Source organism: Solea senegalensis, linkage group LG4 (assembly GCF_019176455.1).
Source record: "Solea senegalensis isolate Sse05_10M linkage group LG4, IFAPA_SoseM_1, whole genome shotgun sequence".
NCBI classification, from domain to species: Eukaryota; Metazoa; Chordata; class Actinopteri; order Pleuronectiformes; family Soleidae; genus Solea; species Solea senegalensis.
In genome coordinates this window covers 1,038,079-1,263,011 of record NC_058024.1, presented here as the reverse complement: position 1 = coordinate 1,263,011, position 224,933 = coordinate 1,038,079, and the positions used below count along the sequence as shown (strand labels likewise).

The window sequence follows — 224,933 nt, the reverse complement described above, 5'->3', positions numbered from 1 at the left end:
GTCTGAAGTACTCACTGTACCATTTGGTCCATCAGGTTGCGTACAGGTTATGTACAGGTTGCGTACAGGTTGCGTACAGGTTATGTACAGGTTGCGTACAGGTTATGTACAGGTTATGTACAGGTTGCGTAAAGGTTCCGTACAGGTTACGTACAGGTTATGTACAGGTTGCGTAAAGGTTGCGTATAGGTTGCATACAGTTTTTGTCTTTGTTAATGACCAGCTAATGAAGACGGATGAGGGACAAAATAACATTGACACCTTTTCCAGTTCATGGCTAAAGTCACTAATCAGTGTTTCCAATATAAATAATGCAGTAAAGGTTTATTCGGTTTATTCAGATGAATAAATAACGCAGAGACAAAACACAAATGAACTTGTCTTAAAAATACAAGTTCTAATATTTCTGGATGTGATTCAGTTTAAAACAGAACAAATAACATTCAAAGCAAGAAATAACTCGCTTCAATGTAAATGTAAAACTGCAGTGTGTCAGGACAACTTTAAAAAGTGTGTGTGTTACAATTATGGAACAGATGAATTAAAGCATTAAAGAAAAACATAAATCAGAATAAAAGCTGCAAGCAGCGTTGTACGGGACCTCGCGGCCGCCACCCTCTACCGGCATGTCATGTATAATGTGGGCTCTGGCCAGGTTACTTATCTCGCATGTGAAGTTTAGGGCAGATTGGTCGACGTATGGCAATGTTACGGGTCACTTCCTGTCCGGGAAGACCTACTTCCTGTGTGCAGGTCATGGTTTACAAACATGTTCAGGGCGGGCCCTTGGTACCACATATCAATTTTGGAGCTGATTGGTCAATGTACGGGCAAATTACAAACCACTTCCTGTTTAGGGCTACCTACTTCCTGTGATTAGGTGATGTCTTACAGACGTGTTCAGGGCGGGCCCTTGGTACCACGTATCAAGATTTGGGCTGATTGGTCAAAGTTTGGCGGAGTTAAAGGGCACTTCCTGTTTCGGGCCACCTACTTCCTGTGTGCAGGTGACGTCTTGCAGATGTGTTCAGGGAAGGCCCTTGGTACCACATATCAAGTTTTGGGCTGATTGGTCAATTTTTGGTGAAGTTACAGGGCACTTCCTGTTTAGCGGCGAAACGCGCAATTCAAAATGGCCGACATCGCGTTGGGGTCAAGTTCACAGTTGTAGCCGTGTTCAGGGGCGGGGTCTCGTATCACATATAAAGTTTTGTGCCGATGGACGAATGTGTGGCGAAGTTATAGCACATGTCCTGTTTCGTGGCGAGCCGCCGAAATTCGCCAAAATTCCGATGGCTGCCGTGGCCACGCCCCTTTGAATCTGCGAAAGCTTCCTATAACTTTTCATCTTGGATGGGTCTGGAACAATTTGACGCGTTTTCCGTGTTGCTACAATGAACGCCCTCAGACAAGTTCGTTCAGTTACGAAACTTGTAAAACGCCATGGTGGACGCCAAATCCAAGATGGCCGACTTCCTTTTGAGGTCATGGTGTCAAATGGATTTTTTGTTCAGCTTGCGCTGAACAATCACCCCACCAAATTTCGGGAAATTCGGTGAAACTAAATGTCGATTGGTCAATGTACGGGCAAATGAACTGGCACTTCCTGTTTCGGGCGACCTACTTCCTGTGTGCAGGTCATACTTTGCAGACGTGTTCAGGGCGGGCCCTTGGTCACACATATCAAGTTTCAGGCCAATTGGTCAATGTTTGGTGAAGTTAAAGGGCACTTCCTGTTTCAGAGGATCTACTTCCTGTGTGCAGGTGATGTCTTGCAGACGTGTTCAGGGCGGGCCCATGGTCTCACGTGTGAAGTTTTGGGCTGATTGGTCAATTTTTGGGCGAGTTACAGGGCACTTCCTGTTTAGTGGCGAAACGCGCAATTCAAAATGGCCCGCCAATATTCGGGAAATTCGGTGAAACTAAATTTTGCCTGCTCCATAGGCACCTGACCTGTGGGGGCGCTACTGAGCCATTTTTCATTGGTTTTTCGCAATTCCACTATTTTATCGAATTGTTCGGCAGTTCTGGTGTGCGTGCCAATTTTCGTCCGTTTTCACGCAGGTTCAGGGGGTCAAATTTGAGATCCCGTGGCATGAAAGAAAATAATAACAATAATAATAATAATAATAATAATAATAATTCGTAGAATAACAATATGTCCCTACAATAGGTCCTCGCACACTGTGTGAGTGCTCGGTCCCTAATAAAAGAATATACAAAATAATATAAATGTTAAATCAATACAAGGATGAAGAGCAGCAGTTTGATCAGGACTGTTCTGAGAACTTTAAGAACTTTGTATAAATACTGTAAATATTTGATGATGAGATAAAGTCGACGATACATTGAGGAACATTTACGTTTCTACTTCTGTCGACTGCAGATGTAAATGTGTTGTTATTGTAAATGTCTGTCACTGAGGTGGTTTTGTGGTATTTGCATGGACACAAACGTGTGTTGACTTTGCCGCTTCACTGTCTTCTTAACGCCGTTAATGTGTTTGTTTAGCTTCTGCTGTTTATGTTGATGTGACAGAGTGAAAGAAGCAGAACATGTTTTTCACACTCGTGCCGTCAGATGAAGCCAAAGCCCACAGCACTGCAGTCGCACACACACACACACACACACACACGCGCACACACACACACACACACACTTTCCTTCTCAAAGCACCGCTCGACTCAGGCTGAGTATCGCCACCAATTTCCTGAATCGATTCAATTCAATTCAGATTTGATTAGGACTATTTCAGTTACAACACCAGTCCTATTTGGTTTTGAAAACATTTTTACAGAATTAATTCAGTTAATTATATTTAAATAATTAATTAATTAATTAATTAATTATACGATTCCTCCAAGCAGAAAAACCATTTGGACAACAGAAGAAAGGAACTTGGGCTGGATTAATAAGGAGCAGGTGAGACATGTTCCATCACCTATGTTCCCCAAAAATGACTGAATTATGGCTTCATTTCAAACGTGAACATAAAACAAGAAAAGAAAAGCAAAAGAACAGGTTTCAAGTTTCAAATCACACACACACAGACACACGCGCGCACCTCCATGGGTTGATTCTTTGATGTATAAAGAAAGAAAATATGACCTTCTCAGTTTAATCTATAATAATCTATTATAATCTATAATAATCTATGATAATCTATAATCATCACATTCCCTCTGTGTAAGGACTGTCTTTTGTTCATGTCATTGGTAAAAGTCTTTCACAGTTTATAATCATGGTTTGCACCATAATGTTTGGTGTATGATTTATCGTAATAAACGACAATATATCTATATATAATATCCATATGTTGAGGAAATCTCATTTTCTGTGACCTACATTCTCTGAAAATGTTCTTCTTTACGTTGAATCTACTTAGAGGACGTTATTATGGGATTATTATTTTAATCTGAAATACAAACCATCCTCAACGTTGGCTGCAAACAGTGACGGCAAATAGAAACAGCTCACACACACTCACGCACACACGCGCGCACACACACACACACACACATGCACCCACAGACACACACAAACACGCAGACGCACACGCACACCCATACACCCACACAGACACACACATGCTCACACACAAGAGAGAGAGAACATGTCGTGTGCCTGCTGTGAGTGTGTGTTTGTATTTGTGGAAACTCTGGACATTTAATGATAAAACACCTACAATATTGGGACATTCAGAAAAATGAGGACATATTTGAGGACCGGGTGTTGTACTGTTTTCTAGACCCCTCCCCCATGTGCTCCCAAACCAAAAAATCACCAAAATCCTGAAATAACACAGTTTTCACTAGTTGAAAGTGTAAATGTGTTTTTCAGTTTTGCTCACCCTCGATTTAGCCAACTAGTGGCTATTTTTGGAAGTGAACATGCTTTTTACAAAGTGACACACTTTCCAACGTTTGGGAAAATTTAATTATTAAAAAAACATATTCTTTAAATCTGAATTAAATACAAATATATCTCTGTTAACTATTATAACTATTAACCAAAAGCTTTAATTATTCTGTACCACCTTCTGTCTCAAGCCTGAGTTATAAACAATGGCTTTAAATTGTATCAGGTTAAGTACTGAAAACGGATTCTGAGTGTACATATATATGTGAATATATATACATATATATTCATTGTTGATAGCTCAGGCTATATATATATATATATATATATATATATACATACAGTATATACAGTACATATATATGTATGTATATATGTATTATGGGTGTATAACGGTTCACAAAAGCCACGGTTCGGTTCATATCATGGTTTTCGGTTTGTTTTACACTCATATCATGTATCAGATCTATAGCCTAATACTTAGATTTATTTTATCAGGTATTCTTATGGATATGTCATGCAATCATGCAAAAACTGAAATAATGAGGCAGCTTGATCAGGGATTAAGAACATCATTGTAACAATCCAGAGATTTAGAAACAGTAAGAGGACAGAAGACATTTCTATATTTATAATTCTAGTTTCCATTGTGTCACTGCTTGTGTCAGTGCTTCACAAAGATGTTCACTTGTGTGTCTTTCATAAAGTGGGTGGGTCCGTAAAATGGCGCTTTTTGTCTTCTCCTCTGAATGAAGTAACAAGCAGTCACAGTTTGAAACCTTTCAGTGGCTCTGGATCTCCATCCATCTGTAGTAAGAGCCACGGAAGCTGTGTCGCACAATTCTTTGACAATTTGTCGTCGTGTCTCTTTATAAAGTTCAGGAACCACTGTGTTGCTGAATTGACGGCGGGACACCTCAACTGGCTCCTTTCAACGTGAAGGAGCAGCGGTTCTACTCCGAGCTCCCCCCGGATGACCGAGCTTCTCACCCTATCTCTAAGGGAAAAGCCAGCCACCCTCCTGAGGAATCCCATTTCGGCCGCTTGTACCCGCGATCTCGTTCTTTCGGTCATGACCCAACCTTCATGACCATAGGTGAGGATAGGAACGAAGACTGACCGGTAGATCGAGAGCTTTGCCTTCCGGCTCAGCTGCCTTTTCGTCACAACCGTGCGGTAAAGCGAATGCAGTACCGCACCAGCTGCTCCGATTCTCCGGCCCATCTCCGGCTCCCTCGTCCCCTCACTCGTGAACAAGACCCCGAGATACTTGAACTCCTTCACCTGGGGCAAGGAGTCATTCCCTACCCGGAGCAGGCAATCCACCGGTTTCCTGCTAAGAGCCATGGCCTCAGACTTCGAGGTGCTGATCCTCATCCCGACCGCTTCACACTCGGCCACGAACCGATCCAGTGAGCGCTGAAGGTCATAGGCCGACGAAGCCATGAGGACCACATCATCTGCAAAATGATGTGTCACAAATGATGCGACGTGATCTCAAGCCCGCCAAACCACAACCCCTCTCCCCCACGACTACACCTCGATATCCTGTCCATGAAAATCACAAACAGGATTGGTGATAAAGCGCAGCCTTGGCGATGGCCAACACCCACAGGAAACAGGCCTGATTTAGTGCCGAGAACCCTGACACAGCTCATACTTTGGGCGTATAGGGATTGGATGGCCCTAAGTAGTGCCCCCCTCACCCCATACTCCCGCAGTACCTCCCACAGTATCTCCCTGGGAACCCGATCATACGCCTTCTCCAGGTCCACAAAACACATGTAGACCGGTTGGGCGTACTCCCAGGCCCCCTCCAGGATCCCTGCAAGAGTAAAGAGCTGGTCCGTTGTTCCACGACCAGGACGGAATCCGCATTGTTCCTCTTGAATCCGAGGTTCGACTACCGGTCAAACCCTCCTTTCCAGAACCTTGGAGTAAACCTTACCAGGGAGGCTGAGAAGTGTGATGCCCCGGTAATTGGCACACACTCTCAGGTCCCCCTTTTTGAAAAGGGGGGCCACCACCCCAGTTTGCCACTCCTTCGGCACTGACCCCGACCTCCACGCAATGTTGAAGAGACGTGTCATCCAAGACAGCCCCTCCACACCCAGAGCCTTCAGCATTTCTGGGCGGATCTCATCAACCCCTGGGGCCTTGCCACTGCGGAGTTGTTTAACCACCTCAGTGACCTCCCTCAGGGAGATTGACGATGATCCCCCATCAGCCTCCCTCTCTGCCTCCATCACAGAGGGTGCAGATGTCGGATTCAGGAGTTCCTCAAAGTGTTCCTTCCACCGTCCGGTTACCTCCTCAGTCGAGGTCAACAGTGTCCCATCCTTACTGTACACAGCTTGGATGGTCCCCCGCTTTCCCCTCCTGAGGCCCCGAATGGTTTTCCAGAAACGCCTTGGTGCCGACCGATAGTCCTTCTCCATGTCCTCTCCGAACTTCTCCCATACCCGCTGCTTTGCGTCTGCCACAGCAGAGGCTGCCGCTCTTCGGGCCTGTCGGTACCTTGCAACTGTCTCAGGAGTCCTCCGGGATAACATATCCCGGAAACACTCCTTCTTCAGTCGGACAGCTTCCCTGACCACCGGTGTCCACCACGATGTTCGAGGGTTACCGCCCCTTGAGGTACCCAAAGCCCTGGAGCCACAGCTCTCCACTACAGCTTTCACAATAGAGTCTTTGAACACTGCCCACTCAGGTTCAATGTCCCCAGCCTCCACAGGGATACAGGAAAAGCTCCGCCGGAGGTGAGAGTTGAAGGCCTCTCGGACAGGGGCATCCTCCAGACGTTCCCAGTTCATCCGCACTACACGTTTGGGTTTACCAGGTCTATCCAGAGTCCTCCCCCATCCTCTGACCCAACTCACCACCAGATGGTGATCAGTTGACAGCTCTGCCCCTCTCTTCACCCGAGTGTCCAGAACATGCGGCCTTAGATCAGATGAAACGATCACAAAATCGATCATCGACCTTCGGCCAAGGACACTCTGGTACCAAGTACACTTATGAGCGTCCTTATGCTCGAACATGGTGTTTGTTATGGACAGTCCATGACTTGCACAGAAATCCAATAACAAACGACCACTCTGATTTAGATCAGGTAGGCCGTTCTTCCCAATCACGCCTCTCCAGGTTTCCCCATCGTCGCCCATGTGCGCATTGAAATCTCACAGCAGAACTATGGAGTCCCCCGACGGAGCCCCTTGCAGAACTCCATCTAGGGCCTCCAAGAAGGCCGGGTACTCCGAACTGCTGTTTGGTGCATAAGCACAAACAGCAGTCAGGGCTTTCCCCCCCGCAACCCTAAGGCGCAGGGAGGCGACCCTCTCATCCACCGGGGTAAACTCCAACACAGCGGCGCTCAGCCGGGGGCTTGTGAGTATCCCCACACCCGCCCGGCGCCTTACACCCTGGGCAACTCCAGAGAAGAACAACTTCCAACCCCTATCCAGGAGTGTGGTTCCAGAGCCAAGGCTGTGCGTGGAGGTAAGCCCCACCAGATCTAATTGGTAGCGCTCCATCTCCCGCACAAGCTCCGGCTCTTTCCCCCACAGCGAGGTGACGTTCCATGTCCCCAGAACCAGCTTCTGCCGCCCAGGTCCAGTACGTTGAGATCCCCGACCTTCATTGCCACCCATGTGGCAGCGCACCCGACCCTAGTCGATCTCCCTGCAGGTGGTGGGTCCACAGGAGGACGATGAAGAGGCCACGGGACTTGTTCGGGCTGTGCCCGGCCGGGCCCCGTGGTAGACCCGGCCACCAGGCGTTCGCTCACGGGCCCTCCGTCTGGGCCTGGCTCCAGGCGGGGGCCCCGGGCTTCCTCCGGGCAGGGTCACTCTCTTCCTCTGTTGTTTTTTCAGGAGGTCTTTGAACCATTCTTCGTCAGGCCCCTCCCGTGAGACCAATTTGCCTTGGGAGACCCTACCAGGAGCACTAGGCTCCAGACAACACAGCTCTCAGAATCACAGGGGCACTCAAACCTCTCCACCACGGTAAGGTGATGGTTCCCGGAGAGGAATACTTGATATGATATGATATATTTCAAAATATGTTAAATGATTTTTGATTTAATAGTACAAAACAAGACGGCTTCTCCCGTTAAACTTTAAATGTAAGTTGAGCTCATTACCTCAGTGCATCCCAGTGGTCAGACACTTTAAATACTTGGGGGTGAACATTTTTTCCTTCATCAGCTAATACTGCCAAAAAGAATTTTCAGGGCATCTATAATAACATTGAGGCTGATCTCAATAGATGGTCTCATTTGCCAAAATCATTACAAGCTTGTGTGTCAATTGTTAAAATGGATATTCTACCACGCATACATTTCTTTTCGATGTTGCCTTTACATAACGGCTGCGTATGAAGTTAACTGTAGTTAACTATGTATGTGCCTTTTAATTTTGTTTATGTTTGTTTATGTTTAAGAAATTAAAAAACTCTTTATGAAGGAGTGTTAAAAATGTTTGAATGCATAATGCCAATATGTAATTTATTTTTCCAATGGCCTGTATTATTTCTCTTTCAATATTATATTTTTTGTAAACTGTTTTAAAAATGTGACCTCTGAACCGGAACGGAAGACGCACGCGTGGGGAAGAGCGGGAGGAGAGAGAGTGAGAGAAAACGAAGGAGACGGAGAAGGAGAAGGATAGCGTGGACGGCTAGTCCGGGGCTCGATCTTTATTTCCATGACATAGTTATAATCTTTGTCCAGGCTATAAGACAGGATTTGAACTGGTAAAGTTGTCGGACAGATAACTACATCATCGGTGCTGTGTGGTTTGGACTGTAAAGAGACTTCACCAGTGTGAGTAGCCCTTCCTGCTAAGTTAGCACAGAGTTCACGGGCGAGGCGGCGTTTCATCGTTCTTCACGCACACAGACTGTGCTGAGCTGCTGGAACAGAGGCAAGTTTGCTGTTTGTTTGGACAAAGCGGATTGACCGAGAGGATTGAAATCCATGAGGAAAAGAGTTTTGTTTACCAGGCAAATCCTGTCATTCTTCGGTCTGGAACCGGGCACTGCAGAGTCGGGGAGAGCAGAGGCGGCGGAAACCCTCATCGAAGCCAGTCATCAGTATCCGACAGGCATCACCGGGATCCAGCAGCAGCTGTTTAGAAGAAGAAGAACAGTTGTTTAGAAGAACAGCAGCTGTTTAGAAGAACAGCAGCTGTTTAGAAGAGGAACAGCAGCTGTTTAGAAGAAGAACAGCTGTTTAGAAGAAGACTTTGACTTTTTAGAAAACTTTAATTTCTAACCTTTTTTTTTTTTTTTAAATAAATAAAATGTAGTGAAGTCAGTGAGACCACAATGAGAGTACAGCAGGAACAGCTGTTTGTCTAAGCCAAGACGTCCGGCCTTCTGTAGAATGAGTACTGTACTGTACAATACTGTATTTGTTTCATGTGTTATAGAGTAAATATATTTCTGTTTTTCATTTAACATACCATGGTGGTGATCAGGTGTACAGTAAGGGTTTAGGGTAAAAAGAGTTCATTCATATATTACAAATCCTAACAAAACCATATAGGTTAATTTTGTCCCAACTCCCCAGAGCCTCTACCCACCCGTGTAGCAACTTAAGTAGATCTGTGAGACGAGGACATGAAATCACCAAGTGCTCAACTGTTTCCGTCCTCCCACAAGAAGGACACCCCTTCCCAGTGCTAGGATCCAGGCGAGCTCTGTATCTGTTTGTAGCTATAATTCCATGTATAATCCTCCACTGGAGGTCAGCCATCCGTTTTTCAACAGGAAGCTTATACAGGAGCCGCCAACAGCCTCTCGGGGAAGCATCCTTGCCAAAGACCTCAGTCCATTTTGTCTCTTTGAGGTCCGACAGAGAGCCAAAGTTCAGCACATTTACACAGCTTAGGTAGAGTTGTTTTTTCCACAGGTGTGGAAAGCTCCCATGACTGGTGTCTTCATAGAAAGAAGGAGACCACTTTTTTCTCTCCAATCTCCAACAGTGGGTGTGACCGTGATGGGTGGGAACACATACTCTGCACCTTTACTCCACTGGTCAACGTGGGCTCCATCCTGGACAAACGCCCGTAGTGGAACCAACAGGGATAGCAGCACCTCCTCAATGGCCTTCCCTACCAAAAGGACTATCTAAAGGACCTTATGTTGACCTTCACAGTGAGTGTCCTGGGTGGTATCTCCAAGAGGTGTCCCAATTTGATTATGCCAGCCTTGATAAAACAGTCTCTCACACTGGCAGAAGCAAGCCCCACAATGAAGAGGAAAGTGTTATTGAACAGTGGCTCCTCAAATATCCACAGTCCAGGCTTAGTGGTGGGAGGGCGGCTGATGCCCAGAGTCCTCCAGGCTTCTAACACTGACCAATAAAATGTAGTGACGTCAGTGAGACCACAACGAGAGTACAGCAGGAACAGCTGTTTGTCTAAGCCAAGTCGTCCGGCCTTCTGTAGAATGAGTTGGGCAGGTACTTTCCAACAGATAGAGCAGTTGTACAGCAGCTTCTGAGCAGTTTGTAGTCTGAAGGCAGCTATCCTGGCCTTGATGTCAATAAGGCCCTGCCCTCCCTCTGCCACAGGGAGGTACAGGACAGCAGCCCGCAGCCAGTGACGACCTGACCAAAAGAAGTCCAACAGCAGTCTTTGCAATTCTTCTATCAGACCTGATGGTGGGACTATGACTTGCAACCTGTGCCACAATGCAGAGGCAACCAGGTTGTTGACAATGAGGACTCTTCCCCTGTAGGACAGCTGGGGGAGCAGCCATTTCCACTTAGACAACTTGGCTTCAACCTTTACCAGCACTCCCTCCCAGTTCTTTTTTTCTGTGTCCTTGTTGCCTAGAAACACCCCCAGTGTCTTGAGCCCTGGAGTTCAGCAAATGAGGTTCCCCGGAAGAACGGGGGGAGTTCTGAACTCCACCACCCCACCAGACATGCTCCACTTTTACCCTAGCCGAGGAGGCTCTCCCATACAGAGCCAGGGCCGCTTCTAGCTCTCTCACATCGGCTTGGTCCCTCACAAAGACATTGAGGTCATCGGCATATGCCGATATCACCACAGAGGAGCGGTCAGTCAGCCCTGGTAGAGAGAGCCCCCTTAGCCGGGACCTCAGTCTATGTAAGAGAGGCTCAATGGCCATACTATAGAGCTGGCCTGAAATGGGGCAGCCCTGCCTGATCCCCCTCTTTACTGGGATTGGGCTACTAAGACCCCCGCCCACCTTTATCACACAACACGCCCCGCTGTACAACAATTTCACCCATGAGAGAAAGTGCTCCCCAACACCAAAGGCTCTTAGTGTGTCAAATAATAAAGAGTGGTCAACACGATCAAATGCTTTCTCCTGGTCTATGGAGATGACACCTACATTCATTCCATACATGTTGCATACATCCATACATTACATTACATGTCATTTAGCAGATGCTTTTATCCAAAGCGACTTACAAAAGTGCATTTAAACATTTGGGTACATATAAGAGCTAGAAGTAAGTAAGAGCTTCAAGTAGAACAAACTATGAAGTGCTAGTCATAAGTGCGATGTACAAGGTTTTTTTTTGTTTTCTTTTTGTCGTCTTAGTCGAGGTAGAGTCGGAAGAAATGTGTTTTTAGTCAGCGGCGGAAGATGTGGAGGCTTTCAGCTGTCTGGATGTCGATGGGGAGATTGTTCCACCATTTGGGAGCGAGGACAGTGAACAGTCTCGAGTTCTGCGAGTGCCTCTGTGATCCTCTCAGTGAGGGGGCAGCGAGCTGGTTTGCCGATGCAGAGCGGAGTGGGTGGGCTGGGGTGTAGGTTTTGATCATGTGCTGGATGTAAGCTGGACCGGATCCATTTGTAGCATGGAAATGACATAGCAGTGGTTAGTTCCTCTATGGTGATATCTGAGCCCAGGGTACAGCACTCCTCTGGACTCAACTGTGGAAGGTCCAGAGTTAAAGCTGCACTCGCATCCCCATCGCAGCCTTCATCCCCAAACAGTTCAACGACTCTTTGTAGAGTGTTTACTGTTTCAATTAATTTTTTTCCATCAGGAAAATATTCAAACACACTGGCTGCTTTACCGAAAGTATCATCTAGAAAAAGATTGATCTCATTTAGTGAGTATAATTCAGCACTATCAGCGACACTATCAGTCACAGAAACACCATCCGAGTCACAGTCCATATCCACACTGTTAATGCTTGAATCCTCTTTGGCCAGCTGTGTTATTTTCTGACTATCAGCAGCCAACGCCGCCTCCTGTCCTGCTCTCACACAGTCTAGAACAGAACCAGCTGACTCCTCAGGCGCGACACGCACCTCAGCCGTAGAGCCGGCGGAAACCGCAGGCGCGGCACACGCCACAACCGCGGAACCAATAGGCCCCTCAGGCGCGACACACCGCCGCCACGGAAACAACAGGCTCCTCAGGCTCGACACGCACCGCGGCCGTGGAACCAACAGGTTCCTCAGGTGTGACACCGTGATCCTTGTAGAAGGAACAGCCAATGGTGACACCTGTATATACTCCTCGCTGACCACAAGGCCGCTCTCCATGAGCTTAGCTACATCGCTTTCTTGTTTTAAAAACACGACCACCTCTTTGTTCATGCTGGAAGCGTAGCTGATGTTCCCGTGTCCCACTTCATCTCCGACCGCCAACAACACCTGTTCCACCGTCACAGTGGATGGAGGAACGATGCGACGAACGACACTGTCTCAGTTCCCTGCTCTCACCTTCCCTGCCGTGAAAACACGGAAACACACTAAACATTAAACTACAAACAACTAACACACACTACTAAAAATTATCAAACAATACACAAACAATTAGAAATAAGAAAAACAAATATATAGGTTTATATATATAGATATATATGAGTTTATAGCTCTCCTTGCTGCTCTCCTCTCATCACATGAAGAAGAAGAAGAAGAAGAACAGCTGTTTAGAAGACCAGCTGTTTAGAAGAGGAACAGCAGCTGTTCAGAAGAGGAACTGCAACTGTTTAGAAGAAGAACAGCAGCTGTTTAGAAGAAGAACAGCTGTTTAGAAGAAGAACAGCAGCTGTTTAGAAGAAGAACAGCAGCTGTTTAGCTGTTTAGAAGAACAGCAGCTGTTTTGAAGAAGAACAGCTGTTTAGAAGAAGAACAGCAGCTGTTTAGAAGAAGAAGAACAGAAGAACAGCAGCTGTTTAAAAGAACAGCAGCTGTTAAGAAGAAGAACAGCTGTTTAGAAGAACAGCAGCTGTTTAGAAGAACAGCAGCTGTTAAGAAGAAGAACAGCAGCTGTTAAGAAGAAGAACAGCTGTTTAGAAGAACAGCAGCTGTTTAGAAGAAGAACAGCTGTTTTGAAGGAGAACAGCAGCATTTCAGAAGAAGAACAGCTGTTTAGAAGAAAAGCAGCTGTTTAGCTGTTTAGAAGAACAGCAGCTGCTATTCCTCTTCTAAACAGCTGTTTAGAAGAGGAATAGCAGCTGTTTAGAAGAATTACCGCTGTTTAGAAGAATTACCGCTGTTTAGACACGTCTCTTCAACATTGCGTGGAGGTCGGGGTCAGTGCCGAAGGAGTGGCAAACTGGGGTGGTGGCCCCCCTTTTCAAAAAGGGGGACCTGAGAGTGTGTGCCAATTACCGGGGCATCACACTTCTCAGCCTCCCTGGTAAGGTTTACTCCAAGGTTCTGTAAAGGAGGGTTCGACCGGTAGTCGAACCTCGGATTCCAGAGGAACAATGCAGATTCCGTCCTGGTCGTGGAACAACGGACCAGCTCTTTACTCTTGCAGGGATCCTGGAGGGGGCCTGGGAGTACGCCCATCCAGTCTACATGTGTTTTGTGGACCTGGAGAAGGCTTATGATCGGGTTCCCAGGGAGATACTGTGGGAGGTGCTGCGGGAGTATGGGGTGAGGGGGGCACTACTTAGGGCCATCCAATCCCTGTACGCCCAAAGTATGAGCTGTGTCAGGGTTCTCGGCACTAAATCAGGCCTGTTTCCTGTGGGTGTTGGCCTTCGCCATGGCTGCGCTTTATCACCAATCCTGTTTGTGATTTTCATGGACAGGATATCGAGGCATAGTCGTGGGGGAGAGGGGTTGTGGTTTGGCGGGCTTGAGATCACGTCGCTGCTTTTTGCAGATGATGTGGTCCTCATGGCTTCGTCGGCCTGCGACCTTCAGCGCTCACTGGATCAGTTCGTGGCCGAGTGTGAAGCGGTCGGGATGAGGATCAGCACCTCTAAGTCTGAGGCCATGGCTCTTAGCAGGAAACTGGTGGATTGCCTTCTCCGGGTAGGGAATGACTCTTTGCCCCAGGTGAAGGAGTTCAAGTATCTCGGGGTCTTGTTCACGAGTGAGGGGACGAGGGAGCCGGAGATGGGCCAGAGAATCGGAGCGGCTGGTGCGGTACTGCATTTGCTTTACCGCACGGTTGTGACGAAAAGGGAGCTGAGCCGGAAGGCAAAGCTCTCGATCTACCGGTCAGTCTTCGTTCCTATCCTCACCGATGGTCATGAAGGTTGGGTCATGACCGAAAGAACAAGATCGCGGGTACAAGCGGCCGAAATGGGATTCCTCAGGAGAGTGGCTGGCTTTTCCCTTAGAGATAGGGTGAGAAGCTTGGTCATCCGGGGGGAGCTCGGAGTAGAACCGTTGCTCCTTCACGTTGAAAGGAGCCAGTTGAGGTGGTTCGGGCATCTGGTGAGGATGCCTCCTGGGCGCCTCCCGAGGGAGGTATATCAGGCACGTCCAGCTGGGAGGAGGCCTTGGGGTAGACCTAGGACAAGGTGGAGAGATTACATCTCCACTCTGGCCTGGGAACGCCTTGGGATCCCTCAGTCGGAGCTGGTCAATGCGGCTCAGGAAAAGGAAGTTTGGGGTCCCTTGCTGAAACTGCTGCCCCTGCGACCCGGCCCCGGATAAGCGGAGGATGATGATGATGATGATGATGATGACCGCTGTTTAGAAGAACAGCTGTTTAGAAGAAGAACAGCAGCTGTTAAGAGGAAGAACAGCTGTTTAGAAGAACAGCAGCTGTTTAGAAGAACAGCTGCTTTCTATCAGACTAAAATTCAATCCTCTTTCTCTAACCCCAAAAACTTTTCTCGATCTTCTCTAACCTCCTTGACCCCCCCCCACTCCTACTCCTCCCTCCTCCCTTCTACCAATTCACTTTGTCAACTACTTCGAAAAAAGTAGATGACATTCGCTCTTCTTTCTCAAACCCCACCTCTGATCTCACCACTCTACCAACCACAAATTCAGCTCCTTCTCTATCCTCTTTCACCCCTTTATCTCAGGATCAAGTTCTTTCCCTAATAATCTCTGCCCGCCTCACCTCCTGCCCCCTTGATCCTATCCCCTCTCACCTTCTTCAGTCAATTGCTTCTGATCTTCTTCCTTTCCTCACCCACCTCATTAACACATCTCTATCATCTGGTTGCTTTCCGGACGCTCTTAAAGAGGCCAGAGTGACACCCCTCCTTAAAAAACCCACCCTTGACCCGTCTGAAGTAAATAACTACAGACCTGTCTCTCTTCTTGCGTGCTATCTTTAATCAACTCTCCTCCTACCTTCACCGGAACAACCTTCTTGATCCTCTTCAGTCTGGTTTTAAAGCAGGTTCACTCGACCGAAACTGCACTTCTTGCTGTCACTGAGCAACTCCACACTGCCAGGGCTGTCTGTCTCTCCTCTGTGCTCATCCTCTTGGACCTTTCTGCATTTGACACAGTTAACCAGCAGATCCTTACTTCCTCCCTTCAAGAACTAGGTGTCTCAGGCTCTGCACTTACCCTACTCTCATCCTATCTTCAAAACCGAACATACAGAGTAACCTGGAGAGGATCAAAGATTGATCAGCTCAATCTTGCAGATACATGTTGCACAACATCAGAAGGATACAGCCCCTTCTAAACCAGAAGGCGGCGCAAGTTCTGGTCCAGGCTCTTGTCATCTCACGCTTGGATTACTGCAACTCCCTCCTGGCTGGTCTCCCTGCGTGTGCCATACGACCTCTGCAACTCATTCAGAATGCAGCAGCTCGACTGGTCTTCAATTTGCCAAAATTCTCCCACACTACACCGCTCCAAGTCCCTAGTTAATAATCAACAGTTAGGCCTACAGACTAAGCTAGATTGAGAATTGTTTAGAGGAGCAGTCTTAACTTCTTAATACGGACTATTCAATTCAACTCAATTCAATTTTATTTGTATAGTGCCAAATCATAACATACATTATCTCAAGGCACTGTACATAGCCAACATCAAGGAGAGCAGAGAACCGCATCAGTTCACACAACGAGCAAACACTCTGCTTCAGTTGAGAGAAAAAACTCCCTCTTAACAGAAGAAGAAATCTCTGACAGAACCAGGCTCAGGGATGTGCGGTCATCTGCCTCGACCGGTTGGGGTGAAAGGAAAATGGGGGACAGAGGAGAGGTGGGGGACAGAAAGGGGGGAGAGAAAGGACAAGAGGGAGATGAGGTACAGACAGAAGAGAGAGAGAGACCATAATAATGGTGATGATATGTATGATATGGATAGCCTCGAAAACTGGATCTGGATCCTGCAACCTGCAAGATGAGAATACAGAGAGAGAGAGAGAGAGGGAAGGAAGGAAAGACACAAACTAGGGAGAGAAAGAGACAAGGTTAATGACATATAAAAAGTCATATTCATACCCTGAGTTTGAGAGAGTGAATGTGCGCGCACCACAGGAAAATCCCCCAGCAGTCTATAGCAGCATAACTAAGAGCTGGTCCAGGTTTCCCTGAACCAGCTCTAACTATAAGCTTTATCAAAAAGGAAAGTTTTAAGTCTAACTTTAAATACAGAGAGAAGCTGGTTCCACAGGAGAGGAGGAGCCTGGTAACTGAAGGCTCTGCCTCCCATTCTGCTCTTACGGACTCTGGGAACCACAAGTAAACCTGTATTTTGTGACCCAAGTGGTCTATTAGGGTGATAGGGTAAGACTAGGTCTTTCAGGTATGAAGGGGCCTGACCATTAAGTGCTTTGTACGTGAGGAGGAGGATTTTAAATTGAATTCTAAAGTATGCTTTACTATCATTAAATCATTAAAAAAGTCATCTTCTGCCTATTATATTCTGCCTTTTATAAACTGCTTCAACAGTGCTGCTCTGTCATCAACATGTTAAGCCCACCCTGACTCTTTTAATCATAGTTAGGACATAACATGAACATAAAAAAATGCATAGGTCTCGAGGACTCGGTATGAAATTACGAGTCCTTCTCCTCCCACTGTGGTCCGAGTCCGAGTCAAGACCGAGTCTTTGAAGGAACAAGTCCGAGACGAGTCAGAGAAAGCAGAAATTGGTCTCGAGACCGGTCTTGATCACATCACTGAACAACAGCTGTTTAGAAGAGGAACAGCTGTTTAGAAGAGGAACAGCTGCTGTTTAGTAGAGGAACAGCAGCTGTTTAGTAGAGGAACAGCAGCTGTTTAGAAGAAGAACAGCTGCTGAAGATATTGATGCTATAGTGAAGAAAATGGGTTGTGGTATCTCCATGGTGAGGAAATGTCTTTCTTATGTCCCTGCATACATCGTGGGGCAGGTGGCTAAATCTTTCAACTAAAGAAATTACAAACTGCCCAGAACAGAGCTGCCAGGTTAGTATTACACTGTTCCATAAGAACAAACACTGTCAGTATGCATCGTCGACTCTCATGGTTAACAGTAGATAACAGGTTGGTTTTCAACACTCTCGCCTTGCAGCGAGAAGACCCGGGTTCGAGCCCCAGTTGGAACAAGGGCCTTTCTGCATGGAGTTTGCATGTTCTCCCTGTGTGTGTGGGTTCTCTCCGGGTTCTCCGGCTTCCTCCCACAGTCTAAAAACATACAATGTGGGGATCAGGTAAATTGGACACTCTAAATTGACCATAGGTGTGAGAGTGAATGGTTGTTTGTCTCTATCTGTGTGTGTGGCCCTGCGATGGACTGGCGAACTGTCCAGGGTGTACCCCGCCTATCGCCCGATGTAGCTGAGATTGGCACAGCACCCCCCTCTGGTGCAGGATAAAGCGGTAGATGATGACTGACTGTTTCGAAGAACAGCTGTTTAGAAGAGGAATAGCAGCTGTTTCTAAGTGTAAGCAGTGCCCTCTCCTGTCTTCATTCCTCAGCTTTGAAACAACTTTGTTTGAGGTGGGTCCTCTGAACCGGTGCTTTATCTACAGACCTCCCAAATATAATAAGGACTTTTTAAATGACTTCTCTGAACTTTTGGCTGAAATCGTTCCAAACTATGGTGATGTTCTTATTATTGGTGATTTGAACATTCATGTGTATTGTGTCCTGATAAGCCTCTGGTGTTGACTCTTTTAATCTGGTCCCACACACAAGCATGGACACACTTTAGATCTGTGACAGTGTACTTCTTGATCACATGGCTGTACTATTTGAGGTTGGATTATCCTTCACTGCAGTTGAAACTGGCGCTCCTTCTCAGCTACGTCGGATTGTTAACCCTCTAACTGCTGCTCAGGTCTCTGCTGCTTTTATCCCTCTGGACTCAGTTGTGTCTGATACTGAGGAGCTCAGTTGGTGGTTTCACTTGTCCTGCCAAGCCATCCTGGACTCTGTGGCTCCACTGAAACCCAAGCAGCCTAAAGCTAAACCTGAGCCCTGGTTTAATGACAGAATTCGTGCTGCAAAGCTGAGCGCAAGTGGAAACAGGACAAATGTCAGGTGTCACTTCAAGTTTTAAAGGAGTGTTGATGTGACTGCTCGAGAGGCTCAAAGGGAACATGTAACACACGTGTGTTATGTAAAACAATGACTCTGTTCTTAGCGTACCACAGGCTGTGTTTGGAAGCCTCTTCTGAAACATGCATTCACTTTCTGAACTTTGCTATTGAGAAGGTTGAAACTGTGAGGGCACTCATATCTGACCCCGCATGGTTAAAAACCTCCTAATCGCTGCAAATGAGCCGATCAAAATATCTCCTCACTGACACTCTCGTCTGCCACGCTGTTTCAGACCAAAATCACACCCCCAGTGGACTGTGTTGTGATTGGCCAACCAACGAGAGCTTTCCCACCGTCCTGTGATTGGCCAGGTACCTGGAAGTGACGTAATAGATAGGCCAGCTCTCAGATACACAGCTACCCCTCTGGCACGGTGGATGCTCTGCATCTCAGCAGCTACAACGAGAGTAGTTCTTCTTCTTCTGCGGTTGAATGTACGCAACCGGATGTGTCCGGACTAGTGTCGCACCAGGAGGCGCTACAGTTGTGAGAGGAGTGGTGAGGATTTCTGATGACAACATCAAATTACGGAAGTGCCGATCCGCTTCGCAGAGTCCAGGAAAACAATAAAACCCTATTTTCTCAGCAGTGGCTGAACTATTTGTTCTAAAACTTTAGAGTTTCATAAACAAGGTAATGACGCAGATACACACACAAACGCAGCGTTAATTGGAGCTTCCGTTCTATGTGGCCTTTAAAGAGGTTTTGTCTATCGCAAGTCGGTCAGTCTGTGCCATTATTAACAGCAGTCTGTCTTCTGCAGATTTTAAACATGCAGTTGTGCATCCCCTGATTAGGAAACCGGGTCTTGATAACTCTGTCTTGGTAAATTTTAGGCCCATTTCCAAGCTGCCTTTTCCCTCCAAGTGATTTGTGGACGAGCATGATCTCTTGGAGGTGTTTCAGTCTGGTTTTAAAACTGTTAGCACATAGCACAGAATCAGTATTATTTAAGGTTTTCAATGGCATCGTGCTGGCCACTGATTCTGGTGACGTTGTTGTCGCTTGACCTGACCGCTGCTTATAATACAGTGGATCACAATGTTTAACTGTTTCTTTTACAGCACCTAGTGGGCATTAGTGGTACTGCATTACAATGGTTCAGGTCATATCTGGCAGATAGAATTGATAGAAATCTGTGTAAGACTTGCTGGTTCAGAATCCTCATCTGCTCCCCTGTCATGCGGGGTCCCAAAGGGCTCAATTTTAGGGCCCCTGCTTTTTTCACTTACTTAGGAAACACGGTATCTCCTTCCACTGTTACACTGATGACAGTCAGATTTATGCACCTTTTAAAGCAGAAGTAGGCCTCATCTATCAATTCACTTGTTGAGTGTCTTGAAGAGATCATAGCGTGGATGGAAAGGAAGACAGAAGTAATAGTGTTTGGTCCCTTCCTGTTGACCTTTGACACAGCATGTAAAGCCTTTAGTCACAAATCTGGGTTTTAAATTGGACAGTGATTTTAAATTGGACCATCAAATTGCTGCAGTAGTGAAGTCCTGTTTCCACTGGAGTCAGTCAGACGTCTCTCTCACGTCTCCAGCTCAGAGCACGTAAGAGGGAACACATCATGCCTACTTTAGCCTCACTCCACTGGTTGCCTGTGCATTTTAAAATCCTTTTATTTGTTTTTAAATCCTTCCACAGCATGTTAGACACACCCCTTCACTGTTAGACACGCCCCTCCACTTTTAAAACACATCTTAAAACCCATTTTCATCTTAAAACCTTTTTTAGGTTTTGTCTTTCGACCCAGTATGAGATGTTTTTATAGTTTTATGGTATGACTTTTTCATTTGTGTTTTATTTATACTTTCTACAGTAGAAAATATTCACACTTAAGAAGCTGAAAAATGACGGAGAGTAGAAAATATTCACATTTAAGAAGCCAAAAACCACAACCACAGGTCACTCGAGTGAATGAGTCAGGGAAAGGTCAGTGGTCAGGGAATAAGTGTAGTGCCGGACAAACATGAAGGACAACATTCGATGCTTGTTTGATAAAATATGAACAAGGATTGTGTTTTAAACATCTTACTTCGTGTGTGAGTGTGTGTCACAGACTAGTGACACCACGGCCAAAAACAACTTTACTGACTTCAAACTCCTGCCAAAGGACAATTAACTGTGACTCATGCTCATCATGACACATGAATCGATAAATGTTGCATAACATTTATCGATGTTATGCAATGATTTAATGAGTCTGTACAAACCCTGGGAGTGAAGTCCTGGAACGTTTCCATTCTTTCATCAGGTGCTCACTCCCATTTTCTCCATTCATCATGTTTAGTTTATAACAGAAAAATGTTAAATATGTGGTCAAAAAACAAAAACATTTTGTTGTTATACAGAGCAAAGAAACATTTAAGAAGCTGAAAAATCATTAATTGTGTTTTAATTATTAAGAAAAAACTCAAATGATCCATCGAAATATTTGACATAATTGATATAATATAATAATATTTGTAAACATTCTCAGTTGAAGTCATCACATCTTCTTATTTTCTTTGATTGTTAGTCACAGTAAAATGACAGAACTCTTCTGAATTACACCACGACAACACTTCTGGTAAATCAATTCATGATGTTTACAAGTGACAGCGCTGTCAAGTATGAGGAAGCGAACACGCGTGTTTAATGACCGTGCTGGAAACGACACAGTGTTGCTGCTTCCTCGTGTCCAGAGTATAAAATGCAGCACCTGCAGACAGACAGACAGTCAGTCTCCTGCCAGAGCAAGAAGAAGAAGAAACAACGAGCTCATCATGTTTAGCATCATCGTGGTTCTCGTCCTCCTGACAGGTAAGAGAGTCGACCTTTGACCTGTCCTGTATAAAGTACCTTAAAGTGACACTTAGTAAAAGTGTGTGAGCAGAAAAAGTCTTAAAGTTTATGACATTTACTTAAGCATCAAAAGTCATTTCTCATCTAAAATCTACTGAAGTTTTAGAAAGTGAGGAGTTAGGATTGAGCCATGGTGGGTCAGTGGTACGGCCATTTGTCTTTCAAACTGGAAAGTTGTGGGTTCAATTCCTGACTCTGACCATTTATGTGTCCTTGAGCAAAGACACTTAAGGCCATGATGATGATGAAGATGTTTTAACGTTGGTTACAGCTGGATACAAAGCAGAGACCTATGACAACCAACCCAACGGCATTTTGTACAAGACATGTCCAGAAGATCAGCTGGTGTCTATGATTAAAAGGTGAGAACTTTAGCTACTTATAGCTATGAACCATGTTAGATTTAATCTGTAATCTGGATTATCATTCTGAAGATAGAATGTCTGATCCTGCATACACACTTGGCACAAAAGTGGAAATTCAAATAAATAATCCAAAAATGTCATTTATGTAAAATCGTGAATGATTTGTCATGAAAGCTACGGCTGTCATTTACTGTTGATCATCATCATCATCATCATCATCGTCGTCGTCGTCGTAAAATATCTCACACATGATTGTTACAGGCATAAACATCCAAGTATCATCTGTATACACAATAGAAGTGCATGTGTAACCATAATAGGAACGGTCCCAGAATTGAGCCTTGGGGGACGCCATAGTCAAGTGTGGAAGATGAAGAGAATTGTCTGGTCTCTTATGATCCTTATATTCAAGTCTTTGGCTTTACATCACAGCTCCTACGATGACGGTGACAAAGATCGGCAGTGGAAGATCGAGTGCAAGGATTTTGGCAAATTGTCAAACTGTGTCTGGTTCCGCTTCGACAATCTCCATCACCAAGAACTCCAGTTCAACTGTCCAGCCGATCATGTGATCAACAGCATCCACAGTGTGTATGACACCAACAATGAAGACAGGAAGTGAGTGGTTTGTTGAAGTTTTAGGATTTAGGATCGTGATGACGTCATTTTTGTTTAAATGCGTTTCACGTGTTGAACACAAGTGTCTCGCTCAGGAGACCAGAGGACATTTATTTTGGACTGAAACACAAACCCTTGTTTTATCGTTTCTTTCTCCAGCTGGAGTTTCAGGTGCTGCACCGCTGCACTACTGACCACCTTTGAATGTCGGGAAACGTCCAAGGTCAATTTCTTCAAAGAAGACTTCACCTGGCACGTTCCTGGTGGAAACTTCCTCAAAGGCTTCAGCACCCATGGCAGGAATGATAATGGGTCGGTCCACTGACGCCACACACACACACACACACACACACATAGGCTAACCACACTAATTAATGAAGCCACTTCTTAATAACAATAATAATAATAATAAGCTTTTTATTGTGATTGACAGAGATCATCGCTGGAGTTTCAGCTACTGCAGAGCAGTCATCATGGGTATTTCATTTCACTCTACTTTCAGATTAAAGGGATAGTTCAGGTGTTTTAAAGTGAGCTTGTACGAGATAGTGACACATATTTCCACCGGCTGTACTCGCCTCACCACAGCACGGTTGCAAGTAGCATTTCCACTAGCATAGTAACTTGGTACCAAGTACTATTTTTAGTTCCTGCTCCAGCGAGGTTGTGATGATTGGTCAGACTGCCGGCCACTGACTGGCCAGAGTGTTTGTGCGTGCGTGCAGTGATGACTCCGCCCACGTTAATTGGGTACTTGTTTTGTAGTGGAGATGCGACCTAATCTTGCTGTGCCGAGGCGAGTAGAGCCGGTGGTCAGCACTGAGTGTGTCACCCCCCTGTGGAACGGACTGTTTCAGTGCCTCATACAACCACACTTGAAATAAATGTTGACTTTTTCCTTTAATATAAAGAAAAAAACAAACTGTAATGCTTGATGTGAAGTTGAGACAGTGATTTTGACTTTCTTTGTTGTCTTGGTTCAGATTCTGAGACTCCGTCACCGATCCTTGTTGCAAACAGTCCAACCCAACACTCTGAGACTGACGGAGATATTGTCGTCCATTCAAGAGACAAGCGGAGCGTCAAAGTCTGTGAACCTGAGAACTGCTTCTGGTCAAAGGGAGCAAACGGACTGGTCCAAGTTCCATACACAATAAGTGACACCTTTACCAACAATGAAAATAGCACCATTGAAAAAGCCATGAATGAATTCCACTTGAGCTCATGTGTGCGCTTTGTCCCTCGCAAGAGTCAGATCAACTACGTCAGCATTGTGAAGAAAGACGGATGTTGGTCAAAGGTCGGTCGAAGAGGAGGTGAACAGGAGTTATCTCTCGGGTACAACTGCGTGAACAACGGCCACATTCAGCACGAGTTAATGCACGCGCTGGGTTTTTGGCACGAGCAGAGTCGATCCGACAGAGACGTCTACGTCAAAATCAACTTGGACAATGTCAAAGACGAGCACGTTAGCAACTTTGATCGTAAGGAAACGCTCAACCTCAACGTCCCGTACGACTACTCGTCCTTGATGCATTACGGACGCACAGAATTCTCAAAGAACGGACAGGACACCGTCACACCTGTGATCGCCTCAGCATCCATCGGCCAGAGGAACGGTATGACAGAGAATGACTTTCTGAAGATCAACAAGCTTTACAACTGCAGTAAGTACAACACTTCTTCTGGTTTGTGTTCTCTGAGAACTTTGAGTGGAACTCTCACTGTGGGCTTCTCCTTCCAGAGAACTACCTCCATAAGCGTGGAGAGTGGGACAGTGAGGTGGGGCAGAGTTTCACTTGCCAGTGTCCCAAGGGCCAAGCTGTTTCCAGCATCACCAGGTGAGCTCCACGCTTGTTCGACAAGAGCTGACGATGATTTTACAACTCTGCCATCTAGTGGTCACTTATTTAAGTTTGTTTCCACTGCAGCGCCTACGACAGTATTGAGAAAGATCGACACTGGGCTGTTACGTGCAAGGCTTTGGAGAAAACCCACGTTTGTCAGTGGTCGACTTTTACCAACCAGGCTTGGCACGACATAAACTTTGAATGTGGAGACAACAGCGTGATCGCTGGCGTCCACAGTGTGTACAACCATATGATGCAGGACAGGATGTGAGTGTCTCTGTTTGTACCTGTACTGACTTCATGGATGATGAGCTGATGTGAAGTCACACCTCGCTCTTGTCTCACAGATGGAAGTTTTACTGCTGCCGAGCCTCTGCCACCGTCAGCCTTTCCAACCTCAAACACACACCTCTGGTCAACTTCTATGGCGAGTACTTCAGCTGGAAGGTCGCCAGCATCAACTACATCACGGCAGTGAAAAGCAGCTTTGATACGACCACACGGTGAGCCACACGCACACACACACACACACACACACACACAGCAGTGATCTTCAGGAAATATGGAACAGCTGTTTTGTAAAAGTTGTTGTTTTGTTCACAGTGATCGTCGATGGAGCTTCTCATACCAGCAGAGAAGTGTTGAGTGAAGCTCACATGAATCTTTAAATACTTGCTGATCTAGATTAGATCTTGTCATGATGGAAAATAATGGCTTCAACACATGATGTCTGTATTTGTTCATCGTAAATCTTGTGGATTTACTGCTTCATGCTCACTTCTTGTAGAGTTTTGTACCGTGTTTCCTGAACTGTGTGTCGCTGTTGTTTCTGAAATAAATGCAACGTTAAAAACAGCATCTCACTGTTTGTGTGTTTATATTCAGATATTTTCAGAGGAGATGGACAAATATGGGTTTTTCTTTGGCCGATGCTGATCAGCCAATGACTGAGTCCATATATTATTATTCGGAGCTGAAACAATAAATCGATTACTAAATTAATCAACAACTATTTTGATAATTGATTAAAACACGGTTGTTTCAGCTCCTTAAACGTGAGGATTTTCTTCATTTCTTTGCTCCACAGAACAAAGAAATCTTTATTTCCTGCTGCTTCTGTAAAGTTCAGTCGACACTGAGAACAAAGAACGTGTTGTTTATTTTTCCATGACAATAAAGAATGTTCAAAAGCATTTCGTTGTAGTGATGATGTCATACATGGAGTAATGCTGCCCTCTGCTGACTGTAAGTTGTGATGTCATGTACAGTGTTGTAATGTAACAAAGTACAAATACTTTGTTTCTGTACTTCAGTACAACATTCACATACTTTACCTTGTTCTTGAACTTTTACACATTTCCTCTGGCTCTCTTTGTTACTCATCACTACCAAATAAAATCAGAAGAAGAAGAAGAATTGCTATTATGGTCTATATTTACATTCACAGGCTGTAACATGGGCTTAGTTGTCTTTGCTCAAGGACACATATACATGAGTAGAGCTGGGAATTGAACCCAGACAACTGGCCCTACCACTGATCCACCATGGCTCAATCCTAACCCCTCACTTTCTAAAACTTCAGTAGATTTTAGATCAGAAATTACTTTTGATGCTTAAGTATATGTCATAAACCTAAAGTATATTTATGTAACGGCTGCACGGTTGGTGTAGTAGGTTAGTAGGTTAGTGCTCTTGCCTTTGCAGCAAGAAGATTTCTGCATGGAGTTTGCATGTTCTCCCCGTGTGTGCGTGGGTTCTCTCCGGGTTCTCCGGCTTCCTCCCACAGTCCAAAAACATGCAATGTGGGGATTAGGTGAATTGGACACTCTAAATTGACCATAGGAGTGAGTGTGAGAGTGAATGGTTGTTTGTCTCTATCTGTGTGAACTGTCCAGGGTGTACCCCGCCTATCGCCCGATGTAGCTGAGATTGGCACAGCACCCCCCGCGACCCTCTGGTGGAGGATAAAGCGCTAGATGATGACTGACTGACTGACTGACTGAACCTTTTCATCTCAAATCCAAGACCGGAAGCGGAAGTTGGCTGAGGAGGAAGCGTTGCTGGCCCTTTAAGACTCTCGCCGTTGCCTAGGTTACAGCCCGGACGTGACACACACGCAGCGCATAACATTAGCTGTAGCATGTGAGCATCTTCACACGGAGGACTTTTAATCACTTCCTGTTTCTGGTCCTGACGAAAGGTGAGAAACAACAACCGGAAACTACCGCTGCTGACGTCGTACTTGTCTGTTATTATCTGCCGGGCTTTCGTTAGCTTCAGTGGCTAACGTCATCTCGACGTGACACTTCCGGTGTGCAGCTGTCCGTGGTGCTGGCCTTTATACTGATGGTGATGGTGATGATGATGATGATGATGATGATTGTGATTGTGATGAAGATGGTGATGATGAAGATGGTGAATCCCCATGAATTCACTGTTTTTTAAATGTTTAAATAAAGTTTGAGTTTGAATGTGTGTGCAGATGAGTGGACGCTGTGACCAGCAGAGGGCGCTGACCTGCACAGTCAAACCTGCACTTTACCTGAACATGGGAGAAAGACCGTGTGATGCAGCTCAGTCTGGAGTGTGCGTGGTCGACGTCACGCTTCCGTTTGGAAAAACCGCAGATGTAAGTGAACGTTAGATTTATCATACGTACGTCAAATTCAGATAACCATAATGAATACGAGACATCTTTAAAATGAACCTGTGAACATTTGAACACAGTTCGTCAGACTCACCTGAGAGAAGCTTGATATGATTTCACTGAGAGGAAACGAGTGTGTGAGAGATCTTTGACAGCATGACTCGACACAGTTTTCTTTCTCCTCTGGTGGATTTAGAGACAGCGCCATCGTCACCACGTTCACTGGGATTTCACTTCAGTGACTGAAGGACTGAACCATTCTGTCAACTAATGATTCTAATGATTCTTTACTTTGTATTGCGGAGAAAAAAACACATCACCACAGTTTCACACATCTGTGCTCTGATGACTCCGCCCACACAGAGGAGGAGCTATGAAGTGACTGAAACTGCAGTTCTTTATTTGTTTCAGTGAAAGAGTCAATAATCACAGACCATGACGTCATTGTCTCTGTCCCTCAGATCGAGGAAATCACGTTTCAGAATGACTACACCGCCTCTGTGACTGTGCGTCTGCTGAGGAGGAGGCCCGGGCATGAGGCCCCCGCTCAGTGGTGCACGGCCCTGAGAGACCTGTCCCTCATGGACAACCCACACTCAGAGGGGGGGTCACAGGACTACTACTCCATCCACAGGTCACAGGTTAGCTGAAAAATATCAACAAAACAATCTGAATACATTCCCCATGATAATCTGGTCATGTTTACTAAAATAACTGGATTAGATCATCTCAAATAATCCAATTAAAACCACTGAATTAATTAACAAAAACTCTGATTTTAACTGTGTCAGTAATCTGTTTTTATCCAGCCAGGTAATCTGATTACACACACAAAAGGTAATCAGATTACAGTGAAGGGAAGTGATTGTTTGTTTCGTTCATGTACAGAAATAAAGCAGATTTGATCTGAAATGAAAGCTAATAATACGTTATCATGTGATACAGATACTAGATAAACAGTAGATTATATTTTATTTTACAGTGTATTTACAGTGTAACGTTTAGTGTATTTACCGTGTATTCACAGTGTACTCACAGTATATTTACAATGTATTTACAGTGTAATGTTTAGTGTAATTACACTATATTTACAGTGTACTCGCAGTGTATTTACAGTGTATTCACAGTATATTTTCAGTGTATTTACAGTACATTTACAGTGTAATGTATAGTGTATTTATAGTGTATTCAGAGTATATTTACAGTGTAATGTATAGTGTATTTATAGTGTATTCACAGTAGTGTATTTACAGTATTTTTACAGTGTATTTATATTGTAATGTTTAGTGTATTTACAGTATATTTACAGTGTATTTACATTGTAATGTTTAGTGTATTTACCTTGTATTCGCAGTATATTTACATTGTAATGTTTAGTGTATTTACCTTGTATTCGCAGTATATTTACAGTGTAATGTTTAGTGTATTTATAGTGTATTTACAGTATAGATAGATAGATTTACAGTATATTTGTAACCGGTGTAGTTTTGCGGTCTGCGTTGTGAAGAATTTGCCGTACGCGGGATATCTTTTGGACGCAGTCTCCGTTTATTACTGACACAAAGCAAGTGAAAGAAAACTCAACTCAAACTCAGCATGTGAAACACAGGGAAACGTGACCTCTATAAAATAAACATGTACAGCTTGTCAAATTTAGCATGATAATCGTCATATTAGCATAATGACAATGCTAAACAATACAGAAATCACACAAGCGCACATCACGTACCTCTCCCACAACATGCAACAGCAGAAGGGGAGAGGTGAGGGCAGACACACCCTTAAATACTGGGTGGGCACCCCAAAAGTGAACGTGGGGGACAGAAAATCAGGGTAAAATATAAAAATAAAAACTTAAAACATACATTTTGTGTAATTATAAAATAAAAAGATTTTTATTTTTTAAATTAATTGCAGTACCTTAAAAAAATATACTGTAGTAACTGACCCTGTTACATATTTACAGTGTAATGTTTAGTGTATTTACAGTGTATTCACAGTATATTTAGATAGATAGATAGTGTGTTATTGTGCTATAATTAAAAGTCGATATCATTGACCGTATAAACTTGTAACTTGATACAGTTGTTGTGTATCTGCTCCTGGTCTCTCTCTCTCTTCTGTCTCTACCTCATCTCCCTCTTGTCCTTTCTCTCCCCCCTTTCTGTCCCCCACCTCTCCTCTGTCCCCCATTTTTCCTTTCACCCCAACCGGTCGAGGCAGATGACCGCACATCTCTGAGCCTGGTTCTGTCAGAGATTTCTTCTTCTGTAAAGAGGGAGTTTTCTCTCTCCACTGATGCCTAGTGTTTGCTCATTGTGTGAACTGTTGTGTTTCTCTGCTCTCCTTGATGTTGTCTATGTACAGACCTGAGATAATGTATGTTATGATTTGGCACTATACAAATAAAATTTAATTGAATAGATAGATAGATAGATAGATAGATTTATAGTGTAATGTTTAGTGTATCTACAGCATATTTACAGTGTATTTACAGTGTAATTTACAGCTTCAGTGGCTAACGTCATCGTTTACGGTGTATTCACAGTATATTTACAGTGTATGCAATGGTGTAATTTACAGTTTATTCACAGTGTATTCACAGTGTAATTGTTAGTGTATTTACAGTGTAATTTTAGGTTTATTCACAGTTTAATTTTGGGTCTATTCACAGTGTATTTTACAGTGTAATTTACAGTTCTCACTCTGACAGATGAGGGCGGAGCCAGATGACGTGGCGTCAGTGCGGCTGATCCTGAAGCAGCCGTCGTCGGCCTGGTTGAGCTTCAGTCTGAAGAACATTGAGATGTTTCCTCACACTGAGCCGGTGATTAACCACACACACACACACACACACACACACACACACACACAGGTCACATGTCCCGCAACGATACGACCAGCAGGAGGAGCTAGAGAGACGTCTCCTTCAAATCAGCATTTCCTGTTTGTTCTGCAGGAGCCAGAGAAGGAGGTTTGTGATTGGCTGTCAGACCTGACGCTGGACGACCACTTGACCCAACCTCAGGTCTGAAACGTCATCAATAAATCGTCTTCAGCTTCATCCTCATTATCATCATCATCATCATCATCATTAGTGTGTTTGTAAAACTCTCTCTCTGTCTGTCTCTGTGTCTCTGTGTGTCTGTCTCTGGTGTCCTCAGGACGTCCCTGACCCGCACACCGTGTCCTCCAGTCTCCAGCAGATGTGGGCTCTGACTGAAGTGATGCAGAGCGACCAGACCACGGCGTCCGTCGGACGATTTGACGTGAGTGTCAAAAGCGTCGCTCTGTTCTGATCGCAGGCCACGCCCTCACGGTGCACACAGCACCCAGGTCATGTGACCTGACAGCAGCGGCGATGTCATGTTTGTGTCTCTATTGTCGCAGGTGGACGGTTGCTACGACGTCGACCTCATCTCTCTGACGTAACCAGAACGCTGCGTCGTCATGACGATGGCAACCCGCGCCACAAGGGGACAATAACGTTTTCTTTTACCATTAAAGTAAATGATAACATCATATATAAAGAATTGAAACGTTTTTCATGCTTTAAATGTATCCATCCCATAATAATACTGATATCAGACATCACTCAAAACACAACAAACATTTCAATTTCAAATAATAATAATAATAATCGTGATAAAGATGAGCACGTTTATATTTCTGTATTTATCATCGTTATTGTTTTTTGAAGTTTGCACAACATGTTTACAAATAACTTATTTAAATAAATAACATTTGACTTCATTTACATGTTTGTTTGTTTGTTTGTTTACAATCTGATGCCTTCAGTCAAATAGAAATACACTTCAATAATTCAATAATGTGCATCTGTGTTTACAAATGTTTCAGAAGCTGAAAAATTACATTAAGTAGAAAATATTCACTATTTTATTGACTTTAGAACGACTACATAACAGAGCCTGTGATTCAGTTCCAGGACCATCGACAGGAGACGTGGTCCAGTTCTGCTCTCGTGGACCTGATGATGCTGACGATGGCGTCTATGTAACGACATCAGCAGCTCTTTAATTAAACCTCAGTGAAAATATTAAAGATTATATTTGAACATTTATGCGATTATCCGTCATTGTTTTTATGAATTTAACTGTTGGTGATGCAGAATCTGCAGAGTCTTGTTGTAAATGAGCTATTTCAAAACAGACGTAATGACATGAAGTGAACAGAGGGTGGCAGCACAGCAGTGAACATGTTGAACTGTGAGAGGAAATGACGTCAGAGTCCAGAGTGCAGCTGAGTGTGGATCGTCATGGACCAAGAAAACAGAAAGATTCTCTGCGTCGGACTCGTTTGTCTGGACATCATCAGCGTGGTGGACAAATATCCTGAAGAAGACACTGACAGCAGGTCAGTGATACACCTGTGTCAAATGTAGCATTTCATCATGTGTCACTGATGTCTGAACTAATGTGATGGTGTGTGACAGGTGTGTGTCACAGCGTTGGCAGCGAGGAGGAAATGCATCAAACTCCTGTACAGTTCTGTCTCTGCTTGGAGCTCAGAGCGCCTTCATGGGCTCACTGTGTGCTGGACCTGTGGCCGAGTGAGTACCAATCAATACAATAATCAGCATTCACTGTGTTTTATACAGTTTCACTTCCTCACGTTCAAAATGTTCAACTTTCTTTTTTTTTCACTATAAGTCTTTCAAATTAAAATGTCTTTCTTATGTCCAGATAAAAAAACACATCAAGTTTCCTGTGTTTAGTTTTATTTTGAAGAGCAGATCATAACAGTTTCCTGGTTTACTTTTATTTTGAAGAGCAGATGATAACAGTTTCCTGTTTTACTTTTATTTTGAAGAGCAGCTGATAATAAGAGTTTCCTGTTTTACTTTTATTTTTTTATTTTACTTTTATGTCTGTAGTTTTATTTTGAAGAGCAGAAGTTAACAATTTCCTGTCTGTATTTTTATTTTGAAGGGCAAAGGTTAACAGTTTCCCATCATTACTTTTATTTTGAAGAGCAGATGATGACAACAGTTTCCTGTTTTACTTTTGTTTTGAAGAACAGATGATAACAACAGTTTCCTGTGTGTAGTTTTATTTCGAAGAGCAGATGATGACAACAGTTTCCTGTTTTACTTTTATTTTGAAGAGCAGCTGATAATAACATTTTCCTGTTTTACTTTTATCTTGAAGAGCAGCTGATAACAGTTTCCTGTCTGTATTTTATTTTTTATAGAGCAGATGATAACAGTTTCCTGTTTTACTTTTATTTTGAAGAGCAGATGATGACAACAATTTCCTGTAGTTTTATTTAGAATAGCAGAAGTTAACACTTTCCTGTCTGTAGTTTTATTTTGAAGAGCAGAAGTTAACAGTTTCCTGTGTGTAGCTTTATTTTGGAGGATTTTCACAAAGTGTCCATTGATGTGTCTCTGGTTTGTGAGCATGCTCAGTGCGTCGCTCCAGCGTCCGTGGTCATCAGTAACGTGAGGACAGGAAGTCGCACCATCCTCCACATGAACAGGTTTGTGTCTCACTAACGTTTGTCTTTCAGGGACGTTGTTGACGTTGTGGTCATGGACGTCGGGTTCCACTGGTGTCCACCGGTGTCCGCTGGTGTCCACTGGTGTCCACTGGTGTCTCATTAATGTGAAGGACAGAGCTGAAATGTCTCTTGTCTCTGGTTCAGTTTCATTATGACAGATTTCTCATTCCGTTCGATCGATGTATCTGCGGTCAGCTGGCAGGTCAAAGGTCAAACCCCGTGTGCGTGTTGTGTGGTTTGTCCGTCCCGTGGATCTCGTACTGTCCTTCTGTCAGACATGTAAGACGACTTCTCAATCAATGACTCGTCGATGTCCATCTTTGGAAAAATCATCACAAACATTTTGATCTAAACAATAATTTTTTTTTAATTGTTTGTTGATCATGAATAAAAAAACATGACTAGTACGAAGACCAATCGCACAACATGAACCACTTTTGAGTCTTTAAACTCTTTTTTGAGTCTCTGAGTCTTTTGACTCTTTTTTGAGTCTCTGAGTCTCTTGAGTCTTTGAGTCGTGCAGACAAAGACATTTCCTGAAATTTCTTTTTCATAATGACAGAGAAAATGATTTTTTTGCGTTTCTTTGTGTGTCCGTGTGGATTTGAACCGAGCGTCATCCACTGAATGAATTGCAACATCGGGTGTTTGATGAAAACATGAATTCAGTCTGATCACATGATTGTTCTTTTTTTTCATGTGTGAATAAATATTTTATCAGAAATGTTCAAAAACATCATTTTCAACATAAACTCTGATGTCACTTCCTCTCAGGAATCTTCCCGATGTCACAGCAGACGACTTTTCCAAAGTTGACCTCAGTCAGTTCAAGTGGATCCACTGGGAGGTGAGCAGGGGTCAACAGCGCTAACCCACAAAGTTAACTACCAGACACAGTAGTATTTAGAACCAGGTGTAACTGTTGAACTGGTTTAAAACTGCAGGGTCGAAACGCTGCAGAGCAGATTAAGATGATTCAGCAAGTGGTGAAGTTTAACGAAGCGTTACCACGGCAACAGAGAATCAGCATTTCTGTGGAGATAGAGAAGACGAGAGAAGCATTGTACGAGCTGTTTCCTCATGGTGACGTGGTGAGAGGGTTAGGTTTCTCTCTAAGTAATAAGTCACTGCCTTTGATTTGTTTGCTCATGTGCTCATTTCACTGTGTCATTCAGGTGTTTGTTAGTAAAGATGTTGCTCGTCACTTTGGTTTCCAGTCGGCTGAAGCTGCTGTGAGAGGATTGTACCACCGAGTCAAAGACGGGTGAGACAGTCTCAGATGAGGATCTCTCTCTCTCTGGGCCTGATTTAGACGATCCAAATCACATGGTCTAAAATACATGTTCTAAAGGACGTGGTCTAAAGCACATGGTCTAAAGGACATGGTCTAAATGATGGGATCTAAAGCACATGGTCTAAAGGACATGGTCTAAACGATGAAGTCAAAAGCAGATGGTTGGCAGATTTTAATAGACCACACCCCATTTTAAGAGACCACACCTAATTTTAAAAGAACACGCCCTGTTTAAGAGGCCACACCCCCTTTTAAGAGACCACACCTCATTTTAAGAGACCACACCTCATTTGCTGCCTACACAACGGTAACTGTAGCAGTTAGAAGCTAGCAATGACACTTGTGCTACACTTGGCAAGTGTAAGATATAAGGCAGAGCCCTTTGTGTCCTGTGTCTCTTTCTCTGACCCATCTGTCTGTCCATCAGGTCTGTCCTCATCTGTCCTTGGGCAGAACATGGAGCAGATGCTTTGGGTCCAGATGGCATCGTTCTTCATTCTGATGCTTTTCCTCCTGAAGCGCTGGTTGATACCCTCGGTGCTGGAGACACTTTCAACGCTGCGGTCATCTTCATGCTGTCAAAAGGTAAGACATGTCCAACAGTGAGACAGCTACACAGTGTCCAACAGTGAGACAGTGTCTCTAATAGTCACTTTTTACTGGTCTCAGATTGAACTGTTGAGGTTCTCCTGAGGGACTTCCTGATTGGCTGTTGGTCATAACAAACACTGTGTTCTCGTATAAAGTGGTTCAAAGTTCACTTGTTTGACACACTGATTGATGATTGATTCTGTGGTTGTATCATCTGACCTGTGTCCATCTGTGGTCATTGGACACTTGAGTGAAGACATGAACAGAGTTGTAAACTGGTCACTACAAAGTTTCCACTGATCAGCCTCAGATCAGTAAAGCTGTCTCCAGGTTTGTGAAAATGGAAATGAAGCTTCAGCAGATCCAGGAGGAACAAAGCAAACCTTTGCTCTTCAGGTCTGCACAGTTACACAGGATTTGGAACAGGGTTAGAAGTGTTTCTCAGAGGGTTGTGGTGTGGAACTGTAGAACTATGGGATGTAAGAGGACAAACAGTGCAGCAGGTTTTCAGTGAGGGACCATTTTTATCAGGGTTTCTCCTTTTCCTTGATCCAGTTTCTAAGTTCAATGGTGAGAGTTTGAAGATGAAGTTAAGTTAGCGTCTGTTAGCATCAAACTGTTTCACAGCTGATGATGAGCCCATGAGGACAAGAGAGTGCACTCGTTTAGTCTGAAGTAGGTGAAACACGTGAACATCATGGTCAGTCGATGAAGGTTCAACCCTGCGACCTTGCGCTGGACAAACACATACAGTTGTGCGCAAAAGTGTTTGCCCCCTTCCCGATTTCTTATTTTTTAGCATGTTTGTCACGCTTAAATGTTTCAGATTATCAAACAAATATACATAGTAGACAAAGGCAACCCAAGTTAACACAAAATACAGTTTTTAAGTGATGATTTTATTTATTATGGGGCAAAAACTATCCAAACCATGGATGGCCCCATGTGAAAAAGTAATTGCCCCCCTTGTAAAATCATCAGGTCACTGTGGTTAGGATTAGGGTTTGGAAAATTTTACTTGCCACACACAGGCCTGATTACTGCCAGACCTATTGAATCAAGAGACGACTTAAATAGAACCTGTCAGACAAAGTGAAGTCGGGCAAAAGATCTAAAGCAATTCAGGAACAAATGAGAAACAAAGTTATTGACATCTATCGGTCTGGAAAAGGTTACAAAGACCTTTCTAAAGCTTTGGGACTCCAGAGAACCACGATGAGGGCCATTATTCAAAAATAGAGAAAACATGGAACAGTGGGCAACCTTCCCATGAGTGGCCAGCCGACAAGAATTACCCCAATAGTGCAGCGACGACTCATCTAAGAGGTTACAAAAGAACCCGGAACCCATCTAAAGAACTGCAGGCCTCACTCAGTGTTCATGACTCCACCATAAGTAAGAGACAGGGCAAAAATGGCCTGCATGGCAGAGTTCCAAGACGAAAACCGCTGTTGAAAAAGAACATTAAGGCTTGTCTCAATTTTGCCAAAAAAACATCTTGATGATCCCCAAGACTTTTGGGAAAATACTCTGTGGACTGACGAGACAAAAGTTGAACCTTTTGGAAGGTGTGTGTCCCATTACGCCTGGCGTAAAAGTAACACCACATTTCAGAAAAAGGACATCATACCAACAGTCAAATATGGTGGTGGTAGTGTGATGGTGTGAGGCTAATTTGCTGCTTCAGGACCTGGAAGACTTTGATACATGGAACCATGAATTCTGATGTCTACCAAAGAATCCTGAAGGAGAATGTGCGGCCATCCGTTTGTGACCTCAGGCTGAAGCGAACTTGGGGTCTGCAGCAGGACAATGATCCGAAGCACACCAGCAAGTCCACTTCTGAATGGCTAAAGAAAAACAAAATGAAGACTTTGGAGTGGCCTAGTCAAAGCTCTGACCTGAATCCTATTGAGATGCTGTGGCATGACCTTAAAAAAGCGGTTCATGCCCGAAAACCCTCTAATGTGGCTGAATGACAACAATTCTGCAAAGATGAGTGGGCCAAAATTCCTCCACAGGGTTGTAAAAGACTCATTGCAAGTTATCACAAATGCTTGATAGTAGTTGTTGCTGCAAACGGCGGCCCAACCAGTTATTAGGTTTAGGGGGCAAACACTTTTTCACACAGGGCCATGTAGGTTTAGATTTTTTTTCCCTCCCTTAATAATAAAAACCTTCATTTAAAAAATGCATTGTGTTTACTTGTGTTGTCTTTGACTAATATTTAAATTTGTTTGATGATCTGAAACAATTAAGTGTGACAAACATGCTAAAAAATAAGAAATCAGGATAGGGGGCAAACACTTTTACACACAACTGTAAATCACAAAAATCAATGTGTGAAAATAAATGAATCATTGTTATTTGTCTGTAGGTGGATGTTTACAGGAAGCTCTGACCTTCGGCTGCAGAGTGGCCGGCAGGAAGTGTGGTTTCCACGGTTTTGACAACATCAGTCAATATTTCACACATGAGTGAGACATCGTGAGACATCAGAGGTGTTGGCAAACATGAAGTGATCGATAATTATAAATGATTTACTGATATTACAATCCTAACAATAACAAACCCAGGAAAAAAGCTGCTAACTGATGTGAAACTGAATTGTAACGATTATGTGACAGAAAAAAACAATAAAGAGTTTATTGATTAAATCATGATTTAATAATGAAATATTTCTGTACCACGAGTTACCATTTACACATATATACATATACTGTACATATGTACATATATGTATATATACATATATATGCATATATTATATACATATATGTACAGTATATGTGTGTATATATATGTATATATAGATATATATTTATATATATATATACGTATACATATATGTATATACATATACATATATATATATATATATATATATATATATAGCATAGTTAAATTTACTGAATGTTTTGACAGGTTCTTATTTGCATCATAGATTATTATGAGAACTTTGATCTCATTCAGACCAAGGGTTAGATACAGGAGGTAAGGGTTAAGTTAAGTTAAGGTTAAGGGATTAGAGTTACATACAGAACTGTCTCCCAGTGTCAAAACATCTTTAAATTGTGACATTGAAGAATAAACAAAGACTAACGTTAACATGATGATCACAATGTTTAGATTTATTAGATTTGAACACAAACATAAGTCGTCCTGTTGCCATGGTTACAGTACAGACCATAAACAGTTTCATCAGTGTGTATTTACTCTAATATAGATATTGATCCTGTTTGATTTTTGTGCTGATCAGTTATCAAAATGGGGTTGTCATAGTAATCATACTGTCAGAGGTGTGTGCCTGTGTGTGTGTCTGCATGTGTGTGTGTGTGTGTGTGTGTGTGTGTTAGACAGTGCTGTTTCCTGAGATCATTTCTCTTAATCCTTTGCTGAAGTGCAGATTTGCTCCGATCACGATGAAACCCTAAATGAACACACACACACACACACACACGTATCTATTGAAACTGCACAAACTAACAAAATACAAAAATATTGTAAATTAATATAACATAATATAATATAAAACATATTATTTCTATAACACTGAACAGACTTACATTGTGATATTCAACCACCTCCTCAATGAAATCCATCCCATCAGCCAACGGGATCTGAACTCCTCTCTTAGTCCAGTCTGAACAAACACACACACACACATATTCAGTGTGATCAGATTCAGTGTGATCAGATTCAGATTCAGTGTGATCAGATTCAGTTTGATCAGATTGAGTGTGATCAGATTCAGATTGAGTGTGATCAGATTCGGATTCAGTGTGATCAGATTCAGTGATCAGATTCATATTGAGTGATCAGATCTCAGATTCAGATTCAGTGTGATCAGATTCAGAGTGATCAGATTCAGTGTGATCAAATTCAGATTCAGTCAGATTCCTCAGAGATTCAGATTCAGTGTGATCAGAGATTCTCAGGATTCCGATTCAGATTCGATCAGAGATTCAGATTCAGTGTGATCAGATTCAGATTCAGTGAGTCAGATTCAGATCAATTCAGGTGATGATTCAGATGATTTCGTTCAGATTCGTGTGATCAGATTCAGTGATCAGATTCATATTCGAGTGCTCAGATTCAGTGTGATCAGATTCAGATTCAGTGCGATCAGATTCCGAGTGATCAAATTCAGATTCAGTGTGATCAGATTCAGTGTGACCAGATTCAGTGTGATCAGATTCAAAATCAGTGTGATCAATTCAGATTCCGAGTGATCAGATTCAGATTCAGATGATTCAGTGTGACCAGATTCAGTGTGATCAGATTCAGTGTGATCAGATTCAGATTCATCGATTCAGATGTGATCAGATTCAGTGTGATCAGATTCAAATTCAGTGTGATCAGATTCAGATTCCGAGTGATCAGATTCAGATTCAGTGTGATCAGATTCTTGTTTAAATGTAAAATGAAATTCTTACTGTTGATCAAAGGAACCACTGACATTTGAAGCATCGTCTTCAGAGGAGCCTGGAGAGGAATGAGCTGAGAGACAGACAAGTGAGAGAGACAGACAGGTGAGGCAGACAGTTGAGAGAGGCAGATAGGTCAGAGAGACAGGCAGGTGAGAGGCAGACAGGGGAGAGAGACAGACAGGTACTCACAGCCAGAGACTCCAGTGCCGACTGATTAGAGAAGATTTTAAATCTGAAAGAAAGAAAAAAGCGTGTTTGTGTTGAAGTGTGTGCGCGTGTGTGTGTAAGTGTGTGTGCGTGTGCGTGTGTGTGTTACCTGCGTAGATCAGCATGAACCGCCAGTCTTTTTCCTTTCATTGAAACTTTTGCATTAAATTTTGTTTGCTGATGAAGAAAAAAACAAGAAAATCTGCATTAAAGAATGTGTGCGTGTGTGCGTGTGTGTGTGTGTGTGCGCGCGTGTGTGTGTATGTACCATGGTCATGCTGCTCAGCTGGACAGCAGCTTGCCCTGGGGGCAGAACCATCACCTTGACGACAGCCGTGACATCAACTGTTGCTCCTGATGTTTTAATGTGAGTTTTTGGAGGAGCGTTAACGTCGAGCTGCAGCGAGAATGGAGCGTCCACCAGAGCTGGATTCTACCCATGATGCACCAGGAGAACACAAGTACACTCATAACAGTACTGCACATGACATCACTGTGTCCCCACTGTGTTTCCACTGTGTCCCTACTGTGTCCCTACTGTGTCCCCACTGTGTCCCCACTGTGTCTCTACTGTGTCCCCACTGTGTTTCCACTGCGTCTCCACTGTGTTCCTACTGTATTTCCACTGTGTCCCCACTGTGACTCCACTGTGTCCCCACTGTGTCTCCACTGCGTCTCCACTGTGTCCCCACTGTGTTTCCACTATGTTTCCACTGTGTTTCCACTGTGTTTCCGCTGTGTTTCCACTGTGTTTCCGCTGTGTCTCCAATGTGCCCCCACTGTGTTTCCACTGTGTCTCCACTGTGTCTCCACTGTGTTTCCACTGTGTCTCCACTGTGTCCCAACTGTGTTTTCACTCACCATCATCATGATGGTTCCAAAGTACGTGGTTCTCAGCAGCATCTCTAGATCTTTGGACATCTGGAAAAAAACACATGTCACGACTCTATGGGGGTGTGGCCTCTGTATTCGTTGTTGTTTTGTTGTATGTGTGTGTGTGTGTGACCTTCTCATTGATGATGTTCATCTGGAAGATTCCGGCTCTGTAGTACGAGAACATCCCACTGTCGAAGAAGAACTCGGACAGAGCAAGATAAACCATTCTGTCGTAGCTGCTGATCACCGGCTCAACGGCACTGTTTACCAATGTGTCGCCATGGTGACTGAGGTCAAAAAACATCCCCTGTGCATACAAACAAACACACATGTTCATTGTCATGAAAGGATGACGATGATGATGATGATGATGATGATGATGATGATGATGATAATGAAGTCTCTGACCCTGAAGTTCATGTCGAGGCTCCTGGACGTCACCACTGGATCATCGATCAGGGAATAATCAATCCCAATAAACTGATCGACATCAGTTTTCACAGGAATCGTCTCCAACATCGAGTTCACATGAAGCAAGGCAGCGTGATCCAGCGCAGGACAGATCTGAGACCACAGAATCACAGACAGACAGACTGACTGAGAGACAGACATATCTGAGACCACAGAACCACCAACAGACAGACTGACTGACTGACTGACTGAGAGACAGATATATCTGAGACCACAGAACCACAGACAGACAGACTGAGACCACAGAACCACAGACAGACAGACTGAGACCAGAACCACAGGCACAGACTGAGACCACAGAACCACAGACAGACAGACTGACTGAGACAGACATATCTGAGACCACAGAACCACCAGACAGACTGACTGAGAGACAGACATATCTGAGACCACAGAACCACAGACAGACAGACTGACTGAGAGACAGACATATCTGAGAGAGACAGACAGACTGAGACCACAGAACCACAGGCAAACAGACTGAGACCCCAGAACCACAGACAGACAGACTGAGACCACAGAACCACAGACAGACAGACTGACTGAGAGACAGACATATCTGAGACCACAGAACCACAGACAGACAGACTGAGACCACAGAACCACAGACAGACAGACTGAGACCACAGAACCACAGGCAGACAGACTGAGACCACAGAACCACAGACAGACAGACTGACTGAGGGACAGACATATCTGAGACCACAGAACCACAGACAGACAGACTGAGACCACAGAACCACAGACAGACAGACTGAGACCACAGAACCACAGGCAGACAGACTGAGACCACAGAACCACAGGCAGACAGACTGAGACCACAGAACCACAGACTGACAGACTGACTGAGAGACAGACAGATCTGAGACCACAGAACCACAAACAGACAGACTGAGACCACAGAACCACAGAGAACCACAGACAGACAGACTGACTTAGAGACAGACAGATCTGAGACCACAGGACCACAGAGAGATAGACTGACTGAGAGACAGATAGATCTGAGACCACAGAACCACAAACAGACAGACTGAGACCACAGACAGACTGACGAGACAGATAGATCTGAGACCACAGAACCACAGACAGACATACTGACCGAGAGACAGACAGACAGACTGACTGAAAGACAGATAGATAGATCTGAGACCACAGATAGATCTGAGACCACAGAACCACAGACAGACATACTGACTGAGAGACAGACAGATCTGAGACCACAGAACCACAGACAGACAGACTGACTGAAAGACAGATAGATAGATCTGAGACCACAGAACCACAGACAGGCAGACTGAGACCACAGAACCACAGACAGACAGACTGAGACCACAGACAGACAGACTGACTGACTGACTGGGGAGACAGACAGATCTGAGACCACAGAAACAGACAGACAGACTGACTGAGAGACAGATAGATCTGAGACCACAAAACCGCAGACAGACTGAGACCATAGAACCACAGACAGATCTGAGACCACAGAACCACAGACAGACAGTCTGAGACCACAGAACCACAGACAGACAGATCTGAGACCACAGAACCACAGAGAGAGACTGAGACCACAGACAGATCTGAGACCACAGAACCATAGACAGACAGATCTGAGACCACAAAACCACAGACAGACAGATCTGAGACCACAGACAGATCTGAGACCACAAACCACGGACAGACAGACTGAGACCACAGACAGATCTGAGACCACAGAACCGCAGACAGACAGACAGAGACAGACAGATCTGAGACCACAGACAGATCTGAGACCACAAACCACAGACAGACAGACTGAGACCACAGACAGATCTGAGACCGAGAACCACATACAGACAGACTGAGAGACAGACAGTTCTGAGACCACAAAAACACAGACAGACAGACTGAGACCACAGAACCACAGACAGACTAACTGAGAGACAGGCAGATCTGAGACCACAGAACCACAGACAGACAGACTGACTGAGAGACAGACAGACAGACTGAGACCACAGACAGAATTGAAACCACAGAACCACAGACAGACAGACTGATTGAGAGACAGACAGATCTGAGACCACAGAACCATAGACAGACAGACAGACTGAGAGACAGACCTTTTGGTTGAGGATGAAACGCATCCCTGTCGTCAGAAAAGAGGCCAGAAAATCATAAACTCTCCTGAAAAAAAGATGAAAAATCATAATTATTAGAAACTCAACGTGTGAGTGAATGTGAGTGAATGTGAGAGTTAATGTGAGATAACAAGGTTAATCCCAATCATAACCAGGTTAATCCTAACCATAACCAGGTGAATCACAACCATAACCTAGGTTAATCCCAGCCATAACCGGGTTAATCCCAAACATAACTAGGGTTAGTCCCAACCATAACCAGGTTAACCATAACCAGGTTAATCCCAACCATACCTGATGCTTCTATATGAATGACGTCAGTGTGTTACCCGAGCGTTCCGCTGAACTTTGCCCTCATTTTGTTGATCTTGGCGTCACATGTGATGTTATTGATTTTCAGACGTCCTTGGTCGTCTCTGATCAGATTGAGGACGGTGTTGATGTTCACGCCTTCAGCCGACGCGTTGATGTTTCCTGTATCATAACTGACATGAGATCATCGTCAGACACACGCAGTGAAGTGACGCACACGCCGTCTTTCACACGTGTGACAACGTTTCTGTCATTAAAGTAAGAAATCATAATATTTACAGTGTTACTCAAGCTGTGTGTGTGTGTAACACAATCACTTCTATATACATGACAAAGTTATGATATGACGATATGACACATGACTTCAGGTGATCACATGAGGCAGGAAGTGAAGACAAGATGTGAGTTTCAAAATAAAACAAGCAAATATTAAAGATAAGAAAGGAAACTGGAAAGAATTCTGCATTCGAGACATATTTTTAGCTTTTAATGAATGGTGTGGACATACAGTGTGTTTAAGAGTGTGAGTCATTGTTTATCTTTTTTCAGGAAAACTCACAAGAACCAGTAAAGAATCTGCCGGTGAAAACTCAGTGTGATGGACGAGTTCTGAACATCGAACAACAAACCAACTTCAGGGACGAATCTCAGGTCCGAGTGAGTCAGATTCAGCTCAGTGATCTTCACACTGAAGACAGACACACATCAACAACCAGCTCAGCACTCTATATATACACATATGTAAATATAGATTTATATATATATATATATGAAGTATTTATACTCAGTGATGGTGTACTGGAAACGTCCTTCTCTGCCTTTCATCTCTGGCATCGTGATGTTACTAAGTTCCTCTTCAACAAACTTCTGAGTCTCTAACTTCACTGTAAACAAACATACAACAGGGGGCGCTGATGGCACAGTGCTGACTCATGTGAAGCAGGATCAGGTCTCTGTACTCACGCATGTCCAATCCTCTGTCAGTGATACGGATTTTACAGCCGGCAGGTTCAGCAGCAGCAAACATGGAGGACACCAAGGAGACAAGAAGGAGGAGCAAGAGACAGGAAGACATCCTGGACAGAGACATGACAACCTAGAAAACACAAGAATCATTCACGTTAATATTTACACAGGAAACAGACAGTCCACAGACTGTCAAACTGTCCACAGACTGTCCATCTGTCCTCTAAGTGTCCTGTGATGTAAACAGGAAATTGAGGTCACAGATGAACTTTCTCAGGCTGTTTAAAAAAACCTCTTCAACATGAACCGAAGTAACCTTTGTTTCTCTCTCACACACACACACACTGACAGACACATACACACACACACTACTACCCTTTAATTAAAATACCTCAGCTTGACCTCTGACCTCTGCTGCTGTTTCAGAATAACATTAACATGAACTAAGGAGGTGTGTTCTGTGGGCGGAGCTTAAAACATGCTCATCCTCAGTGAGAGACTTTTAATTAAAGACATGTCCACGATGAAAGAGGAGACATGTCCACGATGAAAGAGGAGACATGTCCACGATGAAAGAGGAGACATGTCCACGATGAAAGAGACATGTCCACGATGAAGGAGACATGTCCATGAAGGAGACATGTCCACGATGAAAGAGACATGTCCACGATGGAGACATGTCCACGATGAAAGAGACATGTCCATGATGAAGGAGACATGTCCACGATTAAAGAGACATGTCCACAATCAAAGAGGAGTCATGTCCACAATGAAAGAGACATGTCCACAATCAAAGAGGAGACATTTCCACGATGAAGGAGACATGACCACAATCAAAGAGGAGACATGACCACAATCAAAGAGGAGACATGTCCATGATGAAGGAGACATGTCCACACTGAGACAGAGGACATGTTAGCTCATGTGAGCACCTTCAATGTAAGAAGTATTACGTACTTGTCCTTTAAGTCACAGATCAGCAGCAGCTCAGACCTGGTCCTGGTCCTATGGTTCATGAATTCTGTTCCTCTGTCTGCTCTCTCCCTCTCTCTCCCTCTCTGACTCTGACTCCTCCCCCATTCCCCTCCTCTGCACTCCTCACTGTGTGTGTTTGTGTGTGTTTGTGTGTGTGTTGTCTTTATTCCGTGTGAGGGATTTCTGGTTCTTGTGTCTTTGTGAGGACCACATGTGGTCCTGGTCTCTCTTCTGTCTTGTGTGTGTGCGTGTGTCTGTGTGCGGTTTGATGACGTCAGTGTGGTTTTCCAGGAAAAACTCAATCTTCTTGGAAGATTTAAAAAAAAAAAAATCACCTCATGTGTCCTTGTGTGTGTGCGCACATCAGACACACACACACACACACACACAGATAATTAATATTATTATTAATAATCCCGTTTCATAATCTTTAATGTTCTATTATCTTTACGATTTAACCGATTTCATTTTAACTGTGTTTTTGTTTAAATATTGAATAAAAACCTGGTTACATTGTCCTCGTTTTATCTTCATGTATTTGAAAACAACACGTGACATTGTGACCCGGAAACAAACGACACTTACTTCCTGTTTCCGTAAACACGTGTGTGCGCACGCGTGTGTGAGTGAGAGCGCTCACGAACCGTGTAAACGACTTTAAACCCGTTTAAAAGTCTTAGTTCTGGTCCGCCATGTTGGGAGAATTAGGTTTAATCGGAACCATTCGGGACGAGGACCAGAGTCCGGAAGAACCCGACAGCGAGTCCGAGAACGAGGTGAGAGCGGGAAACAAACAAACAAACAAAAATGCATTAACGAACAAATATGATGTGATCTGTAACATCAGAGGTGACTGGAGGTGCTGAACGAGCCTCGTTCTGACCGGGTCACGAACCCGGGTCTTCTTGCTGCAAAGGCAAGAATGTTAACCGCTTGCCCACCGTGTGGTGAATCCGCAGAAGGAAAACACGTTTGTTTAAATACAAACACTGAATGCACTTTAATGGAACCAAGGTCACGAGGTTTAAATCATATTTGTGATTAATTACATGTGATGTCACAGATTCTAATTCACTGCAGGAAACAACAACAACAACAACAACGTGAAACCGTTTAGACTTAACTGTGTGTGTGTGTGTGTGTCAGGAAGCACCAATTGTCCTGAAGAGGAAAAAGAAGTTGAACCCTTCGAGGTCGAGAGACTTTAACAGTGACTTTCTGTTTGGAGAGCGAGACTGTCTGCAGCGTGATGATGACTGGGTGATGGCGGACGTGATGAAACAGCTTAAAAACAAGGTGTGTGTATGTCAGGTGAGTAGCCCCGCCCCCTCGCTGTCATCCTCTTAGGCTGTAACGGAAGTGTTGTGTGTTTTCAGAGAAGTGCGACAACTCTGGACCAGAAAATAGACAAAATTAGGAAGAAGAGAAAAGCTGAGGTACGTGCTGAGCATCTACTTCCTGTGTGGCCAGATGCTACTTCCTGTGCTGAGGTGACATTTGTTTTGGTCCATAGGAGAAGTTGTCTCAGACCGATGTTAGTGATGCTGCTGCAGAGAAGAACCAGGAGGACGATGAAGAGCAACCTGTGAAGATCACTGAAGATGAGGAGGAGGAGGAGGAGGATGATGAGGAGGAGGAGGAGGAGGAGTTTGATACAAGTGATGAGGAGATTCTCACTAAATCAGGTAAGTGAGTGGTGATTGTCACTTAAAGGGGAATTCTGGTATTTTTGACCTGAGCTATGTTTACAAGTGTGGTTTGTTCTTACAAAACATTTCATAATTGGTAGATCGTCATCTCCAAGTTATCTCCCAGTCATCTGCGAGTTATTTCCGAGCTGTCTCTGAGTCATCGGCGAGTTATCTCTGAGTTATCTCTGAGTTAATATCAACAAGTGCTTGGATTGTTATCGTTAGAGGTTCGTTTTCAAGACTTTTTAGGACAAAATATTAAAGGAAAGTTATTTTTCCTGTTAGACGTCCTGAGAGAGAAGGAACGACGAGGGAAGAAGAGGAAGACTGGAGAGGAGGTGATGATGGGACATGATGTCTTCACAGGTTGCTGTGCCTGGTTACCATGGTAACAACTGTCTCTGTGTTCAGGCCGCAGAGTCGTTCTACGAAGACGCGTCTCAGTATGATGATCAGCTGACCTTTGATGACATGAACCTGTCCAGGCCCATCCTGAAGGTAAAACACCTGAAACCAAATGATCCACAGATCAGTGGATCATAGGTTGATGTTCACCAGTCCTGGTACTAACCTGTTTCCTCAGGGAGCCAATCACAGCTGGATCACTAAGGCCTGAACTTAACTAGTCACATGGAAGTGTTTAATCCTTGGACCATTTATTCAGTCCAGTGTAGCAAAACTGTAACAGTCCACTGGAGGGCGGTGGTGCTGACTTCCTGTTGTTCTTGTTGTTGACTTCCTGTCACATGTCGACAGGCCATCACAGCTCTGGGCTTTAAGCAGCCCACTCCCATCCAGAAGGCCTGTGTTCCGGTCGGTCTGCTGGGCAGAGACCTGTGTGCCTGCGCTGCTACTGGGACAGGTAAACCAGGTTCTACTGGGACCGGGTCATGGTGCTGGGACCATGTAAACTAACTTGAGATTTTTTTTTCTCTTAGGGAAGACGGCGGCCTTCATGCTTCCAGTGTTGGAGCGCTTGGTTTATAAACCCAGGATGTCCCAGGTGACCCGGGTCTTGGTTCTTGTTCCCACCAGAGAATTGGGAATCCAGGTTCACTCTGTGGCCCGCCAGCTTGCCCAGTTCACCTCCATCACCACTTGTCTCGCTGTTGGTATGAGAGTTTGTGACAGACTTGTTTTTGGTTCTGGACTTTGTTTATTAATTGTTGGTCGACTGAAGCCCTGAAATTTCAACTCAAAATCAACTCGCCGATATTCTGAAGATATACTGTGTCAGTTCACTGTTCAGTGTGTGTGCGTGCATGTCCTCACACACACACACACACTGAACACAGGAGCTCAGCTTCACGGCTCACACACTAACAGATGCTGCAGTCAACGATTATTTGACTAAAACATTAAAATATGCAAATTCTAAACTCAAAACAGACAAGTTAGCTTAGCATTTTTATATGATGACCATGTTTGTAATCGAGCTGTGATATGAAAACTTGCTGGAAAATGTCTTTGATGTCTTTGACATGGATGTTAGAGGACGACTGACTGTAGCTCAACATTAAATAAAACCACCGGACTTTCACCGATCTTCTCTGAAGACACATCACATTACATTACATTACATGTCATTTAGCAGACGCTTTTATCCAAAGCCACTTACAAGGGAATTGAGTACAACCTGCCAGGGGTGGAGTTGAACTTCTTAACCACTGAGCTACCCCCACCCCTCCGCTGGACAGGCTGTTACCAGTGAAATATAGGTGCTCTGAAAACACCCCCATTAGCACTTCGTACATTCCTCCAGATGAAATCAAATTAACCATCTACTGTATGAAATTAACACGGCAAAAAGTCGACCAATCAGAATTTGAGTTGAACCAGAATGTATGGACTCATAAATTGACCAGTTGACTGGGACTTTACAGCCCTACTGGACTTGGGTTCTTAGGTGACCTGCTTTGGTTTAACTCTAGGTGGCTTGGACCTGAAGTCTCAGGAAGTAGCTTTGAGGGCGGGGCCAGATATCCTGATTGCTACACCAGGTCGACTGATCGATCACCTCCACAACACTCCGAGCTTCGAGCTCACGCACATCGAGATCTTGATTCTGGACGAGGCTGATAGGTAAACACTGACACCTGCAGGCAAGGAGGCATAACAGTCGCCTGTCTGTCTGTCTGACCTCACCTGTCTGTCTGACCTCACCAGGATGCTGGATGAGTATTTTGAGGAGCAGATGAAGGAGATCATCAGGTTGTGCTCCTACAGCAGACAGACCATGTTGTTCTCTGCCACCATGACAGACGAGGTACACACTCAACTCACAGTTGTACCACTTGTATCTCCAGGATGTGTCATGGGACTGGTTTTTAAGAGTGTCATATGACCTCTATTCCAGGTCAAGGACCTGGCAGCGGTTTCGCTGAAGCAGCCGATCAGGATCTTTGTCAACAGCAACACTGACGTGGCTCCGTTCCTGAGACAAGAGTTTGTCAGAATCCGACCGAACAGAGAAGGAGACAGAGAGGCTGTGGTGGCAGGTGAGTAATCGGGCTACTGAGTCTTCAGGCTACTGAGTCATCAGGCTACTGAGTCATCAGGCTATTGAGTCGTCAGACTACTCAGAATAGTGAGTACTGAAAGATGATTGTTGTTTCTGTTATTTGTTCTTATTGTGTTGTGGTAGCTCTGCTGACCCGGACGTTCCAGGATCATGTGATGGTGTTCACTCAGACGAGGAAACAAGCTCACAGACTGCACATCCTGCTGGGTCTGATGGGACTGAAGGTCGGGGAACTGCATGGAGAACTGAGCCAGAACCAGAGACTGGAGAACCTCAGGTACAAAGAACCTCTGGTTCATACACACAGAACCAGAGACTGGAGAACCTCAGGTTCATACACACAAAACCAGAGACTGGAGAACCTCAGGAATGTTCTGATCTCATTGTGTTTGTTCTTCAGACGTTTTAAAGATGAACAGATTGACATCCTGGTGGCAACGGATGTTGCAGCGAGAGGTTTGGACATTGATGGAGTAAAAACAGTGAGTCATGTTCCTGTGGATTCCTGGGTTCTTATGGAGATACTGTGGAGTCACCACATGTGACTGAATGTTGAACTCTCGTCTCAGGTGATAAATTTCACCATGCCGTCTACCGTCAAACATTACGTCCATCGAGTTGGACGCACAGCAAGGGCTGGACGCACTGGTCGCTCGGTGTCTCTGGTCGGAGAGTCAGAGAGGAAGATGTTAAAGGACGTGGTGAAGACCGCTAAGAACAGCGTGAAGGCTCGAGTCCTGCCACCAGGTACACACACCTGTGTCTGTCCTCTGTGGGTAGTTCACCTGAGACTGGTTAATTCAGAGATCCTGGTCATTGTCACTAGTTAGCTGTAGGTTGACTTGCTTGAGTTAAGTTTAAGATGTTTCAACTTTCATCTAAGAGGCTTCTTGAAAACATGTCTCTGTCCTCATTGTGTCTCTGTCCTCATTGTGTCTCTGACCTCACTGTGTCTCTGTCCTCACTGTGTCTTTGACCTCACTGTGTCTCTGTCCCAGATGTCGTCCTGAAGTTCAGAGATCTCATTGGTAAACTGGAGAAAGACGTTGATGCTGTGACGAAGCTGGAGAGAGAAGAAAGAGAACTGGCTGCGTCTGAGGCAAAGGTGGACAAACCTGAACACACGAGACAAACCTGAACATATGACATATGTTATATCATAATCTGGCTTCATAATATTATGACGTCAAAATCCAGTGATTTCTTTTATTTCCTGTCTTTAGTTGAATGTGGCTCAGAAGCGTCTGGATGGCTCCGCCTCTTCCTGTCAATCACAGAGAGATTGGTTTCAGACTCAGCAGGAAAGAAAACAGAGTCGCAGTGAGTTGAAATTTATGTCTTCACAGAGACATGTTTACTCATGTTGTCTCTCATGTGTTGTCTTTGTTGTCTCTCATCTTGTCTCCGTTGTCTCTCATGTTGTCTTTGTTTTTTCTCATGTTGTCTTCATTGTCTTTCATGTTGTCTTTGCCTCTCATGTTGTCTCATGTTGTCTCTCATGTTGTCGTTGTCTTTCATGTTGTCTTTGCCTCTCATGTTGTCTTTGTTGTCTCATGTTGTCTTTGTTTTCTCTCATTTTGTCTCCGTTGTCTCTCATGTTGTCTCCGTTGTCTCTCATGTTGTCGCCGTTGTCTCTCATGTTGTCGCCGTTGTCTCTCATGTTGTCGCCGTTGTCTCTCAGTGTCTCAGGCTCTGCAGGATTATGATCTCGCTCTCCGAGGGAAGAAGAAGAGAAAGAAGTTTGTGAAGGACAGCAAGAAGAAGGATCTGACGGTAAAATCAATAATCACTGATTTAAAAACAGATCACATTAATCTGATCTTATCTGCTGTAGCTGTTTAAGTCAAGTAAATAAAGTTGATTAAATTAAACTACACTTGATTTTCTCTGATGTTGTCTGTGATGTCCTTTCTGATGTGTCCTCAGTGTGACGAGCGCGCTCAGTTCGAGATCTTAAAGGCTCAGATGTTTGCTGAGCGGGCGGCCAAGAGAGAGAGACGACCAAAGAGAGCGAGAGCGATGCCTGAGGACGAGACGCCGACCAAAGGTCAAACATCAAAGTCTTTTATGTGGATTTATTGTCTTTGAGTCAAGTTTATAGAAACTTTGTCCTCCACATGAGGTCACGGGGTGACCGGGTGAAAGACGGGGTCACACCCTGGACGGGTCACCTGTCTATCATAGGGACAAACAACCATTCACTCACTGTATGGACAACTATTTCATTCCTGAATCTGTCTCTGTCTGTCTGTCTGTCTGACCGGCCAACAAGGTTCTACACTGATGGTTATGTCGCCCCCTGTTGGTATTGTGGACACATGTGGACTTGACGTGTGTGGGTGGGTGTGTGTGTGTGTGTGTGTCTGTGCAGCAGCCAATCAGAAAGCAGGAAAAGGAGGAAAGAAGTCGGCGTTTGACAAAGAGTTGACAAATACAAGCAAGAAGGCTCTAAAGAACTACAGAGGAGGGTGAGTCTGTCTGTCTGTCTGTGCACACCTGTCTCACCTCTGTCTGTGCACACCTGTCTCACCTCTATGTGTGTGTCTTGTCACAGGCCGTCCTTTGCTGACAGGAAGCGTCTCGGTTTGAACAGGAAGTCTTCTGGCGGTTCCAGGTGAGGTCTACTTCCTGTTTTGTCGTCCATGATAAACAGAGTCAAGATGGCCGACGCTCTGTTCTGTTCCATCAGGTTCAAGAAGAAGAAGTGAAGATGGTTGACTTCATCATCATCACAGTTGAACATTGTTTTTGTCTTTTATTCAAAGAATGTTGTAAAAATGAACCTAAATGTTAGCAGTTTTTTTCTTTGTAAGATTTAATGTCACAAAGTTTGGACAAAATCACAAACCAAATAAAAAGAAATAAAGAAGTTTAATGATTAACTTGTACTTTACTTTTGGAAAGGTGATCTAAAGTGAAAATGTGGTCGGAAAGTTTTTTTAAAAGTAGAAAGTTACAGTTAATCCAGGACTTAATGTCTCTGACACAACCTGATTTATTTCATCATTGATAAATATATCTGTGTATCATCTGCATCACAATGAAAGTGTTTATTGTTATTTCTAATAATGTTTCCTAAATGAAGCAAAAGTATAGGCCCGAGCACTGAGCCCTGTGGAACTCCACAATTATCTTTAGTTTGTAATGAGGCTTAATTAACATGAACAGACTAGAATCTATCAGATAAGTATGATTTAAACCAGCAGAGGGCAGCACCTGTGATCCAAGAGTCTGCTCCAGTCTCTGTAATAGATGATCAATGATTAAGATCTAACAGGACAAGAGACTAGACCATTATCTGAGTTACTAACTTTAACTAGTGCTGTTTATGTTTCACACAGTTTGTTTCACACAGTCACACATTCAAACAGTCACACATTCATGCAGTCACATTCATACAGTCACACATTCGTACAGTCACACATTCATACAGTCATACATTCATGCAGTCACATTCATACAGTAACATTCATAAAGTAACATTCACACATTCATACAGTAACACATTCGTAAAGTCACATTCACACAGACACATTTGTACAGTCACACATTCACAGACACACATTTGTACATTCATACAGTAACACATTCATACATTCACACATTGTACAGTCGCACATTCATACATCCACACAGTCACACATTCATACAGTAACACAGTAACACATTCAGTCACACAGTCACACATTCAAACAGTAACACATTCATACATTCACACATTCAAACAGTAACACATTCACACAGTCACACATTCAAACAGTAACACATTCATACATTCACACAGTCACACATTCATACAGTAACACATTTACACAGTCACACATTCATACAGTCACAGTAAATTTCTTTCAGCTGCTTTGGTTCTTTTTCACAAAGACAAACAATTATGTTGTTATAGATGATGGATGGTTGATGGATGGATGACCGAATGGATTTTACTGACGTCATAGACACGTGACAAACACCAGGCGGAACACTACGGGGGAAGGTGGCGTCTTCACACGGACGTTTATTTCTGTGACACTGTAGCGTCCGACAGCAAAACAAAGCCGACCAGAAAGTTTGTGTTAACTAGCGTTAACGCAGTGATCGAAGAGGAAGCTAACAATTTAGCCTCTTAGCCACAGAAACATCAGAGGGCCACAGGAGGTTCCGGTCCGGCTGATCCTCAGACATGCTGGCGGAGTTTCGGGCTCCGCGGAGGAGGAACCGTGTTCATGAGGAGTACGAGGCCCCGCTGCCGGTGACTCAAAGCCCGGAGGAGAGGAGCGATTTCAGGGCAGAGCTCATCAACCAGCACGTGCTAGTCCGTAATCCAGACCATATCCAGAGAATCTACAATCAGGTCTGAGTTCATCCACATCACCTTAAACCAGGTCTGAGTTCATCCACATCACCTTAAACCAGGTCTGAGATAATCCACATCACATTAAACCAGGTCTGAGATAATCCACATCACATTAAACCAGGTCTGAGTTCATCCACATCACATTAAACCAGGGTCTGAGATAATCCACATCACCTTAAACCAGGTCCGATATAGTCAACATCACCTTAAACCATGTCCGATATAGTCAACATCACCTTAAACCAGGCCTGAGATAGTCCACATCACCTCAAACCAGGTCTAAGTTGATTCACTTTACCTCAGTTGGAGTTAAACCAGGTCTGAGTGTGAATAGGTCTTCTTGTTCTTCAGGGTTATTTTGGGAAAGGCATCCTGTCCAGAGCAAGACCAGACCACAGCATCTCTGACCAATGGGAGCGTGAGTCCACACCCACACTGTGACCACACCCACACAGTGACCTCAACAAAGATTTGGTCCAATCAACTGACATCCCCTGTTTCCCATTTCTTTTACAGAACACAAAGGTTTGTGTTTACCTGTCGTCTCACAGTCCAGGTCAGTGACATCACATCCTGTCTGTTCATATGATGACATCACATCCTGTCTGTTAATATGTGACATCACATCCTGTCCTCTTCCTCAGGTATGAGGAGAGGCTGAAGTGGGCAGGAGCAGCTCTCTCTGCTCAGGGATTGGATGACGAGGCTGTCAGTCAAATCTTAACCAAACTCTCTCAGCCTGTGGAGGCGGAGGATGTGAGGAGGGAGGGACCTCGACCAGAAGGCGGAGTCTGTCCACACACAAAGAGGCTGAGGTCAGAGGTCAAGCCAAAGGCCAAGAGATTCTGCAGGTTCAGTGTTTCAGAGAATCTTTAAACTGGTGACATCACACAGACGCATGAATCAGTGAATCGACAAGTCAGAGAATCAGTAAATCAGTAAATCAACAAATCAGTGAGTGAATCAATGAATCAGTGAATCACTCTCTGTCCACAGTTCAATGTTATTTGCAAAGCGTGAAATCATAAGAAACATGATCTCAGGTCACACAACAAGCAAACACTAGGGGGCAGTGGAGAGAAGAACCAGAACCAGACTCACACATGTGCAGCATCTGCCTCGACTGGCTGGGGTGAAAGGAAAATGGGGGACACTGTCCACTGTCTGTCCTCTGTTTGTCCTCTGTCTGTCCTCAGTTAAAATCATAAATGTTTTCTGTGAATTGATCTGATCTTTATTTTCTAATCTCAGGTTGGAATCACAAGATCTGAACCTCAGTTCAGACCAGGACTCAGACTACGATCCTGACCCTGGCTCTAACTCTGGCTCTGGCTCTGGCTCTGATTCTGACTCTGATCCTGATCCAGAGCCTGTGGTTCCAGGTCCTGGTTTTGTCCTGGTGGACTGTGATGGGGACGTGAGATCCACTGACTCTGAGTCCAGATCTGGTTCAGGTCTGCAGGTCCGGGAGCTGCGGCACAATCCGGTCTCAGTATCAGAATATCTGCAGCTCAGTGTGGAGGAGGTACAAGACACTGCTGCTTAAAGGGACAGTTCAGCTTTTATTAGGATTGTCCTCATTAAACACCAGCAGTGGACACACCATGTCCTTGTCTTGCCCTGCCCTGCCCTGCCCCGCCCCGCCCTGTCCTGTCCTAGGGTTGAACCAGCGACCTTAGACCAGATCCTCATACAACCACACTTAAATAACCCTGAACTGTTCCTTTAGTTTCATAAATAAAGTGATGATCAGAGTTTGACCTGTCCTCACCTGTCCTCGTCTCTCTGAACTCACAGGCCTTTTTCCTGGTCTACAGTCTGGGCTGTCTGTCTGTCCACCTGCACCAGGTAACTGTCCCTCTGTTTGTCCACCTGCACCAGGTAACCGTCCCTCTGTCTGTCCACCTGCACCAGGTAACTGTCCCTCTATCCTCTCTTTCAGGAGCCGCTGTCAATCATCCAGCTGTGGAGGACGTTCCAGTCACAGTGTCCTCACTTTATCAGCTCATATGCAGCCTATCATCACTTTCGCAGTAAGGGGTGGGTCCCTAAAGGAGGGGGTGGGGCCAAGTATGGCGTTGACTTCAGTAAGACACACCCACACAGTTGTACAGTTGTTCGATTGTCGTAAACGTCTCAGTTTGACTGAACTTTGTTTTCAGTGTTGTACAGGAAGGGCCCGCCTTTCTACCACGCCAGGTAACACGCACGCACACACACACACACACACACTCGCGCCGTCTCTGTCTCCTGACTCTGGCCCCGCCCTCTCGTTGTAGTTACTCTGTGGTTGTTGAGCGTGTTGATGATGCGTTCAGGGACACAGCGCTGCGTCCGTTTTCGTGGCGTTCTCTGGCGGCTCTCAACAGGATCACGGCAAACGTCTCCAAGGTAACTGGACTGAAGAGGACACACCTGACTCTGGACACACCTGACTGTGGACACTGAACAGTGTGTATGTACTTTACAGGAGCTGATGTTGTGTTACATCATCTATCCAAGTGACCTATCAGAGGTGGAACTAGAGTCACCTGACTGTCTGAGCAGGCTCAAAGTTCAGGTAGCACACATACTCACGCACACACAAACACACACACACACACACAGAGGTTAATGTTGGACATGTTTTTTCTCTGAACAGGAAGTGATGGTCAGCAGATGGGTTTCCTCCAGAGAGCGAGCAGAGCAGGACGACATCTGATTGGCTGACAGGAGGAAGTGATGACATCACAGTGAATCAATATTAAACAGACTGATGACATCATCATGGGAAAAAAAAAGCCAGTGAGTGGCAGTTTTTATATTATTGACTGCAACACTTTGATGGCGCTGTTTACCTTTGTTTGAGCTCAAGTGGTTAATGAAGTTACTTTTTCTTCACAAAATAAAGATGACGTAAAAGAAAAGCTTTGATGTGGACACGTTTTCATTGTGTGGACATGCTTTCATTGTGTGGACACGTTTGGACACATTTTCATTGTGTGGACACGCTTTCATTGTGTGGATGCGTTTGGACACATTTTCATTGTTTGGACACGTTTTCATTCTTTGGACACATTTTCATTGTGTGAACACGTTTTCATTGTGTGGACCTGTTTGGACACGTTTTCATTGGACACATTTTCATTGTGTGGACACGTTCTCGTTGTTTGGACACGTTCTCGTTGTTTGGACACGTTTTCATTGTGTGGACACATCAACAACGTCCTCTTCTATCAGTTAATATTATCTTATCACGTCTGTGTTTGATTGACAGCTGTTTGTCCTCGTCCTTGTCACAGTTGAAAGACGAACACAACTGAAGGTGAAAAACATCTCCCACAATGCAATGCACCACATTTTTAATCAGTACATTCAAATTTGAATGTGTTTATATTTGAATATTTGTCAGAAATGAGATGGATATTTAAAAGTGTATAAAAAAACACAAACTTTTGATCACTCATCATAATAAACATCTTTCATTATTGTTCTATATTTGATCTTATTTTATATTTAGTCTGCTGCAACATGTGTGCGATCAATAAAGGAATATGATGTGGTCAGTTTCATTCATAAGTATGACAATTAGAATTAAAGAAAAATAAAGGATTTAAAATAAGCCAGTTTTGTCTTTGGTGTCATGGCAACAGTCACTGAGTGATTCATAGTCCGATTTCTCTTGCATGTTCACACTTAATCAGACTTGAGTCAGACTTGAGTATAAACTGGAAAAGAACCAACAACACGATGACATCAGTGAGAACCAAAGCTGTGGAGAAGACCACGTACAGCAGGTACCAAACATCCAGAACCATATCAACGTCCATATCATGGAGGTGGAGTCAGACGTACATGCTAAACATCAAAAAACAAACAATCGTATTTCTCCGCATTTACAGTCGGACGATTGCCTGACTGAACTGTGAACATGGTGAGTGTTCATGGAGAACTGATGATGTCACAACTAGAAAGTCAGGAGAGTCTAGAGCAGTGGTCACCAACATGGTTCCCACGAGCAGCTGGTAGTTTGTTAATATGGTCGTTCTCCATATTACTCTCTACCCTCCAGGTAACTCTTGCTCTCAAAAAGTTTGGCGACTCCTGGTCTAGAGAGACAAGGCTCATTTGGGTGTTGGGCTCGTTCAGAATGTTGTTCAGGTGTCGGGCTTGTTCAGGATGTCGTTCGGGTGTCTGGCTCGTTCGGGATGTCGTTCGGGTGTCGGGCTGTTCAGGGGGTGTAGTTCAGGATGTCGTTCAGGTATCTGGCCGTTCAGGTGTTGTTCAGGTATCTGGCTCGTTCAGGTGTTCTTCAGGTGTCGGGCTTGTTCAGGATGTCATTCAGGTATCTGGCTCGTTCAGGTGTTGTTCAGGTGTCGGGCTCGTTCAGGTGCACCACAGTGATGGTGATGTCATCGCGGTACCTCCGGGCCAGCTCTGACGGCAGACTCAACATCTTGGCTAAGCGGTTTGGTGCCACTGCTCCGTACCCATCATCCCCCAGGGCATGACGGATCAGGTGGGTGGCAGTATTCTGATCCTCCAGCACCGATATTACCCGGCCCCTCCTCTCCAGCAGGAGGCGCTGCAGGCCACCGAGCGTCATGCCCACACCGGGCATGACTGGCCTCTGCTGCTGAAGACCTGTAACGACAAACTGCACTTTACAAAGATAACGTCCACACTTTCTGTCTGGACTTCGTGTCTGGAAAGGTCTTTGGGTTCTGACCAGTCAGTTGTTCTCCCACCAGCTGGACCGCGGTCTGTCGGTGCATCAGCTCCCAGAGTCCATCTGTCGCCAGGATCAGAAACTTGTCAGAAGGTCTGATGTGGTGTTGAGTAACTTCCGGCTCGGCTCTCAGGTAGGGCGGGGTCAGGTAATGTGGCGGTGTCCGAACTGCCTCACTAATCACAGACAGGACGTCTGGTCGAGTCTCGTGAACTTGATTCAGCATCTCTGTGCTCCACTTAAAGCGAACGTCTCCAAACGCCCTAAAGGGCAGCAGCACGCCAAGCAGGCGGTCATAACGCACCACCGTCCTCCTCTCTGACGGAGGGTGTTCTCCCAAGATCCGTTGCAGCTCATCAGGGTTCTGAGCGTTGTGATCGTTGGTGAGGCTGACAGCTGACCAGCGGCCATCTGGCTCTTGGACGCCCAGGACGGCCCGACTGTCACCCAGGTTTGCCACGTGCAGGATGCCATCAGAGATGTGAGTGACACAGGCGGTGCAGCCAGACAGTGCCACCCGAAGGGGGGAAGATAGAGACCATGCCTCCCCAGTAAGAGACGCCCGTCTGTGGACAGAGTATGACAATTTCACCATAATTTGTAAAATCAAGTCACTCAAATAATTCTGCTCTATTCAAACATGGCAACAAAACAAAACTCATGCTGGGGTCGACCTGAGAACTCACCTGGGAGAGGACATGAATGGGTGGACCTGTGTAGACAGGTGGACCTGTGCCTCCACAGACAGGTCGTAGTCAAGGCGACGAAATGCGTTTGTCAGTGCTGATGTCACTCTGTCACCATCCTGCAGCCAAGCAGAGAACAAAGATGTGATGACTCCGCCCACATGGAGGAAGAACTATAGTAATGGAAAATGACCCAAACAGTGTAGAGTCGTGCTGTGCTATAAGTGGAAAAGTGCCATTAATGTCCATCATACAGCTGTAGTACAGTTTGGGTGTTTGAGGCGAGCGCAGCTGTTTCCACTTCCGGAACATCAAAACGATGGAAGCATTCAAACTTTAATGTCATGGTTACAATGCAACATTATTACAGTAATGAGATCCTGTCATGTGCTTCAGTCACGCATGACACCACATCCCACAAAGACCGTATCCAACCTACAGCTACTCGCATGTTTTCTTACGTGATCTCACACCTGAAACATTTGTGTCACATTTGGTGTGCACCTTTAGATCTCATGCAGGACCTGAGTCTGGTTCTGGGTTTTCAGTGGACCTATACAAATGTAGGGTCTGGTGCATGATGTGTCATGACGCCTGGTTACCTCCTCCTGGTCCAGATCCAGATTCAGGTCCAGTCCTTCGTCCAGACGCTCCTGCCAGTAGTTGCGGAGGCTGTGGAAGGAGGTGGCTCCTCCTTCTGGACAGCTGTGGTCCTGTGTGTGTTTGTGCCACTCCAGCAGAGGCGGTACAGCCCGTTCCTCCTCCACAGCCCGTTCGATCTCGGCCAGCGTCTTCAGTGGCAGCATCGCCACAATGACGTAATAAAAGAGCCTCTGACTGACAGTGTGAACACACGCTGCCCCCGCGTGGCCGTCAAATACTCCCAGCAGCACCGCACCGCTTGGCAGGCAGGTGGCACTGCTCCGACGGTCCTCACCAGGGTGGTTGGACAGCAACATGTTACTATGGAAACCCAGAATTCCATGGGAGGAGGAGCCTTTCAGGAAGGTGTGGCTGTATTCGTTGGCCTGGCAACAGACATTCAGATCAATAGTTTGACAAGAGGAAGTTTGACAACTCACATGAAGACATGTCTCACCTTCAGAACACAGTTAATCTGAACTGAGCTCATCTGCCCCGCCCCCTGCTCCACCCCATACTTTCTGCTCCTACTGCTTGCTGAGTAATGGAGGGAGGGAGGAGCTAGAGGAGAAAAGATGACACGACACTTCTTAAATCTGAAACATCCACTTCCCGTTTGTCCCAACATCGCGTAGGTGTGCTAGCAGGGCGCCACCTAGAGGAGAAGCAACACAGAGTGACAACTAATAACCATGGCAATGACTTCACCAGTCACCATGGAAACATTCTGTCACTCACCTGTGACACAGACGAGGCGTTCAGACGTTCAGATGAGGCTTTCAGATGTTCAGACGAGGCTTTCAGATGTTCAGACGAGGCTTTCAGACGTTCAGACGAGGCTTTTGGGTTCAGACGAGGCTTTTGGGTTCAGACGAAGCGTTCAGGTTCAGGCGCGTTCAGGCGCGTTCAGGTTCAGGCGAGCGTTCAGTTACAGAAGAGGCGTTCAGTTACAGTAGAGGCGTTCAGGTTCAGCGAGCGTTCAGTTACAGATGAGGCGTTCAGTTACAGAAGAGCCGTTCAGGTTCAGGCGAGCGTTCAGTTCGAGGTGTTCAGTTACAGTAAGCGTTCAGTTACAGTAGCGTTCAGGTTCAGGCGAGGCGTTCAGTTACAGGCGAGGCGTTCAGTTACAGACGAGGTGTTCAGTTACAGAGGCAGGCGTTCGGGTACAGGCGAGGTGTTCGGGTACAGGCGTTCAGGTGTCAGTGATGTCTGCAGGTGTTTCCTTGTTTGTGTCTTAGACCTTTGACTCATCTCATTAATCAGTGATCCATAAACTTGCTACTGTGAGGCCCCGCCCCCTCACTCGCTGCCAACGAGGCCCCGCCCCCTCACCGGTACTGTTTACTTTGTGTAAAAATGAAATAATTGTGAAGAGAAAACAAGATAAGACATACAAATATAAGTGTGTGTGTGTACAATAAAATAATATAAAAATGTTGCTGTTTTAAAGAGAAAAAAAGACCATGAACTCTCTCTGTGTCTCTCTCCCTCTCCCTCTTCTCTCTCTCTCTCTCCCCTCTGTGTGTGTGTGTGTGTGTGTGTGTGTGTGTGTCGTGTGCAGACCTCCCCCTCCTCAGAAAACAAACATCTTCCTCCAGGTAAGTCTCTCTCTCTCTTTCCCTCCCCTCCTCTCTCTCTCTCCGTCGGTCATCCCGCTCTTTTCTCCCGGTAGAACCGTGGGCGGCTCGCGGTGTCTCTCGACGCCGGTGTGAGGTTTCATGGCGCGAACTCAGTCCCGTTACGGAGCCGACGCTAAGCCGTTAGCAGTTAGCATTAGCAGTGACAGCAGGACAGTTAGCGGGCCTCTGTCCGGAGCTCAGCCCGGGGCCGCTGCCCGCTATTAACGGCATGAGTACCGCGAGACGCCCGGTTTCTGCTGGGCTCAGTATCGATTAACCGATCGATCATCTGTGTTCTGACTACAGGTCAGACGTCAGGACAAAGTTAAGAGAAGATTCTAGAATAAAAACAACAGTAATATTAATAATAACAAGTCACACTTAAAGGTGAGTTCAGTTAAGTAAATGTGGAGCGCTGACTGTGCTGTGAGCGCCCCCTACTGCTGAGAACCTGCCTGAATAAAACACAAGGAAAAACAGATTTTAGCCTCTTAACAAAAGACTTTTGTCATAAAATCTGTGTCAGTTTAAGTCTCTGATCGCTACGCCACATGATCGCGTCTTTATCTCACTGTTACACAGATGTTTGTGAAGCACTCACTCTCCCACACTAAAGTCCAGAGAGAAAACCAGTTATTTTAGCTGCAGGGACACAGGACCTGCTGGTCCTCTGCTGCCTCGTGTGGTCACTTTGTGTCATGGAGGTCAATCTGAACTTTGGAGTTCAAACACTGAAATGACAAAATCAGACATTTGAACTTAGTGATGGAGGCAGCAGTGGATCAACAACTCCTGAAACTCACTGATTTTCTCTATGGGCTTTGGTGTGGGAGAGTGAGTGGAGGCAGCAGCTTGTTTCACTAATAATCACTCACATGATTCAGAGACAGTAAACATTATTCACTCCTGTTTTGACGTGTGCTCAAGTTTTATACACTGGACTTTAAGTCAGTGGTTTATTGTTCATTTCTGAAGCTTTGTCCTCAAACCTCTCGACAATGAGACGCTGCTTTGTGCAGATATGTTGTTTTTACTCTTCACACGTGAACACATCATGTTAACATACACGTGTCATACATGTTTCATATTTGGCAGTAATCTCCCCCTCTCTCCGTCCAGCTGTTATCGCAGTGATGAGCAGTAACGAGTGTTTTGGGTGTGGTCGCAGTGGCCACTGGGTAAAGAACTGTCCAAGCGCCGGCCGGGGGCGGGGCAAAGGTCGCAGCCGAGGCAAAGGTAATGACACACACACTTGAAAGCACATTCAGTGATAACTTGATGATTCTGATGAGTCTGATCTGTTTCAGAACTCTCCTGTTATCGCTGTGGTGAGCTGGGACATGTTGCCAGAGACTGTGAGAGGACGGAGGATGGTGAGGACACACTTGCACACACACACATCTGCACACCTGTACAAACACCTGTGCAGTGGGTTGAAGTTGTGTCTCTGGTGCTGTTGTCCTGCAGCCTGTTACAACTGTGGCAGAGGAGGTCACATCTCCAGAGACTGCAGAGAGCCCAAGAAGGAGCGCGAGCAGCTGTGCTACAACTGTGGACAGGCTGGTCACATGGCACGGGACTGTAACCACGCCCACGAGCAAAAATGCTACTCCTGTGGTGGCTTTGGACACATCCAGAAAGGCTGTGAGAAAGTCAAATGCTACAGGTACGGTAACAGGTTAACTAACAGTTACAGGTAAACTAACAGTTACAGGTAAGCTAACACTAACAGGTAAACTAACAGTTACAGGTAAGTTAACATTAACAGGTAAACTAGTTACAAGCAGTTACAGGTAACAGGGCAGTTATAAGTAAATTAAAGTTACAGGTAAACTAACAGTAACAGGTAAACTAACAGTTACATGAAATTAACAGTTACAGGTAAATTAACAGTTACAGGTAAATTAACAGTTACAGGTAAATTAACACACTACCTAACAGTTACAGGTAAATTAACAGTTACAGGTAAATTAACAGTAACAGGTAAACTAACAGTTACAGGTAAACTAACAGTTACAGGTAAATTAACAGTTACAGGTAAACTAACAGTTACAGGTAAATTAACAGTAACAGGTAAACTAACAGTTACAGGTTAGCTGTTTGCTGTGGCCACTGGGTAAAGAACTGTCCAAGCGCCGGTTGGGGGCGGGGCAAAGGTCGCAGCCTAGACAGGTAAACTAACAGTTACAGGTTAGCTAACAGTTGATTGTGTCTTGTGTCACCTGTGTTTGCAGGTGTGGTGAGATCGGCCACGTTGCGGTGCAGTGCAGTAAGACGGTGAACTGCTATAACTGTGGCAAATCTGGTCACCTGGCGAAGGAGTGCACCATTGAAGCTACTGCCTAGATGCCCCGCCCCCAACGCCCTACTCATCTCTTCTTTTGATCTTTTCTTCATCCCCTCTGATCCTCCTCTTGTCATTGGTCCAGAGGCCTGTCCGTCAGCCTCGCAGCAACCAGTCAGAACCAGAGGAGGAGGAAGGGGCGGGGCAGACACTCTGCATTTTTACAGGAACAAAGAGAATGTGTGTGTTTAGTTTGGTCGCTGTGTCATCACCTGCAAAAAAAAATACTTCCTGCTCAGCCCATTGGCTGAGAGAGTCAAGTGGCATAAAACGGTAAACCCCTCCCCTTTGTCACAAACTGGGCAGGACTATAATGAAAATGGAAGGTATTTTTGTTAGGTGGTGTGAATATGATTGATCCAACCCACAAACAAACAACCAGTCACATCACAGGATGAAGGAGCCAATCAGAGCCGCAGCATTTAGTTTTCATGGACCAGAAAGAGGAGAAACTAACAAAAATACATTTTTAAAAAATTGAAACACATGTTAAAAAAAACAAAAACATGTTTGAGTTTGAGTGAAGGAGAATGTTTTCACACAAAAAAATCCAAATGTTATTTTTGTACAATAAATCACTGAGAGTGACTGTCAACTGTACATTTAACCTGACAATAAACACCTGGAGGAGGAGGAGCCAAGACACTCACCTGCTCTGCTTCTGTTTGTTATTAATGTTTGAGCTTTTCCAAATAAACAGAACGACACACGGTGGAATAACATGGTGTCTCACAGCAACAAGGGTGCCTGTTTGAATCCTGATGGGACAATGACAACCGTGAACTGTCCTTTTAATGGTGTTAATAAGAAATGTGAACTGTCCCTTTAATTGTGTTAATAACAAACGCGAACTGTCCCTTTAATGGTGTTAAAACACAACAGTGAACTGTCCGTTATTGGTGTTAATAACACAAGAAGTTTCAGGTATTTTGAATTATATTGGACAGCGGCTACTTCCTTGCTCTACTGTTTGAATGGCGGGTGGCGCCAAGCACTTAAGCCTCATTACCGCCACCTACAGAGTGTTGATAAATGAACATATAAAATATGTATATGTATATATATAGTGTCCATGTTATATAAATACATATACGAAATATACGAATTAAAGAAATGTTAATATTCTTTTTTTTAGTCAGCGGACGCAGCACCGGAAGTACACTTCACCGGAAACAGAAGAGGACGGTGGTGCACTTCCGGTTTAAGTGGTCGCTTGCAGCTCGTGAACGTGAAGTTTGTTGATAGAAACGTAAAAGTCAGCGAAGATGGTAAAGATAAACAAGAATTTGTATTTACTGTTAGATTGTTAGCTTTTTAGCACCGTTACCCGTTTGTTAGCCTGCTATTAGCTCGTTAGCCTCTTTGTTAGTCTGCTAACCCTTTTGTTAGTCTGTTAACCTGCTTGTTAGCGTGTTAACCGTTTTGTTAGTCTGCTAATCTGTTTGTTAGAATGTGTGTTAGTCCTTTAACCTGTTTTTTAGTCCGTTACCGTGTTAACCGGTTTGTTCGTCTCTTAACCTATTTGTTAGCGTGTTTGTTAGTCTGTTAACCTGTTTGTTAGTCTGTTACTGTGTTAACCTGTTGGTTAGCGGCTGTTAACCTGTTAGTTAGCGCCTGTTAACCTGTTTGTTAGTCTGTTTGTTACCGTGTTAACCCGTTTGTTAGTCTCTTAACCTGTTTGTTAGCGCCTGTTAACCATTTTGTTAGTCTGCTGACCTGTTTGTTAATTTGACTGACATGTTCGTCAGTGATGTTCACGTTCGTCAGTGACGTTCATCAGTGATGGCGTTCGTCAGTGACGTTCATGTTTGTCAGTAACGTTCGTCAGTGACATTCATGTTTGTCAGTAACGTTCGTCAGTGAGGTTCATGTTCGTAAGTGGCGTTCGTCAGTGACGTTCATCAGTGATGGCGTTCGTCAGTGACGGTCATGTTTGTCAGTAACGTTCGTCAGTGACGTTCATGTTCGTAAGTGACGTCCATCAGTGGCGTTCGTCAGTGACGTTCACGTTCGTCAGTGACGTTCACGTTCGTCAGTGACGTTCGTCAGTGAGGTTCATGTTCGTAAGTGACGTTCACGGTCGTAAGTGACGTTCACGTTCATCAGGGACGTTCATGTTCGTCAGTGAGGTTCATGTTTGTAAGTGACGTCCATAAGTGGTGTTCATCAGTGACATTCACATTCATCAGGGACGTTCACATTCGTCAGTAACATTCATCAGTGATGGTGTTTGTCAGTGACGTTCACATTCGTTAGTAACGTTCATCAGTGACGTTCATTGTCCTAAGTGACGTCCGTGAGTGGCGTTCATGAACGTCACTTACAAATGCCATCACTGATGAACGTCACTGACGTTCATGTTCGTCAGTGACGTTCATCAGTGATTGCTTTGGTCAGTGACCTTCATGTTCGTCAGTGACATTCATGTAACGCTATGAATATTTCTCTGCTTTTGGAAACTTTCAGTTGTTTTTCTCTGTATGTTTAATTTGTCTGTCTTTTTTTTTTTTTTTTACAGGCGAGAAATGCTGAGAAAGCCATGTAACTATGCATACGCACACATACACAACCACATGCACAGACACATACGCACAGACACAATCACACACATTTACACAGACACATACACTCACTCACACATATGTACACTCACACACTTGTTTGTACAACGGTGACATCAGTGTTGTGTTTTTTTTCAGGACAGCTCTGGCTCGGTTCAGACAAGCTCAGCTGGAGGAAGGAAAAGTCAAGGTAAGAAGAAAATACTCTGTCTTGCTGACCTGTCTGTCTCTGTCTCTGACCTGTCTGTCTCTCTGTAGGAGAGAAGACCTTTCCTGGCGTCAGAATGCAGTGAACTTCCAAAAGCTGAGAAATGGAGACGACAGGTACCCTACAAGTACTACATGCTGTACTACAAGTACTTCACACTGTATTACAAGTACTACACACTGTTACAACTACTACACACTGTGCTACAAGTACTACACACTGTTACAACTACTAAACACTGTGGTGCTACAAGTACTACACACTGTTACAAATATAAAACACTGTTACAACTACTACACACTGTACTACAACTACTACACACTGTACTACAACTGCTACACACTGTACTACAACTGCTACACACTGTACTACAACTACACAATGTACTACACAATGTACTACAACTACACAATCTAGTACACAATCCAATGTATTTGTAAAGCACATTTAAAAACAAAGTTGACTGAAGTGCTGTACAGTTAGACAAGAAAACACTAAGACCAACTTAAAACCAACAGGACATTAAAATAATGAAAAGCATTAAAGGGGACATATTATGCAAAATCAACTTTTTAACCATTTCAATACTTATATTTGGGACTCTGGAGGCCCTACCAGTCGCCAAAGTGTGGAAAAAGAATACTCAGTCATGTTTTCGTGGTCCCCCTTAGTGTAAGTATAGGCGATAAAACACGCGATGTTGAATTCCCTGCGCTTATGACGGGCGAGGGAGGAAGAGCGGTATTATGTCAACGCGGAGGACAAGTGTGCTGTTGGTGGCTGCACAGTGGAGCACAGTGTTTTACAGAGGATTTTATATTTGAAGCTAATGTGCCGGATAAAGTCAGCAAACGTGTGTTTGTGTGTTCGCACCACTTCACATCAGACTGCGCCAGGGGACGTATTTCACCAACGTACAAACACACACATTGTTAAGAAAAGATCACACAGAGCTCATAACTGACCATTCTGACACGTCCTAATTAAAAATATTTGTTCAGTACATCCTCCATGACTGGAGCACAGACTCAGTCTGATACAGTCACATACAGCAGCTGTTTATGCAGCTCGCCGCTGACGATCAGCGGTGCTGCACTCTCTGGGCAGCGGTGCTACACTCTGTGAAAATCAGTTAGGGGCATAGGGACAGCACCGCTGATCGCCACTGCTGATCGCCAGCGGGAAATAGGGTATAATATGTCCCCTTTAAGACCAATAGGAAAGGAAAGATGGGTTCAAATGGCAACTCTTATGCTGAGCAAAAGCCAAGGAATAAAAGTGCATTTTGAGGTTTGATTTAAAAACGGGCAGTGTGGGGGACAGCCTAACATGTGGCGGCAGAGCGTTCCAGAGCTTTGCAGCTGCAAGTGAATAGACTGATATAAACTCTGGTCTGTGACATAGACTGTGGTCTGTGGCGTAGACTGTGGTCTGTGATGTACACTGTGGTCTGTGATGTAGACTGTGTGTCTTTCTGTTTCATAATAAACATGTTTCTTCTGCATAAAACCAGGAACGTAAAGTATCGGAAAACTAACACTTTCTGTTTCTTTGTTTCAGATCATCAGTGAAATCTCTAAGAAAGTGGCTCAGATTCAGAACGGTGAGTTCTGTCTGTCTGTCTGTCTGTCTGTCTGTCTGGTCTGTCTGTCTCTGACACACCTGTCTGTCTCACAGCTGGTCTGGGTGAGTTCAAGATTCGGGACCTGAACGATGAGATCAATAAGCTCCTCAGAGAAAAGGGTCACTGGGAAGTTCGAATCAAAGAGCTTGGAGGACCCGACTATGTGGTAAAACTTCACAGCGATCAGTTGCTGATGGACCTGATCAGCAGGTGATAATCAATAAAGATAATAATGATGGTTTGTGTCTCAGCGCTTTGGTCCCAGGATGTTGGATCACGAGGGGAAGGAAGTCCCAGGAAACAGAGGATATAAATACTTTGGTGCAGCCAGAGATTTACCCGGCGTCCGAGAGCTGTTTGAAAAAGAGCGTACGTAATCTCTCCGTTCCCAACACACACACACACACACACACACCTGATTGGTCCTCACGGTCATGTGATTCACAGCTGCTCCCGCACCGAGGAAGACAAGGGCGGAGCTGATGAAGGAAGTGGACGCAGAGTATTACGGATACAGAGACGAAGATGACGGAGTCTTAGTTCCCTTGGAGACGCAGTACGAGAAACAAGGTGTGTGTGTGTGTGTGTGTGTGTGTGTGTGTAACATATATACTGCCTGGCCCAAAAAAAAGTCCCACCTAAAAAAACAAAAAGGGTCACATGGTTGGAGCGCCTTTAGCTTTGATTACTCACTCATTCACTGTGGCATTGTTTCCATAAGCTACTGCAATGTCACAAGAATTATTTCCGTCCAGTGCTGCATTCATTTTTCACCAAGATCTTGTATTGATGATGGGAGAGTCGGGCCACTGAGCAAAGCCTTCTCCAGCACATCCCAAAGATTCTCAATGGGGTTAAGGTCTGGACTCCAATGGTGGCCAATCCATGTGTGAAAATGATGTCTCATGCTCCCTGAACCACTCTTTCACAATTTGAGCCTGATGAATCCTGGCATTGTCATCTTGGAATATGCCCATGTCATCAGGGAAGAAACAAATGCATTGATGGAATAATCTGGTCATTCATTATATTCAGGTAGTCAGCTGACCTCATTCTTTGGGCACATAACGATGCTGAACCTAGACCTGACCAACTGCAGCAACCCCTTACCTATTTGCTTAGTTAAATCCTGGTGGCGACAGTATTTACATATAACTGTGTGTATATAACATATATATAACTGTGTGTGTGTATAACATGTATATATAACTGTATGTCTATAACATATATGTAACTGTGTGTGTGTGTGTGTGTGTGTATAACATATATATATATATATACACATACACATAACTGTGTGCAGCTGTGGTAGACGCGGTGCAGAAGTGGAGAACTGAGAGAGAGTCTCGTCTTTGTGGAGACAAACATCAGGAGGACGAGGACGAGGAAAACATCTACTCTGTTCATACTGAAGAGGTGAATCACATGATCGCACACTGTCATACACACCTCCACACTGGAGGGCAGCACTGAGCCTCAGTGTACTGATGATGATCCCAATCTGAGACCTCATGTTGATACCTGCAGTGGGTGGAGCTCTGTAGACAGGTGACACCTGACTCCGCCTCCTCATGTGAGTGTGTTTTGTTTCTGTGTGTAGGCCGATGACGAGGAGATGGGGGAGGGGCTAGAGGAAGAGGAGGGCGGCGTCACCTTCATCTCACACGTACCTGTTCCCTCCCAGAAAGAGGTGAGAGACACACACACACACACACACAGTTTGAGTCTGTCTGTCTGTCTCTCTCTCTGATCTCTCTCTCTCTCACCTGTCTGTCTCTCAGGTGGAGGAGGCTCTGGTCAGGAGGAAGAAGATGGAATTGTTACAACGTTACGCTAGTGAGACTCTTCAGGCTCAGAGTCAAGAAGCCAGAACCCTGCTGGGTCTCTGACCCACCTGTCTGTCTGTCAGTGTTGATGTAAATATCTCAGTTTGTTTTTCTACAGATTGTTTGTAAACAGACTCAGTTTTGTGGAATAAAGTTTCTAACTGAACCTCAAGTGATGTCATGATTCTGAACATACAAACCGGGTTCCCTGACCTCAGTCCTGAATCTCAGTCCTGACTTCAGTCCTGAATCTCCGTTAAACCGTAAATACACATTAGCAGAATATCTGACCACAGTTAAAGAGCCCAGACTGAGGAAGACCCTGACCCGATACAGGATAAGTGACCACAGGCAGACACATGGCCGACGAAGTCAGGACCTCAGTCCTGACTTCAGTCCTGAATCTCAGTCCTGACTTCAGTCTCAGTGCTGAATCTCAGTCCCAGTCTTGACCTCAGTCCTTCAGCTCACACACACACTCTCTCACTCCACTTCATGTCTCTGATCATTTCTTCATTTCCTACTCTCTCCCACTCTCCCAATCTGATGATCTCATCTCATCAGATATTGCACGTGTCCGTCGTAACATTCGCTCTCTCTCTCCCTCATCTCTCTCCTCAACTGTTCTATCAGCACTTCCTTCAGCTGGCTCCTTCTCCCTCATGCATCCCAACTCTACCACAGACACCTTCCTCTCCACTCTGTCCTCCTCTCTTGACTCTCTCTGTCCTCTTACATCACGACGGGTTCATAATTCCTCCCCAGCCCCGTGGTTGTCGGACTCAGTGCGTGCTGAGAGAGCCACGATACGGGCAGCAGAAAGAAAATGGAGGAAATCAAAACACCCTGACGACCTGCTTTCCTATCACTCTCTCCTCTCCACCTTCACTGCCTCGATCTCTGCAGCCAAACAATCTTTCTATCAGACTAAAATTCAATCCTTTTTCTCTAACCCCAAAAACTTTTCTCGATCTTCTCTAACCTCCTTGACCCCACCTCCTGATCTCACCACTCTACCAACCACACATTCAGCTCCTTCTCTATCCTCTTTCTCCCCTCTATCTCAGGATCAAGTTCTTTCCCTAATAACCTCTGCCCGCCCCACCTCCTGCCCCCTTGACCCTATCCCCTCTCACCTTCTTCAGTCAATTGCTCCTGATCTTCTTCCTTTCCTCACCCACCTCATTAACACATCTCTATCATCTGGTTGCTTTCCGGACTCTCTTAAAGAGGCTAGAGTGACCCCCCTCCTTAAAAAAAACCCTTGACCCGTCTGAAGTAAATAACTACAGACCTGTCTCTCTTCTTCCTTTTCTCTCCAAAACTCTAGAGCGTGCTATCTTTAATCAACTCTCATCCTACCTTCACCAGAACAACCTTCTTGATCCCCTTCAGTCTGGTTTTAAAGCAGGTTCACTCGACCGAAACTGCACTTCTTGCTGTCACTGAGCAACTCCACACTGCCAGGGCTGCCTCTCTCTCCTCTGTGCTCATCCTCTTGGACCTTTCTGCAGCGTTAACCACCAGATCCTTACTTCCTCCCTTCAAGAACTAGGTGTCTCAGGCTCTGTGCTTACCCTACTCTCGTCCTATCTTCAAAACCGAACATACAGAGTAACCTGGAGAGGATCTGTGTTGGAACCCTGTCCTCTAGCTACTGGGGTCCCTCAGAGTTCTGTCTTGGGCCCGTTCCTATTCTCTCTATACACCAACTCTCTTGGTTCTGTTATTCTCTCTCATGGTTTTTCCTATCACAGCTACACAACTACACAACTCATTCTCTCTCTTCCCAGCTCCGACACACATGTAGCAGAACGGATCTCCGCTTGTCTGACCGACATCTCTCAGTGGATGTCTGACCATCACCTGAAACTCAATCTCGACAAGACTGAGTTTCTTTTTCTCCCAGAAAGGGCTCTCCCACCACAGACCTAACCATCAACTCTGTGGTAACTCCTTCTCATACCACAAGAAACCTGGGTGTGACACTTGATGACCATCTCTCCCTCACTGCCAACATTTCTGCAACAGCTCGTTCTTGCAGATACATGTTGCACAACATCAGAAGGATACAGCCTCTTCTAACCCAGAAGGCGGCACAGGTCCTGGTCCAGCCTCTTGTCATCTCATGCTTGGACTACTGCAGGACCCTCCTGGCTGGTCTCCCTGCGTGTGCCATACGACCTCTGCAACTCATCCAGAATGCAGCAGCTCGACTGGTCTTCAACTTACTAAAGTTCTCCCACACTACACCGCTCCTCCGCTCCCTTCACTGGCTTCCTGTAGCTGCTCGCATCCGCTTCAAGACTCTAGTGCTTGCGTTCCATGCTACAAACAGATCTGGTCCAACCAACATCCAGGACATGATCAAAACACTTATACATCGCACTTATGACTAGCACTTCATAGTTTGGTTTACTTGAAGCTCTTACTTACTTCTAGCTCTTATTTGTACCCAAATGTTTAAATGCACTTATTGTAAGTCGCTTTGGATAAAAGCGTCTGCTAAATGACATGTAATGTAATGTAATGTAATGTAACATACACACACACACACGCTCTCTCTCTCACACTGCGTGCTCTCTCTCTCTCACTCTCTCTTCTCTTCTCTCTCTCTCTCACGCTTCTCTCTCTCACTCTCTCTCTCTCTCACACTGCTCTCTCTCTCTCTCTCTCTCTGCAGCTCTCTCTCCCACTCTCTCTCTCTCTCACACCTGCAGCTTTCTCACCTGGCTCTCTCTCTCACACACACACATGCTCTCTCTCTCACACACACACACTCTCTCTCCACACTCTCTCTCTCTCTCTCTCTCTCTTGCGTTCTCTCTCATCTCTCTCTCACGCTCTCTCTCACATGATCTCTCTCTCACACATGCTCTCTCTCTCTCTCACACTCTCTCACACCGCTCTCTTTCTCTCTCCCACACACACTCTCCTCGGCTCTCTCTCTCTCACACAGCTCTCTCTCTCTCTCCCACACAGCTCTCTCTCTCTCACACTGCCTCTCTCTCTCTCTCTCTCTCTCACCTGCAGCTCTCTCTCTCTCACACACACTCTCTCTCTCTCTCTCTCACACATGCTCTCTCTCTCTCTCACACACACCTCCTCTCTCACACACACTCTTTCTCTCACACACTCTCTGCTCTCTCTCCTGCGTGCTCTCTCTCACAGCTCTCTCTCTCTCTCATCTCTCGCTTCTCTCTCACACATCTCTCTCTCTCACACACACCTGCAGCTCTCTCTCTTTCTCCTGCAGCTCTCTCTCTCTCACACACCTCTCTCACTCTCTCTCTCTCACACCACACCTGCAGCTCTCTCTCTCCTCACCACCTCTCTCTCTCTCACTCTCTCTCTCTGCAGCCTCTCACAGCTCTCTCTCTCTCTCTCTCTTCTCTCTCTCTCACACACACACACACTCTCTCTCACACACACTGCTCTCACACTCTCTCTCTCTGCCTGCAGCTCTCTCTCTCCACCACACTTTCTCTCTCTCACACACCTGCTCTCACACACTCTCTCTCACACACACACACTCTCTCTCTCCCCACACATCTCTCTCCCACACTCTCTCACACACTCTCTCCTCTCACACTCTCTCTTCTCACACACCACGCTCTCTCTCCTCACACACACTCTCTCTCGCGCTCTCTCTCCACACCTCTTTTCTCTCTCACACACATCTCTCACACACACACACTCTCTCTCTCTCTCTCTCACACACACTGCTCTCCTCTCTCTCTCTCTCACCACACACTGCTCTCTCTCACTCCTCCTCTCTTGCTCTCTCTCTGCTCTCTCTCACACACCTGCTCTCTCTCTTTTCTCTCTCCCACACACGCCTCTTTCACTCTCTTGCTCTCTCTCTCTCTCTCTCACACACATCTCTCTCTCTCTCTCTCTCTCTCTCACACACACCTCTCTCTCTCTCTCCCACACACACTCTTCTCTCTCACACACACTCTCTCTCTCTCACCACACACTCTCTCTCTCACACACACCCTCTCTCTCACATCTCTCTCTCTCACACACATGCTCTCTCTCTCTCTCTCTCACACCCGCTCTCTCTCTCTCACACACACACACTCTTTCTCTCATGCTCTCTCTCTCTCTCTCTCTCACACACACATGCTCTCTCTCTCTCCTGCCTCTCTCTCTCACACTCTCTCTCTCTCTCTTCTCTCTCTCTCACACACACACACACACACAGGCTCTCTCTCTACACACGCTCTCTCTCTCTCTCACTACACACACACAGTCCCTCTCTCTCTCTCCCACACACGCTCTCTCTCTCACACACTGCCTCTCTCTCTCTCTCTCTCACACACATGCTCTCTCTCTGCTCTCTCTCTCTCTCTCTCTCTCTCACACCAGCTCTCTCTCTCTCACACAGCTCTCTCTCTCTCTCACACACGCGCTCTCTCTCTCTCACACTTCTCTCTCTCTCTCTCTCTCTCTCTCACACACACACACACCTGCAGCTCTCCTCTCTCACACACACACACTTGCTCTCTCTCTCTTGATGCTCACTCCACACATACACACACACAGTCCCTGCACACGCTCTCTCTCTGTCTCTCTCTCTCTCTCTCACACACACACACAGCTGATTGGTTGATTGGTGTCAGCTGCTGTCGTGTCATGTGTTCAGCTGATTAACAACTGAATGCTGCATGTGATGATGTCATCATGTGACAGGAAACTCAAGTCAGCCACAACTCATCTGTGTGTGTGTTTGTGTGTGTCTGACAGAGTGTGTGTGTCTGTGTGTTTTATTTCTTCTCCAGATCAAATGAAAGTAGACTGTTCACAGTTATAAGACACAGGAGGACAGATGGACACACAGAAGGACAGGTGGACGGACCATGTCACCAGACCACGCCCACTCAGCTTGTTATTATACACAGTGAGAAATATGGCACTGCTGTAGCTCCTCCCCTCGATGATGTCACAGCTGTGTCTGTATAAATGAACAGCAGAAACACTAACTGTGTGTGTAAGAGATAGAGTGTGTGTGTAAGAGAGAGAGTGTGTGTGAAAGAGAGAGAGAGAGCGTGTGTGTAAGAGAGAGAGTGTGTGTGTAAAAGAGAGAGAAAGTGTGTTAGCGACTGTCGTCATGTTTTTTCGAGGAATTTTACACAAGACACTTCGACACATGTCAACCTCACAGGTCAGTGTGTGTGTGTGTGTTGTTTCTTTGTGTGTCTTATAACTAACTTATAACTTCTGTGTGTGTTGTTTCTTTTTTGTTGTGTGTTGCTTCTGTGTGTGTTGTTTCTTTATGTGTCTGTGTGTGTGCGTGTTGTTTCTTTATGTGTTGTGTGTTTGTGTGTTGTTTCTTTGTTGTTGTATGTGTAATCAGATTACTTTCCTCTCATTAGTTACTCATTAGTCAGATTTATCTTTTGTCTCAGCAGACCGGCATCCTCTTTGATGTGGACGGCGTCCTGCTTCGTGGACGCTCGGTCATTCCCGCCGCTCAGCGAGCGCTACGGAAGCTTCTGGACCCAAACAACAACTTCCTGTTTCCTGTCGTCTTTGTCACCAACGCAGGAAGTTGTCAGAGACACCAAAAAGCCCAGCAGCTGTCTCACCTGCTTGATGTCCAGGTAGGACAGGTGGAGGACACATTTGTTTTGATTGGACGGACCCTGACATGTGACCTCTCTCTCTCATTGTAGATCGCCCCAGAGCAGGTGGTTCTTTCCCACAGTCCTTTGCAAATGCTGAAGACGTTTCATGATAAATGCGTCCTTGTGTCGGGACAAGGTCCAGTGGTGGACATCGCTAACACGTATCCTTTAAAACACACATCATTAATTAAGTATTTAATTAATTCATTCATTATTTAATTCATTCGTTCATTATCTATTTCATTCGTTCATTATTTTATTGATTAATTAATTAATTCATTCATTTCTTCATTCATTATTTCTTTCATTATTCAGGTAATTCATTCATTCATTCATTATTTAATTAAATAATAATGAATGAATTAAATAATTAATTAATACATTCATTATTTCTTTCATTCATTAATTCATTATGTCATTCATTCATTATTTCTTTCATTCATTCATGTATTCCTTCTTTCATTCATTAATTATTTCTTTCTTTCATTATTTAATTCATTCATTCATTCATTCATGTTGATTCCATCACTGTTCATGTTTTCATATTATTCTTAACCACTCACACACATCAGTTTAGGTTTTAAAAAGGTGGTGACCATTGAGCAGCTCAGAGAACATCGCCCCCTGCTGGACATGGTGGATCATAATAGGAGGCCAACACTTCCTGTGAGCACTGCTCTCATTTAGTATCGTTAGCTGCAGTCTTTAGCTCTTAGCTGCTGTTAGCTGCAGTCTTTAGTTGTTAGCTGCAGACGTCAGTGACGTGGTTGATGGTGTTTGTTTTTTTTTTAAATTGTGACGACGTCAGTGTTTGATTCACCTGTTTGTTCTGTTTCAGTCGACTCTGCAAACGCTTCCAAAAATACAAGGTAACTACACAACCTCTAAACTACACAACCTCTAAACTACCCAACAACCACTAAACTACACAACAACCTCTAAACTTCACAACAACCTCTAAACTTCACAACAACCTCTAAACTACAAAACAACCTCTAAACTATACAACAATCTCTAACTCTACACAACCATCTCTAACCCTACACAACAACCACTAAACTACACAACAACCACTAAACTACACAAAAACTTCACAACAACCACTAAACTACACAACAACCTAACAACCTCTAAACTACACAGCAACCTCTTAACTACACAACATCCTCTAAACTACACAGCAACCTCTTAACTACACAACAACCTCTAAACTATACAACAACCACTAAATTACACAACAACCTCTAAACTACACAGCAACCTCTTAACTACACAACAACCTCTAAACTACACAGCAACCTCTAAACTACACATTAACCTCTTAACTACACAACAACCACTAAACTACACAACAACCTCTAAACTACACAACAGCCACTAAACTACACAACAACTACTAAACTACAGAATAACCTCTAAACTACACAATAACCACTAAACTACACAACAGCCACTAACTACATAACAACCACTAAACTACACAACAACCTCTAAACTACAGAACAACCTCTAAACTACACAATAACCACTAAACTAAACAACAGCCACTAAACTACACAACAACCACTAAACTGCAGAACAACCTCTAAACTACACAACAACCACTTAACTACACAACAATCTCTAACCCTACACAACAACCACTAAACTACACAACAACCACCAAACTACACATCTAAACTACACAACAACCACTAACACAACCACTAAACTACACAACAACATCTTAACTACACAACAACATCTTAACTATACAACAACCGCTAAACTACACAACAACCTCTAAACTTCACAACCACTAAACTACACAACCACCTCTAAACTACACAACAACCCTAAACTTCACAACCACTAAACACACAACCACCTCTAAACTACAACAACCACTAAACTACACAACATCCTCTGAACTACACAACAACCACTAAACTACACAACAACCTCTAAACTACACAACCACTAAACTACACAACATCCTCTGAACTACACAACAACCTCTTAACTACACAACAACCTCTAAACTACACAACAGCAGTTGTGGAACCTGGGGTCATTGGGTGTTTCGGGTCTTTCAACATCATACACCCTCACCCAGGCGACCCTTGGGTGATCAAGGCCAAACGTGTGGACCCACAGATCGCCCCTCTTGATCCACAGCCATCTAGAGGCCTTCTCAGCTGCCTCTGTGGTGGATTTGATGGCCTTTCTCTGGCGTGCACCTGTGATGCCAAGCAGGCTGCAAAGCCTCTACAGCCCACCTTTATTGACACATACACACGTCACAGCCGTCTGCGGCACTCCTCCACTAAGTCGGCTACTTGGCACACTTTCTCTCGTTAGTCTAGTCCATGCGCTCGTCCCAGGGAACTGTCAGCTCCATTAGGACCACCTGTTTTAGTGAATCTGAGAACAGAACTATGTCTGGTCTCAGGGTGGTTTCGACAATGTGTTTTGGGAATCTGAGCTGCTTCCCCTGGTCGGCCTTCATCTGCCAATCTGGTGCGGTTCCAAGGGGTCCCACTGCCCCCCTTGGCTGGGGTTTAGGCTTCCCACCTACTCTGACAAAAGCTTGCTGGTCGGAGAGGCTTGTTCTGGGTGATGCTGGTGAAGAGTGGTGAAGGTTTTTGCTATCACCTTCAGCACCTGGTCGTGGTGCCAAGTGTAGCGTCCTTCTCCCAGGGCTTTTGGGCAGGATATGCTAGAGCATATCCTCATCACATAGCCTGGGAGACTTTCGGGTCACTGGATTCCCTGTACTGCAGCACCTCTCTTGCACAGGTAACCATAAACTCCTCATTCAGGGTGCTAATGGGGAGCTTCAGCCTGTTGTTCTGCCCCTACAGAGCAATGCTGCTCAGGCTTCGCGGCAGGCCAAGTCATCTACAGAGGTGATGACTGATCCTCCTCTCGAAGCCCTCTACTGCTGTTATTGGGAACTTGTACACAAGCAGGGGCCACAGAATCCTGGGGAGAACACCGTGCTGGTAAATCCAAGCCTTGAATTTACCAGGCAGACCCGACTCGTCCACTGCTGTCAGCCATGCCTCAATGGATGCAGCATCCTTCAGGGTGCAATCAAAGGTCTTGCTGAGGCTCTTGATGGGTTTCTCGTGACCGATGGAATCTGGGTGCTGTCCAGAGAGAAGCAGAACTTCTGCTTCTGTCAGTCACTTTCACTCTCTTGATCACTAGGGACCTGGATTTTGCAGGCTTGAAACACATCCAAGACCAAGTGTTGAGCTTCTAGCCCTGAAGGATCCAGCGGCACCCTGGCACTGACATTGTTGTAACTTAACGGTCAGGTCATCTATAAGGGGTCTGATGGGGGGCTGGCGGACTCCAGACTTTGTGAGCGGACCTCTGCACTCGACTTCAGCTGACTTGACCAGCATATTCATGGCCAAGAGGATCCTAACACAACCACATCTAAACTACACAACAAAAACTACTGTTTTGGGTTGCCTGCGTTTTGTTGACGACTTTGGCGTTGCCATAGCAATCATACTGTTCGGGGAGCCAATCAGATGGGAGACCAACCTGCAGCTGTTGATTGACGTGCTCTTGACCAATGGGAGTCCTGGTTGTGAGTACGACACTCAGCCGTCGACTCAGCTGCCGGTTCTCGCCTGTAACATGGACCTGATGTGGATGGCCGAGGCCCCGTCTCCACGGTAAACCACACCACGACACATTTGTCTGTTAACAGAACTGATTCTGTGTTGAAGTTGACTGTGTGGTGTTGTTGTAGGTTTGGTCACGGGATGTTCTTGCTATGTCTGGAGTCCGTCTACAGGAAGCTGACGGGTCGTGAGCTGCAGTACCAGGCGCTGCTGGGAAAACCCAGTCTGCTCACGTACCAGTACGCAGAACACCTGCTGCGTCAGCAGAACCACAACCGCACCATCACAACCATCTATGCCATTGGGTAAACATGAACCCACCTGTGTGTAACCATGGCAACACTGTCATTAACCCACCTGTGTGTAACCAAAGTAACCAAACATGTCCCTGTGGTGCAGTGATAACCTGATGACAGACGTCTACGGTGCTAACCTGTACAACCGTCACTTGGCTCAGCAGCGTGCTGACACCGTCACCACCAGGTTGGTTGCCCAGGGAACGGGCAGTCAGGTGACCGTCGCTCAGCCGGAGGAGGAGCTGACGTCGACGGCTGCTCAGTGTCGATCCATACTGGTGTGTACTGGTATCTTTAAAGCAACACTACGTAAAATTTAGACTGTAATAAAACAACTGTCCTCCATCTTTGACACTGTCCTGTCAGTGATGTGTCTGTCTCTCATGTGTCTATCATGTGACTGTCTCTCATGTGACTGTCTCTCATGTGTCTGTCTCTCATGTGACTGTCTCTCATGTGTTTCATGTGTCTATCTCTCATGTGTCTGTCATGTGTCTGTCTCTCATGTTTCTCATGTGTCTGTCTGTCATGTCACTGTCTCTCATGTGTCTGTTTGTCATGTGACTGTTTCTCATGTGTCTGTTTGTCATGTGACTGTCTCAGTCTCCTCAGGTGTATCATGTCGCTCATGTGCTCTTCTCACTGTCCTCTGGTGTCTCTCATGTGCCTGTCTCACTGTCCTCAGGTTTCTGTCTCACATGTGTCTGTCTCACTGTCCTCAGGTGTCTCACATGCACCTGTCTCACTGTCCTCAGGTGTCTGTCTCTCATGTGCCTGTCTCACTGTCCTCAGGTGTCTCTCATGTGCCTGTCTCACTGTCCTTAGGTGTCTCACATGTGCCTGTCTCACTGTCTTCAGATGTCTATCATGTGCCTGTCTCACTGTCCTCAGGTGTCTCACATGTGCCTGTCTCACTGTCCTCAGGTGTCTATCATGTGCCTGTCTCACTGTCCTCAGGTGTCTATTATGTGCCTGTCTCACTATCCTCAGGTGTGCACAGGTGTCTTTAACCCTCGCTCTCCGCTGCTGAGCGACAGGATCAGCCTTGTGTCAGAGACTGTGTTCCATGGTCACAGAGACCTTGTCCTGGAGCCAGATCTGGTGGAACCGAGTCATGTGGTAGTGGATGTGGAGGCAGCCGTGGACCTGCTGCTGCAGGGAGAGGCCTCTCTCCGACCTCTGACCCTCTTTGATATATAGATTGAATTGAACGTATAATATCCTTTAACTGAATAATAAACGTGTGAAACTTATAACAAAGATCATAAAACTAACATTTATTTCACTCATGTATGAAAATGTTCTTTAATAAAGTTTCTTTTCCACATCTACTTCAAATGTTATTAAGTCACATGACCTTTGACCTTTTGATGCTGTGCTTTAATATCTCTGAATTTAAGGAGCTCATTCAAAGTTGTGGATGAAATTAGGAACTTTAATTTCAGACATTAGAAAATGTTTGAGTCATAAAACTAAAGCAAAAGAAACATATTTGAAAAACAGAGTAGTGGAAGAGAACCGCTGCTCTGAAAATAATCAAACATAATAATATTGAAAGTACAGAAACAGTGCAGAAGAAAATCTAAACATAAGGACGCTGGACTTTTGTGTCTTTTATACGCAGAGTACAAAAATGTCCCTAGTCTTGTGTGATGATGTAATAATGATGATGATTATGATGAATAACTGATACATTTCCTTTGATTTATTGTGTTTGTGTGTCACGTTTTTCCTCTTGTTCATTGATGTGTTTTCTTTTAAAACAAATAAACAAACCATGTCAAAATACAACGTGCTTCTTTGTTTTGATTCAAACACAGATGACCTTCTCAAAATGGCGGAGGGAAGAGGACACTGGAGAACCGGAAGCCGTAAATCCGCTGCGCGTGCGCACTGGCTCAGCCCGGGACCCTGTAAAGATGTCTGAGCAGGCGGGGAGGGAGCGGAGCGGAGCACCCGAAATAAGCGCACAGAACCTCAACTGTCCGGAATTAAATCGGTGAAGGTAAGAACACGCGGCCCGCAGAGCCGAACCGACAGAACCCAGGTGCGGCGGAAGGTCCCGGGCTGCCGGTAAACCGGGTTTGTGGCGCGCAGAGAGTCTGCTTTCGTAGAGCGGAGACGAAATGTTGTGCAGGACGCTCTGCGCTGTGGCAGGGGCGTGTCCGCCATCTTGTGAGAGAAGTGGCGGCTAAACAGCAGCTGTTGTCTCGTGCGGGCGCGTGAAATGGCCGTTAACGGCGGAGTGAACGGCGTCTCGATTGACGGTGCGTGGGTTTAAACCACTGTAGTGCAGTTTGAGTCCGTGTAGCATCGACACCGAGCGCTGCCGAGCTCGAGAGTGAAGCCCGGGCTCCGGAGGAGCAGTCGCAGCCTTTTGTTGCTCCCCTCCTCCCCCTCTTTCCCCCTCTTCCCTCCCTCTTTCCTTCGTGTTTGTTGGAGGAGCTATCAGTGCGCATGCGTGTAACCATGGCGCTCTTCTGCTGGAGAGACATTTAGAACACAAACTCGCACGCGACGAATCCGCTTTGGTCGATAATCCGAACTTTGTTGAAACTGAGACGAGAATGAGTTTTACTCTGGTCTTTGTCACGTGTCAGTGTGAGACCGTGTCAAGTCCTGTTTACACCCAACGACCCGGGTTTACGTGTTTGGGTGTGTGGTCACTGTGGTGAATATGAGGATAAACAGTAGGTGTCGCTAAAGTCACCACAGAAGAATGCAAATAAAGAGCTGTTTGGTCTGTTAATGCTGAGTTAACTTTGAGTTAACTCTTACTGAGAGAGAGTTTAGGTTTACTGAGACAGTTTAAGGTTACTGAGAGAGTTTAAGTTTTAGTTTAAAGGGGACATATTATACCCTATTTCTCCAAATTAAAGGATGAAGCACCATAGCAGTTCAATAACCCTGCCAAAACCGCCCCTTTCAGAATGCTCGGTTTTGTGCATGGTCCCTTTACATGCAAACGCACACCCACTTCTGATTTGTCCTTTTTACTGCTCTCACTCAGCTCCTGTTCCATTCCTCTCCCCCTCCCTCCACTAGTTCTCTGACAATATCAACATGGCAGCGTGCGTGGAAAACAGCGAGAGTGCCGTCACAGGAAGAGACGTCCAACACAAGGATCAAGCCGAACACTGCCGAACTGTAGATCAGTTAAAAAGACTTAGGGACAGCACCGCTGATCGCCACCGGCGAGCATCGAGCTTCATAAACTGCTGCTGTATGTGACTGTATCAGACTGAGTCTGTGCTCCGGTCATGGAGGACGCACTGAACAAATATTTTTAGTTAGGACGTGTCAGAATGGTCAGTTATGAGCTCTATGTGACCTTTTCTTAACAATGTGTGTGTTTGTACGTCGGTGAAATACAGTCACTGACTAAATACGGCGACCGTTGGCCGCAGTCTGATGTGAAGTGGTGCGAACACACGTTTGCTTACTTTATCCGGCACATTAGCTTCATATATAAAATCCTCTGTAAAACACTGTGCTCCACTGTGCAGCCACCAACAGCACACTTGTCCCTCCGCGTTGACATAATACCGCTCTTCCTCCCTCACCTGCACTTGCATTTTATAAGGACAAGGTGGAGCTAAGGTGGAGCTCTCCAAGTAAACTTACTGGTGGGGTGGTAACATTCGTGGTGAAATGCGCATGCTGCCGTCATAATGTGCGGAGTATTCTTTTTTCACACTTTGGCAACTGGTAGGGCCTCAGAGTCCCAAATATAAGTATTAAAATGATTAAAAAGTTGATATTGCATAATATGTCCCCTTTAAGTTTAGTGAGACAGTTTAAGTTTACTGAGAGTGTTTAAGTTTACTGAGACAGTTTAAGTTTACTTAGAGAGTTTACCATGGTGATGATGTAATGGAGTAACATTTATGAATCTCTAGTTTAAATTGACCTGTCATCAATGATCAGTCAAACATTCACAGGGATCAATCATGGAAGAGTCATTATTCACTCAATAATTCACCTTTTCTCAACCTCACGTCTGTGACATCACTTCTTGTTCAGGCAGATCCATGTCATTCTGACGAGCAGCGGAAATGTCCAGTGACAGCCAGGGATCGGTGAAGGGGGAGGCAGCCATGATTCTGTCTCCCTCCGGCTCCGCCTCCTCTCAGGGCCCACCCCCATCTCCATCTGCAATCGCCAAACCACCTGAGCTTCCAGGTACACCTGTGTGTCTTTCTCTGACCTGTGTGTCTCACCTGTGTGTCTTTCTCTGACCTGTGTGTCTCACCTGTGCGTCTTTCTCTGACCTGTGTGTCTCACTTGTCTGTCTTTCTCTGAACTGTGTGTTACCTGTCTCAGACGAACTGGTCCAGGCGGGCTGGTCTAAGTGCTGGTCTCGGAGGGAGAACCGTCCGTATTATTTCAACAGATTCACCAATCAGAGCCTGTGGGAGGTCCCAGTGCTGGGTCAACATGATGTCATTGTGAGTCATTGTCACCTGACATCACTTCCTGTTTGGACATGTGTCTGTGTCTCTGACATGTCTGTCTGTGTACAGTCAGATCCTTTAGGTCTGAACGCTGCTCCTGCAGAGGGTGGAGACAACAACCATGGCAATGGACAGAGGAAGAGGCGGAGCTCTGAGGAGCAGGGGGTGGGGCCTAACAGCCTCAAAAGAACAAAGGTAATTGAAAGCGAACCCTAACTTGGTAAAACATAAAGATACAAAGTGACGTCAGATAAAGTGTGGATGTTAATGTCAAAACCAGGTGACTGGAGTATAGATTATAGATTATGGCAGACCTGGGCAGTATTTATGCTGCTCATGCTGCACCATCTTTTGCGACCGGTGGCGCTTACCTGTTCCCCGCGCCCCCTAAAAATGTCGGCTCATGTTAAAAAAAGTTGACTCTGAGTGCTGCGTTTTCAACAAGACCTGACAGTTGAATGTTAGTGTCCAGAGGTCAAAGGTCAAGCCGTGTGCTTCGTCTGTGGTACACAAGTCGCTGTGCTTAACATTTACAAATCAAAACCAAAACACCAAACAAATCAAATCAAACCAAACACAAGGAGAAAGATGAAGATTCAATCAAATCTGTTTGTTTGTTTTTATAAAGACATACAGAATTAATTCAGCCCATTTGTCCTCAACAATATTGTATGTTTCTCATGTCGCCCCCTTATGGATTATGGATTGTTATGGATTATGGGAAACTATCTGTTTTCAGGTGGAACCCACCACACCCATCTCTCCCAGCACACCTGGGCTCAAACCCTGGAGCTCTGCCCCTGAAGACAAACAAACGCAATCAGCCACACCCACAACCCCGAGTCCAGCCCCCGCCCCCTACAGACCGTCAGTGTGAGTGTTGAAGCCACACCCCTGCTCGTCAGCACGCACGCTCTGTGCAGTATTACAGTTGTGGTTGTGTTTCAGGATCTACTGGGATCTGGACATTCAGACCAACGCTGTGATCCGAGAACACGCCCCCGCCAACCTCCTGCCCCCCCACCCTGAGATCGAACTGCAGAGGGCGCAACTGGTCACCAAGCTGAGGCAACACTACCACGAGCTGTGTTACCAGAGAGAAGGTACACACACACACACACACACACACACAGAGTCCTCTGACCTGTCTGTCTCTGACCTGTCTGTCTGATCAGGTATTGATCCTCCCCGTGAGTCGTTCAACCGTTGGTTACTGGAGAGGAAAGTGATTGACAAAGGTCACGACCCTTTACTGCCCAGTGACTGTGAGCCTGTCATTTCCCCGTCCATGTTCAGGGAAGTGATGAACGACATCCCCATCAGGTACCTACCTGTCTGTCTGTGTGTGTGTGTCTCTCTCTCTCTCACACCGGTCTGACTGACCTGTCTGTCTCTCTGTGTGTCCTCAGACTGTCTCGTATTAAGTATAAGGAGGAGGCCCGGAAGCTTCTCTTCAAATATGCTGAAGCTGCAAAGAAGATGATTGACTCCAGGTAGGTCGTAGGTTATAGGTCATAGGACGTAGGTTATAGGTCATAGGATGTAGGTCAGGGGTGCTCAGTACGTCGACCGTGATCTACCAGTCGATCGCAAAGGTAGTGTGGGTAGATTACATAAGATTAAAAAAAATAGACGTCAGCCTATCATCCATTCCATCATTTGATTGATATACAGGGCAGCCAGTCAGATGACATCTGACTTGTTCTGACACTTGGGTCACTGTGCATGCGCAAACAACGGTGCTAAGTGCAGCAGCAGAACTAACAAGATAGCTAGCGAGTGACCTCCAATTTTTAGCCCTTGGTTTCTTCTCTTAAACTTAAGAAAGAGTATGAAAATTAGTGGAGCTGGACCAAGTAAAAAGACAAAAACTTATCACTTTCATATGGAATGGGAGGAGGACTTTGTATGACCTATGACCCCTGATGTAGGTCATAGGTCATTGAAATGCACGACAGAAACATTTTCAACAAATCAAAGTAAATAAGACAAAACAAACGTGTGTGTGTGTGATAATTTTGACCTTTGACCTGTACAGGAACGCCAGTCCAGAGAGCAGGAAGGTGGTGAAGTGGAACGCTGAGGACACAATGAGCTGGCTGCGCCGAGATCACTCCGCCAGTAAAGAGGACTACATGGTAACGACCTTTGACCTTTGACCCTGACATTGCTGCTGACATGTGACTTGATATGCAGAAGTGTGTGTGTGTGTGTGTGTGTAGGACCGGCTGGAACACCTGAGGCAGCAGTGTGGTCCTCACGTCACTGCAGTCGCCAAAGACTCAGTGGAAGGAATCTGCTCCAAGATTTACCAACTGTCAGCAGAATACAGCCGCCGCCTGAGACACACCCACCTTAGCCTGCTGCAGGACCCACCCCCTACAGGTGAACACACACACAAGCACCTGAGCCTGCTGCAGGACCCGCCTCCTTCAGGTGAACACACACACACCTGAGCCTGCTGCAGGACCTGCCCCCTACAGGTGAACACACACACATGTGTGTGTGCAGAGGCGTGTCCGCCGCCGCAGCAGCCCTGCTTGTCTACTGTTACCCCGTGCATCTGTCTCTCTCTCACCTGTCTGTCTCTCTGTGTGCAGAGGCATGTCCGTCGCCGCAGCAGCCCCGCCTCGTCTACTGTTACCCCGTGCGTCTGTCTGTCTCGTCGCCGCCGCTCCCTCGTGTCGAGCTGCACTTTGAGAACGACGTGGCGTGTCTGCGCTTCAGAGGAGAGATGGTCAAAGTGAACAGAGGTCACTTCAGCAAACTGGTGAGTGTGTCTCTGTCACCATGACAACACCCCCTCCCTCAACACCCTCCCCCTGACCGGTGTGTGTGTGTGTGTGTGTGTGTGTCTACAGGAGCTCCTGTACAGGTACAGCTGTATCGACGACCCTCGCTTTGAGAAGTTTCTGTCCAGAGTCTGGTGCCTGCTGAAGAGATACCAGGTCAGCTGACTCTGTCCACCAATCAGCTTGTACCTGAGCTCATGTGACACTGGTACCACTCACTTTGTGTGTGTGTGTTTGCGTGCAGGAGATGTTTGGCAGTGGTGCTACTGAAGGGACAGGCCTGCAGGGGGCGCTCCCTGTGACGGTGTTTGAGGCGCTGAATCGACAGTTTGCTGTTTCCTTTGAGTGTTTCGCTTCGCCGCTCAACTGCTACTTCAAACAGTTTTGCTCCGCCTTCCCAGACATCGATGGCTTCTTTGGATCCAGAGGGTGAGACGGCTTTGCTGAAACGTCAGGGGGCGGGGCCTGTGATGAATCACATGATGGGCCTGTGTCCTCAGCAGTCACTGTGTGTGTGTGTTTTTTCAGGCCCTTCCTGTCCTTTGCTCCGGTCAGCGGCTCGTTTGAAGCCAACCCACCATTCTGTGAGGAGCTGATGGACGCCATGGTGACACACTTTGAGGTCAGTGACCCCTCTGTGCTGGTCAGACCTGGTCTGTGCTGGTCCAGTTGTGCTCACTGTGGTCTGTCTCATCAGGAACTGTTGGACCAGTCGTCGGAGCCTTTGTCCTTCATCATCTTTGTTCCTGAGTGGCGTGACCCCGTGACCCCAGCTCTGACCCGCATGGAAGGAAGTCGTTTCCTCCGTCATCAGCTGAACGTCCCGGCCTACGAACACGAGTATCGCTCTGGAAGTCAGCACGTTTGCAAAAGGTACTAATACGACACAGTACTGTGCTGTGATGTGTAGTCCCTGTGCTGTGATGTGATGTACTTTGATACTGTGTTCCTGTGTTCACAGAGAGGAGATGTATTACCGTGCTGCCCACGGCACGGCCGTCCTCTTCCTTCAGAACAACGCAGGTTTTACGAAGTGGGCTCCGACTCCAGAGCGTCTGGCCGAGCTGACGGCGGCATTCCGCCCGTCCTCACTCCGGACCTCCTCCTTGTCCTCTCCTGGCCCCGCCCACATCTCTCCTGAGAACAAAGACTCCACCACAAAGACCTGTGATAGGACGCAGAGCAGCGTGATGTCACCAGAGATTCATGACGGCAACAACAACAACAACAACAACAGTGGCAGCAGTCCTCAAGACAAGATGGCCGCTGTGTAGGGAGGCGGAGCTTGTAGTGTGACAGGGCAGTTTTTGTTTCACTCGTTACTTTGCTCTGGTCGTCATCTTGTCTGTTCAGATTGTTCCTCACCAGCACCTGTAGCCCCTCCCACTTCTCCTGCAACACGCCCACCTCTCTGTTCTTCACTCTGATTCGTCCTGACTCTCCTGGACTCTTCTGATTGGTCGGGGCTCTGTCATCACTGCATCTGGAGCCTCAGGTATGTTTGCAGAGTAAAGAGGGAGGAGCTCCAGCAATAAAGACCTCTTCACTCTGACATCACAGAGGATTTGTGATTGGTTGATAAGGCAGCTATCCAGTGACGTCCTGCTCTCAGGCCCCACCTCCTCATGGCTTGGCCAATAAGTGCTATTGCTTCTGCAGAGGTGCACTGTGGGAAAGGGGGTATTCAGCAGACAAGAGGAGGTGGAGCATCCACAGAGAGGTGGGAGTGGGTGGAGTTAGAATGTTGACTGACAGACGTTTTCCAGTCGCCCCAAAGTGCCACCACTTCCTGGAGGCGGGACCAGTGATGGCTCATGTGATTGGCCGTCTGTAGATAGTGTACAGTGATGTCCTTATCTTTGTCTGTTTTTTTTATTTCAATAATTTAACTTTTTTTTAAAGAGAAGCTTCGTTTGAACTAAACCAAAGGGTCGAAGGTCAAAAGTTTAACTGTAGAAAAGCTGTTTTTATCTCTGCATGAACACAAAGAAGACAAACTGCAGACAAACGCTGTCTCCATGACAACTGTCGGTAAACATCTGTAACCCTGTTTGTCTCCAGTTTGTTGGTGGTTCACTGGTAACCATGACAATGTCTCAACTGCAGAATGTAAATAAACAATATGTCCTTCGTCTGCAGGTGAACTGCAGCTTAGTAAAATATATTCAACCAGTGACAGATGTCCGACTGTTCTGTTCTGACTGTTCTCCAGCTGTTCTGACTGTCCTGTTCTCTGACTGTGCTGTTCTTCTGAATGTTCTGACTGTTCTCTGGCTGTTCTGACTGTTCTCCAGCTGTTCAGACTCTCATTAAACCTTTCTTTTGATCAGGAAATGTCTTGAGATGGAGGGAGAACGTGACCACAATGAGCAGCAGAAATAAGATATTTGACATCTTTTCATTCTGATCTGACACTGAACCTCACATTCTTCTGGAATTTAACTTGGAGAGAGAGAGAGGGGTGTGTCTCATTTCCGGGTGTGGATCCTGTGAAGTGTGCAGCCGATGGAGGAGGCAGACAGACAGATGTCCAGTGACAGAACTCACCGGTTTCTCCTCTTCCATTAAATCTGTCCGTCTGTAACCAAGAGGCTCAACAATGCCCTCTACTGTTCAAAGTCCTCAGAGACCGTTGATGACATATTATGCAAAATCAACTTTTTAACCATTTTAATACTTATATTTGGGACTCTGGAGGCCCTACCAGTCGCCAAAGTGTGGAAAAAGAATACTCTGTCCTTTTTTCGTGGTCCCCCTTAGTGTAAGTATAGGCGATAAAACATGCGATGTTGAATTCCCTGCGCTTATGACGGCATCATGCGCATTTCACCGCGAATGTTACCGCCCCACCAGTAAATTTACTTCGAGAGCTCCACCTTGTCCCTGCGAGAGTGCAGGCGAGGGAGGAAGAGCGGTATTATGTCAACATGGAGGGACAAGTGTGCTGTTGGTGGCTGCACAGTGGGGTGAACGTATTTCACCGACAAATCAGAAACCCCCTGGAAGAAGTGGGTGTGTGTTTGCCTGTAAAGGGACCATGCACAAAACCGAGTGTTCTGAAAAGGGCAGGTTTAGCAGGGTTATTGAACTACTATGGTGCTTCATCCTTATGGTATTTTGACCAAAACATGTCACAGACATGTTCACTAGGACACCAGAACTATTTTAATTGGGGAAATAGGGTATAATTTGTCTCCTTTAAGCTCTAATCAGACAAAACATCCCATAAATCTGCTCTATTTATACAGATGTGATGTAAAATAAACACCTTCAAAATAAAGTTTATGTTTAAACACAGTTGTAGAAGAATTTAATGATTTTTGTGTCAGTTATTAGTTTTGTGATGCAGTTAATATGTTTTTGTACTCCTGTGTTTGTGTACTCCTGTTTTCCTGTGTTTGTGTATTTGTGTACTCCTGTGTTTTTGTACTCCCGTATTGTAGTCCAACTTCTTGAGGCCCGGATGTCACAATGGAAACATGGAACTTACTTTTGTGTTCCTGTGCTTTTATTTTGAAACACCCGGATGGTTCAGCTACGGCGGAAACAAAGCCACCGAACATCCGTGGAAACACGTCGAACGGTTTGAGTAAATTTTCGATGATCGGATTATTAACAATCATCCAACACTGTTCGTGTGTGTGTGTGTGTGTGTTTCTGCTAAAATTACGTCACTCTTCATCACATCGGTGTTAGCTCCTGTTGCTGTTAGCCTAGCCAAGCTCAGTCGCGTTAGCAGGGTTTTGCCCGGTCCCGCGTGTTCGGTACCAGAACCGTGTGAACCATGGGAGCCCACCGCAGTGAGGGGGGCAGGGACTGGTTGCAGCAGGACGGACAGGAGCAGGAGCGAGGACCCGGAGCGGTAAGAACCATCAGCTTAGCTTAACTTTCCGCTAACCGGATGTTGTTGATGACGGTGCTTCTGAACGTGACGAGGTTCTGTGTGTGTCACAGAACCCGTGGAACATGATGATCAAACACAGACAGATCCACAGACGCGGACGTCGCTCTCACATGACCGTCAGGTCAGAACCAGTTCAAACCGGTTCATATTTAAACTGGTTTACTTCAATTTACACTCTGTGTGTGTGTGTGTGTGTGTGTGTGCAGTTACACAGATCCTCAGATGTCCATGGACTTGTTGAGGGCGGTGCTTCAGCCCAGCTTTAATGATGACATCATGGCTGTGTTCAGGAAGTACCAGAAAGTAAGAGGTCATTTTATTTCTGAGCAGGTGTGAACAGGTGTGAACAGGTGTGAACAGGTGTGAGCAGGTGTCTTGTGTGTGTTGTCAGTTCTTTGAAAAAGCAGCACAGAATGTGAAAGAAAATGTGGGTGATGACGTTCAGACCGATCAGCTGATCAAAGACACCTGCCGGAACGTTCTGGAACATGTAAGTTCTTCTGTACTGTTTTCTGACCTCTGACCTTGTTATGTGACCTCTGACCTCATCTGTCTCTTCATCACCAGGCTAAACAGCTGTTTCCAGAGGGCGATGTAAAGAAGTCGGGGCCAGAGATGACCATCAAGGTTTGGTTCTGAACACTGACTTATCAGATAATCATGTCCTGGTTCTGACCCTGATCCTGGTTTTCTGGTTCTGACAGAGGTCCAGACCTATTGATGAAGACTACATTCAGAGAGGAAGTCCGCTCCTCAAGAAGGTACGCTGACCTCTGATGTACAGACAGACAGACAGACAGACAGACACCTGACTTCTATACGTTTTGTCTTTCTGTCCTCAGAGAAAGACTCGTCCTGCTGCGTCGCTTGCTTCCTCTGATCGACCTCTGACCTTTTCTCAGTGAGTATTCGATGATGACATCATCCTCACTGTCTCTGTAAAGACACATGGAGATGAACTGTGACATATTTAATACCGTCATTTCCGGACTATTAAGCACACCTAAATATAAGCCGCACGTCGCTGCACATCTACAAGCTGCAGGGTCCTACATATGAACACATGAACACAGGCTTTAATGAAAGACAGTGCCTGTAACACGACTTGTAACAGAAATAAGTAATTACCAGTAAACAGTAGCCGACCAAGAAAGTCATTGGTCACTGTCTTCCTCCTCCTGCACTGAAGTCACCTCCTGCATTTTCACGTTCATCTGGAGGCTCGTGCTGTCCTCTTCAACAGTCCAGGGTCCTCACAGTCCAGAGTTCTCACAGTCCAGAGTCCTCACAGTCCAGGGTCCTCACAGTCCAGTCCTCACAGTCCAGAGTCGGGTTAAATGTCAAGTTGAATCTTCAGTTACCAAAGTTTGATTTCTTGTCTTTGCTGCGGCGACACTGTGACCTTTGTGTGGTACTAACTGTGTGTGTGTGTGTGTGTGTGTGTGTGTGTGTGTGTGTGTGTGTGTGTGTGTGTGTGTGTGTGTTCAGAGCAAAGCCGAAGCCTGAGCCAGTGAAGAGGGAAGGGCCAAAGGTGTGTCACAGGTCACTTCCCTTCATGTCTGTGAATTAGCTTTCACTCCACCTGAGCTCACTTGTATGTATGTATGTATGTATGTATGTGTGTGTTGTGTGTGTGTGTGTGTGTGTGTGTTGCAGTGGGATCCCTCCAGACTCAGTGACAGCAGTACATTTGTTCTCGGCTCCAGAGCAAACAAGTGAGTTGAACATAATCATGTGATCATAATGTGACAATAACACATGAAGAAAGAGTCTCTGTGTCTGTGTGTGTGATTGTGTTTCTGTTGACCTCTACAACCTCTGTGATGTCACTGTAGGGCTCTGGGAATGGGCGGGACCAGAGGACGGATTTACATCAAACACGCTGACCTCTTCAAGGTAACCCTGACGACGATATCCCATATTCGTCACGTTTATATTTCTGGATTAAAGATGAACCAGGTGTATTTGACCTTTGACCTGATCAACCTATATGTTGTGAGTTCTATTGTAAACATTTAAGGGACATTATTTGTACTTTTAGGATGTTTTTGATGATTAAGACTTTGACCATCCTGTCCTCTCAGGAGACAGATTGAGACACAGCGACAGTCATGTGATCTTTATTAAACTGTTGACCTGTGTGTGTCTCAGTACGCTGCAGATGCAAAGGACAAACAGTGGTTAGCAGAGCGTCACCACATGAGGGCAACAGGAGGAAAAATGGTGAGTCTCTTTTTTTTTTTTATATCATGAGTCATGCGTTTGATGTCATGACAACAGTTAGTGTTACTGTGTGTGTTTCAGGCATACCTGCTGATTGAAGACGACATCCAGGATCTGTCTCACAGTGATGAGTATAAGTGAGTGTGACATCACCTGTCTCCATGGTAACCCCTCCCCACAGTAACCATGGTAACTGTGTATGTGTGTGTGTGTGTGTAGAGACTGTCCAGATGTCAAGATGGATGAGATGAAGCCATTCACTGTTCCTTCTTGGATGGTGGAGAAGATGAAGAGAGCTATGGAGGCACAGAGAGATGCTGACCTGTGACCCCGCCCCTAATGTCCCCATCATGTCTTCTGATTGGTTCCTCATGTTTGTTTTTCACCATTTAAAAAAATATATATATTAAAAATTGTCTGACACAAAGATGCTTGTTTGACATCTGTTCAACCGGGTCAGACCGGGAAACTGTTTTAAATGTAAAAGCATTGCACCTGTGGACTCATGAACAGGTCTCACACACACACAGTAGAATGTGGCATCAGACTTTATTTCTCAAAATACACAAGCAGGAAGTGATAACATAGAGGGTGGAGCCAGGTCACTCGATTCCTTCTTGTTTGTCTTTGATGGCGACTCTGAAGCGTTCCTCCAGCAGAGACAACTCGCTGATCAGATCTGTGATGGCGTTTGTAAATGCTTCCTGTCGAAGAAACAACACCATGTCAAAATAAAAGCCCCATTAAAAAAAGTTGACAAAAACGCCACATTGTTTTTCTCTCTCGGAGTTTCATCTGATAATCAAGTTAATAATTATGGAGAAGTCATGACATCATTATGTAACGTGTCATGTTATTTTATGGAGTGTGTGTGTTTCCTGTGGACTGTTGTCTGGTGTGTGTGTTACCTGTGGACTGTAGTCTGGTGTAGTCTGGACTCTGATGACGATCTTATGTTCCAGTGGATGAGGAACTTTGTAACCAGCAAAGAGAACCTGAGGATCCTTTAACAGCTGACTAAGACATACACACACACACACACACAATTTAATTTACAATTTAAAACGTTAAAACAAATAATCACCGGCGATCATCAACTACTTCCGTTCACGACTCAATGAACCTTTCACAGGCAAAGTTGTGTTAGCATGCTGTTAGCTATGTGCTTGTGTTAGCTCGCTCGGATGATGTTGCCCACAGTGTTAGCTCGGTGTGTTAGCAGAGTATTAGCTTGCTGTTAGCCTCTTACGCTCGGATGATGTTGCCCAGCGTGTTAGCTCGCTATTAGCCTCTTACGCTCGGATGACGTTGCCCACAGTGTTAATTCGGTGTGTTAGCAGAGTGTTAGCTCGCTATTAGCCTCTTACGCTCGGATGATGTTGCCCACAGTGTGATCTTCTTTGTTCAGTGTAAACAGACACGCGTTTGGAACCTTCGTGTCTTTGCTAATGCTAATCTTCTTCTCTCCTTCAAACAGCAGAAAAGACTCGAAGGCGGGAGGCGCGTTCATCTTCTCCGAGCGCGAGGCGAGCTGACCGGCGAGCTGACCGGAAACACCCCTTCACAATAAAACGTCCACCTCCTGCTGTTCTTCTTCCCAGTCTGACAGTGCGCCCCCTCCCGGGGACAGAACTGTTGTCTTCAGTGACGTCACACACCTACGCGTGTCCCTCGTGTTTCTGTCCTGTGTGTCTCTTCATAAAATAAAATATGTAATATAAATATATCGAAATAAAATCTCAAATACAATGACAGTGAGCGATAATTAAAGTGACTCAGCATCATGTTCACGTGACAGATCAAAGCGACTGTTGTCATGACATCAAAGATACATGGACACAGACAGAAGTCGTTTTCACGATGTGACGTCACTTCACACAGTCCAGTCAGTCTCGTCCGCTCCGACCAATCACAGCGCGGTTTTCTCAGTGCTCGCCTCGTCATTGGTCAGGACGAAGTGGTTTGTTTTTAAAAGTCAGGCGCTGATTGGCTGCAGCAGAGAAGCGGCCTCCGTTTAAACAAGGGGGCGGGAGTTTTCAGAGCGCGACACCAGAGACACCAGAGACAGCAAAGACAGCAAAGACACACGGTGAGTCCGCAGCTGCCTTTAACCGCTCTATAACCCGGTTCAGCTCAGTAATGACTGCTTCACAGTAAACAGGCAAACAACGAAGCTAATGTTTGGTTAGCACTGAGCTAAAGCAGTTCTTATGGCGGTGGCTAGTGATAGGGGCTAACGTTAGCCGCTAACGTTGAGAGGCTGTGTTCCGCTCTGTCGCTACCTACCTGTCTGTCTCTGACCCGTCTGTCTCTCTGACCTGTCTGTCTCTGACCTGTCTGTCTCTCTGACCTCGCTGTCTCTGACCCGTCTGCATCTGACTTGTCTGTCTCTAACTGTCTTTGACCTATCTATCTCTAATTTGTCTCTGACCTGTCGGTCTCTAATCTGTCTCTCACCCGTCGGTCTCTCTCACCTGTCTGTCTCTCAGATGGCTTCCTCTCAGAACATGGATCCAGCAGCAGCAACTTCGTCGTCTTCGGTCTCTCTGAAAGGAAATGAGACAAATGGCAGTGCAGCCAGAGGCTCAGTGTCCAAACGGTGAGAGACCTCAGTCCAGACCTCAGTCCAGAACCAGTCAAATTATTATCCAATAAAATGTTACTGACAGCATTTTTTTATATGAAGTCTAATTGTTAATAATGTGTGTGTGTGTGTGTGTAGTCTGCAGCAGGAGCTCATGACTCTGATGGTAAGATTATCCTTTTTTTTTTAAATTAATCTCTTTCATATAATTTTCAAATAAACATTTTGTGTATTCTGTGTGTATGGGACCTGTCTGTCTGTCTCTCAGATGTCAGGTGATAAAGGGATCTCAGCATTTCCAGAATCAGATAATCTTTTTAAATGGATTGGAACCATTGATGGACCTCAGGGGACAGTATGTACACACACACACACACGGGTGACAACACAAAGTAAACTGTCCTGGAGAGCACCAATCACCATGACAACACTTGTTTTTCTGGTTCTTCAATATACTGACAGCTGTTAGCTTAGCTATTAGCGCCAAATATATGGAGTAAATAATTTTTGTGTATTTTTGGAAAAATGTAGTTGTGTTCAGATTTATATGAAGTAGTTTCTGATGATCGGTCTGCCTGTCTGTGTGTCAGGTGTACGATGGCTTGAGGTTCCGCCTCTCTCTGGATTTTCCTGCTGGTTATCCATATCAGGCTCCTCGTGTAAAGTTTGTGACTCCGTGTTTTCATCCTAACGTGGACGAGCAGGGCTTCATCTGCCTGGACATCCTGAAGGACAAGTGGTCGGCTCTGTACGACGTCCGCTCCATCCTGCTGTCAGTGCAGAGCCTGCTGGGAGGTAAGTTCCACTTCACCTGCTGCAACACTTAATCTTGACACTGCAACTTTCCATGAGGTGGGTCCAAGTGCAGAAGGAGATGGTGCAGGGGAGGGGCTAAGGTAAGTGCTAGGACAGAAGATGCTCATGGAAGAGCTGGGTTTTCAAGAGCGTCTTAAAGACAGACGGGGACGCTATGTGTTCTGTTAGCACTCAGTAGATCGTTCCACCAGCGTGGAACCACACCTGACAAGTATGTTGTCCTGTGTGTCTCTGGTGTTGGCACCGCCAGACCATAATCCTCTGAACAAAGGTGTCAAGGGCTAACATGAGCCTTTAGGAGAGCAGACCCACGAAGACCTTTGTAGGCCAGAGGGGGGACATGAAGACCAGCCATGCTCTGGACCATCTGTAGTGGTTTCACAGCACAGGTCAGGAGGCCTGTAGCAGGGTTGGCATGGCGTTATATTATTGAACCATAAATTGTAAATGGAATAGTTGTTTTTAATCATCATGAAAGTACGTCATGTTAATATTTTCCTGGACAATAATATGTAAACTCGCTGAGTGACAGTGATCAGTGAATGGAAGAAAACAACAATACATGTAAACTAATCTTCACATTTTAACCTGTGATGACGTCATTATACTTTTCACTATCATTTATTTATAAATCCGTGGTTTAAAGCCTGAAGCAAACGTGCCGTCAGTATTCATGAAATCCACTTACGCATGTCAGTAGCGTACTCCCATCATGCCTTTAACCGTTCATGGACACACCGGGCTAGTCGTTCACAGAGCCCAGAGGCATTATGGGAGTAACACGACTGTTCATGCTCTGTGGGCTGCACAGCCTGCAAATAAACAAGGAAGCAACGGAGCCAAAGGGGCGGAGCTACATCCGTGGCTGGAGTCTGTCAGTTAGATATACGCTGGTTTGTCATGTGTCTGTTAACAGGTCGTCCATCATGACACCAGGTGAGTGAGTGAGAGATGAAAGGTTGTTGTTTTTGTCCTCAGAACCCAACAACGAGAGTCCACTGAACACGAATGCAGCAGAACTGTGGGACGATCAACAAGGTGTGTGTGTGGTGCAGAGTTTAAGTAGCGTTTCCACTACCTAGTGTGTATGTATTAACGTGTGTGTGTGTATATATGTGTATGTAAGTGTGTGTGTGTATGTGTATATATATATATGTATATATGTGTATATGTATGTATATGTGTATATATATATATATATATATATATATATATGTGTATGTATGTATGTATGTATGTATGTATGTGTATATATGTTTATATATATGTGTATATATGTTTATATATATATGTTTATATGTATATATATGTATGTGTATATGTATATATGTATGTATATATGTAGATATGTATATGTGTATATGTAGATATGTATATATGTATGTATGTATGTGTGTGTATATATATGTGTGTGTATGTATATATATGTATATATGTGTATATATGTGTATATATATGTATGTGTATATATATGTGTATATATAATGTGTGTATATATATGTATATATAATGTATGTATATATATATGTATATATGTGTATATATATGTATATATATATGTGTGTGTGTGTGTGTGTCTCACTCAGTCGTGCAGCAATGACTCCGCCCACATTAAGTCAGTACTTTTTTGTAGTGGAGATTCAACCTGTATGGAGTCAAGCTGGTGGAAATACGCCATTAGTGAGCGTTAAATCAGAAGTGTACTTCCTGTTGTCACAGCATCATAGCTCAATAATAATAATAATAACAAGAATAATAATAATAATAATAACCGTGTGTGTGTGTGTGTTTTTCAGCTTTTAAGGCTCATCTACACTCGACCTTCCAGAAGTGAATCTTCTTCTTCTCCTTCTTCTTCTCCTTTTCTTCTTTGTCGTCTGTTTGTAAAATATTTTTATGTTCAATAAAGTTCTTAATTCAACAGACTATGTGTTGATTGACAGGTCAGCTGATCAGTGATTGTATTTAAGTTACGACATAATTATAAAAGGATTTAGTCGTCACTGCGGTTTTGTTAAAGCATCTTTACATAAACTTCAAAGCAGTCTGATCAAATGCCGTTTCCAAGCTTTTGGAAAGTCTCCAAACACCACTAAAGTTTTTTTTGTATGGTTTTATTCTCTATTTATTATCTATATTATATCTATTATTATCATTCCAAAAACACAAAGTCGCCAGATTTATTTCAAGTCAGCAATTTTTAAACACACAACTTCGAGCAGTGAACAGTACCACAGCCAGACCTGCCCTCGCTCTGTCTCTTATTGGTTTAGAGCACGATATGATCGTGAGTGACAGGAGAACACACACATGTTCATCTGGAGTCAGCGCGCTCATATAAAAATATCAAAGGGAGAGAGACGCAAACACAACTGAGCAGCTGCGAGCATCACGACACAGGTGTAACAAAAAGGTTTAGTATGGAAAATAATAATGTGGAACCAATTTACAATAGAAAATGATGTGAATAGATGACCTAATTTTCCATTCACTGATGTATTACATATATATTATTATTTTTATTACATACATAACATGTAATAATAATATATGTATTCCTATTATTATATATAAAATATATAATAATATATATTATATCATATATATTTGATTATTAATTACAAACAAACCTCATTCAAATATTGATTTTGAAAGCTTTATTATTTTATTGATCACAGTCACAAATGTCATCGCAGGTTTGAGTTGACTCCTCCCCCTTCTATCCGACACACCCCAGTCCACAGCACATAGGTTGGCAGCAGGTGGCCATCTTGTTGCCGTGGACGACTTCCACGTCCATCAGCTCCTCCAGACTGTGGTCGGGTTCATCCACGGCGCCGTGAGCCTCGGTCCATGCCGCCTGAGTCGCCTCCACCGCCCAGAACGCCACGGGCACCTGCACCACACATAAACATCACACATTAAGACACGCCCCCAGGTAACAGGCCACACCCAGGCGGGTGTCTCAATAGTCAAGGCTGCGTCGTCCAGGTGTCTCCACAATACTGCACTGTTGCGTGGGCGTGTCCCAGTTGTCACGTGACAGTCGTTCACAGTTGAAGACGTTTTTTTTGTAAAACTTTATTTAAAGGGGACTTATTATGCAAAATCAACTTTTTAACCATTTTAATACTTATATTTGGGACTCTGGAGGCCCTACCAGTGGCCAAAGTGTGGAAAAAGAATACTCAGTCATGTTTTCGTGGTCCCCCTTAGTGTAAGTATAGGCGATAAAACGATGTTGACTGTCCTTAAGTATCATTGTGTCGGACGTCTCTTCCTGTGACGCCACTCTCGCTGTTTTCCGCGCACGCTGCCATGTCGATATTCTCAGAGAACTAGTGGAGGGAGGGGGAGAGGTATGGAGCAGAGGGAACAGGAGCTGAGCGAGTGAGTGCAGTAAAGAGGACAAATCAGAAACCCCCTGGAAGAAGTGGGCGTGTGTTTGCCTGTGTCTCATTTACATGTAAAGGGACCACGCACAAAACCGAGCGTTCTGAAAGGGGCGGGTTTAGCAGGGTTATTGAACTGCTATGATGCTTCATCCTTATGGTATTTTGACCAAAGCATGTCACTGACATGTTCATTAGGACACCAGGGAACTATTTTAACTTGGGGAAATAGGGTATGATATGTCTCCTTTAATCAACATAAGAACGGGATAATAATAACAATTCTAAAGAAAAGATTTTACTGTGAATATTTAAACACAGTGAAATCATATTTAAAGATCACGACCTTTGACCCCGTACAGCTGCCGCTGGACTCACCCTGCGCTGCATCTCAGTCAACATGTCCTCCAGTCCACTTATGTGACACGTCAGATCAGGACTAGGCTCCTCCTCCAAGGTGAGCCACGGTACCTGAACCAACGCCACCTGCGCTGCCACGCCCACCACGCCATCCATACATCCTGCCCACGGAAGGAAGAGGTCACAGTGAGCGCCCCCTGCTGAGGGAGGGGGGAGGGAGGAGCCACCTGATTCAGTGAAGTCAAAGTTACCTGTGTTGATCAATGAGTTTCTGTCGCAGCGCTGAGTCAGAGGAAACTGTCCAATCAGATCGCTCGCTTTCCTCAGGTCAGACAGGAAGTGCTCCAGCGCCGACAGCAAGAGAACCCAGAGACGCTCTGACACCTGTCTGTCCTCCACACACGAGTCACTGAGGGACACAAGACGCACCAGACGTCGGGACAACCCTGCACAGAGACAGACAGGTGAGAAAGGTGGGACAGAGACTGGTGAGAAAGGTGAGAGTGAGACAGACAGGTGAGAGTGAGACAGAGACTAGTGAGAAAGGTGAGACAGAGACTAGTGAGAAAGGTGAGACAGAGACAGGTGAGACAGGTACCACAGCAGATTCGGTGAGCGAGTGTCCTTGTCTCCTCCAGCTCGTCTCTCAGGAAGCTGCTGTCCGCTGTGCTGCCCAGTGACGCCGCTAGCTGCTGGAAACAGGAAGTGACCCGACTCAGAGCCTGATGAGCGCGCTCACACTCGCTCTGCTGTCGCCGCCGCGCCGCTAGCTCATCCACCGAGTGACGCCACCGTCTCATGATGTCATCGCACACCTGACAGGATGAGAGGGACAATCACACTCACCCTGTCATCTGCTGAACATCCTTCAGGGGGCGAGTCCTCATTGTGACCTCTGTGTGATATTGTTAAAAGAAGCTTTCGCTGCTCTACTCTAGCCACTCCCCCTCTCACTCACACAGCACTGTGAGTGAGACAAGGCACTGTGAAGCTGAGGCAGACGACGATCGCAGACTGTTCACTCTCCTCCTCCGTTACAGGTGTGTGATTGTTACCTGCAGCAGTCACTCAACTCTAGCTCTGCATCCCAGTGACAACCGACCATAAGTTCAGTGTTCCACATGATTGCATGACATTATGTATCAGTGTTTGCTTTCTACCAAACACAAATAGCAATGAACCAAACCAACAATGACTAAACACATGCAGCACAAGTGGATTAACAGAGAGACATTTGTATAAAGACAGGTGAAGAGAAACGTACCTGTGGTAGTGACCTGATCTTCACACGTCCACCTTCTGTTTGTGGTGAAGCAGCTTTTCACGTTTCTATAAACACGGACGATCTCCACGTCTCTGAGGAGCAGCAAGCTTTTAATTAACAGCTGAGCTCTGCTCTGTCTCACAGGGGAACCTCTCACCTGAGTCACAGGGGAACCTCTCACCTGAGTCACAAGTAAACCTCTCACCTGAGTCACAAGTAAACCTCTCACCTGAGTCACAGGTAAACCTCACCTGAGTCACAGGTAAACCTCTCACCTGAGTAAACCTCTCCTGAGTTAAAGTAAACCTCTCACCTGAGACACAGGTAAACCTCACCTGAGTCACAGGTAAACCTCTCACCTGAGTCACAGGTAAACCTCTCACCTGAGTCACAGGTAAACCTCACCTGAGTCACAGGTAAACCTCTCACCTGACTCACAGCACCACTGCTTACGCAATCCTTTCCTTCCAGCTTTACAGTGTCCTGACAATTGACGTCATTAGCACTGTTAGCTTCACAACATTCATGGATGTCATTAAGCATCACAACACTCATGGATGTCATTAGCACTGTTAGCTTCACAACACTCATGGACGTCATTAGCACTGTTAGCTTCACAACATTCATGGATGTCATTAAGCATCACAACACTCATGGATGTCATTAGCACTGTTAGCTTCACAACACTCATGGACGTCATTAGCACTGTTAGCTTCACAACCCTCATGGATGTCATTAAACTAATACTCTATTAATCCCTTTAGGGAAATTATTTCTCTGCATTTGACCTATCCTAGAATCAGGAACAGTGGGCTGCCACACTGAGAAGCACCTGGGGAGCAACGTAGGTTGGGTACCTTGCTCAGGGGTACCCCAGCCAACTGGCCAAGCCAAGTTCCCTTTCCACTTGGCCACGGGCTGCCTAACGTTAGCACTGTTAGCATCACAACACTCATGGATGTCATTAGCACTGTTAGCATCACAGTGCACTAATGTAAATATTAGATTTCCTAAGGGAATCCGTGAAGACCAAAGCTAAGCTAAAATGCTACGATGATAGTTTTTTTAAATTTTTATTTCACATTAACAGTGATCAGTGTCATGTGACAGGAAATGACACAACAGGTCAGCTGACCATTAGAGGCCGTCATCATCTTCATCACAGTTTAAATCCAACAGTCTGATCCAGGGCTATTAGCCTAGCTTGGCACATATTAAGCTTCAATCACTTTTCCTCTAAATATTGACCCTCAGAAGCTAGGCTAAATTAAGCTAACTGTTTTCAACTAGCCTTCCAAAGCTAACATTTTCTGCCTACTTTCAGTTTTTCTGCTAAACTAGGCTAAATTTTGATATGCTAGGCTAAGAGACCTGGAGTGGACATAATCATGTGATTGATAGTTGAAGATCCGCCTCCTCTCTGTGTCCTCTGTGATTGGCTGTTGATTTGAGTTAATGCTGGTTTTCAGATGTCAAAGTCAGGTGGGCGGGGCTACAGATTATTGTTATTGTTACTGCAGTGATATCATTGTTTTTGTCTTTGTTACTGTTGCAACATCGCTGTCATGGCAACGTGTGTGTGCGCATGGCGAGCGCCTCCATTAGCTCGTGGCACAGACACTGGCAGAAGCCGTAGAGGACGAGCAGCAGCAGCGTGGACGGAACCAGGCTGACGAGGACCACGCCCATCCACAGCTGACCAATCATGAGCAGGTAAATCCCCAGTGGCAGCGAGCTGAAATACACCTGAATACATACACACACACACGGTCAGTCCTGACACACACCTGTCTGAACAGTCTGACCACTCATACTGACCAGACACAGCGCCCCCAGCAGGCAGCGTGGGAAACTGCGTGACGTCCAGCTGTGACACTTGTGGGCGGGCAGGTTACAGGGCAGCGAGTCCAGGCTGGGCTGGCGGTACACGCCCATCACATTAAGTGTGCTCAGTGACTCTGAAGACGGAGACTCTTCTGGAAGCTCCATGATGGTGATGACCAAACAGTCTGAGGAGTGTTGGGACGCGGCCACGCCACCGCCTGCTGAGGGGGCGGAGCTTAATAACTTTCCACAACAACTTTATTTAAGTTGATGAACTGGTGACATTGATTTACCAGTCAGAGCCGTGGGACTCAGCACCACCTCCCCACCTCCGCCTCCTCCTCTGCTGCCGCCGCCCCCTCCTCCGCCTCCTCGCCGCGCTCGGTCCTGACAGGACAGAACCGCCAGGATGTGTCTGTCGTCCTCCATCAGCCAAACCTGCAGAGACAGAGACATGTGTCACGGCCGCGTGAGACGTCTGATGCGTGGACCAAGTGGACAGAGGTCGTCTCACCTCCTCGTCGGGAATATGTGTCTCATGACGACAGAACGGACAGCTGATGAAGGTCGGAGACGAGTCACCTAAGAACCAATCAGACGAGACCACAATCACAACTGACTTCAGGATGAGCCCCATCCCAACAAAGATGAGCCAATCACAGAATTTCTTAGATTTTAACATTCAATTGTCTTTGTGTCTCAGAGTCTTTGTGTCTCAGAGTCTTTGTGTCCCAGTGTCTTTGTATCTATGTGTCTTTGTGTCCCAGTGTCTTTGTGTCCCAGCGTCTTTGTGTCCCAGAGTCTTTGTATCCCAGTGTTTTTGTGTCCAAGAGTCTTTGTGTCCATGTGTCCTCTCACCCATGTCAATCATCTTCTTCAGACACTTGGCACAGACTCGATGTAAACAGCCGAGCAGTTTTGGTTTCCTGCTGCGAGTGTCGTAACGATTGTAACAGATTTTACACTCGAGCTCCTCCAGAGAGTAAACCAGAGACTGAGCCCAGGTCTGCACCTGCACGCACCACAGGAATAACAGTTAGTCTGCACCTGAACGCACCACAGGAATAACATTAGTCTGCACCTGAACGCACCACAGGAATAAGATTAGTCTGCACCTGACAGCACCACAGGAATAACATTAGTCTGCACCTAACATTAGTCTGCACCTACAGGAATAACAGTCTGCACCTGAACATTAGTCTGCACCTGCACCTGCACTGCACTGAACGCACCACAGGAATAACATTAGTCTGCACCTGAACGCACCACAGGAATAACATTAGTCTGCACCACAGGAATAACAGTTAGTCTGCACCTGAACGCACCACAGGAATAACAGTTAGTCTTCACCTGGCACACAGGAATAACTGTTAGTCTTCACCTGAACGCACCACAGGAATAACAGTTAGTCTGCACCTGAACGCACCACAGGAATAACATTAGTCGCGCCTGAACGCACAGGAATAACATTAGTCTGCCTGAAACCATAGGAATAACAGTTAGTCTTCACCTAAACGCACGACAGGAATAACAGTTAGTCTTCACCGAACCACAGGAATAACATTAGTCTGCACCTGAACGCACCACAGGAATAACAGTTAGTCTGCACCTGAACGCACCACAGGAATAACTGTTAGTCTGCACCTGAACGCACCACAGGAATAACAGTTAGTCTTCACCTGAATGCACCACAGGAATAACAGTTAGTCTGCACTATGCATGTAGAATCAGAAGTGGATGTAGCTCCGCCCCTTTGGCTCAGTTGCTCACTCAGCCAAAAAGGTTTCTGACTTTTCATGTCTCCAGGTGTCCTGTGTCCATGTCTCCAGGTGTCCTATGGACAGTTTTACTTTTGTGCTCAATGGGAGAATTGCTTTTTGGGCCACATGAGTATTTTTGTTGCAGTACCACGAGTGGCCAACATGACAACATTGTCTTCAAGGCAGAGGGGGCGGAGCTACATCCAGTTCTTATCATACATGCATGGTCTGCACCTGACCACCGCTGCACTGAAGGATCATGGGAGATTTTACCTTGCCCTCCAGCTCTTGACTTGGCTCCTCCTCTTTGTGCTGGCTCATTCTCATTGGCTGCTGTGTTCACTTCAAGTAGAATGGAGGGACAGGCAGAGGGTGGAGCTTAGGTCAACATGAGGCTGACACCTGATGATTAAACAAATACATTTATACATTTCACATACAGTGTAGTTATGAGTTATACCAGCAGAGGGCACATGGCTACTACAACACACACAGTTCAACATGAGTGGAAGAGAAGAACAAACACACACACACACACAAACAGTGTTCAGTGTATTTATAGACTGCAGTGTTTATGGGGGGCACTGATGTTGCCATGGAAACAGTTTGAACTGTTCCAGAATGTGAACCAATCAGCTGAGTATAAAGTGGTCACATGTTTGAACAGTAGAGGGCAGTACTATACCCACCTGGGTGTGATTACGCTCCGCCCACTCTTTGTTTCCTTAGTCAGTAAATGAGCCAAGAGAGGGGAGGTCATGTGACACGTCCTGATCACGTGACACGTCCTGATCACACTCAATGTGCTAAGCTAGGCTAACAGTTAAATAACTAAACTGCCCCCTGGTTATGTTCATGTTAGTGACATGACAGGAAATCTAAAATCTAATTGGACATTGATCAATTGTTGATCAGTTGTTGATCAGTTACTGATCAGTTACTGAGCAGTTATTGATTAGTTGTTGATCAGTTACTGATCAGTTATTGATCAGTTACTGATCAGTTATTGATCAGTCGTTGATCAGTAGTTGTTGATCAGTTTTTGATCAGTTTTTGATCAGTTGTTGATCAGTTATTGATCAGTTATTGATGATCAGTTTTGATCAGTTATTGATCAGTTGTTGATCATTATTGATCAGTGGTTGATTAGTATATAGTTATATCAGGTGGTGCAGGTGAAGTGGTCATGTGATGTCATTAGTGTTGCTTCACTCACCTGCTGCTCTGTGATCTTTGCTGTCCTCACAATTCAGTTAGTTGTTGCTGTTGCTCCTGCTGTTGCTCCTGCTGTTGCTCCTGTTGTTGCTCCTGCTGCTGCTCCTGCTGCTGCTCCTGCTGTTGCTCCTCAGGTTGAAGCAACACTGCGGTCCTCCAGTCGTCCGTGGTCGCGCGCCTCCTGTGACAGACAGGAGCAGAAACCTAACATGCTAGCGGTCGTCGGTTGGCGGTTGTCTCGCTCTCTGTCTGCGGCTCAGGTCAGCTCGGCTAGGTTCGGTTCGGTTCGGCTCAGCTCAGCTCAGCTCAGCTCAGCCTCGGTGACTCACGTCTCCTCCGTGTCACTGCGGCGCGCGGCCGTCGGAAGGAGACAGGGTTTCCATGGTAACCAACGGGCTGCAGGATGATGGGAAATTTGTGAGTGACTGTGAAGAATAAATAAAGTGATCACAAACATTTTTATTATTATTTTACTTGATCTGAATGTAGATACAATACAATATACATATATTAACATTCATAAATGCATATTATAATATTATTATTATTATTATTATTATTATTATTATTATTATTAATAATAATAATAATAATCACTGATCAATTACTTTGATCAGTGAATAATATATGTATGTATATGTATGTCTGCTAAATGATATGTAATGACGTAATGTAATGTGTGTATATATATATATATATATATATATATATATATATATATATATATATATATATATAATCAATTTGATCAGTCACTGATCAAAGCGATTAATAATCACTGATTAAAGTGATTAATAATCACTGATTAAAACGTTTATATCTTTATAAACAAACAAAACAAAGCCCTTTGTGTCGTCTTTGTTTCGGTAGGATCTTCTCTGCTGTAGCACGCTTCCGGTTGCGTCACATCCTGTATGCACAGTTAAAGACGGGCCTGGCGGGATCACCGCAGGTTAATTTTTTGGGTTTGTTCGGCGAATCCGGTCTGAATCGGAGCCATCAGAACCGCAGACATGGTAAGCACCTAACGGGAACAGTGGCCGCGCTCTACTCGCTCCCGGTACTGCGGTATTTTACCGGTAACACTTTTACTGTGATGATGGCGGGAGTTTGATTGAACGTTAGAAAATCGTCGGTGAGCCGCTGCAGCTGCACGCGACTTAAAACCGTCTAACTGACCAATAACCGGCTTTGAGTCATATGTTATTGCTTAACGGTTAACTATGTTCCGAGAGACGCTTGACCCGGTCCGGACGCGGCTGCGTTTAATTTGTTTGTTAGCAGTGAGCTCCTCTTTAGCTCAGCGGTTAGCATAGCGGCTATTTACTTAAGTTTGAACAGGAAAAGTAGCGAAACGCGACATATTTAAAACAAATGTTATAAACAACTCAATAATTAAAAAGTGCACACGAACAAGTATGAAAGTAAACGTGAGAGAATCATTGTACGATGAGAAGTCCTGGTCTCAGGACTGACCAGGTTCACTTGACCACACATGTTAACAATAACAACTCAAACAAAAGCCATCGTATCAAGTTTAAGGAGATAAAATTCAGGACTTTAAGATGACGCTTATATATCTGTCTCTCTCGACAGTTTTTTCTTAACACTCCTCTTGTGTCAGTGTTGGTAAACGTTTGTTTCCTCTCTGGTGTTCTTACTGTGAGGTCAGAGGTCATTGTTCCTCAATCATTCAATCACTTTATTTTTACTTAATGAAATCATAACATGTTGACTGGACATTTACTCATCAATGTTCCAACACTTATATGTGGGTAAAAGCATATGTCCAGGTCACATGATGAGTGAGGTGTTTGTGTGACGCTGGTCTGTGATTGGTCCTCAGACGGTGGGAAAGAGCAGTAAGATGCTGCAGCACATCGACTACAGGATGAGGTGCATCCTGCAGGACGGACGCATCTTCATCGGAACGTTCAAGGCCTTCGACAAACACATGAACCTCATTCTGTGCGACTGCGACGAGTTCAGGAAGATCAAGTAAGTCCACTGAGGCGTGTTGGGTAATGTCATGCTGGGTAATGTCTGTCTGCACTGAGGCATGCTGGCTAACGTGTTTTGCGTCTTTAGACCAAAGAACTCGAAGCAGCCGGAGCGGGAGGAGAAGCGGGTTCTGGGTCTGGTTCTGCTGAGGGGAGAGAACCTGGTCTCAATGACGGTTGAGGGCCCACCCCCTAAAGATGTGAGTATGACCTGCAGCTGTCACTTAACATATGGACGGAGAAGTAAATAAATACATGTAAAGCATTTATTTTTATTTATACCTGAGTCATGTTTCGTCCTCCATGGTCACTGAAGTTTGAGTGAGTGAGAGAGACCTCTGACATTTGACCTCTGACCCCCACAGACTGGTATTGCCCGGGTGCCGTTGGCAGGCGTGGCCGGCGGTCCTGGTGTCGGCCGGGCAGCGGGTCGTGGCGTTCCCGCAGGAGCGCCGATGCCTCAGGCTCCAGCTGGACTGGCTGGGCCTGTCAGAGGAGTGGGCGGGCCTTCGCAGCAGGTAACCATGGCGACACCTACTTTGAGTTCATGTGCATTCCGGCAATGATGTGTGTGTGTATGCGTGTGTCCAGGTCATGACCCCACAGGGCAGAGGAACGGTTGCCGCGGCAGCAGCAGGTGCAAGCATTGCTGGAGCACCGACGCAGTACCCTCCAGGAAGAGGAGCTCCACCTCCCATGGGCCGCGGAGCCCCGCCTCCAGGTCAGTATCTGTTTTTGTCTTTGATTGCAGCACCTGAACACTTCGTGTCAGCTGACTGTGTTACCTGGCCCCTCCCCCTGCAGGTATGATGGGCCCGCCCCCTGGCATGCGTCCCCCGATGGGTCCTCCAATGGGAATGCCTCCTGGTCGTGGAGCTCCAATGGGGATGCCTCCCCCTGGCATGAGGCCACCGCCCCCCGGCATGAGAGGTAAGCTGTTACCATTGGAGACCATCAGAATCATTATGTTCAGCAACATCGTGACCTTTATGCTCTGCTGTTTTAGGACCACCTCCTCCTGGGATGAGACCACCGCCAAGGCCTTGATGAAGCTCCGCCCCCTCACCTGTTGTATAGACATTTTGTTGTGTTCTGTTTTTTTTTAAATAAAGTTTCCTCTGGATGTTTTTGATTTCAACTGTTTTCAGTTTCTTTGGCAACAGCCAATCAGGGCCAAGATGACCTTATGAATATGTATCACTGTGGGCAGGAGGAGACGGGTCAAAGGTCATGTTCTAACTCACTGTCAGAGATTCTGACATTGAAGTTTGATTTGGAAACATTTTTTACAAAAGATACAAAATATTATTTAATGTTGTTAAAACAGAGTTGATTACTCAACTGGATGTTATTTGTGTAGCAAACATGATCTCAGGTCTGTACACACAATGAGCAAACACAGGTGGCAGTGGAGAGAAGAACCAGACTCGCGTGCAACATCTGCCTCGCCTGGTCGGGGTGAAAGGAAAATGGGGGATATATTCATGCCTACAGAGTGAGCATGACCTAGGTACTCTGACTAGGTCTTTCAGTTAGGATAGGTCTGATCATGAAGTGCTTTGATTTTAAATAAACGGGGTGGAGCCAGTGTAGAGAAGCTAACACTGGAGTCATGTGGTCTGTTTCTAGTTCCTGTCAGAACTCGTGCTGCAGCATTTTGAATGAACTGGAGGTTCTAACGTTTCTAATGTTGGAACATCCTGAGAATAAGGAGTTACAGTAATCTAATCTCGATGTAATCTAATCTCGATGTAACAAAAGCATGAACTAGTTTTTCAGCGTCCTGTAAGGACACAATGTTTCTAATGTTCTGCAGGTGGAAGAAGGCTGTTCTGGAAATGAGTTTTATGTTAGAATCAAATGACATTTCCTGGTCATAAATAACTCCTTCCTCACTTGAATAGTTACTTATGACTTATATAATGTACGTATATACATTATATAACTTATATAATGTGCATACATTACTTATATAGGTTATAAGTATTTCACCGTGTATGTACATGTATGCATATATATGTATATTATTAATTTATTAGTTGAGTTCAGTTTAGATTCACCCTCCATACCAGATAGTGGCGCTAATGCATTAAATCACTGCCCACCGCCATGAAAACCTCAAAGAAAAAGAAGACACGTCACGTGACCTGTGCTCATGTGACCGTTCACGTGAATGCTGTGATTATTTATCATCAGCAGCTGCACTCACTCATAAACTCATTCACCTGCTGCCACAGGCGAGCACGCTAGCAGATAAGCTAACGGTGAGTGAATGATTTTCTGTTGTTTTCTTGTTTCTCGTCGTTGTTCCGTGTGTTAGCTTTAGCCCGAGCTAACACCGTCAGCGTCCACATTAGCAGCTTCCGTGTCGGCAGTTAAGTCGTAAATTGGTTTGATCTGATCGTCAATTTAAAATCAGACTAAGTTTATTTTGTTTGGAAAACATAAGAGAAATATAAATGTAAAGGTAAGTATTGATAATGTAAAATAAACAAGCTCAAAGTGAAAGGAGGGCAGGTGTTAGTGTGTGTGTGTGGGTCACAACTGGTGGTGGCTGGAGACAGTCAACAGGAGAGCCAGCAGGGGGCGGGGCTGCTGAAGAACAGCCGCCTCATTGGCCCGAGCCATGATGGTGATGGTGATGATGATGATGATGGTGGTCCTCCATACTGCTCCAGACCTACTTTGTGTTCTTCTAGTGAAGTTTCCTTCTGAAATTCTGATGAATAAATGACAAACACAAACCTGGTTCTGCTCGTGAATGTGTGAACACTGTAGTGTAAAGCAGCTCAACACTAGAAAAGCTCTATAAATCCAGACCATAATAGCAACTCTTCTTCTTGGTAGTAATGAGGAACAAAGTTAGAGGAAATGCAGTGGAGTAAAAGTTAGCAAAGCTGTACTCACCCACAGGAGCATAGCATGGGAGCTGCTCTTTTTTTCCCCTCCTCCCTCCCTCCCTCTGTCTCTTCCCTTTTCTCCCCCCTCTTATATTATCACCAGTCAGGTGTCTCTGTATTGTCTTATTGTACGGACGGGTTGGGGGTTGTAATCTACAGTACGTGTATTTGTGACAAAAAGCTCATTCTGATTATAAACCAAAGACTGAGGCAGATGATCTGCTGTGGCGCCCCCTACAGGGAGAGAGAGGATGAAATGGTTTGAAGTCTTTCTCCTGGTGATGTCACTTCCTGTTGTGTTTCAGATGTGGACTTCATTGTTGTTGTTGAGTCACTTCCTGTCGTCTCTGTCGGGCGCTGGTGCCGCACGCTCGGAGGATGAGGTCACGTTCCTGCCGGGTCTGAGGAAACAGCCGAGTTTCAGACACTTCTCTGGTTACCTGAACGTGGCCCAAGGCAAACACCTGCACTACTGGTGAGACGGGACCACGAGGTCAGACCATGCGGCCGGACCACGTTTAGAGCCTACTACAATAAATCTCTCTCTCTGTATCTCTGCCCCCTGTGTCTCTCTATCCCTGTCCCCCCCCCCTCCCGCAGGTTCGTGGAGTCTCAGATGAACCCTTCGTCGGACGCGGTGGTGCTGTGGTTGAACGGTGGTCCCGGCTGCAGCTCTCTGGACGGACTGCTGACCGAACACGGACCCTTTTTGGTATAAACCTGCTGACTCATGTGTTGGAGACGTCTCTGTAACACGAATTGACCTTTGACCCTTCATTTCAGATCCAGGACGATGGAGTGACTCTTGAGTACAATCCAAACTCCTGGAACAAGGTCAGCGGTGGCTCATCCTGATCACATGGTCACTAAATCCTGACAGCTGATTGGTTCTGTTTTCCATGCAGATCGCCAACATTTTGTACCTGGAGTCTCCAGCAGGAGTTGGTTTTTCGTACTCTGACGACCGCGACTATGTCACGAATGACACGGAGGTGAGTGACGCGTCTGAAACACGGCTTCTGATTGGCTGGCAGGTGATCTGGTGTGTTTGTGTTCACAGGTGTCGATGAACAACTACCTCGCACTCAAAGAGTTTTTCCGTCTGTTCCCGGAATTCTCTAAAAACCAGTTGTTTCTCACCGGAGAGAGTTATGGAGGAATCTACGTCCCCACACTGGCCGAGAGGGTGATGGAGGACGCCAGTCTCAACCTACAGGTACATGCAGGTGCACACAGGTACATGCGGGTGCATACAGGTGCGCGCAGGTATACATGCAGGTGCACACAGGTACATGCGGGTGCATACAGGTGCGCGCAGGTATACACGCAGGTGCAGGCAGGTGCTGTTGTACTGGATTTGGCTTGTTGTCACAATATAAACCCTGTGGTGTCACCGTTGTTAGGGTGTTGCCGTGGGAAACGGAATGTCAAGTTATGAGTTGAATGACAACTCTCTGGTGTTCTTCGCCTACTACCACGGCCTGCTGGGAAGTGGTCTGTGGACCCGGCTGCAGACGTTCTGCTGCCGCGATGGGTCGTGTGACTTTTACAACAATCAGGACCAGAACTGCTCTACCAGTGTGAGTCTGGACTCTGTTCATGTGGTCTGAACAATCTTTTGAAGCGTTTTATTAAAACCACTTGTCGGTCTTGGGCATCTCCTTGTCCACAGGTGTCTGAGGTCCAGGTCATCGTCTACAGTTCTGGTCTGAACATGTACAACCTGTATGCTCCATGTCCAGGTGGAGTCGGTGAGAGACTCAGGTAAGCTGTGCAGCAGGTTTGTGACCTCACAGGTGTTGACTTCCTGTTATTGATTGATTGATTGGTTGATCAGTGTTGAAGGAGGCCAGTTGGTGATCAGGGATCTGGGGAACTCGTTCATAAACCATCGCTGGACTCAGTTGTGGAATCAGGTGAGTGTTGACGACAGTCAGGTGTCAGGTTCTACAACAGCGCCCTCACCTGTTCACTTGTCACTGTGCAGAAGTTACGAGGCCTGGCGTCAGTTCACCTGTCGGTGCGTCTGCAGCCGCCCTGCACTAACTCCACCCCCTCCACCCTCTACCTCAACAACCCGTACGTCAGAGACGCTCTGCACATCAGCCCCGCTGCCCTCCCCTGGACCATCTGCAGGTAAACACCTGAGCTCACTTGTGACCTGTGTCACCTGGACACCGTTGACACGCACTCTGCTTGTCTTCTCAGTTCTGAGGTGAACCTCAACTACGGCCGACTCTACATGGACGTGAGGAAACAGTACGAGAAGCTGCTTGCTGCTCTGGTCAGTGACCCCGCCTTTAAATCATATGACCTGACGTCAGTGGCCCCGCCTTTAAATCACGTGACCTCTGACGTCGTCAGTGACCCTGCCTTTAAATCATATGACCTGGCGTCAGTGGCCGCCTTTAAATCATATGACCTGTCAGTGGCCCCGCCTTTATATCATATGACCTGATGTCAGTGACCCAGCCTTTAAATATCATGACCTCTGACGTCGTCAGTCACCCAGCCTTTAAATCACGTGACTTCTGACATCGCCAGTGGCCCCGCCTTTAAATCACGTGACTTCTGACGTCGTCAGTGACCCCGCCTTTAAATCACGTGACCTGACGTCAGTGACCCCGCCTTTAAATCACATGACCTGGTGATGAGATTAAAGTTCTCTCAAACCTCCTGATTGGTCAGACGGAGGGGGCGTGCCTAATAATAAAAACTGTGCTGCTGTATGCAGAAGTACCGGGTTCTGGTCTACAACGGTGACGTGGACATGGCGTGTAACTTCATGGGGGACGAGTGGTTTGTGGAGGCTCTGCACCAGCAGGTAACTTCCTGTTCACTGATCAATAAACAAAGTAACGTATGAGACATTAGCCACGGTGTTGCGACATGGTAACGTTGTGTTTCTGTAAGGTGACGGTTCAGCGGCGTCCGTGGTTCTATGACGCTGACGACGGTCGTCAGGTGGGAGGCTTTGTGAAAGAGTTTGGAAACATGACCTTCCTCACTGTCAAGGTAAACATCACCATCATCATCAGGTGACCTCAGTGTTGTTTCCTGCTGCTGACCTCTGACCTCTCTCCTGCAGGGCTCTGGTCACATGGTTCCATCAGATAAACCAGCTGCTGCCTTCACCATGTTCTCCAACTTCATCAAGAGACTGCCCTTCTGACCTCCGACCTTTTTGTTTTTAACACACCGGTGTCTTAATGTGTCAATAAAGTTTCTATTTGAATCTCGATTGTCGTTGTGGATGAATCTGAAAAAGAAGAAGCCTTGCTGCTTCCTTTCCTGTCTCCTCGAGGAATCATTGATTGTGTTATTGATCACAAACACATGAACCATCATGTGTTTGATATTTGTGCTGCAGGGGGCGCTGTTGCATGACGGACAAAGGCTGTCTGCGTCCATATGATTATTTATGGTGACGTAATTTTGTTTTAGTTGTGTACGGGGGCAGAAGAAGCTGCTGATCACAATCCTGTCACCCTGCTCCTCCTCCTCCTGTTGCTCCTCCTCCTCCTCCTGCACCAGCAGCAGCAGCAGTAATCAGGGATGCTGGTGTACGGCCTTCCCCGCCTCGTTCCTCGGTGTTCGGTGTGATCGGTGACTCGCAGCTCGGTTCTCGGTCATGGTTCAGAAATCACGGAACGGCGGGGTTTTCCCCGGAGCTCAGGCCGATCAGAAGAAGGTCGGCTTCGTTGGTTTGGACGGCGGAGGAACCGAGTCCAGCAGAGACGGAGCTCTGCTCATATCAGGTAAACACCGCAGTGTGTGCGCGTGACGTCATTATATCCAATATAATCTATATATGTAACTGTTTAACCTCACACTCTATGTATTGATTATAGGTTTCTTTTGTTTATATAAAGACTATGACTGTATATAGAGATGACTGTATATAAAGACGACGACTGTATATAGAGACAATGACTTTATATAAAGACGACTGTACTTGAAGATGACTGTATATAAAGACGAATGTATGTAGAGACAATGACTGTATATAAAGACGATGACTATATAAAGACTACTGTATATAAAGATGACTATATAAAGACGACTGTATAGAGACAACGACTGTATATAAAGACGACTGTATAGAGACCACGACTGTATATAAAGACTACTGTACATAAAGATGACTGTATATAAAGACGACTGTATATAGAGAGAATGACTGTATATAAAGACGACTGTATATAGAGAGAATGACTGTATATAAAGATGACTGTATATAAAGACGACTGTACATAAAGATGACTGTATATAAAGACAACTGTATATAGAGAGAATGACTATAAAGACGACTGTATATAGAGAATGACTGTATATAAAGACGACTGTATATAGAGAGAATGACTGTATATAAAGATGACTGTATATAAAGACTACTGTACATAAAGATGACTGTATATAAAGACTGTATATAGAGAATGACTGTATATAAAGATGACTGTATATAAAAGACTGTATATAGAGACAATGACCATATAAAGACGACAACTCTATATAGAGACAATGACTGTATATAAAGATGACTGTTTATAAAGACAACTACTGTTTATAAAGACGACTACTGTATATAGAGACAATGACTGTATATAAAGACCACGACTGTGTATAGAGACAATGACTGTATATAAAGACGATGACTATATAAAGATGACTATATAAAGATGACTGTATATAAAGACGACTGTATATAGAGACAATGACGACTGTATATAGAGACAATGACTGTATATAGGGACAATGATTATATAAAGATGACTGTATGTAAAGACGCGACTGTATATAGAGACAATGACTGTAAAACGACTGTATATAAAGATGACTGTATATAAAGACTGTATATAGAGACAATGACTGTATATAAAGATACTGTGTATAGAGACAATGACTGTATTTAAAGACGATGACTATATAAAGATGACTGTATATAAAGACGACGACTGTATATAGAGACAATGATTATATAAAGATGACTGTATGTAAAGACGACGACTGTATATAGAGACAATGACTGTATATAAAGACGACGACTCTATATAGAGACAATGGCTGTATATAAAGACGACAACTGTATATAGAGACAATGACTATATATAATGATGACTGTATATAAAGACGACAACTGTATATAGAGACAATGACTGTATATAAAGATGACTGTATATAAAGACGACGACTGTGTATACAGACAATGACTATATAAAGACGATGACTGTATATAAAGACAACTGTTTATAAAGACGATGACTGTATATAATGACGACAGTATATAAAGACAATGACGACTGTATATAAATACAACGACGACTGTATATAAAGACACCTGTATATAAAGACGTTTATTGATTTATTTATGATGTATTGATTGATTGGTCCTCAGCTGTGGAGGAGGGGCCTCGGCGGCAGCGCAGCAGTGTCTCTGGAGGAAAACGACCTCCTAAAAGAAACGCCCTCTACAGGCGACTGCAAAATTTTCTCTACAACGTCCTAGAGAGACCAAGAGGATGGGCCTTCATCTACCATGCCTATGTGTAAACACCTGTCCTCTCACCTGTCCTCTTACCTGTCCTCTCACCTGTCTGCTTACCTGTCCTCTCACCTGTCTCGTGTATTGTGTCCAGGTTCCTGCTCGTGTTCTCCTGCCTCGTTCTTTCCGTTTTCTCCACCATCAAAGAATATGAGAAGAGTTCAGAGGATGCCCTTTACATCCTGGTATGACCTTTGGCCTCATACTTCTGATGAGTGACGTTTGACTGCTAACCTGTGACCTCTCACCTCTGACCTTGTAACAGGAAGTGGTCACCATTGTGGTGTTTGGGGTGGAGTACATGGTGAGGATCTGGGCTGCAGGCTGCTGCTGTCGATACAGAGGCTGGAGAGGACGACTCAAGTTTGCCAGGAAACCGTTCTGTGTCATTGGTGAGTCTGTCTCTCTGTCTGTCTCTCTGACCTGTCTGTCTCTCGTACCCGTCTGTCTCTCTGACCTGTCTGTCTGACCCATCTGTCTGTCTGTCTGACCGTCTGTCTCTCTGACCTGTCTATCTCTCAGACATCATGGTGCTGATTGCGTCCATCTCTGTGTTGGCGGCGGGGACTCAGGGAAACGTCTTTGCCACGTCAGCGATTCGTTCTCTTCGGTTCCTTCAGATCCTGAGGATGATCCGTATGGACCGCAGAGGAGGAACCTGGAAGCTGCTGGGATCAGTGGTTTACGCCCACAGCAAGGTGAGACGGCTTGTGGTTGTGGTGAGGTACTCAGAGTGCCCCCTGCTGTTCACAGAGGCTCACGCTCAGTGAAAACATCGTTGCATCTTCTGGACTGACCTTCTAGATAATCCATCTTGTCAGTGACGGCCAACAGACTCTCACATATCTTGAAAATTTCAGATTGCATTTCTTTACAATGATCACCCAGTTTGATGTCATCGACCTCTTTCTGTGTGAAATTAATGCTGGCTTTAATTTATTGAACTTCCTTTGAATTATCATCCAATCGTGTGTTTGTTGAGTCCAAGATTTTTTTGACAAAGGCTTGAAAATTCTCTTGCTGTTGATGCATTAGATCATTCACCTGTGCAAGCATAATACACTCCTCCTCAGACTTCACTTCTTGCTTCTGCTTAGGTGGCATGTTGTCACTGAAGGAGGCCTGGGTCTAGTCTGGTCTGGTGGATGGATGGATAGATAGATGGGCTGCTGCTAAGGCCTGGTGGTTGAGCTGCTCCTGGGACCAGGTAGCTCTTGCTGCTGAAGCTTGATGGTGTCTGAGCAGCTGAGTCCAGGTAGCTTCCACTGCTAGAACCAGGTGGAAGCTGCTGCTGCTTGATGGCATCAGATTAGATGAGGCCAGGTAGCTAGCTAGGCTGCTGTTTGATGCAGACAGACAGGCCTAAATCAACATCCACCAGATATCTCCCCTTAAAACTGTCAATCAGCTTCTATAAGTTGACCACAAGCACTTCACAATAACCATTATTATTATTATCATTATGATTATTATTATGATTATTATTATTATCATTATCATTATCATTATCATTATCATTATCATTATTATTATTGTTATTGTTATTATCATTATTTACTACCCTCTAAAGTCATGATGGGCAAAAATGTCCCAACTTCCATTAAAACCACATTTTCTACAAAGTTTAATGATACGTTGTGTGATGTTAGGGTTTCAGGGTGCAGTTGGATTTGCTGCAACAATGTCAGTGTGAGGCCTGATGAGAGTTTGAGAGGTTCTCCAGGTCATCAGATGGAAATCCAGGGTCTTTCAGTCGTGGCGCAAATCTGTTTTGTAGCTGCACACTCGGTTGTTTGGGAGCTTAAGTTTTGCTGTTATCTGGTGACGTGCCTTTCTCTGCAGGCGTTGAGGAGTGTGATGATGTGGATCAGCCCGGGTCCTGTCTGTTACATGTCCTCTCATATCACAGGGAAGAGATTTATTCTTGGACTTTGTCCCAAGGTTATTCCAAGGAGGACTGATATCGGTTACACAGCCCTTGTGGTGCTCAGCAGTCTTCTGGTGCTAGTTAGCCTTGTGTTAGCATGCTCTTGTCTGTTATTGTAGTTGAATGGAAGAATACAATAATTTCCGTGCGCTCCATTTACCTCCACTGTGCTAACTGTGCTAACTGTGCTACTGGCTTTTGCTGAGGGTTAAAATCCTGAAATGACTGAATGGTGAGTTTTTCTGAGCAGGGCTGAAGTTGTTTAGAGGGGGTCAGCCCTATGTTCCCACATTTCTAAGGATTTTTTTTTCACAGAAAACTTTTGAAAAATTAGTTTACAATGCAGAATTTGTGCGACATCGCCGGCCAGTCCAAGGAGGAGGCGATAGACCACCAATACCAGCAATGCAGAGAGCCAGGTCTGAGCCAATGCCAGAGATCCCAGCCACTGTGGATGAAGTGGAGGTCACAGGCTTTTTTTGCTACATGCTGACAATGATTGGGGCATACTGGTGTTGCAACAAATGAGAATCTGACCCTGCTGCAACAGTGCAGAACAACTTCCATGGATGCCACCTTTAGGAGTTGCCCTCTACCATACAGACAGTGTTTTACCATATTGGGAAACCATCATGGATTTGTACTGCCTCTTGTTCATCATTCATTCTTATGGAACAGAGAACCATTGGACACTACAGGCAAGTACTCCAAGTGGCCATCCGACAAGTAACCCACAACAATTGGCGCCCTCAAGTTGTTGTCTGCGACTTTGAAAATGCCCTGAAGACAGCACTGGAAACGGAGTTCCCTCAAGCCACAGTTGGAGGTTATTGGAGGTCATTTCAACCAATCCCTGTGAAGGAGGACCTCCCGCTTGCTCTGGTTCAGATGAACAAAAACACGCTCCCACCTCAAAGATGAATGCAGAAAAAAACAGAAATTTTAATCTGTACTATTTTTATTTTATAGCAGTTTTTTTTGGAAGTGGACATTTTTGTTCTTAATGACTTAACAGTGTAGTCTACAGGTAGTCTAGATTAAGTCTACAGTGTGGTTTGAAGAAGACTATTAAGGACCACAATCTAACATTAAATCTATATGATTGTCTCTGTCTCTCACCCTCAGGAGCTGATCACAGCCTGGTACATCGGTTTCCTGTGTCTCATTCTGGCAAGTTTCCTTGTTTATTTGGCAGAAAAAGAAGATAACGATCAGTTTGAGACGTACGCAGACGCCCTCTGGTGGGGACTGGTAAGACTGACACACACAGACACACACATTGTCTTAACTCCCATTTTCCCCCTCACTTTAATTTAAGGGTTAGGGTTCAGTTGTGTTCAGGTATGTTTAGTGTGACTCTAATACCTTGACATCATCTCAGGTTCTTCTCAGGTTCATCTCAGGTTCTTCTCAGGTTCTTCTCAGGTAGCTCACCTGTCTTCCTGTATTGTTTTTCTGCTGTCTCCTTCAGATCACCTTGACAACCATTGGTTATGGAGATAAGTTTCCCATCACCTGGAATGGTCGTCTTCTTGCTGCCACTTTCACTCTGATTGGAGTTTCATTCTTCGCTTTGCCCGCGGTGAGGTTCTCAATCAGTTACCTGAGGTCACCTGAGACAGGTGAGACTCACCTGGTCTGGTCGGCTCAGCTCAACTGCTTTGCTCTCTTCTGTCCTCAGGGGATCCTTGGTTCTGGTTTTGCTCTGAAGGTTCAGGAGCAGCACAGACAGAAACACTTTGAGAAGAGACGGAATCCAGCAGCCGGACTCATACAGGTGAGCCTAGACTGTGACATCACACTCTGCACAGCAGTGATGTCATCACAGGTAAGCTGCACTGACCACCATCATAAAGCCATGCAGTCAGAATCTGATCCTGAATCTGATCCTGAATCTGAATCTGATCCAGATTCACATCAGATTTAATACGGTGCTGATGTGAACGCAGCGTCACTGTGTCATGTTTTCACACATGTGCTTTTACTTTGAAGGAGCTGAACATTTCTTGTTGTTTCCATGGAAACAGTGGCATTGTGTTTGTGTGCAGGCAGCGTGGAGAGTTTATGCCACAAATCTGAGCCGAACTGATCTGTCGTCAACGTGGGACTACTACGAGAGGACAGTGTCTGTCCCCATGTACAGGTGACATCACAATAATAATAATCTGTATGTAACATAACAATAATAATAATCTGTATGTAACATGTACATGTGACATCACAAGAACAATAATAATAACCTGTATGTAACATTACAATAATAATCTGTATGTAACATGTACAGGTGACATCACAATAATAATAATAATCTGTATGTGACATAACAATAATAATAATCTGTATGTAACATGTACATGTGACATCGCAATAATAATAATCTGTATGTAACGTAACAATAATAATGATCTGTATGTAACATGTACATGTAACATAACAATAATAATAATCTGTATGTAACATGTACATGTGTAACTGGATGTATTTGTTAATGTAAATGTTATGCTCTAGAAATCAGGGAAATACAAAGATCCCTGTCAGACAAAGTGAAACCTGAAAAGCAGATGTTACAGAAGAAGATTCTTGAATATTATTTATGAGAAATCTTTCATTCTTGCTCCTCAAAGCAAACAGGAAACAATTCCATTAATGTATATTTGTGCTGAATCATCACAAACATGATCTCACGTCTGTACACAGACAACATCATGGAGCAGAGAAACACAAACACTAGGGGGCACTTTTAACAGAAGAAGAACTCTCTGACAGAACCAGAACCAGGCTCAATGATCTCAACACTAAGTGTCTCTGTCTTCAGATGTCCTCACACTAAGTGTCTCTGTCTCCAGATGTCCTCACACTAAGTGTCTCTGTCTTCAGATGTCCTCACACTAAGTGTCTCTGTCTCCAGGCTGATTCCGCCGCTCAATCAACTGGATTTACTGAGGAACCTGAAGAACAAGTCAGGACTCTCTTTCAGGTACAAGTGTACTACAAGTACTCCATAAAATACTTAATGATAAAAATGCACCTGTGTGACGGCCTCTCTCATGTCTGTCTGTCTGTCTGTCTGTCTGTCTGTCAGGAAAGATGTCCAGCCTGAACAGTCTCCCAGGTTTGTGTCCACTTCTGTCCTCATCAGAACTCTAGTTTGGAGTTAGTCAAATGTCCAACATGTTGACCTCTGACCTCAGTGACCTCTGATAATAAAACCTCTGACCTGTCTGTCTGTCTTCAGTCAGAAAGTCAGTCTGAAGGAGAGGGTTTTTTCATCCCCCCGAAGTTCAGGAACCAAAGGAAAAGGTTCTCCACAGCACGGTGAGTGAGGACATCATCAAAGGTCCCTCAGAGACAACCACAGAGACCACCACAGAGACAACCAGAGACAACCACAGAGACAACCACAGAGACAACCACAGAGACCACCACAGAGACCACCACAGAGACAATCACAGAGACAACCACAGAGACAACCACAGAGACAACCACAGAGACAATCACAGAGACAACCACAGAGACAACCACAGAGACAACCACAGAGACCACCACAGAGACCACAGAGACAATCACAGAGACAATCACAGAGACAATCACAGAGACAACCACAGAGACAACCACAGAGACCACAGAGACAACCACAGAGACAAGCACAGAGACCATAGGGACAACCACAGAGACCACAGAAACCACAGAGACAACCACAGAGACAACCTCAGAGACAACCACAGAGACCACAGAGACAACCTCAGAGACAACCTCAGAGACAACCACAGAGACAACCTCAGAGACAACCACAGAGACCACAGAGACAACCTCAGATACAACCTCAGATACAACCACAGAGACACCACAGAACCTCAGAGACAACAGAGACAACCACAGAGACAACCACAGAAACCACAGAGACAACCACAGAAACAAACCAACCAGAGACAACCACAGAGACAACCACAGAAACAACCACAGAGACAACAACAGAGACATCGCTCTGAATCTGATTTGTCTCTGCAGTGGTTCCATCCATTGGCCCCGGTGTTGCTCCTGGTCCTGGAGGTCCAGCGGGAGTCCAGACCCTGAGGCGTTCCCCTAGTGTGGAGCCATGTCAGGAGGAGAGTCCCAGCAAGGTCCCAAAAAGTTGGAGCTTCGGAGAACGAAGCCGAACCCGGCAGGCCTTCAGAATCAGAGGAGCTGCCTCCCGACAAAACTCTGAGGGTAAGATAAGCCAGAACCTGCCACCAAAAACTGTAAATCAGGTTAGGAATGAGCTCCTCTCTGAAGTTCATGAGAGGAGCTCAGTCCTAAACTAACCTGATTCTCTGGAGGTCAGTCATCAGTGAGCAAGAACACAAACTCTTTGCCCCAGTGGTCACTTGCTGAACTGCAAATAAAAATCATCTGTAGCTCAATATAGTTTCTTTTTTGTCATCACTGTAGAGAAGCTAAGTTTCTCCTCCAGTCCTCTCAGGGCTCAGTATTGGGGGCTTGTGGTTCAGGACTCATGTTCAGGTCTTGTGGTCCAGGTTCAGGTCTCATGTTAGTAATTCCTTTTTTATCAACAAACACAGGTAACATTTCATGTAACAGTTTAATCAGGTTTAGATCTCCACAGTCCTGAGGGGTTCAGTTTCCAAAGCCAGACCTGAACCAATGCCAGACCCGACCTGGTGATGTAAGACCAGATCAATTGATTGATTACAAGACAAAATACCGTTGAGCTGATTCTGTGAGAGATAAAATAATACATCATAGAGAAGTGAGGAGGAGGTCTGGTTTATACTGGATCAGATTGTTTATTCTGGATCAGACCGTTTATTCTGGTTCAGACCATTTATACTGGATCAGACTGTTTATTCTGGATCAGACCGTTTATTCTGGTTCAGACCATTTATACTGGATCAGACTGTTTATTCTGGATCAGACCGTTTATACTGGATCAGACTGTTTATTCTGGATCTGACCGTTTATACTGGATCAGACTATTTATTCTGGATCAGACCGCTTATACTGGATCAGACTGTTTATTCTGATCAGACCGCTTATACGGATCAGATTGTTTATACTGGATCAGATTGTTTATTTTATACTGGATCAGACTGTTTATTCTGGATCAGACCATTTATACTGGATCAGACCGCTTATTCTGGATCAGACCGTTTATACTGGATCAGACTGTTTATTCTGGATCGGGATCAGACTGTTTATTCTGGATCAGACCGCTTATTCTGGATCAGACCATTTATACTGGATCAGACTGTTTATTCTGGATCGACCGTTATACTGGATCAGACTGTTTATTCTGGATCAGACCGTTTATACTAAGTGAGGCGAATAGAATGATGATGATGATGATGATGGTGGTCTCTGTCTCCTCCTGTAGTGCTGATAGAGATGCAGGACGAAGAGTTCAGACAGAAGAGCTCACCAGGTCAGCACACACACACACACACACACACACATAGACATGATCACATGATCCTAACATACATGATGTGATTGGTGTGGGTTCTGTGGAGGTCTGGTTCTGGGTCAACTGAACCTGAAGGAAAAGGGATGGTCTATAGTCCCAGAACATGGTTCAGGTCTCTACGGCACATACTTTCATCTGGTCCAGACGTTTGGACCTGGTCCAGGCGTTTGGACCCCAGACGTCCAGTGTTGAGTGCTTCAGGTTGGTGGCGCTGTTGTTCTTCCAGATGCGAGTCTTCCAGGAGAAGACATGGCTGACGACAACAAGAGCTGCCACTGTGAGTTCGTCCCTCAGGACCTGACGCCGGGGTTAAAGGTCACCATCAGAGCCATCTGGTATCAAAGCTTTAATTTTGTTTCATCAGAGAAAATCTTGTTGTTTTTTTCACTTTCTGGACTCATCGTTCATTTTTGGCTTCACTCACTTTTGTTTGCTGTTTATGATTCATTATTGTTTTGTTTTTATTGGTTTGTGCTTGCCCAGGGTCAAAGGTCACCATCAGCTGTGGGGTAAGGCCCATTAGTGTAGTTCGCTTCATCCTTTTGTCTTTCACTGTTTCTGTTGTTGTTTTGTTTTGTTGAGAGGTAAGAACTTCTTCTTCTTCTCCTCCTTCTTCTTCTTCTTATCATTGTTATTATTGTTATTATTGTTGACATTATTATTATTATTATCATTATTATTATTATTATTATTATTAATAACAATAACAACATATTATTGTACGGAGCCCCTAAAGGGACATGAAAAAAAATTGAGGCTGAAAAAACAAAAAATCTCACAAAAACTTTCATTCATGCGACGGGAGAAGAGAACACTAACGTTAATGTTGTCCACACAACTTGTTTAATATTTATACATAAAACCTATCATATATTTATTCATTTATTGTCAGTGACTGCGTCTTCTTACTCTGGAGTAAAGTATTTTATTTTTTTAAATTTTTGAATAAGATGTGAAAAGTTTCTGTCTCTATGTGAAACTCCTAACCTGGCAGCGCAGAGAGCTGTCAATCAAAAGTCCAGTGGCTGGATGTCTGTCCTCCGGTAACCATGACGATGTCCACAGTCATTTGTATTTGCTTCTAATGAACTCAGAACTAATGAACAGTCAGGACAGAGTCTCAGTCCTCTCTCACTTATGAGGAGACCATGTTTACTGGCCTCGCAAAAACTTTGTTTTACATGTCCCTTAAGGGCCCTGTGTTATTATTATCATTATTATTTTTATTGTTGTTGTTATTCTTACTCTTATTATTATTATTGTTGTTGTTGTTATTATTATTATCATCATGGTTATTATTATTATTAGTATCATTATTATTATTATTATGGTTATTATTATTGTTGTTATCATTATTATTATTATTATTATCATTGTTATTATTATTATTGTTGTTCTTATTGTTATTATTATTGTTATTATTATTGTTATTCTTATTCTTATTCTTATTCTTATTATTACCTTAACTTAAATGTTCCTAGAACCAGAATCAGATTCTGGATCGAGTCCTGGACAAACTGCATCAGTGTCAGTTTGTAAATGGATGATTTCTATGATGTTTCTATGGAAACGGCGTGGCAGACCACGCGCTCAGTGACTGTCTCTGTTGTGTCGCAGCATCATGCGCTTCATGGTTTCAAAGAGGAAGTTCAAGGAGAGTCTTCGTCCTTACGATGTCATGGACGTGATCGAACAGTACTCGGCCGGACACCTGGACATGTTAGCACGCATCAAGAACCTGCAGACCAGGTGAGTGAGCCCTGACCTTTGACCCCTGATATTTTGTTCCTGGATGACGGACGCGTGGTCTTCTGTCTCCACAGAGTGGATCAGATTGTTGGCAGAGGGACGCCCGTCACAGACAAAGACCGTCCAAAAGCGTCCAGCGAGGAGCTTCCTGATGACCCGAGCATGATGGGACGTCTGGGGAAGGTGGAGAAGCAGGTGACGCACACAGTTGACCGGAGTCATGATGTCTTTCATGATGAAGACACGCCTTCATCTCTGAATCTGATTGGTCCTCTCTAGGTCCTGTCCATGGAGCGGAAGTTAGACTTCCTGGTCAACATCTACATCCAGAGAATGGGAATTCCTCAGGCTGAAACTGACGCTTACTTTGGATCCAAGGAGCCGGACCCAGCACCGCCCTACCACAGTCCTGTGGACCAGCTGGACAAAAACCAGTCCATGTCCAAAAACCCACAGTCAGTGTTGTTGTTTCTCATATTGTTGTTGTAAACACGTTGTTGTGTACTTTTGTGTGTTTTATGTTGTTGTTTATGTAGGGTGTTGCCTAGCGACCATGTGGAGAAGACTCGCTTTGGGATGAAGATGGTTCGCTCCAGCAGCTCCACCGGACACAGGAACTACAGCGCCCCCACATGCCCGCCCTCCACCTCCTGGCAGCCCATTAGCTCCCAGCTCCCTCAACAGGCTCCGCCCCCCCCTCAGGGTAGCCATGGCAACACGCCGAGTCCGGTGGGAGACGGGTCTCTGGTTCGACTCCCACCCCCTCCGGCTGGAGAGAGGCACGGTGGGAACCGATCGAACCGTCAGAGCACCGGAGAGCGGGGAGGGGTGGAGAGAGCGGAGCAGGGAGGGGGGGCAGGGGGCGGGGAAGAGGAGGTGAAAGTGGACAGCGACACGTCCGTCTCCATCCCGTCTGTGGACCACGAGGAGCTGGAGCGCTCGTTCAGCGGCTTCTCCATCTCACAGTCCAGAGAGAATGTGGACTTCCTCAACAGCAGCTTCTACAACAGAGCAGGGGGCGGGGCCACGCTCTGTGCCGCCGTACGCCCCTACATCGCTGAGGGCGAGTCCGACTCCGACTCGGAGCTCTGTGCCCCTTCACCTCACTCGGACCACGTTTGGACCGGAACCAAGTAGAAGTGAACCAGCAGAACATTAAAGACTTTGAACTGTAGAGGGCGGTGTCGCACCGCTCATCATCAGAAGAAGAGTTGAGAGCAAAGCATCACGGGAACACAGGTGTCTGCACTGGGTCTGAGTCTGACATGCCCACGTCTGATTGTTAGCTTTGTCTGTATTAAAAGTATCCTATCACTTTAATATTGTGTTTACTGTCGTCACCATGACGACGGCGTTTCTTTTTTAACGTCTTCTGTATCAATCTTCAAACATCGTAATAAAACCTTCTGTTTCTCTTGTTTTGTCTGTGATTCCACATCAGTGAGAGGTCAAACAGAGATCTAACAGAGGTCACTGCTCTGTGACCTTTGCTACTGAACCGCCTCTTCTACAGTTAACTCCGCCCCAAAGTCTGCTGATGTGAGAGGTTAACACTCTTGCCTTCACAGCAAGAAGACCAGGGTTTGTGGCCCGGTCAGAACAAGAGTCTTTCTGCATGGAGGTCACATGTTCTCCCTGTGTGGCCGTGGGTTTTCTCCAGGCTCCTCCCACAGAAACCTGAGATCAGGGAAACTGTCTGTGTGAGAGTGGACGGTTGTTTGTCTCTGTGTCCCTGTGATGGACAGGTGATCTGTCCAGGGTGTGGCCCCGCCCAGGGGAGCTCATGTCTCATTAAATTCAATGTTTCTGTCATAGATCACATCATGATGGAGATTATAGCTGATGTGAATATTTCTGATGCAGCTGGAAACACTTTAACTTCACTTTAGTTTAGAAGTGACTTTTTGAATCTCGCTGTAGATAAAATCTTAATGTTTGACAGCATTTCAGTGACTGTGTTTATATTTACACGTGGAAATATAGTCATTAAATAGTATTGAGCACTATAGTATGGACACTTTTATAATGATAGGTCCATAATAAACTATGTTTTATCAGTTTGAGCCATATTCTCATCGTCAGGTTCCAGCTGAATAAATATCAAATCAAATTTGGTCGCACTGCATTTATCATCATTAATGAAAGGATGAATGAGTGAATTACACTGTATGAAATGTAACAGTGTTCATTTATTAACTCCTCTCTTCACATAAATGTCATGTGTTCATATTTCTGCTCAACTGGATTAAAATGGAGGCTGAGCTCTTTGTTTACCTGTTGCCATGGTGAATCATGGTATCAGTGTTCCATTGATGATGGCTTTTTTCATTCCCAACACACACCCGTAACTCAGAGTGAATTTAACTGATGCCGATCAGCTGTTCAGAAACCAGCTCAGAGTAGGTCAACCTAGAGTTAAGGTTTTAACTCAGAGTTTGCTGAACCTGCTTTCTGAAACAGGCTCATGTATGTGATGATTCAGCGCAAATAAAACTCAACTGAATTGAATTGATGGTGTGAATGTGTGAATGTGTGTGTAAAGTGGTTTAGTTCAGGTCATGTGACTGTGAATGTGTGAATGTGAATCACAGATTAATATAAACTTCACATGTAAACTGTTCATGTTTATTTACTAATTTGGACAATCACTCACACAGTCATTCACACATTCACTCATTCACACACACTGACACGATCACTCGCACAGTCATTCACACATTCACACAGTAATTCACACACACTGACACGATCACTCATTAACTCATTCACAGGTATGTAGATGTTCAGTGACACAGAAAACACTTGTTCATATATAACAGAGAAAAACACACGGACATGTTATTGTTTGTCCTCCTGTCACTTCTGTCTGTCCTCTTGTCTGTCTTTTGCAGGTTGTACTGTAGGAGGTGCAGTGCTGCCCCCTACAGTTCAAAGTTTGAAGTTGTCCATCATTCTCTTCCTCCTTAACCCCCGTCTTTATTGTCTGTCCTCCTGCCCGTCCACCACATAGTACTGCTGTCTCTGGATGTGCTGGTATAATGTGGTGAACTTAGACACCCTCCTCATCCTCGGCAAGATGAAGTTGTGAGTGAAGGCATCTCTGCTGAGAGAGCTCCGCCCCTCCACCGCCAGGACGCTGTTAATAAAGTTCAGACAGAAACTGAAGCAGTTATGGTTGTCCTCATCAAACCTAGACAGAGAGAGACAGACAGGTGTGTGAGTTTACCTGTACCAGGTGTGAGAGTGTACCTGTACCATGTGTGAGAGTGTACCTGTACCAGGTGTGAGAGTGTACCTGTACCAGGTGTGAGAGTGTACCAGTTTACCTGTACCAGTTGTGTAAGTGTACCTGTACCAGGTGTGAGAGTGTACCTGTGCCAGAGTGTACCTGTACCAGGTGTGAGGGTTTACTACCTGTACCAGTTATTGTAAGTGTACCTGTACCGGGTGTGAGTTTACCTGTACCAGGTGTGAGGTATGCCTGTACAGGTGTGAGTTTACCTGTACCAGTTGTGTAAAAGTGTGCCTGTACCAGGTGTGAGAGTGTTCCTGTACCAGGTGTGAGAGTTTACCTGTACCAGTTGTGTAAGTGTACCTGTACCAGGTGTGTGAGTGTACCTGTACCAGGTGTGAGAGTGTACCTGTGCCAGACAGGGTCCCACATAGGTCCTTCAGAGAAGCGACCCAGGTACTGGTCCCACTGATCCATCAGGTGGAACATGTCGGGTCGGACCAGAGGAACACTGACGCAGCGCTCCCACCCACTCTGATCTCTACGGACACCACTCTGAGTGTAGTTATACACAAGGCCTACACACATACACACACATGCGCACACACACACACACCCAGTGATTATGTCTGACATGGACAGGGAAGGACTGTGGTATCTGGCCACGACCTCTGACCTCTGACTTCTACCTTTAGTGCTGGAGATGCCGGTGTGAAGATCTGACGTTCCATCAAAGTCTCTGAGGACAAAAACAGCAATTATACACTGTTCTTCTGGATCATCTTTAAATCCAGACTCAAACCCCACCGGTTTAAACTCTGTAATTCACTGGTGTCCTGTTTCTGTTTCTATTGTTGTTTGTTTGTTTTGTACACTGTCCTTGTTTCAGACCTGTTCAGACCGGATGAGCACAGTTCAGACCTGGTTCAGACTGGTTGAACACAGTTCAGACCTAGTTCAGACCTGGTTCAGACCTGGTTCAGACCAGATGAACACAGTTCAGACCTGGTGCAGACCAGGTTCAGACCACTTGAACACAGCTCAGACCTGGTTCAGACCACTTGAACACAGTTCAGACCTGGTTCAGACCAATTGAACACAGCTCAGACCTGGTTCGAACCTGGTTCAGACTGGTTGAACACAGTTCAGACCTGGTTCAGACTGGTTGAACACAGTTCAGACCTGGTTCAGACCAGTGGAACACAGCTCATACCTGGTTCAGACCAGTTGAACACAGTTCAGACCTGGTTCAGACCGATTGAACACAGCTCAGACCTGGTTCAGACCTGGTTCAGACTGGTTGAACACAGTTCAGACCTGGTTCAGACTGGATGAACACAGTTCAGACCTGGTTCAGACCTGAAAGAATCTGAAATCATGTGAACCCTTACCTGTGCAGGTTGTTGTGTGCAGGTGCGATCAACAGGCAGCATGAGCTCTTGTGTCCATTAGTGAAGGGGGAGGGGAGGCTGACCGGCGCCTCCTGCAGTCTGCTCCCCCTCAGCTCGTCTCCACAGCTTGGACACCGCTCCGGCACAGAGAAACAGAAGATGTTCTTCTGACAGTGACTCAGTCGGATCACACTGTTCTCCATCTCCTCCATCTTCTCTTCTGTTTCTCCCCTCACTCATTCTCTTCTTCTCTGTTACATTGTTACACCCAGTTGCCAGGTTACAACCTATTTGATGACATCACATGCTCACATGCAGCCTATCACATTGTAGCCACTGTCAGACAGACGGTCATGTGACCAGACTCACCGGGAGCTCCTTCAGTCTGAACTGGTGACCTTTGGACCGTGTTAAGAACATCGTCATGGAAACTGGGAGTGTAAGTGTTCTGAAGTTACCTGTGTGTGTATCCAGGTATTACCTATGTTGTGGGGACCTAAACCTGTACACAGTCACATTATGTGAGACAAAGAGTCCCCATAACGTACATGACTACATTTTAAGGTGAAGATATGTTTTAAGGTTAGGATTAGGATTAGGACTAAACCACTAGTAATTATGGTTGAGTAAATCTCCAGGAAATTAATGTAAATCAATGCAATGTCCCCTCAAGTCATGAAGTCGAACATGTGTGTGTGTGTGAACTGTTTTATCATTAACTTCCTGTAAATATAAAAGGTTCCTGTCTGTTAACCATGTGAAGTTTGGTCTCAGCTACTATCGTCGTCTTATCAACTAAGACTTGACTATGACGTCACGATGACGTGGCTTTGGTCATGGTTGTGCTCGTGGAACCGTCACAGAGCTCATAGGAACCTTCGTGCTGTGGCTGTGGCTCACAGTCGGAACCGTTTGAACGTAACACCGCAGTGACAGTCGCTGTTAGCCGAAGCTCCGCGAGGAAGATGAGCACGAAGCAGGTGACCTGCAGGTCAGTGTGTGTGTGTGTGAGAGAGAGTGAGAGAGAGAGAGAGAGAGTGTGTGTGTGTTACCTGTCCGTCTGCTTTGTTCGTGTTTGAGTCTCGCGTTGTTTCTGACTCAGATCTCTGAGAACGCGTTAGCATCGTGCTAATGTTTTTAGCTGTTAGCGCGTGAATATGTTCTACTGGTCAAAGAGCGGGTTCAAGTCACATGTGCGCGCGCTTGTGTGTTTTCTGTCATAAACGCCGACCTTGTCAGGACCAGTCGTGGTAATGGAGACCAAAACCTGGTCCTAATGAGGCAGAACCTGATTTCTGAGGAACTGGTTAAGTTTAAAGTTAGTTAGTTTTTATTAATCCCCTTAGGGAAAGTATTCCTCTGCATTTTGACCCATCCTAGAATTAGGAGCAGTGGGCTGCCACACTGAGTGCGCCCGGGGAGCATTGGGGGCTGGGTACCTTGCTCAGGGGTACCCCAGCCCTTTTTGGCCGGGTGAGGATTTGAACCGGCGACCCTCCGGTTACAAGTCAAGTTCCCTTTCCCCTTGGCCACAGGCTGCCCTAAGGACTAAGTTTTGAGGTTATGGTTAGGGTTAGTCATTAACTGGTTAGTGATAAGACTTTATTTATAGCGTGTGTGTGTGTGTATGAGTATGAGTGAGAGATCATTACATTTCCTGTAAATCAAATCATCTTGATCTGAGGTTTATGAGGAAGAGGTGGTCAGGTGGTCTATGAGGAAGTACAACAGATGCACAAGGAAGTACAGGTGGTCTATGAGGAAGTACAACAGATTTACGAGGAGGTACAGGTGGTCTACGAGGAAGCACAACAGGTTTACTAGTAAGTACAGGTGGTCTACGAGGAAGCACAACAGGTTTACGATGAAGTACAGGTGGTACAATAGATTTATTAATCCCCTTAGGGGAAACAATGGGGTTGGGTACCTTGCTCAGGGGTACCCCAGCCCTTTTGACCTGGTGGGGACTTGAACCGGCGACCTTCCGGTTACAAGCCAAGTTCCCTTTACACTTGGCTACCAGGTGTTGTCATGGTGACATGTGACTGACAGGGGTGTGTGTGTGTTTCAGGTACTTCCTCCATGGTGTTTGCAGAGAAGGAAGTCGCTGTTTGTTTTCTCATGACCTGAACAACAGCAAACCTTCAACCATCTGTAAGTTCTACCAGAGAGGAACATGTGCTTATGGAGAACGCTGCAGGTACACACACACGCACAGACACACATGCATGCACACACACGCACTGGACAGGTGTGTTCTGTGATTTATGTCTGAACAGTGACATCACTTCCTGTACAGGTACGACCATGTCAAACTTTCAAACAGAGGAGGTGGGGGAGGAGCTTCAGAGAATCCAGGAGGTGAAGGAGGCGGAGCTGGGGGTGGGGCTTCAATCAGAGGTGGAGTGAAGAAGAACCTGGTCCTCAGAGACAGGGGTGAGACACACACACGATGACTCCACCCACTTTATTAGGTACACATGATTAGGGTTGGGCATTGTTTGAATTTGAGCAATTCTCGATTCCGATTTTTTTAAGAGGCGGGGTCAAAAAAGTGAACATATTTTAAATGAGCTCTTTTTGTATATAAATATTATACATTTACACATATGTCCTAAGTGTATGACTGCAGTGACTCCTCCCACTGAGCGACTAACACCAACAATAAGGAACATCTGGTACGACCCAAGACCATGTGTGAGTGTTCTGGACAAATGAGAACACACCGCTTTAGCTCCAGTTTAAGTGGTTTACCTTTTACTTACCCAAGTAAAAGGTAAACCAGTGGTCACTGTGGTGCTGGACTGAGGGTCAGCGTCCAGGTCAGAGCTGGTATTGTACTCCCTGATGTTTGTCGCCGTCCTGTTTCACTGAGGTGACTTCATTATTTTTAAAAGCAAAGCTTTTAAAAAATGGCCGCGCGGTTTCTTCTTCTTTGTTGGTGTTCGGCAGACTGTGAATCCAAACGAGGAATGGAAATTTTAAATATTTGAATGATTCTGGGAGAATCAGAAAGTCCTGGTTCCACTCGATACTTGATGTCCAACCTGATAACTGTATCGTGTCTGTGACCTCTGACCTCTGTCAGGTATGCCTGTGGAAAGGAACTTTGGCGCTCCAGCTGACAGTGTGTGGTCAGACGCCGCCGCCGCCGCTCCTCAGACTTACGTGGATGCCATCAGGACGGGCCTGGACGGCTCAGTTAAAGACCAAGGTTGGACAAAGCACGCTGTCCTCTGATTGGCTGATAGCTGTAATGATGTCATCATGATGTAATACGTGTTACCAGTGTACCTATCTCTATAGTTATTCCCCCAGTGGGCGGGGCTTCCCAGGACCTCCCCCAGCTGTGTCCTTATGCTGCTGCAGGACAATGTTTCTATGGAGACAATTGTACTTATCTCCATGGCGACCTGTGTGACGTGTGCAGGCGACAGGTGCTCCACCCCCACGACCCCGAGCAGAGGAGGATGCACGAGAAGGTGTGTGTGTGACAGACAGACAGACAGACAGACAGACAGACGACTTTATTAATCCCTTTGGGAAGTTCCCTCGGGGAAATTAACGTGTGTGTTTGTGTGTACTGTAATAAATGTTAAACACAAACTCATATGTCTGTCACAGATGTGTCTCCTGCTCTTTGAAGCAGACATGGAGAAGGCCTTTGCAGCTCAGCTGAGTCAGGATAAGGTGAGTGTGCTGAGTCGTGGTGAGTGTGCTGAGTCGTGGTGAGTGTGCTAAGTTGTTCCTGTCGTTCCACAGGTTTGCTCCATCTGTATGGAGCTGGTGGTGCAGAAGATAAACCCGTCAGAGCGGAGGTTCGGGATCTTGTCGTCTTGTTGCCACACCTTCTGCTTGTCCTGCATCAGGAGGTGGCGCTGCACCAGGAACTTCAGCAATGTCATTGTCAAGTAAGAATCCAGGATCAGGGTCTGAAAGACTCGGACAAAGGTCTGAGAGACCTAGACCTGAGAGAGCTGGTTCTCTGGTGTCTCAGGTCTCAGGTCTCTGTGGTTTCAGGTCTCTGGTCTCTGTGGTTTCAGGTCTTGTCCTGAGTGTCGTGTCATCTCGGAGTTTGTCATTCCTTCCATCTACTGGGTCGAGGACCAGGACGAAAAGGATCACCTCATTGAACTCTTCAAATCTGGAGTCAGGTGAGTTCCCTGTGTCTCAGTAGCCACACCCAGTTTGAGTTTTTCAGCCAATGATGTCACTTCCTGTGTGTGCGCAGTAAGAAGGCGTGTAAGTACTTCGACCAGGGTCGCGGTTCGTGTCCATTCGGAGGGAAGTGTTTGTATCTTCATGCTTTTCCGGACGGAACCCGAGCAGAACCGGAGCGGCCGCGGAAACAGCTGAGCAGCGAGGGAGGCGTGCGGGTCAGAGTCCACAGCCGCCGTCTTGTTTAGTGTGGCAATGGGCGGGGCTGTTTGTTGACGTGTGTTTGTGTTTGTTTTCAGTTCATGAACAACGTTCGTTTGTGGGACTTCATCGAGGAGCGTGAGCAGCGCTCGGCCCCGCCCCTTCCCTCCCTGGACGATGACATCACAGAGCTGAGGGAGCTCTTCATGCAGATGTCGGGTCCGAGCCACGAAGACCTGGAGGCCCCGCCCACTCCGGACCAGTAGAGACCAAGCCTCTGTGGTGGACATGTTTTGTGGAATCATGTGACCTCGTCTGATCATCATGAGTGATATTGATGTTTTATTTATAGTGTAAATAATCACATGACATCACAGTGTGACATCGATCATGTGACTGAAGCTCAACAATAAAAAAAAAAAGCTGTAGATTCATAAACATGGTTTTATTGATCAATTATGACGTCATCGTTATCATCAAAACACTCAGTTAATGCTAGTTAGGGTTGTTTAGTGATAGGACTAGGTAAGGTTAGTTTGTTAACTAGATAAGGTGGGTTTGGTGGTTGGAGTAGTTAAGGTTATTGTAGTTAGTACTAGTTGTCACCACAGACTGAGCTGATCTCCATCTAGTGGTCAAAACAGTAAAAACCTGTTATGGGGCACGCAACAGCTTCTCCACCTCACTGATGGATGTGAAGGTGTCTCTGAGGACAGACAGACAGTGAGTGAGTGAGAGGACAGACAGACATCACTGCTCTCTGTCTCCTCCAATCACTTTAATCCAGTCAGAGGATTTAACTCCTCACAGCTGAGAGTCAGAGAACAGGTGGTTCACACACACACACACACCAGGAGACAGGCTGTCAGTCTGCCAGGACACGACAAGAGACAGACAGACGGACTGGACTGAACCTGCGTCCACAAACAGACGAGAAGACGAGAGGAATGGGAGGAGTGTATGGAAAGAAGGTGAGTGTGGACCTGTCTGAAAGTTTCAGGGACATTTTTTGGTTTTGTGTCCTTATATGAAGAAGTGGCTGTGCTGTGAGCGCCCCCTTCTGCTGAGAACCAGCCTGACACACAACGTGATCTACGTCACATGATCACGTCTCTGTCTCACTGTCATCCACTCTCCCACACCAAACCTCAGAGAGAAAACCAGTGTTTTTAACTGCGGGGACACAGGAGCTGCTGGTCCTCTGCTGCCTCGGGTGGTCACTTTGTGTCACTGAGGTCAATCTGAACGTAGGATTTCAAACACTGAAATGACAAAATCAGACATTAGAACTTAGTGATGGAGGCAGCAGTGGATCAACAACTCCTGTGTGTGTGAGTGATGTTAAAATCACTGAGTGTGTGTGTCTGTGTCTCTGAGAGGACACTTTTCTCCGGACATTTGATGACAAGTCTGTCCTCGTCACTGTCCTCAGCAGTGAAGTGATTCCTCAAAGAGAAACATCTGAATTATGGGGTGTATTTGTTTCCATGGTGACAACAGCTGACAGCTTCTCAGACCCAGGCTATTTTTAATTCAGTGATCCAGCAACAGGTGGTGGGAGGGGCAGAGGGAGGGGGCGGAGTCTGTCAGCATGTGAACACCATTTACTCTATGTTCTGTCTATATGTTCTTTATATGTTCTGTCTGTTCTTTATATGTTCTCTATATGTTCTTTGTAAGTTCTGTCTATATGTTCTTTATATTTTCTGTCTATATGTTCTTTATATGTTCTGTCTATATGTTCTTTATATGTTCTCTATATGTAGCAGCTGTTCCACCCTTTTGTCCTTTGCCTTTGAGCTGCTACTGGTGACTGAGTTGGTGTGGTTTTGATGCGTGCAGATGAAGAATGAATGAGATGAAAGTTGATCTAGTTGCTCTTCTAGTGATTTATTGGTACAAAGTAGAATGACAAAATAAAATAAACGTAAAGTCTGGTTTCATATGGCTTAACACAGATTCACATGGGCTTCAACACGGTCAAAGAATTGTTTTCCCTCTCAGCCACGCCCAGCTGCTGTGACCTCAGGTCTTTTAAGGGCTTCTTCCCCCTTGGGCTCCCCCTTTGGTCTCCCAGTCCTCCTGTAGGTGGGGGTAGACACCTCTTTGGCCAAGTGCTCTTACACTCACAAACATTCACTAAGCCACACACTCACACACACAAGGAAAGAAAACAAAAACTTAACACAACTATCAATTTGGCTCCTACACACCGGCCCCTAATTATATTTGTACAGACAAAAATAATTACTTCATCAAACATAAAGGAGCCATATCATCATTTGAATGGAAAATTTAGCTCTGAAATATTGAAACATAAATGAGTTCACTTATCTTCTCTCAATTAAGAGCTTTCACTTCTCTTCATCCCCCTCTAACAGCAGGCAGATCTTAGTGACTGGCCTCTCCAGGACACTCGTCTTGGTTTGCAACTTCACAACCCGTACATGACCTCTGACATCAGGTCTTGCTTCCACAATTCTTCTCATCTACCACAAACTTTTTGTTCTTGACCACTTTTGCCCTTCTTGCAGAAGAGGAGCCACCTCTTCCAAAACAGCTCAGCTACATACTGGACATGTCTCCAACGTCTCTTGTGGTATAGGTCAGACCTTGACATGACTCCAGGGGGGAGAACAGGGCTAGTTCGAAGCAGCAGGATATGACTGGGCGTCAGGGCATCTAGATCCTGTGGGTCATCAGATGCCCATGTAATTGGGCGCCTATTAAGTATTGCTTCCACTTCACAGAAAACTGTGCTCAGGCCTTCATCATCTAGGGTTTGCTGCTTTAAGACTGAACATAAGGTCTGTCTCACCATTCTGATAAGTCTTTCCCAGAATCCACCAAGGTGAGAGGCTGTTGGTGGATTAAAATTCCAACAAACCCCATCCTTCATGAGAGTCTGGTGGATTCTTCTTTGGTCAAAAGTACTGAGTGCTTCTCTTAACTCTCTATGTGCACCTACTAGGTTAGTGCTGTTGTCTGATCGTATGTGTTTTGCTTGACCTCTTTGACACAGAAATCTTCTAATGGCATTGATGCACAAGTCAGTGTTCAAAGAACAGGCCACTTCCAGATACTGCAGATTGCTCTGCTGGTCATACAGGTAAAGATCACGCCGTACCTCTTTATGGTGATCCTTCCCCTTCTAATCTCGAAGGGACCAAAGTAGTCAAGGCCCACATTATAGAACGGTACTAGGTCAGTGGCGAGTCTTTCACTTAAGTCAGTCATCATTTGCTCACCTAATTTACCTCTGTTCTTTCTGCAAAACACACAGTGTGACACAAGCTTCCTTATTGAAGTTTAAGACCATTTATTATCCAGTATTGTTTTCATACCTCAGATAGCATATGGTTCCTTCCTCCATGTCCAGTTTGAACATGTAGGTGGTGAAGGATCAGAGTTGATACGTGGTGGTTTTTGACCAGGATGGGAGGAGGTTTTCTTTCCTCAGGCATTGATGTTCTTCTGAGGTGTCCACCTACTCTGAGAATGCCATCATCCAGCACTGGATCCAGCCTGTAGATGTTGCTCTGCTTTTTCACACACACTGCTCCTTTTTGCAGCATGTTGATCTCCTCTGAAAAAGATTGCCTTTGCACAAAAGCTGAGTATTGCTCTTTCAGCACTTTTCAGATCATCAACTGTGACTGAGACTTTCATGTCAACTTTGTTGGATTGTCTGTTCATTACAGTTGTTCTCTTGCTCCTCCCACTTTCTTCCTTTGAGTCTTTTCTTTTCAGTGCCAAATGTTTGAGTCTGGCCTTTACTTTTAAGATCCAGGCACCAGCTACTCTCAATTTAAGCCAGTCTGAAAAATAGGAGGACATAATGGCATTGACTGTAACAGCCTTTCTCACCTCCGAGTCGTCTTCACAAAGTTGAAATTTGTTCACCTGCTCACTCGGCCATTCGTCTTCAGATGACAGCCGGAACTCTGGTCCACAGATCCATCTGGGATTCCCCATGAACCTGTCCAGACTCACTCCTCTAGAGCAGTCATCAGCAGGGTTTCTTTTTGCGTCAATATATCTTATACTCATTGCCAAAATGTTCATATAGCAAGCGTTTTGCTTTGAGGTACCCTTGCTCTGCACTCATATGCTGGCAACTTCTTACTAGGTCTCTGGCCTGACCTTTTGTGTACTGTTGTACTGTTGATAAAACAATCTGTCTTGTCCATTGTCCGTTTTCCTTTCAATGTTCTGTTCGAAGGACGTCATAAATGACCTGAACTGTAAGATGTCTCCATCAAAGGTGGCGACACTCTTGCTGTTGTTTGAGAAGCATCGATGTAATTTCATTTTGTCTATTCAAGATAGCAATTAGACAACTGGATGGCAGTTCATCATGCAGTTCTCTGTGCGGTACCTGCTGTGGCTCTGGCATCACAGGTCCTCCACTGTCTATAAATTGGACAAGATCATCAACCAGCTGCCTGTATTGTGTACTTTGCTCTTGTATACACGATTCATTACATTACATTACATGTCATTTAGCAGATGCTTTTATCCAAAGCGACTTACAAAAGTGCATTTAAACATTTGGGTACAAATAAGAGCTAGAAGTAAGTAAGAGCTTCAAGTAGAACAAACTATGAGGTGCTAGTCATAAGTGCGATGTACAAGTTTTTTTTTTTTTTTTTTTGTCGTCTTAGTCGAGGTAGAGTCGGAAGAAATGTGTTTTTAGTCGGCGTCGGAAGATGTGGAGGCTTTCAGCTGTCCGGATGTCGATGGGGAGATCGTTCCACCATTTGGGAGTGAGGACAGTGAACAGTCTCGAGTTCTGCGAGTGCCTCTGCGATCCTCTCAGTGAGGGGGCAGCGAGCCGGGCTGGGGTGTAGGTTTTAATCATGTCCTGGATGTAGGCTGGACCGGATCCGTTTGTAGCATGGAACGCAAGCACTAGAGTCTTGAAGCGGATGCGAGCAGCTACCGGAAGCCAGTGAAGGGAGCGGAGGAGCAGCGTAGTGTGGGAGAATTTTGGTAAGTTGAAGACCAGTCGAGCTGCTGCATTCTGGATGAGTTGCAGAGGTCGTATGGCGCATGCAGGAAGACCAGCCAGGAGGGAGTTGCAGTAATCCAAGCGTGAGATGACAAGAGCCTGGACCAGAACCTGTGCCGCCTTCTGGGTTAGAAGAGGCCGAATCCTTCGGATGTTGTGCAACATGTATCTGCAAGATCTAGCTGTTGCAGCAATGTTGGCAGTGAGGGAGAGATGGTCGTCAAGTGTCACACCCAGGTTCCTTGCGGTGTGAGAAGGAGTTACCACAGAGTTGTCGAGGGTGATGGTTAGATCTGTGGTGGGAGAGCCCTTTCCTGGGAGAAAAAGAAATTCAGTCTTGTCGAGATTGAGTTTCAGGTGATGGTCAGACATCCACTGAGAGATGTCAGTCAGACAAGCGGTGATCCGTTCTGCTACCTGTGTGTCGGAGCTGGGAAAAGAGAGAATGAGTTGGGTGTCATCGGCGTAGCTGTGATAGGAAAAACCATGAGAGCGAATAACCGAACCAAGAGAGTTGGTGTATAGAGAGAAGAGGAGAGGGCCCAAGACAGAACCCTGAGGGACCCCAGTAGCTAGAGGACAGGGTTCCGACACGGATCCTCTCCAGGTTACTCTGTATGTTTGGTTTTGAAGATAGGACGAGAGTAGGGTAAGTGCAGAGCCTGAGACACCTAGTTCTTGAAGGGAGGAAGTAAGGATCTGGTGGTTAACTGTGTCAAACGCTGCAGAAAGGTCCAAGAGGATGAGCACAGAGGAGAGAGAGGCAGCCCTGGCAGTGTGGAGTTGCTCAGTGACAGCAAGAAGTGCAGTTTCGGTCGAGTGACCTGCTTTAAAACCAGACTGAAGAGGATCAAGAAGGTTGTTCCGGTGAAGGTAGGAGGAGAGATGATTAAAGATAGCGCGCTCCAGAGTTTTGGAGAGAAAAGGAAGAAGAGAGACAGGTCTGTAGTTATTTACTTCAGACGGGTCAAGGGTGGGTTTTTTAAGGAGGGGGGGTCACTCTGGCCTCTTTAAGAGAGTCCGGAAAGCAACCAGATGACAGAGATGTGTTAATGAGGTGGGTGAGGAAAGGAAGAAGATCAGAAGCAATTGACTGAAGAAGGTGAGAGGGGATAGGGTCAAGGGGGCAGGAGGTGGGGCGGGCAGAGGTTATTAGGGAAAGAACTTGATCCTGAGATAGAGGGGAGAAAGAGGATAGAGAAGGAATAAAGAGGATAGAGAAGGATTCATTGTCAAAACTCGGTTGTGTTAGCCCAGGTTGGCCTACTCTTCCAGCTGTGTTACCTGCCTGTGACAATCGTGGTCTCAGTGCTGCTCCTACAACACCTTGCGTTTCTTGAAGTAACCAGTCTCCACGCTCACCTTGGGAATGTGCTTGCGTGTAGGGCATTTGATGCAACGGTAAATGTTGTGCTCTGTCCTTTGGTCGCACACTCCTTTCTTTGTGCATTTTGATTTGCGTTCCTGCTTGTACAGTATTCCTACTAACAACTTCTACATTCTCCTCAAAATACTTATTCATGTCATCAATTGGAGTAGAAGAAACATGTTCGTCAGCATCAGTCAACACTGCAAGCTTGGCATCTGTAGCTGACAACTCAGTTTCAAAGTTAAGAGTTTCCTTTTGTCTTCTTATTTCTTCCCTTTCTTTCATCAACTGCTCTTCCTTTTCCTCCAATGCATGTTTTTGTTTTAATGCAGCAGTTATAGCCAACAATGAAGCCCTCTCTGCCTGTGCAATCTGACGCGCTGAATCAGTGCTTCCACATGAGACTCTGCTAGAGCTAGAACTTTGGCTCACTACAGAGACACTGTCCTTTGGACTGACTTCGACTACGTTCTCCTTTTGTGTCAGGGACTGAATAGGGCAGGACTGAATCCACTTCTCCACTTTAGTCTTAAATTCAGTGCTATTCATCATCTTTGGCTGATACCATTGCTCAGTGTCCATAATACACTCGTCCTTTCCATATATTTCTGAAAGCTTTCCTTTACTGTGTCCAGATTCAGTGGATCTGACTCAGAATCATGATGCGCGTTAATGAAGCACCTTTACCCTTTCTACTATTCTTTGCTGCTTGCTTAGTTTCTGTTTCAGACATTTCAGACATTTCCTGCTGCCTTTGCCTTTGAGATTGAGTCCATTGTTCAACTCAACAAACTTTCCTTTTTTTTCTTCAAAAATATAACTCAATATTCATCCAAATAAGTCCTTATAAAGTCACCAATGAAAATAGTTCAAAGTGTTTCTTCACTTCAGCTTTTCCAGACACATGCACTTCCTTTGTTCCAGGTCCTTCCACAGAGAGCAATTCTTTGACTTACAGCTGTTCCACCCTTTTGTCCTTTGCCTTTGAGCTGCTACTAGTGACTGAGTTGGTGTGGTTTTGACGCGTGCAGATGAAGAATGAATGAGATGAAAGTTGATCTAGTTGCTCTTCTAGTGATTTATTGGTACAAAGTAGAATGACAAAATAAAATAAACGTAAAGTCTGGTTTCATATGGCTTAACACAGATTCACATGGGCTTCAACACGGTCAAAGAATTGTTTTCCCTCTCAGCCACGCCCAGCTGCTGTGACCTCAGGTCTTTTAAGGGCTTCTTCCCCCTTGGGCTCCCCCTTTGGTCTCCCAGTCCTCCTGTAGGTGGGGGTAGACACCTCTTTGGCCAAGTGCTCTTACACTCACAAACATTCACTAAGCCACACACTCACACACACAAGGAAAGAAAACAACTCCTAACTCTGTCTATATGTTCTCTATATTTCCTTTATATGTTCTATATATGTTCTTTATATGTTCTTTATATATTCTTTATATGTTTCTGTCAATATGTTCTGGCTATATGTTCTTTATATTACATGTCATTTAGCAGACGCTTTTATCCAAAGTGACTTACAATAAGTGGATTTAAATATTTGGGTACAAACAAGTGCTAGATGTACTGTGTGTTCTCTATATGTTCTTTATTTGTTCTGTCTGTATGTTCTTTATATGTTCTGTCTATATGTTCCTCATATGTTCTCTATATTTTTCTATATGTTCTTTGTATCTTTTCTATATGTTCTCTATATCTTATTTATATGTTCTCTATATGTTCTTTATGTTCTCTATATCTTCTTTATATGTTCTGTCTGTATGTTCTCTATAGGTTCCTCATATGTTCTCTATGTGTTCTTTATATGTTCTGTCTATATGTTATCCATATGTTCTTCATGTTCTCTATATCTTTTTTATATGTTCTCTATATATTCTTCATATGTTCTTTATATGTTCTCTATATGTTCTGTCTGTATGTTCTCTATATAGTATCTGTATGTTCTTTGTATGTTCTGTCTATATGTTCTTCATATGTTCTCTATATGTTCTTTGTATGTTCTGTCTATATGTTCTCTATATGTTCTCTATATCTTATTTATATGTTCTCTATATGTTCTACATATGTTCACTATATGTTTTTTATATGTTCTTTGTATGTTTTGTCTGTATGTTCTTTATATGTTCTCTATATGTTCTGTCTATATGTTATTCATATGTTCTCTGTATGTTCTGTCTATATGTTCTCTATATGTTCTTTGTATGTTCTCTATATGTTCTGTCTATATGTTCTTTATAATACATTACATTACATGTCATTTAGCAGATGCTTTTATCCAAAGTGACTTACAATAAGTGCATTTAAACATTTGGGTACAAACAAGTGCTAGATGTTACGTCATTTATGACATGTAACGTTGATGTATGTTCTTTATATGTTCTGTATGTATGTTCTCTATATGTTCTTTATGTGTTCTGTCTATATGTTCTCTATATGTTCTTTATGTTCTCTATATCTTCTTTATCTGTTCTTTATATGTTCTCTATATCTTCTTTATATGTTCTCCATATGTTCTTTATATATTCTCTATATGTTCTGTCTATATGTTCTCTATATATTATTTACATGTTCTCTATGTTCTTTTTATGTTCTGTTTGTATGTTTTCTTTATGTTTGTATGTACTCTAACACACACACTCATACATACTTTCTGCCACAGTGTAATGTAGCTGTTTGTCCAGCAGAGGTCAGATTTTCTGTCCCTTTAACCTTCTCACAAAATAAAAGGAACAAAGCTTCATTCATCACCCCCAAAAACCCCGGAACACACTGAAGGCCTTGTCACCGTGTTGAAGCCTGATGATGCGTCTCCTAGCAACCAACACAGAATCCATTCAGTCACAGAGAATGAATCCAACTGAGGGGGAGGGGGGGCGGGGGACTCGCGGTCCTCTGCTGCCTCCATCGCTCAAAGTGACCACACGAGGCAGCGGTGGATCTTTTGTGTGGGAGAGTGAGATAAAGACGTGATCATGTGACTTTGTTTGTCTTTGTTGTAGAAGTCGTACGACATCGACCACGATGACCAGACCTCTGTGACTCATGGAAACAGCAGAGGTAAGTTTGTCCATGAAGGTGAAGTCAGGTTCAATTAAAGGAAAGGTTAAAGGTTAATGAGGCATCATCACAAACAACAACTACTGTAAAAGATAAAAAAAGAAGACAGTAGAACTTCTTCTTCTGTGGTTTAACAGCAGATGCTGCAGCATCAGCTCCACCTGCTGGTTATTGTTTACCATTCATGAACCTTGACCACATCACCACCTCCTTTTGTCTGTCACAGCCACTAGGGGGCAGCGAACACCTGAATCACAACAAACTGCTGGTTTCTCAAAGGTCTGAGGTTCTCAGGGGTCGGAGGTTCTCAAAGGTCTGAGGTTCACTGGGTCTGAGGTTCTTTTAGGTCTGAGGTTCTCAAGGTCTGAGGTTCTCAAAGGTCTGTGATTCTGAAAGGTCTGAGGTTCTCAAAGGTCTGGGTCTTGGGACAGTCCTCCCTCAGTCTGGTCAGTTTTAGTTTGAGGAGGGAAATGTTAGACTTGTAGATCAAAGAAAACTCAAAGTGATGTGAAGCATCGTGGGAAATGAGAAGAGGAGGAGGAGGTTGAAGGGGGAGGGGGGTTATGGGTGGGTGGGCGTTGAGGATGGGGGGTAGGAGTCCCACTGCTGCTCGTACAGAGAACATAACGAGTCACATAGACTAGAACACATGAGCCAGATCAGAACTGGATCAGAACTGGATCAGAACTGGATCAGATGGATGTGAGGGGGACCAGTGACTCAGTGTGGGAGGGGATGGTGAAGTCTGGTAAGAACCAGGACTTAGTGTGGTCCTGAATCCTCTTAAGTTATTAGATGTGTGTGTGTGTGTGTGTGTGTGTGTGTGTGTAGCGCATGCGTGTGTGTGTGCGTGTGTGTGTGCGTGCGTGCGCGTGCGTGCGCGCGACCTTGTCAGGACAGTAGTCTTCCTGGAGACGAAAACCTGGTCCTTGAGATAATGTATGTTGTAATTTCATTTCATTTAAACTGATTAAGTTTAGGACAAAGATTTGAATTGTGGTTATGGTTAAGGTTAGTGATAGTTATTAACTGGTTAGTAATAAGACTTTTGTTGATCTTCCCTTGGTTCTGCAAGTCTGGTTCTAGTTTTGAAGGTCTGGTTTGGTTCTGGTTTTGAAGGTCTGGTTTGGTTCTGCAAGTCTGGTTCTGCAAGTCTGGTTCTGGTTCTGGTTTTGAAGGTCAAACCGGCTCGCTGCCCCCTCACTGAGAGGATCGCAGAGGCATTCACAGAACTCGAGACTGTTCACTGTCCTAGCTCCCAAATGGTGGAACGAGCTCCCCATCGACATCCGGACAGCGGAAAGCCTCCACATCTTCCGCAGCTGACTAAAAACACATTTCTTCCGACTCTACCTCGACTAAAAAAGTTTGGCTTACTTGAAGCTCTTACTTCTAGCTCTTATTTGTACCCAAATGTTTAAATGCACTTATTGTAAGTCACTTTGGATAAAAGCGTCTGCTAAATGACATGTAATGTAAAGTTTTGAAGGTCTGGTTTGATTCTGAAAGTCTGGTTCTGGTTCTGATTCTGAAGGTCTGGTTCAGGATGTTTCACAGCTCTCATGTAGAGGACAGATAAGGTCTGGTCACGTGATCCAACCTCACTTCCTGTTTTCAGATCAATATGAGGTCAGTGTAGGGGCCAAAATGCATATTTGGTCTGTTTGTTTATTGTTTATTTTGAAAGGTCACTCATACTGTTTTTTGGTTATGTCACTTCCGTTTTTTGATTGACACATGGGTGTGGTTTAATCTATACACCTGGGCACTCGGATCGGCGGTGGGTAAGAGAGAAAGGGGGTTAGTGGCGTTCCTGATTTATATTTTCTGTTTACCGTCAAATCATTATACAACCAAGAATAAATCGTCAAACAAGAAACATCACTGGACTTGGATTCATTTGAATGACGCGTGGAGCCCACCTAAGCCTCTTAGCGACCTTTTATAGGAAAACTGTCGCTACAGTCAGGTCAGAGGTCAGAGGTCACATTGATTAATCTGACTACACACACACAAACACACACAGGAGGCGGGGTCTGTGCAGTGATTGACTGCAGCAGCCTCACTGTGTGGCAATAATCATACACAGCTCTTTGTTGTTTGATGCCACATGACTTGGTGATGGGTGGTGCCAGTGGCAGTGGGCGTCGGTCTCTGGTTTCTCTTTGTCTGAAATTTGAAAGACTGGGATCAGGTGACATTAATGAGACCTGTGGGACACGCCCACCTTCATGCTGATGTCATCAAATCACCACAGTGATGTGTAAAGTCTTTGCAATGCCCTCTGCTGGACACAGTGTTCCCCTCTCACCTCTGTCTGTCCTCATGTCTTCAGCCTCAGCGTATGGAGACCTGCATCAGCATCGGACTGAGGGCGTCCACAGGAGGCCGTCCCTAGTGTCCGGCTATGTCCCCCAGCCGGACAGAGTGGGAGAGGACGAAGAGGACGAAGACCTCATCAAACCCAAAAAACTGCTGAATCCAGTCAAAGCTTCCAGGAGTCACCGAGAGCTTCACAGAGAACTGCTGAGCAGCTGCAGGTTAGAGGGACACCAGGGACACCAGGGACACCAGGGACACCTATCTGAGGACATGTCTAAATAGGTAGGGACAGGTGAGGACATGTCTAAATAGGTAGGGACAGGTGAGGACATGTCTAAATAAGGATAAATGATGTTGTTAGGACATTATGTGGACATGTGAAGACATGAAGTGTAAGATTTGAAGACATCTCAGTAAAACTGTGAAAAGAGGACATATTTAAAGGGACAGATTTGTTTTATTAAAGTGTGCTTCTAAGAGGCCAGCATGTCCACCACTGAGGTGTCCACCAATGGGTGTCCACCATCACTGAGGTGTCCACATCACTGAGGTGTCCATCACCACTGAGGTGTCCACCAATGGGTGTCCACCATCACTGAGGTGTCCACATCACTGAGGTGTCCATCACCACCGAGGTGTCCACCATCACTGAGGGGGCCCTCTGCAGGATGAAACACCAGGACCAGTCGCCCACAAGACCAAAACCTGGTCCTAATGAGACAGAAGCTCAAAGAAGATTGAGCTTTTGCCATCAGCTGAAGAAGATTAAGATTTGAGGTTATGGTTAGTTATTAACTGGTTAGTGATAAGACTTTGTTAAGTCAGTGTGCGTGTGTGTGTGCGTGTGTGTGTCCAGAGGGGGCGACAGTGTGGAGATCAAACCTGAGCTGCAGAGAGTCCTGGAGAGCAGGAAACGAGATCAGCTGATCAAACAGAGGAAACAGGAAGAGGAAGCACACAGGAAGATCTCACCTCTGGAGGCGGAGCTACTGAAGAGACACAAGAAGCTGGAGGAGGAGGTGGTACATACACACACATACACACCTACACACCTACACACATACATGCACACAGACACATACACACACACAGTCACACACACACTGTCCTTGTGTCCTCGTCTCACTGTCTCTGTCCTCTTGTCCCTGTCTCAGTCCTTGTGTCATCGTCTCACTGTCTCTGTCTTTGTGTCCTTGTCTCACTGTCTCTGTCCTTGTGTCCTCGTCTCACTGTCTCTGTCCTCGTGTCCTCAGATGGAGAAACAACAGAAGATGGAGGAGAAAAACCTGAAAGCTCCAGAATTTGTCAAAGTCAGAGAGAATCTGAGACGGACGTCCTTTAAAGACGAGGACGAGGTGTAGTGACAGAGCTGTCCTGTAGGAGGCAGTGGACACAGAGACAATCAAATGACTAACACTGAGGACACACTGAGGAGTCTCTGGTCACATGGTCTGTGATGGACACGTGTGGACACTCCTCTCAGTGGACGACAGTGAACTTGTGCCTAGAACTCGTCACAGTGACGTGTCCCTCTTTAATGACATCACTAATGACATCATGACTCGTCACAGTGACGTGTCCCTCTTTAATGACATCACTAATGACATCATTACTTGGTGTTTGATGCTAATTACGTGAAATAATTTTCATCAACGATTCTAATGAAGAGATAATCAATGATGTCCACGTCCACCAGAGAGCGACGTGGGACACAAGTGTAATGTCAAACTTTCAGACTCATATTCTTAAATGTAAACTTTGTGGTTTGAACCTGAATAAATACATCTGACTGAATGTAATAACATGACTGACATAAACAGGTTCTGTCTGTGCTGTGAGCGCCCCTTGCTGCCCCCCCATGATCACGTCCTGTGCGCTCTGATTTTCTCTGTGGTCTTTGATGTGGGAGAGTGAGTGGTTCTTCAGCAGCAGGGGGTGCTCTATGGTAACAATGTTGAACATGTATGAGCATATACAAACAAATATAAAAATAAAATGATATGAAATAAAAGACTTTTCTTTAATAATTTAGCTACAGTGAAAACAAAATAGCTGAGCTAATGCTACATTAGCACTTCCAGTGATAGCCTGTTAGCTTTGTGTTTGCTAAATAACTTTGTTACAAGGTGTTTTGGTTCTATATTTATAACATATAACTTGCCATGTACGTCAGGTACATGGCACTGTGGAGGGTCACCAGCAGGTGTCACTGTTCTTCTTTTTCCTGAGTCTGTGACCGGAAGCTTGAATATATATTTTTATTTTTTATTTCGGTCCCAGTCAAACCGAGCTGATGTTGAATTTATTTGAGTTTCATTTAAACACTTTGATCGCATACCTGCCCTTTAAATCGCGTTGTTTGGGGAAACTGTGACTGAGTTTATCTTATTTTGAAAATCTAACCGGAAGCGTATTGTGTTGTTTCCCGCTGACTTGACGGCGCATGACGGGGCCAGAGACTCTCGCTTAGGATCGCGATCAGGGACCGGCTTCCAGAGGCGGATCCGCCTCGTACCGCTTTGTTTACCGTCAGCAGAGGCGGACACAGCGGGCTGAATGTGAGGATCCGGACTAGACCAGACCGGACCAGACCGGAGCGGAGCCCGCAGTCTCTTCCTGTGTTTGGGCGGCAGTAGACGGCGTTAATCAGAAAGTGAACCGCGGTAAAATGGCACCCGCCGCCCGCCGCCGGCGACCATAGACCCGCAGATAGGTAAGAACCCGCGGAGACCGAGAGAATGACATTATTCTCCGAGACTGAAGCTTCAGATCCGGTCTCTGCTGGACCGCTGCCTTTCTGTGTGGAGAAGGTCAAACCTAAGTCCAGTCAGAAATGTGACCATTTAAAGAAAGCAGTGTTGTGACAGCGGCGTGTTTGTGTCAGAACTTTTCTGATGGACCTGGGAGGACAGGTTTAGGGTTCCGGTGAGTTCGGCTTACAGATGGTGCACCTGGCAGCAGGTACTTGCGGCAGATTTAGGTTCATATTAGTGAGATGTTGGTGCTGCAGGTGTAAAAAGCAAACATCTCTAATGACGTCACATGCACCTGTCTGAGCTGAGCGGGGTGAAAATAAGTGACGTCACTGATGGGAAAGGTGAATGTTACAGGATGTGTGTGCTGAAGGTCACGTGACTCATCTGAGCTGTCAGCCTCCACAAATCAAAGACCTGCACTGTGTCTGACTCCGCCCTGTTTGGGTCATGTTTTTAACTGAAGCTCAGGATGAAGCGTTGATTGATTGATTGACTGATTGATTTGTTTACAGTGTCTCATGTAAACATCTATGTCCTCTGTCCTCAGCTCAGCAGCTCCATGTGTCCTCGCTGCTAAGCTCCTCCCCCGGCCTGGGTGATGTCGGCGGCTCAGACCCAGAAGGAGGCCAGCGAGGCGGGTTGGAGTCTGGAGACTCTGGGTCTCAGTCAGAAGGAGCTGGTTCTGGCCGAGGCTCTTCAGATGGAGTATGATGCTCTGTCGCGGCTCAAACAGGACAAAAGTGGAACAGGAACCAAAACTGCTCCTAGTCAGACCGGCTCCACCCCCACAGGAGAGGGCCAGCTGAGACCGCTGTCTAGATCTGAGTCCTCCCTGAACCAGCCTGGAGTCTCCCAGTCTCCCCCTCCCATCCCAGCCAGGACCCTCCCCCCTCATGGAGGCTTTGTCAAAGAATCTATGCTCATCCTGGAGATTCCAGAACCTGCCATGGTCCAGGACCTTTCAGGCTCTGGCCTCGGTGACTCACATGGATCTGGATCAGGGTTTCTCTCTAAAGGACTCTCCTCGTTTCCAGATGATGTGCCGCCCGCTATCCCACCCCGGAACCCCATCATTCCCTCCTCAGGCTCAGAGAACCCCGCCCTGCCTCCTCGAGGCTCCGCCCCACCCCGTGACGTGAACCTGTTCACGCCGGACTTGGACCTGCCCAAAGTGATGTCAACAGAGCTGAACGATGACAACTTCAACGACTCGCTGTCCACGCTCAGCGGGAGCCGGCCTCGAGGTCGCAGGGTCAACGGGGACCAATCAGGGAAGCCTGTGGCTCGGAGTAAGACCCTCCCCCCACAAGTCCCACCCAGAACCCACATATCCATTCCCAAGAGCAACAGGAACCAGCGACGAGTTTCTGCCGACCCAGTAAGAACCAGCTAACTGAAGTCTAGATAACCTCGGGTTTAACTTCAGGTTTAACTTCAGGTTAAAGTCTGGTTTAACTCTCCTGTGATTGGTCAGTCGTGGTGGTCTGTCCTGTGACTGGTGCTCTCTGTGTTTGATTGACAGGTGTCTCTGGGGTCCAGGATGAATGGCTTTGGTTATGAACTGTTCCAGGTTTCAGAGGAAAGAGACGAGGAGGTGGCGGCTTTCTGTCACATGCTGGATGTGTGAGTAACACACACACAGACACAGACACACAGAGACACCTGTCCGTCCTCCTGACTCGTGTCCTCGGGTCCTTGTGTCCTTGGGTCCAGGTTACGGTCGGCGTATCCGTCCAGTGACCGGTCAAGAAATGCTGGCTTGGTGTGGTCTCCGTCCGTGGGTCAGGAGGAGCTGCATCAGGGTCTGGGGGTCAGTGTGAAGGTCACCATCATCAGTGAGCTCTTCAGAGAACCGCTCACCTTCACCTGTGACGGTAGGACGTCAACTGTCTCTTCAAAATAAAAGCCCACACAGGTGGAAAACTCTTGTCCCTGTGTCCCAGGTTCGTCCACCGTGGACCTGCTCATCTATCAGACCCTGTGCTACTCTCAGGAGGATCTGGATCACCTGGACGTGGACCAGTATCTGCTGAAGGTCATCGGTCATGATGAGTTCTTCAACAAGTAAGTCACGTCATGATAACAGTGCAACACACACAGGCAAGTAAAGTGCCACAGTTATTATCTGTTTCCTTCAGCCGCTCACATCTGTCTGTCTGTCCTACCCTGTCTCCCCTCTCCCTCCCTCTCCCCACCCCGCCCCCTTCAGCTCTCAGACTCTGGCTTCTGTAGAGTTTGTCCATCAGTGTCTTAAGTTTGACTGGGACGTTCGTCTTGTCCTTGTCAAGAGATCAGAGATCAACACAGAGCTGTCCCGCACGGTCTGAACACCCACACACACACACACACACACACAGACACGCACACAGACACAAACACACTCACACACTGTCTTGTTTGACAGGAAGAAGACGATGACTCCACCTCCTCCATGAATCACTGCATCCTGCTGCAGGAGCGTCCAATCAAACAGACCGTCACCAGGTGAGGGGAGGAGTCTACGTCACATGATCACGTCTTTATCTCACTGTGAGACAAAGTGACCACACGAGGCAGCAGAGGAGCTGTGTGTTTACAGAGAGGCTGTTGTTGTGTTTTTTGTGTTCCAGAGAGGCTCTGACTCTGTTGTTGTTGTGTTGTTTGTGTTACAGTTTGAGACCTCTGACTCTGTTGTTGTTGTGTTGTTGTGTTAGTGTTACAGAGAGGCTCTGACTCTGTTGTTGTTGTGTTGTTGTGTTTGTGTTACAGACAGCTGACTGTTGTTGTTGTGTTGTTGTGTTAGTGTTACAGAGAGGCTCTGACTGTTGATGTGTTGTTTGTGGTACAGAGGCTGACTCTGTTGTTGTTGTGTTGTTGTGTTACAGAGAGGCTCTGACTCTGTTGTTGTTGTGGTGTTGTTGTGTTTGTGTTACAGACAGGCTCTGACTCTGTTGTTGTTGTGTTGTGTTGTGTTACAGAGAGGCTCTGACTCTGTGGTTGTTGTGTTGTTTGTGTTACAGAGAGGCTCTGACTCTGTTGTGTGTGTTACAGAGAGGCTCTGACTGTGTTGTTGTGTTGTTTGTGTTACAGAGAAGCTCTGACTGTGTTGTTGTTGTGTTGTTTGTGTTACAGAGAGGGACTCTTGACTCTGTTGTTGTTGTTGTGTTGTTTGTGTTACAGAGAGGCTCTGACTGTGTTGTTGTTGTGTTATTTGTGTTACAGAGAGGCTCTGGCTCTGTTGTTGTTTGTGTTACTGAGAGGCTCTGAATGTGTTGTTGTTGTGTTGTTTGTGTTACAGAGAGGCTCTTGTTGTTGTTGTTGTTTGTGTTACAGAGAGGCTCTGACTCTGTTGTGGTGTTGTTTGTGTTACAGAGAGGCTCTGACTCTGTGTTGTGGTGTTGTTTGTGTTACAGAGAGGCTCTTACTGTGTTGTTGTCGTGTTGTTTGTGTTACAGAGAGGCTCTGACTGTTGTTGCTGTGTTGTTTGTGTTACAGAGAGGCTCTGACTCTGTTGTTGTGTTGTTGTGTTGTTTGTGTTACAGAGAGGCTCTGACTGTGTTATTGTGTTGTTTGTGTTAGAGAGGCTCTGACTCTGTTGTTTGTGTTACAGAGAGGCTCTGACTGGTGTTGTTTGTGTTACAGAGGCTGACCCTGTTGTTGTTTGTGCTACAGAGAGGCTCTGACCTGTTGTTGTGTGTTTGTGTTACTGTTGTGTTGTTGTGGTGTTTGTGTTACAGAGAGGCTCTGACTGTGTTGTTGTGTTGTTTGTGTTACAGAGAAGCTCTGATTGTGTTGTTGTTGTGTTGTTTGTGTTACAGAGAGGCTCTGACTCTGTTGTTGTTGTTGATGTGTGTTGTTTGTGTACAGAGAGGCTCTGACTCTGTTGTTGTTGTTGTGTTGTTTGTGTACAGAGAGGCTCTCACTCTGCTGTTGTTGTGTTGTTTGTGTTACAGAGAGGCTCTGACTCTGCTGTTGTTGTGTTGTTTGTGTTACAGAGAGGCTCTGACTGTGTTGTTGTTGTGTTGTTTGTGTTACAGAATCAGAATCAGAATCAGAATCAGAAGAGCTTTATTGCCAAGTACGATTTGCACATACAAGGAATTTGTTCTGGTGTCATTGGCGCATAACAAGCATACAAAATTTTCTAAAGTGAACAGTAAACGTATATATACACATTATATAAATGTTTTTAAAGATGAAAAAGAGCACTACAGAAAGAGCAGTAAAGAGCAGTATGACTGGGCAGAAGTGAGTAACAGTGCAAAGTGCAAAGTTCACAGTAATGAGCACAGTAATGACGTTAATATAACGCATAAAAAGGATGTAATGATAATGTGACATGTAGAGGCAGAGGAGGAGTGTGAGGAGTCAGAGTGTCAGGGGGGGTCTCCGGGCCTTGTTGATAAGGCTAGTAGCAGACGGGAAAAAACTGTTCTTGTGGCGTGAGGTTCTGGTCCTGATGGACCGCAGCCTCCTGCCAGAGGGGAGTGACTCAAAGAGTTTCTGTCCGGGGTGGGAGGGATCAGCCATAATCTTTCCTGCACGCCTCAGAGTTCTGGAGGCGAACAGGTCCTGGAGAGATGGAAGATTGCAGCCGATCACCTTCTCTGCAGACCGAATGACACGCTGCAGTCTGCCCTTGTCCTTGGCCGTGGCAGCAGCGTACCAAATGGTGATGGAGGAGGTGAGGATGGACTCAATGATGGAGGAGTAGAAGTGCACCATCATTGTCTTTGGCAGGTTGAATTTCTTCAGCTGCCGCAGGAAGTACATCCTCTGCTGGGCTTTTTTGATGAGAGAGCTGATGTTCAGCTCCCACTTGAGGTCCTGGGTGATGATAGTTCCCAGGAAGCGAAAGGAATCCACAGTGTCAACTGTGGAGTCACAGAGGTTGATGGGTGCAGGTGAGGCTGAATTCTTCCTGAAGTCCACGACCATCTCCACTGTCTTTAGAGCGTTGAGCTCTAGGTTGTTTCGGTTGCACCAAGTGACCAGCTGGTCAACCTCCCACCTGTAGGCGGACTCGTCACCATCAGAGATGAGTCCGATGAGGGTGGTGTCGTCTGCGAACTTCAGGAGCTTGACAGACTGGTGACTGGAGGTGCAACTGTTTGTGTACAGGGAGAAGAGCAGAGGAGAAAGAACGCAGCCCTGGGGGGATCCGGTGCTGATGACCTGTGAGTTGGAGACATGTTTTCCCAGCTTCACATGCTGCTTCCTGTCAGACAGGAAGTCAGTGATCCACCTGCAGATGGAGTCAGGCACGCTCAGCTGGGAGAGCTTCTCCTGGAGCAGAGCCGGAATGATGGTGTTGAAGGCAGAGCTGAAATCCACAAACAGGATCCTGGCGTAGGTTCCTGCAGAGTCCAGGTGCTGGAGGATGTGGTGGAGGGCCAGATTAATTGCATCGTCTACAGACCTGTTGGCTCTGTAGGCAAACTGCTGTGGGTCCAGGAGGGGGTTGGTGATGGCTTTCAGGTGTGAAAGCACAAGACGCTCAAAGGACTTCATAACAACAGAGGTCAGGGCGACGGGTCTGTAGTCATTGAGTCCTGTGGTCCTTGGCTTTTTGGGAACAGGGATTATTGTCGAGGTCTTGAAGCAGGCTGGCACGTGACATGTCTCCAATGAGGTGTTGAAAATGTCTGTGAACACTGGAGACAGCTGATCAGCGCAGTGCTTCAAGCTGGATGGGGAGACAGAATCCGGACCAGCTGCTTTCCTGGGATTCTGTTTCCTGAAGAGTTTGTTGACGTCCCTCTCGTGGATGGAAAGAGTCAACACTGAGGTGGGTGGGGAGTTGGAGGGGGGGACCGTGGAGGGGGGGACCTTTAAGGTGGGCATTGGTGGAGATGCCCAGAGAGATGCAGAGAGGCTCTGGCTCTGTTGTTGTTTGTGTTACAGAGAGGCTCTGAATGTGTTGTTGTTGTGTTGTTTGTGTTACAGAGAGGCTCTGACTCTGTTGTTGTGTTGTTGTGTTACAGAGGCTCACAGCTCTGTTGTTCTTAGTGTTGTTTGTGTTACAGAGGCTCTTACTGTGTTGTTGTTGTGTTGTTGTTACAGAGAGGCTCTTACTGTGTTGTTATTATTTGTATTTGTGTTACAGAGGCTCTCCTCTGTTGTTGTTTGTGTTACAGAGGCTCTGACTCTGTTGTTGTCGTGTTGTTGTGGTACAGGGGCTCTGACTCTGTTGTGTGTTGTTTGTATTTACAGAGGAAACCGACTCTGGTGTTGTTTGTGTTGAGAGGCTCTGACTGTGTTTGTTGTTTGTATTACAGAGGCTCTGACCACATTGTTGTTTGTGTTACAGAGAGGCTCTGACTCTGGTGTTGTTTGTGTTACAGAGAGGCTCTGACTCTGGTGTTGTTTGTGTTACAGAGAGGCTCTGACTCTGTTGTTGGACACCTTTCATAATGAAGCCGAGTGTTTCCTGCTGTCAGAGGTAAATCACATGAGTTTCACTTCCTCCGAGGACAAAGTGTCCTCCCTCCCAGTCAAACCTCGTCTCCTTGTCCTCCGTCTCTGAAGGTGGAGCTATCTCTGCACGTCGAACGTCTCGTCCAGTCGGTCAAAGCGCTCTGCAGCTCGTTAGCTGCCGTTGAAACGCCTGATGTGACCTCTGCCCTCAGCCAGCTCCCAGCATGCCCCTGTCGCCTGCAGCCCAAAGTCCTAAAGGTGAGGACAGGAGACACAACCCTGACCTTTGACCCTGAAATAATTGAAGAAGCATGTTCACAGCAGTCATCTGTGATGTGAAGTCACACCTCTGTCTGTTGTCTGTTTGTCATCTGTCTGTCCTCCCAGGATGCATCAGTGCTGGCTGTCAGAGAGAACAGAGGTCAGCACACACACACACACACACACACAGGGTGAGAGCAGTTGTAAAATGATTGGTCGCACCCTGACTCTGCCCTCATGCTGCTGGGCTTCATCTTGTTTCACAGAGAAAGTGGTGGAGAAGCTGACAGCGGCCATCTTGGATCTGGTGGAGTTGTACTGCAGCACATTTAACGCCAACTTCCACACCACACCGCAGAGTCACTGCCACACTGCGCCGGTGCAGGAGGCGGGGCTTGTCACCAGCGTGCTGTCCTTCAATGTGTATGCAGCCCACAGGATCCCCATCACCTGGGCCACCAGGTACACAAACACACTCACACACACTCTCAATATGACTGATATGATGATATAAGTCAATATGATCAATAATCATGAGGCAATTAGGACACGCCCACAACGCTGTGACAAATTTTGACAACATCTGGATGACGGATCCAGACTTCACAGACCCTGGAATGAGACACAGCTCATCTGTGTTTGACCTCATACTGACGTCATGTCTCTGTCCTGCTCTCTGATTGGTCAGTTATGAGGGTTTCTTCCTGTCCTGCTCGCTGACTCATGGAGGGGTGGAGCTCTGCGCGCCACAGCACACCAGCAAACAATCGGTCAGCAAATACCTGTTCCACCTGGTGGTGTGGGACCAGAGGTATGTACCTCAGCTGATGATGTCATCACCTGCACCTCAGTTGATGGTGTCACAAACCTGTTGTGAGCTGCAGTTCCTGTGTCCACCTGTAGGGTCTGTTTCCCGGTGCAGATCAACCAGCTTCCTCGAGAGTCTCAGCTGACTGTGACGCTATTTGCCAGCGCTCTGCCTCCCCCTGGAGGAGCGGAGGATAAGGGGAAGCAGCGCCGCAGCATGGAAGCTCTGGGCTGGGTCACCATGCCACTCTTCAACTTCAGACAGTGAGTCATGTGACGCTGGGACACAGGATGTCCCTCCCACAGTGCTTCATGCTAAGCTACTCTTTATGCTAACATTAGCTGTTTCCAGTATTTATGCTCACATAAGCTGTTGACAGGTTTATGCTAACAGTCTTTATGCTAGCATTAGCTGTTTCCAGTCTGTATGGTAACATTAGCTGTTTCCAGTCTTTATGCTAACATTAGCTGTTTCCAGTATTTATGCTAAAATAAGCTGCTTCCAGGTTTATGCTAACATTAGCTTCCATTCTTTATGCTAACAAAAGCCGTTCCAATCTTTATGCTAACATAAACTGTTTCCAGGTTTATGCTAACATTAGCTGTTTCCAATCTTTATGCTAACATTAGCTGTTTCCAGTCTTTATGCTAAACAGTCTTTATGCTAACTTCAGCTGTTTCCAATCTTTATGCTAACATTGGCTGTTTCCAGTGTGAATGCCAACATTAGCTGTTTCCAGTCTTTATGTTTACTGTTAAAAAATGTTCTCATACACAAATGAGTGTGTTTCCCCCACAATTCCTACTGCTACAAAGGAAATGACAAACTGAGGTGTGTGTGTGTGTGTGTGTGTGTGTGTGTGTGTGTGGACAGTGTCCTGACATGTGGCAGGAAGTTACTGGGCCTGTGGCCTTCGACCCCGGGTAGGAGTGGAAACGCCCGCACAAGTTCACCAAACTTCAGTCAACCAGACAGTGTGATAGTGCAGGTACACACACGCAGAGAGACACACACGTTTAGTATTTTAAAATTTTGACATTAAAATGCTAACTTTAGCTGCTATAGCAAGTTTTGTTAAGCTGATGTTGCTAATTTAGCAGAATGTGTGTGTGTGTGTGTGTGTGTGTGTGTGCGTGTGTGTGTGTTGTGTCTCTCTGTGTGTCTCAGGTGGACTTCCCAACCTCGTCCTTTGAGATCTTCTTCAGTACTCCTCCTCCTGCAGACTTCTGTCCTCAGTACGTCTTCTCCAGACTGGACTCCATCAGTCAGATCCAGCTGCAGGACGTCCTGCATAAGAAGTCCTTCTTCTGGTCAGACACGCACATGACATGGAGACATAGAGACACACAGACATAGAGACACACACAGTTAGCATTAGCATTAGCTTCTGTGTCCTCAGGTTGACGGTGGATGATAAGCGTCTCCTGTGGGAGAAGAAGGCCTTCTGTCAGGAGGAGAGTGCAGCTCTGCCTCTGGTTCTGGCCAGCGCCCCCTGCTGGCAGTGGGCGTGTCTGCCTGAGATCTATGCACTGCTCAGACAGTGGGCGTGTCTTGGTCATCTGGACGCCCTGGGACTCCTCCACGCCTCGTACGTCCTTGTCCACTGAGACTCAGGTGTGTGTCAGAAGGTGTGAACATGTGACATCATCATGGTGTGTTTCAGGTTTCCTGACCAGGAGCTGAGGAGGACTGCGGTCCAGTGGATGGACTCCATCTCTGACCCAGAGCTGCTGGACTTTCTGCCTCAGCTGGTCCAGGTAAAGACACGCCTCTGAGTGTGTGTGTGTGTGTGCGTGCGTGCGTGTGTGTGTGTCTCAGGCTCTGACTGTGTGTGTGTGTCTCAGGCTCTGAAGTACGAGTGTTACCTGGACAGTTCTCTGGTCCGGTTCCTCCTCAGACGAGCCATTGGGGACATTCGTGTGTCTCACTCTCTGTTCTGGTGAGAAACGTCTTCACACACAGGAAGTGACATCAGACTTCCTGTGTCATCATGCAGTGATGTCATGAGCGAAGGCATTGTGTGTCTCATTGTGTGTGTGTTTGTGTGTCAGGTTGCTGAAGGACAACCTGCAGGACAGTCAGTTCAGTGCTCGCTATCAGCACCTGCTGGCCGCTCTGCTGTGCTGCGCAGGCCGAGGTCTGCGGGACCAGTTTGACCGTCAGTGCTGGCTCGTCTCCATCCTCACCAAGCTCGCTCACAGAGTGCGAGATGCGCCTCTGTCCAGCAGACAGGTAGGAAGGACACAGCACCACCTGGAGACCTGTGATATCATGGACATGATGGGATGTCTGTGTTGCAGTCTGTCCTCAGAGACGGTCTGGATGAGATGAAGCAGTTCTTCTCGGTGAACAGTAGTTGCAGACTTCCTCTGAACCCGGCACTGCTCGTCAAGGGAATCAACATCCAGGTACAGAACCGCAACCAGAACCACAACCCACTGGTTCTGCAGACCACCATGTGGGCGGGGCTTCAGTTGTTTTTTTCCTTTGACAGTCGTGCTCCTTCTTCAACTCCAACGCTGTCCCTCTCAAACTGTCCTTCCAAAACCTGGATCCTCTGGGAGACAACGTCAACGTCATCTTCAAGGTAAAACCTGAATGCACCGCCAACGCCATGTCCTCAGAATGACCTCTGACCTCTCTGTATGTCCAGTCAGGAGATGATCTGCGGCAGGACATGCTGACTCTGCAAATGATCCGCATCATGAACAAGATCTGGATCCATGAGGGTCTGGATATGAGGATGGTCCTCTTCAAATGTTTTTCCACTGGCAGAGGACGAGGTGTGTGTGGCAGGTGTGTGGGGCGTGACCTGGGTGGTCAGATGTGTGTGTGACCTGTGGTCAGATGTGTGTGTGTGTGACCTGTGGGTCAGGATATGTGTGTGTGTGTGTGACCTGTGGTCAGATATATGTGTGTGTGTGTGTAACCTGGTGGTCAGATATGTGTGTGTGACCTGTGGGTCAGATGTATGAGTGTGTGTGTGTGTAACCTGTGGTCAGATTTCCATGTGTGTGTGTGACCTGGGTGGTCAGATGTGTGTGTGTGTATGTGTGGACCTGTGGTCAGATATATGTGTGTGTGTGACCCAGGTCAGATGTGTATGTGTGACCTGTGGCTGGGGATGTGTGTGTGACCTGTGGTCAGATATATGTGTGTGTGTGTGACCCAGGTCAGATGTGTGTGTGTGTATGTGACCTGTGGGTCAGATATATATGTGTGTGTGTGGACCTGTGGGTCACATGTGGTATGTGTGACCTGTGGTCAGATGTGTGTGTAAAACGGTGGTCAGATATATGTGTGTGTGTGACCTGGGTTGTCAGATATGTGTGTGTGTGACCTGTGGTCAGATGTGTGTGTGTGTGTGTGTGACCTATGGTCAGATGTGTGTGTGTATGTGACCTGTGGTCAGATGTGTGTGTGTGTGACCTGTGGTCAGGATGTGTATGTGACCTGTGGGTCGGATGTGTGTGACCTGTGGTCAGATGTGTGTGGAGTGTGTGGACCTGTGGTCAGGATGTGTGTGCACCTGTGGTCAGATGTGTGTGTGTGGTGTATGTGTGACCTGCTCCAGGTCGATGTGTGTGTGACCTGTGGTCAGATGTGTGTGTGAGTGTGTGACCTGTGGTCAGATGTGTGTGTGTGTGTGACCTGTGTTCAGGGATGGTGGAGATGATTCCTCATGCTGACACTCTGAGGAGGATCCAGGTTGAACATGGAGTCACAGGATCTTTTAAAGATCGACCTCTGGCTGACTGGCTCCTCAAACACAACCCTACTGATGACCAGTATGACAAGGTAACACACACACACACACACGCACACACACACACGTACAGGGTCAGTGAGGTGACTGTCAGGTGTGTGTGTGTGTGTGTAGGCGGTGGAGAACTTCATCTTCTCGTGTGCAGGCTGCTGCGTGGCCACCTACATCCTGGGAATCTGTGACCGTCACAACGACAACATCATGTTGAAGACCAGTGGTCACATGTTCCATATCGACTTTGGCAAGTTCTTAGGACACGCCCAGATGTTTGGAAACATCAAGAGGTGAGAGTGATGATGGTGATGATGATGATGATGATGATGATGGTGATGATGATGATGATGATGTCTTGTGCAGAGACCGCGCCCCCTTCGTCTTCACCTCAGACATGGCTTATGTCATCAATGGAGGAGACAAACCTTCAAGTCGCTTCCATGACTTTGTAGATCTTTGCTGTGAAGCTTATAATGTGATCAGGAAACACACACACCTGTTCCTCAACCTGCTGGGACTGGTGAGTGTCACACACACACACACACACACACACACACACACACACACACACACTTGTTCCTCAACCTGCTGGGACTGGTTAGTGTCTCACACTAGTTTTAATGTTAAAACTAGTTAAGGTGTCCGTCTCTCTTTCTCTCAGATGCTGTCCTGTGGAATCCCTGAACTGTCAGATCTGGAGGATCTAAAGTATGTTTACTGCGCTCTGAGACCTCATGAGTCTGAGGCAGATGCCACCATGTACTTCACCAGGTACACACACACATACACACACACACACACACAGTAAAGGTGGTGATTGACTCCGCCCCTGTGTCTCAGGTTGATAGAGTCCAGTCTGGGCAGCGTGGACACACACACACACAGTAACGTAGTGATATGTTTGGCTCCGCCCCCGTGTCTCAGGTTGATAGAGTCCAGTCTGGGCAGCGTGGCGACCAAACTGAACTTCTTCATCCATAACTTGGCTCAGATGAAGTTCACGTGTTCAGAGGAGAGAGAGTCGCTGTCGTTCGCCCCCAGAGTTCACACCATGAAGACTGACGGGCTCATCAGGAACCTGTTTATCTGCAGACACGTCCGGACCAGTACCAAGACCTATGTGAGTCCACCTCTGTGTGTGAGTGTGTGTGTGTATAAACAGTATATGTGACTGTGTGAGTGAGTGTGTGACTCTGTGTGTGTCAGGCGTTCGTGGTGAAGGTGGAGCGTGAATCACAACAGGAAGTTCAGCTCGTCCAGAGAACATTTGAAGAGTTTCAGGAACTTCACAGTAAACTGAGACTGATGTTTCCATCATCTACACTGCCCAGGTTTATACACACACTCATGCACACGCACACGCACATGCACAGACACAGTTTGTCATGTATTTGTCCCGCCCACAGTTTCCCCAGCCGCTTTGTGATTGGTCGATCTCGAGGTGAAGCGATGGCCGACAGGAGGAAAGACGAACTGAACGGTTACGTGTGGCACCTGATCCACGCTGACCCCGAGGTCACACAGGTCAGTGCCATCAATGAGGTCATCGTCTCACACACACACACACACACACACACACACAGGAAGCAAGAACAATAGTGTGCGTGTGTGTGTGTGTTACAGTGTGACCTGGTCTACACCTTCTTTCATCCTCTGCCCAGAGACGAGAGACCAGGAGCAACGAGCAGCAAACCAGCAGGTACACACACACAGGTCAAAGGTCACAGGTTAACATCCACTGAGATGATGTCTGTGACGACATGCAGTTCATGTATCAACTGGAGATGAACACATGAATGCTGCTTGATCATGTGACATTTATTCAGGCTGGTAATAGTGTGTGTGTGCATATGTGTGTTACAGAGCTGTCCTGGGCTCCAGCTGCAGGGGCGGAGCTTGGTGAAGTCAAACTGTCCATCTGCTACAAGAACGACAAACTCTTCATCATGGTCATGCACATACGAGGACTGGTGAGTGTGTGTGTGTTTGTGAGGTTCAGTTGTGACAAGAGCAGCTGCTCAAACCTCTCTCTCTCCCTCCCTGTGTGTGTGTGTGTGTGTGTGTGTGTGTGTGTGTGTGTGTCTGTGTGTGTCTGTGTGTCTGTGTGTGTGTCTGTGTGTCTGTGTGTGTGTGTGTAGCAGCCTCTTCAGGACGGCACTGATCCAGATCCATATGTGAAGCTCTATCTGCTTCCTGACCCTCAGAAGACGAGTAAGAGGAAGACGAAGGCAGCGCGACGCACCCGTAACCCCACTTATAACGAGATGGTATGGTCTGACCATGTGATCATGTGATGTCACACTCTGGTGTCCTCTCATATTATTGTCCTCTAAATGTGAAGATATTTGACAAACTGAAGCTGAAACTAGTGAGTGGCCCCTGGTGGCTAACTTCTACCTTTGTAGATTTTCACTTTACATTTCCCCGCCCACAGCTGGTGTACGAGCGAATCCCTGGCGGCGACCTGCAGCAGAGGCTGATCCACCTGCGCGTGGTCGCTGATGGAGCGTTCTGGGAGAACACGCTGCTTGCAGAGACCTTCATCCCGCTCAACAACCTGCTTCCTGGTCAGCACTGGGTCGACTGGCACCCGCTGGGCGCTGCCCCCTCAGACTCCGCCCACTGATGGATTTAAAGATAGAGAGGAGGAAAGAAAGTCTGTCAGAATAAAAAAGCCTTATGACTGATGGCTAACGGTGTAAGGTCACCTGAGTGACATCATCCTCGTCATCATCGCAGAAAAAAACACCCACTCAGCACTAATGCATGCTGGGAAATGGAAGAAGAAGCGGATTTATGACTTTTTAAATCCTTCAAATAAAAACTTTCCAGGATTTTCCAGGACAGAACACTGCATTAACTCATTCCAGTGACTTGAATCAAGGACAGCAGAGACAAGCCAGGGGGTGTGGCCAAGGATAAGGAGATGGGTGTGGTCAGGGTGGTGCATTTGTTTGATTGATTGGGAGTGGTTTTAATTGTGATTCATGTATCATCTTGACCTTTGACCTCTGTCTGTATGCTGCAGCCACAAAGGGAGTGACATCATGTGACGTGACATGTGACAGTCAACTGATTAAAGTCGTCTTTACACTGGACATTAAAATGAGTTTCCTGTGATCAGATTATTGATCATAGGAAACTCATTCTGATGAAGGTGTACAGGAGGACACACACACAAACACACAGGTACACATTCACACACACTCACACACACACACAACAACACTGTTATTAACATCTAACTTTGATTCTTCATGTTTTTTATTGTTTGCACTAAAAATAAACTTGAATTGATAAGTTTGTTGTGTGCGTGTGTGAATGTGAGTGTACTTGCGCGCGCGTGTGTGTGTGTGTGTGTGTGTGTGGGGGTGTAAACATCGGGAACTATCTTTAACTCAGGAAACTGACTCGTGTCCAAATAAGGGACAGAGAAAGACACGTGAGGTCCACTGAGGACCAGGTCCTGTTATAGACCAGACCATGTGAGACCTGGTCTGCAGTAAATCTAGGATCCACTTTGTTGCAGCTTGACAGAAACAAACAGAACAGAATTAAACTTTAATGTTCCTGTAAATAAACCTTTCTCTTTTTCACCAATTCTGTAAAATTGATCTTTTTGGATTCTTAGTCGGCTTTTCCAATTGGAATATTTCCAGAATGTTTCTGTCAATCTTCCATGATTTCAGAACTTTCTGTCTTTTAGATAATATTGTAATATTCCTCCAACAGTGTCTCATATATTATGGAGAATTATTATTATAATAAATAATGATGAAGCCTCATATAACATAAGACTTTATGGAACGATAACATGGTGTCTTATATAACATCACGTGGTGACGCATGTCTGCGCGTGTCTACGCGGCAGTAACACGCTGACGGTCCCTCGGCTCAGGTTCGACGCTCGCGCACAGACTCGTGTTTGAAACGGTCCCTGGACTTTCTGATGAAATCTCTAAGCGGAAGCGACGCGACGCTAAAACAGAAACTTTAGAAACGCAACCGTGAAAGGGAAACGACCCGAGTCAGGCAGAACCTAGACAGGACCACGGAGACACACAAGCCTGGTTTGGTTTGGACCCGAACCTTTGGAATTAAACGTCGTTCTTTGGTGAACAGACCGTCAGGCTAGTTGCTAGCTGCTAACACAAGCTAACATAAGCTAAGCTAAGCTCCACCGCGGCTCGTGTCTCTGTCCCGCCGCCTGTTCGCGGACACTAACCCGGGACCAGATGGCTCCAGTTTCATGTTCGTCCTCGGATCATGTTTCCCGCCTCAGTGTGTCCTCGAGCTCCGTGTCCACCGAACTGTCCACAGGGAAGAAGAGCAACCATCACCGCTGTCAGAGAGGCGTCGACGCCGCGGTGGACGCCCGGCTCCTGGGCGACATTTCCTGGTTTATGTGTGTGTGGTGACCGCAGTGAGCTCCAGTCCGCCTGTATACTATTCTGACTCAGTGGCGGAACCTGGTCCTGGTTCTTGCTCTGGTTGTAAACGTGGTTCTGCCTGTCAGGGACCTGCAGAGTCTGACAGCTGTCACTGAGACCCGCCGAGGACCGGACTGTGTCCTCCTTTTGTTTCACTTCATGTCTCATACTTTATATTTTGCACTTTTGACTTGAGGACAATGTTTCGGAGTTTGACGGGTGAGGGACATGCACCTGGCGGACAGAGCTCGTCCTCTCCGGCCGGGCATGGAGTCGCCTCTGCCGGCCTGGTGAGTCAGGAAAGCTCGTGGATCGGGCTGCTCTCCGTGGTGTCCAGGCCCGCGCTGTCTTTCCTGCAGAAATACCTCCCGGGCCGAACCCGACACCCGGTCCTGGCTGATCCGGCAGTCCGCTGGTTCAGTGGAGAATCTCAGCGCAGTTTCGTGGAGGAAGACACGGTTTTTTTGAAGCAGCTGGACGCTATGATGCCGCCTCCGCACCTGCGGGTTGAGCGCGGCGGGGCCGCGGTGCCCTGGCTCACCGCTGACGCTCTGAGGGAGATGGGGATTGAAAGTGGGGAAGACATGTCCCATCAGACCCAGGACGGGTTTGTGTCCTCAGCCCGGACTTTCCTGAGCCAGGTTCTGGTGAGCTCAGTGTCCCAGGAGGTTCGACCATGGGTCACAGTGAGGGGCAGTGAGAGCAGGACGTGGTGGGGCAGTTTGTGGGGAGGGGAGGTGGACTCACAGAAGGGATTGACGTCACATTTGTCCTGGTCTGAGGATGGACTGCTTTGTCCTCAACAACTGAGGACAGAGACAAAAGACAGAAGCTCAGTGTTTGTCCAGAGCAGTGGTGAAGAGTGTACACTGAGGGAAAACCCTGGACTCTCAGACCACAAAGAACCGCCTCACAACAATGGACCTCACACAGTCCAGAATGTGGACGGGTCCACCTGCAGCAAGGTCACTCTGCTGACCCCAGAGCTGGACACTGGTTACTCCAGTCTGAAGGAGGAACATGTGCTCATGAACCACCTGGTGACCGCCCTGAAGGAGGAGCTGCAGGGGGATGAGCCAACTGATGACGGCGCCGCAGCCCACACAGACATGGACGGAGACACGCGTGAGGGCGGAGCTTCTTCATCAGCAAACACAGACGGGGAAAAACATCAACAACAACAGGAAGAACAGTCTGCAGAGCTTATGGCGGGCTCCGCCCCCCAGTGTCAGAACAAAGCCATCGCCTTCATCATGGGATGTCCCTGCAGTGATGACGAGGACAGCAGCCAATCAGAGGACAGCGACTCCAGCAACAACAATGATGACGATGGTTTTGACAGTGAGGGGTCGTCCGATCTGTCTGACTCCTCCTCCTGCTCCTCCTCCTCCGATGATGATGATGACGACAAAGCCTCGGACTCTGATGAAGAGGAAGAGTCTGAGGCAGACCGCCTCTGGAACTCCCTTTGTAAAAGTCTGGATCCATACAACCCACAAAACTTCACGGCTGCACTGCACAGTGGACGCACACCGCCCATGATTGTGCCCACCACCACACACCCCATCCCTAACCAGCCCAGCCCTACCTCCTCCCCTGACCTCGCCTCTCCCCCTCACTCCTCTGCTGCAGCCCCGGCCTCACCTCCCCTCACCTCCGCCCTCGACAGCTGGGATGACTCAACGTCGGCAAGCGAGGTGGACGAAGCAGAGAGTCTGCGTGTGTGGAGCTCGTTCAGCTCGTCTGACCCGTACAGTCCACTTCACTTCCAGGCTCCTGTCAGGACTCAAGGGTCCAGCAGGGCCGCAGCTCCCCGCTGCAGGGCCAAGAGGGCCCCCAAGACCCCCTGTCACCAGAACAGGGAGGCCACACCTGAACACAGGAGGGAGGGGGAGGAGAGACTCGACAGCGGCTTCTCTGATCTGCCGCGACGCTCCACGGCGTCCTGTGGCACTATGACAAAAAAGGTATGTTTCATGATCAACGATAAAACACCTGATACACGCAATCAGGACAATAATAATATCAGAACATGTTACGACAAAGTGTTAGTTACCGACGTTACGACAAACACTTAACTGATGTTTCGACAAAGTGTTAGTTACTGATGTTACGACAGACACTGAACTGATGTTACGACAAAGCGTTAGTTACTGATGTTACGACAAACGCTTTACCGAAGTTGCGACAAACGCTTTACCGAAGTTGCGACAAACGCTTTACCGTTGTTACGTCAAACGCTTTACCGTTGTTACGACAAATGCTTTACTGAAGTTACGACACATGGTTAATCGATGTTACGACAAACGCTTTACTGATGTTACGACAAATGAGCTACTTACTCAATGTTTTGGGGCGGAGCTTGGGGGGGCGGGATCTAACAAATGTGTGGGAGAAAAGTGCTGAGTCACTGTCTAACGATTAATTGTTATTGATGCCAGACTCGTGATGTTTTGATGAATTCACTTCCTCTTCCTGTCAGGTGCGTTTCTGCGATAACGTGGAGGAGTTCTTCGCCAGCTGCGGGGAGGAGGAGGAGGAGGAAGAGGATCGCCGGGGCCTGTGGGAGGAGCTAGCCCGGGATCGCTGTCGCTTCCTGCGTCGCTGTCAGGAGGTGGAGCAGAGCATCTCCTACTGTCTGCAGCCGCAGCACCGCCTCCTGGTGGTCCAACGCCGCCACCTCCTCTAAGGCCAGGACCAATGGACATGTGACTGAACAAGTCTTTGATGCTGCAGAAACTCACCTGTGAGCTCCTGGTCCCTGGTTCTGGTCTCAGTGGACAGATGTGACGTGTCCAGAGTTTTATTTACATGTTGTTTACAGTGTTTCCTCATCATGGTTATGAAGAACTGGTCTCAAACTGGTACCAGTGACTCACAGGTCACAAGTGGTCAGAACCAAAGTGTCTGAACGTGTCTGAAAAATGTGCCAAAACAGAACATGCTAGCAAGTATGCTAACTAAGCAAACGTCACTAGTAAAAAAAAAAAAACGTAACCATGTTTGAAGTGAGGCTGCCCTCTGGTGGTGAGGTCAGAACATCACAGGATCAGTCAAAGTATTGGTGAAGTATTAGTATCAGTATTGATTCACCTGTGATCATGTTTGTTCTGGTGCTGACTTAGTATCGATGATCGATCAGCTGATTGTTGTTTCCACACAAATGGAAAATAAAGAAAGCTAAACTCTGGACAAACTGGAGGCTTCTGATCAATAACTTTAATGATTGATTATCAGTTTCCAGGTGACACTGGAGGAGAAAACAGATTTTTATTAATGAGATGCAAAAAACCTGATTAGAAACAGTTTTGATGAAGATCGAGGTCTTCAGTCTTGGTCAGACCTGTGGACAAACAGCACCACCTGCAGGAAGGAAGTACTGTCACGTCATCAGATTTCATCTGTTTCTGAAAATGAAGTTGAAGGTTTGTCTGTGAGCGCCCCCTAGTGACAGTCAGTGGTTCTAACACATGACTCCCTCAGACTGTGGTTCTGTTGGACTCGGGGGTTCTGCTCTCATCCTCCAGGTCCACCAGCTGCTGCAGGTACTTGATGTAGCTGATGGCGGCGCGCAGCGTCTCCACCTTGCTGAGGCGTTTGTCGGCACCGTGACCCGGAAGGTGACCCGGCAGGTGACCCGGCAGGTGGTCCCGCAGTTTGGCATAACCTTGATTCACACACTTCACCCTCTGACGCTCGCGCTCGTTCCGTTTCTGGATGAATGCCGGCTCAAAGGGACACTCGTAGACGCTGAAGTGCGTGTGGTGATGGAAGGGTGTCAGGTAAGGCAGAAACGTGGGGGTGGGGCCTCTGTAAAGGCTGAGGCTAGTGGTGTCCATGTTGGATGAACAGAAGAGAAAGGGCTGAGGAAGAGTGCGGGCCTCACAGTGTCCAGCAGAGGGCGACACACTGATACTGAGGTAAGAAGAACACTGGTCAGCAATTGGTGGAGAGAAGGAGGTGCTCATGATGTCATCAGCAGCTGAAAGGGACAGGAAGTGACATCATCGGAGATTAACTTTGAGTGAATTTATTCATTAATTTAAGTCTTTGACATGTCACATGATCACGTCTTTAGCTCACTCCCACACACACACACACACACACAGGAGCTGCTGTTCTTCTGCTGCCTCGTGTGGTCACTTTGTGTCACTGACGTCAATCTGAATGTGTGTGGGAGAGTGAGATAAAGACGTGATCATGTGACGTAGATGTGATCATGTGACGTAGATCAGATTTTATAACACAAGGGTGAGTGTGTGTTGTTCAGTCAGTTCCTGACCTGTCTCTTGACCACCAATCACAGAGCTTTACACATCAGTAACCATGGTGACGTATTATTAACAATAATAACATTTAAATGATGAAATATAAAGAATGTTTGTCTCACCTTCACCTGCAGCTGCAGTGTCTCCTCTGACTGAGGCTCACTGACCATTTACCTGCTCTTACACACTCAAGCTCCACCCCCTCCAGGTGTGTGAGGCACCAGTTGAAGCTCCGCCCCCCTGGTCCGGAGGTAACGACAGAAACAAAGTCACAGATTTCATGTTGAGTTGTTAACGGAGCTCAGTGATTGGTCGGTTTGTGTGTGATGTCACAGCCATCGAAACATCAAAGGTGAAACAATGAGTGTTTGTAGTTTCCTGAGAGTAATCCTACACACACACACACACACACACACACCCTTCCTGTTAACACACACACACAAACACCCTTCCTGTCAACACACACACACACACATGTACGACATTCATGATTTGAGGGGCCATTGCATTGACTTAAATTTCCTGGAGACTTACTCTAACCTTAACCACAATTGCTACTGGCCTAATCCTAACCTAACTTTACCTTAAAACATATCTTCACCTTAAAATGTAGTCATTTACGTTATAGGGACTTGATTTTTGTCCCCACAAGGAAGACAAGTCCCCATAATGTGACTGTGTAAACAGGTTTAGGTCCCCACAACATTAGTAATACATGGGCACACACGCACACACGCTTCCTGTCAACACACACACACACACACACACACACACAGACAGGCACAGACAGACAGACAAACGAACACACATACACACTCTTGGTATCCTCAGGATGTCCTCATTCACTGTCCTGGCTCCTAAATGTTGGAACGAGCTCCCATTAACATCCAGAAGCAGGAAGTTCACATCTTTTGCCGCCAACTGTAAATAATAATAATGATAATAATAATACATACATACATACATACATATAATAAACAACATTTGTTTGAACGTAAGAAATAAAGTTTATCTGGTCATCCGGTCGTTAGGTGGCGCTGTGCCCGTCAACTCAGTCTGCTCAAATATACAACTTCTCTGGCCTGTGATTGGCTGACTATACTTTGCTGTTCGCTGATTGGTCACTGACTCACCCGCCTGCGGAATGTTACATTCTACAATGGGGGTGGGGGGGCGTGGAAAATGAGGCGAATTTAAATGAATAAACCTCATTAAATACGTTTGTGTCTAAATCAATAATCAATAATATAATGTGTCATTTAATCAATAACTCTTTCATGTTCGGTGCGGTCATTGACGTCACTCCGACTCCAGTTCACAACCACGCCCCCTCCCAGAGGCGTTAGCAGACCCGTTCCTCCGGTCGTGGATCGAGCTCTTGTGAGTCGTGGTCTTGTGGATCGAGCACTTTTTGTTCGGGGGCTTGCGGATCGTCTGTCCTCCGGCTCTGACTCTCTGACCGTCCTCCGTGTCCTCCAGTGTCAGTCTGCGGTGGATCATGCTCCGTGTGAGGGCGCTGTCACGGTGCTGGAGAGGGTAAGTGACCGGAGAACGACTCAGGAGCGGACACGAGACCTGATGTTAGCAGCTAATTTTAGCGGCTAACGTTAGCTCTCACCTGCAGCAGGTGCGCGTGTCAGAGACGGAGAGCGAGAGACACTCACTCACTCACTCACTGGCTGTTGTTATGGACACTTTTTTTTTTTTTTGAACAACTTTATTGCAATACGGTTACAGTACAGAAGTGATGAAAGAAACAAACTGTATTAGTGAACAAACAAGCAGAGCAAAAACAAGGGTAGTTAATGACTTATTAAAAAGAGAAAGAAAAGAAGGACCAAACATTGACAGTCTTAATTGCCTTATTGTTGTTAGAGCCAGAAATCAAAGGAATATAATGCACAACTTCATGGATAAAAGGGACAAAATTAGTTTTTTTTACCACTGAATTTACATTTATGAATATGGAATTTTGCCAATAGAATGAATACACTTATAATGAAGTACATATTCTCTCTATTTTGAGTTCTATAAAAGCAAAATACCACATTCTCCCATAATAAAACAAAGTCTTTATAAATATGGTCAATGATGAATCTGCTGAAGTTTTGCCAACATGATCTGGTGTGTGAACAATACCAAAAGAGGTGTAAAACAGTTATAATGATTAGCAGAGTAATATCGGTGAATTGTTTTGAACGATACTTTTTCACCTTGTTTACTATCATGTAATTGTGTGGAATCAACCAAACTTTTTTCCAATCAATGTAGTTCACAAATCTGTTCCAATAAAAACAACGTTTGGAATGGTTGTTATGGACTTTTAGGACTTCATAAACGAGGTAATGACGCAGATACACAAACATGCAGCGTTAATTGGCACTTCCGGGCTTCAGCTGACCAGCTGACTTCAGCAGGAGACAGAGTCAGAGACAGAGTCAGAGACAGAGTCAGAGACAGAGTCAGAGACAGAGTCAGAGACAGAGTCAGAGACAGAGTCAGAGTTAGAGACACAGTTAGAGACAGAGACAGAGACCGAGGCCGAGACGGAGTCGGAGACCAAGTCGGAGACAGAGGCCGAGACTGAGACCGAGACAGAGCTGCTGTTGGACACATACTGCTGCTTCATGTCGAAGGGCGTGGTTGTTATCAGTTCCACACAGTGAGTGATAACAGGAGACACAGTGTCCTCCTGAGAACATCTGTGGGAAGTGAAGGCCTCATGTCCACATGTCTCTGCTTTTGTCTCTCACACACACACAAGCTCCGCCCCCATGACCTTCAGCTGTGTGGTTGATCATAAACACAGCTGTGATGATGTAACTGAACCAAACTGGATCAAACTGCCTGAAGACCAGAGTTCAACATGTCCACCATGTCCTCATTGAGACACCGAGGACAGCTCTGTCTACCACTGTCATTTAGCAACGGGGACAGAACCTCAGGCCACGCCTCCATCTGATGTCCTGTCACCTGATGACCTTTTTTTTTAACGATCTGTATTTAGTTTTCAGTGTTGACAATGCAGTGCAAAGCAATATCCACAATACTGTGGAGTGAAATAGAAAAATAATAACAACAAGACATTAACAAAAACAAACAAAAATAAACAAGCCTGCATGACATTATATTTGTTAGTGTAGCAGCAATCTGCTTAATCATGTCTTCCCTTATATGTCAACCATTTCCCACAACTTTTTATAAAAACATCTTCTTTCATTTTCAACTTATAAGTCAGACGTTCCATCACAAGTATATCATCTAAATTGACATCCACTGTTTGTAACTGGGAACGGCCAGTTCTTAGTGATAGTCTTCTTGTTTACTTTTGATTTTAGGTGGAATGAAGTACCGAATTAGATTTTTCCAACTGAATTCCCTCCATTTCAGAGATTGTGTTGTGGTTTGGTTTGTTTTCCACAAATCATACCATATTCCCTCTGGAATCCCCTCACCCAGTTCTCTTTCCCATTTGGCTTTGACATATAATGTTGAATCTATTCTAGAATCCATCCAACAACCATACAGAACTGCCACAGCCTTCGGAATAGTTTGGTTATAAGCTTTTACAATGAGCTTTATGATGGGATGTATGTTATCCTCATTTGTAGATATCTAAATAAGTCCTGATTCATAAAGCCATGTGTATTCTTTAGTTCTTGAAAGCTTTTCATTTCACCTCTTTTAATAGTTGTACATATGACTGTAATTCCTTTTTCTGCCCAATGTTTAAATCTAACATCATGTTTTCTTGGTACAAATTTATCATCAAATGCCATCTGTTTTAATAGTCCAATTTCCCTTCCTATTTTTAATTATTTCACTGTGGAATACCATATGTCTAAAGTAAAGGAAATTATTGGGTTGAAATGATGCTCCTCTTTTATATAAGTGGGGTCTCGGTTTCCCCAAAACTTATTTGAATTGGTTATTTCAGTCTAGACATTTCAATATCTTTCCATCGAGCTACATATCCCTCATCACACCAGTAGATTAATTGACGCAGTTGCGCAGCACGAAAATATTCTTTTAGATTTGGGAGTGCTAAACCATCAGTCCACGAAGGGGGAATTTTGTCATTAGTTGTGTGGAGCAGTGGTGTGAGTTCTTCACTAAATTTCTTGTACCACTCAGAGGGAAAACCATCGCTACCAGGTGCCTTGCTTGATTTTAATCTTTTTATTGCTTTCCGAATTTCATCTATTATCTTTGCTGTAATGTGTTCATTTTGTTTAGTGCCTATTGAGGGTAGATCCAGAGAGTCGAGAAAAGTCTTTACATCATTCTGATCTGAAGCTGATGACTCAGTGTAAAGTTCTTTGTAATAGTCTCTAAAAATATTTTCCCTTTCTTTTGGTTCATATTTGGGCTGGTTTGTTTTCGGGTCGTGTATTTTATGGGCTGTAGTTTCTGCCTGTTTCCGTAAACGTCTCGCTAACAATTTCATTGCTCTGGGACCCGATTCATAATAGTTTTGTTTTAAATATCTTGCTTTCATTATTATTCATATTGAAGTAGATTATTAATCTCCTTTCTCACCTCGTTCATTCGTTGTTTGAGTTTTGGTTCAACTTTTCCTTTTCCCTTATGTTTCTGTTCCAAATGTCTCCATTCTGCTATATACAATTTATACTGCTTTATTCTTTCTCTTTTGAGATTACTTGTAATTGAAATCAATTTTCCCCGTATCACAGCTTTTAAAGCGCCCCACAATATAGCTGGATCTGTTTCCCCATTATTGTTTTCCTCCAGGTAAGTCCGTATATCTGCCCTAATTTGCTCATCTCCTGATTTGTTAGTTAATATCCCCACATTCAATCTCCATATTGTATCTTTCCGTCTACAATTCAAGTGTATCTTCAGATAGATGGCACTATGGTCAGACACATCTGCCACTCCGATCCAACAGTCTTTTATTTTTCAGTTTTCTGTTTTTCTCTCTGCATAATTCTGGAGAACACAGAGTGTGTTGTTGAGTAATGACTATAATCTCTCTGCAGTGGATGTAGATCTCGCCACACATCAAAAAAGCCCAATTCCTCCCATGTATTCCTGACCAGTTTTGTAATTGATGTCTTATTTCTCTTAAAACTAGATGTAACCATGTCATAATCCATTAACACATTAAGGTCTCCCGCACATACACATATGCCCTCTGCTTCCAATGCAGTCGTGTCAAATAGAGATTTAAAAAAATCCCTTATTGGGGCGTATATATTCACCAACGTTAACATTGTTTGGCATCAGTATTGCTACCTTCTTCGACCACTGGAGTATGAACTATGAAAAGCGTTTTTGAATCCAAATTTCTTTAATTTCTCATGCTCTGCTCTGGATAAATGAGTTTCTTGCAGGAAGTTTATTTGTGTCTTTTCTTTCTTAAGTTTGGTCATTATTTTAGCTCTTTTGACCGGGTTTCCTAAGCCGTTGACATTCAAAGAAAGTACTTTATTTTCTTCCTGTTTGGTATCCATAAACCATCTCAGTTATTTTAACTTTGGAATTATTCATCCACAGGCTTTCAGTTAAACATTCAATAACAAGTAACACTTTCAAAAACTGTTTAGTGCACATTTGAACTATATACAGAAAAAAAGTGACCTCCACAAAGAGATGTCAACAACCCTCCACAGGGGGAAAGCCTCCCACAAGGAAAGGGCCCCCCACCCAGTAATGAGATAAAATCTGTATAGGATTAATATACTCATACCAGTCTTTGTAGCAGTGTGTTAGTCCCTGAGCCAACAGCCAATTTATCTATAACCCATCAAAGCAAATGACATACTACTGTACTCAAACTTCACCTACCCATAGCAAGTTATAACAGTTTCGTGTCCATTTTAACTCGGGTTATCAGTGAGATAGATACTCAACCGGTGTTGTTTCCCCTCATATGAAATTGGTGCAGTCTTTCACGCGTGTGTTTGCCTGCTTCTCCGGTGCGTCTCTTCCCGGTGGCGCTTTCAGTTGATTGAAGCTTCTCAGCGATTGTCGTTCCTCCGGTGTTGATCCCGGTGGTATTAACCACGTATCCTCTGCAGGTCTCGGCTTGCCTCCTCTGCACTGCCATAGGTCTTTACCCCGCTGGACCAGTGGATGCGCATCCTATTGAGAGGTGTCTGAAAGCGGATGCCTTCTCTGTTTAAGACCTGTTTGACGTTAAAGTACGCTCTGCGCTGTTGCAGTGTCCTCTCCGAGTAATCATGATCAAAATAAATCCTGTTTTCGATTCTAAGTTGTCTAGTTTGTCCATCATTCCTGCAGTGCATCGTTTGCCTCACAACTCCACGACTCGAGTTCTTCAGTGCGTGTCAGAGCAGCACATATCTTCTCATCATGTTCACCGATATCCGTGGTGATTTTGATCAATGTCTTCCTTAAGGTCTGTCAGTTCGTTTCTCATTTGCGCTGTCATTTCGTCATTGAATGTTTTTAGGTCCGTCTTCATTTCGTTTTGCAGGGTTTGAATTTGCTTGCTAATGCCGTCCAGGCTGCTTTGAAACGAGGCCATGCTAACTTCAGGTGTTCGCTCGTTAATCGATCGATTTTTTTCTTTACCTTGGGTGTCCGGGTTCTTTTTATTCTTCGTTCTTGTTGGCACTCCGCTCATATTCTCAATTTCAAAGATTGTCGTTGTGTGTCTCGAGTTTATAATGTTGACATGCGGGAGCTCCTGTCTTACGCGTCCATGTTGCTCTACCGTCCCACCGGAAGTCTCACCTGAGACATTTAATCACATTATTCAAGTCCAACTTTATCAACACACACACAAACACACATTATTAGCTCAGGTCAAACTGTCTGTGTGTCTCTCTCTGTAGGTTGAGGACGTCGTCCTCTGCGTCCGTCCAGGTGCAGAATGAGCCCATCTTGTCCTTCACAGAGGGGACGTCAGAGAGAGCAGAACTGCTGAAGGTCACGCCTCCTGTCAATCATCTGATTATTGATTGGTGCCTCCTTGATCAGGTGACTCACTCTGTCCTTGTGTGTCTCAGGCCCTGGACGACCTCAAGGGGGTGACAGAGGAGATTCCGTGTGTGGTGGGAGATGAACATGTGTGGACGTCGGACATCAGATATCAGCGATCGGTGAGTGACTCACTAAGCCGCCATTTTATCATCAATCTATAATCACCAATAATTAGGGATGCACCGATATGACTATTTCCGCCGATACCGATATCCGATATTAATATTGCTGCCATGGCCGATAACCGATATGTACCGATATCGATATATGTTTTAAAAAAAAGTTTCTGAGATGATAAAAGTTTGTACAGAATGAAAATCACGCAAGCTGAATTTTTGAATGTCTTCCTTTATTTTCAAAACATGTTTTACCTCCAAATAACAAGGTCACATAAGACACAAGTAACCAACTACAAGTAAAGGTTTTTAGAAACCTTTACCACTTGTAGCAAGTGTGTAACTAAATTAAAGTACAGTTTAACTCCCTCAACTCACTAAACTCCTGTGAGAAAGTTTGGATCATAAATTACAAACATGAACATAAATAAAAATAATACCCTGCCAAAGTTACTGTAACCGAGATAAGGGCGTCTATACTGGGTACGTAAATAAAGTCAACAACCCTTCCTCCCGGCAACAACAACCGCGCCACTTCCCTTCACAATAAAACTACACAACAAATATGAGAAACAATACCTGACAAGCTCTACTAAGAGCTGCCATAATAAAAAAAACATGTTAAAATACTTTATCAAACTTGCCAGTATTCATGGCAACCAGATATTTATGCAATATAATGCATATTCATATTTATGCATATTAATGCAAAACATCGGAAAAGTAGCGCCGACTTGGCAGGTTGTTGCGGGGTTCAATATGCGTCATATATTATTATGCATACAATATTATCAACCGTCGGAACCCTCGGCTGGTCGTCAAGAGCAATCATTTCCATTACCTTGATCGTTATTGCCCTGGCCACTGTCTTCCTTTGGTCGAGTCCCAGCTGCGCTGCTTTCTTTTTGTCTGCCGCCTAATGTTACTAGCGTTAGCTTCCTGCCGTTGTTTGTGTACTTCAGGGTGGCGGTTTTTCAAATGACATAATCAAATTTGTGGTATTGAATGACTTGACGCGGAACCCTCCTCGCATTACCTCGACTTTGCAAGTGTTGCATAATGCTTTTCGCGTATCTTCTATTGACACCCTGAAAAATCGCCCACACCGCTGACATTCTCTCTCCTCAACACACACACACACACACCTTGTGCTGCGCTTCTGTCACTGACGCTGTCATATGCCCAAACAAATGCCGCATGGCCTCCCCTTCCCGACACACATACACAAACAGCAATTAGACGGGTATAAACATAGGTTGTTAAAATCGGCGCAGTTTTACTCATTGGACCGATGCCGATATGTTAAAAGATGACGAACATCGGCCGATAACAATATTAATGCCGATATATCGTGCATCCCTACCAATAATCATCTATTATCATATATTATCACCAATAATCATCTATTATCATATATTACCAATAATCATCTATTATCATATATCATCTATTATCATATGTTGTCATCATTAATCATCTATTATCATGCGTTATCATATATTTTCACAAATAATCATCTACCATTAATCATCTATCATCACTGTGTCATCAATAAATCATTAAATATCTAATAATCCTCACTGTTTGTTTTCAAAGCCGTTCAACCACGCCCACAAGGTGGCCAAGTTCTGCTATGCTGACAAGGTGAGGTCACATGTCACAGGTCATAGGTCACAGCGTCTAAAGTGGGTTTAACGCTGTCTCTGTGACTCCGCCCCCTACAGGAGCTCATCAATAAAGCCATCATGGCGTCCGTGGCGGCGAGAAAAGAGTGGGACATGAAGCCGGTCCAGGACCGAGCCCAGGTCCTGTTCAAGGCTGCTGATGTCATCAGTGGACCCAAGAGAGTCCAGATCCTGGCCAAGACCATGATCGGACAGGTAAGTCCCCACCCACTCTGTCGCTGTCTCTCTCTCTGTCTGTCTCTCTCTCTGTCTGTCTGTTTGTCTCACTCTCTGTCTGTCTGTTTGTCTCACTCTCTGTCTGTCTGTGTGTCTCAGGGAAAGACGGTGGTTCAGGCAGAGATAGATGGTGCCGCTGAGCTAATCGACTTCTTCAGGTTCAACGCTAAACACGCCGTCGAGCTGGAGACGCAGCAGCCGCTCAACGCTGAGGGTACCACTAACAGCATGCTGTATCGAGGCCTGGAGGTGAGGTCACCTGAGGTCACCTGAGGTCACCTGTTTGTCTGTTGGCAGCAACAAAAACACTTTGTTTATTCAATTTTGAGGAAAAAGTGAATTAAAGGTGAACTTTTCATTCCAAACAGCAACATTTACTTTGTCTCTTGTGTTTCTCTGTCTTTTGTGTTTCTCTGTCTCCTGTCTCTTGTGTCGCTGTCTCGTGTCTCTCTTGTCTCTCGTGTCTCTCGTGTCTCTTGTCTCTTCCTGTCTCAGGGCTTCGTTGCAGCTGTTGCTCCGTTTAACTTCACAGCGATTGGTGGAAATTTGGCGGGAACCCCAGCTCTGATGGTGAGTGTCTCTGTCTCTGTGGGACAACGTCCGTCCTCTGTGTGTTGACTGCGCCACTTGTGGTCGTTTCAGGGTAACGTGGTTTTGTGGAAGCCCAGCGACGCTGCTATGTCTGCGAGCTACGCGGTCTACAGAGTCCTGAGGGACAGTGGACTTCCTCCAAACATCATCCAGTTCCTGCCGGCAGACGGTCCCGTGTTTGGAGACACCGTCACGTCCTCAGAGCACCTGGCTGGAATCAACTTCACTGGCAGTGTCCCGTAAGACGCTCGTCTGTCCGTCTGTCCCTTTACTGACCCACAAGCTCTCAGATCAGGGCGGGGCATAGCTCTCAGTCTGGGCGGGGCTTAGCTCTGTCAGGACGGGGCTTAGCTCTCAGTCAGTTGACCTTTTGAGATGAACTCTTTGATCCTCTGTTCAGGACATTTAAGCGTCTCTGGAGACAAGTGGCTCAGAATCTGGACACGTACAGGACATTTCCTCGTCTAGCTGGAGGTCAGTGAATGTCTTATCAGAGAGACACCGTCTGTCCCTGTCTCTTTTGTCTCTCTGAGTCTTGACTGTTTGTTTACAGAGTGCGGGGGGAAGAACTTCCACTTTGTCCACAGGTCAGCGGACGTCCAGAGCGTGGTGATGGGGACGATCCGCTCTGCGTTTGAGTATGGAGGACAGAAGTGTTCCGCCTGTTCCAGGATGTATGTCCCCGACAGCCTGTGGCCACAGGTCAAACAGGGACTGTTGGACGTCCACAAACAGCTGCGAGTGGGAGACGTGAGTGAAGACGGCGTCTGATCAACCTGTGACATCATTGCGTCCACATCCCTCAAACCTTTGCTCTTTTGTTTTTTTTCAGCCTGTCGAGGATTTTACTTCGTTCTTCTCTGCTGTGATCGACGAAAAGGTTCAGCTTCCTGTTTGTCTCACTGTCTCTACTTCCTGTTTGTCTGTCTCACTGTCTACTTCCTGTCTGTCTCACTGTGTATTCTTCCTATCTGTCCCACAGTCTTTTGGACGCATTAAGAAGTGGTTGGACTACGCTAAGTCGTCTCCGAGTTTGACGATCGTGGCTGGAGGACACTGTGACGATTCTAAAGGTTACTTCGTTGAACCGACCATCATCGAGACGTCTGACCCTCAGGATGACATCATGAAGGAGGTGTGGCCTCACAACAGGAAACACTGTAACCGTGCTTTAGATCTTTAAATGTCAGCTGTGTGTGTGTGTGTGTGCAGGAAATCTTTGGACCGGTTCTGACGGTTTACGTTTACCCTGAGGACCAGTACCAGGACACGCTGCGTCTCATTGACACCACGTCCCCATACGCTCTGACGGGCGCCGTCTTTGCTCAGGACCAGTGAGTCCAAATGTCTTTGTTCACAAAGTGACCACACGAGGCAGCAGGGGACCCTGTGAGACACTTCATAGTCGCCCCCTGGTGGATGATATAATACTTCGTCTGTGGGTTTCTGATCAGGTGATTGTCTCTACAGGACGGTGATTGACGAGGCGTCCTTCGTCCTCAGAAACGCAGCAGGAAACTTCTACATCAACGATAAATCCACCGGCTCTGTCGTCGCTCAGCAGCCGTTTGGAGGAGCCAGAGCTTCAGGTGAGAGACGGGGCCTATTCTCTATCCAGGTCACACCTGACTTCTGACCTGCTCTGACCTTTGACCTCTCTTCATCAAGGCACCAACGACAAACCTGGAGGTCCTCACTATGTCCTGAGGTGGACGTCCCCGCAGGCAGTGAAGCAGACGCACGTCCCACTCCGCGGGTGGACGTATCCCTACATGAACTGAACTACTCGTCCAATCACAGCCCTGTGTCCAGTCACGGCCCAGTGTCTTCAGCTGACGTGATGAGACATCTCCGTCCATGTCTCCAAGCATCATCAGCAGAGTAAACCCCGCCCCTTCTGATGTGGACTGAACGTGGTCTTTTATTTTGATCCTTTAAATCAACTTATTGATTTTTGTTGTTGTTGTGAATCTGTTACAGATGGTTTCTTCATTATTGTCCCACTCTGATCATGATGTTTTGAGTTTAAAACCACGCATGTTTTGAGTTTAAAACTATGTGTGTTTTACGCAGTTATTGTTCTCTGAACATTAAGGAACTTTCAAACTGCGACTTTAATTAACGACATTCATGTAGGTGATTTTTACCAATAAATATTAAATTATTAATAAAACTAATGAGGACTGGTGTTCTTTGTTTGGTTTACTGATGCATAATGACAACACTGTGGCATCATCTGTGAGTCAAGACCAAGTTGCGGCGAATCAAGACCGAATAATCATTTTATACAATAATTACTTTATAACTTAACTTTATAATATAATAACTTTATAATACAACTTTATAATATAATTACTTTATAATATAACTTTATAACAAAGTAACTTTAAAATAACATAAAAGTAAACGTGACCTTCAAACCAAACTTTATTGATCACAAACAAACAAACCTCATACACAGAAGTGAGAGACTATATTTTCATAAAACCTCGTGTCATGTCGTAAACGTCAGCGTCATTTCCGCTTCGCGTTTTTTGCTCAGATGTTTTTTGTCCCTCCGGTCGCTCCGTACAGTGACAGACGTTGTTGTGGTGAATCGCTGAGTCGTCCGTGCGTCGTCGGTTCTGTCGTGTCTCTGTCGGTGTCTGTGTCCACACTCAGAGACACAGCGTGGACGCTACACCTGAACACACACTGGTACGAGCTAACATGCTAATGAGCAGCCGCTGCTAACGCTACTGTTAGCTAACGGCTAACACCGAGCACACACACACAGCATGTACTGTGACAGTTGGACAGTTGGACAATCCTGTGTCTCTGTTTCTCAGCAGTGAACAGAATGTCCTCTAAAGGTGGAGGAACAACTTTGAGCAGAAGAAACTGCAGACTCTCCTCAGACACACACACAGCTACATGTACAGGTGAGACACACACACACACACACAGAGACACACGCACGCTCATTTGTCTTTGGAATGTCCCTTTAATGTCTCTGTGTGTCTCTCAGGTTTACTGAATGACAAACTGCTCAGTGACTTCCTGTATCATGTCTTTCCCACGACCAATCAGGGACCTACAGTGGCATTGCTCAGGTAACACACACACACACACACACACACACACACACACATCTGTGTATGTGCGTGTGTAGTATTTCACTTAAGCCACAGATTCATGTTACACTCAGCAGCTCTATACATAGACACACAGACACACACACAGAGCCACACGTGTTGGACATTCATGACTTGAGGGGACATTGCATTGACTCACATTCATTTCCTGGAGATTTACTCTAACCTTAACCACAATTACTACTGGCCTAATCCTAATCCTGACACTAACCTGGAGGACGGACACAACAGCAGCAGCTCCGTGAGGAAGGCTATTGGCCTTGAGATAAGTTTGAAATAACTTGCACCACAACTTGCACCACAGGGAAAGTGGAGAAAAAGGAGAAAAGGAGAGAGGAGCTAAAGTAAAGCATGACCGAAATCAGGAAGAAGATGGAGGGAGTGATAGTTGAAGTCAAACAGCTCCAGGAAGAGAATGCAAAAAAAGACAAGCTGCTACGGGAGCTGGGGAACAGAGTGGAGGAGATGGAACAGCTGGGAAGACTCAATGAGGTGATTGTGACTGGCCTCAAGATTAAGCATCAGACCTATGCAAGGGCGGCTGCGGCAGCGGACAACCGGACCTCAATGTGGATTTCAGCAATGTGGAAGTATGTCACCTATTACCCCGGAGAAAAGAGTCTAGAACACGAGCTAACTGCAAATCAACATGTGAACCACACCTTAACAGACCCAAATGAAAGAATTGACCCAGATAATCACCTCTACTTTAACATGACTGAGAAATGCCAGTACTACACTGAAGATCAATTCAACGAGTGCATTGAGATGGATGGGAAACTGTCTTTAATTCACTTCAGTAGCAGGAGCCTATACACCAACTTCGACCACATTAGGGAATACCTACAACACTTCAAAAATACTTTCAACATCATTGCAGTGTCGGAAACATGGATTAATGAAGACAAAGGCACAGATATTTGCCTTGATGGATATAAACTTGTCTATGTTAACCCTGTTCATTGACAATAACATCGAGTATGAGATTGTACAAAATATGTCTAAAACTTAATGGAATGTGTGACAATTGAAATCTGTGTGACGAAAGGCAGAAATATAGTGCTATAGACTCAAGAAATAGAAGATTTCAATGAATGTGTGGGAAGAATATTCTCGGGGACTAGCCAAAAGAGGGTTTTTATCTGTGGTCATGTGAATATTGACTTCCTCAAGCCAAAACAAAATACTGATTGATTGATGACTTCACTAATATTATTCATTACACGACCGAGCAGGTTCACAACACATAGTGCTACCCTAATCGATTATATTTTAACAAATATTATAGGGACAGGCATAACTAGAGGACTACTGATAAATGACATAAGTGACCACCTGCCAATCTTTGCTATCAAGGCTGGAAGCACACTGTGACACAGACACCGAACAAAAACACATATAGAAGGTTCAGGACTGAAAAGGGGATGCTTACACTGAGAAATGAACTACTGAGGCAAGACTGGAACGAGGTCTACAAAGAAACAGATGTAAATAGCGCTTACAATTTCTTTTTGCAAATATTTAAAACGCTGTATAAAAGACACTGTCCTCAATACTACCACAACTGTCAAAAATTTGGGAGAAACTATTTAACGATAGGCTAGACAACTTCATTAACAAACACAATCTGCTATACAATAGCCAATATGGATTCAGAAGAAACCACTCGACTGCGCTAGCTTTAATTGAGTCTGTGGAAATCATTACTGATGTTGTTGACCAGAAATTACATTCAATAGGAATTTTCATAGATCTAAAAAAGCATTTGACACCATCAACCATGATATCTTGATAGCTAAACTGGAGAGATACGGTATTAGAGGCATAGCACTGGAATGGGTCAAGAGCTATCTTCACAACAGATCTCGTTAATAATACGTTAAGATGGGTGATAACACACATCAACTTGCTTGGACATAGTTTGTGGGGTCCCACAGGCGTCAGTACTGGGTCCAAAACTGTTTATACTATACATTAATGACATATGCAAAGTATCCTATATTCTGAAATTAATACTATTCGCAGATGACACTAATATTTTTTGTTCTGGAGATGACTTGAACCAATTAGTGGAAACAGTCAATAATGAAATGGCCAAGCTTCATTTGTGGTTTAATATAAATAAACTATCACTAAATTTAGAGAAAACTAAATATATGCTATATGGGAAAAAAGGCTGTAAGAAAACTATTAACATACAAGATAATGGAGTGGATATTGAAAGGGTTAGTGAGAACAAAGTGCTGGGAGTGATTACTGATGACATGTTAAGTTGGAAGCCACACACAAGACACTTAAAGGGTAAGCTGGCCAGGTGTGTTTCCATACTTTTGAAGGCACAAAAACTACTAAATCAGAAGGCACTATATTTGTTGTATTGCGCACTAGTCTCTCCACACCTGCAATACTGTACAGAGGTTTGGGGACACACTTATAAAGCCACTGCTTATCCCCTGTTTATACTCCAAAAAAGAGCCTTGAGAATTCTACATTATGCCAATTACAGGGAACGTACAAATCAATTATTTATCAAATCAAAAATACTCAAATTATATGACTTAATAAACTACCGTACAGTACAGATGCTGTACAGGGCTGCTAACAAAAGCCTTGATTTTTGTCCCCACAAGGAAGACAAGTCCCCATAATGTGACTGTGTAAACAGTTTTAGGTCCCCACATTAGTAATAAACGCACACACACACAGAGCCACACACAAAGCCACACACAGAGAAACACACAGACAGTGTGGTTGTGTTGTAGAAGGTAATGGTTGCAGTGCCTGTAGTTGGTGCATGCTACATGCTGCTTCTGCTGGCTACTTTCCACTTTCAGCTACGGCTGCCGGCTGCTGTTACAGTAGGTGAAAGGAGGAGCTAAGTGCATGAGCCTCCTCTGCCGGTACATAACCTCTCCACTGCCAAGAACTCGTACACGCCTCCTTGTAGCCACACACGGTAACGGGCGCCCCGTGGTACCAGGCTAAATTGTACGGGATGCCCTGCTGCCCATCAACCTCTGCTATGGGTAAACAGTGTAGACCTCAACAGTGGACCAGGTGGAGGATGGCAGCAGTGAGAAGCACCACAACGGCTGAGAAGGCGGAGGAAGGCTGCAACAGAGGGCGATCTCCAATCATCTTGGATTCCATGCCATTGGATCCAGAGCCCTCTCTGCCAAGGACCGTGTGGTGGCTGCAGGCGTGTCAGCCTCCCCACGCTAAAAGATGCCATGCACAGGCATCCTCTCGGAAGGGAACCCACCCCAGTCACACCCTGGATACAAGGCCCTGTGGCGATCAGGGAGAGGTGACGGGGGCAGGATCGTGAAGTCTGGAAGCCCCTAGCCACAATCCGGCACACAGGCGGTGGGGGTTTGATGAGCGTTAAGCCCTTGGATGAGCTTTTCGGTAGCTGCACCCATGACTGAGCAGTTCTATTAAGGATCCACTCTGCTCACCCCAGAAGGGGAGAGGGTTAGAAAAGGTACCCTAAACATAGCCTGAATGTGCAGACCTTCACAGACCGAACCAGTGAACGACCTGAAAGACGAACAGCATCTCCAGGGAACTAAAAAGGTTTCTGAGTTGACATCGCAGCTCTCTCTGAAAGAGAAAAAGGAAAAGGAGGAAAAAGGAAAGGAAGGAAAAAAAGGAGGCTGTACTGGACAGGATGAACCACAAATCCATGGTGTGGATTTTGCTATGAAGAACAGCCTCATCAACAAACGTCATGAACTTCTACTACGGCTGATGCTGTTATTAGTGCTTACGCCCCAACAGTTGAGGCACAGGAAGACATCAAGGAAACCTTCTATGCTGACCTTGACAAAATTCTATCCAAAGTCCTCAGGGAGGATAAGCTAATCCTTCTTGGAGACTTTAACACCAGAGTAGGACAAAACTACAATCTATGGAGAGGCACGCTGGGGAAAGAAGGGGTCGGAAACACCAACTCCAAAGTGCTCTGAATGTGACCTGGACTTCTGTCAGAAGACCAAGTTCAAGACATCTTGGATGCATCCCTGTTCTCCCATTGATGATGTCATTGTGCGCTCCCAAGACCGCCGTGATGTGCTCAACATAAGAGCAATGATTAGTGCTGATGAACCTGGACTGACCACGCCTCCTCCGCTCCACCATGTCTGTCTGCCTGATGAACCTGGACTGACCACGCCTCCTCCGCTCCACCATGTCTATCATGATGCACAAAAGAAGGCAGCAGAAGAGACAGACCTGTCCAAGGCTAAACACTGAGCAACTGTGAGATATCACCTACAACAACATCAACATGGGACATGTTCTCTGCATCATGAATTCCTGCAAAGCCATTCTTGGTCACAAAAGCAGAAACATCAAGACTGGTCTGATGAGAATGAACTGAAATCCAGCGGAAAACTTTCATCACCTGGCAAAATGACATCTTATCTTATCTCAAGGCACTGTACATAGACAACATCAAGGAGAGCAGAGAAACACAACAGTTCACACAATGAGCAAACACTAGGCATCAGTGGAGAGAAAAAACTCCCTCCTAACAGGAAGAAATCTCTGACAGAACCAGGCTCAGAGATGAGCAGTCATCTGCCTCGACTGGTTGGGGTGAAAGGAAAATTGGGGACAGAGGAGAGGTGGGGGACAGAAAGGGGGAGAGAAAGGACAAGAGGGAGATGAGGTACAGACAGAAGAGAGAGAGAGACCAGGAGCAGATACACAACAACTGTATCAAGTTACAAGTTTAAAGAAATGTTGAGTAGAAAGTGGAAATCATTTCAGTAAAAAACATTTCTGTCTGTCTCATTGTGTCTGTCTCTCTGTCTTTCTCTGTCTCTCTGTGTCTGCCTCTCTGTGTCTTGGTCTTTGTCTCAACAGGAAGTCTCTTGGTTTCCAGGATCTTACGTCTCACCTGGACAAACTGTTGAGTGAAGGAGAATCATCTGAGGAGAGCAGAGGTCAGTGCTGTGCTCTTATAAGAAACACACACACACACACACACACTCTCACACACACACACACACCTGTGCTCACCTATGACTCTGCAGATCAGGCAGTAGAAGGTCGTCTTGGTCCTCAGCCTGTCGTCCTGGATCACACCAGCGGCTTTGAAGGACTTCTGTTTGTAGACGACGACCTGCTGGGGGTGAGACTCACACACACTCACACACAAATAATAAGTCTACAACATCTATGTCACATGATCACGTCTTTACCCCACTGTTACACAGACGTCTGTAAACCACTCACTCTCCCACACACACACACTCACTCTCCCACACCAAAGCTCATAGAGAAAATCAGTGATTTTAGCTGCTGGTCCTCTGCTGCCTCGTGTGGTTACTTTGAGTCACTGAGGTCAATCTGAACGTTGGATTTCAAACACTGAAGTAAGACTTGAGAACTTAGTGATGGAGGCAGCAGTGTGTGTGTGTGAGAGGCAGCAGTGGATCAACAACTCCTGAAAATCACTGATTTTCTCTGTGAGGATTGGTGTGGGAGAGAGTGTGCGTGTGTGGGAGAGTGTGTGTTTGAGAGAGAGTGAGTGGGACAATCTCTGTCTATTTCTGTGTGGAATTCTGTTGTTTCTACTTTCAGGTGATTGGACACAGTAACTTCAGCTCCATCAGAGCCACAACATGTGTTTATACAGGTAACAACTCTGACCTCACTCTGACCTCACTGTGGCCTCACTCTGACCACACTCTGGCCTCACTGTGGCCTCACTCTGACCTCACTCTGTGGCCTCACTCTGACTCACCTCACTCTGACCTCACTCTGTGACCCTCACTCTGACCTCTACTCTGGCCTCACTCTGACCTCACTCTGGCCTCACTCTGACCCTCACCATGACCCTCACTGTGGCCTCACTCTGACCACACCTGGCCTCACTGTGGCTTCACTCTGACCTCACTCTGACCTCACTCTGGCCCTCACTCTGGCCTCCTCACTCTGACCTCACTCATGACCTCACCATCACCATGACCTCACCATGACCTCACTCTGGCCTCACTCTGACCACACTCTGGCCTCACTGTGGCCCTCCCTGACCTCTCACACTCTGGCCTCACTCTGGCCCTCACTCTGACCTCACTCTGACCTCACTCTGGCCTCACTCTGACCCTCACCCTGACCTCACCATGACCTCACCATGACCTCACCATGACCTCACCATGACCTCACTCTGGCCTCACTCTGACCCACCATGACCTCACTGTGGCCTCATTCTGCCTCACTCTCACTCTGGCCTCACCTGGCCTCACTCTGACCTCACCATGACCTCACTCTGGCCTCACTCTGACCTCACCATGACCCTCACTGTGGCCTCATTCTTGCCTCACTCTGACCCTCCTCACTCTGGCCCTCACTCTGACCCTCACCATGACCTCACCATGACCTCACCATGACCCTCACCATGACCCTCACCTGACCTCACCACCTCACTGTGGCCTCACTCTGACCCTCACCATGACCTCACTCTGGCCTCACTCTAGCCTCACCATGACCTCACTCTGACCTCACTCTGACCTCACTCTGACCTCACTCTGACCTCTGTGGTTTTCCTCTGTCAGAAGATAATAACAGTTCAGTGAGGATTACAAGAGGAGGAAAGAAGACCAAAAATTTTAACACATCAAATCTTACAGCTCACCTGAAAAGTTGTCATCGCAGTGAAGCGGTACTGAAAGAATATGGCGCAGCCGCGGTAACTGTTAGTGGTGCTAAGGCTAAAACACGGGTTGTCGTTGTTTCAATTCAATTAAATGTTATTTGTATAGCACCAAATCATAACATACATTATCTCAAGGCACTGTACATAGACAACAACAAGGAGAGCAGAGAAACACAACAGTTCACACAATGAGCAAACACTAGGCATCAGTGGAGAGAAAAAACTCCCTCTTAACAGAAGAAGAAATCTCTGACAGAACCAGGCTCAGAGATGTGTGGTCATCTGCCTCGACCGGTTGGGGTGAAAGGAAAATGGGGGACAGAGGAGAGGTGGGGGACAGAAAGGGGGGAGAGAAAGGTCAAGAGGGAGATGAGGTACAGACAGAAGAGAGAGAGAGACCAGGAGCAGATACACAACAACTGTATCAAGTTACAAGTTTAAAGAAATGTTGAGTAGTGGAAATCATTTCAAGTTTTCTTGAACTATAAGATTTCCGAAAAATCTCGGAAGCTTAAATAATTCTGTGTAAATCTTTAGTTGATGATTCACTATTTTTGAGGATGCACTTTGATTTATTTATTTGATGTTTTGTAATTTAGGTTGACATGTCATTCCATTTTATATTTAAAAAATATTTGACTTAACTCCACAAATACTTTACTCTTATTGTTATTTACAGCAAATGACCACATATTTTTGTGTGATGTCAACACTTGTTTGCTGTTATAGACCAGAGCTACTAAAACATCAGTTTTTCATCACTGCATCGTCATATGTTCAGATTATATTAAATATGAATTTCTCGGTATCAGCCATGAGAAGCAGGAAATTATCGGTTATCGCTATCAATAGAAATTTTTCTTATTGTTCATCACTAGTGGAGACACAGTGATTTGTGATGACTGACAGAGGGAGGGTGGCACATAAGAGCTACACATGTAACAGTATGTTTGTAAGACTAGACCTTATTTAAAAGGTCAGAGGTCAACTAAATAATATTACGATTATTTTGCATGAAATCCATTTTTTTCTACAGTCTGATATGACAGCAAACATAGCATTACATGTCATTTAGCAGACGCTTTTATCCAAATCGACTTACAAGGGAATTAAGTACAACCTGCCAGGGGTGGAGTTGAACTTGCGACCATGAAATCTTTTGCACACAGGGTACTGGTCTTAACCACTGAGCCACTCCACCCCCACATACATCATAGCATCACAGCAAACATCACAGCATCACAGCATCGTCAAGGTCAACTTGACTGTAACATCGTGACATGTTCATTCAGTGTGTGATTTCTGGGTGGGGGTGTGGCCAGTAACTGTGGTTTGTCTTAACAGGGAAGTGGATCTACGAAGTTCTGATCTCATCACAGGGTCTGATGCAGATCGGTTGGTGTACTCTGAGCTGTCGCTTTAACCAGGAGGTACACACACGCACACACGCACCACGCACACACACACACACATGATGTCTGTGTGTCTCTGTAGGAAGGTGTTGGTGACACACCTGATTCTTACGCATACGATGGAAACAGGGTGAGGAAGTGGAACGTCACCACCACAAACTATGGAAAGGTGAGACATGTGGTTCACACACACACACACACACACACTTTATTTGTATAGTGCCAAATCATAACATACATGATCTCAGTTCTGTACACACACAATATCACAGAGAGCAGAGAAACACAACAGTTCACAGAATGAGCAAACACTAGGGGGCAGTGGAGAGAAAAAAGCACTAAGATCTAACAGGACAAGAAAGAGACTCGACCATTATCTGAGTTACTAACTTTAACTAGTGCTGTTTCTGTGCTGTGATGTCATCTAAAACCTGACTGAAAACAGGCCATTAATGCGCAAATATTCACATCATTGATTAGCAACTGCCTTTTCTAAGATTTTAGAAACGAAGGGAAGATTTGATATAGGTCGGTAAATTAGCTAAAACATCTGGGTCAAAGGTCACTTTTTTGAGAAGTCCTTGTTCCTCCTCAGTCATGGGCGGCGGGCGACATCGTCAGTTGTCTTATTGATCTGGACGAGGGAAGCATCACATTCTGTTTGTAAGTAAACAGTCTCACACACACACTCACTCTGTTTATGTGATATCAGCTGACGATGCTAAGCAAACTGCTTGTCTTTAGGAATGGACAGTCTCTGGGGACGGCCTTCACCAACATTAAGACGGGTCCTGGCGTCGCCTACTTTCCTGCCATCAGTTTGTCCTTTAAAGAGTCGGTGGCGTTTAACTTTGGGAGCCGCCCACTCAGATATCCTGTTTCCTGTCACACCAGAGAAACACTGTTTAAAAACAGAGAAATGTTTAATGTTACGCTTTATATAGGTTACACTTTATATATGTTACACTTTATATAGGTTACACTTTATATATGTTACACCTTATATGTTACACTTTATATATGTTACACCTTGTATCTTACACTTTTTATGTTACACTTTATATATGTTACACCTTATATGTTACACTTTATATAGGTTACATTTTATATATGTTAAACCTTATATCTTACACTTTTTATGTTACACCTTATATATTACACTTTATATATGTTACACCTTGTATGTTACACTTTGTACCCTGGTCTCCATGATGATATGAATGTGATGATTTTCTTTAACTTGAGTGTTCACGTATCCTGTGGACGGTTACCTGCCGCTGCAGGACCCGCCCACTGCTGACCTGACCAAAGCCCACAAGCTGCTGGGCTTCATCAAGAATGTCCTGTCCACTGCCATCGACCTGCAGGTGAGGACAGCAGTGGAAACTTTGTCCTCGTCCTCGTCTGTGTTTCTGAGCCCGTTGTCTCTGTGTCCCTGCTGCAGGACGACCAGCTGCTGCACAAAGACCCTGCGGTGTGGAGACTTCATGGAGACGCCACTGTCCTCCTCACACTCGCTCACATCTTCAACCACTTTGCTCCACTCATGGTGAAACACCTTAACTTTAGTTTAAAGGTTTTTAGACACTGTCCATGTTTTTGTTTTTGTGTCTCCAGTGTTAAGGGTCTCTGTGTCTTGTGTCTCCAGTGTAAGGTGTACCTGGTGGAGGACGTCCTGATGAACTTCCTGTTGGGAATTCTGGAAGGAGGAGGATCAGTGGACGAACATCCACTGATTCAACAACTCCTGGATTTATTTTGGCTGCTGATGGAGGTCACACAGTCACACACACACACACAGTCTCACACACACAGACAGTTACACACACGCGCACACACACACACACAGTCATACATCTCTCTCTTTCTCTCTCTCTCTCTCAGGACTACGAGGTGAGCGAGTGTCTGAAACAGTTGATGATGTCATTACTCAGAGCCTATCGTTTCTCTCCGATCATTCCTGACCTTGGTTTTCAGGTCAGTTCCAGCTCAAGACCATGTGACTCACTGACTATTGATGATTATTGAACTGTGTGTGTGTGTGTTCCAGATCCACTATCTGCGTCTGACCACAGCGATTCTGCATCATGAGAAATCCAGAAAGTACCTGCTCAACAACGTCTTATATCCTTCTACTTGGTCCAGGATACCGATAACATCACAATACATGGTTAACGATACCGATAACATCATGATACATGGTTTACAATACCGATAACATAACGATACATGGTCAACGATACCGATAACATAACAATACATGGTCAACGATACCGATAACGTCAAAATACATGGTCAACGATACCGAAAACATCACAATACATGGTCAACGACACGATAACATCACAATACATGGTTAACGTTACCGATAACATCACGATACATGCTCAACGATACCGATAACATCACAATACATGGTCCATGATACCGATAACGTCATGATACATGCTCAACGATACCGATAACATTATGATACATCACATATGTCAGAGTCAGGGCCTTGACTCTGTTATCTCTGACCCGCGGTATGATATTTAATTAATATTAAACCGGCCCGCAGTATTATGTGCCCGCAGCACCATAATACTATAAATCCCAAGATGCACTGCGAGTGCATTGGCGCGTACCGAGTGCCCGCAAGTGAGCGCGATCCGGCGACTTCTCAGTCACAGTCACAGTGGAGGACTAAACATTGCCGTCAAACTCGGCATACTTGCTGCCGACTTCAGCCGGAGATTTTCCGACTTTGAAGCCCAAAAAAGCAGGCTTCAACTGCTCAGCAATACGCTTGCAGTTGACGTCGAAAGTGCACCAGTAAATCTCCAAATGGAGCTGATTGAGCTTCAGTGTAATGACACCCTGAAGTTTGCGCGTTTCATCCCTGACACAATGCCTGAGCTGTGCACCCAAGTCTATGTTTGGCAGCACATACCTGTGTGAACAACTGTTTTCGTTGATGAAACTAAACAAAACATCACATAGGAGTTGTCTTACTGATGAACACCAGAACTCAATCCTGAGTATTTCCTCAGCTCAGAGCCTGACGCCAAACATTAATGAACTTGTACTCAAGATGAGACACCAAGTATCGAGCTCAGCCTCAGACTGTGAGCAGAAAGCACTTGATATTTCTTTGAAGGGAATTCAAGTTTGCACTAACTTTTCTAATTTTATTATATACAGACATGGGTGAGGATCAGAGCAGCACACTGATTTGTTTTTCATGCATGCTGTTTCATTTTTGCATTTATCTTGCCATTGAGCTTTGAAGGAAAATTACATTTTGCTGTATACCTGTTAAAAAAAAGAAGAAGAAAAAACGTTTTCAATTTGTTACTGAAAGAGCCTTGAGAAAATATTGCAACTGATTTTATTTACGTTTTGCTTAATTTAATTTAATGATTAATGTTAAGTGCAATATAGGCTGTGTTATTGGTATTGGTTCAATATGTGCAATAATTGCGAGTTTTAATAAACATTGAACCACTACCATTTTTTTGTATTTTGGCCCCAGGTGTATTTGACTTTGACGTGACTGCGATACATGGTCCATGATACCGATAACATCATGATACATGCTCAACGATACCGATAACATCATGATACATGGTCCATGATACAGATAACATCATGATACATGCAATAACACGATAACATCATGATACATGTCCATCGATACACGATACTGATAACATCATGACAGTGATATCATATACTGATCATGATACATGGTCCATGATACAGATAACATGATACATGATCGATACCGATAACATCATGATACATGGTCCGATACAGATAACATCATGATACATGCTCACGATACATGATACATATAACATCATGATACATGGTCACGATACAGATAACATCACGATACATGGTATACTGATAACATGATACATGCTCCCGATAACATATGGTATACGATAACATCATGATACATGGTCCCGATACAGATAACATCATGATACATGCTGATATAACATGATACATGGTCCACGATACAGATAACATCATGATACATGGACGATACACCATGATACACGATAACATCATGATAGATGATAACATCACGATACATGGTCCATGATACAGATAACATCATGATACATGGTCCACGATACAGATAACATCATGATACATGCTCAACGATACCGATAACATCACGATACATGGTCCACGATACTGATATCCCTATACAACGTAGAGAAAGATGAAAGGTCATGAACGCAGATTGTCCAGGTCACTTCTGCACAACTTTACCTCATTCATTTGAGCAGCGCCACCTTCAGGAGACATGAAGTAGTGACTGTTTACTTTAGAGAGACTCACTCCTGTTCTGTCCTCCTGACCCCGCTCCGTTTCTGTGATGGAAATTGTCTCTTAACCACGCCCACATTCGACGTTCTTCGCTCTGTCGTCTTCTTTTACATCAAGACTCCTCTGAGGGTGAAGGAGGCGGGGCTTGAGGAGCTCATCCCCACCACCTGGTGGCCAACGCACTTTGACAAAGAGGTCATGTGACTGCCATGGTGATTGACATGTCCATCATTGGCATGTTTTTTTTCCCTCATGGTTAATCTCTCTCTCTCAGGGAAAGGCCGAGCGAGAACCTGAAGACGAGAGTGCAGACGAGCGAGTGAGACGTCGAGCGTACGAGCGTGGCTGTCAACGTCTGAAGAAGAGGATCGAAGGTTACTGTCTCTACTGTCTCTACTCCGTCTCTGCTGTCTCTACTCTGTCTCCACTGTCTCTACTCCGTCTCTGCTGTCTCTACTCTGACTCTACTGTCTCCACTGTCTCTACTCCGTCTCTACTCTGACTCTACTGTCTCCACTGTCTCTACTCCGTCTCTGCTGTCTCTACTCTGTCTCTACTGTTTCTACTGTCTCTATTCTGTCTCTACTCTGTCTCTACTCTGTCTACTGTCTCTAATGTGTCTTCTCTTTCAGTGGTGGAGGAGTTGCAGGTTCAAATCCTTAGGCTGCTGCTCAACAACAAAGACAAATCCACGGTTTGTTCACTGACCACACATTCATGTGTTTGTGTGTGTGTGTGTGAGGAAACAGCCAGATCATGTGATCTTGTCATCCTTCTCTGTTACAGGGAGAAGCTTCTCGATACATTTTTCTCAACAAGTTCAGGAAGTTTCTGCAAGAAAACGCCAGTAATAGAGGAGTAAGACACACACACACACACACACACACACAGTAACACACACCATCACACAGTAAGATAAGATAAGATAAGATCGTCCTTTATTTGTCCCGCAGAGGGGAAATTTACAGCAGCAAGACAGTTAAGATAAAGATAATAAATAATAAACATGCATTACAATATAAGAAGATATTAACGCTAAGATTTTAAACAATTAGTTAAAAATAGAATGTTGAATGTACATTATAGACAGCAGAATATACACAGTATGGACTTGATATTTACTGCATAAATATGTATAGGTATATTGCACTTGTGAACATTTACAGTATATTGCATGTAGAATGAATGAATGAGGAGTCTGGACATGTGTGGTCTACTGTGAGCAGTGTTTGTTGTACAGTCTAACAGCTGTAGGGAGGAACGCTCCTGTTTCAGTCTGCTACTGAATGAGCTGCCCAGTGCTGTGATGGTGAACAGATTGTCCATCAGAATGATGAAGAGCTTGGTAGCCATTCTCTCTCCCACCACCTCCACTGGGTCAAGGGGACATCCAGGGACATCAGTCTGTCCCGCCTCTTCCTGTCTGCAGCTGTGATACTACTGCCCCAGCAGACCACTCCATAAAAAATGGCTGATGCCACTACTGAGTCATAGAAGGTCTTAAGGAGTTCTCCCTGCACTCCCAAAGACCAAAAAACACACACACACACACACACACAGTGTGTGTAACTGTGTGTGTGTGTGTGTGTGTGTGTGTGTGTGTGCAGCACCCCACAGCTCTGTGTCCTCCTGAGTACATGGTGTGTTTTCTTCACCGTCTCATCACGGCGGTCAGAAGCTGCTGGAACGACACTCACAGGAAAAGTGTGAGCAGTGTCAGGAGTGAAGGTACAACAGAGTCACATGATCGTTCATTTGTACATAAATACTGTATCTGGACAGAGCAGACACCATGTAATCCTGTGTGTGTGTGTGTGTGTGTGTGTGTCTGCGTGTATGTGTTTGTGTGCGCGTGTCACAGAAGCCTACGTTCCTCCTCAGCTCTTCTACAATGGGAAGGTGGATTACTTTGATCTCCAGAGACTGGGAGGACTCCTGTCTCACCTGAAGAAGACACTCAAGGGTCTGAACACACACTCACACACAGTGTAACACATACCTTTCCCATTCATTTTTACTGCTCCCTCCAGCAGAGTCTGACACACATGGCGCATTTCCACCAGCTCTACGCGCCTCGCCTCGCCACAGTTTAAGTAGCGTTTCCACAAGCATAGTACCTGGTACCAGGTCCTATTTTTAGTACCTGCTCTGCCGAGGTTCCAAGTGTGCTAAGTAGGTAATATGCGATGATTGGTCAGACTGCCATCACAGGAAGAGACGTCCCACTCATAAATCAAGCCGAACTGTAGATCACTTAAAACTACTTGGGTTAATCTCCAACAACTACAGAAGTCTGGTGTAAAGTCACTTATGTGTGTGTGTGTGTGTGAATGTCGCATATAAAACAAAGTCACTGCAGTTTCACTCAGCCGTGCAGTGATGACTCCGCCCACGTTAAGTGGATACCTTTTTGTAGTGGAGATGCAACCTAATCGTGCCGTGCTGAGGCGAGGTGAGCCGGTGGAAATGTGCCAACAGTGACACACAGTGACACACAGACATATAGTGACACACAGTGACACACACAGTGGCACACAGACACACACAGTGATACAGAGACACACGCACAGACACACACACAGTGACACACACAGTGACACACAGACACACACAGTGGCACACAGACACACACAGTGACACACACAGACACACACAGTGACACACAGACACACACAGTGATACAGTGATCTCTCTGACGCAGACGACCTGGCGAGTAAAGCCAACATCCTCATTGACCCTGCAGAGATTCAGACCACGTCCATGGACGACCTGGACGAGGACGAGGAGAGCGGAGCAGCTCAGGTAGGACATGGAGACATTGACACACAGCTGTTGTGTCACAGGTTGTAAACCTCACACTCTCTGTTTTCTTTACCTCAGAGGCCGGTTGGTGCAGCAGCGATGGGCGGAGCTCTAGCAAGGCCCAGCTGGTTGAGTTCTCCCACTCTGGGTCGAGCCAACCGGTTCCTGAGCACAGCCGCGGTCAGTCTGATGACGCCCAGAAGACCACTGAGCCAACCGGAGAAGGTGAAGGTCCGGACCCTGGCGGTGGAGCAGAGGACAGAGGAGGACAGTGAGTAATACTGCTTCTGAGGGGGCGGAGCCTGGGACTTATCAAGTGTAGTTGTATGTAGTACTGACTAGAGATGTAACGATATGAAAATTTCATATCACGGTTATTGTGACCAAAATTGCCACGGTTATCAATATTATCACGGTATTGTTAGATGTGTTCAAAATGTTAAAAAGGACTGAACACACACACTGAAATCTTTTAGTGCCTATCAGGTGCTGCTGCTTCTCCAGGAAATGAGCAGTATCACTATGAGTTTTTCGGTAAACAGTTGCAATCAATCACGGTTTTAACGATAATTAAAATTTGAAACGGTAGTACTAACCGTCTGGAATTTTACTGCGGTTTATCATCATACCGGTAATCGTTACATCCCTAGTACTGACACTGAGCTGCTAACACATGTTAGCTATGTCCATGTTTACCTACATACACATCGTCATACATGTACTGTGTGTCACAGTTGAAGGTAGCCACGGCAACGACGGCTTGTTGCTGGGGCGACCGCTGGACGAACCCAACCAGCAGGTGGCGGACAAGTCGCTACTGGAGATAGTGGACGGGATCGTGATGATGTACAACCTGAGTGTTCACCAGCAGCTGGGGAAGGTGAGCTGGGCGGGAGGAGGGCGGGGCTTCCAGTGATGTCATCGACGTGAAGCTAACGTCTGCTCTCTGTGCAGATGGTGGTGGTTTCAGACGACGTCCATGAGTATGCGGTGGCTCTGAAGGACACGGACGAGAAGATCGCACGATGTCCCACACCAGTGAGACACGTCACCTTTGACCATTGTTTACATGAAACAGTTTTTACAGACAACAGCTGACTCAGCAAAACAACAGCTGACACAGCAAAACATCAGCCGCATCAGCCAAACAACAGCTGACTCAGCAACATTTTATTCATTCAATACACACACTGTCTGTTTTATTCTTGTGTGTGACCTCTGACCTTGTTTCCTCAGAGGGCAGACATCTTGGACGAGCTGCAGAAGAGTCACAAGGTTTTTTCAGAGAAGTTAAATCACCTGAGCAGACGACTCGCCTGGATCAACGCCACCATCTACTCCAAGGTCAGTCTGCTGAGTCATGTGACCACACAGACTGCACTGAGACTGCTGAGTAATGGCTTGACTTGTTCACCTTTAAAAACATTTATATACTGTGTATATATACATTTACTGTTCACGTTTGAAAATTTTGTATGCTTGTTATGCGCCAATGACACCAGAACAAATTCCTTGTATGTGCAAATCGTACTTGGCAATAAAGCTCTTCTGATTCTGATTCTGATTCTGACTGTGTGTGTATGTAGGAGAAGATGTTAGACGTGTACTGGCTCCTGTGTGTTTGCATCAGAACCATCGAACACGCCGACAACACAGGCTCGCTGTTCGCCTTCACACCTGAGTTTTACCTGAACGTGGCCATGAACGCCTACAGCGCTCTGAAGAACTACTTTAGCCCCGCCCACAGCATGGAGGAGCTACCAGGTGAGTGTCGGGGTCCATGATTCAGCCAGGTCAACACTGGTCACACTGATCCACGTCTTCTTCTCCTCAGGGTACGAAGAGACTCTAACACGGCTCGCTGCCATCCTCGCCAAACACTTTGCAGATCCACGCATCGTAGGAACAGGTGACACACACACACACACACACACACACATATACTTGGACTTTCAATGATGATGATGTATTGATGGCTCCTCTTGTGTATTGATGGCTCCTCCTCTTGTGTATTTATGGCTCCTCCTCTTGTCTCAGATTTCAAAGACTCTCTGATGCAGGCCCTCGCCAGCTACGTCTGTTATCCACAATCCCTCAGGGCAGTGGAGAGAATCCCAGAAGAGCAGTGAGTGTTGTCTTTTCTCCTCTGACCTTTGACCTTTCTTTACTTTCATTTTGACCATTGATGTTTTGTAAGAACTGAATGTAGCTCCGCCCCCTCTGCCTTGAAGACAATTTTTCCAGTGGCCACTCGTGGTACTGCAACAAAATACTCATGCGGTCCAAAAATTTGAAATTTGAAAATGAATAATGAACACATGAATTGAACTGTGTTCATAATGAACACATGAATTAAACTGTGTGTTGGGTTCATCACTGATAAATGTGATTAACCCATAAATTACTGTTCATAAAGTAACTCATAAATGTGATGAACACATGAATTAAACTAGGTGTTCGTAAAGTCCCTCATAAATGTGATGAACACATGAATTACAATATGTGTTCATACAGTCACTTATAAACGTGATGAACACATGAATTACACTGTTCATAAAGTCACTGATAAATGTGATGAACACATGAATTATACTGTATTCATAAAGTCACTGATAAATGTGATGAACACATGAATTAAACTATGTTTTCATAAAGTCACTCATAAATGTGATGAACACATGAATTACACTGTTTATTGTGACATGTAAACGTTCACCAGGGGGCAGTATAACATCTGTGTCTGTGAGTGGTGAACAGGCAACAGGGGGCGCTGCAGGACTCCAGGAGTTTACACAGGAAATGGACTAATGTGGACTCACATCTCACAGTTTTCAACATAAAAGTCATTGGTTCTGTTCATCCGTACTAAAACACAGCCCACCGGGTTTCAAAATAAAAGTCTGTAATACTGAAACAACTTTATTTACACGTATGATTTCAGACGCGTGGCCATGATGAGGAACCTGCTCGCTCCCTATGAACAGAGACCCTGGGCCCAGACCAACTGGATCCTGGTCCGGCTGTGGAGGGTGAGACACACACACACACACACACACAGACCTAAGATTTAACTGGACCAACATTTTCATCACTAAATACACGTGATAATGTCTGTGTGTGTATGTGTGTCTGTCTGTCTGTCTGTCTCTCTTTAGGGGTGTGGCTTTGGTTACAGATACACTCGTCTTCCTCACCTGCTGAAAACCAAACCTGAGGACGTGAACCTGCCCAGTCTTCAGAGTACGTACTTTAATGACATCACACGCTCGTCTGCATGGCGACGGTGGGTTGCTCTTGTTTGCATGCCTCTCAGGAGATCTGTCCGATGCTAGTTTTCAGAGTAAGTCACGGGACGTGGACATGTCCCACCTTCACCTGCTGCAGTCCCGCCCCCTCCTGTTCCCATCACACACACACACACTCCTCCTGTGTCCCTGCCAGCAGGGGGCGCTCACACCTCAGTCAACCGTACTTTGATACCTGAATTGTCCCTTTAATGTGTCTGGACTGTCCCACTGTCCTGTACCGACTGATGGGCATGTCTGTGCTGTGTGTTGACCTGTCTTCTGTCCTCTGATTGGTGTAGAGCCGTGTCCGTCAGTCCTGCTGCAGAGACACATGGCGGAGCTGCTGAGCACAGACAAAGACATGGCTGCGTCTTTCCTCAACAGCGTCCTCAACCAACTCAACTGGGCTTTTTCTGAGTTTATAGGCATGATCCAAGAGGTACGCGCACACACACACACACGCACTATGGGGGGCATTTAATGCCACCACACTATAATTAAAACGTGTGTACAGCGTCTCTGCGATGACATCAAACCTCTAACGTTTAAATTCATTCACTTTCAATGGACAGACGGGCGTCATGTAGGCTGCACGCACGTTGTTGCACATACGCCTACGTGACGGTGCGTGACGGTGAACTACGCCTCAAATACATGACATGAAGACCATGCGTGACTGTTAAGTACAATTCTACATGAGCGTACAGACACACACTGTGTAGTGTTTGTGGAAATCAAACAGCGAGGGGTCATTCGTGAACACAGCAGACACCTGTGCGCACGCTCGTCTCAATGTACAAATAATTACTTTTGACAAATTTTGAGTTGAACAGCTGCTTCGCTTCGATGAGCGATGTGACAGTTTAGACTATTTCAGTCAGACGTGCACATGTTAAGGCGTCTGAAGTGTTGGCTTTAGTACAATAGTGACACACACGTTAACGCCTATAGCGTGTCCACGCCTATAACGGGATGTTGAGGTATATCGGGGACTGTACCATTGCTCAGGTGCCAAACTGAGGAAGAGGCTGTGTGCATTTACACACGAGGTACACTGGATCATCAGGACCTGACAATGATTCTGCAGATCAGCTGTTACAGTCTCAGGTTCATAAGGGATTGTTTAGAAGAAAGCAGAACTTATAAATGAATCCCAAGCCCCATCAGAACTGTCAGGATATTTTTATTTTTAAGTAGCTGAAATTATTCCGTAAATAAATAAATAAATAATTAAAATAATTAAAAATATTTAATTAATAATTAATTAAATAATTATTTAAAATAAATAATTTTATTTTAATAAAAATAAATAATAAACCATATTAAGTTAAATACTATAAAATATATTAAATACTATGAGTCGATCATGTGGCATGACACTTGTCACCCTTCATTTGGCGTACTCGCAACACGCGTGTCTGTATGAACGTGTATCACATGCATGTTTTTCAGTCTTTATGCAGCGTAGGCGACGCGGTTAAGGTGTTAAAATGCCCCTGATAGCACACACCCATTTTGTCACGTGTTTGTTACGTGTATGTCACGTGTATGTTATTACATTCCATGTTATTTAGCAGACACTTTTATCCAAAGCGACTTACAATAAGTGCATTTAAACATTTGGGTACAAATAAGAGTATGTCACGTGTTTGTCACGTGTTTGTCTCGTGTTTGTCACGTGTTTGTCACATTCTTTGCTGTGTCAGATCCAGCAGGCTGCAGAGCGTCCAGAGAGAAACTTTGTCAACGCTCGACAGTTGAAGGTAAAATCTATTTCATCTTCACAAAGAAAATCACATCTGAGTGGAAGGTTGTGTTTTGTTGTGTGACATCATGGTGATGACATCATCAGTGTGTGAAACTTTGTTGCAGGTGTGTGCGACCTGCTTTGACTTGTCCGTCAGTCTGCTTCGCGTTCTGGAGATGACCGTCACTCTGGTACCTGAGATCTTCCTGGACTGGTCCCGCCCCTCAGCTGAGCTGCTCCTCCGACGATTAGCTCAGGTAAAGGCACACGGCTCCGCCCACACTGACAACAAAACACAACCTTTTCAGTTTTTTAAGTAAAATAGGGCTCATTTTAGAGGATGCATTAGTGTTGTAATCATAGCAACAGTGACATGTTGTCATGATCATTAAAATAAATGTGTTTTGTTTGGTTTCAGCTGTTAAACCAAGTTCTGAACAGAGTCACAGCTGAGAAGAACCTGTTTGACCGTGTGGTCAACTTAAGACTGCCAGGTACACACACACACACGCACGCACGCACACGCACACACACATACACATACACATCAGTCAATCAGTATTAATCCCCTGTGTGTGTGTGTGTGTCTCAGGTCTGGAGAGTGTCGATCACTACCCCATCCTTGTTGCTGTGACAGGAATCCTGGTTCGGGTCCTGGTGGACGGAGACAGACAGGGGTGAGTTTGTGTGTGCGTATGTATGTGTGTGTGTGGCCATTATGATGCTCTATTCTTTTTTTTTTAACCTGTCCTGTCAGTACCCAGGACATGTAATATGATTGACTGCATGCCTTTTGGTGTCGGACAGATTTGATATGTGCAGGACGAGTCTGGGATACTCATAACTGCAGTATTTTTATTTATTCGTTTTATGATTATGTGTTGCGGGCAGCCGGACCGGACAGGGGGACAGGGAGTGGACTGACAAGGGGATGGGGAGTGAGCGGGGAGGAGGAAGGGAGGGGGAGTGAGAGAGAGAGAGAGAGCGAGAGAGAGAGGGAGAAAAAAGAAGAGAGAAGGAGATCGAGAGTGAGAGAGAGGGAGAGCAAGGTGGACAACAGTATAATACATGGGTTAGTACCATTAAATTGAAATTATATAAAGTAGACAGAACATACCTGATAAGACAGAACCTAGGCAACTTAAGGGTGACATTAGTGTGTTAGTAACAGGTTAATAACATTAAACAGTTGAAATTATTTAGCGTATACAGAACATACTTTCAGATACAGTTTATATAGTAATTGTTAACGACCACATCAAGAGAGTATGTCCGGGCTTACAACAGTTATATCTTAGCGTGTTAGTGTGTGTGTGTGTGTGATCGTGCATATCAGTGTATATGTGCAGGGGTTGTCATTAGGTATGATTGGAATTGGGGTGGGGGACCGTGCCAATGTCCGGCCCGTCCCCAGCGACGGGCCGAAAATCATCCAGGCGCCCAGTAGCCGTACCGGACAGGAGAGGCCCACAGCCACCACTCCCAGGATAGCAACGCATCCGTCCCGCAGGGGGCCCGTCGGATGAATGCGGGGGGAAAGCCCCCCCCCCACCCAAGGTCGACCCGAGGGGGCCGACGGCGACAAGACCACGGACAGAGGCCGAACCACCCCACACCCAGGCAGGCCGCAGAGGCCCAGGGTCTCCGCACCCAGAGCCCGCCAGCGCCCAAGGGCAGGGCCAGCCCACCACCGGGGGGAGCAGAGCCCCCCCAGACCGCCCACCAGGGAGGCACGGCCAGATACCCACCACTGCCACCCCCACCGCCCCCCAGAAGCCGACCACACGCCCCCCAGCCCAGGGAGGGACAGGCGGAGGCCCACGTAGGGCCACCAGCCAAGGGGGCCCCCAGAGACGGAAGAGAGGCAGACTCCCGAGCCGGTCCAGACCCCCCAGGTAGAGGCAGGGCCAGTGGTCCAAGGACCCGCCGCGCCCAACCCCGCGGTGCCCCGGAGAGGGGTCCCCCAACATCCAGGAGCATCTGCGCCCGCCGACGACCCCCGCCGGGTAGGCAGACTGCCGCCCACCACAGCACCTTCAGGGAGGTGCGTCATGATGAGCCACAACCATGCCTCCCGGACACCCCCCAGACCGAGCGCAGGGGACCCGATCCCCCACGTCCAGCGACGCCTCATGGCCACCACTGCTGCCCCCACCCAGACCGCCAGTCCCAACACGGCCAGGGGGTGGGCAGGAATCGAGCGCTCAGGAGTGCACCCACGACCACCCCCCCCACCCCAGCCCACCGGTGATTGATTTGGAGGTGTGTGCATGTGTGTGGTGTGTGATACGATGTATGTTGGTATCTGGGGTGTAGTTAAAATGGCGGAGGGAGATGTGGCACGGGCGTCCCACTGTTGGCAGACAGTGGAGCCGTCGACGTGTCTCTCGCCCACCAGGCCCTAATGTCTAACATGCGATAAAATTAGGGGAAGAGTGGCAGATCATCGGGGGAACGACTCCCCACCATCTCAGCCACACCCCCCCGGTGCCCTAGATGTGTGTGTTTAGATGTATCATCTGCGGTGGGGGGGAGCGTAGGGGGTGGGCAAGAGTGCCCCCCCAAGTAGGTTGCCAGCTTCCTGACTGGCAGGGCCATATGCCCCATTCCCACTCACCCCCGGCCAAGAAGGGAGCAACCCGTCCAGGCCAGGGACACGCCATGGCATCCCATGAGCGCCGCCGGGGCGGAGGACCAGATACCCCCACACCCGACCAGAAGGTAGGACCCCGGTGAGCACACCAGCCCCGACGAGGCAGGACCCACACCCAGGCCATCACGGCATTACTGACGGCAGCAATCCTCAGACCCCGGCCCCGCCCACAGCCCAGGAACAGTCCAGACCAGGCCCACGCTCCACCCCATCTCCCACCCCAAGGGTCCCCAAAGCAAGGCGCCCCCCCGCGTGCCCCCCACCATGCCCCCCCCAAGGGACGGAGGACGCACAGGTCCGCTCCAGAGCGCAGCAGGAGCACAGCAGCGTGCACAGCAGCGTGCACCGCCCCATGATGCTCTATTCTTATCGTTGTCGTTTGCTGGATCATTGTGAAGGACGTGAAATCAGCTGTGCTGAATGTGTGTCTCATCCCTGAAGACATTCCTGTGTCTTCTGTGAGACACACACACACACACACACACGGACAGAGACAGACAGAGACACACACAGACAAAGAGACACACACACAGAGACAGACAGAGACAGACAGACACACACACACAGACAGAGAGACACACACACAGAGACAAAGAGATACACACAGAGAGACACACACACAGATGAACACTGTGGGAAAATTCTATTAATATTTAATGTGGACTCTGCCCCTGTGTGTGTGTGTGTGTGTGTGTAATATGAGACACAGTCACAGATGTGGGCGGAGCTTTGCACCATTATCTTTACATTTCTAAAAACAACACGTCATCGTTTCAGCAGCTGAGACAAAATCTTTATTATCTGAGTGTGTCTGTCCCACAGTGAGGTGGACAGTGGTGAGGACAGTGAAGATATTAACATGTATTTAAAGGAACAGTGTGTGTTTTAACTCTGTAACAAAGTCAACGTCAGTGAGTTTGATGCTTTATTTCTTTATTTATAACTTTGTTTCCTGAAGCTTGACGTCTGTTCTGACTGATACATGTCTAAGTTCGCGCGCGGTGGGGGGGGGGGTGATCAAAGGCATCTTTAAAAACACTTTCTATTTTTGCTCTAAATCTAAAACATGACAAAAACAACAGGAGACGCTGAAAAGCTACAAAAGATTTTCTCTGAGACTTAAAGGCATTGTTATGCTGCACACGCACACATGCAGACGCACAAGGTAGCCTCGCAGAAGGTAGCAGCTAGCCTCACTGACTCGAACATTTAAACCTGCGCGACCAAAGCTACGTGATGATATGAAGTTTGTGTTTGTTGTGAATGCACCAGCATGTTTGAGTTGCTAATGTTGCTAAAGCGTTAGCTTTGGCTTGTGCTGTTGAAAAGAAAAAGAAAATTCTTGTCTGAGAACTCAAATCATGTGATCAGGGTGGAGGAGGAGCTAGTGTCTGTGCTGGAATATTTGCATAGCAGGATTTGATTGGTTTGTCCTTACTCTGAACATTTCTCCGCCAGACGTCACATGACATGGTGCTAACAGTGCTAACATCAAAGCCTCTTCTGTGTTTTTGTGAGCGCAGCGTTTAAGTGTTAAAGGTGTAAGCCGTGCTTTAAAGGGATAGCGCTGTGTGTCAGGTTTCAGTAGCAGTCCATGCTAACAGCTCCTCCACAGACCTGGAGGTGGGGCTCTGTATCTTTGGTCTGTTTTTTCTCTGCTAAGCACCGCCCCCCGTCTGTCCGCCCTGTCACAGTGCAGCGGTTCGTGGCTGTGGTTTGGTGTGCAGACCTGGGTCATCAGGTGGGAGGGGCGGGACAAGGGGAGGGGGTGGTGTTTAGGAGGAGGTGGAGTTAAATGAGTAACAAGGGTGTCAGTCTGTCTTTCCTGTTTCTATGGCAACATGATAGGCGTGTCTGAGAACACGTTCGTGAAGGAGGCCGGCCCTCCTGCCTTCTGGTCATGGAGCTTCTGTTGTTACTCCGCCTCTAGTGGTAAGCCATGCCCCACGTGTCCTTGCTCTGCCCCAGAACCGGGCCCTGCCCTCAGTTTGCCATTCTGCTGCTCTCTGATTGGCTCCAGAAACACCACATGCTTGTTGGTACTGACCTTGTGTCCCGGGCCCTCGGTCGTCGCGGGTGGGTTCGGGGTGAGGATGGAGGATTTGGCACTTCCTGCTCCGGCCTCATTTTCTGTGCTGGCAGTGGGTGTGGCCTTGGCACAGTGAGAGCAGCGGCACGGCGTCAGGTAGAGGTACATGAGGATGAGCAGCAGACTGACCACGCAGCCCAGCAGTGTGGTGAACCCGGTGTTGAACTGGTGGGACTCATGGTGGCGCTGTGCTACTGTCACGTTGACCTCACTGGTCTGGTTGCGTTGCTGCTGCTGGTCCAGTGCCATGCACCAGTACACCCCGGCGTCCTCCACACGTGCCTCCACGATCTCCAGGCTGCCGTTGGTGAACATCTTCAAAGAGCCATTGTTCCCCGGCGGTGCCACATACTCCTGGTTTGGCGACACCCAGAGAAAGGTCAGACTGTGGCCGCTGAGGGCGGTGACACAGTGCAGCAGCGCTGCCTTCCCCTCCTTCACTGAGACGCTGTGCGTCCTCTGCTGGCCGAGCGCTGTACTCGCCGCACTCAGGTTACATTTTTTAAAGTAGCGATCGTGTTGGAAGAAGCGCACCGTGGCTTTCTGTAAACCATAGACCCGACAGGTGTGCTCGTGTCTGAAGTGCCTGACCGACACAAATCCCTGCTGCTCCCAGTGCCGGAACAGTCTGAACATGGAACATTCACACTCCAGAGAGTTGTTGTGAAGGTAGAGTCCTCTCTGGACCAGCTGAGGCAGGTTTGATATGTCCTCCAGAGGCAGCTTGAGCAGGCGGTTTGAGGACAGGTCCAACATGGTCAGGTGAGGGTGGCTCTGCTCTTGGATGGAGAAGAAGGGAAAGTGAGTGAGCCGGTTGTGGCTCAGGTACGCTCTCTGCAGGTTTCTCAGTCCAGACAGAGCTTGACTCTCCACCTGCACGATCCTGTTGTTGAACAGCAGCAGCTCCTCTAATCCAGGCAGCTCCAGGAAATAGTGATGCTCCACAACACGCAGCTGATTGGATGACAGATCCAGGTGGCGGAGCTGAGGCCCGGAGGTGTTCTGAAATGCCCCGGGGTGAACGGTGGTCAGGCGGTTGTGAGCCAATCGTATCGTCTCTAGTCGAGAAAGTCCTCTGAAGGCCCCGCCCTTCAGCTGACTGATGCGGTTGTGGCTGAGGTCCAGAGTGACTGCAGAGACAGGCATTTCACCGGGGACCCACTCCAGACCCAGGGCAGCGCAGCTGACAATGTCTGAGGCACAGAGACATCTGTTTGTTTGGGACGAGGCCTGGGACGGACATGCGGTGGTGTGGACGGTGTCCGACTGAAGCAGCTGGAGACAAATCAACATTGGGACGGACCACCATAATGGGGGCACTGCCACCACACCCTGTAGGAAACCAGCTCTACTGCCAACATTCATCCTTGATGCCAGTGGCAGGATGTGGACACGAGTGTCCTCTGCTCCTTCAGAAGGACCGCTGCAGATGTCCCCTCACTTCCTGTTTCTCATCCTTCATTGTGATGTAGATGTTTTTCTGTGTCAAAGATGAGAATGAAGTCAGAAACAGGACACAAACATCAGCAGTGATGGAGTCCAGGTGAGCGGCTGAAACCAGAGGAGGTGAAGAAGCTTCCTGTTGTTTGTCCCATCCTAGAACCTGCAGCTCTGACACTGTCCTCATCCGTCTCTTGGACGTGTGGAGGACTTTGTGTCCAGGTGGTTTCACACTTCCTGTCTTCACTCAGCAGCCGTGACTCAGTTGTAGCTTCTCTTGTTTTTTTGTGTGAGTCAGCTGTTTAACGTCCACAGTTCAGATCCTCAAAGAAATAAATCCATGTATCGTCCAGCACACACACACACACACACACACACACACTCGTCTCTCTGATGGTTTTCAGCAGTGGGAGGACGACTGTGAAATCACAAACGTCACATCCTCTCTCTCTCTCTCTCTCTCTCTCTCTCTCTGTTTCTGTCTCTCTCTCTCTGTTTCTCTCTCTCTGTTTCTGTCTCTCTCTCTCCTGTCCCTCTCTCTCTGTTTCTGTCTCAGTCTCTTTCTCTTTCTCTCTGTCTCTCTCTCTCTGTCTCTCTCTCTCTCGGTCTCTCCTCGTCTCTGTCTCTCTCTCCTTGTCTGTCTCTCTGTCCTCAGCAGACAATGAAACCTAAACACGAGGAGGAAAGTTCAGGTCCAGATGAGGGTGAGGAGCTGAGCTGCTGCCTCCTCCTCTTCTCCTCTCAGTTCTGAGCAGCATCTGTCGCTTCTGGTGCTTTCCCAGCTCCTCCCCCTCCTTCTCTCCTCCCTCCTCCACTCCAGATTATCCCTCTTCTTCTTTCCTCTCAGTCTCTCTCCTCTTCTCCTTCACTGCTACTCTCACTTTTCTGTGTCGATTTATGTGACTCACACACACACATACTCACTCATGTCTCTCTCTCTCACACACACACACACACACACACACATACCCTCTAACATACTCTCTTAACTCATTGGCCTAAATAATTATTATTGACCTGTTAATTTTAACGTGTAGCAGCTTTAAATCTTGTTATTGACTGGACCCTTGTGTCTATTGTCCCCTTTTGTCCTCCGGTAGTGTCTTCTTCTCATGCTGTCCTGGTTGTCAGAGACACTCCAGTCTTTAATGAAAGGAGACACACAGGTTGTCACTCGCCCTGTTACCGTAGCTTTAGGGAGCAGCGCTCTCAGTGTGAGGTGTCATGGCGGTTATGATAAGGTCAGAGGGAAATGTCACTGCGTTAGTTTCTCTGGACCAACTGGTACTGACCGACTACTGACCTTCTACTAACCATCTACTGACCGTTAATGACATGTTTTTTTTGGCCCCTCCCCCAGGACGTCTCGGGCCGCCTCCGTCCTTCTGTCTGATCCGTGCTTCCAGCTCCACTCCATCCAGTACCTGTTAGGAGAGGGGGCGGAGCCTTCCTTCAGCTCCTCCTCCACTGCCTGTCCTGTAGTTGGAGCGGTGGTTTCGTCCGTGGCTCCTCCCCTTCCTGTAAGCCCAGGAAACGCCGGCTCGTCAGAGCGTAAACACTTCTCCCTGCACACGTGTGAGTAAGAAATGTGACCACACGTGTGTATTGTCTGTGTGTGTCTGTGCACGTGTGTGTGTGTGTGTGTGTGAGAGAGATCAGGAGTTGAGCTGCCACTACAGCATCCTCCCCTGTTGCCACGACAACAGGGGACAAAATGTTTCCATGACCACCTCACACAGCATCATCAGAGGATTCGTGTGTGTGTTTTTACACTGATAGTCAGAGCTGACTGTGTCTCAGCGCCTCCTGCTGCTGAGACACAGTAAAAACATGTCTGTAAATATGTTCTTTTCTTGTGTCTCTGCTGGCAGCCTCTTCCTCCTCTTCCTCCTCTTCCTCTTCGTCTCAGACTAAAGTCAGTGTTGAGAGGAAATGAGCAGCGTCAGCTGCAAACATCCTCTAAAAGCTTCTCAGTGTGAAACCTCTGTCTCTCTCTCCATCTGTCTCTCTCTCTCCGTCTGTCTCTCTCTCTCTCTCTCTCTCTGTCTGTCTCTCTGTCTCTCTCTCTCTCTCCCTCTCTCTGTCTGTCTCTCTCTCTCTCTCTCCCTCTCTCTGTCTGTCTCTCTCTCTGTCTGTCTCTCTCGTCTGTCCCTCTCTTTGTCTGTCTCTGTCTCTCTCTCTTGATGGCTTTCGATTAGTCTTTCCATTTACCCTGCAGACAGATCATGTTTCAGTGGAGTGGTACAACCCCAGCCTGAGCTGTTAGTGGACTGACAGAGACACAGACAGACAGAGACACAGACAGACAGACCCACAGACAGACAGACTAGGAGGTAAAGTCAGACAGTGATTGGTTAGTGTAACAACTGTGGTGGTGATGTCATTTCCTGTTGTTGTATTGTCCTGTGAGTGAGTGAGTGAATGTAGCTCAGAGCTTCACTAGCAGGTGAGACAATGAAGACAGGGGACATCACTAACATGTCCATGTCTCTGTGTCCACAGACACTGACTACATCAGTGACCATGAGAAAAACAAGGTGGAGCTCATGTTGCTGTTTCTCACTGAAGAATCTAAACAGGCTGCAGCCTGCACAGCTGTGAGTACTACAGACCCCACCCACAGCAGCCCACAGACACGCCTGATCCTCCGTCCACTGCAACACTGAGACCACGTCCATTATTGATGAGACAAGGACACATTCACCTGTCATCCCCTCAGAGGTCAACATAGATCAGCAGAGGTCAGCAGAGGTCAGCAGGTCAGCATAGATCAGCAGAGGTCAGCAGAGGTCGGCAGAGGTCAGCATAGATTAGCATAGATCAGCAGAGGTCAGCATAGATCAGCATAGATCAGCAGAGGTCAACAGAGGTGTAATGTGTACGATGTGAACACTTTATGAGAATGTGAATGAAGGCGATGACAGGGTTAGTTTGATTTTGACCTTTTTTTAAGGACAAAACAGGTTTTAGTGATTTATTTGTCGCTCATTAGCATTTATTTTTAAACATATTATCGATGCATTAACGAGCTGCTGTGTTCATGTGTTCATTGATGAACACATGAATTACACTATCTGTTCATAAAGTTACTGATAGAGTGAAAGAATGGAGTTCTAAAACTAGTTTGGTTTATGATTATTATTGAACCATAAATTATAATTAGAACGATAAATTTACTTTATTTGTAAAAGAAATGTGAAGTTTAAATTCAAACGGAACATTTTTTTTAATCATCATAAAAGCACTTCATGTTTAAACTAGTTTCAGTTCATTCTTTCACTTTACTGTTCACTACATTTATTTATAAATCCGTCAGTATTCATGAAGTCAGCAGCGTTCTCCCATCATGCCTTTCACTGTTCATGAATGCGCCGAGCAAGTCGTTCAGAGCCCAGAGGCATTATGGGAGTTACACTACTGGACATGCTCTGTGGGCCGCACAACCAGGAAATAAACCAGGAAGCAACTGAGCCAAAGGGGCGGAGCTACATCCCCTTCTTACAATACATCCATGGTGCAGATGTTGTCAATGAACCATGAAGTCACATGATGTCTTGATGATGTCATCTTCTCTCTCTCAGCCGACCAGTGAAGAAGACCTGTGTCCAATCTGCTACGCACACAACATCTGTGCTGTGTTTAGACCCTGTTCACACAAGTCCTGCAAGTGAGTCACACACACACACACACACACAGACAAACATGGTGATGTGGGTTTTTCAGTTGCCATGGTGATGTAGGGTTAAACATGTGATCAACCCTGTGTTTCAGAGCGTGTATCAACCAACACCTGATGAACAACAAAGACTGTTTCTTCTGCAAAGCTACGATCACAGGAGTGGACGACTACAACAAGACAGCATGATGATGACGTCACTTCCTGTCTGTCAGTCAGGTGACTGAAACAAAGCATGGTTGTTTATTTACTTTGTTTATGATTGACGTGAAAATATTTAAATAAAAAATAAATATAAGCAAATCTTTTTCTTTTCAACGTCTTTGTGAGTTTTTAGAATCTGAAGTGTTCACAATATAAACTTAAGTTTTTTCTCATAATAATATCAACAATAATAACATGTTTGTGTGAAACTAAAATATAAATGTATCAAATATTTAACCACAATAAAAGATTTACCCTGATCACATGATCCTGAGTTTGTGTTCATTAAACACGTGGACGTCTTTGTCCCACTGTGAGACATGTGGACGTCTTTGTCATTGTCCCACTGTGAGACATGAAAATGAGACAAAACAGTCACAGTTTAGTATGTTGTCCAAAATGAGACAAAAAAGTCATAGTGTAGGTTGTCCAAAATGAGAAAAAAAAGTCATACTTTAGTAAGTCGTCCAATGTAGAACTTTCTAGCAGGCAAAGCTAACATTCTATCTGTTTATTGTTATAATTGGTATCAAAGCAATGTTGCCTTTAAAGTGCATTATCAATGCCATTTTTTGTTATATATTAACCTTCGTATGTGCTTTTGTAAATCTTCTATCATCAGAACCTGTACGACTTTTACAACCTGCTGTCTAACTACTAACTGACTGCTGTCTAACTGATGTCTTGCTACCGCTAACTGTGTATGTGGAATAAACCTTCAGAAAGACAGTCGAGTTGTACCCGCCGTACTTGTTCTGCTTGCCCCTTCCAGAAGGGAGTTTTGAACTGAAAGGATCAGCCAGTAAAAAATTGGACAGTTGTAAAACCGTTGTCGGTGCCATACCAGCAGAGTACGGACCGCTGAGTGGAGGACGGCGATCATGAAGCACCAGGACTGGAGAGCCGGGGACACTGGTGAAGCGACCGTGAATCACTACAATGGAGGAGCTGGAGCAAGTAGCTAACAGAGCCGTTGAAAGATTAAAGGAAGTGCCGCAGCAGTGAGGAAAGCTGTGAAGATTGCACAAGGAAGCCACTAACAGTGCTACGTTAGAGCCTCACAGACTTTGACGTTGGGACGTTGTCAGCTGGGGGCGTGGACGTGTGCCATTCGTAGATGTGTCGTTTGCAAAGAACTGAATCCTTTGAACGAGTCATTGGCAACGAACCACACTTTTTGAGAGAATCAAATCCTTTGAACAATTCCAATTCCGGAGTGCGACAGGAATTCAAAGGAGTAAAATGGCAGACAACAAGCCAGATCTGGAAAGCCTACAGCGGAGGCGATCAAATGCGCAGCGGAGCTTGACAACGCGTTTTAACCACCTCAAAGTTAACGCTGGCCACCTAGATGAATTGTCGGAAGAGTTGGCAGGATTGAAGAGCGATTATGGTGTTTTCGTCGATGCCTGCAATGAATATATTGAAGAACTGGGACAGATAGACCCAACGGACGACAACTGTAAACTGAGCAACGCCCTAGCAAAGAGGGACGCCATTGCGCAAAGGTACAGTGAGACTATGGAAATGCTGTGGTTCAAGGATGCTGAGCCGGATATAAGCACCCTTGTAACATGGTTCAATTCAGCTTTCGATCAGGCTGAGGTACTCGGGAGGAAAAATGCATTACAGTGGAATCAGCAAGAGGCCAGAAGGAAAAGACTGGATCAAGAACTCCACAAACTCAGGGAAAGACTGTTTGGAAAGACTATTGGCCATACGGTAAAGCGAAATGGAGACTCCTTTTAAATTAAAAAGGAGAAAGACATTGGTGCAAAGTCGGGAGGATCTCACTAAGCTGCAGTCTGACTTCTACGGGAAAGAGTTAGAAGTTTCTGTTCTGCGTCAAGACCTTAAGGCACCAGAAGAAAAGCTGAGCTTAGCACAGGAGGACTTGGCTGCTAACCACACCAGCCAACTCCTGCTAAGCAAACCACTGCTAACTCCAAACCAGACAGGTTTGGAGGCTCATGAAAGTGGAGCTTTTGAAGTCCAGCAAGCCAACCCCCATTTACACTTCTGAGAGACCCAGCTACCTTGAGAAGCCGGTCGACTGGAGGAGGATCCTAGAGGGGGTGGAGAAGATCCTGAAAGCAGGAGGCTTCTACCTCAAGCCCTGGGTCCGGTCTGGTCAAAGTGGGAGGAGGGACGAGGCAAAGACTGACCAAATGACTCTGATGTTGCCCAACCAGCTAAGGAAGGAAGACAACAAAGCTTTGGGGGTGGGCTACCTTGTGCAAGAAGAAAAGCTCTTTGAGATGGCTTTTATTAACTTCTCTAAAAGAAGGAAGAAAATGAGAACCGTGATTGACCTTACTGAAGGAGAACTGGATGTAAAAGCACCAAACCCATTAACTTGTCGCGTCCTACTGAGCCAGACCACTGGATTGTACAACCCCATCGATCTAACAACACCTGTGAAGCAAAAAGGTGTGATTCTTGTGAGGAAGGCGCCAAGCCAGTGAACCAATTCCTAAATGACATCGACAAGAATCAAGTCCAGAAGAAAGCAACTGCCGCTGGGACTGACTGGTCATGGGTGTTTCACCCAGTGGACTCTCCCCACCAAAACGGAGCAGCTGAAGAAGCAGTCCATACACTCGAAGATGGGCGTTAAGCAACATCGGGGTGGAAAGTAACCGCACTGGAGTTCCAGACTCTCCTCTACCTGGCCTCTAATCTGTCAAACGAAAGACCAATAGGCACGAGAGCCCAGGTACAAGACGAGACTGCAGGAGTCATCACTCCCAACTCACTTCTGCTTGGCCGTGCTGGGCCTAGCGGGGACACTCGAGGGTTTGAGTACCTGACTTACCCCGTTGTGCACCTGAGAGCGGTCCAGATTGAGGTCAACAAGTTCTGGAAGCGGTAGAGCCGCTCATCCTGATGTGAAAGGCGTATTAAGAGACGTGAGAGTGAGGACGTAATGTGGCAGAAAATCCCCATCACGTGGTGTGTTTCCCTAAAGGATCAAGACCCCCCTCCACCATCCTCCACGAGTGCATTAGGAGGCTGGTGGTGTGTTTCGGTAAAGGATGCCAATATGTCATCAAGGACAATGTGTTCATGGACAGTGAAACCTTTGTCACTTCTGTTATTCATATTGTGTGTAACACATTCATATCCAAGAATGTAGCTTTATGGACTTCCGGTTATGGCGGCGAGCTAGGTTGACGTGGTTACTAACACTACTAACACAATCCCAAACAACATAAAAGTGACAAATTATTGAGAAATAAGCATGAATAGTGAAGATGCCAAGAAAAGGAGCCAAAGAGAAGAATAAAACAACTGAAGAGCCACTTAACGAGGAAATGTGTCGGGGTCTGACCACGAAGGTGGAGATGTAGCAGATTGAGCAGAAAAAGGTAACTAGGATAACGCTGAAAACCCCTCTAATATGGACATAATAAAGGCAATTCGCACTTTCAAGCAAGAATTTTATGCCGATGACGATACTAACAAGCTACAAGGTTTTATGGGAAAACTAGAAAAGAAGGCTAAACTGCTTGCTAACAAGGTGGACGACTTAGAATGCAGAAGTCGGCGCAACAATGTGCGTATCCTGGGTTTACCTGAGAAGGAGGAGGGCTCAGACCCCCGCTCGTACATGGAGAAATGGATAACGGATATTTTTAACTGGCTAATGAGCTCCAGACCTGGATCTGCTCCCAGAGCGTTTATTGTGAAATGCTTAAACTACAAAGACACTAAAAATATCCTAAGAGCTGCGAGAGCAAAAAAAAAGAGGTGACCTACAAGGAAAACAAAATAAGATTCCCCCTGGAATGGTTGATTGCGCTGTAGGAGACGGCAGCATTTCCAGTCGCTCCGCAGCACTTTCTTCTTTTCTACACTTTTACCTCTTTTTTACTCTTTTAAATTCCTTTAAACTTCTTTGTGAAGGATTTAACATGTATCCCATGGATACACTGAACTTTAAAACACACACAGGAGCCAGCTCTCTCACTTATTCTCGAGAGAAGTTACTGGCTCTCAGGAGGACAGGAGACGGACTGAGGCACAACATCCCAGCGGAGCTGCGGAGGAGCTACCGGGGCTGTAAGGCTGGGGCCAAGCTAAAGGCTAGGCTAGCGGAGAACCGGAGGCGCTTCAAACCATCGCTTCCCTCCGTGATTATGGGGAACGTCAATTCGCTGCCGAATAAGATGGACGAGCTGGCCGCTTTGGAGAACCAGCGGATCTATCGGGAGTGCAGCTTGTTCATCCTGACGGAGACATGGCTAACCAACAGCATACCGGATGCTAACGTGGACCTGCGGGGATTTACTGCGGTGAGAGCCGATAGGAACGCGGAGGCATGCGGCAAATGCAGAGGTGGGGGGCTCATCATTTACGTCAACAACCGATGGTGTAACCCCGGCCATGTCACCGTGAAGGCGGCTTTGTGTGACCCGAATCTGGAGCTGCTTGCCGTTAGCCTGCGGCCATACTATCTGCCGAGGGAGTTCAGTCACGTGATCGCCCTGTGTGTTTACATTCCTCCGGAGGTCAAGGCGCAGGCTAAAGCAGACGCTGCTTGTGATGAGATTCTTAAAGTCACAGCACGGCTGCAGAGGCAACATCCTGAAGCCTTCATAATTATTTCTGGAGACTTTAATAATGTCACCCTGGACTCTACCCTGGCTGCTTTTCACCAGGTTGTTAACTGCCCCACCAGGAAGAATAGGATGATTGACTTACTGTATACCGTTAAACGTAAGCATACAGAGTCACCGCCCTACCCCCACTGGGAAAGTCAGACCACAACCTGGTGTACATACAGCCCCAATACACCCCCCTGGTCAAAAGGCAGGCTGTCATCACTCGCTCCATCAGGAGATGGACTCCTGAAGCTGAGGAGGCACTGAGAGACTGTTTTGATACCACGGACTGGGATGTGTTGCTGGGTGAGCATGTTGAGGACATTGAGGGGATGACTCACTGTCTCACAGACTATCTCAACTTCTGTGCAGACGTGGTCGCCCCCACCAAGACTGTTCGGTGTTATCCTAATAACAAACCATGGGTAACACAGGAAGTCAAGGCCGTCCTCAACAAGAAGAAGAAGGCCTTCAGGACTAATGACAGAGAGGAGATGAAAGCAGCACAGCGGGAGGTGAAACTCTGCCTGAGGGAGGCAAAGGTTCCAAAAAAGAACCGGCCCAGCGAGCTGAATGACTTCAGACCGGTGGCACTTACTTCACATCTGATGAAGACTCTGGAGCGGCTCTTCCTCAACCTCCTCAGGCCTCAGGTACAGCACGCTGAGGACACCCTACAGTTTGCCTATCGGGCAGAGGTCAGTGTAGATGATGCCATTCTCTACCTCCTACACCATCTGGACAAGGGAAGTGGCACAGTCAGGATCCTCTTTTTGGACTTTTCGAGTGCCTTCAACACCATCCAGCCCCTTGTACTAAAAGAAAAACTCACCAGAATGTGAGTGGACCCCTGCCTGGTTGCTTGGATTTCCAGCTACCTCACAGACAGACCACAGTATGTCAGGCTGAAGGACATCACGTCTGACACGGTGGTCAGCAACATCGGAGCTCCTCAGGGGACTGTGCTGTCTCCCATCCTCTTCACTCTGTACACTGCAGACTTCTGCTACAACTCGGAAACGTGTCACATACAGAAGTTCGCAGACGACACGGCCATCATGGGGTGTATCAGAGACAATGAAGAGGAAGAGGAATATAGGAGCCTGGTGAGGAACTTTGTTGTCTGGTGCCACATCAATAACCTGCAGCTCAACACCTCTAAGACCAAGGAACTGGTCATCGACTTCAGGAGGGACAGACCCAGTTCGAGACCAGTTCTAATAGGAGCAGAGGAGGTGGAGGTCGTTCAGACCTACAAATATCTTGGGCTGTGGCTGGACAACAAGCTGGACTGGACAAGCAACACAAGGCCTCTGTACAAGAAGGCCCAGAGCAGGTTGTACTTCCTGAGGAGGCTACGATCCTTTAACATCTGCAAAAAGCTCCTGTGGATGTTCTACCAGTCTGTGGTTGCCAGTGTTCTCTCCTACGCCGTGGTGTGCTGGGGCGGGAGCACAACTAAGGCAGACTTCCACAGACTGGAAAAACTCATCAGGCGGGCCGGCTCGGTGGTAGGAATGAGGCTGGACCCTCTGGTGACAGTGGCAGAGAGAAAAACTGTGGACAAACTGCTGAGCATCCTGGACAATGCCAGCCACCCTCTGCACACTGTCATCAGCAGCCAGAGGAGCCACAGAAGCCTCAGCAACAGGCTGCTCCTCCCAAAATACAGGACCAACAGGCTGGGGGACTCGTTTGTCCCCTGGGCCATCAAACTGTACAACTCCTCACTGGGGGGGAGGAGGGCAAACAAATAAAAAAATTAAAAAAACCGGTACGAACTAAACAAACAACAACCACAACAATAACATAATGTGCAATAAAACCATAGACATGTGCAATAAAACCCTGCATTACGGGGTAACTCTAGGTGTGTGTGTACCTATGTGTGTGTGTATATGTATATATATATATATATATGTGTGTGTATATGTATGTATGTATGTGTATGTATGCATATGTATGTATGTGTGTATGTATATATGTATACATGTGTTGTGTGTATGTAGGTATACATACATATATATAGCATGGGTCACTTTCATTGTTATTTTTATATTTTTAATTCTATTCCTATCTTATTTTATTCTATTCTCTATTTTTAACAGTGCTGTGTATGGATGCTGGAGCTGTTAATTTCCCCGAGGGAACCTCCCAAAGGGATTAATAAAGTCGTCTGTCTGTCTGTCTGTCTGTCTGTCAGCAAACGTTTACAAGACAGGGGAAATATGAAACATCAGATCATCTTCCCCGCCAGACTTCTGCTGACCATAGGGGAGAACAGTAATGTGTTTGACACACCTGCAGATGTGGAAAAATACATCGAAGAGATGAATGGATCGTCACCTGGAGATGAGTAGATTTGAGTAGGTCGAGAAAACATCCTCACAACTATCTGCTGTGTCTTACGTTACATTCATGGCAAATTATATTGACAATTTTACGTTTCATTTAAAGAACGAACTGAAAAGTAGTAGTAGTAATTAACAGGGTTTTTGGTGTCAGTCACACCAAAAACCCCGGTAATTACTATTATTTGTTTACTTATTATTTTTCCAGTATTTTTACATCATGCCGTGACGTACAAAAGTCAAAATTTAAGTAATTTAAAAGGAAAATGAGTTTTAAGATACGTTTAAATATTATTGGTACTTTTGCATTTTTTATTTATTTATTTATGTTTGTATTTTCATCTTTTTAATTTTATTTGTTTACATAAAGAAGGCCTACATGTAAATATTTGTAGGCTTATATCTGAGGTTAACGTTGCGGATTGTGTTTTCAATCAACAAGCAGTTTGAGTAAGAGTTGTTAAGAGAGTTTGCAGAATGGTTCCTCGTTATAACGTGGACCTGTTCCAAGTATTTGGAGGAAGAATAATAAGTGTGTTCAAATCGGGCTTGTTCAGAACAGGGTGGGGGAAATCTCTCTAAACCTAAATCATCAGCATAGCAGTGCAATGAGAATCCATGCTTTCCGATGATGTGGCATAGGGGGAGCATGTATATGTTAAAGAGGGTCAGACTAAGGACTGACCCCTGAGGGACCCCACAGTGTGGGGCTACGAGTGTGCGTCCCCCAGGGCCACATACTCAGCCCTATCTGTGAGGTAGGACCCAAACCAATCCAGAGCGGTTCCAGACAATTCGACCCACTCCAATGTGCTGGAGTGGAAAACCCCATTCAAATGCCTTGAGTATAATCATATGTAAAGTGCTTACAACAACAAGTTGCTTTCGTCGGAAATGTCTTGCTTGGTTTTGCATCAGTCGAGTGTCAGAGTCTATAGTTTCCCGCTCACTTCATCCCAATTGGCTGTGGAACTGTAGAATACACTGGAAAAACTACCTCATTAAATAATGCATATTCTTTTACACTTTGTGTCCCCCACTAAGAGTTTGGGTTTTCCAAAACAAAATTGGCACTGCCCCTGTTTATGTTACAGTTTTACAGAGCGTTGAAAATATTTCCCAGGACACTTCATTTGCCCTTCAAAGACCAGATCAAATAAGACCTGGGCCAGTTCTATAAATGTACAGGTGGAGCAGACGTAAAAACAGAAATAGAGGATGAGGCTTGTATGCTGTAAAATGTTGACCTTATTGATCAGATTCTGCTTTAAGGCAGATTAAGATGATACCACTAATTTTAATCAGCTTTACATCTGATTTAGGGGTCTGAGTTTGATTTGACTGGAAAAAAGGGAGCGGTTCCCATGGTATAATCATACCCACAAATGTGCACAGTGCCTTGAGTTGAATTGTTTCACAAAGTTTGAGTGTCAAATCACTATTCAGTCTCTAATCTCAGCTCAAGTAAGTAAACAAAGCGTCAGTGATTAAATAACAAATCCAATCTCACATAAGTCACAAACAGTGCTTAGGAAAACAAAATAAATGAATGCACTTTCAGCTCCACAGTACCCAAAAATGAACATGAGACACATTTCCCAAATTTGTCTTGTCATGTCCCTCGATGACCAGCTTGGTTGCTGGCACGTCTACGTAATGAGTAGCTCCAGTGTCAACAGTGATACTTACAACAGCAATGAGAGGGGAAAAAAAAGGCAAAAAAGATGCTCAGCCAGAATATAATGTTCACATTTCATTGAAGATGTACCGCAAAGTGTCTGGTTGTGGTTTTAGCGGGAGAAACTCGTACTGGGACAGTAACACTATGGAGAACACAGCTCCCCGTCAACAGAAGAGCTGAGAGAAAACCTCTGTCTCACTAAGTCAAAGTTTATATTGACACAGCTCAAAAAGACCCTGAAGGCAAAGAAAATATGGGAAAAGAAAAGGGCGCGTGTGCCTTAGTTAGAGTCCTCTAAGACGTCAGAGTCTGAAATTAGCTGCTAGAAAAGACTTTACAGTCAAATATGTACACTGATATTCTTTTATCGCAGAATACCAAAGTAAAATAATGACTCAGTGATTTCAAATGAGATCTCGGCCTCTTTATCTACTTGTTGTGGCCTAGTTACAGCTGCAGAGAGAAAAACAGCCGATCTTTTCGATGTTTGAGACTTCTGTGGGCACATGGCGAAAGTTTTCGTCCACCTACGCAGGAGCGGAATTTCAAAAGGCCAAGTTGAACACACAGCTTTCAAAAGAAAGATGGTGTGAGAGAAGCTATTGTTTTAATTAGAACCGTTTGCACATTGTTTTTTTTGTGCTTCAGACCACAGGAGAGAGAGGTAGGACATGCAGGATGCATTCTGCTCAGAGTGCTTTCAACACTCGTTACCACAATCTCAGTTCTTCACAAGGCAAACGCTTCCTTTGCCAGAGAATTGATTGTCACACAAAGCCTTGTATTCCTGCCCTCCAATGTGATACCCATCCCACTGTCAAAACCACATCCTGAATGTAAAGATTCCAGGCTCATGTTCCCCTCTGTGTTGGCAAATAACTTCTCGGTGGCACAAATCCGACTATGGGTCTAAAAAAGAGGTGGCTGATGAGTTAAGCATGAAAAATATAAGGCTTCTGATTTACTTTTTTGGGGTCACACGACGTGTTAAAGCCAGTCCTGGCATCTGCAGGTGTCCGAAGAAAACACAGTAACACAGTTACTTTAGGAGTTCCTGGGAGCTCATTGTTTCACAGTTTTACAATCCTACTTCCTGTTGCATCAACCAACCCCAAAGGCCAACACCCTTCCTCCCGCTTGGTCAGACGTGGGTCTGCATGCGCTTCTGCAGTGGCCGCGTGAGGTCAGAGTTTTGCGATGAGGACTGGGAATAATGGGAGGAAGAGGAGGCTGACGCCTTGCTGTCTTTGTCGAACTGCACGTAGCCATCGGGCTTGCTATAGCTGCTGACGCTGCTGTCGCACTGCGTGTCGATGAAGGAGCTGGAATCGCTGAGCGAGCCGCGCTGGAACTCCCGCTCGCAGAGCTCGATGGAGCTGCTGCCCATGCCCAGCACGAAGCGCTGGCTGTAGTCATACAGGCGGTTGGGACCTGCTCCCAGAGTGGAATAGATGTTGGTGAAGGACATGCCTGTCGGTACTCTCTGCTTGCCCAGAGTACCTGTGTTGGTGGGATTCCTCACCTCGGTGGACTGGTTGCCCACCATGGTTGGCGTGTGGTGCTCCTTGAAAGTATTAACACTGTAGTAGCCATTTGTAGGATCCTATTCAAAACACACGAAAGAAACATTTCTGTTGTGAATATTTGTTTTATTTTATTTTTTTGTATTCTTGTAGCTATGAGGAACAGCAAGGTACAAGAGAATCTCTTTTTAATGTGTCTACTCAGAGCTCACCATAGCCAAGGTCAAACTAGCAGTAATTATGATTCAAATAGCTGAATAAATAAGGAATCAGACTGTCGATAGAAGGAGAGAGAAAAAAAAGTTCTAGGATTTAGTCAGCCCCCACACTGACCTTAAAGTCATGTTTCTTGATAATTAAGTGGGCCTCGATGATTCATAGTCTGGCATCCTACATGTCACTGCAAAGTTTACTCACATTCCAGCTTTAATTGGACCTCAACCGATTGTAATACTTGTTGTAATTTCATGTATGCACTGAAATGGCTTCTGAGGCTACAACTGTGCTAGGGTGCAGGCACTGTCTTGTTGCTAAGGGTCCAGTTAGGGGCATGTGTATGTGTTTGTGTTTTGTTTTTTTTCCCCATTTCCCCTTGAGAATGAGTATGAATGTCAATGTCAATGGCGGCAAATCCAAAGAGAAGAAATCTTATAATGAGGAAATGAGAGCAGGAACCTGAGTGGATCCTTGTTATGCTTGTCATTATCATACAACGTTTGCAATCTGGCCTTCATGTGTTTTCTCTCCCTCTCTGCTCTTGCCTCAAGCATGCTGTCATTAACTAGGATCAAAACATTCTGCCCGGGGGAAGCAGAGGTGCCGGTCAGCAGGCAAAACAGAACAGAAGCGCACTCCTGGGAGTGAATGCCACCATCCGTTTGGACAAGAGGACAAAATGGGACACAGTTTGCTTCTGTGGCTCTTACTGTCAAAGCTCCACCATTCAGCGACCTCGCACACGGTATAATCTTTGAATTATAAATGAAAAATACAGTACAGCATGTGGAAATTCATCCCCGGTATTGCCGAACGAGAATGCAGGTCAGAGGTAGAATAAACACCTACTGAGATAATCCTCTGTGCTTGATTTAATGGTGCATTTACATGAGAAGCACAAAGCGATAGTAAAGGCTCTTGCTGTGTATTTAAATAACTTGAGCAAATACTTCCATAAAAATATGTGGGGCAATTGTTGCCGGGAGGCTGTGTTAATGTATTATACGTTACGATGTTAGAATTTCTTTTGTACACACAATAGTATTACAGGAGCATTTTGAAAACGTGCGTAAAGATAATTTTATGTGTGGTATTTTTATTTGATTCGAAAGTTTTCCTCGTTCCTTCACTGGTGTCACAACAATGTTCATAATGAACACAAAGAAGCGAAGCTGGCCCAACTTTACAACACATTACACCACGGCGTTGTTAAAGAGGCCTTCATACAGGAACGTCTACAACCTGGCCAATCACACATGGATCATTTATTGCAGGAGTTACAAGCGGTAAAACGCTTTCATGTGAGAAGTGAAAGCAATGTGCCTCGTCTGCACGGGCTGATCCATTCACTGCGATGTAAATGGATGGATGGCCATAAACGGCACTTTTATTACATTCATTGAACACTTGCTCGGCTGAATAAGACACATTCGGTTGAATGTAACCACAATGACTTTTTACTCTTTTTTTTTTATAGGCACAGAACCAAACTGCACAAGAAATCCCCACGTCCCAGTATGTAGTGAACACACTGAACAAACTGTAGAGCAGATGTCATTAATCAAACAGTGGCGGTGTACCTGGGGTCACACTTCATGTGTCTAAATATTTCAATCTTATCTGCCACCAGGCGTGTTGGGAGCATTTCCTGTTAGTTCGGAATTCCCACCCCGTGCACATCACTGGAGTAATGTGGAGTTGATAGATTCAAAGGAAAACTTCCCTGATTTGCATTTAGCTTTGTATTTCCAGAATAGGGGTAGTATTTTTGAAAAAAAAATGCTTCCCAATCTCAGTTTCCCCTGGGTTGAGAAATGTGTTCATTCTTTTCTTTGCTACGTGACACTTGGTCCCGTTAGCATAACTGTTAGCAAAGATGGCGGACACTGTTTACATTCTGGGAATGAGGGAGGATCTGGAGGATCTGAGGGGAAAACTGAGGTTGGGAAGCACAATTTTTCTATTAATACAACGCTAAATGCAAATCGATGAAGTATTCCTTTAAGCTGCATTGTGTAAGCTGGTAGATTTCCAAACTGCAAGCGGTTAAAATGGTGCTGAGAGAGGAAAATCAGCTCATACAGTTAAATTCCCAGCACTCATTTCAGTCCTATAGTTCATAATCTATGTAATCCACATATCTACAGTACATGGTAGAAGTAACAACTGAAGTAACTTACATAATAGCTTAAGGGCCAAGCAGCCTGTGGTTTTTTTGAACCACTGTTGATGAGAGACTAATTAATAAAATCAGACCTCTATCAGGAGTCATTTTGCCTGTGGACTTTTCCTTTAGATAACCATGTGTAGCAGGAGAGGGATTAATGGTTTTTTCCTGCTATTTCAGTCCTATTTCAGACGTAAAGATCACCCTCTCCCAAATAACCACTTACACTTCGCCCACATTCACGCCTTCATGCAGTCATTTCATGAATCATACCTTAATGTGTTGATACTCCTTCTCTTCCTCTTGTAATACCTCCAGCTGCTTCAGAACAGATTCCTGCTGGAACTCCTCACGTTCGACCTGTGTAGAAATCAAGCAAAGTGTAATTAGGGTCTGTGTCTTATATGAGGCCGACATGTTTGTTAAAATGAGAGCAGGCAGGGGACACTAGTATGTCCACAACTGTATTTTCGCAAGATTTACATTTGCACGATAGCTAAACCCATTTCCTTGCCATCAAGTATCATCTGCAAGGGTTTCTGCAAGAAAATGTATTCCAATGCCTCAAACTCCTAATAAGCCCAGCCCTGCAGCGAACTGTATGGAATCCAAAACACTGGTGCACTTCCAAAGAGGAAATGTTTTTCCATGTGTCTACAAGGCATTGAGTTACAGAAGCACACCCACTGTAGGATTACCCAGTATACATCAGAATCTCCATAGTTACAATATGTTGTGGTCTGCTCTGGCAGCACAATGATAAATATAGCCCCTGTG

At 45.7% G+C, this 224,933-nt stretch overlaps 29 protein-coding genes across 51 annotated transcripts in view; 20 read left to right on the top strand and 9 right to left on the bottom strand.

The window, feature by feature from the left end:
- Positions 1-21,335: 21,335 nt before the first annotated feature.
- Positions 21,336-25,138, top strand: LOC122767753 (tolloid-like protein 2). Its single transcript, XM_044023217.1, has 10 exons — positions 21,336-21,405; positions 21,719-21,809; positions 22,245-22,430; positions 22,590-22,742; positions 22,864-22,907; positions 23,414-24,097; positions 24,175-24,271; positions 24,362-24,547; positions 24,628-24,783; positions 24,884-25,138. The coding sequence occupies exons 1-10, from the start codon at positions 21,369-21,371 to the stop codon at positions 24,927-24,929; spliced, it is 1,680 nt and encodes a 559-aa protein (XP_043879152.1). The 5' UTR covers positions 21,336-21,368; the 3' UTR covers positions 24,930-25,138.
- Positions 25,139-26,367: 1,229 nt separating this feature from the next.
- nicn1 (nicolin 1) lies at positions 26,368-30,680 on the top strand. 2 transcript variants are annotated; one of them, XM_044023204.1, is made up of 7 exons: positions 26,368-26,480; positions 26,763-26,909; positions 27,389-27,568; positions 29,641-29,754; positions 29,887-29,955; positions 30,092-30,196; positions 30,318-30,642. In XM_044023204.1, the coding sequence occupies exons 2-7, from the start codon at positions 26,763-26,765 to the stop codon at positions 30,357-30,359; spliced, it is 657 nt and encodes a 218-aa protein (XP_043879139.1). In that variant the 5' UTR covers positions 26,368-26,480; the 3' UTR covers positions 30,360-30,642. The 2 variants fall into 2 exon arrangements, with proteins under 2 accessions (XP_043879139.1, XP_043879138.1); XM_044023203.1 differs by lacking the exon at positions 26,368-26,480 and adding an exon at positions 26,497-26,629 and having other exon boundaries at positions 30,318-30,680.
- A 490-nt stretch (positions 30,681-31,170) lies between these two features.
- On the top strand, positions 31,171-36,989 carry khk (ketohexokinase). Of its 4 annotated transcripts, XM_044025027.1 has the most exons (9): positions 31,171-31,301; positions 31,381-31,497; positions 32,292-32,426; positions 32,592-32,726; positions 33,222-33,294; positions 33,392-33,538; positions 33,623-33,711; positions 34,169-34,326; positions 36,710-36,989. In XM_044025027.1, the coding sequence occupies exons 1-9, from the start codon at positions 31,204-31,206 to the stop codon at positions 36,811-36,813; spliced, it is 1,056 nt and encodes a 351-aa protein (XP_043880962.1). In that variant the 5' UTR covers positions 31,171-31,203; the 3' UTR covers positions 36,814-36,989. The 4 variants fall into 4 exon arrangements, with proteins under 4 accessions (XP_043880962.1, XP_043880963.1, XP_043880965.1 ...); XM_044025028.1 differs by lacking the exon at positions 32,292-32,426; XM_044025030.1 differs by lacking the exon at positions 32,592-32,726.
- Positions 36,990-37,436: 447 nt separating this feature from the next.
- LOC122768335 (phospholipid transfer protein) lies at positions 37,437-45,038 on the bottom strand. Its single transcript, XM_044024258.1, has 15 exons — positions 44,666-45,038; positions 43,706-43,838; positions 43,527-43,626; positions 43,302-43,430; positions 42,760-42,915; positions 42,413-42,476; positions 40,254-40,409; positions 39,976-40,152; positions 39,831-39,890; positions 39,238-39,402; positions 39,079-39,146; positions 38,952-38,994; positions 38,769-38,832; positions 37,899-37,975; positions 37,437-37,762 (listed from the first exon to the last, which is right to left on the bottom strand). The coding sequence occupies exons 2-15, from the start codon at positions 43,830-43,832 to the stop codon at positions 37,685-37,687; spliced, it is 1,464 nt and encodes a 487-aa protein (XP_043880193.1). The 5' UTR covers positions 43,833-43,838; positions 44,666-45,038; the 3' UTR covers positions 37,437-37,684.
- A 213-nt stretch (positions 45,039-45,251) lies between these two features.
- On the top strand, positions 45,252-51,617 carry ddx27 (DEAD (Asp-Glu-Ala-Asp) box polypeptide 27). Of its 2 annotated transcripts, none has more exons than XM_044024257.1 (21): positions 45,252-45,459; positions 45,830-45,979; positions 46,060-46,119; positions 46,197-46,368; positions 46,660-46,712; positions 46,786-46,872; positions 47,131-47,236; positions 47,313-47,486; positions 48,306-48,456; positions 48,541-48,640; positions 48,731-48,872; positions 49,019-49,172; positions 49,296-49,377; positions 49,465-49,642; positions 49,894-50,000; positions 50,119-50,215; positions 50,577-50,668; positions 50,822-50,942; positions 51,270-51,363; positions 51,450-51,509; positions 51,585-51,617. In XM_044024257.1, exons 1-21 carry the CDS (start codon positions 45,376-45,378, stop codon positions 51,601-51,603), a joined length of 2,283 nt encoding a protein of 760 aa, XP_043880192.1. In that variant the 5' UTR covers positions 45,252-45,375; the 3' UTR covers positions 51,604-51,617. The 2 variants fall into 2 exon arrangements, with proteins under 2 accessions (XP_043880192.1, XP_043880191.1); XM_044024256.1 differs by having other exon boundaries at positions 51,267-51,363.
- A 1,183-nt stretch (positions 51,618-52,800) lies between these two features.
- On the top strand, positions 52,801-56,844 carry tsen2 (TSEN2 tRNA splicing endonuclease subunit). 3 transcript variants are annotated; one of them, XM_044024511.1, is made up of 11 exons: positions 52,801-53,240; positions 53,595-53,661; positions 53,760-53,799; positions 53,888-54,058; positions 54,495-54,768; positions 55,041-55,091; positions 55,186-55,330; positions 55,406-55,442; positions 55,523-55,634; positions 55,714-55,803; positions 55,885-56,844. In XM_044024511.1, the coding sequence occupies exons 1-11, from the start codon at positions 53,070-53,072 to the stop codon at positions 55,942-55,944; spliced, it is 1,218 nt and encodes a 405-aa protein (XP_043880446.1). In that variant the 5' UTR covers positions 52,801-53,069; the 3' UTR covers positions 55,945-56,844. The 3 variants fall into 3 exon arrangements, with proteins under 3 accessions (XP_043880446.1, XP_043880447.1, XP_043880445.1); XM_044024512.1 differs by having other exon boundaries at positions 52,803-53,240; positions 53,888-54,094; positions 55,186-55,276; XM_044024510.1 differs by having other exon boundaries at positions 52,803-53,240; positions 53,888-54,094.
- A 627-nt stretch (positions 56,845-57,471) lies between these two features.
- Positions 57,472-60,166, bottom strand: LOC122768468 (pyruvate dehydrogenase [acetyl-transferring]-phosphatase 1, mitochondrial-like). Of its 2 annotated transcripts, none has more exons than XM_044024508.1 (6): positions 60,018-60,166; positions 59,737-59,934; positions 59,240-59,665; positions 58,638-58,756; positions 57,952-58,517; positions 57,472-57,866 (listed from the first exon to the last, which is right to left on the bottom strand). In XM_044024508.1, exons 2-6 carry the CDS (start codon positions 59,905-59,907, stop codon positions 57,592-57,594), a joined length of 1,557 nt encoding a protein of 518 aa, XP_043880443.1. In that variant the 5' UTR covers positions 59,908-59,934; positions 60,018-60,166; the 3' UTR covers positions 57,472-57,591. The 2 variants fall into 2 exon arrangements, with proteins under 2 accessions (XP_043880443.1, XP_043880444.1); XM_044024509.1 differs by having other exon boundaries at positions 59,737-59,840.
- A 678-nt stretch (positions 60,167-60,844) lies between these two features.
- cnbpb (CCHC-type zinc finger, nucleic acid binding protein b) lies at positions 60,845-63,891 on the top strand. The gene is made up of 5 exons (XM_044023096.1): positions 60,845-60,877; positions 62,018-62,134; positions 62,206-62,271; positions 62,366-62,564; positions 63,133-63,891. Exons 2-5 carry the CDS (start codon positions 62,032-62,034, stop codon positions 63,242-63,244), a joined length of 480 nt encoding a protein of 159 aa, XP_043879031.1. The 5' UTR covers positions 60,845-60,877; positions 62,018-62,031; the 3' UTR covers positions 63,245-63,891.
- Positions 63,892-64,414: 523 nt separating this feature from the next.
- Positions 64,415-69,627, top strand: isy1 (ISY1 splicing factor homolog). The gene is made up of 11 exons (XM_044023159.1): positions 64,415-64,510; positions 65,761-65,783; positions 65,942-65,993; positions 66,062-66,127; positions 67,572-67,614; positions 67,689-67,801; positions 67,887-68,004; positions 68,083-68,205; positions 68,939-69,051; positions 69,236-69,325; positions 69,417-69,627. The coding sequence occupies exons 1-11, from the start codon at positions 64,508-64,510 to the stop codon at positions 69,522-69,524; spliced, it is 852 nt and encodes a 283-aa protein (XP_043879094.1). The 5' UTR covers positions 64,415-64,507; the 3' UTR covers positions 69,525-69,627.
- Positions 69,628-74,512: 4,885 nt separating this feature from the next.
- On the top strand, positions 74,513-80,334 carry LOC122767741 (haloacid dehalogenase-like hydrolase domain-containing 5). 2 transcript variants are annotated; one of them, XM_044023201.1, is made up of 9 exons: positions 74,513-74,628; positions 74,876-75,067; positions 75,140-75,252; positions 75,664-75,757; positions 75,930-75,960; positions 78,588-78,762; positions 78,840-79,016; positions 79,111-79,285; positions 79,998-80,334. In XM_044023201.1, the coding sequence occupies exons 1-9, from the start codon at positions 74,575-74,577 to the stop codon at positions 80,205-80,207; spliced, it is 1,221 nt and encodes a 406-aa protein (XP_043879136.1). In that variant the 5' UTR covers positions 74,513-74,574; the 3' UTR covers positions 80,208-80,334. The 2 variants fall into 2 exon arrangements, with proteins under 2 accessions (XP_043879136.1, XP_043879135.1); XM_044023200.1 differs by having other exon boundaries at positions 74,873-75,067.
- A 562-nt stretch (positions 80,335-80,896) lies between these two features.
- pcif1 (phosphorylated CTD interacting factor 1) lies at positions 80,897-88,429 on the top strand. Of its 2 annotated transcripts, none has more exons than XM_044024677.1 (16): positions 80,897-81,012; positions 83,035-83,189; positions 83,331-83,455; positions 83,531-83,656; positions 84,201-84,334; positions 84,410-84,564; positions 84,637-84,784; positions 84,871-84,954; positions 85,500-85,599; positions 85,684-85,846; positions 86,062-86,231; positions 86,323-86,409; positions 86,498-86,682; positions 86,782-86,875; positions 86,951-87,126; positions 87,215-88,429. In XM_044024677.1, the coding sequence occupies exons 2-16, from the start codon at positions 83,063-83,065 to the stop codon at positions 87,525-87,527; spliced, it is 2,187 nt and encodes a 728-aa protein (XP_043880612.1). In that variant the 5' UTR covers positions 80,897-81,012; positions 83,035-83,062; the 3' UTR covers positions 87,528-88,429. The 2 variants fall into 2 exon arrangements, with proteins under 2 accessions (XP_043880612.1, XP_043880611.1); XM_044024676.1 differs by having other exon boundaries at positions 83,031-83,189.
- Positions 88,430-89,759: 1,330 nt separating this feature from the next.
- Positions 89,760-92,842, top strand: LOC122768470 (deoxynucleotidyltransferase terminal-interacting protein 1). The gene is made up of 13 exons (XM_044024513.1): positions 89,760-90,115; positions 90,208-90,278; positions 90,364-90,460; positions 90,549-90,647; positions 90,725-90,784; positions 90,862-90,918; positions 91,000-91,058; positions 91,646-91,688; positions 91,814-91,872; positions 91,993-92,053; positions 92,309-92,380; positions 92,462-92,517; positions 92,600-92,842. Exons 1-13 carry the CDS (start codon positions 90,038-90,040, stop codon positions 92,706-92,708), a joined length of 921 nt encoding a protein of 306 aa, XP_043880448.1. The 5' UTR covers positions 89,760-90,037; the 3' UTR covers positions 92,709-92,842.
- Positions 92,843-92,910: 68 nt separating this feature from the next.
- polr2j (RNA polymerase II subunit J) lies at positions 92,911-93,998 on the bottom strand. Its single transcript, XM_044024514.1, has 3 exons — positions 93,748-93,998; positions 93,289-93,397; positions 92,911-93,084 (listed from the first exon to the last, which is right to left on the bottom strand). Exons 1-3 carry the CDS (start codon positions 93,888-93,890, stop codon positions 92,983-92,985), a joined length of 354 nt encoding a protein of 117 aa, XP_043880449.1. The 5' UTR covers positions 93,891-93,998; the 3' UTR covers positions 92,911-92,982.
- A 358-nt stretch (positions 93,999-94,356) lies between these two features.
- Positions 94,357-97,701, top strand: ube2c (ubiquitin-conjugating enzyme E2C). Its single transcript, XM_044024515.1, has 7 exons — positions 94,357-94,469; positions 94,870-94,979; positions 95,103-95,130; positions 95,233-95,319; positions 95,555-95,759; positions 96,759-96,818; positions 97,577-97,701. The coding sequence occupies exons 2-7, from the start codon at positions 94,870-94,872 to the stop codon at positions 97,612-97,614; spliced, it is 528 nt and encodes a 175-aa protein (XP_043880450.1). The 5' UTR covers positions 94,357-94,469; the 3' UTR covers positions 97,615-97,701.
- Positions 97,702-98,422: 721 nt separating this feature from the next.
- Positions 98,423-100,790, bottom strand: zgc:109913 (regulator of G-protein signaling 9-binding protein). Its single transcript, XM_044023958.1, has 4 exons — positions 100,131-100,790; positions 99,784-99,978; positions 99,551-99,693; positions 98,423-98,676 (listed from the first exon to the last, which is right to left on the bottom strand). Exons 1-4 carry the CDS (start codon positions 100,330-100,332, stop codon positions 98,500-98,502), a joined length of 717 nt encoding a protein of 238 aa, XP_043879893.1. The 5' UTR covers positions 100,333-100,790; the 3' UTR covers positions 98,423-98,499.
- A 6-nt stretch (positions 100,791-100,796) lies between these two features.
- LOC122768166 (E3 ubiquitin-protein ligase RNF182) lies at positions 100,797-105,943 on the bottom strand. Of its 5 annotated transcripts, XM_044023954.1 has the most exons (9): positions 105,597-105,943; positions 104,654-104,782; positions 103,479-103,632; positions 103,135-103,202; positions 102,914-103,058; positions 102,615-102,841; positions 101,132-102,542; positions 101,002-101,071; positions 100,797-100,953 (listed from the first exon to the last, which is right to left on the bottom strand). In XM_044023954.1, the coding sequence occupies exons 2-7, from the start codon at positions 104,705-104,707 to the stop codon at positions 102,360-102,362; spliced, it is 831 nt and encodes a 276-aa protein (XP_043879889.1). In that variant the 5' UTR covers positions 104,708-104,782; positions 105,597-105,943; the 3' UTR covers positions 100,797-100,953; positions 101,002-101,071; positions 101,132-102,359. The 5 variants fall into 5 exon arrangements, with proteins under 5 accessions (XP_043879889.1, XP_043879886.1, XP_043879887.1 ...); XM_044023951.1 differs by having other exon boundaries at positions 100,797-101,071; XM_044023952.1 differs by having other exon boundaries at positions 100,797-101,071; positions 101,202-102,542.
- Positions 105,944-106,485: 542 nt separating this feature from the next.
- Positions 106,486-108,733, top strand: snrpb (small nuclear ribonucleoprotein polypeptides B and B1). Its single transcript, XM_044023957.1, has 7 exons — positions 106,486-106,611; positions 107,442-107,593; positions 107,684-107,795; positions 107,961-108,113; positions 108,187-108,316; positions 108,400-108,525; positions 108,602-108,733. The coding sequence occupies exons 1-7, from the start codon at positions 106,609-106,611 to the stop codon at positions 108,640-108,642; spliced, it is 717 nt and encodes a 238-aa protein (XP_043879892.1). The 5' UTR covers positions 106,486-106,608; the 3' UTR covers positions 108,643-108,733.
- Positions 108,734-109,729: 996 nt separating this feature from the next.
- On the top strand, positions 109,730-113,730 carry ctsa (cathepsin A). Its single transcript, XM_044023950.1, has 14 exons — positions 109,730-109,859; positions 110,801-110,970; positions 111,096-111,207; positions 111,279-111,329; positions 111,401-111,487; positions 111,556-111,711; positions 111,899-112,075; positions 112,168-112,259; positions 112,333-112,411; positions 112,483-112,631; positions 112,704-112,779; positions 113,230-113,319; positions 113,409-113,510; positions 113,584-113,730. The coding sequence occupies exons 2-14, from the start codon at positions 110,801-110,803 to the stop codon at positions 113,665-113,667; spliced, it is 1,425 nt and encodes a 474-aa protein (XP_043879885.1). The 5' UTR covers positions 109,730-109,859; the 3' UTR covers positions 113,668-113,730.
- Positions 113,731-113,982: 252 nt separating this feature from the next.
- LOC122768005 (potassium voltage-gated channel subfamily KQT member 2-like) lies at positions 113,983-126,595 on the top strand. 5 transcript variants are annotated; one of them, XM_044023607.1, is made up of 19 exons: positions 113,997-114,253; positions 115,891-116,041; positions 116,132-116,222; positions 116,303-116,429; positions 116,560-116,735; positions 119,090-119,215; positions 119,436-119,546; positions 119,646-119,741; positions 120,013-120,107; positions 120,873-120,941; positions 121,047-121,076; positions 121,200-121,279; positions 121,973-122,173; positions 123,339-123,386; positions 123,655-123,763; positions 125,046-125,177; positions 125,252-125,372; positions 125,457-125,632; positions 125,714-126,595. In XM_044023607.1, exons 1-19 carry the CDS (start codon positions 114,127-114,129, stop codon positions 126,312-126,314), a joined length of 2,667 nt encoding a protein of 888 aa, XP_043879542.1. In that variant the 5' UTR covers positions 113,997-114,126; the 3' UTR covers positions 126,315-126,595. The 5 variants fall into 5 exon arrangements, with proteins under 5 accessions (XP_043879546.1, XP_043879544.1, XP_043879545.1 ...); XM_044023608.1 differs by lacking the exon at positions 123,339-123,386; XM_044023609.1 differs by lacking the exons at positions 125,252-125,372; positions 125,457-125,632; positions 125,714-126,595 and adding an exon at positions 123,912-123,937 and having other exon boundaries at positions 113,987-114,253; positions 125,046-125,171.
- Positions 126,596-127,895: 1,300 nt separating this feature from the next.
- LOC122768007 (MKRN2 opposite strand protein-like) lies at positions 127,896-130,297 on the bottom strand. 2 transcript variants are annotated; one of them, XM_044023614.1, is made up of 4 exons: positions 129,801-130,297; positions 129,099-129,148; positions 128,819-128,987; positions 127,896-128,313 (listed from the first exon to the last, which is right to left on the bottom strand). In XM_044023614.1, exons 1-4 carry the CDS (start codon positions 130,010-130,012, stop codon positions 128,154-128,156), a joined length of 591 nt encoding a protein of 196 aa, XP_043879549.1. In that variant the 5' UTR covers positions 130,013-130,297; the 3' UTR covers positions 127,896-128,153. The 2 variants fall into 2 exon arrangements, with proteins under 2 accessions (XP_043879549.1, XP_043879548.1); XM_044023613.1 differs by having other exon boundaries at positions 127,896-128,367; positions 129,801-130,294.
- Positions 130,298-130,558: 261 nt separating this feature from the next.
- Positions 130,559-134,597, top strand: mkrn2 (makorin, ring finger protein, 2). The gene is made up of 10 exons (XM_044023612.1): positions 130,559-130,791; positions 131,872-132,000; positions 132,100-132,236; positions 132,889-133,014; positions 133,107-133,282; positions 133,425-133,490; positions 133,563-133,711; positions 133,844-133,954; positions 134,032-134,176; positions 134,258-134,597. The coding sequence occupies exons 1-10, from the start codon at positions 130,766-130,768 to the stop codon at positions 134,423-134,425; spliced, it is 1,233 nt and encodes a 410-aa protein (XP_043879547.1). The 5' UTR covers positions 130,559-130,765; the 3' UTR covers positions 134,426-134,597.
- A 445-nt stretch (positions 134,598-135,042) lies between these two features.
- LOC122767745 (protein FAM107B-like) lies at positions 135,043-147,938 on the top strand. 2 transcript variants are annotated; one of them, XM_044023206.1, is made up of 5 exons: positions 135,043-135,130; positions 143,548-143,605; positions 145,941-146,145; positions 146,784-146,946; positions 147,181-147,938. In XM_044023206.1, exons 1-5 carry the CDS (start codon positions 135,107-135,109, stop codon positions 147,286-147,288), a joined length of 558 nt encoding a protein of 185 aa, XP_043879141.1. In that variant the 5' UTR covers positions 135,043-135,106; the 3' UTR covers positions 147,289-147,938. The 2 variants fall into 2 exon arrangements, with proteins under 2 accessions (XP_043879141.1, XP_043879143.1); XM_044023208.1 differs by lacking the exons at positions 135,043-135,130; positions 143,548-143,605 and adding an exon at positions 144,229-144,353.
- Positions 147,939-148,359: 421 nt separating this feature from the next.
- Positions 148,360-163,208, top strand: pik3c2b (phosphatidylinositol-4-phosphate 3-kinase, catalytic subunit type 2 beta). Of its 3 annotated transcripts, none has more exons than XM_044024831.1 (33): positions 148,360-148,640; positions 149,231-150,061; positions 150,206-150,306; positions 150,397-150,557; positions 150,627-150,747; positions 150,893-151,004; positions 151,088-151,167; positions 155,041-155,104; positions 155,191-155,337; positions 155,467-155,500; positions 155,607-155,802; positions 156,029-156,151; positions 156,244-156,411; positions 157,022-157,136; positions 157,316-157,458; positions 157,548-157,736; positions 157,812-157,905; positions 157,993-158,087; positions 158,200-158,380; positions 158,449-158,556; positions 158,643-158,735; positions 158,802-158,931; positions 159,810-159,946; positions 160,029-160,198; positions 160,272-160,428; positions 160,570-160,679; positions 160,833-161,028; positions 161,115-161,239; positions 161,315-161,432; positions 161,532-161,607; positions 161,772-161,878; positions 162,050-162,175; positions 162,343-163,208. In XM_044024831.1, exons 2-33 carry the CDS (start codon positions 149,282-149,284, stop codon positions 162,532-162,534), a joined length of 4,749 nt encoding a protein of 1,582 aa, XP_043880766.1. In that variant the 5' UTR covers positions 148,360-148,640; positions 149,231-149,281; the 3' UTR covers positions 162,535-163,208. The 3 variants fall into 3 exon arrangements, with proteins under 3 accessions (XP_043880766.1, XP_043880765.1, XP_043880767.1); XM_044024830.1 differs by having other exon boundaries at positions 162,047-162,175; XM_044024832.1 differs by lacking the exons at positions 162,050-162,175; positions 162,343-163,208 and having other exon boundaries at positions 161,570-161,607; positions 161,772-161,872.
- A 607-nt stretch (positions 163,209-163,815) lies between these two features.
- Positions 163,816-167,534, top strand: LOC122768672 (protein phosphatase 1 regulatory subunit 15B). Its single transcript, XM_044024833.1, has 2 exons — positions 163,816-166,305; positions 166,821-167,534. Exons 1-2 carry the CDS (start codon positions 164,539-164,541, stop codon positions 167,025-167,027), a joined length of 1,974 nt encoding a protein of 657 aa, XP_043880768.1. The 5' UTR covers positions 163,816-164,538; the 3' UTR covers positions 167,028-167,534.
- An 8-nt stretch (positions 167,535-167,542) lies between these two features.
- Positions 167,543-168,321, bottom strand: LOC122768674 (achaete-scute homolog 5-like). Its single transcript, XM_044024835.1, has one exon. It carries the CDS (start codon positions 168,304-168,306, stop codon positions 167,818-167,820), a length of 489 nt encoding a protein of 162 aa, XP_043880770.1. The 5' UTR covers positions 168,307-168,321; the 3' UTR covers positions 167,543-167,817.
- Positions 168,322-169,947: 1,626 nt separating this feature from the next.
- On the top strand, positions 169,948-180,360 carry aldh4a1 (aldehyde dehydrogenase 4 family, member A1). The gene is made up of 15 exons (XM_044024834.1): positions 169,948-170,142; positions 175,428-175,521; positions 175,602-175,694; positions 177,288-177,335; positions 177,416-177,571; positions 177,692-177,841; positions 178,088-178,162; positions 178,235-178,422; positions 178,584-178,657; positions 178,737-178,933; positions 179,016-179,063; positions 179,166-179,318; positions 179,396-179,517; positions 179,654-179,772; positions 179,852-180,360. Exons 1-15 carry the CDS (start codon positions 170,105-170,107, stop codon positions 179,962-179,964), a joined length of 1,668 nt encoding a protein of 555 aa, XP_043880769.1. The 5' UTR covers positions 169,948-170,104; the 3' UTR covers positions 179,965-180,360.
- A 369-nt stretch (positions 180,361-180,729) lies between these two features.
- On the top strand, positions 180,730-211,882 carry LOC122767969 (E3 ubiquitin-protein ligase RNF123). Its single transcript, XM_044023547.1, has 40 exons — positions 180,730-180,880; positions 181,012-181,104; positions 181,191-181,275; positions 186,187-186,266; positions 186,357-186,454; positions 186,907-186,961; positions 189,326-189,411; positions 189,476-189,562; positions 189,989-190,056; positions 190,138-190,263; positions 190,646-190,760; positions 190,838-190,942; positions 191,042-191,167; positions 191,278-191,370; positions 191,444-191,517; positions 193,794-193,911; positions 193,991-194,090; positions 194,349-194,410; positions 194,503-194,574; positions 195,324-195,444; positions 195,578-195,679; positions 196,418-196,518; positions 196,597-196,789; positions 197,253-197,398; positions 197,473-197,556; positions 197,755-197,862; positions 198,105-198,282; positions 198,353-198,427; positions 198,556-198,643; positions 199,460-199,547; positions 199,674-199,758; positions 200,105-200,244; positions 201,512-201,568; positions 201,678-201,809; positions 201,971-202,046; positions 202,145-202,229; positions 209,095-209,309; positions 210,237-210,331; positions 211,316-211,401; positions 211,506-211,882. Exons 2-40 carry the CDS (start codon positions 181,023-181,025, stop codon positions 211,597-211,599), a joined length of 3,981 nt encoding a protein of 1,326 aa, XP_043879482.1. The 5' UTR covers positions 180,730-180,880; positions 181,012-181,022; the 3' UTR covers positions 211,600-211,882.
- LOC122767970 (amphoterin-induced protein 3-like) lies at positions 205,667-207,736 on the bottom strand. Its single transcript, XM_044023548.1, has one exon. The coding sequence runs from the start codon at positions 207,657-207,659 to the stop codon at positions 206,121-206,123; it is 1,539 nt and encodes a 512-aa protein (XP_043879483.1). The 5' UTR covers positions 207,660-207,736; the 3' UTR covers positions 205,667-206,120.
- Positions 211,883-221,377: 9,495 nt separating the features above from the next.
- LOC122767904 (kin of IRRE-like protein 3) overlaps positions 221,378-224,933 on the bottom strand; it is a 9,287-nt gene continuing 5,731 nt past the window's right edge. The window contains exons 7-8 of the mRNA XM_044023474.1: positions 224,430-224,516; positions 221,378-221,853 (exon numbers count right to left, since the gene is read on the bottom strand). Of these exons, the coding sequence (XP_043879409.1) occupies positions 221,392-221,853; positions 224,430-224,516 (549 nt within the window). The 3' untranslated portion in view covers positions 221,378-221,391. The remainder of the gene's footprint in view (positions 221,854-224,429; positions 224,517-224,933) is intronic.

Bases quoted from the DNA above. Each gene is read 5' to 3' on its own strand.
- LOC122767969 (XM_044023547.1), top strand. From the start codon at position 181,023: ATGTCCTCTAAAGGTGGAGGAACAACTTTGAGCAGAAGAAACTGCAGA. The intron at 186,455-186,906 runs GTGAGACTCACA...TTCTACTTTCAG, and splicing joins TAGACGACGACCTGCTGGGG to GTGATTGGACACAGTAACTT. The intron at 198,283-198,352 runs GTGAGTGTCGGG...TCTTCTCCTCAG, and splicing joins CAGCATGGAGGAGCTACCAG to GGTACGAAGAGACTCTAACA.
- LOC122768335 (XM_044024258.1), bottom strand. From the start codon at position 43,832: ATGTCTCTGTCCAGGATGTCTTCCTGTCTCTTGCTCCTCCTTCTTGTC. The intron at 42,916-43,301 runs GTGAGTTTTCCT...ATCTCATGTCAG, and splicing joins CAGATTCTTTACTGGTTCTT to TTATGATACAGGAAACATCA. The intron at 42,477-42,759 runs GTAACACACTGA...TCTTTTTTTCAG, and splicing joins AAGTTCAGCGGAACGCTCGG to GAGAGTTTATGATTTTCTGG.
- pik3c2b (XM_044024830.1), top strand. From the start codon at position 149,282: ATGTCGGCGGCTCAGACCCAGAAGGAGGCCAGCGAGGCGGGTTGGAGT. The intron at 157,906-157,992 runs GTAAAGACACGC...TGTGTGTCTCAG, and splicing joins TTCTGCCTCAGCTGGTCCAG to GCTCTGAAGTACGAGTGTTA. The intron at 158,557-158,642 runs GTACAGAACCGC...TTCCTTTGACAG, and splicing joins TCAAGGGAATCAACATCCAG to TCGTGCTCCTTCTTCAACTC.
- LOC122768468 (XM_044024508.1), bottom strand. From the start codon at position 59,907: ATGTTGGGACAAACGGGAAGTGGATGTTTCAGATTTAAGAAGTGTCGT. The intron at 59,666-59,736 runs GTGAGACATGTC...GTCTGTTGCCAG, and splicing joins AGATTAACTGTGTTCTGAAG to GCCAACGAATACAGCCACAC. The intron at 58,518-58,637 runs GTGAGTTCTCAG...CTCTGTCCACAG, and splicing joins CCATTCATGTCCTCTCCCAG to ACGGGCGTCTCTTACTGGGG.
- LOC122768166 (XM_044023951.1), bottom strand. From the start codon at position 104,707: ATGAGAATGAGCCAGCACAAAGAGGAGGAGCCAAGTCAAGAGCTGGAG. The intron at 103,203-103,478 runs GTGAGAGGACAC...ATTGGTTCTTAG, and splicing joins GAAGAAGATGATTGACATGG to GTGACTCGTCTCCGACCTTC. The intron at 102,842-102,913 runs GTAAATCAATGT...CCGCCCCCTCAG, and splicing joins GAGTCCCACGGCTCTGACTG to CAGGCGGTGGCGTGGCCGCG.
- tsen2 (XM_044024510.1), top strand. From the start codon at position 53,070: ATGCTGGCGGAGTTTCGGGCTCCGCGGAGGAGGAACCGTGTTCATGAG. The intron at 55,092-55,185 runs GTAACTGTCCCT...CCTCTCTTTCAG, and splicing joins TGTCTGTCCACCTGCACCAG to GAGCCGCTGTCAATCATCCA. The intron at 55,804-55,884 runs GTAGCACACATA...TTCTCTGAACAG, and splicing joins TGAGCAGGCTCAAAGTTCAG to GAAGTGATGGTCAGCAGATG.
- ube2c (XM_044024515.1), top strand. From the start codon at position 94,870: ATGGCTTCCTCTCAGAACATGGATCCAGCAGCAGCAACTTCGTCGTCT. The intron at 95,320-95,554 runs GTATGTACACAC...TCTGTGTGTCAG, and splicing joins TTGATGGACCTCAGGGGACA to GTGTACGATGGCTTGAGGTT. The intron at 95,760-96,758 runs GTAAGTTCCACT...TTTTGTCCTCAG, and splicing joins AGTGCAGAGCCTGCTGGGAG to AACCCAACAACGAGAGTCCA.
- pcif1 (XM_044024677.1), top strand. From the start codon at position 83,063: ATGTCCAGTGACAGCCAGGGATCGGTGAAGGGGGAGGCAGCCATGATT. The intron at 83,657-84,200 runs GTAATTGAAAGC...ATCTGTTTTCAG, and splicing joins ACAGCCTCAAAAGAACAAAG to GTGGAACCCACCACACCCAT. The intron at 86,876-86,950 runs GTCAGTGACCCC...CTGTCTCATCAG, and splicing joins CCATGGTGACACACTTTGAG to GAACTGTTGGACCAGTCGTC.
- cnbpb (XM_044023096.1), top strand. From the start codon at position 62,032: ATGAGCAGTAACGAGTGTTTTGGGTGTGGTCGCAGTGGCCACTGGGTA. The intron at 62,272-62,365 runs GTGAGGACACAC...GTTGTCCTGCAG, and splicing joins CTGTGAGAGGACGGAGGATG to CCTGTTACAACTGTGGCAGA. The intron at 62,565-63,132 runs GTACGGTAACAG...CTGTGTTTGCAG, and splicing joins GAGAAAGTCAAATGCTACAG to GTGTGGTGAGATCGGCCACG.
- zgc:109913 (XM_044023958.1), bottom strand. From the start codon at position 100,332: ATGAGACGGTGGCGTCACTCGGTGGATGAGCTAGCGGCGCGGCGGCGA. The intron at 99,694-99,783 runs GTAACTTTGACT...TTCCGTGGGCAG, and splicing joins AAACTCATTGATCAACACAG to GATGTATGGATGGCGTGGTG. The intron at 98,677-99,550 runs GTGAGTCCAGCG...TGTGTGGTGCAG, and splicing joins TGACTGAGATGCAGCGCAGG to GTGCCCGTGGCGTTCTGGGC.
- LOC122767970 (XM_044023548.1), bottom strand. From the start codon at position 207,659: ATGAATGTTGGCAGTAGAGCTGGTTTCCTACAGGGTGTGGTGGCAGTG.
- khk (XM_044025027.1), top strand. From the start codon at position 31,204: ATGGACCAAGAAAACAGAAAGATTCTCTGCGTCGGACTCGTTTGTCTG. The intron at 31,498-32,291 runs GTGAGTACCAAT...TCCTGTGTGTAG, and splicing joins TGTGCTGGACCTGTGGCCGA to CTTTATTTTGGAGGATTTTC. The intron at 34,327-36,709 runs GTAAGACATGTC...ATTTGTCTGTAG, and splicing joins CATCTTCATGCTGTCAAAAG to GTGGATGTTTACAGGAAGCT.
- ddx27 (XM_044024256.1), top strand. From the start codon at position 45,376: ATGTTGGGAGAATTAGGTTTAATCGGAACCATTCGGGACGAGGACCAG. The intron at 46,713-46,785 runs GTGATGATGGGA...CTCTGTGTTCAG, and splicing joins AGAGGAAGACTGGAGAGGAG to GCCGCAGAGTCGTTCTACGA. The intron at 48,457-48,540 runs GTAAACACTGAC...TGACCTCACCAG, and splicing joins ATTCTGGACGAGGCTGATAG to GATGCTGGATGAGTATTTTG.
- aldh4a1 (XM_044024834.1), top strand. From the start codon at position 170,105: ATGCTCCGTGTGAGGGCGCTGTCACGGTGCTGGAGAGG. The intron at 177,842-178,087 runs GTGAGGTCACCT...TTCCTGTCTCAG, and splicing joins TGCTGTATCGAGGCCTGGAG to GGCTTCGTTGCAGCTGTTGC. The intron at 178,658-178,736 runs GTCAGTGAATGT...GTTTGTTTACAG, and splicing joins ATTTCCTCGTCTAGCTGGAG to AGTGCGGGGGGAAGAACTTC.
- LOC122767741 (XM_044023200.1), top strand. From the start codon at position 74,575: ATGTTTTTTCGAGGAATTTTACACAAGACACTTCGACACATGTCAACC. The intron at 75,758-75,929 runs GTGAGCACTGCT...GTTCTGTTTCAG, and splicing joins ATAGGAGGCCAACACTTCCT to TCGACTCTGCAAACGCTTCC. The intron at 79,286-79,997 runs GTGTGTACTGGT...CACTATCCTCAG, and splicing joins CTCAGTGTCGATCCATACTG to GTGTGCACAGGTGTCTTTAA.
- mkrn2 (XM_044023612.1), top strand. From the start codon at position 130,766: ATGAGCACGAAGCAGGTGACCTGCAG. The intron at 133,283-133,424 runs GTGTGTGTGTGA...TGTCTGTCACAG, and splicing joins AGAGGAGGATGCACGAGAAG to ATGTGTCTCCTGCTCTTTGA. The intron at 134,177-134,257 runs GTCAGAGTCCAC...GTTTGTTTTCAG, and splicing joins GCAGCGAGGGAGGCGTGCGG to TTCATGAACAACGTTCGTTT.
- LOC122768005 (XM_044023607.1), top strand. From the start codon at position 114,127: ATGGTTCAGAAATCACGGAACGGCGGGGTTTTCCCCGGAGCTCAGGCC. The intron at 120,942-121,046 runs GTACAAGTGTAC...TCTGTCTGTCAG, and splicing joins AAGTCAGGACTCTCTTTCAG to GAAAGATGTCCAGCCTGAAC. The intron at 122,174-123,338 runs GTAAGATAAGCC...CTCCTCCTGTAG, and splicing joins CTCCCGACAAAACTCTGAGG to TGCTGATAGAGATGCAGGAC.
- ctsa (XM_044023950.1), top strand. From the start codon at position 110,801: ATGTGGACTTCATTGTTGTTGTTGAGTCACTTCCTGTCGTCTCTGTCG. The intron at 111,712-111,898 runs GTACATGCAGGT...CACCGTTGTTAG, and splicing joins ACGCCAGTCTCAACCTACAG to GGTGTTGCCGTGGGAAACGG. The intron at 112,632-112,703 runs GTAAACACCTGA...TTGTCTTCTCAG, and splicing joins CTCCCCTGGACCATCTGCAG to TTCTGAGGTGAACCTCAACT.
- LOC122768007 (XM_044023613.1), bottom strand. From the start codon at position 130,012: ATGGAGGAGATGGAGAACAGTGTGATCCGACTGAGTCACTGTCAGAAG. The intron at 129,149-129,800 runs GTAAGGGTTCAC...TTTTGTCCTCAG, and splicing joins GCACACAACAACCTGCACAG to AGACTTTGATGGAACGTCAG. The intron at 128,988-129,098 runs GTAGAAGTCAGA...GTATGTGTGTAG, and splicing joins CGGCATCTCCAGCACTAAAG to GCCTTGTGTATAACTACACT.
- LOC122768672 (XM_044024833.1), top strand. From the start codon at position 164,539: ATGTTTCGGAGTTTGACGGGTGAGGGACATGCACCTGGCGGACAGAGC. The intron at 166,306-166,820 runs GTATGTTTCATG...TCTTCCTGTCAG, and splicing joins GTGGCACTATGACAAAAAAG to GTGCGTTTCTGCGATAACGT.
- isy1 (XM_044023159.1), top strand. The intron at 67,802-67,886 runs GTAAAACTTCAC...TTTGTGTCTCAG, and splicing joins TTGGAGGACCCGACTATGTG to CGCTTTGGTCCCAGGATGTT. The intron at 69,326-69,416 runs GTGAGAGACACA...TCTGTCTCTCAG, and splicing joins CTGTTCCCTCCCAGAAAGAG to GTGGAGGAGGCTCTGGTCAG.
- LOC122767753 (XM_044023217.1), top strand. From the start codon at position 21,369: ATGTTTAGCATCATCGTGGTTCTCGTCCTCCTGACAG. The intron at 22,908-23,413 runs GTATTTCATTTC...GTCTTGGTTCAG, and splicing joins CTGCAGAGCAGTCATCATGG to ATTCTGAGACTCCGTCACCG. The intron at 24,098-24,174 runs GTAAGTACAACA...TTCTCCTTCCAG, and splicing joins CAACAAGCTTTACAACTGCA to AGAACTACCTCCATAAGCGT.
- LOC122768674 (XM_044024835.1), bottom strand. From the start codon at position 168,306: ATGAGCACCTCCTTCTCTCCACCAATTGCTGACCAGTGTTCTTCTTAC.
- snrpb (XM_044023957.1), top strand. The intron at 108,114-108,186 runs GTAACCATGGCG...GCGTGTGTCCAG, and splicing joins TGGGCGGGCCTTCGCAGCAG to GTCATGACCCCACAGGGCAG. The intron at 108,317-108,399 runs GTCAGTATCTGT...CTCCCCCTGCAG, and splicing joins CCGCGGAGCCCCGCCTCCAG to GTATGATGGGCCCGCCCCCT.
- LOC122768470 (XM_044024513.1), top strand. From the start codon at position 90,038: ATGGGAGCCCACCGCAGTGAGGGGGGCAGGGACTGGTTGCAGCAGGAC. The intron at 90,648-90,724 runs GTAAGTTCTTCT...CTTCATCACCAG, and splicing joins GCCGGAACGTTCTGGAACAT to GCTAAACAGCTGTTTCCAGA. The intron at 91,873-91,992 runs GTGAGTTGAACA...ATGTCACTGTAG, and splicing joins CTCGGCTCCAGAGCAAACAA to GGCTCTGGGAATGGGCGGGA.
- polr2j (XM_044024514.1), bottom strand. From the start codon at position 93,890: ATGAACGCGCCTCCCGCCTTCGAGTCTTTTCTGCTGTTTGAAGGAGAG. The intron at 93,398-93,747 runs GTAAGAGGCTAA...TGTATGTCTTAG, and splicing joins GTGGGCAACATCATCCGAGC to TCAGCTGTTAAAGGATCCTC. The intron at 93,085-93,288 runs GTAACACACACA...TTTCTTCGACAG, and splicing joins CACCAGACTACAGTCCACAG to GAAGCATTTACAAACGCCAT.
- LOC122767745 (XM_044023206.1), top strand. From the start codon at position 135,107: ATGGGAGGAGTGTATGGAAAGAAG. The intron at 143,606-145,940 runs GTAAGTTTGTCC...TCATGTCTTCAG, and splicing joins GACTCATGGAAACAGCAGAG to CCTCAGCGTATGGAGACCTG. The intron at 146,947-147,180 runs GTGGTACATACA...TCGTGTCCTCAG, and splicing joins ACAAGAAGCTGGAGGAGGAG to ATGGAGAAACAACAGAAGAT.
- nicn1 (XM_044023203.1), top strand. The intron at 27,569-29,640 runs GTTAGCTGAAAA...TCACTCTGACAG, and splicing joins ACTCCATCCACAGGTCACAG to ATGAGGGCGGAGCCAGATGA. The intron at 29,956-30,091 runs GTCTGAAACGTC...TGGTGTCCTCAG, and splicing joins ACCACTTGACCCAACCTCAG to GACGTCCCTGACCCGCACAC.